Here is a 208,847-nt window from a genome sequence, read left to right on the forward strand (position 1 = left end):
CTTAGTTCCACAAATTCCCATCAGCATTGGCATTACCATATGCCAGACAGAGGAAAATAAATGAAGCTGCTCAACTTTGCTTTGTCAGTGTTGCATGACTTTAGGACTATTTCAGCAGGGAATGCTGGGGCTTCCACAGCAGGATCATCAGCTAGAATGAATCACCCCAGCTTGACTGAAGAGCTGGCATTTCATCTAGACCACAGAGATAGATTCAAAGCCAGGGAGGAAGCTTCCGTTTTTACAGGAGATCAAGGGTGCTGACACTTTACTGTGTTTCTGAAATATGCAGTAGAGACACATCACCTATCAGTTCTGAAAATATATTGCACTGTGTTAATCTGCATGTACACCAGCAGAGTGTCCAGCATTTACAAATAGTTTGCAATAAACATGATAAATTGTGAATGAAGCTCAATGGACTAATTCAAAATGGCAATGTGGTCTGGTCCTTTTGTGAGAAAGATGTTTTCTGTGTGTAGAGAAAATCAAATAAAAATAGCACTGATATGTACGTGTTGAGATAAATACTGCAAGTATTTGGTTCATGTGAAAAAGGGGGTTCAAAAATGACTTAGTCTCTTGTTTCATTAAATTAGAAATTTAGGACATCAAAAATGTAGAACCTAATATCATATATTTGATTATGGGTAAATTGCCTATGCTTTTTGAATTATTCATGTGCTTTCTTAAGGAAAGAAAGCTCATGCAATTGTTTTCTCTATTCACCTTCATCATCCCTTATGCCATCACAATTTTTGAAGCTTTCAGGAGATTTCAGTGAAAGGCCATGGTAGAGCAGAGGTCACAGGTAGGATGACTCTGAAAGCTGTTTGAAAGCCAGTAGGTGGGAAAGGGCAAGGAAGCTGGTGTGCTGCTTGAGAGCCCCCAGATGGGGTTCAGCCTGGGCCATCTGCCCAGCCAGCACTTGAATTAAACCAGCTTATGTGGGACCACACAAGGGTCTGGTGCAGCTCAAGGTGTTGCTGTGTGTGATGGAAGCAGCAGGAGAAGTTTGAGACACTGGAAAGATTTGCTGGATGGTTTACAAACTGTAGAACTGGTCTGAAATACAGCTGTGTATAGATTGGAAGGTGGACATTTCATGCTTTGGAATAGTTTTATTCCAAAAATAGGAAAAAAATAGGGGCATTTAGGGTCATATTGGAATGAAGCCTGATGGATATATCCTTCACTTGCTAAAGATGCGCCTAAAGATAGTGCAATATGTCCCTAAAGTCTTTAGAAACAAGATGGCTGTTTTCTGCGTTAATTAAACTTTCCATTTTTGTTTGCATGGCAGGAAAACCCCCACATTTGTTCCAAATTATCTATAAATGTTTGAAATCAATGGTCTGAATTCCATCAGGACCAACCATGGCTGTGGTTGGTCAAGCTGATAAAAAGACACCCACAATTATTCTTATTATACTGCAGCTAAAGCAGGCTGGGCTTGGTGTTTAAGGAGAAAGGGGAGGAATGGCAAATACTGCCCTGAAACTGAGATGAGAAAACTGGAAGGGAATGTCCTAATGAAAGAATTGTAACTGGTCAATATTTTATAGAGGTACAATTACTCTGTTCCTTGTTCATTTGCCCACATAGTGGAGAGAGACTATTGCCAGAGACACTCCAGGATAGTTAGGAACTGCATGGGATGGAAGTTTCTGATAAATAATATATGAATAGAAGTGGGATTCTTAACTATCTCCACCCTAGAGTGAACATAGTTGTGTAATATAACTCACTTTTGCCATCAGTGAGAAGACTATTTACATAAAACATGTATTAAATTGATCAATAGAGCTGGACCAACAAGAGGTGCCTCACAAGGTTTTATGAAGAATGCTGGAAAAAAACCAAATTGCTTCTAGTATGAAATTATCTCTGTTAGCTGGGCATCTTGGGGTAAACCAGAATATAGAAAATAAAGAAAATTCTACATAGAAAATGTAGAAAATATAGAAAATTTCCCCTTATGTGGGAAAGGATAGTCTCAGACCTATCTAAACATAAGGAAAAGGTTATTACCCAAATTCATGGAGATATGTTTAGCTGCAAACACAAGCCGTTTTCATGAGCAATCTGGCGGCATCTTTTGTGGGTGTCCATTGCCAATAGTGAGAGCATTGACTGGTGCACATGAAAGCATGAAAGGAGAGGCTCAAATGCAGAAGCATATTAAATGCCTGTAAGTTAGTGCCAGTGAAATACTTCACTTGCACAATCTTAGAATAGTGTATAGTCCTGTAGATTTTCAGAAGTGAATTACGGTGCCTGCAGCTGTCAGGAGCAGCTGAGCCAGTGCAATGTATGGTTCAGCTGTAAGGATAAACAAGGGCAGGCTACATTCAGCAGTGTTCCAGGGAAGTTCTGTTACACCAGGACAGCTACTGTAAAAGTACAGAATTGTAGTCACTCTGCTGAAATAAATATTTAAGAATTTGCTGAAAGGGTTAATAGCCACTAAAGCTAGAGAGCTGATTTAATTGATGAAAACAATCAAGTGCTTTTCATCTTGGTGGCCCACAAACAATGGCCGTTTATTTAGCCTTTGTGCTTGAGTGTGGCCTAGTGCGACCTAAATTGAAGAGTCTTTGATTCGTGTTGCAAAGCAGTCAAGGCCCTGTGATGGGGCTAAGGGTGGCATTACATCAAGGAGGTTTTACAAGTAATTGGAACAGTGTGTGTCGAAGGCTTGGGGAAGAGAAAAGAAGTTTTGGTGGACAGCTTAAAGCTTACTGCATTTCTGTAGTCCTAAGGTAATGAGAATGTAAAATAGGTTCTTGGTTTGTTAACATTTGTATGTGAATTATGACGCAGGACCTGGCCTCTCTGCATCCACAACTGATGCATTGCCACTGCTTCCATTTGTTTTAGTCCTTTTATGTGAATCGAACTCGGCAGACTGTTACCGAGTGATTGTGGTGCCCTGCGCAGGCAAAGAATAGGGTGAATGTTCGACACAGTTTCCAAATAGAAGTAAGGCACAGGGTAATTTAACGACTCGCTCACCCTCTCACCCACATACTGTGGTACATCTGGTTTTGAAGAAAGATCTCCCAAAACTCAAGCTAGTATCTTAACTGGAGAAAAAAAAAGTCTTGTTCAAATATTCCTGAGTGTGTCATAACAATTTCAGTATAAACATGTCTGTCTCTTTCAGCTCAACCAATGCAAAGACCACAAATGGTGCAAAGTACAGCAGTTCCCTTGATTCCTGAAGTGAGGTGGTTTAAATGCATTTCCCTCCTATTCTGCATTGCATTTGACTTTTTCTAGTTTAGGGTAGAACTCCTGATGTTTAAGTTAATCTGTACAGCATGAATGGGATTTCTCTTACAACACTATTAGAGTCAGTGCATAACCAGTGATGGAGTTCAACTGAGTTGCCCTAAGACTCCTCTGACATGGCAGCACATACAGCGCTTCTCAGGCATTTGCAGCAAGAACGCAACTTTGTTTTCATCATGTTTTAATCACTCCTGAGCAGTTAGAGAATATCCATGAAAAAGTAATAGATACATAAAAAAGTAATGTAAAGGGGGAAAAAGTAGAATTTAATATTGTTTCATTAATAATGAACTCTGGCCATGGACAAAATTATGGAGTACTGTTTTCCTTAATATTTTGTAGGAATTCAGCTTTTTACTCTTTTGGGTATCTACTTGCTTCCAGGACACACCTCAGTGTTTATCTTCCTTCTCAATCCTCTACTTTGTTTGGTGCAAAAATGTGGGGAGCATCTTAAACCGTGTGAGTATTTAATCATGATGACAGGAGTTGGTACTCCTAGATGGCATAAACCATTTCAATTTAAGAGTTTTTATGTGCCCTTGCAATTAACATAAAATAAATAATTAAATCCAAACATTTTCATTAGTATGAAAAGTTAAGAAATTAGTAATTTGGTTTAAAGTTTCATTTGCAATGCCATCCTGTCTGCATTGCACAATTTCCATTCATATTACTAAGTTGGCCGAATAATCAGTGTATTAAAAAGACAGAAGCAGAGATTGTCTTGTGCGATGCTAAATTTAATTTTTTTCCCAATAATTCTTCATTGATTAATTCAGTAAACACCTTGAATATAATTTTAAAACAAAATTAAAAATACTCTAACTGAAGCTCTTGTAAATGATTCCAATAAAATAATTGTATCTTTTAATCTTTTTTTTAATAAAAACTGAGTATTATTTTCAAACTCTCAATGATCATCACTGGGATCACTGTACTGTAAAAGTTTGCAGTATTAAGTTGCAGGCTTATTTTTTAAATTCAATGGAAAATATTAAACTATGAATTTTGAACTTCTTTAATGTCAGCTTCACAGATATTCCAATGGAAGTACATCTTTAATTAGAAAATATTCTGGTTGAAAACGGAATCAAATTGGTTTCATCATTACATTAAGTGGAACACATGTTTGGGGATGAGATTATTATTCTTTAGAGCAAAAGACTTTGTTTGAGAAGATTCTAAGTGTTTGCAAGGAGAGACTGGGAAGGAACTTGGAGATCAGCTTTGGCTGTTATGGTTGAAATCAAATACTCTTTTAGCCAGATTTGTTCTTTCATCACTTCCAGAAGCCATTGTGGCAGAGTGCATTGCTGCTCCTCTCGCTGGCAGCCATCAGCCATTACCTATAACTTGACACAGTTAAGCTGGAGACTGTCGCAGTTGTAAATGCTGGAATGATACAGGCTGCATTTCCCCTCTCCTCATTTCCTAAAGTTATTTTTTTTTTTCCTTCTGGATGCTTCTCTCCTAATTCAGGATTGCACAATGTACTTGTGACAACCACAGTTGCTGATTACATGAAGATGGATTCTAGGAAAACACTCGTTATTTCCAGATGTCTTCAGTATAATGTTTTCTTTCAGATCTCATTCTTTCCTTCTCCTCAGGAACATCCCCACAAAGTGTATCCATCAGTCTTTATTTCTTCTTCTTGTTTTGTTTTTCTTAGAAGGAAACTAAGTGTACTAGCACCCGTAACCTGACAGCTTGAGAGGCCAGCACCACATTCTTTGTAGTTCAACCAAGAACTTCAGACCACGATTTGGCAGTTCTCAAAGCAGTCTACAACAGTATCCTCACGTATCTGGGCTGTAGTAACACATTTCCCTATGAAGTTCTGAAACTTCGTGTCTGCTGTCCCCTGACCATACACTAGCCCGGAGCCATATTACCTGGCATTCTTTGGAGATAATTGATGCCTGTATGCTTTTTCCACTGCATAAACACCAGTAAACAGGAGACAGCTGATTTTAGCCACAGCCATTTCAGCTTCTCCAGATGCACATTCTTAACCCCCTCAAATATCTGATATTTCTGTTCTGCTCAGCTTTTCCCTAGCTTTAATCTTTGACCCTCTCACAGAAGACATTACCAACTATGTTTTCTATGTTTCTCCTTATTTTCATAGTCATTCTAGCCGTGTGCTAACAAACAAAAAACCACCCCAAAACAAACAAAAAACCACCCCAAAACAATCCAAACACACTCTCCCCCCCCCCCCCCCCCCCAAACCTCAAAAGCTCCCATGCCTTTTCTGGAGAAAATGCCTTCTCCTAAAGATGCAACTAGTCTTTTAATGTGTGTGGACCGCAAAGCGTGTACAATTCTCTTCCCTGGAAAAAAAACAACTTTTAAAGTGATCTTAATAGCTGGCAAGGAGACCTGCAATGTCATTTGCGTAATTGTCCTCTGCTCAGCTGGAATTTAGAAGAATATCTGCAGTTACCTCTCATTGCTCAGTCTGCACCAGGGGTTCATGGCTGCACAAAGGCTGCCTTTGCTATCACACTGGGATGCCTGTGCATCCTTCAGGTTTTTAATATTTCTTTCCGTTATTATCACATTTAGTTTGGCTGATGCTAATAAAACCAGGAGTTTTGGTGGACCTTAATATACATGCTTTATTAATCTAATAGTGCTGCAAGACAGAAATGACTGTGATTAGTGTGACAAAGAAATGGCAGCTGCTTAATGCTCTGAGGATCACCTTATCTTTGGGTTGAAAATAGGTGGATTTGTCAGAAGTAAACTCACTGAACTGAGTTTTTTACACACAAAGTAGAGCATAGTATGCTGCCAGTCCCTACTTCTAATGTTCAGGAAATTAACTTTCACAGAGAAAATATTCAAGTGAAAAAATATAGCTATTATTGTCTAGAATAGGAATGTTTCCTGTTGGAGAGCTCAGCACCACTGGCTAAAGTACAAATTTAAGAACGTGCAATGGGCTAGACAGAGAATTTGGTCTGGCTTTGTGGTTGCTGCTCTGTAAACTCATTTTAGCACTGCAGTCTCTTCTGCTCCGGCAGATAAATGGACCCTGTACCGTCAGGCGGAATTGAAGCCAAATTTGGTTTTCCAAAATTGTACCCAGTTTTCCCCTTGTGTCCTGCACCACTGCTCAGCAGCGGGATGCACAAAAGAGGGAAGGCGATAACAAAGCACAGCCAGGCTAATTAGGTCAGAGCCGAACCAGGCGCGATACGGCCACTGCAGCCCTCCTCCTCCTCCTCCTCCTCTCCTCCAGAACGTGGAAAGCCTCCGCTCCGCTCCCGCCGGGCACCGCAGCTTTCCCCGGCGCTGGAGCGGCCCTGGGGCCGAGCGGTGCCGCCCGCCGCCCCCTGGCCCGGGGGTGCCCCGCCGCGGGGCCACGGCTGGGGCTCGCCCCGGGCGCCGAGCGGGGCGAAGCGCCTCCCCTCGCCCCTGCCCCCCGCCCCTCCGCCAGCCCTGCCCCGCCGCCTGGCACCGCCGCGCCGGCCCCGAGCGCTCCCCGCGCCGCCGCTCCGCTGCCGCTGCTGCTCGGCCCGGCCGGGCGGGGACTTGGCAGGAACTCCCGGGCAGAGAGCGAGTGTGCCTGCCCCCGCTCCGCTCCGCTGTGGCTTTTGGGTGGAGGAAGGTCTGAGCTCGGCCGAGGAGCAGCAGCCGCTGCCGCCGGAGAGGAAGAGGCAGGAGGGGAGAGAGAGACGGAGAGGCGGCTGGAGCCCCCCAAAGTACCCCCCCCATCCCTGCACTGCAGGCTACATTTCCAGCTTCATGGGCAAAGTGTGGAAACAGCAGATGTACCCCCAGTACACCACCTACTACTACCCCCAGTATCTGCAGGCGAAGGTAGGGTCCGGCACGCCGGGCGGCGCGGCGGGTCTGGGGCTGGCCCCGCTCCGGGCGGCCGGACAGGGCCGAGCCTGGGCGGGAGCCCCGCGGCTGGGGCACGGCCCGGGGGAGGCGGTCAGGCTGCACCGGGGGACGGAGACAGGAAAGAGCCGGCAGCCCCTTCCTGCCGCCCGCCGCCGCCCCGGGAGTCCCCTGTGGGCTTCCACCCCTTCCCCTCGCTCCCGACCGTGCAGTCTCCGACCTGTCTCCCCTCTCGCCTTTCCCCTCCCGCTGTCGGTCCCTCCTCTTCCCCAGGGCTCTCGGCGTGTCTCCTCCTTCCCAACCACGTCCTCGGCCACCCCGCCGCAGAGCGGAGCGCTGCGGGCCGCGCTCCCGCTGCCTTCGCCCAGCGCAGCCCCTGGAACGCGGGGAGAGGAGCCGAAGTTCGGCCGGCTGGGGCTGCCATGGCCGTGCCTCAGCCGTGGCGGGGGTGCTGTGACATCCCGAGGGGTGGCGGGTCGTGCTTGCTGCTGCGATGGGGATGGCCGTAATTGCAATTAAATACGGGCATTGGAGAAGCTGTCGGACTCGGGTGGATACTCATTGTCTGTGGAGTTAGACCTTTGTGAGCTGCCACCTCGCAGTTTTCAAACTGGATTAAAAAACGCATTAAGGGTCCAGCTCGTGATGATTAATGTACACGGGTAGCTGCTGTTTGCGGGGGTATTGATGTTAGCAGTTCTTGCGGTGGAGGATCTCCACCTTTTTCCCTTTCTCCTTCAAGTCTTTAAGGGCAGCCAGCCCCACTGCTCTAGAAACATCATGCTGCAAACTGGCAGATGCAGAGGTGGTTGCATCAGCTGTCTGGAACATTTAGCATAAGCCTTTCCAACCACCAGTGACACTCCTCACAAATCAAAACAGACCCATATGAGGCTTCAATGTGTGAACTTTTTTTTAGAGCTTATAACCGTGGTGTGGGTTTGGTTGTGATTTTTCTGGGGTTTTTTTGTTTTGTTTTGTTGTTGTTGTTGGTTTTTTTTTTTTTTTTTTTTGCTATTGAACTGTCTTGCTTGTTTGGCAGTGGCAGGAAAGAATTCCCTTCCCTCTATCTGCACACTTGATAGGCTCTTCTTTTTATTGTGTTTGTGTTACTGTATTGTGAAATGTATTTAAACTCCTTGGCTGAAAAATAAATTCCATTTGACAGTCATGAGACATTTTACAAGGCAGCAATGAGGAGGCTTTGAAATATGCTTTCATATATACAGAAATTGATAGAAATGTGATGAAGGTCTGTAGGTGAAATTACTAATCTGTTAAATGTGTAATGAACATCAGGCTAAAGATGTACAGACTATAGCCATTTAAAGATTAAGCTGCAGAGTAATCACTGCAGTACTGTTTACACATATTTACATCTATATATTTAATGCATTATTTTAAAGGAAGGTGGAATGCCTAAAGGACAGCCTTCTGCATCACTTAGCTGTATGATTTTATGTACATTCTCAAATGAAGTACATTCTCTCATTCTTTTTTCAGAAACTTTTGCCATCATGGTTTTGTGCGGCAATAGTAAGTTACAAACCAAGTACAAAACATGGAATATATATAAAGCAGTATCACTTGGCTGTTTTGACCTGTAAATAATTGAGGAGGGAGATACACTCTAATAGCTTATAGTAGTTAGTAAAGAATGATGCTAGAAATCCATGATCCTATGAGAAAGCATGATGGACCATCTTTTGAAAATGTTTCCTGTACAGATAATTTAATATTGATTTGTATTACAGTCAACGACATCTTCAAACTGTCTTGCAGTCCTTGCTATAAAATTACACGGCCTGGAATTACATTGTTCTCTTTCAGCAGAGAGAACACAGAGCCATTTGACCTACACACATGAAATGAAATATTGAGATCCAGTGAAAGTTTCCTGTTTTCAGAGATCTTGATTTTATAAAAGAAATAAAAGAAAAATAGGTGTGACTGTAGGTTTTGATACTCAAATATACAGAATTCAGTAATATAAGCAATCTTTCCACTGTGGCTGCCCTCTGAAATGTAGAAATACTCATTTAATTCATAGTTTTTAGCTGTTCTATTCTTTGGGCCCTAAAACAGCTCACTGTCCACTTCATGTCCACTCTTTCAGTAATTCTGGAGAAATCTTCAGTTTTTATTAAACACAAATGATAATAGAAGTGAATTGCCTTTGCTGAATGAAAGATGGGTAATAGTACATAATTACACTGGGGGAGGTAGGAGAATCTCCTAAACCAGAAGTTCTGCTTCTCATCCTTATTTAGATAGTGATGGAAAATCTGCTGACTAATAATCTGCAAATCAATAACCGGAGGTGACAGGAATATCTTGAAGGTGGATTTTTCTGTGCTCAAAAATACTCATTAGGTAAATTGCATACATTCCTAGTAGCTCGTTAGGTTAAAATGTTAATGTGGTCAGCTATTTTAATTGACATTACTATGTTACAGATTTTAAAAAACAGACTTTATATTTGACTGTTATGATCTTCACAATCTTATTCATGAAGTATTCAAGCTGGTTCAGTGATATATTCTGTGAGGAAATACAATATTTGCTGTGATTCGGCACCTCCCTCCCCCTAGTTTTAGGGAGCTCAGCTTCAAAAGAGATTAGTGAAACCATGGACTTAAATGAAAAGAACAAAATTAACATTGGAAGAAGACTTTTAAAATGAAATATCATTATGGCAATGAAAACAGTTTGAAATGGCTTTAAATTGAAGCTTTTAAAACCTTCATTTTTAGGACAGTTTTTACTCTGGAACGATATGTTTGACATATCTGCTAAGTTTTGTGTCTTCTAATGAGTGTATGATTTAGGAGAGTTCCTGTATTGCAGCACTGTATGCTTGTCAGAGAGCATCAAAAATATTTTCCAAGTTTGTTGGATGATTCTAATGGTTTAGGTGTTCTTTAACCATATTTCTGTAACATTGCTTTTCAGATTTCAACTCAGTTGTATTTAATTTCCATACTTGAAGCTTTAGTTATAATTGAGAGATTCTGTATTTCAGCATTTTGGAAAATTATTTTCATTAATATTACATATGTTCTACAGTGCTTAAAGGCCTGTCTGCCCAGGAGTAAAACCTGGCTGTGCCAGACAGAGTATTATAATATTTAACAAGACAGGGACATGTTTAGGCCACAGTCTGTTTGCTTTAGTCAAACAAGAAATAAAAGTGAGTCTATGTTTTGTTTTCCCATATCAAATGGAATTCAGGGTCACAATGCACACAACAGTTTACAATAAAAATAAAAATATAAATTGTGATTAACTTCCTGTAGTACTGGTATTCCCTTGGAAAGAAGTGTGGCAATATGAGTAATTCCACTAGTAGGCTTCTGTATCATAAAAGAAAGCTCTTTCTGTAAGAGAGAGTTCATAGAAGACAGCAACATTTCTTATAGATAGCATGGCTTATCTAAAGTGTAAGCATTTAGTAGTAGTAGATAATACCTATGTAATACTTGAATTCTGATTAGTTTGTATGATATTAGGTAACAAAACCTAGAAGTAATGAAGTCTTGTGAATCTTGCTAAATTATCTCCAAGTGGGCTTTGAACTTTATCATTTGGTAGCTGCAAAACTTCTCAGAGCTGCTTTGGCAGCTCTGAGAAGAACCAATATTTCTAGAAGTTGTGTGGGTTTGTAGGCAGGACTGTAGATTGATAGGCAGGCAGATTCTGCCATATCAAAACCTTGTTCTCAGTTTGTTGAGAGCAAACTTTAAAATGGGAACACTTAATTTTTATCCAAGCCTGCTGATAGCAGAGTAAGAAGGAAATCAGTTAACTGTATGAAACAGAGTAGACATGAAATTGTCTTATTAGCAGACACGAGATAAGCTGCAGTTTACTGTCAGTATATGAAATTAATAGACTGATGTAGAACCTTCTGCTTCTAAAGCAGAAGAAGTAGGACCTGCTAATTGTTTGCTGCGAATGTGTACCTTGGCACTGTATTCTTCAACAAGCACAGGTCTGTCGCCCTTTAAAAAGTTTCAGTAGCTTATGAGCTGATTTTCATCAGCATCAATGATTGCTAATTCTAATCAGTTTAGTTAGATTTATTCTGTATGCACTAAGACTGCAAAATATGTACATAGTAAAAGACAAGTTTACAGTAAAGCAGAGTACATGTGTTTATAAGGTTGGACAGAAGTAATTTGCACATTTTATATTCTGGGGAATTGTATTCATTGTTCCTAGTTGGGATCTCTGTGGTTCTTGACTGAGCTTAGAAATTCATCGAAATAAAAAAAAAAAAGCGCACAGATTATCTGCAGGCAAACTTTTTGTCTCCACACAGTTACCTGATCCCATTATCCTTCTCAGAGTCTTGAATGTGTTCTCTCCCTTTCAAGACAGGCGTATTGTGCAACTATCCAAAGCATTCCTTCCAAAAATGTACTATACTGTGCAAGGGAAAGAATTGTAAAAAATTTTAAGAAAATCTTGAGCATTTTGATGGTAAGGTAATCCCTCTGACTCTATAGAATTATTCAGAGGATGGAAAATAGAGAGAAATTAAGAATATTGCCTAGAAAGATCATTTTCTCTTCTTCCAAACATCTCAGTCCAAAACAGAGAAAATCTGTTTACATCCATACATCACACTAGTAACTTTTCGTCGCTGGTCACAATGATTGTTCTACGTAATTGTTCCAGCCAGCTTGTTTTGTGAGGGGCATCTCTAGCCTTGTCCCAGTTAGAGCTACTTTGAGCTTCTAAAGCTTGGTTCAGGTAGCCTGTGATGAACTAGAAATATGCCCTTCAGAAAGTATTTCTAGAAACTCTTGCTGGACTAATGCTTATATATGCAAAAACCTCTCTAGAAATGGGTTGAGCGGAGTTCATACAAAGCTCTGCAAGTGTTCATATCATGTATTTTAGTGTACATTGTTGTAACTCTAAATAACTGATAAAGAAGCATGAACTGTAGAAACACTTCACAACACCATCATCTTGAAGACTGGCTTCATTGAAGTCAACATGAGTTTTGCCTTTCATTTCAGATAAGCAACTTCTACTAGAACCTTGATTTATGGTTGGGTTATGCTGCTCATGCTTAATTTGGTGGTGATTTGCAATGCCATGATGGTCATAATCTTCAGAGGAGCAAAAGTTAGGGAGTGCAACATAGAGATTGTGTAATTGGGGCTGCAATCAAGGAAAAACAGCAATGGCATCCATAAGGTGTGTTAATTTTGTGTTTTCCTCCTAGGGAATCTTTTAAAAAGAGTTTTTAAAAAGCCATAGCTTTCCTCCCTGAATCCAGCCTCCTTACAGCGAGGGGTGGTATAACTAAGCATCAAGCTTCAGACTGCATTTGCAAATTACAAAGTAAAAAATATTTTCTCCACTGAATCAATGGTGGAAATTACAGGTTCTTTCTAGCGTTGTGTTTCGAGAAGTTTGAGACTAAACTCATCCCTAGAGTATCCCACGCTTGGGGCTTAACTTGATACTGTGTATTTTGCCTCATTTAACAAATGTCAACAAACTCTTGGTCTCTCTTTGTGATTCTGTAGTAGCTTTACTGCACACATATGAGCAGATCCTGAGTCTGATGGTCTTATGGGACTGACTAACAGAAAAGTGATAAACCTATATATGATTTGAAATAGTCTTGAGACATTTGTTCAGTGCTATTTTCCTTTTGTACTTGATTGTTAACCCCCTTCAGGCACCGAGTTTGTGGATGTGAAGTTTATATCCAGTAAGTAGGCAACAGCCCTAAGAAGCTGAATTGCACAATGTCTGATTTGTGCTAGTGTGTTTTCTAGCTTTACAGTCAGCACAGGATCCCAAGGTAGTCATGAAAGGTGTGCAATGAGTTTGTATGGGAAGAAGCTAATTTTCTTTGAATAAAACAGTTCTTTAAAATATGTTTTTTTCAAAACTCAGCTGGTACTCTTCCTAATGATAGTAGGTTTTTTTCTCACTACTTTTAAACCAGAATTGAGCATGCTGTATGCTTCTAAATACTTTGCTTCTAGTTAAAGCATAAGCCTCTAGGTCTCAGTCTCAAGGATGAAATTTCCTTAGTAAATTTCTGAGCTTCCACTCAGTGCTGAAAGAACAAAGAAAAGGTAGGCAAAATGATTGATGTTTTCCAATGAAGAATAATACAATGTAGTAAAGCATTGTTTTCTAAATCTATTTTTCTATAAAACAGTACCTTTAAGAAATATATCTTTTTAGCATACACATCAAAAAAACATCTTGGACAAAATTTTTCATCTGCTTTGAAGTCCAAGTAACAAAGTTTGATCTATCAATGTTGATAGTAGATCCATCACTCAAAAAGGTAATTGATGCTACTAACACAGTGCTCCTAATGAAAGAAATGTGATTGTTGTAGTAGTAAAGAAGTTTGAACAAAGGTGTAGCAATAAATGGGAAAATGTATCTTGGTACAGTTACGTATTTCAGTTTCAGTCTTCCACAATCAAGAGCAATTAACCATGCTTTTAAAAAAGAAATAGTTTTTCATTAAATCATGCATTTGGTTTGGAAATAGTGGAAGATGTATGCTCAGATTTAGCTAAAATTATATTCTTGTTTTTGTTCAATTGTATAGACTTCTTGTGGCCTGTGCATGGTATTCACAACTGTTTTTACTGGAAAAACTCCTACTTTGCTAAGAAAGCGAAAAATGTTGGAAAAGCGTATTGATAAAAAGGTGTTCTATTTGAGTTTAATTCATTTCAGTCAAAACAGGCACAAAACAGATTCAGGTCATATTTGCTGTGGTTAAATAGATGATAATTATCATCTGACTTCATGCCACTTCTTAGTCTTCCTCAGCTGAAAACACCAAGATCTGCATTAAATGTTACTTCAGTAAGTTCTAAGCTGAATTATGTTATCTCAGAATTGAGGAAGACAAAGAGCTTGGACGTGGGTAGGCATAACCAGATATAGGGCTCACTTGTTCCACGGTAGCTTTTGGAGCGCTGTGTTCTGGTTCATGGTCTGAGATTGTAAAAGCACGTGTAGTCGCAGATGCTCAGACTTGATGAAAACATTTCAAAATATATTTAAGCTAAATTTCTGAAATCTCAGCATGCATGTAAGGCCTGTGAGAAATGCTTCAGAATCATTCCAGGCAGCTAAACAGAGCTTACGGATACAAAATGGAACGCAAAATGTTTGGTGCGACTCTGGTGCATTGAGAGGGAAGTGCTGAGGTTTTCTAGAGAGATAGAGTGAACAGGCTTCACTTTGTGGATTTTACAACAGGTTAGGAAATGAATTCCTGTGCTTGTCTCTTGGCAACACACACTGACACAATTTCCACAGCAGTTTCTAGGCTGTGGTAGTATCTGTGACCTCTTCTATCCCTCAGGCCATAGCTACATAATCACTTTAATTTTACATAACTATGCACAGCAGCCAAAAAGGGCAATCTTGTCTTCCCCCATTGCTCCCAGCAACCCATTCCTCTCCCTTCCCCTGTGCTGGCCCTAGCATTTGTATGGTTCGTCAATGAGCTGAATCAAGAAACCAGTCTGGCTGAAAACTAAGCCCAAAACCCCAGCTGCAGTGCCTTTTTACAGTGGAGCAACTAATGAGATACTTAAGAAGTTTGCTATTTGCAGGGGTATGGATGAAGTTGTCTCCAAAAAAGGGAGTTGTCCACTCCCTTTGGGTCTCACTTTTTTGCCTGACACAGTGGTACTGTGTAGCTCTTCTGGATAAAAGGTTTTCTGGGGCCTTGGCCAACAGGGCTGCTGATTACACATATATTTGCTGATTACACATAAACACAGATAACTTTAACATAGTTTTTCAATGACTTTATCTTCTTTTTTGTTGTTTTAAATTGTGTTCGATATTGGCGCATTAAGTGTTAAAAAACCTTTTGAGTCTGTCTTTCATTCTTGGGACCAATGATTATGGAGGTAAGTGTGAAATAATTTGCTGAGAAGGCTTAAGTTAGTTATAGGCCTGGGAGGAAAGAAAGAATCAATGTAAATGAAACTTCCAGAGGCCTTGTAGCATAGTGTTACATCTAACTTTCCATTTTCAGCACAGTGCAACATTGATATTTTATTTCATTCTGGGGAAAGAGGGGAGAAGGCTGGCACTTCAAATTAGCAGCAGCTGCAGAATTAAGACAAGGGTGTTAGTGACTCATTTGGAAAAGTACTAGCTAAAACATTCTGTCTCCTAGAGAAAACATTAAAGAAGGGTTTATGATACAAACTTTGAATTTTGTGAATAGTGTCAGTGACCCTCTGGTTTCCTTTGGGTAGCTTTCCTGATTAGTGGCCATTTGCTTTTGACTATTGCACGTGACAGTGATACATGGGGACATTTTGGAGGGGGAAACATGGCTCCTGTCAGGGTCAAAGACTCCAGAATGCCTCTTACTCCTTTTGACCCAGGCAGTTGTCCAAAAGCTCAGATTATTATTGTTCCAGGTAGCAGGAGAAAAGGGCTATACGTAATAGTTTCTTTGATGCGTTTGAATAAATGACTGAGTAGTCAAACTCCGGTTTCCCTGAACACGGGAACTTGGATCATAGAAGGAGTTTCTTTGTTCTCAGTCCCAAATTTCTTTCCCCAATTCACTATTCTCACTGCTCAGGCCTTTAACTGGACTGTATTCACAGTGTTTATGTTTAGGTTGTTCTCAGCTCTTTCCACATCTGTATTTGGGTGAGGTTTTTTTCCTTTCTCTGATGAGTATGGGTATTTCCCTGTTTTAAGCTCAGGTCCTACAAATGGCTTTATTTAGAAGAGCCGGCTATTTTAAGAAGAAACAGCTAAGGGGAGATCTAATTGCCGTGTAAATGTATCAAATAAAAATGCATTGAAAAAAAGTGGAGGCAGACACTTCTTGGAGATGCATGGGGTTTGGATCACAGGATAGTTCAGGTTGGGAGGGACTCCAGGATCTCTCTAAATCAGCCTTCTGCTCAAATCAGGTTTGTCTAGAAGATCAGACCAGGTTGCTTAGAGCATTATTCTAGGTCTGTTCTAGAAAGTCTCCAAGGATGGAGATGCACAGCCTCTCAGCACAACCTGTTTCATTGCTAGCTATTCTTGTGATTTTTTTTTCCTTATTTCCAGTCTGAACCTGTCTTTTTTCAACTTGGGCTCATTGACTTATCCTCACACCATGGACCACTGTAAGAACCTTGCCCCTTCTCCTTGATAACCTCCTCATAGATTTCCATTCTATAAATGGAAAGCTGCTATTAACTCCCACCAAAGCCTCCATTTCTCCAGCCTGAACAAATCCAGTTCCCTCAGCTTTTCACAGAATATGTGATCCAGCCCCCAGCCATCTTGACCACCCTGCACTGAACTCATTCTGGCTCATCAGTGCCATTTACTGGGGGCTCAAATGTGGGATTCTGAATGTAGCCTTTCAAATGGGGGATGGTGACTTCCCTTTCTGAATGCAGCCCAGCAGGAACACCAGAGCACACTGCTGGCTTATGCTTGGCTGCCTGTCTGCCACAGCCCCCGGGTCGATTCCAGCAGAGCTGCTCCTCAGCCAGTCAGATCTCAGCTGACATCATTTCAAGGGACTCCTCCTTTACAGGTGCGGCACTTTGCACTTCTCTGAGGTAAAAATGTTAAACACACCAGTCCCAGTATAGCGACTTGTAGTGCTCCACTTGGTCCAGGCATGACATTCACTGCCCTCCCCTTGTCTACAGAGCTGGTAGTTTTATCATAGAGGGGAATAGGCAATAGGGTGCAGCACAGTGGGCAAAATTAGGACATAAGGAAATTGTAATGAAATATGAAGAATTTTTTTTTCCCATCGTAAGTGTGACCTGAAGGTACAGAGAGAGGTTCTGGAATCTCTCGAAGATGGTAAAAAACTCAACTGGATAAGGTCCTGAGCAACCTGCTCTTAGAGAGAAGTTGGACTGTATGACCTCCAGTCGTCCTTCCCAAACTAATGTGTGATTCTGTAAGGCTGGCCCTGGTAGCCATCCACCAGCATAAGAGGCTCTAAAGAAACTGTTACTGTTCATTCCATGTTCCATCCTTTTAAGCTGTGATATGGAATTTGGAAAGGAAAGGTATAGAAGGAAATCCCTTTTTCTGTTTAACAGAACATGCATTATACAAATATGTAAATGACATTTCAATAATCATAAATCATGCAAATTCCCTTATCCCATTTTAGCAAATATCTTGTTTAAGCTGCTTAAAATTTGAGGTTTTAGGTTTGTCTATTTATTTTTCTCCTGGCAGAACATTATAGTGCTACAAAATTATGCTGTAAATTGTGACAGACTTGTATACATTCTTGTACCAAACCACTTTTTTTAGGATAATATTTCATGTTCCTGCATCAAATCTGAATGTGTTGATAAGTTTTTGTCTCGAACATGGATTAAAAATTACATAAAGCAATAATTATCCCTCAAGTCTTGTTTCTTTCCTAGCAGACATTATTCAGAGGTGCAGCAGAGCACTGAGGAAGGCAGTATTCTTTCTAGTAGAAAAAATTGGAAGAATTGACATGTTCATATTGCTTTTCACTAATAGTTCTGCTATATTTCACATGACTCCTCTTCCAAATTACAGTAAGTTCATCAGCTGCAGGAGCTATGGATACATGAAAGGCTTCCAAAGCCACCCACCCAACTTCTTTAGCTCGCTCTGCTTTTATTAGCACTTCTTTCCAGTGTCTTTTATATACTCTCCCCCAGATTTTCTAAGGATTTTCAATGGCAGGTATAATAATAGGAACTCACATGTTCCCAAATCCTGGAGTTAATCTTAAAGATGCTGCTTTTACTAGATCTTAAAAAAAAAAAAAAAAAAAAAAAAAAATCACAGCTATGGTTGTCAACCAGATTGGTGATGAGAAAAACATGTAAAATCCACCAAATGTCAGTTCATTTTTACACCGCTAACTAAATTGATCATAGTTGTCCATTAATTCTGAAAATAAGGTTTCTTTTTAGGTGCCGGAATATAAATTTAGGGACCCAACAGTGGATAAAGTTGGCCCTAAGATGACTTTAATTGCTAGAAAGTCCAATATAGCATTATCACTGCAAGCAATTATTACAGAAAAGAAATTACCAGTTGAACACCTCTTTATTTTTTTTCCTTTTTCCTGGAGTGTTTACCTTGATGGTGATTGGGCTATCCAAATATATTTAAAAATGCAAATTTTTTCAAAAATGTAGAACTGGGGAAAAAATGAAGATACATTTGTGTATTGGGGTCGTCTTTGCTCTTAGGAATTTTAAATGCCATTCTTGGAGTTTTATTTAGTTGAGGGCCTGGGACTAGGGAGGAGTGTTACCAAGCATCTAACACTTACATGCTGAGTAGCTATGCTACTTTCTGGGAGAAACAGCAAAATGCCATAGTAAAAATGAAAGAGAACAACAAAAGGTTACTTTGCCGTGTTGCCCCCTGAAGAGGCAGAAAAGCAACTATGCATATTTTATATTTGTTGCCCCTTTCCTTCTTTAAAACATTGAAAATGAAATTCTATGTCAGATGAATAATTGAATAATGATCAAATGAATAATAGATATCTTTTTTTATTCAGATTAAATATAACGGGTCATTTTCCATGCTTGCTTACACTCTGGTCAGCTCTGTCAAGGTTAGTATAAATGGCTGCTCTTTTATTGATATTTATATGAAGTTTAGAAATGTATGTATGCTGAACAACAGAACTCCTGGCATTTCTGTGGCACACGTTTTAAGAGCAGGAGTTTGAGTGTTGTCTTCTAAAATGTATTCTGCCCTTCTCACTGATGGAAACTGTGCCACTGTTGTCATCCAGGGAGGATGCTGCACATCTCAGTGCTCTGGTGGTGGTTGTATACGCACATTTTTACAATGTGTTGGATATGTAGTCTAGTTTAGATTTACCTATCAGCTGTTACAAAATATTCATAGTTGGTTCAATTTCCTTGATTGACTAGTTATTGTTATTCTTTGGTCTTTGGAAGTGTGATGCCTTGTCTGAAGGATAGCCTGTGCTTCAAGTGATTTAGACATCAGGCAACTAGTGAAGTATGGATGTGCATTTATTATTTAAAAAATACTCTGGGTTGCTGTCTGTGTAATGAAGGCATTAATGTGTAAAATGGGCACTAGTTTGTGATTTTTTTCATAAATTAGGATGTCAGTCCTTCTCTTTACACTGATACTGAGCTTTATGTGTTCTTTAATTTAAATGTCCCTAAAATCTAATCTTTGCAGAAAAATCATGCACCAGAATCTTCCTTTTATGTCAGGAAATAATAAACATTATCTTAAGTTGAATATTTATTTTATTACAGCCTCCCATTTTTCAGTTTAAATGATCTGGAGAATCTCCAGACCATACCAGACAGCCCATAGCTTTAAAGCAGAGTTCAGGAGCCTCTGGATGCCTTGGAGACAGAGGAAAGAAGGTTCACCAGTATCAAGGGTTGTGTACAAATTTGAGCAACTCTGGCTTGCCTAATTACTGGAGGATGTCAGGAGACTGAGCTGGGATTTCTGGGAGTAGAAAGCTGGGAGCCATGTCTGGAAGTGACAAATGTTTCACAGTTTTAGTGAGAATCGTTTGGTAATTGATAGGAATGGCATCTGGAAAAGAGGAAAGGAAATCATGTCTCGGAATGCCACTGAGATAGCAGCAGAGAAGTGGTCTGGGTTCTGTAGTTTTGTTTAATGTTGGCCTCACGGAAGTGACAGGCACTTTTAGAACTACCCACTGTTAGTCCTTGCTGCCACATTGAGGCCCAGAGCAGCTGGTCTCGAGAGCGGTGGGTTTGCACAGAAGGGAGGTGGTTCCATGGGACTGTTCCAGTTTGATTTCTCTGCCCCCAGCACTGAGCTTGTCTCTGGAAGTGGCCTAAATAGGCTCTGAGAAGCTGGCTGTAGACCTGTCTCTTGAGCCTTGTGTTGTCATTTGAGATAGAAAAAGAGGAAAAGGTAACTGAAAAGTATGAAGCCAGATGGAGGGAAAATATAAGGAAAACTAATTTTGAAAGAGGGAAATTGCTGTAGGGAACAGATAAGGGAAAAGAATAAGGGAAAAGAGCAGAGAAGGGCAGAAGCCAAATTCAGTGGAGAGGCTGTGGCATGTATGCCAGAGCATGGCACAAGAAGACACCTCCAGCTGCCAGGCCATCCATGGGGAGTTGCATGTCAACAAAAGGAGATTGAAGGCAGTATTCTGCAAGAACTCAGTTTGGGGACTGCTAAAGTTCAGCAAAAATAAAAGGTTATTTTTACAAAAACAATGGGTGATTTTGGGGAACAGACAGACAAGACCTCTGGGTAAGGCCTTGTTTTATACAGATTATGAGAGGACAAAAGGTGCTCCTGGGGCAAATGTGTCAGTTACCATTGCCTCTTATTTGCTGCAATCCTGTTGTGATACTGGATATAAAGTTACAGAGGTAAACTTCTCAGAGCTCAAGAGTTTGGCGTTTCTTTTTACTTCTTGTAGCTTATACATTTGTTTTCTTATTACACTGAAACTAGAGCAAATGCAAGAACTTCCCGAACACTCTCTCAAGTGATGTGGTGGTATTGCAATTCTTTTTGATATTTTACGTGTTCATAAATTCTCTTATATTGATAGGCCTGGCATGAATCTGAATCCAAGAAAGTACACAGTATAACAAAGACTAAATGGAGTTAGTGTCCTCTTAGCAGACAGAATATTACTGCTCCTAGCAGAAGTGGCTAAACAGAAAAGAAACCCGAAAGACTCCCATCTCAATATAAAGGATCAGAATAGTATGCATGGAGAGTAGAGCTCAGTTGAAATTATGCAGTATATCAGTCAGAATGAAACTTGGAATTTATAGTAACATATTCTTTTGTCTTTAGGCTTCATACATAGAGAGAGACATGCTTTCTTACATTGAAGTTTTCCTTGCTCATTTGTGCTGTTTGTACTATGGCAGAACCCTTACGTGTCCAAACACCCTGCTCTGGTCTTGTGTCAATCAGCTCAAGGCTAAGTCCATCACTGCAGCCTGAGGAGATCCCGTGTTTGGACTAGAAATAAGATTCTAGCCTGCTTTGGTGAGCAGAGAGGTCGGCTTTCTGTTTAAATTAAGATCACTTGGAGGAAAAAGTAGGACCAAGAGCAGGTTAGAAGCGCTCAAGTCATCACTGCAGAATAGTACTTGCAGTTTCTGTAACTGAAATAGAATGATCTGTATATTTTAATTAATTTTATGTGAGGTGGCCGGCATAAATGTGTGTTATGGACTTTGGCGGTGCTGGAGATCATGACACTCCAAAGGAGCGGCACACAGTTTATATTTTTCTGTCACAGTCTACCACCCTTGTGGAGCAACACAGCCCTTTTGTGGGTTTTATGGAGGAGTTGCAAATAATGCAGAGTGATTTTGCACTTTGAGTATGCGGTCCTGAAGCTATAACTGCATCCAAACAAGAAAAGATCCTTTTTATTTTGTTCAGGTTTAATGTCTCTGTTCTGTAGCTTTTGGTTTTCTTCATTTTGGATGTTGGGGGTTTTTTTTTAATCACAGGTTATATTGGTGATGTTAACACTCAAAAATGATAAAATCTCAGAGGTTTTCAGCATATAGTTCCATCTTGCATCTCTCTTGTGTGCAGTCGTCCCCTGAGAATGGTATTTAGCATCTAGTTCCCTGATTCTGACAGCAGGGATCCTTGAGAGGTAACTGTTGTGCCAGCACTGGGCATAGTATTAGCGCAGCGAGCACTGGTGGAAGGCCAGGTATAAGGATTTGTTAGGTATTCTGGAAAATTTATCCCCAAATAGTTTCAAGTGGATGGAGCTTTCTTGAAAAAAAAGAGTGCCATTGTCCAAAACAGCTTAATCCACTTTCAAAGCCAGCTAAATGAGAACGGGAATTCTTCTTCTGCAAGTTGATTGCCTTGTTACTTGTAGATGTAGTTACATTTAAATCTGTTCATGGATGCATGAGGCTTCTGTTCCTGCTTTTCCAGGATGAAGCCTTTAAGGTTTGATGATACTGAAGTAAACACGCTGGAGTGATAGAGAGTAAGAGCTGTCAACGATGCAGAATATTGATGCTAACAAGATTTAGAGCTTGTCTGCACTTAAAAATATAATGGAATTTATAAGGAAATGCTTGTCTGGAATTATTGAGCATATTAAATTCCCATATAGATGTTCATGTATCTACACATCCCTATCCAGGGTTATTTCAGAGTAGTTCTGGTCATTTTCCAAACGTAGACAAGACTTAATTAAGCTGACTCAGTGTGCTAAACTCGTGTCACCTAAAACTCTATTAACTATATTGTCCTCTAATTAATGATTTTAATAGTTTTAATTATATGACTAAATCCAGTAATAGCAGAAATAAATAAATGCACAATTAATATTTATTCACTTCACTAAGTGAGCATTTTGCCTGCCTACAGTATTCGGAACGGGGCTGCAGAGCACTTGGCAGAACACAGATGAGATTTCTCTGCATTCTTTTTGATGTCTTTTCTCTTGAGAATTATAAGTATTGAAATTACACACGTATCTTGGATCTAATTTTAAATTGAAAGGTTTCTAGGATGTGCAGAAGTACAAAACACAAGTAATTACATGAGTGTATCATAACTATATTAACACATTTAATTAAATACCAGGAGTTTTAGAAGTAAAATTTATGTTAAAATGAATATGAAGTTGCTTAGCTTTATAAAAAACACATTTATTATGACGCATATATAGATATTATAGATATATATTTAATTTAATTACAGTAAGTGTTGGCATGAGAGACTAACTCTGCTCAGTTGTAGCCCTCCAATTAAAACTGGAGGGGAATGGAGTTAAATAAGTAATGCCGAGTAGAATTTGATGCTAAATACAGAAAAAACTCAGTTACAGTGTGCAGCATGTTCTACTTTTGTGACTCTTACAGACTTCAAAGAGAATTGTACATTTGCATCCGAGGGCAGAAATTGGCCGTGTGCTTGGAAGCATGAAATCTCTCAAGGTAATGCTTCATAACTATGGAATGTATCCCATGACTGATATGTAGCTAAGAACTGAGAATCAAGTTACACATTAGGAATACTTGAAATTAAATATTTTTCTAGTTAAAGAGAGCATTATGCTGGGTAAACAATCTATGATTTCTTTTTCTAGGCATGCATTGGAGCATAAATATATGAAACATTTAAATATGTATGGTCTTTATTGCATTTTAGTAATAATTCTTTAAGAAAAAAAAAAATTCCTTGAGTTAATTTATTAGAGTTTTATGTTTCACTCCTGAAGTATCTATTTTTAATTTCTTTTTACATTCTTCTTTTTCTTTCATTCTAATTAAGTTTGAAATTTCTGATTTTAGGCAATTAATTTCCAAACATACAAACTTGTTTCAGCAAGGAAGGAGCAAGTATCCCTAAAATTTTATTAGCATCTGCACAGAAGCATTCTCTAAGGCACTGTCAGTGGTCTTTTATAAAAAAAAAAGTTACTGAGAACAAAAAAAAAAAAGAAAAAAAAAAAAAAGAAAAAAAAAGGTGAACTTGGTTGCATCTAAGATGTACAATAATTTCCTGGCTTTTCATTCTCAGAGTGACCCAGACTCTTGCAGATACAAGGGAGCTGTTCTGTCCTCAAGTGGACGCTCTTTCTGCAGTGTCAACCCTGCTCACTCTTCCTGAATCTATTCCCAGTACAAGCTGAAGCCCCATACTGGGCAGGTTTAATAAGGGGTGTTGGACCCCTTCTGTCTTGTTTTCTTCCCATGACACTCCTGCCTTCCTAGAGTGTTGTTGTGCCAGGGAAGGTGATGATGATTTTGGCTAAACAGCTCTCATAGTTGGGGAGATCCTTCTCTCTTGCCTTTGAGCGATGTAAGAAATTGCCAAGAATCCAGCCAAACCTTCAGAAAGCAATAGAAGAGGATGCTTATTTGAAATTAAAAAGATTGTAAAGGAAAAGCAGATTTTCTTATATTTGTTCTTTTGTTTGATGTTCTATTCCTGTGAGCCCAGGTGGTCAGGAGGGTTGTCTCTGGAAGCTGGGTGTGGCACGCTGGAAGGTATTTGGCAATTGATGCAGTTTATTGTTCATGCCTCTTTGTCCCCTTGGAGCAGGCTGGCAGCCGGCATCCACTGCAGGGCATGTGAGGGCTCAGGGGGCTTTCATGCCTCGGGGAAACCCAGGGCACAAAGTGCCCTTTGCAATGAGCAAAAGGGATAGTAGAAGTGTTTTGTGTGATAATCCTTGGGTTTAAGGTAGACTACTACTTTTTAAAAAACTTTGTTGCAATCTGTGAGTTCAATATCCTGTGACTAATGAGTACTATTAGGGAAATCTCCAGTGTTCAGAGATAATGTCAGGCTCATTGCAGGCCTGATAAAGAGCAATGCAACACATTAATCTCATTGTCAGAAGACCTATAAATACATCTCAGCTGCAACAGAGATGGTGTTTTTTGCTTATACTATATTTCTGTCAGTTTTAACAACCTTCGTCACAATTTGTAAAATGCTTAATCATGAAAACAGCATTTGGAACTTATTAATGTAGTTAAAAATATTCACATGATTAAAAATCTGAAGTTCTATCTGACCTTTCCAGATCAAGTCTGAAGTATTTTGCCTGTCTTTACCAGAGCTCTGAATTGCTTAAATTCTGACAAGCACATAAATTAAAATGTTGATGTACCATACTAAGTTTTTAGAAATATATAGTTGGAGTTGGGTAAATACTGATTTTGGGTAAATACTATACTGATTTTTCTGTTATGTTGCAAAATAAAAGCCATTTACAAAAAGCACATATTGCAGTACTCATCCCCAAAAAGGCGTTTCACATGAAGACTGCATTTATGTGAAATCTAATAGCCATTTCTTCAGTAAAATTTCACTGTCCTGCTGAAAAGAAAATGCAGCACCATTTATATAACAGAAACTTGGAACACTGTAAATTGTGTTCTTTCAGCAATAAATGAACTTTCTTCTGAAACTGAACTGAAGTTTAGGAATGCAGTGTTCTTTGTCTCATAATTGTCTGCCTACACACACTCACTCTGCACTTCGAACAGCTCGCCACTGAAGAAGCACATGTCCTGTATTTTTGGTCTCAGATGTGTATTTTTCTAGTTGAAGATGTCTTTACATTAACAAAAATAACTTCATAATGATTATACATTAGAGGTAACGGTGCCAGTTGTATGTGCATACATACTTGTTAGAACACGAATGATATTTTCAGAGTAACCATACATTTCGTGGAACTTCTAAGTATTTTTGGCTCCATTAAAATCTTCAACATCACGTTTGTTGAATATGCATTTTTTCCTTACTAATCTAGTATTGCTATGTTTTAGGCAGTGATGAATATGTTCTCCAGACAAACTAACAAAAGACAATAGATCAGTTTTCCATCCAGGAAAACAACACGATGTAAACAGAATATTAGACAATAGCTTTAGAGGACAACCTATCAATCTGTAAAAGAAAAAGGTCAGCCTGGTATGGTGTCTCTAACTGTGCTTCAGAAGAGGTAGATATAAAACCATAAAGAAAAGCAACTGTCATTAAAAGCTAAGCCTAAAAAGCACAAGCTTCATTATCATGCTGATCTGGATGAACCTTAAACAATGTTTACAGTAAGGTTTGGAGAGTTGCCTAGCACTGGTGTATACACAATTAAACAACATAGCTGAACTTTTCTTTCATGTCAGCATACTGCTAGAAAGACCTCCATTGTACTCATATGATAGTCATTCTTGGAACTTACAACATAAACAGGAGGAGAGAACATTGGCGTGTAATTCTATCCCATGGTGGCTGAGTGCATCGAGGGGCACGACTGTGTTTTCACCTGTACAGCTTAAGGAGTAGATTATATATACAAAATAATGGTAAGGGTATAGCAAAACCTGAACTCAGTTCAGACACAGGAACGTGTACCTGAATTTGGGAGTTGCAAGAATGGACTAATAGTTATTTAACATATTGCAAAATTAATTCTGATTGGTTTGGGCGCCCTTATTTCTGTGACTAATAAGCATCCATATACGCGTCCTTGCTTTGGTACAGTAACCCATGAAAGGCAAACACAATTTACTGAAGGAATAAAGGAGAGCCACAGCAAAAAGCCAGTTGGTAGACTTTGAAAGTGGATAATCTGAATTGTAACTGCAGTTCAGCTTGTCATTAGTCCCAGAAATACTTGTGTTTCACATTATAATACTAGCAGTTTCCAGAATCACCTGTATTATTTTATATTCATTCTAGTTATTTTTATTTTTTTATTTTAAAATAAATTATTTTGGATACATTTGCATACATTTACATCATAATAGTTCTTGTAGTGCTTGCAACTAATATTATTTCTTCAGTTTTTCATTAACTGGCCACCCTCAGTTCCTATTACGCTGTTTATCTTTATGTAGAGACCATACCTGAATGAACATTTTTAGTGAAAACCTTAAGGGATGTATGTAAAAATTGAAGGTAATGTAGGATATGAATTTAAATGTACAGTATATGACTTAATTGTACAACAATTAATGAGATTGTATGCAGTTGGTGACATTACAGAGCAATGGACATTAATTGATGGTATATGAAAAATGTTCCAAACTTAGATCCACGTCCAGAAGAGAACAGTTCAAAGCTTGCAGAGAAATTATTAACATAAATCACAGAATCACAGAATGGATCAGTTTGGAAGGGACCAGAGTAGGTCATTTGGTTCAACCTCCCTGTTTAAGTGGGACCATCCCAGAGCACACGGCACAGGATTGTATCCGGACAGTTCTGCAATATCTCCAGTGAGGGAGACTCCACAGCCTCTCTGGGCAACCTGTTCCAGTGCTCAGTCACAGTAAAGTTCTTCCTCATATTCAGGTGGGACTTGCTGTCCATCAATTTCTGCCCTTTGCCTCTTGTGCTGTAGGTTGGTACCACTGAGCAGAGCCTGGGCCATCTTTTTGTCACCCTCTCTTCAGATACTGACAGACATTGATGAGGTCCCCTCTCAGTTGTCTCTTCTGGAAGCTGAACAGGCCCAGCTCTCTTAGCCATTCCTCATAAGAGAGATGCTCCAGTCCTTTAATTATCTTCATAGTCCTCTGCTGGACCTGCTCCAGGAGCTCCATGTCTCTCTTTTCCTGATAAGCCGAGAACTGGACGCTGCGCTCCAGGTGTGCCTCACCAGGGCTGAGCAGAGGGGCAGGAGCAGCTCCTCTGACCTGCTGGAAATGCTCTTCCTAAAGCACCCCAGGATCCCACTGGCCTTCTTGGCCACAAGGGCACTGCTGGCTCAGGAACACCTGGTTGTCCACCAGGATCCCCAGGTCCTTCTCCATGGAGCTGCTTCCCAGCAGGGCAGCTCCCAGCCTGTGCTGGTGTGTGAGGTTATTTCTCCCCAGGTGCAGGAGCCTGCATATGTTTCAAATAGATAATGTTTTCTTTCAAAAATGCTTTTTCTTAATCAAGACCTCTTGACTTTTGCTTTCTGTTGGAATAGTACTAATCCTGTGCAATTTCAGATAATCACAGCACTCAGTCATCAGAGATGAAAACAGGTTTTTGTGTTATTTGCAGACTTGAAATTAAGGTGTTTAACCTATACATTCTTTTCACTTTCACTGAGCTGGTTTTACTGCTCATTGACCAAAAGTTATTCACACTGCTGTCTGAAATTGCCGTTTATTACAGTTGTGGTAGAATAATTATATTCTACTTTATACTAGAACTGATAATAAGAGGAAAAATAATCATTTTATGTTGTCAAGACCCTCAATCTATCAGTGGTGAATAACTTTCAGTTTTCAAAAAAAAGTCTCTCATTTATCTGGACAGATACACAGCTGGAGAACAGTGACATGCCAGTATTATTGCTTTAAAAAAAAATCAGAATTTAGGAGTAGTGCATGGACTCTTGTGGGAGAAGTAGATAAAAAATTTCATTAGCAATCCTGTGGCATGTTTGCTAACAGCATTAGAGAGTGCTCTTCCAAGCAGCCCAATCAAGAAGTGAATGTGCGGGGACTTTATTACCTTTGAAGTATATTTTCTCAAATTACTGTCCTTTGAATTAGGCCTTTTTGTCAGATACAATTCATGTTATATTGCCAGCTGTTGCCAGTACCTTTCCCTCATATTTTTAGTACAAAAAAGTTCCTTCAGTATCTAATGAGTTCTTTCTTTTTAAATTAGATGGCTTTTTGTATATTCTGGGAAGCTAAAGGAAGGTGTTGGCTTGCAAAGTCAGATGAACATCTTGGTGGTCTAGGTGCAAAAACTGATGGATAGCCACTGGGTAGACAGAGAGGAATTCAACATTTGCTGGTACACAGCTTTGTGCTTGCAGGTCTAAACAAGCTCCCTGTGGCGACACCCTGGGTTTAGACAGTGACTGGTACTTGCAAGAATTATAATCTGAGAAGAGTAAAAGGAAATGCCAGACATAAATGCACATGGCTGCTGCACATCAGTAAAGTCAAAGCTGTGTTCACGGTGCTGTGGAGAGGTTTCCCTGTGGGCTTTGGTGAAATTTTTGTTGCTATGGGTAGCATCACCCATATTAACTTGAATGGGCTTATGCCCAGCAAATGGAGAGTGAAAAATTCCAAAAGCTGTTAAGAGTTCACTTTCAATTGCAACTATCACATTTCTTTTAAGATTGTAAGAATATCATGCTGCACATCATGTCTTGTGGCTGTAAAGAATTCTGCCTTAATAACGTTTTAATGTTTACTAATAGAAATCTACCTTCTTGTCAATGGCAGCACATTATTTTCTTCTAATAGTGGTATGGATTTGTAGCTGCTCCCCCTGTGTACTGGTGTCAACAATCCTGGTGCAGATAAGGGGCTGTCACTGCTTCCATGATGAATTTGTATCAACTAGAGCTAGAGTGTATTTCATTTGTTATGTTAACTCATAAACTGGAACTTTGCTCAAAGCTAATTTATAGAAAACATATACAAAATATGCTTCTCTGATTTTTTTTCAAGAGGAAGCTACCATCTTATTTGAATGTTACTTGTCTTTTAACAGTGACTTAACTTAGCTTTTTTAAGTAAGTGAGAGGATGTTACTTGATCTTTCAAAATATGGGCCAAAAGTCTTTATACTTCAATGACAGTATGACTGGATTAATTTTCTAAGGCATTCACTTAAACGTTAGTAAAGTAAGTATTAAAATAAATATCAAAAGATACAATAGAAATAAAATACATCTTCTGGTAAATATTTTCTGGATCTAACTCACGTTGCTTTAAGGTGCTACAGAATGATGAGGTCCTATTTATGTACCAAAACAGGCCTAAAATGATACATGACAAATGCCCAGGCATTGCATTGTTCCCTGTCCAGTTTCACAACTGTTGTAATTATCTCATTGGATGGGATACATTCATTTGCTGTACATTCATATCAAGATCACTTCAGCTACACAAATCATTATTTCAGTGGAATTAATAGTCCTGTGTTGCACTCCAGAAATTCTGCGATACATGTTCACTTATTCATTGTTTCCAGGGAGAACGAACATGAGCTTGTAGACCTTTCTGCCCAACACACCCAGACATGCAGGTTTAATTTTGTGCAAGTATTCTTTATTTGCTCAGTCTCTAACCACTGATGTGACTGGCAATAGATAAATGAGGAATCCAGATACAAATCATACAATAGGCTTCCCTTCTAGTGATCCCCATAAAATCGTGATGCTTAACCTATAAATTGTTTGAATAGTTTTGGCTTTTCTTTTAAGATAAATTTTAAGTACAAATTGCTGGAATGTTGCTGTTGTGAATTGTTACTGAAATTTACTGAATTTAGATTTCTTCATCAATTCTTTCTGAAAACTGTTGTTGATTTTTTCATGACACAAGAAGCTTGACAAGGCATGAGCCAGTTCAATTTGTAGACATAAAAAATACAAACCACTGTATTCCGTCAAGCTAATTATGGTATTAAAAATTGACATCTCCAGACTTCATGTTTCCTTTTTTTAACTAATGCACAATGACAAAAATGGATGTGGTGTACATGTGAAGCAACATGAATTTGCAGTCAGAAAAGAGAACTATTAACAATAAACCTCCATGGAAGCAGTCCTGAAGGACTTTATGTGTCCTATTGTACAGCACTGGGATTAATCACAGTAGCAGGGATTTGTTCTGGGACTTCACAGGGTTGCCACCCAACCATTTTGTGGCTCCCAAGGTATGCAGAGCTTTTGTAAAACACAGAAGAGCTGAAGAGCATAGGGAAACGACTCTTTCATATGTAGCCTTCCCGCTTCGGAGACGCCAGGACATGCAGGTCTTACGGTGCCATCACATTTTAAACAGAACTCTCCAGTGCTTTCACTAGCAAGTTGTACTTGAGAATTGATGGCAAGAAAATGACCCCGGTGCGGTGTGTGCTTGCAGGCTGAGCGGTGGTGGGAGGCCAGCTGTGGAATGTGGGAAAGTGGCTGAACTGCTGAAGTCATGCAGGGAATGTTAAATGTGTCTCCAGCTGGCAGGGAGCTGTGGCTTAAACACAAGCTCCAGGTTCTGGGTATTGCCGAGTGTTCCCGGCACCCGCGGCTCCTGCTGCCCTCAGCATGGCGCCGATACAAGTCGCAGATGGATCGAGAAGAAAATTAGATACTTGTCGCCTTTTAGGGGAGTTTTAATGGCAAATGGAGTGAGGCAGTGAAGGCTTGAAGTTTCTTATTATGAACTAAGTGTTATGGTAGCACAACCAGTGAGAAGTGTGGTCCAGAAAAGTTAATGCTGCAAAGAAAAAGAGCTCTCATATTTTTCTTTTGATCCTTGGGGTATGGTTCTATTAGAGAAAATGCAATTCACCCCTCTTAACAACCCGCTAAATTCGGTGGGGGTGGGGGGCAGGGGTGTGTCTGTGTGTGTTCCTCTGCAGCTTAGCCAACACATTCCGGATTCACAGTAAAAGCACCAGAGGCAGGGACTGCCACCTAGCTGGTATGGCAAAGGGCAGAGCAGGAGTCCGTGGGAGACGTGATGCAGCTCTTCTAGGTGGGCAGTTAGAATTCCCTCATGTCCCCCAGTGTTCCTCGATTAGCAGAGCAGCTGCTGGGAATACCCCTAAGGGATAGCTACAAGTATTATCACATGATTTTTTTTATCACGCTGAAATCACTTTGGATCAGCCCAGAGCCAATGGGAAAATACGCTGGGACAAATGCTGCCGAGGTGCCAGTGAGGTGACTCCTGGTCCAGGGGCACAGGCTGTGTAATTCCAGGTCTATTGGGAGGAGTCTGTTTAGATATACCCTATGTTGTCTGAAGGCATACAGAGAGAACAACAGTAAAGCTCAGAGGCAACAACTGTTTTTCGAATAACATAGAAACTTAAGAGTACCATCTATTAAATATTATTAAATCAACAGTAGAAAATTGCTTATTACAAACTGCAGTATTTTACTGCCAAACCATGCAAGTCCCTATCAACAATCCTCCTCTGGAAATTTCTTGTTGCCTTCCTAAGGTTAATTTTCGTAACAAGATTACAATTTAAAATCATTAAGAAGGCACTGAAGGGCTCTTTTTCAGCTTTTGCTTAGCTAAAGGCTCCACCCAAGTAACTCTGGTCATAAGACATTTTCTTCTGTTAGAGTCATAACTCAGGATGTGTCACAAATGCCATTAACGTTGAAAAAGACAGAAGCTGACTCTCCTTATTTTTAATCCTGACCACAAGCCTCTTGACTCTGGATCAGTTACAGAATGGAGAAACATGAGAAAAATGCACTTTTAAACTATTCCTATGCAAGCAATAATTTAAAGGGGTTTAGGGATTAACTCTAGTGAATCTGGCACAGATGTCAAACATTACTTTCCCCATCTAACCATACCCTCCTTGCCTACCCTCTTCCTACTCACACACCTCAGTGAAGACAGCAAGGGGACACCTGCCTATGCCTCTGCTGTTCCCTGAAGAGTTTGGCACTGCCACTCAAATTTGCCTTGCTTGATCATACAGCATCATCAGCACTGCCTGTTGGAGGAGGGTGGCCCCACCTTGGTAACTACCTAGGACCAGAGAGGAAAGTGTGCTGCAGGCAGGTGAGAGAGTAATGCATCTGGGACGGACACAGAGCCTCATTGAAGAGAATCTAGTTGGGAAAGGGGGTAAGGACACAGCAGCCAAGGGAATACAGGAGAGCAGCAACAGAAAGAATACCTTGCAAGCATATGAAAGCTCACCTTCCAGCCTCCTTCTCAGTCTGTGCTATGGGAATAAAATTCTTCTCACAGTCAGGAGTTGGAGTGCCTGAAAAGTAATTCTAGTGGTGCAGGAAGCTGAGGAAATGTGGGGGAAAAGTTTTGCTGAGCTGAGATACCACACGCTGTATTTGGAGCAGCTGAGGCTCAAGCATTCCCTTCTGCTCACTCTGCCAGACAGGCATTTTTGGCAGAAGAGCAAAAAGGACACCTGGAGGCAGCAATACCTCAGATTACTAGAGGCAGGCTTGCAAATGCTCATCTGCCAAAGCCCAACTTGTAGTAAGAACATTCACTGCTCTCCAGTAGTCAACAAACAGAGTCGTTGCTGTATGGTATCAATAGAAGCAGCTGGTGCAAGTACTGGGTCTAAAGGAGATGAACAGCAGACGAACATTAAGTGCTCCTAATTTGTGCTCCAAGGTCTGCAGCTCAGTTCAGATCAGTATCCTTTAATACAGAAGATACATTGTAAAACTAAAGCTCTGTTTTCAGATGTGTTCTTTTGTGGCAGGATCAACTTTAAGCATCCCTCTTTGTCTCCAGCCATTCTTTCTCCCCACATTACCCCATCAACAATGCCAGCAGAGCTGTTAGTGGGGCCATACAATGAAATAGATCTGGGAACCAGTCCAGGTTAAAAATAAACAGCAAAAATGAATACTAGGAACAAGCAGGATAGGGGGGAAATGTTTATGTTCTTTCAGCATTGTTGCTGAAAGAAATTTAAGAAACTTTGCACTAGTGAATTCTCACCATTGGAGAAAACAACTGATGATGTGCAAAGTAAAATGTGAGATCGATGTCCTGGCAGTCTGAGGAAAGCAATCACAATTATTACTTACATCTATATCTTATATAAGGGATTATATTAATGTGAGATGCTACTAATTTATTACATAAATGTTATTGCCATATAGAACACTGCCTAGAGTCAGGCACATATGTAATCTGTAAGTAAAAAATAAGTTTCAGAAGTTAAATATTAAATATTACTTTTATGCTATAGTAGAGGAAGAAGTAGTTGTGAAATTGAAACTAGAATTAGGAGATTTCTAGAGAAAATCCTGTGCCATAGTGTTAGAGTATTTCAATCCTAGGTTTTGTTGTCCTTGGTATAAAATAAACCAACAGTAGTGATAAAAGTCTCATTGAAACTATTTAAAAATACATATTTATTTTCATAATTACAAATGAAATGAAGAAATTAATTTAATCACAAAGTGTGGAAATGGGGAAAATGAACTACCTTTTCTGAGTAAACAATCACTGCTGTTGTACAGAATAAGGAAATAATCCAATCATTCAGTCTGTTCTTACTGGTTAAACCATCCTCATATCACAGGACGTGAAAAAGTTCATAAAGTGAAAATGGAATGAGGAAGGCATGTAATATTTAGGGAGAAATCAGATTTGCAAAGGCTAAGATGTATCTGTAAATAGGTCTTTTCATTGGTCTAAATAGGGCACGGCACACTGTACTTCATACCTGCAGCTGTAAACAAACAAGGAAAGCAGAGCAGCAAACAACTGGTACACAGATGTTGAGATGGCAGGTGTGTGGTGGAGCAGGGTGCTACAGGCAGAGGTCTTTCCACACCCAAGGAGCTTTGCCAACATCTTCTAACATACCAACACCTCGAAGAAACCTAATTTGCCTTAAAGCATGGGTCTGTTAATTAGTTTCAAACATAAGCATATCTTATCTGTCTGGGGTTTATGCCTTATAAAGTGGATCAAAAGACTGGATAGTTTGGAGGACTGTCATTTATCTGATAAGGAAAGAACTATCTGAAGAATTTCTTGAGTGCTGGAATTTGGAAACTGGGAGTAAAAGGCAATGTATTAGGAGTCCAACTGCAATGGAACATTTTAGTTCACTTGAAATGTAACATTTTTAGAGATTTCAATGAAACAGTAAGTTGAGAGAATTCTGCTTCAGGATGAGTTAATTGTTTCTTTACCCCAATTAATTTTCAAGATTTTAAAGGAAGTGAAGATCATTTTGAAATTATATGCTTAACTATTTAATAAGAAAAGGTTCAGAATGAAGTAAAGAGTTTTATTGTCAGTAATTGTTGTGAAGTTTGTTGTTTGTGCTGCATGGTGCTTATCCCTGATACTGATGGAGAGATTAGCTCAGGTTGGTTGTGTTTTGTCTCTGGACCCTCCCTGTGTATCCATCTTCCAGATCAAACGCCTTCTTGTATATTTAAAACTCTCTCCTTACTTCCATGCCCTGATTTATGGAAGATAGGGGTAAGTCCTTTGTCTTCTTTCTGACTAATAAAAGGGTTGATTGAACTACATTGCTCCAAGATAAATACTTTTTCATCAAGTGCTGCCTCTGTGGCCTACTTTATACTTTTGCTCTTCACAGATTGTGCAAGTAACTTCAGCAGAAGTTATATGGTTTCTGATAGCTCAGTTTTCACTTATTTTACATCTGGCAAATTCTCTTGTCATTTATAATGCTCAAGATTTTAGAATAAGAGTGTAGTTAGTTTATAAAGATGTGAATGATTTTGACATGCCTTTATTTTAAAAAATCTTTGTTTCTCCCAAACATACCTAATTTCCAATCTGATGTTGCTGACTAAAGGCATAGTAGCCAGTAGGAAGGGGACAAAGTTGCCAGTGTTCCATGGCTGTTTGTTGGTGATGTGAAATGAGATGCTGGTCTCAGCCTGTGTTTGTTGTACTTACAGAGGCCACTGTCTCAGTTGTCACCCTTCTTCAAATGCTCAGCAGAGCGTCAAAAAAGGGAACTGCACACTTGTTCTTTTTGAAGGCAAACCTCCAAAAGCAGGTTTGAAGTAAATCCACGGGGCAGATGAGGAAGCTTCCTCTCCCACTGCCCATATTGAAAAACATGATCTAGGCATTTCCAAAGCTACTAAACCAGCTTTAAGGTAGGAAAGGAAGGATTTGATGTTAACTTCAAGAAGAATTTAAGTTTTAAATTTTGGGATTAATGTCTTATCCAAATTTAAGCAAGTCCTTAACTTCTAAAAACCTAACCTTTTGAGCTTTAATGTGAAAATCATGCCATGCTGTCTGTGGTGCAATAACTGAGGGTCCAGGCCAGATGCAGATCACTTTTTCTGCAATTGCCTACCACCAGACTTTAAGATTTCAAAGGCAATAAGTAGGATCACATTCAGTTAAAAAAAAAAAAAAAGTGTCATCAGGTAGGTTTTAAGGACATAAAGAGACTGGGAAGAAAAGTAACAGACTGCTTCAGTACTCCTGGTACCCAGGAATGATCCACTACAGCTAACTTGGGAGCTATTGCTTATGGTTCATAGTTATTCCTATTTAGTCAAGCAAGTTTAAGGCTAGAGGACATTTATGTTCTGGCCCTTGTCAGTGAGGTTTAGTATGGCATAGATGAGCAAAAGATTTTACTGTAAAGGTGTTAAGACACTGAGTTCTCAACTGGATGCTGTGTTAGTGAACAGGCTTCTAAAAACCAATGCACAAATGAAGAAAAGTCTTTAAACCTTGCTATCTTTTGTTTACACTTGAGAGTAGCTCCCTAAAATGGTTACAGATGTTCCACCATCTGTAAATGAAAAGTTTAGTAATAATAATAAATATGAATAGTAATAATAGTGTTGAGAAGCTTCATTATTTGTGTAGTGCTTCAAGAATGAAAAATGTTAAATGAATCCAATTAGTAATTAAAGTTTGTGCATGTAATAGAAAAATAGGCCAAGTGACTTAGATTGGAAAGCAATTAGTCAAAATTTAGCCTCTTTAGTCTGTTTTTTTTTGTGGAAAGATGAAACCCAAGACTGTTATTTTATACACTGTGAAAACTGAGTAAGAATTAATGGGTGTTTTATAATTCATTGACAACACACCACATTCATTAGCATGCATTTATGGAACTACAACATTCCCATGTATATATGTCATATAGAAATATATAAAAAAATGCGTATCAAATAATATACTGGTTGTGTATACTGATAATGTAATGTATATAAAAATATACTATAATGTATTTTTATTTTTTTTAAACATTCATGTGCTTATATATTTGAATGCTGCATACAAGCACAACTTTTCTAAAGCACAGCTTCTAGCTGCATTTCAAATACTCAGAAAACAAAGTGCTGTCTGACAGAACAGTCAACAGGCTTGCAAAACTTTGTACTTGAAAATAATGAATTCAGGAAATACCTTGTGCCTGACCCCAGCAACAATCTCTTCCTCCCTTAGAGTGATCTGTGTGCTCTGTGCTCCACAGTAATGGCAAAACAGTCAGGAGGGAGGGGAGCATGGAGAAAGAATCTGTAGCTAATGCAAATGTCTCCTTTTTGTATGAATCCATGTGGCCATTTTTGCTTACATGGGGCAAAGTTCTTTACCTCTCTCAGGGAAGCTCTGCATTCTGCAACTGAAGGCAGCATTTTATTCTCAAAGAATAGGCAAATACATCCCAAAGCTGCCTAGGATAGCAGCCACAGCAGGGTAACATTTTAAATCCCATCTGTCTCTGCTATTCAGCCACCATTTTCAAATCAGTATTGAATTATTTCCATAATTCTCCTCCCCTCTGGCCTGACTTCTGCACTTTATGGCCAAGTAAGCAAGGAATCTACCATGGATCTACAGACACAGTGTTTTTTCTAGGAAATTGGAAGAGTGGGATGCTGTGGAGTTGTTTTATCTAGGATTGGTTTTATCTATAGATATACCTCTGAAAGTAGAAAAGAATAAATAAATGTGTTTAAAAACCCCAATGATTTTTCTTGGTGGACACCCCTTCCACCACCCTGTTGGAGGATTGAACCAAAAATAGAGGAAAACAAGGAATGTCCTTATTATTGCTTGCTGATCATCATGAGTTTTCTGTGTGTAACCAGGACAGACAGGGGCTGTTACTTGTCATTGCCATGCCCCTTATGAAAGTTTTTTTTTTAGCAAAACAAGGTGGGCATAAGGTGTCTGTTACCCAGAGCCTTCAAATAAATTAAATCAAATCTTCAGTAGTCTTCTAACACTGGAATAAGTAATTACCCAGAGCACAGGGAATTCATTAACCCAGTCCCACATCTCCCCCAGTCCTGACTACTTGCTTGTCATCCACTTTACACTAATGGATAGCTTGGGTAGTCTGCAAATAATCAAGACAAGAGGTTGTTCCAATAATACTCAAGGCAGTAGAAAGTCTAGCAGCAGGGCCACCTCCTACAACATCGCAGTCCCTAAATTGTCCCTTTAGTTACACTTTCGTATCTCCAAAGAAATAAATCCTGACTCTGTGTTTGGAAGAATGGTACTGCAACTGTGTAATTCCCTATAACTGGTAAAGGAAGTTCTAATTTGCTCTCCTGTTGCAAGGCTGGCCTGTCAACACAATGTCTAATTCTCTTGGCTAAACTAAAAATCTGGATTGGTCCAGATACATACATACATACATACATACATACATACATACATACATACATACATACATATATATAAATATTTTTTGGTCAGTCAGATGCTTAGATCAGATCTAATCCCCATTGTTAAAGTTCGCAGGCTGCAAATGCAGAGTTTTCTGTCTGGTGACTGCCTTCATGTTTCTATTTTCCATATTTCATACAGCCATTATCTATTTCATAATATTTGCAGTAGCCTGCCAGATCACTTCAGCAAGGTAGAAAAATGTCACTTTTCCCTATGTGCCTGTCACATTTTCTGTTGTCTCCCCTTCCTTTTCCCAGTTAAACCCAGCAGTAATTAAACATGAACAAGAAAACCGAGCACTGCTATTTTTATTTCCTTGTGTATTAGCTCTATAACATTTTAGATTCTTCTGTTTAGTTCTAGGTTGTAAACTAAATTATCTGAAGTTATCAGCATATCAAAGTAGAACAGTAATCAGTGTGAAGGGAACAGTACTGGTTCCAGTTCTTAACTCAGCTCTGCAGTGCAAGGAACTTTTCCCTGTCCCACTTGAAGATGTGTTGTGTGTGCCATGTTGACTACTGAGCTTTTAAGATATTACAGTGAGGATTAGGTGACAGCAATCAGTCAGGGTGCTGTGCATTCTGCCATAATCACCAGAAGAATAGTATTCACCTACTTCATACAGTTTATACCTGTTTTGTGCACTATTTTTATGTGCATATTTATGTGCAAAATTTTATGTGCAAAATTATATCAAGACCTAAGGTCAAAAAAAGCATTGAAACATCATTCCACCTAGTGGCTCTCTTGACCCTGCCTAAATCAGTGCTTGTCAAACAACTACTGATTGCATGTTTCAGTAACATTTTATTTAGGTGTTGTTTCTTCATAGTAAGTCTTGTCTCTGAAGTACTGCAAGTATTCTACTCTCCCTGCTGTAATGATCAAAAGCTGTATTAATTTGAGAAGAAGACCTAATTGGATCTCCCAAATATTGTATGAGTCAACTATTTTAAAAAAAGAATTGGCATAAAGATCAAGATTCCAAACAGGTAACATGAAACACAGGCAAAACTATCCAACTGTTTGGATGATGCTCCAAGTGTACAAGCATAATTCTTTGAAATCAATAGTAATAACTAATACTAGATCAAATAAAAGCTCGAAGTACCTCAAATCTTATTTAAATTCCAAGGGTAAAAAAATGTTGATAGGATATATGCAATAACAGTTCTTAAATAAATGTTCAAGTAACAATGGAGAACTAACAGTAGATAAGGAACAACCGTAGCTCTAATATCATAGTATTAATGCCTGCTTTTTCATTGGTAGGTTCAAAATAGCTTTAAAGAATGATCCCAGGATTATCAGTGTGTTTTCTGCTGAGAGAGGATGAATTCACAGTGGAGGAATTATAAAGTAGTAGAAGCAGAATAGAACCTATATAGCTCTTGCATCCTATTGTGGTGTGTTAACCACTAGACCCCTTTACCACGAGTGCCCTTTTGTGATAGGGTGTTCAAGTGGACAAACTTAAAACTATGTAAGTTTTACCTTGGCTTTGGAAACTTGGATATTTGTACTGTAGTTCTTTTGTTGAAAGAAAGTTCAAAATTAGTGTGCAATTTAGAATCTAAGCAGTAGTAAGCTGTATTGGTGGGGTAATTGAGACAAAATTAAAATTATAAAGGACATTCCAAACAAATTAGCAATCTGTTACGGAGCTTTTAAGCAAATGAGTAACAATATGGATTTCAGTGGATGCAGAAATAAAAGCATGTATTGTCCAACTTCATATGAATAGACTCCTGTCTATTATCACATATAGGGCCTTTTTACTGCTCAAATGTAGGTCTCAAACTTTTGTGCAAAGTGATTTTCTCGTCCTTCCCTTTTTTTGTAGGAACTGTATTTCCTAAGGAAAAATGTTGAATAGGCAAAGAAGAAACTTCTATGTGTTCTTAGTTCAAAGCAGAACACATCTCGTCTGCACAAACCACACTTTGTGAAGGGGCTGTAGAGCATTTTGGACGGGTTGGAGTTAACTGAGAAATACATCCCAGGACTTCACCCATCTCTACAGCTTTTTTAGCTGATGCCCAAGAGCTGCTTCTTTGCTGCAAATTGTGTGGAACCCCCTAGAGCCATAGCACAGAGAAGCATATGACCCCTCCAGTTAGGTTCACCTAGAGCTAACTCTGCCCTCACTGGATTCAAAGGTAAAACGTCTGATGGTTTAAGCAAAACCAGAATTTATTCCCTATTCCTGCACATCCACTAGAGAAGCCTCGTTAGGGTTGGAAAAAGGGGTTTTGTATTCCACATTCCACTTTGTGCGTGTGGACGTGTATCTGCCTTTCAGACTGAGCATACTCATATAGAAAATATTCTAGGGGGAGTTTTGACTTCTGTGCTATTTCTGAAGCGCGTTATGAACTGGTGAATTTATATAAATACTGCGTAACAGTGATAGCCTCCAAACTTCAAGGTTGCTTTATATACTGCGGTGACTCAGGGAGGCTGCTGGCAACGGAGCGGCAGCTCTGCAGCACTGGGGGCTGTGGGCGGGCGGTGGAGTGTTCTAAATACATCACATACAAACTTTCCGAAAAAGTCGAAATGCGATTTCCCTAATTGAACAGTTTTATTCCTCCTGCCGCGGGGTTTTGGGGTGCCCTCTAGCGGGGAATTTTAGCGTTCGGAGCTTTTCTTAGGGGTTTGTTCTGTCGGCGAGTTCCAGAGCTGAAAGACAAGATGGCTGCGAGAGCCTCGGAACGGGAGCTCCTCCGGCGGTTCGGGCCGGGCCGTTGCCGTGAAGTTAAGAGAAAAGTTAACACCCGCACTGCCCAAACGCCAAGGCTCCAGAGCCTTGGGAGCGGCCCCTGCCCGTGCTTCAGCCCGCGCTCCTTAGGGCGCCGCGGGGCTGTGTCCGCGCCGGGCGAGTTTCCCGGCGGCGTTTCGCGCCGCGCTCGGAAGCGCCGTGCGCGGGCGATAAGGAGGCGGCGCGGCCCGAGCCCGCCCCGGGGCCTGTGGGCCGCGCCCGGGGGCCGAGGCCGCCTGTTAACTACCGCTTTCTAAGTCTTGAGTCCTATTATAATGAAACCCGTTTATTATTAAAATGGGAAGCGTTTTAGGGACCTCGCTTACTCTCGACTGCTTCAGAGAAAATTTTTTGTTGCAGAAGGTTGTTTTTTCACTCCCCCCCCCCCCTTTTTTTTTTTAGTCGATTTTACTTACCGGCTCCCTTGTCTCAAAGCATGCGAATGAGAGATGAAAATGGATTACTACTGTGTATTTCTACCAGTCTTAAATTTTAGTTTCCTTAGTTGTTTTTTTTTTTTTTTTCTTTGAGTCGTTGTTGTTGTTTTTTGTTTGTTTGGGGTGGGGTTTTTTTCAGTTTCTGGGGTTTGTTTTGAGACTATATTAGAATTCTTTTTAATTATGCGATTGGTACTTACTTGACCAGGCAGTGCCCTGCTCAAGCTCGCATTGCACGGAGAGTGTGTGCTTGTCATCCGAGATGTGTGTAAAACACCCGGGGAGTTCCTGCAAGGAGAAATGGACGTCTTGGGCTGCTGGATACTGAATCCAGCAGTTATCTTAGCTGCAAAAGTAATTAAATTTGATTATTTTTCTTATTATTATACTGGCGCAAAATGGGAGTGGGAAAATATCACTGAAACAATTAAAACTGGCAGCGAAAAATAAGAGGGTTTTTTTTTCCTTCCCATACCTCCAGCAAAGTTACATTTATAACTGAGTATGTGTCTCTTGTGGTCTCGATTACATCCTGTGTTTTTAGCTGGCAGCGTTTCCTCTGCAGAGGCCCTGTTCTGTATGCCAGCATACATTTCTGTGTATATTAAAAGAACAGAATCAAGATGAAATAGTAAATGAAACTAAACCTCCACCCACCCCCCAAAAAGTGAGGGCTTGATACTAATGCTTGGCACAGAATAAAAAGAGGTATATCTACCGTCGTGTTTCTTTTTGTAAAAGCAGGGAGTCTGCTAGCTTTTGTTGTCAAAGAAGATGGAGCAATTCGTTTAAGTCATCAAATGTGTTCCACAGACCTCTCCCATTCTTTAGTATTTAAATATTTGAGGACTATTTTTCCAGTAGTGTTTTCTGAAAATGGAGCTTGGCTGCAAGTCCTCACCTACAGAAACATCTCTTTTTTTCAGTTTGCATTGAAGCATTTTTGGAACAGTGAGCTCTGCTAACAGCTGTATTCAATCTTGAGTAAAATCACTTCCTGAAAAAAGTGAAATTAAACTTAATATACAAGCTTGCTTGGAATATAATACCGTGGAGTTAGGGAACTTTGTGATTATGAAGCCGAATCCATTCACCCTGCTGAGGTAATTTCTTGTAAATTGTACACTATGGAAATCTCTAATCAATGTCAATGTTTTTAAAGCTAAAATTCATACGATTCAAATGTGCTTTTTATTTCCCCTCACATAGAGAGTTTGGTGGGTTTGCCTGGTTTTATATTTTGAAAAGAATTTTCTGCTGTGGTTGTGTGAGGTGGGAAAAGAGTTAAGGCACATAGAATGGCACTCTTACCTGCACTAGGTGTTTGGCACCATAGTCAGATAATGAAAATCATAAGACTGAATAAAAAAGAGGAATATTTAAAAGCTACATCTGATTCTGTAACAAAAAAAACCCAAAAAACCAAAAACAAACAAACAAAAAAACCCAAACCAAAATCAGACTGTTCTTCAGTTTAATACTACAGTGTTACATAGAAGAGATGGGAGATGTTTAGTATCTTTTTAATGTATTTAAGGTGAAATATGAGATTTTAATATATTTATGCTGTGATCCAGAGGTAGAATCTGAGCTCATCTGCGTATTGGTGAGTGTCACTCTTGTGCTATAGACTGAAACTATGGAATAATGCTCAGCTTGCAGCCAGACTTAGGCCACTGAGGCCGAACCCCACCTTCTGGAGACTGCACTGCTCAGGGCCTGGGAGCTTCAAGTGGGCCAAAAGCATCCATGAACTGAAGTGATGTCTTAGAGTTGTTGACACAAGCCTATGGTTCATGAGACTTCATGATCCAGGGCCTTGAAACAAGACCAAAACGACAAGTCACCAAACCCAAATTGCTCAGTTGTTTTTAATTAGAGGAAAGGAATGTTTGAATCCTTATAGGGGCTGAGCAGCTTAGTCTGTCATTGGGGCGCTCCAGGAAAGGCCTGCCTTAACTGGTACCTAATTCTGTGGGCACCTAAGGACCAAAATATACTCTGTGTGTGTTTCTGCATTCAGTAGTTTAGAAACAGAATTTAAGGGAAAAGATTCGAATGCAGTTTTCTTATATTTGGGATGAGTGCCATAGCCACAGGCTACAGAGTCTATTCCTCTTCTTCCTTACTAGCATTATTGCATTATTTTATATAAACTGTGGCCATATTGATGGCAGAAACTGAGAGAGATCCGTGCCTGAATGCTCAAGGCAGCAGGCACTAGAATGGGGTGTGGGTGCTGGCTCCAGGTTGAATTTAGGGCTCCTGTTTCCATGGAGTATTGCAAATGTCAGTTTCTTCTGCAGCTCCTCACACCTATGGTTTTCTTCTGAAGCATGTGTGGTTTCTCTTCCCTTTCCCTTTACTCATGGCATGAGTAACCTGAGGGCCTACCTTGGAGCAGGAAATTCCAAGAGGAGGAAGACCACCTACTATGTGTTACAATAGCCAAGTGGCTGAGAAACTGCCATTTAACTTCTCATGCTGTCAGCTTTAAAGAGAAACCCTCCTGTCAGCAGAGTTTTGCTTTAAAATCAAATTTCACTTCCTGATTTACCAGGAGACAAAAGGAAAAAGAGTAGTTTACAAAATATTATAAAATACTCCAAAATCTAATGGAAATAAAATTTTGTGTAAGCAGTGGCCCTTAGGTTGTATTTACCTTTAAAAAATGCAAATTTCTCTACCATATTGTTGATTCTGGAAAGTAAAATGTAAACGTTTTTAACTCTTAACCCATGTGCTTATATGCACAACATTTGCCTTGTGGTAAGTCCAGTCTTTAGTAATATTTGCTATTTTTTGATTCATCAGTCCAGAAAACTTTCAGGGCAAGTTACTTATCTAATGTGAAGGTGGTCGGGTTCTGTTACTGCTTTATGTGCTGTTTTACTTTATTGTTGGATTATCTGAATTCTTCTGTGAAAAATATAGGTATAAATTGCAGTCCAAATATTTGTACAAAAAATATCCATTGGAAGTTTTATTTTAATGCAAATAAAAATAATTGCTATCACCCCAACTGAGTTTGGTCATAGTGCTTAAGGAAGCAGAGGCTATTCCTTAGGGATTTGGTTGCCTTATGGTTGGAGCGCCATGTTTGAGTTGGATTTCTTGCAAAATGTAGAATGCATCCTTGTCTGCTGGGTGATAAAGCCCTCTTGGGAACAGAATTAATTTTTTTCTTAGCATGATTGCTCTTTATTCTATCCAAATTCATGTTACTAAAATTAAAATTTGGACCACCCTAACCATTCCTTTTCATTTTGCCGCCAACAAAAGAGCATTTTTTTCATTCCTTGTCCAAATTGTTAAGATGCCCCTGAGGACCTTTGTTTACAGTGTCTTCTCATTCTTTTTTTCCTTGACATTCTGCCCTCCCTCCAGCAGTGAGATACTAATTAAAGAGAGGACACAGTGACCCTGGGTTGTTTAGAAGTCACAGGGGAGTGGTGGTGGCACAATGACAAAACCATCCCTGCAGGAAGTAATCAGGCTGGAGACCCAGTACAATACTCACTTCCATCACCTGAAAAACCCTTTCAGTTTGGAGATTCATCCCAGAAGCAGATTTATTTTCCCTTTAATAAAGTATCTTCATTGCAAACAAAGTCTCCATATCTCTGTGTGTCAGTCTGTTTAACAGGGTTATTATGCAAGTACTGTTTTTCTTAAACAATTACTGAAAAATATTTCTCTTAACAGAGTTTGTAAAGTAAAAGTATTAAGAATTGCATGTTAGAAAACATCATCACATTTATGTTTAATTTCACGGAAAAAGTAGTTGGTTATCTATATCACCCAGCAGGATTATGGCCTTATCTAGGATATAGGAATTTTGCAATTTTATGATGGCTATTATTACTTAATTACTAGCTCATAGAGACTTGCGGTGTTTTACAAGCACCTAGCAACAGAGAAATCCAGGATTCATTCCCCACTGGGTTTTGTAAACGGAACCAAAAAGTCACTTTGGATTGACACCTGTGAAAACAAGATGTCTGTTTATCCAGAGCACTGCTGCAGGGCATTTCTAGCGTAAGGTGAAGGCTGGGCCCTGCAGCGTGTGCTGGGGCACTGCCTGCTCTGGCGCAGAGCTCTGCTGGCAGGGCCACGGGGGCTCTGTTGGAATGTTAGTGCAGCCAGTTAGAGAAATCAGCAGGCTCTAGGCCTAGCCCTCAGTCTTCTGCGTTATCTGTACACTCTTATCTTGTACTGTAAAAGAATCCAGCTGATTTCAGTAGCTCTCCACTGGGGCAGGCCTGCGCAAATCAGATTGCAGCATTGAAGTTAGCAACATGATACCCATCATTCCATTACATGGAAAAAAAATCCCACTGTCTGCGAGCTGGATCAGACTGCAGACAACATGCACTTTAAAATGCATAATTAAGGGAATTTTTGATTTTTACCTTTATGGATTTGTTTTTTGCCAATTAAAAATGAAATTAGCTAGGACAAACATTTAGAGGAGTCCTGTATGAGGCAGAGAACACCATTGTATCCTATTCCACAGCCTGTACAGATCAGTGTCTTTAATCTCTTAACTGAGGTTTTGTCTGTTTGGTTTTTTAACTAAGTATTCTTGGTGGTATGGTGATAGGTGGAATAATTACAAGTTTTAGTCTGCCTATTTCATTGAGCATCAATCTCTGCAACAAGGTTTACACTTAACAATTAAACATTGTTTCTTTAGCCCAATTTAAAGTTTTAAGGTAACCCAAGTATGGTAGACATGGATCCACTGGGTCAGTTGGTTCCACACATCTAACATGCCTTTCACTTTTGAGGTAAGTGGTGGAAAACATAAAGAAAAAACCAAAATGGTAGTGTGTACATATTTACAATTATTTTGCAAAATCTTTGATTATACCAGTCAAAACTCTCCTGATCAAATGTAAGGTTTTCTCTATGAGTATCTATATTCTAGATAGTAGGCACCAGAATTTTGATAGCATTTGTTCTGTAAAATCTTGCTTTCATTCTTAATTTTTAATGACCTATTGATGCCTCAAAAACTAAGCTGCTGTCTGTTTAGATTGGCTCGTGGCCTTGTGTCTTCAGGAAGTCACTATGCCCCAACACCTAAACCATGCTGGAAAACAGATTATGTCCCTCCCTGCAGTGACTCTGTGACCCTTCACACCTACCCAGAGTGTGAGCTGGCTGTGTAACTGGAGACCCACAAAGTTATCACTGTCTGGGCAACAGGAAAGAGCCAAGAGTGTCGGATACTATCAAAACCCAACACTGTGACCAGATATGTGCCTGGTGGGACTGTTGGCTATGCAGATGAGACCCAGGTCAGGTAGGAGCACACACAAGCTGCATTGCTGTGGAGGCAGAGTGCAACGTGGAGCCCACCTGTAGCTCTTTGCAGCTTCCTGCTCTGCTGCCCCGTTGGCTGTGGGCCGGCAGTGTCACAGCACTGCAGCCAGGCAGGGTTTCTGCCACTGCTCAACGAAGAGGCTCCGTGCCGCTGGTGCAGCAGGCACTGCCCTGGGTAGAGCAGTGGTGCCCAGCATCCTCCCAGGAGTTGGCTTTTGGCTGTCTGGGCATTTGGACCATTTGTGGGAGGCAAAAAGGGACTAAAAAATGCATCCATTTGGGTAATCTTTGGTTTCAGATCAAGGCAGATGTTTGAGAGGATGATGAGGCACAGCTATTGCTGGACTAAAGTTGTTACCTTTCAAGAACTTGGGAAAAAGATGAGATACATTTTGTTTTTTAAGTAGCCTTTACCAAAGAGAACCCATTTGTGCCAAGTTTTCACTGCATCATATCATGCAGCTCATGCAGCTTTGATCCAGCACAGAGTTTACTTTAATTTCATTTAATATCTCAGGGAATCACAGCATCATTGATTCCAACCAAAACGTGCCAGCCAGTGTTCTTGACCTTGCTGTTGCTTATTGCACTGCCCATTTGACTGGATTGTTATTGTTCAGATTCCTTTCTGGTTTTGTAATGGCTGCATTTCACATTAAAGTTCAATGGTTTAATTAAGGAAATGACTGAATAGGAAGTTACTGTAACCATGATTTCAGCTGTTGAAGAAAAAGATTTGCCCTGCATGTGAGGAAATATGTGAATCTAAGGTTTTTGTTAAATGTGCAACATCTCCACAATGTTTTTTAAGCTGCTAATATTCAGATAATAAATCACACCTTTTTCCTTTTCTTTGTGGAGGTTTATTAGTTTGTTTCCAGGCACATAGTACACCACAGAGTCTTTCACTGATGCATGGTTTTAAACAGAGATTATTTCCTTTGCAAGTTTCTTTGAGATTTGAAGACAAAACTAAGGATATTCTGTGTTTGCAAATGTCTCTCAAAATGAGAACATATTATGTGCAGCTACGTAAACCCCCGAGTAACTGCTTGCTTTCAGTTTTGAGGCTGGTCAGGGCTCTGCAGTCAGACTGCATCTTGGTGTTGCTGTTCCCTTGGCTGTTGGGTGGGATTATAGAAGTTCTGCCTCTTGTCCCAGGTCTAGCCAATCCTGTTATGTGTTACAGCTCCTCTCTACATCAGGACATTAGGAAAACATATATATGAATATCTACAGATTGAAACTGTGTCAGTTTTCCGCTTCATAGCACACCCACATAAAGCAGTTGATTCAGTCCCACTTCGGAGTGTGGTAATGTCTGCTTTAAAGGGTGGAATAAGTGGCTGGCATGGATGTGGAAGGAGAATGCTGTGGCAGGGAAAGACATCTCCTAAATCAGGTCTGCTACAAATGAAGTCTCAGTGAAGAAAAGGAGCTCACATCTATTCAAGTCGTCCTAAGTCCCCATTCTGCCAAATGGTGTGTTTATTGGTTTGATCAGCTACCAAATAATTGCAGTGGTACGGTAAATAGTATTAAGCACTATCTGTCTTCTGAAGCCTGGAGTTTCTCAGCTTGAAGAGGCAGGGTTTCCCTTCCCCTCCCCCCCACCCCCCATATGTTTACTTTATAATTTACAGTTCATGAAAGAAGCAAGAAGGAGTAGTCCAGCACAAATTGAGATCTGTAGGTAGATATCATAAAATAGTTTCCATTGTAGGGTGAGCTGCCTTGCAGACAATTGACAGTGTCAGTCAAGAAGTAGCTCTGGTTAGTGAGAGGCAGGTTGCCTGGCTGGTTTAGCATTTTAACAAAGGAGTTCTAGCACAATTTTGATTCAACTTTTTATCTGCTGAATTTTATCAGCTAAACATTATAGGAAATCAGTAATTAGACAATTTTAAGTATTTAAACCAACTGTAGTTGAGGAATCTGAAATACAGATTATAAGAGGATGTACTATTTTAAATGGAAATGTTATGGTAATACATTCCAGAATTAACCTTTTAGTTGATTTAAGACTGCCTTTTGTTTTGTTAAAAAATTAAAGGTCGTCTAGAGTGGTGACATTTCAAAGACTTAACCTGAGTTTTTTAGTGGAAATAAACATATTTTTTTTCTGTGTCCTACAATGACATTAGTAAAAACCACAGCAAGGAAGCCCAACATGAGTTGTTATTTGTGATGCTGCTTAGGCTGATTTGTGGCCAGGTAGTACATATTTTGATTTAAAAAATTTAATATTATTGTTTCATTTTTTTAATGAAGATGCAAACCAGGCTTTATTTTTCAGTGTAAGTCATTTTTATCTCAAAGCCTCAGCTTCTCCTATTTTTCTTTTCCATTCTGTGAGAATGAAGAAAGAAAAATTTGGTCAAATCTGCTGGTGAAACTAATGCACAGCCCACTGAATATAGTCATCAAGGGATTCATGCAGCTCTCTTGTCTATTTTTCACTATGGCTTAGTTCCTGCAAAATCATGTGCCTACATGATTTACACTCATGAACTGTCATATTGTATGTCATCACTAGGAAAAAAGTTTATTCTATCTCAAGTTACCAAATACTGAATCAGATTTAATAAAGTCAAAGACCTTGTAGTGTCAGAAAAAGTTAGGATTTAGTTACTGGTGGCAGGAGCAGTTGAAGTTAGTATTACAACATAAGGATTTTTCTTTACTCATACCTCCTGTCATTACATTTGTAGTTGATTTCAGAACACTCCTTTTTCTCTGGGTAATGTCGCTTCCATACACAGAAGCACAGAAGTTAATGGTGTGCTTAGACAGTCTGAGGCACTGTTGGGAACAGCCCTTCTGTAGAATGAAGTAGCAACTTTAGTGGTAATGTATTGAAAAAGGGGATTAAAATGGAAGCATGTAGGCATATTTAGATTTTTAACTTTCATGTCTTTTAAGTGATGTCTGTAATTCTGATGAAAATTCTTCCTGAGTTGTGAAACAGTGGGCTCTACTCAGAAAACAACCTAGAATTCCTTGGATGTAAAATGTATTTTTTCACTTAGTGCAGAATGTGATTTATATAACATCTCAGCTGACATGATCTGACATGTTTTTATGAATTCCTTTGCAAGGCAAAAGTGCCTCTAGTTGCAATTTATAGTAATGAGACTGTCTGCTGTAGAGTAACTGATTACAATGAAGGTGTAAGAAGCAGGCATATTTGCCTTTCCGGCTTATTACCCTTCCCTTGTTTCTCAAGTACCCAAGACCATGTTCTGAGGCAGTGGTGTCTGTGGGTCTCCAAAAGCATTCTGTTTGTTCAAACACATTTTTGTGTACTTCACCAAATGTAGTCAGATGGTATTTTGGACTGGAGTTCAGCTAATTAGGTTGAATACTATATCTGACAGATAAATTAGAAAAAATACAACAAAGTTCCATCTGTAAACAAATAATGTAAACAAATATTTACATGAGAACTTTTCAATGATCTTTAGAATAGTGAATGGTAAATTGTGTCTTAGGGTCAAAAGCAATATTATGATACTGCCCAGTTGTCTTCATTATGTACTTAGGGATTATATTAGGGGAGAAGTGGACCAGGTCCTGAAGTGGGCAGTTGTTTACTTGTGGTTTTGATGGATAAGTAGCAAAAGCCTGGTGTGTATGCGTGGGCATATATTCACAGATTCATGTTAAAATACTATCGAGAAAATTGTCCAAATTTAAATCCTGCTGGAAGAAGATCATCTATTTCCTCCTAGTAAGTACTCATAGAAAGTTCCCGTAGCCATTTGCTGAAATAATTTTTGTCTTAGAGCCCCATTCAGCAAACACAGCTGGGAGTTTTGCTTTTCTGAGAAATTAGTGTAGCAAGCTGTACTTGCAAGCACGGAAACATTGTGAAGATCTGGCCCCTGGGGAGCTTAGTGCAAAATTCTTTTTGAACATCCCAGAATGGAGAAAATCCTGACTATGCAGAGCCTCTGACAGAAGCTGCAATAGTGGAAGATAGGGAGAGGAGTTGCCGAGGCAGTGAAGAACTTCAAAGAACACTGGAACTAGGGGGGAAAGTTCAGCCTAATTCTTGTGTTATCTGAACTCGCTCATCCACCCCTCTTGCAGTACATCTGCATAACACGTCTGTGGTCTGGTTGTTGCAATAACTTCACTTTTCTGGAATATGATTGGAAATCTATTGTTAAAAAATGGTTGTCAGTGAAGATGTTTGGAGTTAAATTCCACGAGGGAGCCTAGACTGAGCAACGCCTCCTCCCAGGAGGGACGCACACATTCCCACCCTGCCTTCCCCAGCTCTGTGCTCCTACCACTTCACTTGTGATAGTCCTGTTGGACACCTCAGTGACCCATCTCAGCTCCCTGCCATGGCAGAAAGAAAAGCTGCCAGGTTAGTGCTTTGAATCAGTGAACAAAAGGAGCAGTGGATTAAGCAAAGGGCTCATAACCATGAAGCTCAGAGCAGGAGGGGGAAAATGAGTAGAAGCTTTCTTCCTTTTCAGCATCTCTAAGCATTAAATATATTGAGGAATAAACTCAGTAAATCACAAAAGCACAGTTAAGTGCTTTCATTCTGGGTGAAAATCTGGGACTTGCTGGTAAATCTATTGATCAGACCAGGATTTCATTTCAGGTTTTATCTTTGATTTATGTGCATTGGTATTCGTGAGCAGACCTTTGAAATAAGGTTGTGCAGTATCTGATAAATACTTTGAATCCAACTCAAGAGAATGTGTTGAAAACAACTCTAAGAACCTATTTACCTAAATAAATGTAAAACTTAATTATGATGCAATAAAATATTTTCCCACCATGATTTGTGCTGCTGCCAGCCCATGACACTTAGTATGGAACATTAGTAAATGAGTCTGTGAGTTACTCCCTGAAATAAATTGTCCTAGCCATCTTGATTAATTTACTGATTACTGAACATAAATATTCAGATCCTATCTGAATTTAAATTACGGAAACTCAAATGCTGACAGTGAAGACATAGACTTGGGGTAGCAATGCAGTTGGTTGCTAGTTTAGCTCAGAGTAGAAGTGGCGGAAACCCCGTTTGCAGCTGAGGGATAGACAGTGTGTCAGAAGATGGCTTTGCTATTCAGTTCCTGCTTTTCACCTGTCTGTGGTGCATCAGCCACACCCTACACCTTCAGGATCCTATAGCCCTTAGGGGGAGGGATGCATCAACAGGAGCTGCACCCTTCTTTCACCTCTGAGGGTAGGCTCTGCAGGTTACTGGGGCATGGAGAACCTTCCAGTGCCAGTCCTGAGTGCCTTGATGGTGGACGTCTTTCATTGCGGTGACCATGAGCCAGATGACCTTTACGGACACTGAATTTACATGGGAGGAAGAATTTTCTTGTTCTGAAGATCTGTCTGTTGATGGTTTTGTTCTGTGCTGTATTGATGTTGTGGGAGTGCTGGAAATGTAGCAAGTACACAGTTTCAAAATTCAGAGGGGTAGAGCTTGTACTTTTAGAGGAAAAATACAATTCACAGCTTCTTTGGCAAACTGAAATACATAATGCCTCTCAGAAATGTAAGCTATTCCAGGTACTTCAGGAACTATTCTATCAAGGTTTATATGGATATTTTTATTTTAAAGATATTGAAAATGAGATAAGATTAAGGCTTATTATTGAATGTTTGTTTAACTTCTGACACATGACTTTGTTTCTTCACTTTGTACTCTCAATTGGGTCATTAAAATCAGGTTGTGCATTATAAACAAACATCTTTTTGTTTATAGGTGATTATAAAACAAACACGGAGGGTAAACGCTGTAATTTTGGAACAGATAAAATTTATATGCCCCTTTGAAATCTATATTTAAATTAGTTTCTCACACTCCAGCCAAGGTGATGTAAGTGGACCCCAGAGAGCTGGTACAGTGTTGATGCTGTACTCAGGGGAGTTGGAGCACTGTAAAGACATTTGCAGGTCAGAAATGAAGTTAATTGGCAGGGAGCTGTGTGAGGACAGGAAAAATTTGCACAGTGCTTGTCAGTGGGTAGACCTGTCAGTTCTTCACTTGACTACTGGTATTTGTCTAACAAACACGGCAGGACTTTGTTTCAGGGAAAGGGAAAATAAGCAAGAGGAGCTGTCTTACGGCAACAACTTTGGAAAGAGTGGTGTTTTGTGGTTTTGTTCTAAGGTACCCACGTGTATGCACCTACTGTACACAGTCCCCAGTCTGGCTCGTCACTGCTGCTGGTGAGCCTGCTGTCTGCAGCAGAGCTTTGCAGAACAGGACCTGCTCTGGCTTTTCCTCAGGTAGTCTTCAAGCCCATGCTTGAGTGTACAAGCCTGGTTTTGCATTAGTGATGGCAACTCCATCTTTGTGATGTATCTCATCATACATGACTTTCTCTGTCTTCTTCTTTTTTTTCCGCGTGTGTTATGATTCCTGCCTGCTCCTCGTTGCATTAGTACCAAATCTGCTTACAATGCAAATAGTGCCTGTTTCATTCAAGGCTTCAAAATGTATGTCCCTGTTTATAGATGTGTAAAGACCAGGGAAGAGGCTGAATATTTTTTTTTCCATAGCAGCCGTGCACTGACAAATCTGAAGCTATTTCTTAGCCTTAGATACCAAAATAACAACACACAAAGGAATAAAATTTATGTCTGGCTGATTTGGTCACACCTTCCACTCTAACCATTGTGCAGTGATTTATCTTTTCATTGTCATTAACTATTCTCAATCTTTAAGCATATTTTAATTGTAGGAATCTTTTAATTTCTTTCTTATTTCTAAAATTCTCATGAAATAGTAACCATTCGAGCCTGGTCAATATTGTGAATAATGTCATCCAAGAAAACCCAGCACACCAAAATCAAACATATTGTGACTAGAAAGAGCCTTTTTTCTGGTTAAAAAATGGAATATATTACCCTGCTTTAGAACCCCATTAAGTGAAGTTTTAGAAAAAATATTTGTGCATTCCCAGATTTTGCTTCATCTTTTATTAATATCTGCATTAAAATGTAAATATGTAAATATATGAAAATCAAATATCTTCATGGAGTCATTGTTTCCTAGAAAATACTTAGAAAATATTTTTGCTTACTTCTTCTATTGTTCTATAAATTTATTCTGCACAAAATGTAAAAATACACAGTCAAAAAGCATGTCAAAAGAGTAAGCTATTCTTAGTAGTCTCTGTTAAAAAATAAATATTATTCAATATAATGTTGATGAACTTTCTACATAGTTAATAACAAAGCAGAAAAAGCAATATGGTTTGTCATTGTGGACAGTCTTTATTATTTTATTCTATAATGTATTCAGAAATGTTTACACACTTTGCTTTATAGTTTCAAACTATATCAAATGTCTGGCAACATTATCAGGCTAATGGCAGAAATGAGATCTTCAAGAGTCATTTCAGTTCATTCCACAGATGAGGATTGGATTTTGCCTTGTGTTTTAATTACTGATTATGAGCAGCCTCCTTAAATTTCTCTTACATAGTAATCTTTTACAGTAATTATGTTTCATACTTGTGCTTCCCAGAATATACAGGGTATATTTAGGAAGGGGATTTGTTTGACAGTGGAAATGCTTCTATAAAGAAGTATCTTGTCGTGTCTTTCAAATAATAAATAGTGCTTTCCATAATATAAAATGCTGGCATGGCATTAACACGAGATTGTGTTGCTCACTGTGTTCATATTCTTAATACCAGTCATCAGTGAAGGAATGGCAACAATTATGTATAATTGTGCAATTTATATTAAGTGTCTTTCCAAGAACATTTAAGGAAGCATGGAAGGAATGAACAGCAAGCCAAAATGAATAGGAGTCAAAGCATGTCACTGGAGGTGCAACCCCAGTGGCCACAGCAGATGCATTCTGTGAGCACTGCAGGGAGCAGAGAACTGCTCTTTTTTTCACAGTCAGCTGTTGGATTTAAGTGAAAAACCTCTGCAGTTTAGATGATGGAAAAATCAGAGACAGGTTGGAGGACTCCCAGAGAGAATGAGCTGATGTGTTCAGATTAAAAAAATCTATTACACTGATTGTGCACATGTATTTTATAATGAGTGATAATACGGCATTTTTTATCATATTCTAGTGTAGAGTATAAGTAATTTGGTACTTTGGTACCAGTATATTTGAAATGGTACAGCTGGAAAAGATTATTTGTTTTCCCTTTTCATGGAACATCATGGAGATTTTTTTTCTTCTTGTTGAATATATTCATGTGATTATTTTGAAGACTGCATTCTTAAACAACAGCTTCTCATTGTGTATGCAATACCTCACTCTTAGCAGATCATATACTTCTGCAGAAGTCATTGTTTCATAATAATTTTCTCTTTTTTTCTTTAAAAAGGAAATTTTACAGAAGATTTTAAATATAAAGTGTTTGGCATGTTCACAACATTACTATGTCCCATTTCTACTGACCTCTCCTCATCCTCACTTAGCTACAGATTTGTTTCATTACCTGTATGCTGGGAATAGGTAAAGAAAAACAATTAATATGAGATAACTTATCTCTGAAGGAGCTTCCCATATAATGAAGTTTACTCTATTCGTTTCAGTTCTAATTGATGAATTTAAGCCAAAAATTAAAAATCTGCTTCTGTGTGATACTCAGCTTCACGTATCCCTTTATTAACACTTTACAGGAAATGCTTAGTAGCTCTCAAATTTCAGCCCTCCTTTCTGTTTCCTTGGCTGGCATAGGGTATTTAAAAGTATTTTTGCATTGTTGTGGCTCAGCTTCCTGCCACAGTTTTATTCTTCCTCAATATGACTGGGTGTGATGAGAGGATGGATGCCCAGGGAACTGAGCATTGTGGCGACAGGCTCCTCAGTATCCTCAAGGTGGGGAAATGAGGTGCCCACAGTCACTTTTCCACTACTGGGTCTTCAGAAGGCCCTGAAGTACCAGGGGAGCAGAGCTGTAAGGAAAATCAGGAGGTCCAGTCTGGACTCACAGGGGTTTGTGATAGACTGTAAGTTTCCCATTTAAAGCAGATCCAGGGCTGAGAGACCATCTGTCCTACAGAGGCACTGAATGCCCTGAGGGGAAATAGCTACTTTGGTTGAATTTTGAGATAAGTAAGGGAAGCCATGAATTTGATTTAGACCAGAAATGGTAAAGTAACAGCTTAAATGCTTAGAACTGTTTTTAAAATAATGGTTTAGTTTTGCCAGTCTGCTATTTGTTAAGATTGATAAACATTACTGGAAAGATTCTTGAGTACTTTCAGTTGTCTCCAGGTTTCCAGGCAAGTCTTTCTTTCTGTATTTACACCGTCGCTCTGCAAACCTACAAGCAAACAAACAAAACAGAACATGTAAATTGCTACACTGTATTTCCAAAATGCACCAGAGCTGCTCATAAGTTTTCCTTTTTTTCCTGAATCAGCAACTCTGGGTAATTTAAAGAAGCTCTGAATGCTTTATAGAGGCACTCTTGGACCCTGTAGTCACCTTTTTCCCTCAGGATCGAAAGGAATTGCTCATTTATAACTGCAAGCAACAATATGCCTCACTACCTGCAGGTCTGTTCACACCTGTTGTATGCAGTTAATAACAAAGTCCTTGAAAATATGATTTTTGTGATCATATTTGCATACATTTTATAGATTAGGTATCTCAGTTTTGGCATTGCTAAGTCAGTAAGACTGAGACTGTTCTTTGCAAACAAGGCATGCTTCTTGCATCTCAGAAAATATGTAGGAAAACTGTTGTCAGTATTTGAACTGATATATCACTGCACAAGTACTGAAAAGTCCAGGCACTTATCTTGAGCTTTATCTACATAATCTCAAATACAGGGTTTTACAAAGAAATAATTTTGCCTATGTTCTGGGGCTTCAGATTGGAAGGGACCTCAGGGCATCTCTAGTCCAACCTCCAGCCTGAAGCAGCATCAACAAAAAGATCAGGTCAGGTTGCTTTGGGCTGTATGCATTCTGGTCTTGAAAATGCTGAAAAATGGAGAGTGCACAGCCTCTCAGAGCAATGTCTGACTGTCCTGATGTCCAGTCAGAAATCTCTTGTTTCAATTTAGCTCTGCTGTCCCTTTCTCTCCGGACACACTGCTGTAAGGAGTCTGGCTCGGTATTGGTGATAACATTGTCAAATCTATTGGAAAGCAGGTATTTCCCTGTTTGAGACAAAAATGGAGACAGATTACTCAAGCCTTCTAAAAAGAACAGATAATGTTGATAGGCACATTAGCACGTAGGAAATTACATCAAGTTTTCTTCCCAGAAAATTCTGTAATGAGTTTTTCCTTAACAAAAATAATCAGATACTGTTAGATTGTGATCTAGTAGATGTTTGCAGGATTATATTTGTTGTTATGTGTTTTCCTAATATGTTAGGGAAGAGAGTGCTGGTAACTGAGAGAAACGTGCCACATACTGAATCTAAGAGGGGGAAATCTCGTCCAAATCACAGGAAGCCTTGGGACATGTGGCTGCAGAGAGGGCAAGACGGGAGCGTTTCAGATACTGCTTTGGAATATTCTTGAGAGCCTTCCCTGGTTGGTATGACAGTGAATTAGACCCATTCGAGCATATAGTGTTTACATACCTCCAGCCTCTTCCCTGGGGGATGGGGCAGGAAGAGGAGAGGGAAGGAAGCAAGGGATGATTGATGGCTTTTGAAAAGCTTTTCGCTGCGAGGGGAAGGTGTGGTCACTATACACATCTCCAGCTAACAAAGCCCTCCCGTAGGTGGAGCAGATGTAAGCTTTGTCACCCCTTTGGGGTGACGGCAACACTGTCCAGAAAATATTTTTCTTGTTTTTTAGTTGGGAATAGAGATATGAGCAGGAGAAGTAGCCTGTCACTGTTCCAGTTTGTACTGTTTTAAAAGAGTTCTTCAGCACTGAGTCTGATGGTGACGTCTGTGACCAAGGGGCTGAAATAAGTAAGATCAGAGTAGAGATCGACTGCTGCGTGTGGTACATCTCAGGAAGGCATGAGCACACACAGCTACATTTCTGTCAAATTATGCCACAGGTACATGAGCATATTAAGCCAATATAATCTGATACTGCTGCCAAAACAAGCACTCATATCCACCCTCTTGCCCCTGCCTATTTTTGCTCACTGCTTCCTCCATCCATTACAGTGGCACAAGCAGCAGCACAGTGACATGCTGAACCCAACAAAGGAAATGATCTGGAAGAAAATTAACCTGATCAGAGAAAAAAGAAAGAAAAAAAGGTTTCACCCCGAATCAGTTGCTCAACTGTTGCTTTTTCAGCATTGATGCCAATTGATGTTGTTGTGAAGCAGGCATGAGGCATTAGCCACACCAGGGAATCTGAATTTATCCTAGCATTAAGCCTATGTGCTAGCTTTATGCCAGCAGTGGGAATACAAATGTTCCATGATCCAACACAGAGTTAGGGTAGTACAGACAGACAGTACCTGACCTGACATAAAGTCTGCCGGTACAAACTTATGCCATCAAATATTTTCCAGTGCTAGTGATCACGATGTGTCTGCAATGCTTTTCATCCAGTACTAGCAGACCTTAAACTTATGTTATCAAATCGAGGCCAAACGGAATGAGGTCCATTTTAAGACTTGAAAGAGGGAAAAAAAGGAAAGTTATGCAGAATGTAGTTTTGCCAAGTGTTGATGCTTTCCTATTGTTCGCTGTATTCAGATGGGCTCTGGTCTGTAGTAGCAATGTATTAGGATACCAAAATAGTTAGAGATTATTTCTAGGGAAGTCAGTAATTGAAAATTATATGTTTTTGTAAATATTAGCATTGTCAGATGTTATTTGGCTTTTCAGTAATGAACTGCCTGGCAATTTTTTGTTTCTTCACAGCTGTTTCTCATGGCCGTGTTGGGGTGTATGGGATTGGGGCCACTGTATTGTCAGAAAGAGGAAGAGAAACTAAAAGGTGCCTGATGATGCATGTCTGTGACAGAAGTTCTGCAGTGATCAGTCAGTGGCCTGACAGAGCTATAGCTCTGGACTTTCTTAGAAACTAGATTGTCAACATCAGTGGGTAATGTAAATATAGTAATGTAAACAGTACAGACTACCAGGAGTGAAATTGGGAACTCCTTGACTCGGTATGTCCTACTCTTACAGCCTAAGAACTGTAACGTTTCCTAGGCCGAAATTTCGTGAAGCAACTAAGAATTTCCCCTCGCTTCCCAAACGCTGCGTTGAGGCACTGGAGAGGGCTGTGACCGGATGTTCCTCCCCCCTCCCCATCCCTAGTCAAGAAAAACTTAAGAGAGTTAAAGGGCGCAGTGTTTATCGCCTCGGAGCTGTCAGCCCCGCAGTTGGGGGGTGCACCAAAGGCGGCTGTCCCCGCTGCAGCCGGGGCGCCGCGGGATGTCCCGCTCCGGCCGCTCGAGGGTCGGGACCCCGCCGGGCGCGCCCCGCGGCGGAATGCGCGGCACGCGGGCCCGCCGCCCCCCCGCGCCCCTCTCAGGCGCAACCATTGCTCGGCGCGGGGGGGTCCGCGCCCGCCGCCCCGCTCCGCGCCTGCCCTGGCGCCGCGCCCCGCTCCGCGCCCCCCTCTCCGCGCAGGACGGGGCGGGGCGCGAGCACCGCGCCCGCTGCGCGCTTCCCCGCCGCGGCCAGGCGCTTCCCCGCCCGCTCCCTCCCTCTGCTGGGCGGTGGTTGAGGCCGGCGGGAGGTGGGGCCGGGCCGGGCTGGGCTGGGGCAGCCGGCGGCGGTCAGCGGGGGCCCGTGGATGGCAGCCTGGGCGGCCGCCGTGGGGTAGGGTCGGCGCGGAGCGGCGCCGGGCAGGGCGGAGGCCGAGCGGAAGATTCGCGGAGCCGCAGCCGGTGGAGAAGGCACGGAGGCGGAGAGCGCCCTGCAGCCCCGCCGCGCCGCAGCCCGGCGGCCGCCAAAGTTGCTCCCCATCCCGAGGGGGAGCGGGGGATCAGGCGGGGCGATGATCTTCCCCAGCAGCAACAGCAGCGCGGCGGGCGGCGGTCGGACCCCGTATCGGAAGCAGGTAAGGGGCGGGGGGGGGGGCGGTGGTGGGTTTGTGGCTCCCCCGCGTTCCCCCCGCAGCCCCGAGGTGCTGGGGGAGGAGTGGGGAGAGGGGTGGCGACTGGCGTGAGCTGCGCCTTGCAGCCTGCTGACTTCTCGAGAGCTGGGATTTGAAAAATGAAACTCTCTTCTGCTTTTTTTTTTTTTTTTTTTTTTTTTTTTTTTTTTTTTTTTAAAACCTTCTTTTAAGAGCCGCGCCTTGACCTTGGCGAGTGCCGGGTCGGCCGCCGGCGGGTCACCTTCGCGGGGCGTGCGGGGCGGTGCGGGGCGGCCGCCGGGCGGGTGCCGGCCCCGCCGAGCTCGGCAACAGGTTAGAAAGGACCCGATGTCGCAACAGCGAAACTTGGGGCTGGATGTTTTTCTCTCGGCGTGAAATGAGCGAGGGGATCCGGGTGCATTTTTTCTTTGAAACAACCCTCCAGAAAACCTCCGCCGCCCTTCGGGTGCGCCCCAGCTCCCCCCGAGGGGGGCACAGGGGGACCCTGGGGCATTTTATGGGCAGAGAGATCTCTCTGATAAGCTCGGAGCACTCGCATCTATGGAGCTGTACTGAAAGAGGTATTTCTTTGTTTGTTTGTTTAGTCTCTGGAAATAAAATATTTGAAATAGTTGCATTACAACTTTGCGTTTGTCTTTGGCTGCACTTTTCACGCACACAAGACGCGATGTTGGTATTAATCTTACATTATTTACTGCTTAGTGCATTAGTTTTCATTGACTCTTCGATTAAATTTAAAAAAAGAAACGAAAAAAACTTACTTTTTAAGTTAATGGGAAGGCGTGCTCTCTCTGTGTGCCAGAGGGTAAATGGAGTAGAGGTCACTGACAAGCTACCGGCTTGACAAAGCATGCCAAAAATACTATGGCAGGCTTCTTTCCAGGTGAGGAAAAAAAACCTGTTCCGTGTCTGCTGCACTTCGTAGCTGAAACGAGTAATTTGACGGGTTCAGTCAGCAATACTGGGGAAGTTTGTCCTATTTTGCTTGGGGTCAGAATGCATTAAGGGTAGAAATAGGAAATCAGATATCACTGCTGCACACAATGAAGGGCTTCATATAGATAATAAGGACATAGGCTTGGAAATTTCGAACTCTTGGTGCGTTGTTGGGGTGACCCATCATCTGTGTGGCTAACCTGCATGACAGTGAAAGTTAGAATCTCATTTTTTCTTGGAGCTTAAGTAAAAATTGCTATTTCCTTTCCCCTCCCTATTATTTTATAGAAATATCTTTTTGATAAGAATCACTGGTGTGTTGTCTCAGCAGTGCTCTGCCGATGCTGCCCAGCAGTGCATGGAGTTATCTTTGCATCTTGTACTCCAAGTGTTCAAGTCCATACATAACAAAACATGCTTATTGTGTGTGCTGGTTTTGGTTTGTTGTTAATAAATGTCCTGGATACGCCCATGCTGATCATCTTGTCTTGTCTGGTGCTCCTGCATAGTTTGTAAATGAAGCCAGTGCATCAGATACAATTTCGCGCTCTCCCAGAGAGGACCATTAATCAAGGAAGGCCCCTTGTGTGGCTGAGCCGTGTGTCTGGTGTGGGGCAGGGTGTTGGCAGGAGCCGAGGGCAACGGGGCCAGGCCTCGTGCTGGCAGGACTGTGTTTTGTGTGTGGATGTGAGTTTGCCTGCTGGTCTGGAGCAGGCTGATAAGATGCTCTTCTTTTCACAGTGTACTCCTTAGATTCAAAGAGCTAAAAGGGCTGACTGAATCAGAAAAACAAACAAACCCTTTTCCCCCAATAGGCAGAGAAGGCAATGAATGCAGGGGTATTATGTGGGCTTAAGACCCTGGGTACCAAAGGTTTCTTTTGTTAGTGTGTAGCCATTCTCTGCTCAAACACTTCCTACATAAGGAGCCAGGGTCTGTGTTTTTCTCCAGTTAAGTCCATGGAAAACTCCTATTAACTTCATTCATGTAGACTGACGTCGATTAGCAGTTGGCTTTCTGATCTCCCTTTCACTCAGACTTCACCTGCAGGGGTGAGCTGATGTCAAACAGTGCTGAAGAGCGCTGCAAGCCTAATTTTTTAACTCCTGATAATTAAGAAAGGTTGAGATTAAGTCTCTGTATGCTCTGTGTAACCCATATTCAGACAGTTGCATTGTAGTTGAGCTTTAGCCTGAGATACTAGGTAGTGTTAGTGCAGGAAAAGTTGTCAACCAGTGTCTCTAAAAGGAGTAACTGGATTTCCTATGCTAACAGTGTGTAGTATGTGAAGCTGAAACAATTTTAAGGGACTTAGAAATGAAAATCTTTTGAGCAGCTTGTATGTTTCTATTGGTATTTTAATACTTATCAGAATAATAAAAGAGCACTTCATGTATAGTACTATCCCATTTCATTTTTAAGAATCTGTAGCAGATTCAGTTGAAAAAAATGAGTGATTAACTGATAAAAAGCAAGGTGACACTAACCCAATTTATTTTGAAGGCATTGTAATGTAATGTGGCTTTCTGCCTTAATTTAAAACATTGACAAACGCCATACAGGTAGAGTCGGTTCAGATCTGTACCCATGCTCTCTTTTTGTTTTCCCAAATAACTATGTTTTGTTTTATAAACAAATCTGTGCTTATAATACTATGTTTGTTACCTGTTGTATCTACACTGAACAACTCAGGCATGTAGGAGTGAGTCAACATTCTCAGTTTCAGGTCAGATTTGATTGGCCTGATCATCTTCTCTCTTCCATAGTACTTGTAAGAGTACTAAAATGTGTTCTCTGCTCAAAAGGATTTCCTGCATTATGGGCAGACAGGCATATTAAAAATACTCTTACCAGGCTTAAAATTGAGATGTTGCTTAAATGAGTGACAGTTCATCTGAGAATTAATTTGAAATGCAGATGTGGGTCTTGTTAAAGAATGAAACCCACACAATATCTGCAATAATAAGCTATCACAACACTCACAGCCATACATCCTGTCTGAAAAAGATAGGTGTAAGCTAATATTTTTGCTATCAAGGCTACTTGAGCTATTGCAAAGAATGCACGTGTGTGCATCCGTAATGAAAAGGAAACAAAATGACATACAATACACTGCTTAACACAGGCTTTTTTAGCTCTAGGTTTGTTGAGAACAAGATGTTTCTCTGTCCCTCCTCCCACTTTTGTCATTCTCATGTAAATCGGGAGGCGCTCCTCTGAAGTAAATATTTCTACTCTCTGTAAAATTATCGTAAATGGAAAATTAGGCTTTCTCCTGCCATCTGCTCTTTGAATCAACAGAGCTGCTCCAGCTATTTGATTAGGGATTTTAAATCACTTTGTGCAGGGAGGTTCCTCTGCTCTCAGGTTTCTCCAAGAGGAAGCCAGAAGCAGCTCTGGAGGCCTGGGAGGGAGGTGATTGCAGGGTCCTACCAGCGCAGCCTGGGTGCTCAGCCCAGTGTCTGTGCCTTTTAACAGCTTTGCCCAGTAACAGTGGTTCTTGTTACAATTTGATGAGTGTAATGTTTATCTCGCCAGCATAAGGAGATTTACATAGTTTGCTGCTTTCAGAGGATTACCTGGGTGTAGCTGCACGTGAGGAATTTAACACTGATGTGATGTTTGGCCTGTGTATGTGGGGGACAGACAAAGCTTTTGATCAATCTTTTCATGTCGCTCTGTTGGTATCAAGTGTTGTGTCACAGGCTGGGTTTTCTAAAAGTTGAAGGTTAAGGCGAGTTTCTAACAGCAGTTAAATGGAGAAGGCTTTTGCCAATTTCAGGCTAAAAGTGTAGATTAGCCTTTCACTCTGTCTATAAGTTTAACTTATCGAGAAGCTCCACCTGTAATCCTGCTTTATGATTTCCCAGTTGGCGCTGTGTGGGGTGCGAGAGGGAACCTCATTAAACTTGCAAGACCTGGGCATGGTCATAACTCAAAACATGCAGCTCCATGGGGCAGTCTGTGCCCAGGGGGATTTGACACGACACCTCCTGTGTGTGTGGATGGTGCTGCGGTGGGAGAAGGCTGAGGAGCCTGAGATTCAGCAGATATCTGTGGTTACAGAAATAATTGGATTTGTTTCTTTTTCTCAGAACTGTAAGAATTGTAATTTTGTATCACTGGCTTGAGGCGCCAGACTCTATTTCCCTTTACATTGTATACAATGTTGAGGGGTCTGCCTGGGTTTCGCAAAACAGAACTCCTGTTTTAATTTTTTAAGTGCATCTATAAGATGGTTTGTGAAGTTCTGCTTTATTCTCAAGGGAGCAAAACTACTGAGTCAGTGGGTTTCCATACTTGTACCAAAACGTGAATGAAAGAAATGAAAGGAAATACTTTATCTTGTTCAGGCATAATGTTATAGATTATGAAAAGTGATATAATTGTCTTATCTGTAACTGGCAATTTGAAGTTTTTGTTTAGTATTTCTGACAGGGTGAACAATATATTTTTGTCTCTCTGGAAATGTTATTGTTTCAAGTATGTCTTTGCCATTTAGTTTCACATGGAAGGGAAGATAGAAGTCTGTGTCTTGAACATCTGCTGTTTTGTTTTGGGTTCATTTTTTCCCCTGAAACTTCCAACTGTTAAAAAAATTGCTTGAGTTAACACATTTCAGAAGAGTTAGATCCTTTAAACTGTAACTGCTGGCAGGGAGGAGAGGGGAAGGAAGGAAGGGAGTGGAAAATCCTTTCCTGAGAGCTTGAGATGGCTTGTAAAACATCTGCACAGTGCTGCAACCAAGTAAATAAAAATAATGATTATTTGACATTAAAACTGTTTTGGTCTGTGTTCTTTTCCCTCTTTTAAATTTGTGGTTGAAATTGAGTTTTGTTTGTTGCACGAGATGGTGTATAACAAGAGAAGTCAATGGAGACTAGGAACCTCTAGTGGGATCTGTTTCCAACTTCTTATGAATGTTTTTCACCTTTTCTACAGCCAGTTGTTTTAAAATATGTTACTTGGGGGACAGTGTGGAGGGTTATAAATCTGTAATCCTAATGAAGAGGGGCATGGAGATGTTTTGATCTTGGAAGAAGAGTTGGTCAGAAGTATTCTAGAAAGCCAACAGAAGCAGAATTGAAAGTTCTCGAGCCTTGTCGAAGTAATTGTGAGTTGTTTTGCATACGTTTCAGAATTGCAGTGTACTGTGGTTATTATAACAACCCTGCAGAAGCCACTGTATTTGCAGCTTCCTGATGCAACAGGAAAGGGAAGGGATGAGTTAGAAATAAAGGAGAAACAGGGAGGGGAACCATGGATTAGATAAGCACAAGCCTCCTGACCCAGCAACTTAGAAAACATGCACACAACAAAAAAATCATGTGCTGTAAGGGCTGGTTACTGTGATTAGCACAGCTTTAGCTGTTTCCCTCAAGAGACTGCAGTTAAGGCAGTGTAGCTGCAGCTGTGTATTGTCTCACAAAGTAGTTTTAAACTGCAGTTGAAGTAATTGAATGCTGGTGAGAGATTGCTTTAAACAAATTCAAGGTTACCTAGGTTTGTGGCAGTTTGAGTTAGTTTATTTCTAGGAACCTAAATTTAAATCTAGTAACTTTTATTACTGGTTATGTAAATTGATTTTTAACAGTAAAACTCTCTACCAATTTTAAGACTTAACTTGTGCACTAAGATGTGTTAGCTTAAAAATATCTAGCAAGCATTTTGAATTCTACAAGCTCTTCAAAACAAAAATATAGTTGCAACGTTTAAAAAATGCCTTTTTCGGAATTTATGATGTAGCTCTAGGACTGTTGCAAAATAATAGCTGACAACTACAGAAATTTATAAATGTATAATAATATGATTTATAGTAATACCTTCTTGTTCATATGTCCTCTTAAAACCGTGTTGTACACTTAACTATAATTGTTTAGAAAATCACTGGTGTGCAAATTATTTTTTGAAGTATTCTGCTCTAGAAAAGGGATGTGTCAAATAGAGTATTTAGAATTTACTGGTTTGATAGAATTGTAGAACTTTGTGAGGTTGCAGTGGAAACAAACAACACATTGTTCTGGGGAGCCTCATTTAGGCTTCATTTTCCTTTGTTGGAGAACAGCAGAAACACCAGGGCAAGGTGAGCATCAAACTTAGTCTAGCCTGATGCTTACCTGCTTGTGAAATGAAATGCTTCTTTACTGCAACTAAATATATGTAACTTTGTTTCACCATTGATTCTGTTTCTTTACAGTGTCTCTTATTGGCAATGGCACTTTCACACCTTATTGTGGGGGTTTTTTCTGCTTAGATGAGAAGGGGATTTATTTCTTTCCCTACCTTCTATTGTTTTCTGTCCTTTTAAATCAGAATCTCCTCTACCATATGGTGCTTTTTTCAATAGTGGGAACATGAGTCTTTTGGTTAAATACAGCTCATATATTCTGTCATTTGGATATTACAGCATAACAATGCTAGAATTCAATCCTTTACGATATTCGAGGTATGTGTATGGCACTTTCTTTTTTGTTGTGCTTGAGAGGTGAAATATCAGGATTCAGGTGTGAGTTAGGATGAGCGTTAAAAGGGAGCTTTTGTCAGGATTGTGGGTCACTATAGGGCACTTTTCATGTCTGTGGTCTTAGCAGCTCCCAGGAAGGTTGCTGCAACTTGGTGAAGGATTATCCAGTTACTTTTGAAAATCTGAAGTTGTCTTCATAGCTTCTTGGCTACCCTGAGGTGGTTCACAATCCTGCTTGAAGGTTTACTTGACCCATAGAAACTTTATCAGGTTGTGCTTGTGCCACTGCAACAATTCAAAAGCACTCCAAACACCAGGCAGGCAAGGGTAAAATCAAATGCAGGTCCTTGTTAACAAGTTCACAAATAAAAATACAGAATTATTATAGCAGAGAAATTTTTTTAAAAAGCAAAAAAACCCCCCAAAAACCCAAACAAACAAACAAAAAAACCCAACAACAACGACAAAAAACCCTGAACAAAATAGTGGTACAGGAGCTGGCAGTTTCTTTTACCTTATATGCAGACATGTGGCACACAACCTCCAGTCTTTTCACGGAGACTGGTTATTGTCCAACCCTGTCACCTCCAGTTGTGTTTGGAGAAGAGACTGATTTAAGGCTCTGTATTTCTCTGTATTTTATTTGTACTTGACCCACTTGAAGGGTAAGGTGTGGATATTGGTTTTTATTTTGTAAGTCAGTGATGCCTCTTTCACCAGACCATAGGTTTTTTCCTGCTTTGGAAGTGATGTCTCTTGGGCATCCCGAGGTGCAATGCTGCCTGCCCAGGCTTTGGAGTGCTCTTCAGCTAAGCAGTAAAGAGATGGTTGGTTTGTTGCAAAGGAGATCCCATGTATGAAATGATGAAGGAATTTCAAGTCTTGTGGTGTTTTTCTTCTGCCTATGTGTACAATTTGCTAATAATGCTTTAAACAGTTGTGCAGCAGGTATTTTGGTGGGCTGCTCTGGGAGTGGGGGAGACCTTGTCACTCCAGCTGCTGCAGGTGACTGGCAGGTGTGTGTCACCTGTGTGCCCACCTTCGAGCACGGCCACGGTGACCCATTTGGAGCTGTTTGTATTGCCACATGCATGTGTGCTGTTCTGGCTTAGCTTAGCTAATCACTTAGCCAAGGTTTTAAATAACCTATTACAACATGAAACTCTTTGAAGTATGCAGTGTAGAAGTCACATACAGTAGAAGTCTGTGTTAGCTCGGCCCCCTGTGGCTGTGCTGGGGGAGAGGAGGGACACGGGGGGTGCCTTGCCGTGGCCAGAGACGTGCCCCCCACGAGCCCGGAAAAGCCATGCTGGATAAAGCTGAGCTTTGGCAGAGCTGGCACACAGTTCCATGGATTTCTGTCTGGTATGAAAGCAACCACCAGTAGACAAGATTCTTTGAAGTGTTTAGTGGTCTGTCTTCCATATGAGTCTTCTGTGTAATTTGGAAAAAACCATTTGAGATAGGTGTTAAATACTATTGCTTAGCTATTAACCTTTGAAACAGAAGTATTTTTTAGGCTTTTATTTAGCATTCCAGGAAATATATCTCTGAATGCTACTTGTGAGAAACACTTACCAAAACTGGGGTTTAAGAAAAGTGTTTCACTTCAGCAAAAATGTAAATGATAAGATTTCTTTATTGTCTTGGGGGTAACAATGTCTCCAATGCACACATATCCATGTAAATATTCTAGAATTAGGGACATTTTTTGAGATGTGAGAAGAAGTTATATCCTGCAGTACTGAGGAGCTATAGAATACATCTGAAATCTTCAGCAATTTTAATGGTGAAGAATATTAAGATGTAATTCAGTATATAAAATTTCAGCTGGTTAAAGGTGCTAGTGATACCTAGGGCACACTGTGGCATCAGTAGAAGAATGCAGGGGCTTTTCAGGTTTTTTTGAAGTGCTCTAAGAGCTGCCTCCATTCCCAGTTACAATATTCCACAGTGCTGTGGAGGCTAATGCAAGATGGAAATGGTTAAGGAAGTCGTTGTTGCAGCATTAGGTCGATATTTTAATTGCCGTAGTGACCAAATCATGTTAACTTTGGAAGCAGACTTCGTCAGATTGCCAGCAAACATACTGTTCTTAGATCTGTCAGGTGTGGAGTGTCATGGTCTCAGAAGTCACTGAGGGCTGTAGGCTGGCATCGTCATTATAAAAGGCACTCTGGCTTTTCATGTAACCATTCTTTATGTATTCTGGTAAGTTGTTGGGAATTCCCTGCTCTGAAGCTCCTGACAGTTTGGTGTTTTCTGGACCAAATACTAAGTTTTGCACCTTTATTATTGTTTTAGAATTATTAGTGTATGGTTTTGTATTTCAGTGTATTATATGCTAGCCGATCTGTGTGTCTTATCCTTCTATCAAGACATTATTTTGGTGTGACACTTCTTTGTTGACTCTTTTTCAAAATTGCTGAATCCATCTCCACCCTCTTCATTCCCTGAAATAAGCGCTGTGTTGTGTCATTGTCCTGGGTAATAGTAGAAGTCCCCTGTCAGCCACTCCTATAAAGGTTATTCATAAGGATAAGATGGTGACCTGAAGTTCAAAATGGTCCTGTGTCTGATATTTTGGATAATCTTGACTAAATCGTTAAGGTTTGACTCTTCAAAAGGTACTTGCTTATATTAGTTTCCTACATCTCAGATTTTGCACAGAAATATAGTAACACCTGCAAATGGTTCAAATACTACAGCAATTAGGACTAAATACCTTGGAAAAAAAAATTATGTACACATGCACACATACCTACATAGATGTCTATGTTTGACTGTCCCCTGGAGCTCAGAATAGAACAGATTGTTTGGAATGACAGAACTGTGTTCAAATTCTGCCTGTCACATACTGTGTAGGTAGTTTCTTTATAGTCTATGAGAACATTAATCTGAAGTCTGTTATTGCTATTTCCAGATTAACAGCAGTGGCAAAGTTCATTTTGGCAAGAAACTGGACTGCTGAAACTATGTAGAACTCTAGTTTTCGAAAAGAGAAAAGGTTGGTTTACTGTTACCAGTAGTTAAGTTTATTTCTAAGCAGATGTTGGGCAGAAAGGCAGTCAACCATGAAAATATTACTGAGAACAGGAATAACTCCCTGAAGTTCAGTGGCATAGATTTTACAGAAATTTAATCTAGTTATCTTCAGTGCTCTTATGGCCTTAACTTTCCTATGAAAAGAAATTCCTTAGGGTTTAAATCTCCACCTTTTTTTGTACTAGAAAGTCCTTATTCCAGTATTCTGTTGTCCCATTTAAATTTTGAAATCCAATTAAATTGAATAAATTCAAAAATTTGGGTGTTTTTTTTTGTTGTTGTTGCATTTGTTTGGTTTTTTAATTTTGTTGGGGGGGGGCTTGTTTGTTTGTTTTTTGTAGGGTTTTTTGTTTTGTTTTTTTTTAAGGAAATGCTATACATAGTCCTTCAATTTATGGTGAGTTTTGTAGTGAACCAATGGTGGTGTACAAGATTATCAATGTTGAACATCCAACTGTTGTGCAGATGGATAAGCAGTTAAGCAGTTTTCTTAACTGCTAAGAAAAGTGCAGCTGAACGTACTTACTGAAAATGTGATTCCTTGAAATTGTCCACAGTGCAAGACAAACCTGAAAGCAGTTGCTAAGGAGTGGGGTTGTGCAGTAAGCAGAGGCAAGTGATTAATTTATCTTTAAAAGTTAGCCATTGGCAGGGCAGATTCCCTTTCTCTGCAGTGTTTTAAAGTTAATTATCCATTCCAGATGTACCTATTAGAAGTATTTTCCTTCATCTCTAACTTTCTGGTGTGTTCAGAGGTGTGATTCCTCAGCTGAATTCTTGTACCAAGGGTAAGAACGTTACTGTTAAAATTGTGGATGAGTTAGGCTCTGTGCCCGAATGAACCGGTTTATTCCTGGCTAGTCATCTCTCCATACATAGAACCAGACATGCTTCAAGCCACCTGTCCCTTCATCACCCAGAGGTGGAGGCTGTCTCCCACAGGTGCTGCAGCTTTGTGGCAGCTGTGCTGAAGTGTGTGGCCTGGTGGCTGCAGGGGGCTTCTGGACACTTTGGGGGTTGCTGTGAGTGCTCCTTGGATCATCTCTGTTTGTAGCTGTAGCTGCTCACATGTCTGAGTCAGACTGTTACCTGCACTGCCACGACCAGTTCTGCCTGGCAGTTGAATTGCTCATATATTATTAATGTTGTATTAGTAGTATGTCTGGAAGCTTTCCTAGGTGTTATCTAATTCTTGTGTTTTTTTCATTTCAGAATTGACAATGATCCATTGTGCAGTCAGACATTCCCCCAGCAGCTATTTGGATGCACCAAGGAATGGCATCCTGCATTTGCTTAGCGTACAGCTGCTAAATCTTTGTAACTGATCTTCAGAACTGAGTTTCTGGGTGTAAAAGGGATTGTTCATTATCATACGCTGTGAAGTCATGAATGTTTTAATTTTAGAATACGTCATATTGCGTGGCTTGACTTTCTGACATCTGAATGATATTCTTAACTACTTAAAACCACTTTTCTCTCAGAATTCAAAATCTGAGTTAAAAAGTAGCCGCATGAGTTAGAACAGTAGTTTGCAAAAGAGAAGAAAAGTTCTGTCTCTTGGTTCAAATCAAGAGTGAAATTTTAAATTAGAAGGCAATATGTGAGAAAAGTTGCAGGATATGGAAGTGACTTAGGAAAACTCTTCTGTTTGTATGATTGAATATAAATTACAGCTGTCAAGAAGAACAGGAAATTATAAATAAAGTAATAACGTGGGGGGGTTTTAAATTGCATGCATAAGGATTTTGGACAAGATTGTAATTTGTAAAAAGTCAGCAGTCAGAAAGTATTGGATCTAGTAAGTGATAAGCATCTACCAAACCATCGTCCTTTAAAGAATGAGAAAAAACTGTCTTGAGTTTGTTTCAGATCAGGCTGTAAGGAAAATATGACCCTAAGGCCAGAGCAGCGTTGCTGCATGTGGTATGTACACAGGATTTCACTTACTTTTAGCAGACAGGTTTGTGCATGCTGCTTGTTGCCTTACTTGTAAGACTCAGCCAGAGTTACCACGTGTGTTTGCTGCAGTTGTGTGTGAAAAACCAACGTTGGTTTAGTTCCTGTTTGTTTGACAGCCTAATGCTGTTTTGTTACCACTTTCATGAGTCAGCACCATTGGTAAATGAAACAGTCTGAACTTCCTTTTTCTTTTCTTTTCTTTTCTTTTTTTTTCCATTCTCATTGTTCTTTTGATGAGCAAGAGGGAGACACCAGGAGGAAGAGTAAGCAACCATAGGGGCAAGGATGCTGCTTTTTGAAGTAATGCCAACCTAAGCTATTCCTTGAACTGCCATCTTGGTCTGTGGCTCCACAATTGCCTCTGTTGCGCTTGGATCTTTTCAGCCCAGGTGAGGGAAAGGTTGACTTGAAAGCTGAGCTGCCAGCAGGACCAGAAAAGCCATCTTTGTTCTTTATTGGTACTGCACCAAAGCCATTTTATTAGACCAGGAGGTCTAACCACCTGTCTTAAAGCTTTTTGACATCCCTACACTGCTCTTTTCCTTTTCACTATCTGCACATCTTAGATCTCAGCTGTTCTTAGTTGACCTGGTGCGACGTTCAGGCCATCAAAGGTCAGTGCAGGCAAATCATTCTTAATGTGCAACTAGATATCTACTGGGGAGCTCCACCAGAAGTTACCTGCCCATGGAAATCTTGCTCTTGTTTTTGTGGATGAATTCTCAGTTTTATTTAAAGGCCTACCTTTACAACTTTCAGAATTTCATCCTACTGAAGGAATACCATTTTCCTTATTTGTAAGGAGAAGCAGACTGCGATCTATAAAAGTAGGCTCATGTGCTGGATTTTGCTATGCTGATTTTAGCAAACTCCTTGCCATGTTTCATCAAGTCCCCAGATTTGTTGTGTTCACAGTGTTGTAGTGGATTGCCTTAATGTATGAAAGAACTCCTTCTCATCTGTGCACCCTTGATCACTTGCATTTAGGAAAATATTTACATTTTTCATAACTTTGTATAAAGAGGATTAGATTTACTAATTGGTGAGATTCTCTTACTACTGCTACTACTTCTAATTTAAATGTGTCACACTCCTATTTGCTAGGCCTTAATATTCAAAAGAGTTCACCCATAGATTGTCTTAAATTAATGTTCTGCAACTCTGTGCTTTAACCAGGCCTAAAATCAGCTTCTCTAGGCCATGGACGTAGACATGCTGCCCAAACTGGCTTTCATTAAACAACAGAATGGTTTTGCTAGAAATAGCCTGGATCTGTTGAGACTGATGCTGAGCAAATGCTAACAAGCCCTGCTTGATCCAAGTTGAATGGGATTAAATAGTGTTTGTACTATACTAAGCATTGTGTTCTGGGGTATCCTAATCCTAGTTCCCTGAAATGATGCTGGAAAAGTGATTAAGCATTCTGGTAATGAAGCAGGTGACTTGTAGTACTGTGACATCTAGAGTTCTCCTTAAAGAAATGAAGCAGCGCTCTTTTTTCACTCTTGTGCATGAAATTTGTCTATCCAGAGAGAAAAATGTGTTGGAGCTGCAGGAAGGGTGATGTTAGGCATCTGAACTATTCACTGGCTGGATGAGCTGTTCTTGTTTCCATCTTTCCCAAGAGTTAAACATAGCATAGCTACTTTTGTCATGCTAAACTAGTTGTAATTTGTCTTGTGGTGCCTGTTCATGAGTGTAAATTTCTATGTGCTGCATAGGAGAAAGTTGTACAAATTGTTCTGGGCATGACAGACCACTCCTTTTTTTCCTGAAGTGCACAGGATATCCTGTTTGTGACTGTATTACATCATACATCTGGAGAAAATGGACCTTTAATGTCAGCTGTGCTGGATATGCTGTAGTGAACGTTTGGCCAAAAGGGTTGGATGTGGTCGGCTTTGGTATGGCTCTCTGATGGTGCGGGATCATCAGTGAGAAATGTCAAAAGTAGCATGGTGTCCACTGGCCCCAGAAATTTGCAAACAGTTGTCCTTGGTGCTGCCTAGACACAGGTTTTTTCTCGGCTCTTACTTCAAGTCACTTTTGCTGGGTATGAGGCAAACTTAAAGCACTGCAGTGTTCATTGCCTTCCACGAGAGCACAGATTAGACCTTGTGTGTCCTGGAGGTGTCATTGTGTGTGTAACTGCACTGATACAGTTGAACTAATGAAAATCTTGGGTAAATCTGCTGCCGTGTCACACCCTTGCTGCAGGCACTGCAGCCAGGTGCCCGTACCGAGGCCACACTCCCTCCCAAGTGGGGAATGGTGCGGGAGGCCAGTGTTTTAGAAGCAATGGAGTTAAACTTCGGTTCTTTTCTAATGAGGTTTGAGCTTCTACATTTTGTTCTAGGAAGCACTCTGGTGTTGGGAGTCATTTAGAAGACTTTGGAAATGTCATTTGCAGTCTCACATGCTACACGCAGTCTCATTACAATCCAAAGAAAATTGGTGTACGTGTTGCAGCATGCAGACCAAGCAGAGTTTGCTCCCTGGTGCTCTGTAGAAAAGCCCCACGTAGAGAAGTTTTGCCAACATTATACACTGCTGTCTTCTGGTCTGTCAGTTCTATGCAATGTTGAAATTTTTAAAACTTCTGGAGAGATTTTCAGCTTGTGCAAATGAATGCAGAACCACTGGGTGAGAGTGGAACTAGGCCGATATGTGCAAGTGCAGAAAACTGACAACTGCTTACATAATGAGTCTGATGGTTTAAAATTTTTCTTCTTATCTTGCTTGTGTTTTAAAACTGTATTGCTAATTTAGTAATACCTGACTGATTCTGTTCAGTTTGGTGGCTTTCCCTGCTTCTGTTCAATTTGGTAGCTTTGCCATGGCGGAGAACCAGTTTATGGGGGTGTGGTCACTCTCCCACAGCAAATTACAAGTGCAGTGTCAGACTATATATATATTAAAAAATAACAAACATATATATTCGTATAATGTGTGTGTATACATGCACTACTTGCAGCACATAGTCTCATACGTGGACTCCATGAATGTCAAAATACCGTGACAAATTACCACAAGCTTCTAGCTGAAATTTAGTTGATAGTCACATCAACCTTTGCTGAAATAATTGTAAAAGTATCTTGTGCTTCCTATTTCCTTGACTGTAAAAGGCAGTGGCATATGAAAGCCTGATGAATTTAACACTGTTAGTATTTCTTGAATTTGGTATGTACTTTCCTAATTATACTTGAGACTTGCTTTAATCCTTTACCAGCAATGCTGTGCATGTCCTGTTTCAGTGTATTGATTATAATGAATTGTATCTGCTGCATTTTATCATGTTGCAGAATATTAAAATCATAAGGACACTTTTTAAAATTTCAGAAGTGAGGAGCAAAAAGACGGATGGAATTTTCAGTCCAGCACAGATCACGCTGACCTCAATTCTGTGGCAAATACTGTGAAAGACTATGGAAATAATTGCTGTGGAGTAACTAGGAAGGACAGTGATGTTCTGAGTATGCTTTCCTGTCCTTCGGCTCTTGGAGGAGTCATTTATTCCCATGGAAAGTGATGCTGTTCTCACTGAAGTAGGTTCAGCTGTAACTTGACATAGGCACATAAGCTGCTGAGCAGCAGAATTGGATCTTTTTGGTATCCAAATTGCAATAACCTTTGTGTTGCACTCAGGCAGTGTATCTATACCAGCTTGTTCTTTGCTGGTTACATTGGTTAGGCCTGGAGACACTTAGAAAAGGAAAATCATTTGCAAAGTGAGTAGGAAGGATAAAATATCTAAAGTGATCTGTACTTTGAAGCATAGATTGTGAAGCTCGAAGAGCCTTTTCACGGGGGCATCCAGAATCAGTCTTGACGATGAAGTTTTATAAAGGTGGTTTTTTCTACCCTTTTTTTTTTTTGTCTGATGTGCCACCTTTCCAACACCTGGAGATGCTGGCTGTGGTGAAGAGGGTGTGGTCTCTCAGGGAGATTAAGATTTAGGAATGCAGAAGAAAGGGCCAGAGACAGCTGCCTCATGTGCTCCATCGATGTTGTCTAAGAAAGCAGCAGGAATAGACTGGATTACCTATTAAATACTTGTGTAATGGCCTTAGCAGGAAGAACGTACATTCTCTTCTTTAGAATAGGACAGAGGGATTCACAGCAACAGTGCTGCTGCTATGCTGGGTGCAGTGTGTTCCTCGTAAGGAATCAGCGGTCATACACAAAGGGATTTTGATGGGAATTGACTCCCTCGTGCACGGTCGGGCGCAAGTTCTTCAATTTATTTAACTTGAATAAACAGAAAATGACATAGCGGATCCCATGTCAGCCAAAAGAGCCATCTGTGGTCTAACCCTGTGACAAACAGTATAGCAATAATTCCAGTGCCACCAACAATGTGGAGTTTGCCAGAAAAGCAGATGCTTCTTTTGACATGCATCTTCAATGCGGTGCCATTCCTATCCTGTAATCGCTGTCTATGGATGGAGGGTGGATAGGAAAGCCAGATGAGCAGAATGGTGACATTGTGGTTTTTGGAGGAAAAGCCAACAGTTTGGAAAATAATAAAAAAGGAAAAAGAAGTATAAAAATAATTTTTTAAAAGCTGCAAAATTCTTCTGTGTGTGTGATAAAATCTGTGGTACTTTTTAAGTAAGAGACAATACTTGCATGGATTTATCAGAAATCTAAAGTCTAATACAATATGGAAGAAGAATAAATAATGCTTCAGAAACTTTTGTGCAGAGTTTTAAGGGTTTTCAAAAAAAAAAGCATTTCCTTCTCTGTTATTTTAAAGAACTGAAAACTGGCCAAACATTCTTAACAAACTCTTTTTTTTTTTTTTTTCCCTATACTGTCAGCTTTTGCAATACAGATTTCAGGCAGTTCTTGAATAAGACAAGGTGTCTGTATCTATACTCTGCTGCTTTTTAACCAGTTTTATGATATATACAGACTTAACAGGATTAACCTCCATAATGAATGAATGGCATGTGATGAATGGCATCCCTAATAGTTAAGAGAATTTATGAAATAAAAAATTAAGTAACTACCTACAGCTGTAAAAATTATGCATTTTAAACATCACAAACAGAAGCTCTTGAAAGCAGTGCATTTTTGATCACATTGAATATTGTCCATGGCCCTCTTTGTTGGCAGTGGAAGTAAAAGTTTGCAACAGATAATGACAGAGAAATTGAACAAATAGTAGTAGAGCTGGAGATTAGCATTCTTCTAATGGGAGTCCGAACAGAAGTAACTGCCTTATGTGGTACAGGAGTCTTGCTGCCAGAGCTTAGTTTTTGTGGGATTTACTTAGAGAAATGGTTACCTGCACACTTGTATTTTCCTACAAGGGAGCCAAAAAATATCCAGGATAAAGCTATGTCTCTCATTTTCCGTACATTTAAGTCTCACTTCTTCAAATTATGCTGTAAATGCAGTCAGAGAATAATACATATTATTTATTTTCAGATCTTAGTAGGCTGACATCTCAAGAGTTTTTAAATGGAGGTAGTGAGTAGGAGTTTCCTGTTTAATAAATGCTAAGGCAGAGTCCCATATACAATGAGAAGGGACCTCTGTGAATCTCTTTAATGCTTATGAAAAGCTTATTGAATAATTTTTTTACTTTAATTCCATGAGTACTGTCCTCTGAGCGGCCATTGAAGTGCTTGTGAGCTGTATGTGATTTGCAGGCTTTGATGTGACCATCTGTGATCTAGTCTAAACTAGAGGACTAGGAGTTTCTGAATTAATTGCTGATTCAGGTGAAGTATTTCTCTTACCCAGGGTATCTTAAATGTTTCCTGTTGTGGAGAACATTGTAAGATTTTATACCCTGCTATTAACGTGTACCAAGAGACGTGTAATGCATGGGAGGGATTTTTTATTATTTGGATTCAGTTTCATGTATTGGACTTGCTACCTTTCAAGTGCTTGCATAAACTATTAGTATGCAAGTTACGCCTCTATGAAAATGTATGTGTGTTCTTTTAATTGTAATTTGAATCCTCAGGCTGGAACAGAAACTTCAACATAGGCTAGATATTCAGTACTCTGTGCTTTCTGGATCCTGAGCAAAAGCCTTGGCTGGTTTCACTGAAGAGAATAGGTCTGTGTATGTACTAGAATCAAGAAGGAAGTTGGCAGTGAATTCTTTTGTGTCTACTACTCAGTGCAGGGCTAACCATAAAAACACATACATGCTTTTTTTTGTCTGTCTGGTAGATCTTAGTACCACGCTCTCTTTCTTTGGGTACTTCAGCATCCTGAGTTTCTTTTTAGATTCTTTTAATGTGGCCTAGCTGTTGGGTTGCTGCAGCTTGTTCATATTTCAGAAATTTAAATCTTTTGCTTTATATGTGTCTATAATTCTGTCACAGCTAGGGCATGGTACTAAGGTATTGTTTCATGGGTTTGTCCAGAAAATCCAGGTATAAAACTGAGAGGGAAGACCAGTGCTGTGATTCACAATGAGCAGGTGGAAAGGGAAAAGGAGGGCTCCTGACATCTGGAAGGAACAGGATGTAGCTCGGTTCAGCACTCCCCCTGCTCTCCTTTGGGATAGCTTTTGCACTGTGGAGTGGCTAGGTTTATGTGTTTTGCACTTTTTCTTTGTTTCTGAACTAGGGGAATCTGTCAGTGGAGCACTGAAAAATCCCTGACAAGGGATAAAGTCAATGGAATAAGTGAGTTTCTGGGAACTTTGAAGCTTTTTCTTTTATCACTGAGACTCTAGAAGAGCTACCTGAACCAGAAGGAATTTCTTGTGCTCATTGCTTGCTTTGTTGTTACCATCTTGCCTGCCAGCTCCAAGTTAGAAAGCTTTTTCTCTTGAGTAATAACAATAAAAAATTCTCCACACCCTCTTCTTGGAGAAAAAATATGTTCGGAAGCATGAGTGTGGGTTTTGTCAGATACTTCAATGTGGCCAGCATTATGCTCACACTTCTTAAAGTGTCTTTGTAGAAAGGATATAAATAGATTTTGAGCTTTCTTTCATTGCTAGCAGAGGATTGCTCTTGCATTAAGCTTTAAACATGTAATTTAAATAATACTGGTTCCATTTCCTGTCAAAATATGAAAATGTGACATTTTACAATGAGCTGGAATGGTTTGTCTCAATACTTTCTGGTTTTAGTAATTGTTGCTTTCTGGTGAGAACAGGTTCGGTCCTGCTATGTTGCCATAAGACCTGAAGAAATGAAGCAAAACACCTCAGTGGGGAAAGAGCCTGAGTTATAATCAGAAGAGTCTAGAGGTGAAATTGTTAGGAGCATCTGAGCCATGACTAGGGGATTAGGCTAGACTTCATCTTGTTTCATTGCTGATAGAACCACTCTTCACGAAGATATTTTAAAAAGGAAGCTGCGAGAAGTACCTATTCATTCTTGCATTTCTGTATATCAAGGAAGGGCTTCTTTAAATGGCTCAGAAAAAATGCATTAACTGCTTCTGATTTTGTCAGAAACATTTTTCTTAGTGGCAAATTGGTTCATAGTAGTTAGACGAGGAGAAAGAGGATATTAGCTAAAAACAAATATCAGAGTGAAAATAACTATTTTATTATTATCTTCATAGATGCATGATGATATCCACCTATGGTTTTGTTTCCTTTTAGTCTGGAAAAGACTGTTACCTGTATTTAGAAAAAAAAGTTTTCATAGGACTTGGCTGTAACATACAGGCAAGAAAAAAGGTATAACCCTATATTTTTATCTTGCAAAGCTCCTCTTAAAACTTAGCTGTTAAGGCAAGGGGGCTTCCCTGTTCAGTGTGATATGGTTTTTTTCCTTGATTACTTAATTTTCATCCTATTTATTGCAGTCTATCATTGCTGTAATCCCAACTGTAGTATTCTGGGCATAGTTCTTTCATACCAAGATATGGAACATCTAGAGCGTTTTTTGGGAGAAACACAGGGCTGGATCTCCAGGTGCTCCTGGTCTACCTGTGATGTTTTTTAACAGGCAGAGTCTTTGCCTGATGCCAGCCTCCACCCTCAGGGTCCCACATCTTCCCAGTCATAATTTCTGCTCCGTGTGGCAGAACCATTAACACCTGTCATCACCACCGAAAGAAAGATATAATAGGCTTGCATCCTGGGCATGCAAATACCTCTGTCGGATCGCAAAACGCTGTATCCATAGTTTCTGCCTTGTGCAGTACACCAGTCCTTTCTGGAGTTGTTGGCTGGTCTTAGTGTTACTATGAGATCATATTTTTTATCCATGCAAAGAGAAGTTAAGGTCAGCGGTTTAAAGGAGAAAAAAGGGGCAGGTATCAGGGTTTTTCCTGCCTGAGGAGATTTTCAACAGAAGTCTGGAGCTTCTGAGATACTCTTTATATTGGTGTCATGCCAAAAATGCTTAGATTTGGTTGCTGAATCTTCCTGTGACAAGTGCTTACAGATTCAAGGAGAGCAGTTGCTGAAGCTACCCTAAGGCAGGAGATGTGAGTAAAGCAGCAGCAAAGCTTTCAGTTTCTACTGGTTGACTCATGTCCACTGAGAATTGAACTTGGAGAGGCCTCCAGAAATTCAGTTTTGCTTGCTGTAATGTTTCAGACATTATGAGGAAAAACATGAAACAGAATAGTGCAGGACACTCAAAATGGCATCTCCGCTGCAGCTGTGACTTTGCTGGCTTAGAGTAAGTAATCAAGGTTAAATGTTTCCTTATTTAAAGAAAGATAATAAAGCAACTGTCTTCATCTATGAACACTCATTTCTGTTAAACACTTGGAGTTCTTCTTTCTGCTAGGGACATGATTTCATTCCAAACAAGTTACTATTTTCTAAGCTGTGCACTAAGTGTTGCAGTGTCTTGCTTCACCAGGTATGGCATCTTCTATTCTCCTGAGCCCTTGCTTTCACTGTGCATGTAAAGCTCTCTCTAACCTAAAGTGTTAGATAGATTAATAAATGAACAAGCAACCCCCAATTTAACAAAAAATAAATCTGGATTTAATAGTTTTTCTCACTGTTGCACACAGCCACAAAAAAGAAAAAAATATGGTAATTTTTATATCAGTGGCAGTTACTGAATGTGCTGCTTTCAAAATCAGGGAGGTTAGGCAAAGTCAGGCAGAGTAAGTAGATGCCTGTGGCTTAGTCACTTGAGCAAAGCTAGGGAAACACTAATGATGGGATTTTGATACTGTGAGATGATCCAAGTAGCAATTCTGGCTAAATCTGATAGTTAATGTATGCTGCAATTTATGATCTGAATTTAGAGTAGATGTGTGAGAACTACCTCTGCTGTAAAAAGTCACGGTACTTTTCCCGTTAGGAATTTTAACTGAGTGATAAAACTCATAATTAAATGCTAGCATGTTTTATAACTTTATATGCATGCTTTTACAAAGTTAGAGACTTAAATGGATTGCTACTGTAATGATCATTCTCTGCTTTGGGACAGTCATTGTCCAAGTTACCTTCTGCTCGTTGACGTTCTGTTGGAATTCTGTAGTCTGAAGGCAGCAGGGATCAGTACCTCTCAACCCTCAGGTCAAAGGAATTTCTTGGGGTTATTCCATTTTGGTTTGGTGTCTTTTTTTTAATCTGTTGACAGCAAAGAGATTCTTCTGTTCCTTGGTTGACATAATCCTGCCCTGACTCATTTGCAGTCCTTGAGCATAGAATGGTTTATAAGAAGGACCGGAATGGCTCATGTAAGATGGGTATATTCGCCAGCTGATTTTCAGTACTTGCAATTATTCCCATTTGGGGTTTATATTGAGAAGAATACACAGGCAGATAATTCTCCTGGTTTTAAGGCACTTCATGGGGATTGTTCAGTCACCGAGCTTTTTATTTTCCTAAAAAGTACCTGTTTTCCCATTGCTGTGGTGGGGCTTTGAAGGGCTGGAGGGAAGGTCCCTCAGAGATCAGGTGAGGGTTTTGGGAGCTCCTCACAGCTGACTCCAGAATGGGCTGGGGAGATCATAGAGCAGATGGGCTGATTATTCTGTCACTGGCCTTTTTTGCTTATATGTTTGTTGAAGATGACAGGAAGGAAACTGCTGTGTGAAAAGAATGATCACTAATTACCTTTTGGAGTGAAAACTAAGGAGGAAATGGCAAACCAGTGTGATAGTGGTATTTCTCATGAACAGGAATATTGTCACAAGAAATACTGGTCTGTTGCTTATATTCATTCCTCCTGTCCTTGAGTTCTATGTTTTAATTTAGGATGCAATGATTACAAAGAAAAAAATAACAACTGTATTTTTGTGTGTGTTGCAATATTGCAAATTATTGAGAAGTCGATATAGTGGAAACTTTTGATACAGATTTTTAGCAGAAACCACAGTTCATAAACCAAAACTTTTCAGATTTGATTTCATGTTTTAGACAAAGCACTCAGTTAAGGCTTGTGAAAGCTGTTTCTAAACAAACAACCCCAAACTTTGGCCGGGTCTCCACTGCAGAATGTCTTGCCAGCAAAGCACTGTGTATCAGCCAGGGGTGTGGAAAAAAGTCGTACATCCACGCTGACATCAATGTATTGGCAAAAGTCCAGGTGTGGATGCAGCTGTGCAGGCAGAGGAGAGCTTTTATCGTCCTGGCTGATGTTGTTTGGGAAGGTGATGCAACTACGCCAGCAGACAAACTCTTCTCCTGGCCTGCGCCGTCAGCGTGGGCGGCTCCACCAGCGCGGTCAGACTGTCGAGCCTGCACTGCCAACCAACCCTTTGCAGCAATAGCAACTGGAAAAAAGGCCCTTTTGAACAACAGAAGGACCTCTATAATTTAGTTTTTACAAGTAGTCGTCGATGAGGAACAGAGCGGAAAAAGTGATTCAGACTTTAAAATTAAAGTTTTAATGTAAAAATTGTGGTTTAGTTGTATGGCTTTAAGATGTCACTGTCCCTTTAATGGCTGTCTGTCATTGGGTTGCAGGCTTTGAGAGCTGCAGGACACCTAGCACATGTGTTTTGTAAAGTCTTTATGGCTTGTTAAAGGTATGAGTCTCTCTGGAAGCACTGAAAAACCTTCTGTCTGTAAACTTAGGAAGACAACTATAGTCCCATTTACATTCCCATCATGGTCAAATGTGACCACTGGGACTAGAACATCTTCATGTTTAAATAGGAGTTTATATTTCTCAGAATGGAGTGTTTAGCTTTTACAGACAGGCAGATTAGGATTCCTGCTCTCTACACACAGACACACATTTTCCTCTCCTGCCTTTGGCCAGCTGGTGACAAAATTTTACTAAACTCTAGTTCTTCATAACATAAAAAACCAAAGATTTTAAGGGAAAAGCACTGGAAGAAGTAAAAGCAAAACCAAACCAAAGATACTGAAGGACTTTAATAGAGGCTCTTAGCCTTCTGCTGTAATTACCAGTTTAGATGAAGACAGGTATGTATGTGTATGTTGAGTTTTCTGGCAGGTGTACGTGCATATTTTGACACCATGAACAGAGCAGTTTTGCATTCGATCACTGTTTGCATTTTGAGAACTTCACTTAAGGCTTTTTAAAGAGAATATCACTGTGCCAGACTAGTTTGTTCAGTTGTGAAAATGTTTTGAAACTAGTTGCTCTGTCATTCTGCATTGCTTGTAACCCTAAAAATAATTGCCTGGCGTTACTGGAAGCAGAGTGGTCTGACAGACTGACTTGTGCTGCTATTGTTAAAATCCGTCAGTGTTTCCATTGCAAACTTGGAAGGGATCATTTAGTCTTTTTCCCTGGAAGAAATTCTAGATCAGTGCTTCAATTTCAAATATAAATATTCTGGAAGAGATTTGATGTTTCTAAAAATCTTTATTAAAAACAACCAAAACAAAACAAAAAAAATCTCTAACCCTATGGCAATGAAATATTGATATTCAGTTTTGAAATGCTAAGTGATCAGGAATGTATTTCATTCTTTTTTGTAATTTTCAGTTCAGTTAAATTCGGCAGCAACTATGTTCCTGCTTATCAATGTTGATTTTATAGCAAGTCTTGCAGTTGGCTGTTCCAGGCCATTATAGCTGCATAATAAACTTTGCAACATGCCAAATTGGAAGATTTCAAAACCTTCCTAGGGAAACACAAAAAAGAAACACATAATTACCATAAAGTATCTGATATAAGGCATCCCTTTGTACTTTTCTCCCACTCACACTTCCATTCCAATTTCTTGAGGTTATCTCCAAAATAGTTTTGCTTTTCTTGTGCGTTTTCTAGTGTGTAGTTTCATGGGTACTTTAAACAGAGGTAAACTCATGCTTTCCTCTCTGCCTTCACATTCCTGCTCCCTGCCTTGTGACAGCCAAAGCTTTTGCATAGTGCAAAGCCCACATGTGGTGTACCAGATCAGGGAAGATAATTTTTTGGTTGGTTGTGGCTGTACAACTGCTTGTACTAATCCAAGGAAGAGGGTGGCACTGGGGTGGGTACAAGTGAGTCTACGTGGACCTCTCACTTTATATTCCATTATATTTTTTCCCCCTCCTGTGCCTTTCCTCTGCATTCACAGGGCAGTTCTTTGCTATGAGTTTGTGGTGGAAGCTCAGGCTTTTGCTGGAAGGAGGCCACGTGCAGCCACTTTGTCAGTGAAAATGGTGTAGTCACAAGATGTTTACAGGCAACTTCAGTTTCTCTAGCATATTTTTTGAAGTATTCCTCTCTTACAACACCACAGACACGTTCATAGTACTTTTTGAACAGTGCCCTGCTATGCTTTTCTTAATGCAAATGATTACTGCAGATTTCCTCTAGGATGGTTTTATGTTCCATTGGGGTCTGATTTTAAGAGCAATTGTGTTAGATACCTTGAGGAGTAGGTAGAAGTGCTTATGTGCTTTTCTTTTTTTGAAACTTTAATTTTTTACCATTATACAGAGCCTTTTTCTTGACGATTGTGAAGTAATGCACAAATACGGAGACAGACAGCAGTATGAAAGTTCTCCCAAGGCACACCATTCATTTAAAGTCTGGTCCTTAAGCTATGTGTGCTCCTTCTCTATCTCTAAAAAAATAATAGCAGTATTGTGTGAAGTACTAAAAGCCAGAAGAGATGGAAAAGAGGCTTCTAATTATTTTTGTATTTTTTGATAGATTAAGGAAAGAGCATCATCTTTGTGTCTGCCACAATTTGACTTGTGGAACAGTCATAGTGATATAAACTTTGTACCTGCTAAAGGAACCTGTACCTACCTAGAGGAACAATAGTTCCTATTTCATTTTCACATCAAATAACACAATGGAGAGTGATAAAATTCTATGAGTAGTATTCAGTGGAGGTTATGCATAATTTGACCCTGTGTCATGCATCAAATGGTGGTTGGAGATACTAGGATGTGCCTGTGAATCCTGTCCCAAATGTGGTGTGAAAGCAATTGTATTTAAAATCCGTGGGTAATTAGGAACAGATTGAACACAGTGCTCCAAATGGTAACCAGGCTGCTGTAGACTGAGCTGATGTGCATGCTGTGATTGCTACCTGTTCTTTACTCTAATGTGCTTTTTCCTTTGCAGCAATCCATTGTACCAGCCCACCCAATGGCTCCTCCTAGTCCCAGCACCACCAGCAGTAATAACAACAGTAGTAGCAGCAGCAACTCAGGATGGGATCAATTAAGTAAAACTAACCTTTACATCAGAGCACTGCCTCCAAACACCACTGATCAGGACCTGGTAAAATTATGCCAACCGTAAGTACTACGTTTAAATGTAAATTATAATGTCATACCTTACAAGCTTATAGTAGGTATCCGAGATGAGTGTTTGGATTATGAGAGAAGAAAACTAGATTCGTAAACAATCAGCTTCATGCTGTGATATGGTGGCAGGTTTCAACTTTGTTGGCAATCAGAAGGAAAAGATTGTTTGATGCTTTGGAGAAGCAAAGAAAGTGGGAATTCAGTGGTGAACTGAAGCAACCCACTGCTTTTGTAAAAGCTGTGATTACCCATAGTGCTGTTGAAATCATGTTTAAAATTAATACCTAAATGTGCAACTTGCTATTGAGAGCCTGCATAGAGGGTCTCCTCTGTTCACTACTAAGATAATCTGTTGATACAAACTCAAGTAATTGTTCTGAATCACTGTAAACTACAATGTGCATTTGAAGGCTTATCCTAGTTTCAGACTAACTCATGGCTGTACGTTACTGCACAGTTATTTTTATGATTAGAAATAGCTGATCCACGTAAGAATCCTCTCTAGTGGCTGAAGTTCTGGGTAGACTTGGCTTAGCAGAGGGCTTTTAGGCAGTGTTGTTAACGAAAGATTTTTTTGGTTATGAGAGTTATTTGTTCTGTTTTTTAATTTTTACAGCAACACGTGCCTCTTACTTTCAAATATGGGTTATGTGTCAAAAGACTGTGCAGTTGGGTTGTTTATACACTGCTTAAAATCAACTGTCTTAAATGTTTTACTGGATTTTTTAAATGTCTTAGTACTTCTGAAATTCATAGTGCACTGTCTAGATTATTTTTAAATCAAAAGTATTCAGCTAAATTTTTAATACTACATGTAAGAAACCATCCAAATCTGTCTATTTTGGATGAAGAATTATTAAGACTTGTATATATTGCTACTGTCTGAAATTTTGAAAGTAATTTTATGTTCCATGTAGCAGATAAGTAACTAGGAGTATACAAAAACAGAGCACAACACAAGTAAGAAAAATAGATAGCAAAACCTGTAAATTTTGCATCCAAACTTACGTGAAGTACCTTTCAGCATAACATCTGATACCTAATTTATAGAGAAGATTTTGTATATTTATTTTTAAAAATTGGACTTTTGGGGTAGTAGTCACATATAAGTCATCTTAGTATTATAATAAAGACAGCTTACTCTCAGGTCTTTAAAGAAGAAAAATTCTGTCCACTCCTTTCTCCACCAGCAAATGAAATCCTTGTGTTTTGCAGAGAAGAGAGCAGATAATCAATCTGTGAAAAGACTTGTTGATAAATTAAACATTTTTACAGCTCCCCATGTGACAATGACCTCTTTTAACTTGAATTTTGGTTGCAAATGCATATTTTACAGAAGTGGATTTTTCCTTCCCGTTTTTGTCTTTTGAACTGATGAAGAAACCTTGGCCTGTGCACTCATGTTATGTTGGGGCAGAGCTGTGAGGTTATTTTGCACTGGAGCCACCCCAGTAACTACTATTTGTGCTGTGGTTACTGTAACTCCTAAATCTCTTTCTGAAGACATTTTGGTTTGCACAGTCTCAGATGTCACTGATGCATGAATGGCCTAGAAGAAATATGTTTAATACTTTGCTGTAACTGGTCCCCTTCCTCTTAAATGGCCAAAGATTCCAATTTTCATGTTGCTGTTCAATATATAATTGTAGCTGGAATAGCATGAATTGTAAAAATAAAGAACAGGCAAGAACTTCACCCATGAAGTTGTTAAATCGATTCTGATGTGAATTTATAGACTTGGAAGGTCATGACATTTATTCCTGTGAGATATTTCCCTCCTAAGTGTTTTACTTAAGAGGAAAGGAGATGCTGTCTCAAAATTTTCCATTTCTGCTGAGGAAGCAAGTGACATGTCCAGAAACTGTAGGTTGGACAACATAATCCCTTAGCAACTAGCTGGATGTGGCAATTAGATAGAAATGGCAGCTGTTCACCAGAGCTCAGTAATCCAGTTTTGTAGATGCAAGTTTAAGATGTAAACCTTTTCTTTCTTATAAATCTGCCTAAGCTTCTAGGATGTAAAAGGCAAGATATTCTTGAAAGTGAACCTGCCATGTTCATTATTTAAGCTAATACAAAATAAGTGGAGAATAAAATCTTGGACACACAGAAGTCAGTGAAGAGACTGTTGTTTACTCCAGGTCTCTGAAATATTTTTTTAGCTCTTCCCAAATTCTTAAGATTTTACTGAAAGGCTTTTAGAGTAATTTTAGCTCCTTTTCTCCATATACAGTGGGGTCTTGCTATCCTAAGAGGGTGTCCACTGCAGTGCTTGATGCTAAGAATGGATAGAAAGGCTGCTCTGCACAGTGTAGAAATTACTTGCTAATTTGCAACAAGCAGCTTTTGATGAGTGTACGTAAAAAGGTCACTGGCTTGTTTTGTGTCTTTTGGCTGATGTCAGACAAGGCAGAGAAACACCTGTGGGTTGAGGAAATAGTGGTTCAAAAACATCATTGTCACTGCTAGTACCAGAAACATCCCATCTGCAGAGATTTTTCCTTCTGATCATCATGGACTTGTATCATATATACTCTACTGAAAAGTTATTTTCAATGATGGTTACGGTAGAGAAAGATTGCTTTTGACAGAATCCTTCAGAATACAAGCTCAGATAATCTACAGAATTCTTCTGTGAGGGATTGTTATACTGTGACTTTTATTTGTTTTAGTCAGGATTTTCATTAGTTCCTGTCATAACAGCAGTGCTAATTTTGGCCATGTTTTTGCTTTGTTTAATTATTTTTGGTGAATCACTAGAAAAACCCCTTATCAATTATGGAAGTGTTGGGCTTGTTCTCCTGTTGGAGCACAGCTGTGCAGTATTTACAAACGCAGTGAACAAACATTCAGCAGCTTTGTGGAAAAGTATTTTCCTGGCAAGAGCACAGTTTGCCAGTATACGCGTCTACAAATCTGTCTCCACCTTCTACTGATTGGTCCTTTCTGTTTTTCTGTTAGGTGAAGCTTTTTTCCTCTTTTCCTAGTTGAAAAGAGCACATTATGTTTTTGTTGTGAGGGCTTGGGAGCATGGCTGTTTTTCAGAGCATATTACTGGCTTTTGTGTGGGAAATGAAACTGCCATGTTTCTGAATAGTTCATTCAAACTTGACCCTGCTACTCCAGTTCTACATTGAGGAAACAAATTTCTTCATATCAGTTGTGCCAGAGGCAGAAGTGTGGGGAGGACTGAAGTAGGTATTGTTTGTCACAAGGATGTCCTAACAGTCAGCTCAGAACCAGAGGAGTGTCGGGGGTACATGATGTGAGTCAGTCCTGGCCATAAGAGCTTCCCATCAGGTATGCGGGAGTAGGCAAAGCAATCAATGCAGTGGCCCACAGATCCTGTCTTTTCTGTGGGAGGTTGGACAGGAGCAATCAGCTAAATAGGACAGAAGCAGAGGACAGGAGACAGTGAGGTTTGGGAAAGCCTGCAGGAAGCTGCGTGACTCTGCTGTGTGGTTTCTTTTCACAACCATAGAGTGCCATTGCATGAGATCTGCTGCACTGAGCAAGCCTCTGCCATGAAGAGCTGGTTTGACAGGGTTGCTGAAGCAATGGTTACTTCAGCCATGCCTAATTGTACTCCCTTCTCCTGGTGTGAATATCAATACTTGATATTCTTTCTTCAGCTCTTCTGTTGAATATATTACTTAGGCTTTAACTATACTTTCTTATTTTGTGACTCTTAGTCATTTATTTTAACTTACTGAATCTCTGGATCTGAAGATGCAAGATTAAATCCATTCCAGTTATTCACTGAAATCGTTCAGCCTGCTTATCTGATTAGGGACTTACGTGACTGGGTCTTAGCAGATTCAGTCAGGAGTTTGTAACTTGTTTTGACATGTTTTTTAGGTGCTTTCCAGACTCTCACTAAGCACTGTGCTCTGCTGAGGATGACCTTTATGCTGAAGCCACATGGTTCCAAAGCCCTGTACTTTCCACTGTCTTGCTTATGATTTACTTGCTGCAGCAGCAGCGTTGTGACTGTGTAATGCTGTTTCTTCAGAGACCTTCTTTTGTGATATTTACATCATTAAATGAGGATGATGTAGCAGACCCTTCATTCTCCTGACTGTCCCCAGTCCCTGGGTGAGATTTCAAGCTTTGAGGCTTAACCCAAGCCTCCTCTCTTCAGTTCAGAATAAATCATCTGGTCAGTCCACCCTTTGGTATCCTCCTTTCCAGGCTGTTTTCTCACACTGTGCTGCTTGTATCAAGCTGTTTGTGGTCTATATGATACTTTTGAAATCCCTTTTTCCTCTGGACAGTTTCATTTAGTTGGCCTTCCCCCTTAAGTTATCACTGTCGGGTCATATTGTTAGTTTTTAATAGGATTACGTTGAGGAAAGCAGCTGCTTTAAGGTAACAAAATACAGAATTACCACAGCAGGCCATTGTTCTGTGCCAGGATGGTCTGTACAAAGAAGCAGGACCTTGCAGTGGCTGCCTTTGCATATGTGCATTTTGAAATGACCTGTCTTGTTGAGTAATTTAAGGGTTCCTTGCTAAATATTCAGCATGGTGAACACAGGCATAGCTAAAACAACTGAGAGGCTAATGCTTTTCTTGAAACATACAACCCAGATGTGATATACAGCTTTGTTTCCAGAATATGGTTATATACTCCAGTGCCTCCTTGTTTTGAGGCAAGATCACTTGAAAGTTGTTTCAATTCCCTGTTCTTAATAAAAGACGTATTTTCATTGTCATGTGACAGCCATTAACATATTCATATCTCTGTGTTCTTTGCTGTGTAATTGTGACCTCTCCCACATTGCCATTTCTCATCTCCTTCAAACATACTTAGGACTGAAAACAGGTGAACTGGAGCTCAGACATTTACTGTAGCAGGGAGCTGGCACCACTGTGGTCACTTAAGATCAAATTTGTTAATTTTACTCAGCATACCTCGATAGAATAAAAAGGCTGGACTTCAGAAAATAGACTGAACATCTCTTGCATTTAACTCCTTGGGAGAGTGGTCTGGGCAGGTCATTGCTGCTTAGAAATGCTTATAGCGCATGAACACAACCCCTTTAGATAAATGGCGTGACCAAGTGAAAGTGGAATGGAAGTTTTCAAAGCTAACTTCTCCAATTCTTTTTAAAGTATTTTATCTTTATTCCTTTTTCCTTTATTCTCTGTTTTTCTTGCATTTTTCTTTCTTGGTTTGCTGGCTGCATTAAAGTATTGCATTCATAATTATGTGGAATATGATTTCATGTCATATAATTAAATGTGATACATCAGTGTCTTTGAAACTGTTCCCTTTGAGAACAGTATTGTTACTGCTTATATTGTAGCAGGAGCCTATCTATTGTTCTTACCCTTTTAGGGTAGAAAGAAGCCCTCTGCAAATTTCTTTTTTTCAGAGTTATGTGTGCATTTTTAAAAACAGTATTATTGCATATATGTCTGAATAAAAAACACCAGGTTTACAGAATAATATTTGGTTCTAGGAGGAGATATATTCCTTGGTGATTGAGCAGTATGTGATCTGTACTGTTCAGCTCTGTTTTGTAATACCAGCATCATGTTTTTTCCTTTATTCCCTGTTCAGGGACTATGGCATGGGTTGGAGTTTGACCTACCTGGAGTAGATTTTCCTTAGCTACACTTTCCACTCAGTTTTGCTCTTCAGAGCAAACGTACCCCCAAGGATGGTGAAGATGTGCTCCTTGGATGTATTCATTGATTGTGCCAGTGCTGTTGTCTGCGAAGTGGTGTGGAACACTATAGAGAAACACCCACTGGAACCTTGGGACCAGATTTAGCTAATCTCAACTGTGTTCTGCCCAGCTGATGCATCCAGTTTCTCAACCAGACAAACTGTCAGAGAAGGAGTGGCCTGCCACTGTGGTGTGTAAACCAGCTCTGCTGGCTTCTGTCTGAGACGGTGATCTCCTGAGAGGTTGCTGTCAAAAATATGTATCTCATTTCTACAGCTGAAAAGAAATAGAATTCGTTATTGTATGTTCCTTTTGCCAGATGCACCAGAGAGATGTAGGCCTGATATGGAGGCTGAAATGCTCCTTTTTGTCAGGGCTTGACTTCGGCAACAAGTAGTGAGTTGCTTGATATGCCATGGGAGCTGCAATTGGCCTGGAGATGTGATGTTTGGTTTAAATAGTCATTTCCTTTATTTTTTAGCAACTGATTTCAGCAGTCATTTCATGAAGTATCTAGCCTAGTGAAGGAAGAGACTCTCTATCTTCTCCTCAACATTTGGACTTCAATTAGCTAGAAATAAAATTCAGACAGCGTTACATTCATGATCAAATGAAATCTACATTGAAATTCTCTCTGAGAAGTTCCAGGGTGTTTTTTTACAGTAATGCTTTCTTGTAGAATGTTATTAGGGACCCATAGATATTTTCAGGGAAACTGTAGTCGAGAGAAAAGTAAAAAAGTTGTCCTATCCTCCAGATGCAGATAGTCTCCTGACATGACTTGAATTTAAAACAAATACAGTTTTAATTTTCTCTGTCCATTTTTTTATTAAGCAAAGATTGTGGCTTTTCAAAGTATTTAGTTTAGCCTGACTTAAAAGCAGTTCCCCTCAGCACATTGTTTAAAAAACAACTAATCCAAATACAGACACACGAAGGAACTCTGTGTTTGCCCTGTGCTCGCAGATGTGGAGATCCAGTGATTGCGCAAGCTCCCTGTCCCCTGGGAGATGAGAGTTTTGTTGCAGCGTGGGGCCAGAGGAATGGTGATCCCATGGAATTTCCTTGAGGAAGTGGGGGCGAGGGAGGAGAAGAGAGTGGAAGGAATGTTTCAGCCGCAGCTGCTTGTAAAAGAAGCACTAGGAAAACAGATTTGGTAAAAGTTACCACCATTGAAGATCTCTTAGTGGAAAACAAAAAGCCGATTTGGTAGCACAGGACCGGGTATTTGTTGTACAGAGATGCAACCGCAGAGCTGCAGGAAAGAAAAGTCTAGTGGCAGCTGTTGGAATGCCTTTGATCAGGGTCCCAGTCCCCAGCTCCCCAATGGCAGGGACCTGATGCAGATGGGAAGTGATAGCAGCAGTTATTCATTGGAATAACCAGTAATTCAAGAACATTTTGAAGGGGATAGTTTAATTCCAGTGGACTACTAAAAATGTTAACAAGTACTAATCAGGCTTTTTAGTGGGTTCCATGATGCCAAAAACTGCCCCTTCTGTCAGAGACCTCTCAGGGAGGCGTCTCAGTCAGAAACCAGTCCAGAATTGACTCAGCTTAGAGCTCAAGTCGGTTTTGGCCTCAGCGTGCTTACATCAAGCTTGTCCTTTTCTTCAGGAACCCATTCAGTGTAGAAATCAGGATCAGTATTTGCAAGCAGATTCTTATATCCAGTGTTGAATAACTCGTGTGGTTTCACATAACTTGTGGATATCTTGTGAAGTCTTGACTTTGTTTGCTAAAGGTTCAATCTGCTTGGCTCTGATTTCTGTAATGCTAACTCCTTGAAATTGAAAAATGAGCCATCTGATGCTGACAAGTTACAAGGCCACTCATTTATTTTTTATAAACTTTTAATGTTTTTTTACCCACATTATTGCCGAGCTACATTTAGGGTTGGCATACAACAGCCCTAAATGCTTTGCAACCCACATAATATTCGTATTTAACCTGCAGAATGAAACTAGGAGCAAATATAGGTGAACTAGTTTAATTTAATTTATTAATATAGTTCAGATCCTGCTACCTCCAATGAAACATGTAACTGAGGAAATAGAAAAAACTGTGTTTTTCTTAAAAAAAAAACTCCACAGAATATTAAACCTTGATCCTCTTTTTTTTTCCCACAGCTCCTAAAATTTTACCCCGTTTTGACATTCAGAAAATGTCAGCTGCCTCAGTTCAGTTTGAGCAGTTGCCTCACTCAAGCCTCAGACCAACTCTGTAGAAAATTAAATCATTAAAGGGTTACTGAGAGAAGAATTAGCATTTCATCATTTAAATGTCTGATCTTCGTAGATAGATGTGCTGTACCTGGGAAAAAAGGTCCAATTTTAGTTTGAATGTTCATAATGTTGTGATACATGGGCACAGAGCAAAAAAAAAACACCAATGAAAACTCAAAAAGAGAAGACTTTGATTTGGGGTCTGTTTTGACACTGTTACTAGTACAAATATTCTACATGAAATAACCTGTGTGAGTTGAGTTAATCATTTACAGACTCAATTGCAGTGGAAGAAATGTGTTCTGATTTGTACTCCTATCCTGCCCCTTACATTTCCATTTCTTCTCTTACTTATTTGATCAAAAGAGGAAAATTATCCACCAAAATGTGTGTAACTTCACTTTTGGCTTTAAATAATTACATTTAATTAACTGTTCATTTTAGCCATCTTAACTGAAATATGTTAGCCTAAAATGTATGTTCTTTTTAAATGCTCATTTTCCATATTCTGTGGACTTGTGTGATTTTAGATGTTATCTTTAGAAGACCAAGTCTGAATCAGTATTTTTTCCTAGAAGTACACTGTGGACTTAGGTCTTACACATTATTTCTAATCCTAGTGCTGCTTTTTGGCTTGTGTAGTCACTAATAAGCTTTCACAAGTCTTCTCAAAGTATCAACAATTATTCTGTTGCATTAATAGGGACTTTAACATCTGACTGAATGCAATAGTGAAATAAGCATTATGTTAATAAAAGATCTAAAATTGTAAGAAGAGCTTCATACAGGGTAGTACAGATACATGAAAAACCTCAAAATAAAAAAGTTTATTTGCAAACGCTTAATGTCAGAAATAAATATAAAGACCTGAAAAAGTGCCAAACTACTCACTTCTGGTTTCAAGGACTTTGCTGAAAGGTAACTGAAGAGCTTTTGGAGCCCAGAGACAAGCACAGTTTTATAGCTCAGTATATAATTTCATTTAGTGTATATATCAAAGCCCAAAGGGACTGCTGTGCTCACAAACAGAAATGCTCCCCCATGCCCCACAGACAATGGCAAGCTTGACTGGAGCTGTGTGTGTGCAGTGATCAGAGGCCTGATCCTGGAAAGCCCAGAGCACCCAGGACCCAGCTCCCCTGCTAGCACTGGGGTTAGAACCCGCTCCCTGCTCTGTGGTGTGCACTGAGGGTTTATCTGGTGGTGAGGGCTGAGCTTTCAGCTCAGTAAGTGCAGACTTCCAGATGGAACTCCACAATGTCTGGTTCTTTTGACATTGTGGTTTCTTCTTCTTTTCAACCCGTAGCTGTGCGGTTCCCCAGGCAGAAATCTCCCGTGTTAAGCGTGAATGCCTTGGCTGAGTTCTGGAGAAGGTGTTTGGCCGAGAGAAGAGAGACTTTTTCCCTTCAAGACCTGAGGGTATCAGCATGGTGGGGTATCCAGCTGAGCTGATGGAGCAGTATGCATTTCCTTTCCCTCATCGCTGTTTGCTTGTGGTATTGTTGATCTGGAAAGTACTCTTTGTAATCCATTTGCCTTTCCTCCTCTTCTCCCCAGAGATCCTATATTCAAACTCTTACATTTCCCATTCTTGAAGCTACATGTTCTTTATCGTATGGAAAGCTTTGTCTTAGTTTTATTGTTAAGGCTTTTTTATTTGTTGCCAAAAGTCTGTGTGCTACATTTTGAGCATCTCAAATAATGAGAGGGAAAGTCTTGCTCTCTGTTCCTCTTTCTCTGTAACAGCTTACAGGGCTTCCACATTTCAAAACAGAAGTACCGTACCAGCAATGAAAGACTGTTAAGCCTGGACTGCTGCTGAAGAGTCCATCGTCATACAAAGGCCTCAGCATGAATGTACTTTTAAAATGTAAATTAGGATCAATTCTTTTTGAACATCTTCCAAATATTCAGAATTAAGACATTTTAAAAATGCACAAGAGTCTGGCCCAGTCCACTCTTCTTTCCGAGTGAATTGCAGATTACAATCTTCCATGGGAAGATCGGAAGGTTTTTTCCACCCATTTTATTTCTTTTTAAATTAATTATATATCTGTTAATTCTCTTTGAAGTCTAGGACACTCACTCTGAAATACGCAGTTTCACAAATGTCATTAAATGTTTTGAAAAGAGTGGCCCTCTCAGGAAGAGGGGACAGCTCTGATCCCACTGATCAACTGTTTCCCATCTAACCCTTGAACTGAGGTCAAGGTGATAATCTGAGGAGCACAGGCTGACTGGTCTGGATGTAGCTGAAAGGTGACCAGTAGCAAAACTTGACTTTTAAAGGTGATTGGTTACTGAATAAGTGTCCTAGTGGTAGATACAGGTTTGGGGAACATTGTTAGTTTCTTTATCTCACAGGATTTAAAAAATACATAGTTTAATTAGAAACAGAGCAGAATACATCTAAATATATCGCTATAAAGCCAGATGCTAGGTTCTTTATAATGGTATAATAACATGCTAATAGAAACTCTTCTGAAAAGGGCATCCACTGCTATTTATATCACCACAACAGAATTAGTTAATTTTTTTGCCATGAAAAAGGGGAAATTAATTTCTGTTTCTCTCTGTGAAGATCTTCAAGTTCTTGTGATAGAAGACATCTGAGTGCCTTTAGGGCATCTTAGATTTGCTCATCGTTTTCTGGTAGTTACTGTGCCTTGTTTTGTCTTTTCCTTAAGTGAGAGATGGGGAGGCAGCTTAAAGTGCAGAGGAAAGAGTAAATGTTCAGAATTTTGTATTGTGGTCAGGAGAGAGTATTTCCGAGGGCTGTGTTTTCTTCTGCTCATTAGTGTCTTTTCCAGACTTCTGGTTTTTTCAGGGGGAGAGAATTTGTGAAAATTTTAATTTTTCCTCAAGAATTTTGCTGGATTTGTATTTGGATCTGGGTCACTGGTGTTCTACCTTCTTCAGGATCCAATACTTCTGTTCATGCTTGTGCCAAAGATATTTGACAACTCTAGAGTTCAACTTCTTCAGTGGTGGAAGAAATGTGAGGCTGTTTCTCTCAAGTGGCTTTCCACGAGTGGTAGAGGTCAGCATTTGGCTATGACAGTTCTTAATTTTTTTGGCAGGCAGTTCTCTGACATTCCTGTTGCTGAGATCATCCTTACTAGGCTTTCAGAAGAACATCTGACTGGGGTTCAAATTCTTCACCTTCTGCTCTTCTGACCATATAGTATGTTATAGGAGAGGTTTTGGTCCTTGCCATTAATGATTAATTTGTTTCTAGATACCTTTTGTTAACACTAAGATCTGTTAATTTGTGGTTTCTTCCTTTCATTGTGATTTGGTTTCATGTTAAGGGTGTGGATTCTTTTAATCCCAAATATAATTTAAGGGAATAAAAGTATCATTAAATTACTGCAGTCTGAGTCATACTTGGTCTGTGAGTTTAGTTCCCTGGCCTTCCCACACAGCATTTCCGATATGCAGTGAGCTGAGGGTGTGCAGGAAAGACTTTAGAGTGACCTAGATACTATTTAACTCTTTACAGGGGGGTGGCTGTCTGGCACTGGGTATAGCTATTGCCTCTTTGCTTTCTCAGTCCTTTCCTATGTGATAATTGTATCCTTTACATTTCCCTGCCTCTGAGTGGTTTTCATATAAAGTATTTTAAGGTTTCTAGTTGAATTGTTTTAAGAATCTTGTTTAATTAAATTGATTGGAAAAATTAGAAAACTGTTTTAAAACCTGAAGTGTAGGCAATGGAGATTCATCTTCAGAAGTTACAGCTTCTTTCCTGTAGTACTTCCAAGAGGAAAGCTTGTTCTGCTGCCCTCTTGCAGGCAGAGAAATGGTCCTCTCAGGCTCTCTGAACAAAAAGGTCTGCGAAAGCCCAGAAACACTGTGATCATGTCATACAAGCTTCCTTGCTGGCATATAATGTTGAATCTGTTCAAGAAAGGTGGTGATACAGGATTGATTTTACTGACTTTGGGCTTGCCTGTCAGCTTTGCAGTCACACAGTGTTTGATTGATTTTTCTTCACTCTGCGTAAGAACGTGTTTTTTGACTAGTCTCTTCTGTGGCTGCTGATGTTCTGGGCTTGTGAAACTCCCACAGATGCTCCTTTTAAGAAACTTTGACTATATGTCTTATTCTGCTTAATGTAGTTTCCATCCAGGTTTGCCGTTGACACAGCCAGCTGGAGGATCCTAATTTTCTCTGAGCCCAGCTGACTCCCCCCTTTGCACAAATGCTTTTGGGTTGAGTTTTCCTTGCTAGGCCAAGATTAACTTCTGTCATCTGTGTACTTCACAGTGAAGCCCAGTGATCCAAGTACTTCCTTGGGCATGCTGCCATAAGTGCAGTCGTGGGACACTGGACTTACCCTTCCATGATGGTATTTGACATAGTGTCATTGTGCAAAAGTCACTGGAGATGAGGGTTTGGGGATCAGGTGAGTTTCAGCCAGCTCTGTGTGTTCTGCAGGGCAGTCTGGTGGTGCCCAGGGTGCGTGTCTGCGGCTCTGGCTGCAGCTCAGGGCTCAGAGGCTGGCAGTGCAGTGGTTCCAGAAGGCTTCAGTTGTCCTGGGCTGCTGCAGTGATGGGGATCAGAGCAGGTTAATGATGTTTTTAAAGAAAGGGGAATATTTAAGCTACCAAAAGCAGATTTCCATGTATGTATCTATTACCTATTTTTTGCAAAACTGCAGAAATCAAACTCTGCCTCCTGCTTGTTTCAGTCAGTATTCAAAAGACCATCTAAGCAGTGTGAAGCTGAGGAAGTGTCACTGAATATGACCGTGACGCATCAGCCACAGAGGTTGTGCTTTAGATTTTGTGTTACAGCTTGTGATTGCTCATCTATATAAAATTTGGCAACAGATGGATAGTTTGTTTTTTTTTTTTTTTTTTTAATGCATAACACTCCTCTATCCCTGTCTCAGCACTTAATACTACTGCAGGCATCTTTTCAACAGAACTGTGCAGTTACAATCAATAATATGTGAGCTGATGTTTCTGCTCAATAACATACAGCCACTTAAATGCCCTTCTGAAGTATATTGACCCCTGGAGTGAACTACTTTAGTACAACCATCTTCCCTATTGAAATGGAGATATTTGCTATTCAGCACAGCTGGGACTTGAGACTACAGAAGCAGATTCAAATATAGATAAAGTCTACATGCTGTGCTATTAAGGGGACAAAGCGTCAGGAAGGCTTAGTAGTGATTTTGAGTAATTTGTCCATTTAGCTCTGTTCTAAAAAAATTGACATTAAGTTACCAGAAATTAAAGGAGTTCGTACGTTATTTGTTGTAGTGTCTTTGTTACAAGGTGTTAATTCCAGTATAGAATAGCTGTTGAAAGCAGGATGTTACTATGAGTATTCCTTAAAAGAGCCACTGTAAAATGCAGTTCAGAGAAACTGGAAGTTATTTGTACATATTGGGATTTTTCCTCTGAGAGGTAGTCAACGCTTTCCAAGATGGGGTGTTAAATTAGTGCAAGATAGAGGTAAGGACAAACAGTTATCTTTATAGTGTACTTGAATCCAGCAGGCCAAGTCTTGGAGATGCTGTTGGCTTTTGAGTTGTCTTACTGTTAAATAACCAGGAGGAAAACATGCAAAATATGTTGATGTATTTTGAAAAAGTTATCAATGCTAGGCATTATACCAACAACATCTTCAGTGCAAGAAAAAGCATTATGAACACATGTACATATAGATGTAATTTTATATATATATGTAATTTTCACAATATGTGAGGCAGTTTTTTGCAGCTCAGACTTGGCAGATGTGTCAGGGCTTGGGAAATGGGATGTAGTTGAAAGTGCCCTTTAATGACTGTCTTCAATCTCATGGACTGATGGCTTCCTTGAGACATCATCTGTTTAAACTGGATGTACTTGGTTAGAAACCTTCAGCAGAAGTGAAATTGATATGCAAGAATAAATTAAAGAGTAATATTCTGCAAGTATGTAGACTTGTGGTATTAATAGGTGTCTGCCTATCTATCCAGAGAGGAGGTAATCTCACACTAGCTAAGCCTGTAGCCAGATGATAAAATTATTTTGATTTATACTGTTCTGACTAAACAAGAAAAGAAGTATTGGGAACTGTAGATAAATGATTTTATTTTCGCTTTGCCTTTTCCTTAGTTCCCTCCCACAAGAAAAAGAAATATGCTTAGGAATAGCCAAAATAATGGATAATGCATCATATGCTGACAGTGACTGAATTTGGCTTCCTTGGATGGAGGAGGACAAATTGAAAAATAAAAGATCTGCAGGTAGAGAGACTCATTTATGCTCCAAAGCTGATCTCTACTGTTTAACAGAGAGAAGAGGAAGCAGTTATGAATAACAAGAACTGCTCTGTTATGTCTTCATAGTTTTATTCGTTCAAGCTGTTAGTGTAGGCTCTGCAAAATCAATGAGGCTGAAATTTGCCAAGATTTATGGTTGAGTGTGGAAATGCTGCCATACTTTCAGATTAAAACAGTGAGCAGTGGTAAATCAATACTTGCACGTCTGTAGACCTGCCATGGGCTTGGCTTATAAATACATATTAGCATTCATCTGGGTTAATATTTCATCTTCCCATATAATTGTCCTGAGTAGTGATCTTTTCTCAGTATAAAGAAAAGGATAAAAGAAATCACTAGACTACAGAAACAACATTTCAGATTTATAATTTGAACCTTTGTGGTACTTTCTTGTTATGCGTGCAAATGAATTATAATTTTAAAAAGAAGCTGTATCTTTTGTGGCTATGTGGAACCCTATGCTCTCATATCTTTTATATTCTTCCTGGGAGCCACAGAAACTATGATAATTTATTTGCAAATAATATTGTTTCAAGCTTTCAGTTGTGTGTAAAATGCAGATTTTTTTCAGTCTGTATTTTGTGTCCATTCTGTAGAACTAGGGTAAGAAAACAACAGGGTGAGACCATTTGCTTTCTTAAAATAACATGGTTTTGTTCTTCCATCTTGTAACAGTAGTAAACTGTAACCTCTTCCCATATACCTGAATAGCCTTGTCAGTAGTCGTACATGTGAATTGCTGCAGAAAATGTAGACTATCCTGTGTTTTCTTAAGTAAGAGTGATGATAGTACTAAAAAGTGAGTTAGCCAAGAATTCAAAGTATCTTTTAATTGATTTTAGTTTCCCCCTTCTTGCAGTTTTTTGTTTTGTTTTGGTTGGTTTTTTGTTTGTTTTTGGTTTTGTTTTTGGTGGTTTTTTTTCTTTTTTTTTTGTAAAGTCAGGGTTTTCCAGAACCGCTGTACTGGATGCTGGACAGTAGAGATTAGGAAGTGCAGCCTGCTTTGTAAGGCAGATACTGAGAGGCAGACTCCTTGATTTTTCTGATGTTGTAGCATTTACTGGCAACTTCTTGTTTGGATCATCTTAATGCATGTTAGTTGATTTATGAAAATTCCGAGATTTATTGTTTCTGAGCTGCAAACTGTTTTCATACAAAGGATCCTCAGTTCCATGTCTTATGGTAAAACTTTCTGTAATGCTTTCAGTGGAAGAGTACTTCACATAAATTACAATATTCTATATTAGAAGCAGAATAGTAGCAAATTAGTTTCTAAACCATTCTATCTAATTTGCACACATCACTTCATATTTAAATATTTTTCTCAAAGGAACAATGCCCCATAATTTATAAGGAAAACCAGAGTGGTCTTTCACTCTCATCGGTTAACAAACTCAGTAGATCTGTGGCCGGAAACAGCACCTCTAATGTCGACCAGGAATTGTGTTCCTGCAAACAGATGTTTGAAAACCAGAACTCTGCATAGTTTACACATTTAAAAATTCTTCATACGTGTGTTTTTGAATGGGTAAAGAGAAAAATATCCTAAAAGTGTAGGCAAAAATTAGTTAAGAAAACTCACTTGAGTTTTGCTGTACTATTCATTTCATAAACTAAAGATTATGATAAACAATTTCCTTTTCTGGAAGAACAGACATTTGTTTTAATGCATTGCTTTGATTATTTTTTTCTTTTTCTTCCATTTAGGAGTAAGCAAGCTATGATTACTTAGACAATACTTGCACTTCAAAGTCTGTCAGAGGCAAATCTGTCTGTGATTCTGATAGGTTATTTATCCTGCTTAACCTATAAACTGTAAAGTAACAAGGCTACTGAACTGACAGATAGCCTAGCAGATGGTTCAGAGATTATGCAAAATCACCTCAGCTTGTCAGAAGTCAGGTTGGGTTACTGCAGGGGCGGAGACGGCAAGAAGCACAGAACAAGATCATTTTTCACAATTTCTTGCTTGAAATTCCATTTTTCTTCACAACATGTGACATCCTGTGTCTACAGTTAAAACAGCTATGCAGTCAGCAAATTTAGGACCAGCATGTTCGTATTCTGGCTTTCATAAGAGTCATTAGGTTGATGAGAATCTTTACGTGTCTGTGAAATATGAAAGCTGATCTCCAGTGCAGAGCAAGAGGTCAACTCTGCCACTTTAGCTGCTATTGCCCTCTCCTTTTTCAGTGTCTGGAGCTGTTGTCTCTCCCTACCATAACGTTGAGCAGCATTCTCTTTTTAGCCTATGGAAGATTAAATGGAAATTAGGTGCCATATGTTTAGTAGTAAAAATCATGTTGCAGCTGAGCAAGGATAGGCCAAGATTGAGGGCTTTGACAAAAATCTCTCCCTGAAGAGAGGGTGATTATTAATCATAGCTCTGCCAAGTATCTGAATTCACATCCTCGGTGGAGCGGCTGAGGCTGCAGATACTGATAAACTTGTCAGAGCCTAGAATAGAAGAGTTACAGGTTCATCCTTCAGAATTTGCCTTTTTATTTCTTTTAAATTAACAAAAAAAAAAGCCCCCAAACCCCCTAATGTAAAGAGTTTTATACTTACATTTCTAAATCTCTTTTAAAATTGATTTTACAGCTGTTGTGTTTTTTCTCAAAGCAGCATCAGCAGAATTCTTTTTGATGCCTGACAGGCATAATATGAGAGCCTTCCCCTCCAACTCCAAAAGCTTTTTGCTAGGAGTGGGTGTACACGTGTGCACACTTAATGGATTATTTTTAATTTTTTTTTCCCCATGACTCTGTCTTCATAGTACTGAAGAATAACTGCTTTTTCACATATTGCAATATCCTTAACCTTATAAAGTAAAACTAAATAAACATGCCCTTACATTTTTATTGATTTAAGATTGACAGAGAAAACACCTCTGCAGGCAGCTGTTGAAAGTGTGTTCATTAAGACACTAGAAAGCCACATTGGGAAAGCTGCTTTAGTGTCAGCTGTAATATTTCTGAAATGTTTAAAGTGCCCAGAGACATTAAAACCCAAAGTCTCCCTCAACTGTGTTAAATAAAAGGACATTGTGCAGTGGATCTTCCTTCTAAAATAATCAATTAGTTGTGCAACAAGGATCATATTAATTGAAAAACCTTTGGAAAATATAGTAAAGATAGGAGGTAGGATGGTAATGGGAGTCTTTCCCCTTGGCTTTGAGTCAGCTTCTAAGGAATGGATAGAGGTTATTCACAACTCTACAAAGCAAGAGCAGAAGGAAGCAAGCATTTCCTGATTCTAAAAACATATCTTCCCTGTCCCCACAGCTTATCTTTCTCTGAACCAGGAAATAACTACTCTTGGGAAAAACAAATTGGGTAGCTCAAAAATAATAATTTCCAAAATCTTTTTTTGTGTCACTCCACTGTCCATTAGGATTTTGAATTCCTGAATATTTTTAGTTCTAAGGAGCATTTACATTTATTTAGAGCCTGTACGCTACAAACCAAATGCTTATTCATAAAATACTTTTTATCTGTTGAAATTAATATTGTCCAAGAAACTTAGAAGGCATTTGTTCACAGTTTACTAAATTGTGTGTGTCCATTGGGCAAAGCATCTGTTCCTGTGAGGACAGACAATTGTAAGAGATGAGAGAATATCTGGGCTTGCATCTGGTTTTGCTGCTTTTGATTTCTTCTCAGAGAAATCTGGAATTGTAACCTACTGAGACTGAAGAAAAAATTATTTGTACCAAAATAATAGTAGTTTGCACTGTGGAGATGTTAGTAATTGCATTGGTGATGATGACGACGTAGACTGGTTCTTACTGAAAACAGAAATTAAATTTAAAAGAAGATTTAAACAGACATCTTGTGAAGAAAGCTTTGCTGATCTTAATGAAGAGTTTACAGTAGTATATAAGAATATTGATTTGTCAGTAAAGGCAAGGTTCCTAGGAGCCTAGGGTTTTTTGGCTTTTTTGGTTGGAGGATTTCCCCACCCCTCCTTTTTTTTTTTAGTACACAGACCTCAAAAGTATTCTTTGCATTAATAGAAAAAATGTAATTTTTGTAATTTTGTAAAGAAAAAACAGCAGTTGGCTTTTGTAATAATAAATACTTATTTATTTGGAGGTATTATTTATCTCCCGAATAAAATAATAATAAATGAGAATGAGAACTACTTGGGTATTTGTGTATTTTGAAAATACCATCTTTCTTCTGAAGTACCAGAGAATTGAAGGGAAAATCAGTAAGAAAGGAAGGAACTAGCTTTATCTCAAAACCACATGATCATTTGACACCATGTCATGAAAATAACACTTTAATTTAGGTACTCAAGTAAGTTCTGTTTTGCATATAGTGAAAAATATGGTCTAATGCCTGAAACAGGGCACTTCTGGTGGCATTGGTTAACCCAGTGCTTGAATATCTGAAACAAGGAATGGAGACTTTACTAAACCAAATAAATTAGCCAAATCTATAACAATTTCAAAAACAGACCTCATACTAAGATAGAATATCCATACCCATTAACTAGGAAAATAAAAATATAAAATATAGCTGCAGCTTTTCATGTAATGTTTAATGATGCATTTAAAATGATTGGTCCTGCTTTTGGTAGATACTTATTGTGTTCTGGTAGAAAACCTTTAGGTGCAGGATGGCCTTGAAGCAACTGAGTATTCCGAAGAGTTTCTCAAAGAACAGTGTGTCTTCCAACAACAGAAAACAAAATACGGACAAAATGTTCTCAGCAATGTTTCCTTCTGAACGAGGGCATAGATGTGGTGAAGAGGAATTTAAAAATGGAAACCATATGGTTTGATTCTGTTCTCTAAACTCAGTATTCTGCTGGATTGAATAAATTTCTTTATCAAGTCTTTGTAAGAAACATTTACCCATAACTAAAGAGTGGGATGAGAGTGGTCTATCACAAGGTCTAGTAGTGTTGTATTGACAATTATTTTCCAAAATTCCCCTTACTGGAAAATTGAAAATTTGATACATAAAGAAACAAAAGCTCACTGTGTTTGTCTAAGCTTAAAAGGGACTAAGAGCTTAAGGTTCAGTACGCCACTTTCCCAAAATGCAGCAGAGGCGGAGGTGTGGGAGCCAGATAAAACTTTTTATGCTTAGGTTTTGGATCCAGGGGAAAAGATTGATGGGGCTGATCATTTTCCTTTGGCTGTGCTGTTAGCTTAGAAATGCCCTGAACATGGGAAGATCTGTGAGGAAAAGGAGCAAGCTGTACGAGGTCAGCTCTTGCTGACAACTCCCTCTTTTTCTCAGACCCAGGGAATTTTCTTTGCTCATCCTGCACCAGGTGTTATAGAGGAACTGTGAACTCCAGCAGAGATTAGGCCTTTCCATGGCCTGTTAGGATTTTTCCCCATCAGTTCTCAACTGAGATGAGTGGAGTGGCTTCTACCCATCCTACAAGCAGGATTGATGGTGGTGTGAGCCTGGCTAGTAAGACCATCAGTTGCATATAAATGTTTTGAGTCATAGTGTTCAAATCACAATACTCTGTATTTGGAGAGGTGAAGATCTTAAAATGTGCACATCCCTGATTTGCAGAAGTCTGTGTTCGTTGTGTGCATTTATTTGAGGTCATACTGAAAGACAACATGATTTCCTTTCAAGCAAGAATTTGCTGCATTTAGAGTATGTGCAAGGTACCCACTGACCGTGCTGTGTGGTGAATAAGGCCATCTTGAATAAGAAATATTTTTTTTGGTTTTTGTTGTCTCTTTTATTTTTAAAGCTGATTTACAGACTAAGCAGGCCCACCTGCTTTTTCTTTTTAGTGTTACAATTAATATATAACAATTGCTTTGGAAGTATTTGCTTTAGGCATTTTCATCTAGTTACTTACCCTAGTAAAAATTACAATTTATTTTTATGTGGATCTATTCAGCAGCTGCATTATATTTTAGGATTAATTGATCTGTTCTCCTATGTGATATTACTTGCCAGATCTGCCTGTTTGTTGTGCTGTCTCCAGTCTTTCAGTCACCTGGTGAGAATATTGGCTCCTTATCAGAATATTTTGTCTTCAGTCAGGTTCTCTTTCCTTTCACAATTCCACCTTAAAGTGAATTCATGTACTTGGAGCCACTTACAAGTTATGAAATCCATGTCTGGTTTTACCGCATGATTCTGGATCTTAAAAATAAGAGCATTCCATGAAGGTCAGTGATAAGGTGCTAAGATGTAAAAATTAATCTAGAACAAACACAGAAGATATGCAGTGTTGTTTCCATATATCAGAGGGGTTTTGTCAGCACTACAGTAATGCAAACTGTAACAGCAGGATCTCTAGGAATGTTCTTTTTACAGCTGGACTGGACTTAGGCAAAGGGAGATCACTGTTCATCTTCAACACGAAGTTCTGGACAGTTCAGGGTGGAGGACCTAAGCAGCATTTAAAGGCAACAACTTTCCATGGTGGCAGATACACTTCTGGCATATTTTTGTCCAAGTCAGCATCTTGTGGTAGAGAAATCCTTCCCAGCAAAAGCTGAAAGACAGGTTGAAAGTACTGCAAGGGGAAGCATTGTAAGCTTGGTGGTATGAGGTGTATTACATTATGTTGCCGACAAAGATTTGAACAATTCATTCCAGACAAACCTTATCAAGCCTCTCACTGCCTGTTCTTACTGTACCTCCCCTAATGCACACACAGATAAGTTCTTTCAACACTCAAAATGGCACTTGGGGCAGAGACTTCAAGATACTTCATTCCCCATTCTTTGTCATGCTCACGATGGTGTCTTTTCACCCTCACATTTCCATGTATGTTCATTATACTGCCAGATGTACAGAGGCAGAAAAATAAATAGTGGTTCAGGTTGATTCATGTACCTGGTTTTCTAGGGACCCTTTTCTTTCAGCCTTGTGGAGGTTGCCAAAATTAGGCTTCAGAGGTGTTTTAAATGTCTAATGTATCCCTAGCTGTTTGCAGTGAATCTGTCAGTAGGATTGTTTGCACTGGTTTTGACAATGTTGCCGAAGAAAATTATTTTAAAAAAATATGTGGTGGTGCTTCACATCAAGTCTTCCACTTCAAAAGCATCTAAGACAAAGGTATAGTGCAGTGTTTGACATTCTTATCACCTGGCAGTAGATTTTGGGGCAGCAGGAGCAGGTGAGGGTTATTTTTTTGTTTCTGCACTATGAGTATGCAATGAGCAGTAGTAAACGTTATCCTGTTAGCAGCTGTACTGCATTTCTTCCTAGCTTGGCTTTGAATGTGTTTCTTCTTTGTCTTATATCCCAGACAGACGTTTGTGTTGGTGGCCTGTACCACAACTGTATCTTGTAGACTGGGTCACAGGCAGTTACTGAGTGCACCCCTGTTAATCCCATAGCCAGCGCACCCTGGCAATGATTTACCTGCCTCTTACCCAAGCCCTCTCTTTCTCGATGTCTGAGTTGATATTGATACAAGTGCTGTATAGAAAAGGGATGCAAAGCTGAAAACATCTTTCTATCTCCAAACATAATTCAGACTGAAGAATGTGTTAATAGTACTCAAAAGAAGAAAAAAAAAAAAAACAACTCTATTGCTGCTGAACATGAGTTTGATGTTATTTTGAGGAGAAGAATAACCCACTTAATAAGAAATACCTAGTTGCTTGTCACCAGCCAGATTAGCGGTTATTTCTTAAGACTGGTACTTAATTTAAAAGAAAGCATGTTTTAAAAAAGTGTTTCAGCTGAGAGGGAATGAGCAATTGCCAGTCGCTGTAGAAGTTATTCTGCCAGCTGTGGGAACAGTGCTCTGCTGTAGGTACAAAATCTCACCAAGCATGCAGTAAGGCTGCAGAGCAGGAGAGATTCCTCATCAAGTGCCTTAAACAACTAGATGTATATAGGCTTTGAGAGTTAGGATCTTCAGGCAAGACCTAACGTCATAGACGTCTTTGTAATACAAATTTTCTCTTGCTTGCTATAATCCTTTTGTAAGCAGGCAATACATACCAGTTTGGATCATGACTGGTGTGTTCTGTAGCTCATTGATTTCTGCAGGGTCTCGATTGCAGTTGCACCCAAAAAATGAGCAGTTGAGGACAGGAGCTTGTGTTAAAAGCAAACTGTAGAATTCAAGGGGAAGAAAAGTTTTCACAACAGTCGTAATTTGAAGGAAGCACTTGGAAGAAACCGCAAGGAGTAATTCCCTGGTACATGCTGGGAACAGGGAGAGGGTGCATCCTGCTGGCCAGGCTCAGGGCGGGTAAATGGCTTTTCTGTGGCATGAGTGGAGAACAACTCACACATGGGAAGGAAAATTGTAGGAGAAATCCTGGCGATAACTGCTATTGTTATACTGGTTCCTAGTTTGTTCCTAGACTCACACTGCTGAAATTTCTTGGCAGCCTTCCATGGTGGCTGGTTGTTCTTTGCAGGAGCCATGCAATCTAGGACAGTGCAATAAATCACTAAGCCATCTTTGCAGAGTGGAAGGGGGTGCAGGAAGTTTCTGTAAAGAACAGATGTGCAGAGACCCGTTCATGGGCTGGTGAGCATCAGCACCATGGGCTGGAGCAGTCCAAGGCAGCCCTGAGGCACCTGGCTGGGTCAGTGTGTTCACACAAACACCCAGTGCTGTGGTTCTTCACCACCGCCACTTGCTGTGCTTTCAAGAACTGACACAGTAGCAGAGACGAGATCATCCTTCAGGGATTTTTTTCCCACAAAAGGCTATGTAGCTCTTCACTTTAAGAAGCTTTAGGGAGGCTGATAGGATATGGAGAATGCTGGCTGTCAAATGTCATGCTGGGTGCAAGTGCCCGGAGCAGTTTGCCTCTCTCATTTATAGCATGTGCATTTACTCTGCACTCAGAAAAATTCTGGAGAAAATGTGAAAAGTTTTGACATGGGGACTATAAAGCTTTCTGAATGGAATGACATTTTTGAAAAATTAGTGATACAAATAAGGAAGTACCTGCTCCAACTATTATGCACAATTTCTATTGCTTTATTGCAGCTTCTAAAATGGTCAGTTTAGGTATGCACTGATTTGCATTGATGCTTTTAGGTTTTTAGGCTACAGGTGGATAGTTCTATTTTATATCAGTGTAGATGCTCACAATCTCAGATAAAAGAAGGAAGCCACCACTTCGTGGCATGTGTCCCAGGTTTATTCCCTTGCAACTATTGGAAGCCATCCAATAACTATTGCATAAACAGCAGGGTCTTGAAACTGGTCACAAAGAGTGATAACTACACTGAAAGGTGTATTTAAATGCTCTCTGAGGGGAAAGTACTTTGTAAATAGGTTTTGCCTTTGAATAGCTATCACTTTGCAAGTGAACAGTTAACTGAGTACTCTGAACAAACTAAGTTTAATTTATTAGCCTTCTAATGTATTTTGAAGAATTTTTAAGACTAATACAGCTACTGCAGAAATGGAATTAGTTGTCTTTTGACATAGTATTTTTTTTAAATCACACTCTGTTGAGGTTCTATTTAGCAGGTAAGATGGTGAAAGTCCATTTTTCCAAAATTCCCCTTTCGTATACTGATAACATTTCTCATTGTTCTCTGTTCATTTTGGGTTCTTGTACAATGATAAAGAGCCTCAGCACACGGTGCAGAGATACACCTATTAGTGTAATAAGTTGCATTACATTCTCAAGCCAATGCATGCTCCTTTTGCATCATTTTTTTCTTCTGTGCTCAGGGCACCCTAACAAGTGTAGTTGACAAGCGAACGGAGGAAGATGTGGGAAGGAGCTTGGGAAACCTGTGCACATTTCCTGTCCCACTGCTGATGCAGGCCAAGAGAATTGCTGTTTTTAAATTGAAAGTGGGATTTTTATCCCAAGGAAGTTGCAAACAGGAACAAATTCTACTCTAAAAACTAACTAACTCTAAAAATGATCAAAATACCTAATTCTGATAAGCTTTGCTTCAGAAACAGTCATTGTGCTCATTGCTGGGATTGCTGTCCACCTGTTTCCTGAGCTTAGTTGAGATCTCTCTGTGTCCACCTCTGGACTGCACAGCAGACTGCTCTTACCAAGTACAGAGAAGCTGAGACACTGGCAATTGAAACTTTCCTGAGGGATGTTTTTGTTTTAGTTGAAATTGCTTATATTAACAGAAATGTACAGAATTTTTTTGCCAACTTTGTTGATCGGCTTTCCTAAGTCTTGCACTTGTCACATTCCAGAACAGAATAATAATAAATCAAATGTAATATTTTTGTGTTTGTCAGTTAGGGTTTTGCTGGGTTTTTCTCTCTCTTTTTTTTTTTTTTTTCCTCTTTCCATACTGTGCTAGCCAGCAGGCCTAGCACTGACCAGGCAACTAGTATGTTTTAACTGGTCTATGTGCTGAGAGAGTCCCAGCATATATCTATAACATGGTGTCTACATACCGGGATTATAATGGCATGGAATTCTTTTCCATAAAGCACTGATTTCTGTCTTGTTCTGTGATTCTGTGGTGCCACTGAGAATATAAGACAAGTAAAACAAGATTGTGCTTGAAATTGTTGATCTTTTTTTTTTTTGCAAATTCCATCTATGTATGAGTTTGCATTCCATAATTATATAGCCTATATATTGTTTCATTTTAGATAGAGTAAATGGTACTAGGATATGAAATAAAGTGATTTGTATGTCTGTTATAATAGGATGTTCTTTTCTCATTTTCCTTACACATGTATAATACATTTTAGGTATGGGAAAATTGTATCCACGAAGGCTATTTTGGACAAGACTACAAACAAATGCAAAGGTATGTATATTTTCCTTTACACTGCATTCCTGTGAAAGTCATAACTGATTCTATAAAATATATTAATGTTGTATTTTAAGTGCTTTTTTACCTTTGTTGGTTTGGTTTGGGTTTTTTTTCCCCATTCTCATTCCAAAGTGTGTTTTATTCTTGCTGGTGGTTGGTGTATTCAATGCATTTGCCTCCAGTGGAGCTGGCAGACAGCCGGTGTCGGTGGCACAGCCATGCCGGAGTTGACATGCATAGGGCTGGCTGGCAGCTCGCCTCTATTTTAAAAACAAAAATGGAGTTAAAAGCAGCTTTTCCCCTTTTGCCTGGAGAAACTCGGGAAGCTTGCAGATGACCATTCAACTATACTACGCATCTTAAAAAATTATACATTGTGGAAATAAGCTACATTGATTAGTGTAGCTTGAAGCAGCACTTAATTACATGTTCCAGTACTCTAATTGTGTTTTGTTATGTTCTATTGAATGTATTGGGAGCAAAGAGAGGGTTCATTTTCAACGAAGTAATTGCAGCTGGAAAAAAAAATATTAGAACTCCTCTAGATAAGCTGGATACATCAGTTCACAGATTTTCATCACTCACTGCAATTGCACTGATTTGGATCCCAGCATGTTTGTGGTGGGAGAAGGTGTGGTAGCAGACTCTGAAATACCAGATTTCAGACTTCAGTTTTTTACAGTTAAGAGGATAATTTCTAAGCAAAGTGAAATATTAAGTCAGCTGATTGAGCAGTGTTAATAAGCATATAATGCCCATGAATGAGCAGAAAGCTGATAGGCAGAGTGAGGAGCGCTCATCATCAGTTAAGACAAAGCTTTTGTGCAGAGCTTGGAAGCAGTGCAGGGACATAGCTTCTCAACTCCTCATCTTAGGCAAATTAAAGAGGCACTGACAGTTCAGAAACTGAAATTTCTAGAAATTTTTTTCCTAGCTTGTATGCAGATGTCATTGTGACTAGGAAAGAGGAGATGCCCTTTTCAATTATTTTAATTAGTTAATGCCTATGATTGCACTTAACTGATTTAGTCTGTCCTTTCTGTCAGTTCCTGAAGTGTTCAGTAGTCCTTTCTGAGATACAGAAATTCTCATTAGTTCTTTAAGAGATATAAGATGACTTTTTCAGTACAGAATTGAAATCCCACTGATGAAAAGCGGTAGCTCACAGCCTGTTGTGACAATACACTGCAAGGTAAAGGCTCCAGGGGAGTTCACTGCATGTCACTGAAATTGCAATGGGAACATAAGTAAGCAGGATGCAAATGTCTAACTGGAATTTAACCAAAAGATTGACAGCATCTCTGGCTTCTGCCAAAAAACACACCATGGGGTTTAAACTAACTGGAACAATGAGCAATTGAGTTTGTATATCATCTGGAAGGTGGCAAAGCCAGCTTTGATGGCATACTTGGTGTCAGTATGTAACTTCGTATTACACCCTGCAGTGTGTTGGTGATAACCTAGGCTGCCATGGGTGTGGAGAGCTAGTTTGGGGTATGGGAAGTTAGTCTTGCCTTGGCAGCACAAAACTTGATATGAACTAATTCACTTTGTTTCGTGTCAGGATTTAACAATCCACACCACCACGTGTTACACAAAACAATATGCTGCTTTCTTCAGCTTCTTGGCAGTATAAATAAGCTTGCACTGATGTACAAGGCTGCTTGAGTTGTTTTTCCTGAATTAAGAGCTTTAAAGCTTGTTTTGTTAAAACACCAGAATATTTTATATTACAACTTTTATTATTTATTATATATATTATTTATTATACCATTATTATACCTTTTCTCAGTATAGATATATTGTAAGGGGATATTGAAGAAATATTTCCATTCTCTGCTTCTCCAGAGGTTGTTTCATCATTTTCTTTGTTTGTTTTCTTTTACCCCAACTTTAACTCTGGAAAGGGATTTTGTTAATACTTGGGCAGTTCACTGGTGGAAAAGAGGAGGATTGAAAAACGCATAATAAAGGTTGCAATGGCATCTAGTGGAAGTAGCTCCCAAACTCTGACTGCCTCTTGGGGAGCCTTGAGCTTTACCAAAAATTGGGTAGATATGTGTCTTCTAAACTAAATTCCTCTCCCAATTTTGAATAAGCGAAAAGTAACTTATAGATTTACTTGTCATTTATTCGAACTGTAATAAGAATTTACTTCAGAAAAATTAACAAATGCTGCTTAATTTGGTGATCTCTGAAATAATCTGCTGTAAATTACAATCCAGATAATACAAAGTATACTGCTTGTTAGCAATTTGGCCAAAATTCTGATAATGAGTGGGCATGGAAATGGATTTTTTCCACTAGGGCAGATCCCTACCTGGGCAAGGTTCAAGAACTTTGCTAGGTTTTTTTCTTTTGGGGGGGGGGGGGGGGAGGGGGCGGGGGGAGAGGGTGCAGGGGACAACATGCATGAAAAACTCGAGTTCAAATTGTCCCTCTTCATCAATAAGAAAATTGTATTAAATAACCATGCCAGTAGCATGGCTGTTGGCTGTGAAGTGTTTGTTTATAAGCTGGTTGCCATCTTGTTAACGAAGTGATGTTTTTTCTTTCAGGCTACGGTTTCGTTGACTTTGACAGCCCAGCAGCTGCTCAGAAAGCAGTTTCTGCTTTAAAGGCCAGTGGAGTCCAAGCACAGATGGCAAAGGTGAGTTAAAATAACCAGCTAATTCTTGCAATGGATTGTGAAGGTGAACAAGCTTGTACAGTGGCACAACAAGGGCAGTGTGAAGTTTCCAGCTGCAGGGCCCTTAACAGAGACCACAGTCCTCAAGCCATGTGATTATTAAGGTAATAAAATGGAGACTTTTGACTGCCATATCCTAAATAATCTCAACTAATTAAATAAAGAAGCATGATATTGTAAAGTCTCCAAACTGATCTCATTGCATTTATCAATTTATTCATTATAGTCTTTTCCATTGGCTACATCAAACAAAAGTTCAGCAATAATTTGTAAAAACTACAGCAGGCTTAATGAACTGGTTCTACAGCACAAAGTTATGAAAGGTTTGAAAGATTGTTTGTTACTGAAGTTAGAAGCCTTGTGATTTAGGGATTAATTTTTGAGTATACCATGGCAAAATTTAATTTTTGAATTTTGTTTCAGCCCTTCTAGTATATTTTCTGCTAATATAAGTAAAATTTGAATGTGAGCACTCATGATAGATGTCTTGAAATTCTTAGCCAGTTCTTGACTGACCTACTTTTGCATCAAGGCAAACCCAAGAATTACTAAAAAATAACAGAACGAGAGCTATCTTTTTTTTCTTTAATTTTTAATGAACCTTGTCTCTGAACCAGCTTATTAGCCAAATGTGATCTTCAGAGCATCTTCAGTACTCTTTTATGAAACTGGGGAGATGATGCTTTAGTAGTGATACTGTCATGCATTCTTGTTGGTTCAGATGGCCTGGTTCCAAAAGACAGCCATAAACACCTCTACAAATTTGTTAACTAAAGACAATATTGCCAGCATAATTTGTTGGTATGATTCTGGTACCTCTTAAAGCAAATTTATTTTTAGTTTGAAAATTTTATACTAATTAAAAAACCTAAACTCTAGTAATCTCAGAGGCTTTTTTATTAAAGTAGTCTGCTAAAAATCTAGCAAATCTTTTATAGTTATCCACTAGGTACAGATTTTTTTCAGATGAGATATTTTCCACAGCTTCTCAGCTGAAGAGAACAGTTAAGCTAACAACATAAATGTCTTTGGATGGATTCCAGGACAGCAAAATGGAAACCATATGTTTCATACTTAATGCGTGTTTCATTACAGCCATGACACAAACATACATGCTTACTGGAAGACACTTGGGGTTTTTTTTCCTTTTATAAGGTTTTACGTATTCTTAATAAAGGCCATTTATTTAATCTTTAGGTTTTAGGTGATCACTTTAAAATACACCCCAGATTTTTCAAAGTTCTGTCTGCCATCTTATGAATATATCTAGATAGGAGCTGCAAAAAGAGATCTTGAAGTCATATAAATTCATTTTCTTAATAAACTTTGATGTCTGATTTAATTGTTTTCTTGAGTAGATGGAGAAGCTCTAATAATTAACTATAGTAACCTAATTAATAGTTTCTTAATCATTTTTATAGTAAATATTTCTGACTCATTTCCTCTGACAGTTGCAAGATCAGTAATATTTCTTTTTGTTAGCATTAATGAAAAAATGTGTACCAAAATATCCTACCGTTTTGGGAATTTTTCTGACCCTGTGTCAAACTTGATAACCTGTGGGAAACCTGTAACTATGAGGTTTGCATTCCAGTGAAACTTGTTCTGCTTCTTAACACAGAGAGAGTGTTTAAATCACTAAAAAGACCAACCCCAAACCCAGCCCAATGAACACTACCACAACAAACAGTCATTAGTGACTATGAGTTTGAGTGCTTTGATTTTTGTCTATTTTGAGCCACTGGATTTTTTTTTTCCGCTGGGCAATACTGCTCTCCTTTTGTCTGAAAAATCCTGTCTCTACTTAGATGCTCCAAACTGGGAATGGCCAGTCACAGTTGCTTTGACAAGATTAGCAAATCATACCCTTCACCTGCAGGACACTAAAAGTTTTTGTTTGTGTGTTTAGCGTTTTGTTCCTTTGCTTGTGATCACCTGTGCCGTGGGGTGCTGGTCCTGCAGTGACACTGCTCCAGGCTTAAGCCTGAGTGTCACAGAGAAGGATTTGAGGAGTTTCCTGGCTGTCTGGGCAATCAATTTCCTTACTGGCCACCACAGCTGCTGCAGTTTCAAAGAGGAAATCCATGTCTGTTGGTGCGATTTATCCATGGGAAGGTGTGGAAATTACTCTGTGCCCAGAGTGTCAGGAGCAGCATGACCCGTCAGTGCTCTCATCCTCCCCCCTGACATGGTTTCTGACCCACAGCAGCTGAACAGTGAGGAAAATGTTGAAGCCACACTCTGACTCTGGCTGCCATAAAGTCTTTTTGCAGTGTCCTGCTGTAGTTCTAGGTCAGTGAGTTAAAAACTACTCGTGGCAGCAAGTTCATCTGCAAATCCTACTTTAGTGGAAGTGGTTCAGATTTTTTTCATATCAAAATTTCTGTTGTTTTGTAGAGATAATGTCAAATTACAATAATATAATTTTTTAAAACATTAAGTAGTGAAATACATTATTATTATTATTATTATTATTATTATTATTATTATTATTATTATTGTTATTGTTATTGTTATTATTATTATTATTATTGTTATCCTGTCCATGGAGTAAAATCATGCTCTACTTGGCAGTCTACTTCCAAGTTGATCTGACATGAGAAAAACCCCACTTGCTATGTTCTGCTACTGCTGAGCAGAGTGGGAAGGCCCAGGGCCCAAGCTACAGCTTCAAACCAAATCTGTTCTGGGGTCACTGTTGGTAGAGAAGTGGCCACCACTCAGAAGGATGATGGAACCCTGTGTCATTCCATTGCTCATGAGATACCATGTCTTCAGCTATTCTGGTCTTTCTGAGATCTGAATTGAGAACCCTTGGCTAAGACAAAGCAGCCTGGAAAGAATTTTGCCTTGTGCTGGTTACCAGTGTCTTCTGGTCACTGCTGAAACAAATGTTCCCAGTGTTTCCTTTTGACCAGAAAATGTGGCTAAGAGCTCACATAAGATGATAATTGCATAGCCAGGGAATGGGAGTAGTTTTTGGATGGAAATTTAAAATGGATTTAACAACCTATTGCCCCTCTCCTCTCTTCCACTTGAATATTGCTGGCAGTATGTCCATCTTTTTCTGGGTATGTAGGTGGCTGTGGAAGGGAATCAGGTGACGTGAGCTGTACTGGTAGTCAGCTTGTTTCAGAACTCACTACTGCAAACCAGCAGATTATCTCTTACTCAACAGATCAAAGAGCAAATACATGTCTTGCAAGAGAAGTGTTATTTCTAAGCTAGTTAGTTACTGGTGGGTGTCCAATTTTTATTTTCATTCCTTTTAATTTATCAGAATTTCTTTTCCTAGTTTATTGTTCTTGCTCCTAGAGGAATGATTATAAACCAATAATCATAAGTTCAAAGACTGTGGTTTTGTAGAGCTTTGCAGTCTTAGATAAGATTAGTAGTAGTATTGAAAAGCTCTGACCATTTTGTTTGTTAGAAAAGTTGTGGTTGGTGTCAGAGTGATTCTTCTGAGAGCCCTCTTGTCTTCCCACCACCCCACCCAGGTAAAAGTGAGATAATTCTAGGTTTCTACATTATTCAGAACAGACAGAAAGTAACTGTGTATATGAAGATAGTGCACACAGAAAATCCACTATATGTTGTATTTTGAATGGAGATTTAAAATACTGAGAGTCTGTAAGGATGTTTTAGAAATGGTGAGGTATAAATGCCATGGAGATACCAGACACCTAAGATCTTAAGGGCTTTTGGCTTCAAGGTTAACATAAAGCATTCAAGTTACTGCTCAGACCAAGTTCTGTCCCATCAAATGGTGTTAACTGAATTTACCTGTAGCTACTGAAGCAAGTGTTTCAAATGGAAGGTTGACTAATTCTTACTTTCTGGATGTAAACTAATATATAAATATAAAAGGTAAAAAAGAGCTACTAAGGAAGAATGATTACTAAAACCCACAGTTCTTCTCATCTTTCTGTCTAAGACAGGAAAAGAATCATTGTGTTTGTAGCCCAGATAAAGACAGCAAGAGAATATCTGTATTACACTGATAGCAGTGTAGAGCTGCACAAGCCAGCTAGAATACCAGTGTGGCTCCGCCAGCTCAGACTTTATTGAGGGTTAACTCCTTCCTGGCATGGCAAGGACATCTTTACAACCAGATTGTCCATCTCCTGGTAGGTTGACAGATTTCTGAGATAATAGTGAAAGGCTTATATCGAAACTGTTCTACGTGAGGAATTACCACTTTTTGCAAAGAGCTTGCAATGTACTTTAGACATCACAAAAAGGATTAATGGATGTTCTCACAATTGAACTTCAACCATGTGTTTAAAATTAGCGTAGTGTCCTCTCTTTAAAATGATTCAGCTGTCCAGGTCCAACACGGCTACTGTGGACTCAGTGACCCTGATTCTTCAACACTTCGTTGTTGAAGTCCTTGTCTTCTCATGTCTCTTCAATTCTGTCTCTCCTCATGAGATTTGTAGTTCTTCTGTATGTACAACTTCGCTATAAGAAAGTCATATATTCATTATTTTCCAGTTTGTGTCTTCCTGTCTTTTTTTTCCGTATGGAAGCATAAAGAAAACATATACTACTTACAAAAGAAGTCATGAAAGTAGTCTATGGACATGGAAGATTTCTGTGGTCAGTGACACTTGTTAATTTGAGCCAAGGAATGCTGTTCTATGTACTAATGTACATTTTTGTGGGAAGATTCACTGTTTATCCATTTGAAGATTTCCCCAGAGTTGCACATTTTTAGGACTTAGGGCTTTAGATTCATAATGTTAAAATTTCCTCTGCCTTATGTCTTCGCTTCCGCTGACACAATGAAGTGTTGTCCTGCTTATTTGTATTAGCTCTCACATTAACGTATCACCGAATACTTTCAAGTATTTTAAACTTGTGGAAAAAATTAGGGCCATCTTAATTACTGTTTCTTATTTGAATTGTGTCAGAATAACAATGTGCTAACAATGTAAAGGATGTTCTCCCATCACATACTGACTTACGCCATTCTTAAGACACAATTTGAGTTTTCTGGAGTGGTCTACAGGCCATGAAAGCATCAGACCAAATTCTGAAACTTGTTACGTGGGGATGGGTTTTAGCTTGCAATGAATATGAGCCCATTGACTGAGTTCATGTTGATCCTCTGGAGTACAGAGATGACCTGGATTTGCAATCTTTATATTTTTCACTCATACAAAGGCAGAACTGTGATGTACTCTCCATGTACAGGTAGCTTTATCTTTCTTTCCTACGTTTTTATACTTTGGATTTACTCTAGGTGACTTTTTTCCTAAGTGTATTTGAAAAAGATGAATTGTCACACCATCTGAAGTGTGAACTTTGTGAGGGAAAAGCTGCTTAGCTCCTTGTCCTCATCTCTGTAACAGAAATCAAGGCTTTTCCACATCTAATAAGCATAATGTATTGAAGGCAGCTCTTCCTTTATGTTGCTGATGATGGTTTTAAATGAGCAAAAATGAGAAACAGCGAACTTTTAAGTTTGGTAATGTATTGCTTATAGTACTTGTCTTCCTTGTGACAGCCTTCTGGAGAATTAAATCAGTTTTCATTCCTATAGAACAAACCAAGAAAAATAGTTTAGGTTACCATGGTGCCAGAGCATTTAATCTAACTGGAGAAGGTAGGAATGTTGCAGTTTTTTTATTCTGCATCTGGGCTTCTGAATGCCAAAGAACAGATGACAGGCAAACTGGAGCTAACTCAAGCAGATTTCTACAGCAGTTTTTAGCAACTGTCTTGGAAAGTTTTCTTTTTACCTAGTTTGTACTGCTTTTTGTAGGTAATAGTATTAAATCTTACTGTAACACATTTTAAATAAACATAATAAATTTTTCTCCTTACATTTGTAAAAGTTCTTAAAAGTCATTATAAAATAAATTGGAGGTAAGCCAAATTTTGCTTACCTGGGAGCCAAATGACTGTCATGTCAGGAATTGCAAGTGCACCAAATAGACAGTTAAAAATGACTTGCCTTGAGTAAAGAGCTTCAACCCGTACAAGTCTTATCTCAGTTGCTGGGTAGTGCTGTGGCTTGTTCTGACAAGGGTCTGGAGCCTTCTTACGAACTGTGGTGGGCTCATTCACAGCTCCCAGGGAGCATCTTCATGCCCTTCTGGCAAAGGGAAAGCAAAATCACTGAGAAATAAAAAAGGAATGTATTAATGCAGTGATAGTCAGACTGATCACCATGCTTATTGTAGTTAAATTCCTCTTCTTAACACAGATGTACCTGTAAAAATAAATGTTTAGTGTATTAATCATATGCAGTTCTGGAGAACAAGTGAAGATTATGGTAGTGATTTCTCCCTGAATTGTGTTGTTAACAGTGTGTGGTCAGACAGTATTAAAACTGTGGCTAAAACAGACATATTTCAGTGAGACACTGGCCAATTGTAAATTTTGAAGTAGTATCTATATGAAGGCAGACAGCATTTAATCCCTTCCCTATCAGGGAGAGGATCTTCCATGCTGTGAGCAGAGCGTAGTCACATGTTTCTGAATGGCTATCTGTTCACTCTGACTGTACACAAAGCAACAGAAAACAGATGTCTTTGCATTTTGCCAAGTTTCTTGCTCACAATTTAGGAACAATTCCACACGCACAGGGAGGTTTCTGTTAATTTATTTCAGATGATGGTAGAACACTTCACATTATGTAGGAATACTGATCACTTCCTTCTACAGAAATAAATATCAACAGTTGATCATTCCCATCACTTTTATAAGAAATGTGTCTTATAAGAGCTCTTTGGGAAGAAGCAGCGTGTTACTCTGCAAGAGCTCTGCTCTACATCTTTATATTGTTACATTCTGGTAGAGAACTTCTGGAGATACAGCTGAAAGTGTTTGGTGAGAAAAAACTGATAGAAACTTGATGACTTGCATTGCTAAAAAGAAGATTTAATAGTTTCCTCAGTAATAGGGATACTTACAGTAGCCCACGAATTCCCTGACATTGCCCATAATCTGAAAATGCAGAGCAATTCCAGCATCTTTCATGATCTGCTGATTGTTCTGTTAACTAAGGAGAACCCTGCATGAGATATGAAGACACTCAAGTTAAGCAGTTTTCCTAAATTGTATAGAATTAAAAAAAACCCCAAAACATTCAATAGTTTATACATTAATGGAGGCTCACTGCCCAAAATTAGGGAACTTCCCACTGACTTTAGTAAATCTTTTTGATAATTTCCATTAAATACTGCAAATAATTTCAAGGGATTTAAGGTATATAAGGGGAAAGTGGCTTATACAATTTCTTGGATTTTAAGCACAGGAACACCTACCTTTAAATCCTAAGAATGATTACAGTGTATATGCAAGGTTTGAGCTGAGTTATGTTGGAAAGTATTTTTGCTGGTTTCACTTTGTTTTTCTTAATTCCAGAAGAGGAATTAAAAACTCAGGTATCAAAGGATTTACTTTTATCTCCTGAGACAGAATAGTAATAACCCTGTGAATTAAGCTATGGTGAGACAGGTTTTGGTAAGGAAGAAAGTCACAGAACTTAAAGTATTAAACTCCTGCTTGCCAGAGGGAGAGAGGGATGACTTAAATCATTTGTCTTTCTCCTAACTTTCTGAATTTTAACTGTTAACCTGTAACCATTTTAATGATGAAATCTTGTATAAAGGCAAATATCTCTTTGTTCAGTGTCTTTTGTGTAAGGTAGCACAGACAGAAGGGGAATCCTAGTTGTGGCTGCTATTTGGAAGTCAGCTCGGAAATCCAGCATTTTCAAGTGGAACTTGCTGCTTACAATCTCCCAAAACGTACCCAGATAGCTGTTTCAAGGTTTAATAGCCTCATGGACATGACAGAAGCTGCATGGTGTAAGAAGTCATTCACAGGAAGAGAGGAGGTGTTTTGCACATTAGTTGGTGTAAGTCTTCCACTGTCAGACCATATAAAATTCCAAATACACTCTAAAGAAAGTTCAGTCTTGCTTTGCATCTATACCAACAGTAGTAGGGGTTGCAAATGAGTGTTGTAAATAAGCCCTTTTGTGAACCAGTGGCAGTCTCTTTTTTTGAGAACTGAAGAGGTGGGTTAAATTAATCCGTCCTGATCTAGTTGGACTTGATGTTCTTTATGGGTCCCTTCCAACTTGAGATATTCTGTGGTTTTGTGATTTATCCTGATAGCTAAACTGCTGCTGTTCCCCAGGGTGGCCATGGGTTTGCACTGCAGAGTAGAAACCACCTCAATGCACGGTGGAATGTGTTTGTTGGCATTTTAGCTATTTTGCTGGAAGAATTACAGGTGGAAGAATTTCAAGTCGTAGTCCAGGATTTCAGTGAGGCGTCCTCATCTGTTGACAGCTTTTTTGCTTTTCGTTTCCCATCTTTACCAGCTCTATCTATGGACGTGTGTAGAAATGTCTTCAGACTCCCCTTTGTCTGCTGTGGTCTGTTGTGTTCCATCAAAGGATCAAACCAGAAGTAACTGAATCCCTGGGAGTATTCAGGCTGTACTAGACTGATGTGGAGAAAGGGTCAGGAAAGCAGAAGTCCTTTCCAGTCAGACATTTGGCATGCACCTGACCAAATGCTAATAATTTATAATCCAAATAATGCAAAATGCAGATTGTTTCTTGGGCCACAGGTAAAATTTTTCCATCACAAAATGCTTTCTCTTCAAAGAAAACAATTTCCTCAAATGGACTTCTTTTTTCCCCAAGAGCTTTGTAATGTGGTTAGTTGTGAAGTTGCCAATACTCTTCCAAAGTGGAGCATTGCCTTCCCTAACAATAGTGTAACATGATTTTGTGGCAGGAAGTTTTCTCTGCTAGGTGGATAAGTACAAGCATCGAATGCTCAGCATGTGCAGTGAATGGCAGCAGGTCCTTGTGCCCCTTTTGGCAAGGAAAAGTTCATGGTCTCATCCTGAATGCAGTGCCAGGATAACGTGGGAATCTGGTAAGCCCTGGGCTGCAACAGGAGCCTGGGAGAAAGGGAGTGTGCTCTATCCACTTAGATGAACAGGGTTTTTTTAATTGTTGCTCTTGACTGAATTTCTTTCTATGTTGCGTGATTCTGAATGTAATATTTTGTTTGTTTGGGGTTTTTTGTTGTTGTTTTTTGTTCTTTTGGGGGTTTTTTTTGTTTTTTTCATGTATATTACGCTTATAGTTGTGTAAACAAAATGGGGCCTTTTTATCTTTTCAAATGTTAAAATTTTTAATGAGAATACTTTTATACTTTCTGTTATTCTAGAATGAAAACAATAGGAAATTAAATAAAAATATGCAAAGAATCTGGCTTTTCAGCTGATATACTATTTTAGATTATTTAGGGAAGTTGTAGGATATTTGCCTGCAATATATTTTACAGCCTATAATAAAAAGTAGAACGTTCAAAACTTTTCCTTCCAAATACTATTTGGAATTTCAGAAAATCTTGCTATGGCTACAAGTGCAATTATGTAATGGCAATGCCTGAAACCACCTTTAAAGCTTTTCCTAATACAACTCATTAAAGAAGGAAGTTAAGCATACATTATCTTAAGGTGCAAAACAAAATTGCCTAATACTGTCTAAGTAACAAACCAGTTCTAACACTGTGAAAGCTGTTCTTCATCTCGCATTCCTGCCTGAGGAAATTTGAGCTGAATGTCAAGATGTAACTTACTGTAATGCTGCCCAGCAATTAATATTAATATTAATGTCAGCTCTGGTCTCACAGTGAATCCATTTTCTTGTCTTCTCTTTCTGTTGATTTTTCTAATATGAAAAAGAATTCAAATATCCTATGATAAGATAATTTGAACCCCAAACTCGTCTGTGTGCTCTATAGATTCAGTATTATTTTGGAAGGGAGATGTCTCCACTAGATAACAAAAGAAAAATCACACAGGGTAATCAAATGCCATTTGTAATGGACCATAAAGTGGCCAATGACGCAACATCTGGGAGCTGGAAAAGGTTGTTTTGTAAGGTATGTGAGATTTTGGTGTAGCTAGGAATTACAGTCATACCAGTGGTAGAGGCATGCACATCAGGAGGATATAATGAAAGAACATTTCCCTCCTGTAGGTCTTTTATTCAAATTCCTTTAAAAACTCTTTTGTAGAACTTCAAAACATTAACTCCTTTGAACTGAATGTGAGGCTTGGGGCAGAAAAAGCAAATAAGTAAAGGTTTTTCAGCCCAGAATTTGCTTCCCCATTTTTAATTTTCATTAGGTTTTGGAATAGGATAGTTCCTTTCTGTGCCTAAAAGGTGTGACCTCCCCCGAAGCCTCAACACCTTTTTTTTTTTTTTTTTTTTCCCCCCTCCTCAGAAAAACCAACCCTAACTGAGAGGTGATATCCAAGATAGCATGTTATAAAATTATGCAATATGCTACTAAAAGTACTGAGATATTATAAGGGCAGCTTAAGGATAAATTGATGCCTGATCTGCATGGAAGGATATCACCATCCATCCAGTATTATCACTTTAAGAGATGCTTTAATGGCAGGAGGCAAGTGTTGTGATTTTGTATGGTTTTGTTTTTGTTGTCTGGTTTGATTCAAACTTCCCTGCAAGCCAGTCAGCCCTCTTGTACAGAAGAAAAATATATTGTGGACTATGCCATCAAATTTGTTGAGACCAATAAATATGTTAGGACAGTGGGCAGAAACTGATGCACAGGAAGTTCCACCTGCAAATGAGGATGAACTTCTTTACTGTGCAGTGACTGGGCACTGGAACAGATTGCCCACAGCAACTGTGGAGTGTCCCTCACTGGAGATGTCCAAGAACTGTCTGAACACAATCCTGTGCGATGTGATCTAGGATCACCAGACGTGGTCCTTTTCAAAGTTACCCATTCTGTGATTCTGTGAAAATTGTATATGTATATCAATAAAATTGATTTCAGATCATATCACTGCTGATGCCAGAAAAGTTCTACTGAATGTGGGCATCCTGCAAAGACTTAAATTTATACCAGGCTAACAGTGATGGCATCAAAGTTTTGCACAACTTTAAGGGCCATGTCACATCAATCTGTGTGGATTAAAAATGTGCTTCGGTACAGAGCATGGCCAGTGATCACAGTGATCACCAGCAGGAAAGAGGTGCTCCCTTGCCACAGCTGGGAAATCTGTAGACGAACACTGGAAATCATCAATTTCAACAAAAAAGGTCTTTGAGGTGTCATTTTGGGGCACACACGTGGCACAAAGCAGTGAGTAGCCTAAGATCAGGGGAATGGCAAAGAGGTGGCTGCATTTGTCTCCTCCCTAATTGCTCCTCTCCTGGCTGCTCTCCTCCCTCATTTTGTCTGTTTCTAGAGAAAAGTTTTTGGAAGACTTTTGTATTGTCTGAATGCATAACGTAAAAGTTTGGTGAAAAGTCAAAAATGTTCATGTGTGGAAGGAAATGACAGTGTCCCACTCATTTTTCTATCACCCAATTCTTTTGGTATTATATGGCAGTACATACTCTTAAATGCATTTTCTAATTTTTTCCTCGTACTGTTTTTCGATTGTCATCCCCGTCTTTTTTCTTCTTAATTTACATCTGGCTTTCTTAGTGCTTTCCACCTCTCCTGCATTTCTTGTCTGCTAATTTCTTTCCTTTCTCTCATTTTTACGTTTTTTTTCCGTTCAGAAAAATTTGAAACATGGAGTTTTAACATGGACTATAAACTGGTCAATTATTCACCTTTATCTCTACTTTAAAATGTTGGTGTCAGCAGTAATAGGAGAAGGGGAACTTCCTCAGGAATGCTGCAGGCAGTGGCAGAAGATGGAGGTCACTATTACTAGGAAAGAGCAGCCTTTACAAAGGGCCTGAGAAGTAAAAATCTGCACCAGAACTCATATATAATTGTTTGTTTTAAATTCAAAATGTCAGTGGTAACAACAATAACAGTTGGTTTTAATTCTCTTTCAGCAACAAGAGCAAGACCCGACTAACTTATACATTTCCAACCTGCCTCTTTCAATGGATGAGCAGGAGCTTGAGAACATGCTGAAGCCCTTTGGGCAGGTTATCTCCACGAGGATACTGCGGGACTCGAGTGGGACAAGCCGTGGTGTTGGCTTTGCAAGGTACTTCAGTGGTGTTAGCTATGCTGGCAGCCTTTTTCCTTTGTTTTGATTGAAAAGGCAAGGATAGGTGGAAAAGGCAGAAATTACAGAAAATTATGAAGTTTGTAAAGAGAAGGGAGATTGAGATGGAGTTATCCAGCAGGGTTTTGTTAATTCTTCCTTTGGTAAAGCTGTGTCTTATCTTGCTTAGTTGGCTAAATCTAAATTTATTGCCCTTGCTGTACAACTATCTGGAATAAGAATTCACTCTAAACCACTTCCTTCTCTTTTCTGTACTTCTCCTTTCTCCTCTATCCTTGAACCAGTAAGGAAGAGTTATGTGATGCTTCACAGAGACTCCTGTGACTTTTCTGGCTTGTGAAGTTTGAATCCCAGGCAGCAGACCAGGAGGAAGAACCTTCTTCCCCACCCTCATGCCTTTTCGTTTGTTTTTTGTTTGTTTTGTTTTTCTTCAGTAATTCCTTGAAGAAAATGAACTCATCATTGCCATTTGAACATCAGCACATTGAATTTGCAGGCTCATTAACATGATGTCAACTGGAAAAGAAAATATTTTTATTCACTTACAGTAAATCTCATCTTAAAATATTGATGTGCTAAGTCAAGTATCTCACCCAAATCAACAAGAACAAGTATTTTCCGTAAATTAATAGATACGTCCCAAATATTCTGTCCATATGAGTCTACTTTCTCTTGAGTTAATGCAGTTATTTTTTCTGGGATCTTTTCATCAGTCTTTTCTGTTTTTATTTATCTAGGTCCTGCTTTAAACCTAGTATAACAATCAAAATTTAGAGGCTTTAAATTGAAGAATTCTATTATCAAAAATAAAAGCATGCTTTGAGCAAAGAATTGGGATTTTCAAAACATGTTGTAAAATCTCAGTGAAATCTAATTTCAGTAATTCAGATGTTCAGACAATATTACAGTAGCTCTGTGTTTGAACAAAATAGCAGAATCTAAAATGAGTGCACAGAAAAGAACTGAACAAATTTATCTCCCGATGAGGCCAAAATTTTTAGCAATTGGTTTTCCTGTGAGTTGGCTGGGGGGTATTTCATATATCTGTGATTTTTATTTTTCTTTTTTTAAAATCTCTCCCCCCACCAGCCTCCTGACCCCCAACTTTATATACTTGTCAAACTACTGAGTTTCAAGAAGGTATAACAAAGAAACAAAATTAAAATAACTGAGTGATATTCATTATTTAAGAAGGGAAAACCAGCAAGCTTGGGCTTTGCTAAAATTTCTTCCTGTCCCCTTTAAAAAAATCAACAAGTGTTTGTAATATTTTTGGGGTAAAGTTAACTGGGTATTTTAATTTCCTTAATATATCTGTGTTTTATATGTAGCTTTCACTTTTTGGTACTATGAAGGGTAGAATCCACTAACACCCAGTCTAAAATTCAGTAGACAATTTGAATTCATTCTCCCTAAGGTTGTATACCACCTCTGCCTTGAATCAGTGGTCTGGTAGGAAGCATGGTAGGATATATTTTTTCTAATATAGCTGGAAGTGTTCTAGAATCATATGCAAACGTCAGAAAGACTTGTGTGTATCCAAAACCTCACTTGTATTGAAGACATTAAAATAGAATACTTTTAAAGTGTCTTCTCAATTTGTCTCAATTTAAAGTATTTTCTCAATTGTTTCTCTATAACGCATTTTGTGTTTTGTATATACATGAGTGAAGTTATTTTTATATAAATTTTTATTCATATACATGCATATAGTATACATAAGTTATAGGATAAGTATTGCTTCTATATCTAATTAGAGCTTCTTTCCTTTTACAAGGTGAACATTTTTCTTGTATTGGAAAATTCTCAGATAGATCTTAATTAGAGCTAAAATTTTCCAAGAAACCTGTAGACATTAAATAAATATTTTTATTTCTTGCCTTTGGGAAACTTTTATTAATTTCATAGGGAGTAATGTATTTTATCAAATCCAGACTTGAGTCTGAAACTAAATTATATGGTTTGTTTCATGTGAGACAAAAAAAAAGAACTAGATTTCTTTGATGCAGATCCAATAATCCAAAATTTTTGAAAATTCTCTAGGAGTTATTTTTGGAATCATTAGGAAAACCTCTTGTTCAGTCTGGCTTTTTAGTGATATTGGTTGTTATCTATGCTTGTATTTTGTTAGCCTGTGCAGAAAGGATATCAGAATTAAAAAGATGCCAAGACTTAGTAATTTTTAGTCCTGGTTGTTTGCTGCTGAGGCCAATTGCCTAATTTGTGGATATGAATTACAGAACTTAATGAACAAATGAAAAGAAATTGTCTGTTCAACAAAACCAAACGTCATCTTGCAGGCAACTGCAAAATAAATTCTTCTTTTTAAAATATATTTTGTTGTAATTGCATGTCTCAGTTGTTCACTGTGACTGAGTCCAAGCTGATGGTTGGGACCTGCAGATCCACACTGCAGGTGAGGCTGCAGCCACAAACTCTAGAGCCTCTCCCAGGCCAGCAGGAGCTCTCCAGCCATCAGCCCAGTCTGTTGAGTCTGGGTATGACAGAATAAGTACACAAACCTGTTCAAGATTTTGGATACATTTTCAGTAGCCATCACAGCTGTGCTGGTACTGGCTCCTGTTTTGAACTTGGAGACAATTAAATAAGAGCCAGGTGCATCATTTAGTGGAGATGATATGTATAAGGTAAAAGCTGCCAAGTCAGTTTGGGTCATGCAGTCAGGCAGGTTTATATTTGAGTTTATTGCCCTTAAATTGTACAGACAGTTCTGAATCCACTCTTAAGAGTGGCATTAACCTTTGCTGCATGCAGCACGTACACTAAGGATTCAGTTAGAAGAGACAGTGAGTCAGTCCTGTTTCTTTCAAGGCAAGAGAGGTTCTTCAGGCAGCTTGGACAGCTACAGTATAATTTCTGAGTAAATAAGAGTATTATTTTCAGTTTGACACTGTCTTTGGTCTCAGAGTGCATAAAATGTTAATTGAGTTTGGCTTTACCTTCCTGAAGTTGTATGTTCTTAGAAAACATCTTCTCCATTGTTCACACATGGGAAAGCAAGCCACAGCAGTGAAGAGGGAAAAAAGCAAGAAACATGATTTGAGAAAAAGCAAGAAATATGCTTTAAAAAAAATCACAAACATGGGAATCTGGCTGAGTGTTTAATTTATGTAAATTATTCTTTATTTTCTTAGGATGGAGTCAACAGAAAAATGTGAAGCAGTGATTGCTCATTTTAATGGAAAATTCATAAAGACACCAGCAGGAGTTTCTGGTAAGTTGCATATATTTCTTTCAAGATGTATGAATGGGTTATTGCTTACATGATGGAAGCCTGTTACACTGATTGTTGTATCTGGCTTCTCATTTAGAGGCAGGCTTATTAAAATTAAACTGTGTCTTTTTGGATGGCTGTAATGCTTGCTTGGAACACAGTATATTGCTTTGCTGTTGTAAACCTTTTCTAGGAATCTAGTAGTGTTCTCTCCTAGCAGAGAAACAAGCAGCGAAGATGCCAGCTATGTACAAATTCACATCCCACGTAATCCCAGTTGAAGAGAGGAAACAAATATCTGTATCAGAACAGAATTTGGCTGATTGTCCATGGACAGGGCTTTTTTCAGAGGCAAAAAATGGGCTGGTTTTGTCATCTGTTGATGATTTTTTTGAAGTATTTTCAAAAAAATATTTGCTTAGAAAAAGCGTGGTATCTGCAGCAGTGCCTGGCATGATGATGAATCACTGGGGATCTGCAACTCTCAAGTCAGCGTAGGTTTTAAAGTCCTTCAGGAAAATGGAAGGAGATCAGCATAGAAAGCTGCTTCTAGAAATATTGTGCAAGGCAAAATTCAGAGAAGGCTTAGTACAATTTTGTTGTTCCACCAAGTTCCTCATCAGTTTGTCTGCTTTGTCAGCACTGTTTCTAAGAGACAAAAATGTATATTCCATGAATACTGGAAAATGAGGGGAGGAAATTCAATGCTGCTGAGTAAAATAGAAAGTAAAGAGGACAATAGAGAAGGAAAGAATACATGCCTGACATTCCAGGCAGCTTTCAGTAGGCATTTTATTGAGAATCCCAAGTGGGAATTTTACAAATTACAGTGTTGATGTGGTTGCTGAAGCTGCCTTTATCCCACTGGTGAAATGTTCTCTGCAGCCAGATCCTGTCACTGAGGAGGAGGAAAGAAGCCCTCAGCAGGCAGACAAGAATGTGGCTTGTTTAGTAGAACTCCAAACATGCCTCATCCCTGAAAGATTGCTCCAGTTTGAGGCAGTCTGTGCTGCTGTAAGGATGGAAAATGCTTCGGGGCACAGGAAACCACTCCCTTCGGCAAAACTAATCTAATGCAGTATTTTGACTTCCCTAGCCTGGCTTTCACAGACCCTTTGTACAGGGATTAAGCGCTGATGTTATTATTTAGTTAAAACTTTGTTACAAAGCTTTGGTAAATTTAAGCATGTTGTTACATTTGTTACTTCAGTTATATTACAAAATTTTTTTTATTACATTTAGTAAAAATGTTACAGCCTGTCCATGTATATACAGATAGTAATAACACTAAAGAACTGTAACCGAAGCTCCTATTACTGCTTTTTAGTTGGTTATTTTTTATTTTCATTTGCATTCTCCTGTTCTCAATGAATGAGCCATCAAGCATGTCATTGCTAATCATGCTCTGTCTCCAGTGGGTCATTGCTGAAGCTGGAGTTGCGTCCTTATGTGATGAGGTTCGACTAGGTTGAAATAAAAAGTTGCTGCATGGAATTATGGGAATGATTCTTGCAGTCTGAAGGAAACATTTAACATAAAAATGTGATGAATTAGGGACAAGGAATTTGAACAGAACTGTCCATTGTCTGAAAGTGGAAATTAAACAGGGGTCTCAAGATGCAATCCACCTCACAGGCTTGAACTTTTAATGCTTATTTGCGAAGTAGTTTTCCAGGCTCCCTGTCTAGAACAGGTAAAGAAAATCACACCTCCAGAGACTGTCCTTGTGGTTACAAAGGGTGTCTAGATCAGTCACTCAGAAAGAGATAACTCCAAATGTTTGAAAGTCAGGTAAGTGAGATGGGTCTCACCTTCCATGATACTGAAAAAGAAACAAATGATCAGGTGCCCAAGGGTCCAGGTTGTGTCAGCCTTGGTTCTTAAAGACCCTCAATTTTGCTGCATAGGGTATGGCCTCAGCTCTGTGTTTCCATGCTGGTGCTGTGAAGTTTCATTGCTCCTTGCAAAGGTTTTTTATGGGATTCAAACTCTTCCCAGAGTTCCATATCACATAGCAAGCAGCTGTCCAATGATGCAGTCTTATTAGAGAATTCAACTTATGCATAATAGTATACTGCAGTGTGCCAAAAAGTGGGGCGGAGCCATGAGGCAGCTGTGATTTTGGACTACCTGCACAGAGAAAACTGGATGGTAGTAGGAAAGCTCTTGAACAAACAAAGATTAGGAAACTGTTTTGAAATAGATTAGCGACCATTGGGACTATAAAGGATCAAGTTCAAACACATGCAAAACAAAATCATAAAAGCGGATCTATGTTTAAATTAAAACATTGTGTCCTAGAAACTTGGCTAAAATCAGCAGAGGGGTCTGGCTCTAAAAACACTGATATCAGGATGAAGAGGGTAGGAGAGATGGGCCTGTAATGAAATAGGTGTGGGAGGAAGAACATTTGTTCAACAAAAACATGCTTTCGTAATGCAGCTTTGTTATTTTAACTAAGTTTGGGCTTAAATGGAAGAATGGGTTAAACAGTTATAGAAAGGATAAGTGAAGCCTTCTTTGGAGCATGAGAAGACACAATGAAAAAAACTTCTAAGAATCTGGGAAGGCCAGGGATTAACACAAGGTGGCCACAGAAGTGTCAACTCCAGAGTTAAGTGAGTGTCTGGGCATTGATGATGCTGAGCAAGCTAAACCCAGATTTAAGTGGCTATTCAGGCTTTATTTAGCTTAATGAAATATATTCAGTATTTAGTGCATCCTTGTTTATCTTCAGTAAAGAAGAAGAAAGGTTAGCTCAGAGAGCATTTTGAAATGCACTGCAAGTTGTTTCAATCCTGAAACTCCTAGACGTGATGTATTAGTTTCACCATTTGTTGTTGAGCTTTGTCCTTTTTTAATGTAAGTTAAATTTCTTTTACTGAAAAAGAACTTAGGTGTTTTGGTTTAATGGGTGTAAGGTAGAGAGCATTTCTGCTGAGCATCCCATGCCATTTTTACTTCAGGAATGGCTGGTTATGGTGATGATGCAAAAATCAAAAATTATCCATGACCCACCCCTCTCTTCCCACTTAGGATAATGATACTGGTAGCTCCGAGTCTGTTTTAGGGAGAAAATTGAATGTGTAAAAGCCCTGCTCCTGCCTGTATTCTTGACTAGACGAGGAAGAGGTCCACCAGGAATGATGCACACTACAGTTTGAAATGATCTGGCCTTGGACATCTTTCTAGTGTGGGGAGGAGTGAAAATGGAGCCCTGAAGTAGCTGTCTTCTGTCAGTCATATTCGAGTGTTTTCTGGTTTCTTACCTCTACAAAGTATCCAGCACTGAAGATCTCTAGTGAATGTAAGATGCTTGACCATAAATTCAAGTTTTCTTTCAATTATCTTTCACAGATCACATGAACTACAGCCTGAAAACCCCTGCTACAGGGTATCAAGGGCTGACAGTGCTGATATTATTCCTGGTTGTCACACTGAAGGCAGAGGAACAAAAATTTCATTCCTTTGATCAAGACCCTGAGATGAGCTCAGCTGGTCAGAGCATGGTGCTAAGGCACCAACACTGTAGATTTGGTCCCTGTATGGGCCATTCACTTACAATTTGGACTTGGAAGGGACCCAGAAGGATAATCAACTTTGAATATTTTGTGAAATCTGTGAATTAGATGCTTTCACTGCTCTAACTCCCATAATTTGCAATTGCTGCTTAGTTTTAAGAAGCAACATAGGAATAGAAGAGAAAAATGCTTCTTAAATCCACTCAAATATCCTTCTGTGACAAATTATTAAACCTTGTATAAATTATTAAAGCTATGTAATCCTGAGCATTATGTTTAAGTGAAGACTAGGATGGTGAAGAGCATAATATTTAATTTCTCCTTAAACATACAAAGCTACCCTGATCTTGGGTTGCACAATTCCTTTTTTAATTCCCACAGCCTTTGGCAAAAGTTTCTAGCTGTACAGACTTGCTCTATCATTGAAGTGATGTTTTAATGTCAGAATTCATTAAGTTCCATATGCTTTGCACTAGAAAATAAGCAATGAAAGTCTCTAAAAGATGCAGTTTAATTGAAAACTGACTAAAGGAATAGTATTTTTCAACTCTTTTGCTGTATTTTTCAGTAACTCAAAGTAGGGTTTATTGAAAAGCTGATAAAATTAGCCATGTAAAATCAAGGGTGTAAACTCAAGGTCCAATAAAGAACATCAGTTTTGTTCTTGCATTTATTGTATCACCTAGTACAAATTTGGGTAGACACTGTACAAAGGCAAACTGAATTCTAATGTACAGATGTGCACAAAGTGTCTAAAACAAGAAAGAATTTACTCTCTGGAGTAATATTGCTTTCACATCTCCCTTCTATAAAAACATTAGCCCTAGAGGAGAGTGATTCAGGGCAGCAGGAGATGGTCAGCACTTTCCACACCCAAGTTTTACAGCACTGACCTGATGTTGAAGGCCAGGAAGCTCGTGGTTACAGATCCCCTCCATGGTTGCAGTTTAACAGGCACCTGCAAACCACTGGCAATGTTGGTTTGCCCTGGGTGCCAGGAGAGTGGGCATGTTAAATGTGGTGTCCTAACTGCAAAAGCTTAACTCCATTGTAAATTGTAGCCTTTTACATCAGGTGCCTCTCAGCTGTGAATGCAGCTCTGAATATTTGTACTCTTCCTTTGTCTTGCACATACAGACAAGTCACTGAAAGATTAACAATCTGCTTCATCACTGGACCTGCACAGTTCCCAGCAATTTAACAATAAAAATGACTCTCCCTTCCTTCCTGTACTACAAAAGATTGCTTAACTAGTCTGTAGGACTTATTCGAGCTTTTTGTTCAAATACTTATCTATTATATGCATGCTCTTTTTTGCAAGGGAGAGAATATGTTGCGAATTCATGAAAAATATGAGAAAAGGCAAGCTGAAGAAATAAGGTTCAGATGTAATTTTGAAGAGAGCAAGGTCTATGTTGATTCCTTGGTGGGAGGGAGATCAGTAGGTCAAGATAAACCCAAGAAGGTTTATCTCCTTCTCACGACCCTCCCTCCGGTGACCATCAGTCATTGTGCTGTTGCAGGAATGAACACGGTACTGTTCAGGTCACATGTATGGAAGAGCAGCCAAAAATTGCAGTTGAGCTTTCAACTGGAGCCATCCCCACTGTCAGCATTCAGGTCTTGAAGCAGAATCAGGGAAGGCAAATGCTGTACAGCCTGCTGACAGCAGTTGCTGGTAATAAGTGGATGGTCTGCATTGGGTTTTTGGTGTGATTTGGAGCATTCATAGCATTTGGTGTCTTTGATGGGTGCGGGGAGGAGCAAGGGAAGGTGGAAGGTCAGAGAAACAAGGGATCCCATGGCTGGATCTGTGTTCAGTAAGATGGAGCACTAACTTCTAGTAGATCACAAATTGATATATTTTTAAATGTTTGGGTTTCTTTATTGATGCAGGTTTGGGATATTATATATGCAAAATCCAGTACATATGTATAATTCTTACTCAATTTTTTCTTCCTCTTTAAATTTGTTGGGCAATTTTTACAATGGAACACAGAAGATGTTTAATCATCTAAAATGTAGCTGTTTTGAGTTATCTATTGACAAAAAAAGAGTCAGATTTATTCTTAAAATAGGTTTTTATGAATATTCTATTTGAAGAGTTGGATGGGTTTACTCTGCTTTTTTTTAATATCTTTATGTTGAGACAGTGATGGGAAATACAAGCACAAATAATGCTTGCAGAAAAGTTTCTTACAATTCATTTTGGGAATGCCCAAAATCCCCTCAGAAATGCCAGGTTTTGAAGACAATATTTTCCAGTTTTGTCTCCTATGTTAGGGTTCCTGTTATTTCCTTGTTCACTTCCTCCATCATCCATAGGACTCCTATATTTTTCCAGTGTCATTATCCTAACCTTTTCCTGGTTTATTTTATGATCATAGGATTTTAATTGCCATTCTCTGAAGGATAATACATTTTAAATTAATTTGGTTGTCATGTTTAATGTTATAGTCTGACACTCTGTATAACAGCACGCAGGTAGGAGAGGTCCAGGTCTCTGACCCATGTGGTCACTGCTGGAGATGAGACAGGGAGCCACACACCAGTTCTGTCTCCCTTTTTGACAGAGAAGGCTGTCAAAAGATGCGTCATGCAGGAAGTGGGTATTTTTCCTGTAGAACCAGTGCTAGGGTTTTTGGTGTCTCATCCAAAGCCAGGGATGACTGGGCCATTAATGCTTCTTTTGTGCCAAAGTTTTAAAAGTCAAGCTCTTTGCGAGGTTATGCATCTCTGAGGTTTTCAATACCAATCATCTTCTGCAAGTGCAGACAGGGTGATGAGACATCAGCACCTCACCATGGTTATATTAATAGATTTTGTTGAAAATTTTTCTTGGGGTTGTTTTTTTGCAGGTGGCCTTCCCACCCTATGTGTTTACTCTGCATTTGGAAACTTGTATGTTTTCAGGTCCAGCCATGTCTCATGAAGATGTTTCCAAACAGAGAGTGACTGGAGGAGTGTCATGGTAAAGCTTAGACAGCTCATGTATCAGGAATTATTGGCAGAGAAGCATTTACATCCAAGTCATAACAGTACTTCCACCCTGTGATTAGGGAGGGTGTGGTGTGATGCAGCAGAGCTGTGTTTCAGCCATAAGTACTTGGAAATGTGGAAGCTAGGAACAGGGAAAGGAAGAATACTATGCAAACCTTTTTACTGTTTCAATTCTGAATTAAAACTTGAAGTCCCGGTCAGGATTGTGTTAGGAAAAATAATAATAACAATAAAAATAATAAAGTATGGTGATGGCATTTAATGGCAAAAAAAACCCCAAAAGGACAATCTTGAAGAATTTCTGGTTGCATTGTGTGTTCTTTATAGAGCAGAGATAAAATGAGAATGGACAATTGTGGCATTTTCTCAGTGTAAGGTGTCAGGAGACAAAGGTGCCACTCTCCCTTGCCAGGTGGAGTAAGTGGATGTACTGTGCCAGCTCTTCTGCCTGTTCTGGATGAGTAAAACACTTCTAAGTTTTGGAACATTACTGAGACCTCCAAGGGGTGAGGAGGATGTTATCGACGCTTAGCCAGATTTTTTCTCCACCTTCCTTAGATATACTTCCAAAGAGACAAAGCTCAGAATTCAGATGGCAGTTCTTGTTCAACCCAGACCAGGAGACACATACTCAGGATATACAGACTGTGTTTCTTTCCAACAAGTTTTACAGCAGTAGTTTAAAATCAAATATATAAGGCATTCCAGATGCTCTGTTTGTGTGTGGCAGCTGTCTTTGTGCTATGCTGAATGGTTGTTGAAGACTGTAGTACAGTTTTGTATTATTTACCTGTCGTATTTGGAATGTAACTTAAAACCACACCTCATTTGGAGAGTTGAACACCTGTAAATGAATGCTACTTCAACTAATTTTTAATCTTTCTTCTCAGTTCCTGCAGAACCTTTATTGTGCAAGTTTGCTGATGGAGGACAGAAGAAGAGACAGAATCAGAATAAATACATACAGAATGGAAGAGCATGGCACAGAGAAGGCGAGGTGAGACTTGTAAGTCCTCCCTTCAAGCTTTAGTGTGGGTGTGCAATAATGAATACTTAGGAAAATGATAGGCATTGAGACTTCTTGGCTTGGGTCTTTGGCATATTAAAAATGTGCAAGCAACTCTTACTGTCAGTTTGTGTCTCCATAAAAAAAATACTTTGCTGTGTCTTCTGAGGAGAAAAGGCAAAATGTGAAATGCTGAGTCCTATCTGGTTAAAGTGAGCAACAAAATCGCCTTCAACTTGGTCAGAATATAACTTCAGCTTTCATACAGACTTCATATTATTAAACTACCAGAAACATAACTATGCTCACATGCAGTACATAATCCTTTGATCTATGCAACACTAAAATGCACATTGCTTTCACAGATTAGGATGAAAATAGTATACCACTGCCATGCAACATTGTTATTTTTAGTCAACAGTTTTAATCTTTAATGTTAAACATAATGGTTTCATAGACTTACTGTGGTTAGCAAGCCTAGACACTACATTTATATAAAACAGGAAAATTCAAATGTGCCTTCTGAAAAACTGCACTCCCCATTCATTCTTAGAGCGCATATATTGTAGGCAACACCCTAACTGATCATCTGCATGCCCTGAATCTCAGACACACACATGTTCTTTTAGCCAGGTGTTTATTAGATTGCATTTTGTTCCTCATGATGGGAACATGGAAACTTGTATTCACAATTAATATTGCTGATTCGCTTCACTTTATGACTACTTCTGTCAATTAGCCTTTCCCTAAGTTTTGTTAATAAATTATTACCATACAAATTTTCAGTTAAAAATGAGACAAATAAAGAAAGAATAAGAGAAATAATTTACAATTAAATTTAATTTTGTCAACTCTTTCTTTTCCACTTTTTTTTAAGGCTGGAATGACACTCACATATGATCCAACCACAGCTGCTTTACAAAATGGGTAGGTTGAGTAATACCACACTAAGAAAAAAAAAATGTTTGCATTATGAAAGATGCACAGAACTAGCATTTAATAAATATTTCTGCATTTTCTAGATTTTATCCATCACCCTACAGTATTACAGCAAACAGAATGATCACTCAGACATCTATTACGCCATATATTGCTTCTCCGGTTTCTACATACCAGGTTTGTATTTAGAACTTGGCTGCTGAAATGGTTCATTGGAGTTTATTTATCCATTGTTACATCTGGTTTTATGAGGCCTCCAATAATGCTTCATTTTAATGAAGTGGCCTCTTTGTGCTGTACAGCATGAAAGTGACAGCTTGAAAACCTGAGTGTGTGTTTCAGGAAGCACAGCAATTTAATGAGATCCCGATGTCTTGCCAAACAAGTCTCCAACTTGTGCTGATGGTTGACGGATTTGTAGCCACTGCTGCATTGCACAGGAGATTTTTCATTTTCTCTCAGTCAAATTTTTTAATGTCACCAGTATATCTGAAGTAATTATTCTTTATTTAAAACCTTCTTGGTTTAATTAAATTCATTTGTAAAGATGTTTTTCCATGCATTTTGAGCTTTTCTCTGTTTTTTTCTCAGAAAGCCCAACAATAATAGCTTATGTAGTTGTACTAAGAAAGCTACAGAAACAATCTTGACATCAGAGAAGGAAATTTGAAAAAAAGAGCTCAGAGTTCAAATTACTTTAGCAGTCAAATTCAGTGTTTTTAAATTAGGAATAAAGCATTTAATAGCCTAGGACAGTATTTCTAAACCAGGGGTTACTTTATTTTGAACAATAAATTAAGCATAAATTGTGGACATTTTTGGTCCAAAGCTTTCTGAAGAGGGATTTTGATAGGTGCCATCTTGAGTCCTCACGAGGGATATTGATATACAATTCAAGACATCGGGAAATTACATGAAACAGTTTTAGCACTTTGATACAGATCTCTTAGGAATCCTCAATTTTAGGGCATTGTACATTTCAGTTTACAAACAACTTGCTTTAAATACAACTCCTATGGCAGTCTCAGATGTGTGTGCTCTGTAATTACTACTTGGGACATGCCAATTATGCCAGTGTATGCTAAATTATGAGCTATTTTGGCATTTTACTGTTTAAGACATAGACGGAATAAACAGCAGTAATTCAGGTCATAAATAACCCAAACTAATTAAATTTAGAAATTTTTTACCTCTAGGTGTGAGGGGAAGGAAAAGAGGCTATTTGCTTTCTCTTGAAAGAGACATGCTGGGCTTTCTAATGTGCTGTGTGTGTGAATGAACATGGAAGGGTCTGTAAAGGGGAGGTAGAAGGCTGAGAGGCACTGTGGGCCATTGCATCCTCTGTCTCTTGCAGAAATTTCCATCTAGCCTTCAATTCCAAGTGAGGAGATTGAGGAAGAATTGGCTAATGTTAGTCTGGAAATCTAATGCTGTCTTCCATGAGCAAAGTGTTGTGTAGGAGTTAAAGCAGTGTTCTCTGGTGTGAAGGGCAGCTGGATTATTTTTATATTAATTTCTGAGGTGACTTATGCAACACAATGTTTGCTCTCGGCAGACAGTGCGAGACTGTATTTTTCAGTATACTGAATCATTCTGCTTGGTACTGCATTACCTCAGAAATTACAGTAAGTTCTTACCCAGAAAAATATTTCAGTAAAATTAACTGCTATTCTTTATTAAAATATAAATTATTTATCAATATAAGACTCTCTGATATTCAAAATCCAAGTAAAAATTGGATGTTGGCATGGAAACATACTACTTAGCAATACAGTACTATTTTTTGGGCTTACTGAGATAGGCAGACCACAATCCATTATGTTTCCAGAAATGTAGTTACCAGTATTTCAATATAAATGGCATGGAGCTTTAATTATTGTGGATGGAGTTATTAATATCATTATGCTTGAAGTGACACAGTAATTGGAATTGAAAATTAAATTGAAGTATTCTGTGTTGGAGAGGAAGGAGGTTCTTGGCCAGAAGAGTTTCACAATCTGAGTATTAGTCACATCTTCATTACTGATCCCTTCTCACTGAAACCTGCAGCTTTGTCTTCCACACAACAGGACAAGCACAGCTTGAATCACACAAGCACAGTTTTTGTTGGTTTTTTTCCTTTGAGGCATGGTATAACCTGCTCCTAGATTTATTCTTATTCAGGTAAACAAATTTAATAAAGTTTTGGCTGGTGTTTGTTTCTGCAACCCCTGTACACCCAAATGACTGCACTGAGCCAGTTACTATCATAGTGTGAGATTAGCCAAAGCTTTAGTCAGGCTGTACCGGTATTTTTGCCATTAAGATTTTGCCTGAGGAAAGGGAGTGTTCTAGTCTTTTCCATTCCATTTTTGAACTCCTGTTTGCTCTTTTCCTGACTGAAAAAGAAAAAAAAAAAAAACAAAACCGAAACAACACAACTCTGGTTTAAAAGTAAGTATCAAAAGAAGGCAAGAAATACTTCCATCTTCCAGAAAATACCTCACCTCAATTTATTCGAGGCATTTTTTACCTCTCCTATTCACAGGACTCTTGGAATGATGGTAGAGGTATTTAAAAGGCTTTAAATGTCCAGCAGCAGTGGTGAGCCTGCTCTGTGTGTGGTGCAGGTCAGATTCCTGCCTTACCCTGCACCCCTACAGCAGGTGGGGAGCAAACATTTTTGTCCTTACCCTTAGTATTTCTTGCTGCACTCTTTTTCAAAGATCTGTTGCAGCCAGCTCTTTTTAACCAGGATAACAATATAACCTGATAGTTTCCTGTTTTATAATTCACTTTGTTGTGCGAAGTTAGGCATTCTACTGCAATTTAAGTATTTGGGCAGTCACTGATTTTGGAGAGAAAATGTGCTTGTTGCAAGAGCAGGGACTCTCATCAGAACCTCCTCCTCTTCCTGTGCTTTGGGAATAGCACACCACAATGTCTCAGAGAAGAGCAGTTTTCCTAAATCTTCTCCTTTTTCCTGGAATAAAATTACAGCAGAATTCCTGACTTTTTTCTTCAGTTGTGAAAATACAATAATTTATTTTATTCAGATCACACTAGAAGGCAAATGGTGCTATACCTTCTGAGATCCCAATTACTTTTCTACAAAGGAATTCCTGAGACAGAAGGAGCTTTCTTTTTCAACACAGCAGAAATCTGCCATTCATCTATTTGACTCCTTTCACTGTACTTGATAAAGTTTCTGAAACCTGCACTAAAACAATTGTCTTTTGTTCTGAAAGGTGTATGGTCTCCAAATCTTTTCTCTGATTTACAGGTTACAATGTATACATTTTTCATAGAAATCAATGTTCCAGAGAAGGAACAACATTGGATTAAATTGGATTAAAAAGTCAATAAATAAGGGAGGAGGCATGTTAACATGATTCGAGTTATTACTGTATCTAAGTTGGAGTATTCCAAGAATGTGTAAAATGAAAAATAAAATGCCAATTTTGTTCTAGGTTCAGAGTCCTTCTTGGATGCAGCCTCAACCATATATAATGCAGCACCCAGTAAGTTTTTATGCTTCTCCATTGTTGTGTTTATCTATTATATAAACAATTTACATACTTTAAACAACAGGATGTATGTTAATCCCCTGCCCAATTACTTCCATGGATCAAAATTAAAAGCGAAACAAAGACAGTAACCTGAACTGGGGCCTCATTTTAGTAGGAAAAAAAAAGCTACCTTCAGACTATCAGTGTGATGAGGACCATTAGAGAAAATTTCCAAGAGGAAACTTAGTGGTGTTGGGTTTTTTGGTTTTGTTTTGTTTTATTTTACTATGGAAGGCACTTTTCAAATACCAAATATTTTACATACTGTCTACCTTTCAGGAGCTGAAATTGGAGACACAGTGTTTTAGAAAAGGTCTGCAATAGTTCAGACTGGATAATTTGTGAAAGACAGATGGATGTAATGATATGAATGACATTATGGGCACTCACTTGAGAAAACCTGCATAGCTTGTTCTGGCCTCACCACTCATGACTAATGCCGGTCTCCTTACACTTTTAGCTGTGGCATCTGTACCAGACTGTCAGGCATTCTAATCTCTACTCGCCCATGATATTTTGCTTCTTGTCTATGTCATTTGCCAATTAAGTACCATTACATCTGAGACTTACTGGGTTTCTTGAGATGAGCATTACTAATAATAACAGGCACTTTAATACATGCTCTCCCATAGTTAACAAACTGGTCTGTTTCCAGATATAGAAAGGATATTGTCTTGACTTTAATTTGGCTCTCCATGAAGATCATAGAATGTATATCTTTTTGGCAGAACATTTTCTTCTTGGGCATGCAGAGAAGGTGATATTGAACCAGTACACCCTCTCACACACTTAACTGTTGTTGTATTTGTGGGTTTTTGATGTTAAATACACATACACAGAGCAGGTTTTAACTTCCTTCTCTATCAACACAGATTTTCATAAAACAACATCCTGCAAATAATGCTGTGAAAGACAAGAGTTGGTATGTTATAATGGTGTATCAGTTTAGGTATATTCATTTCACAGATACACCAGATGAGATTTCACAGTTGAAGATAAATACCTAGATTCTAGACTGATGTTCAGTTTTGGGCTGTGCAAAGACGGGTGCTGTCTTGCTCATTTGCTTTTCAGAGAAGCCTGCAGTCTACAGACAGGAAATTCTTTCAGTGTTTGATGTGCCTGTGACTCATTTCATCTACACTGATCACGTGGTAGTTTTTCCAAGTATATTCTATACTTCTTTTTTTTTTTCTTCTTTTTTTTTCTTTTTAAGGATTAGTTATTGATTCAAAATACTTTCTTTCAGTACACTGCAATTATTTGTTAGCTTTGAGCCTCCATTAATTTTAATCAACACCTTCTGCAAGCATAAGTCATACAAAGTATTTAGAAATGTGGTTTTGTGGAACATGATTGGTAGAATGAAATTTCTTGATAATCTTCCATTTCAGTTAACTCTGAAAACATTTATGAGTGTGCCCACCATATTTAGCAGTCTAAAGTGTTTAAAAGTTTAGAGTATAATTTTAATGAACTTAACAAAATTATACAGAAGCAATAGAAATGTCATCAAGAGTAGCTGGTATTGACACAAAGAATCAGCATTGCTAAGTCACTCTTCTGAAATGTGTGTGCTCATGAAAGCAGCCACTAAGTAGGGCAGCTGTCTCGTGTGTGAACATCGCGTGTGATGGGTAGGAACACAAATGTTCCTCCACCAAAGCCACCGTTCCTAAAGATGAGGTAGAAGTTTCTTCCTAAAGCGTTAAAATTCCAAAGCTTAAGCTAAGTGAATCTGTACCAGGTAACGTGCAAATTTTTGCTTTCAAGTCAGCATCTGGTTAAACTCATATTTTGCAAAGCATGTTCAGCAGGTCTCACAAGGGTATTGCACATCAGTTGGATGTACAACGGGAAGTCAAAGCAGGTCTTCCACCTTGACCATCTACAGATGCTCAAGTAAAATACTCGGAATGCCCCAGATTTGCTTTTTGAGTCAGTGCCTGGGATTAAGGAGAGTTCTTGTGGTACATCCCCTCAGTAGAACTGTCCATACTTAGACTCGCAAATCAAAAATTAAATTAAATCTGAGTGCTGCAACCATTTCTTTGTTTCTCTGTTTTAACAGGGTGCTGTTCTGACTCCCTCCATGGACCACACCATGTCACTACAGCCTGCATCAATGATAAGCCCTCTGACACAGCAGATGAGTCATCTTTCACTAGGCAGTACTGGAACAGTATGTAGCAATTTGAAACAAAATAGAACTTACCCAAGTAGAAAATACTGCGTGTAGATCACAGTATCCCTGTGCAGCTTGCACGTAGTAAAAGTAATCTCTAAGTCATCTTATGTCTAGTAAATTATTAGAAACTGTCTTCATTTTAGAATTATATCCAGCAGCTTTTTTTCACTCTGTTAACTGACCAGGAATTGGAAATTAGTAAATAAAAATAGACCACAGCAAATGAAAGGAATCCAGGAAGTAACTTCAGAGTTGCATCCTAACAGTAAAAAATAGTTTTATTCTTTATACTCCTTTCTGCAACTCTAATATCTTTAAGAGTGGAACAAGAAGTTAAATCAGAAGAGATACAGACTTGCTTCTAAACTGCAAGACCCTTCTTTTCTGACCAGACTGGGTTTTAAAAAAAGAAAATATGATGACTGAGGTTAACAGAGAAGGAAGAGTCATTTACATAGTCTTTGAAGTCTAAATTTGAATTTTCTCAAAATAGATACATGACTTTCCTGGGAAGCCTATTGATTTCAGACACAAAAGTCTTCCTCTCATGTATACTGCTTTAGGGGAACAGTCAATATGTGTTAAACAATACTATGACAGGTATTTTGAATACTTTTACACTTCTATTGGGCTTTAACTCAATGTAATGAATTCTGTCTTTCTAGTACATGCCAGCCACAACAGCTATGCAAGGAGCCTACATCCCCCAGTACACACATGTCCAGACAGCAGCGGTTCCTGTTGAGGTCAGTATATTTTAAAAAAGACCAGAGATAAGAAATATGAATATGGGTTTTTTTTCCTCAGGGAAAATTAGTGCTCAAAAGCAAATATTGTAACTGTGACTTTACTGGGAATGCCACATACATTAAAACTATAAAATGTCATTATTCTCAACTAATGTAGCCAGTATTACAACAAGGAATTACCTGTACTTATGGCAGTACAGTACTCAGAGCAATCTTCTCTGTGAGCATAGCTCAGGAAAACCCTGTATTTTGTCAAATGTAACTTCAATAGTAGCAAGCCAGGGAGTGTATTGTAGTTTTGATCTTTCACTTAGTTTACCTGTGTACAGAATTATCTGCCAGCAGACCTTGATTGTACCTTTTTTCAAAGAATCCAGTATCATCTCAGGATACTGTGCATGTTTGTCTAATAAATCTCTCCATCAAAGAGGAATTTATTGCTTTTGTTGGAGAGCATAAGTAAACTAAATAATTTATCTACTACTTTAGCTCACCTTACACTCTTCCATAGGTCAGTACTTCTTTAACAGAGGAGCTAGACAAGGCATGCTGCAGCTCATGTATTCAAAATGAGTGCCAGACAGTCTCTTCAGAGCCTGTAAGAAAAAACCACTTCATTTTAAAGTCTGTTTATCCAGAAACTCCAGAATTCGTTTGATTCATTTTGGTGCATCTGCCCATGTGGATCAGAGAAGTTCTTTTGGTAATTACCTGATTGCTCTGTCTGCCAGAGCACTCTCAGCTGAATTAATTGCCTGGTTTCTGGGGAGCCTGGTGCAAAGTCCCATCTACAATTCTTTGTGTTGCCTAGTACCAATCCCATCACAGTACTCATAGTGTTTGTGTGGTAACTAGATCGCATTCTTCTCCCTCCCCTTCAAAAGGAGAGGGACAGAATGCTCTTTTTCATCTACAAATAGAAAATATTCTAGCAGTGATTTGTTTTCTTTATTTTTTTCTATAATGTCAAAAGTTTGAGGTTTTTTCTTTTTTTCATTATCATCAAAGCATCTGAGGAAATACAGAGTTTGCACGATCATTTAATTCCTCTGTTTGCTGAAATGTTAATCATGGTAAAGTTAACACCTCAGATTGGAATACCTCACTTGAGAAATGTGAAAAAAAAATTTAGATTTGAAGACTGTTATTGGTATGAGTCAAGTGGAAGTACTGATTGCAGGTAATGCTGCTTGATTTTGTGTCTCATGGCTTGCCTTCCTTTTTATTTGCAGGAAGCCAGTGGTCAGCAACAGGTTACAGTAGAGACATCCAGTGACCATTCTCCATATACGTATCAGCAAAATAAGTAACTGTGAGGTAGGGGCTCATCCTGTCTCATGAAAGATGTGAATTCAAAGATGCTTTATTTCATAATTTACAGTACTCTGTATTGAACTTTTTTTTTGGTCATATAAATAATACTGATGATAATATCTGTGGACAGTGAAGCTGATTTGAACTTGGCCGGAGTCAAAAGCCAGGGAAGGAAACATGGGATCCAGAAGTGAATAAATGAATTCTAAGTAATACTGTTTTAATAATTTCTCTATTCCGTAACTGGATTATGTTGATTTTAATTTGTTCATTTTAACAGCATGCTGTATACAGAACAACAGTGAATTAATGCAAAAATACAAGAATCAAAATGCTAAAGGGAACTGTACTGATAGACATATCATGCTCTAGTTTTGTGGTACATGTAAGATTAGAAGCAGCTTTGTGGCTGACTTTACAGACCACGAGCAGGGAGGCAGTCTTGTAGAAATCCTTGCTGACCTTTTCTCCTGAAGACTTCCCTTTTTTCCACGAAAAAGCAGTTTGGTCCAGAATTTTGTCAATTAGTTTTTAATCCATGTCCTCATTTGGCTCTAATTCCAGAGTTTTACTTTCCTGCTCCAGGATTCCTCTGGTTCTGCTTGCATGGCCTTTTTTACTAGCAAATCATTAGCTTTACCTGAACTTACTTCATACAAAATTGTTTTGCTTTCTGTACATTTCCATCCTGAAAATGTTACTTGCACTAACTGTTCCCTTTTCCATGATCCATGTTTTAAAGTTCTGGAATTTAGTTCTTCCTTAACTCGTTTTTGTTGTTGTTGTTGTTGTTTGTTTGTTTGTTTTTTTACTGCTTTGTAAGCCAGGCAACTTGGCTACATAATTTTTTACATCACATTTTCTAAGACCTCACACCAAAAAATTCCATTCATCTGCAATCATGTGCTGGAGGCCATGTTAGAAAGGTTTTTCTACAGCCCTTGTGGCATTTATTTGATACTGAAAAATCAAAATCAGTTATGTGCTACCATTGTGTGATATCTCTCTAAAATGTATTGATCCAACAAAACACACATTTTGGCATTAGCTTTGATCCTTCAGGTCACCGCTCCTGTTTGACAACAGTGCTCTCATCCCCATTATTGGCATAACAGCTTCTTATATGGAAAGATAGAAACAAACCAATGGGGAAACTTGAAAAATTCAACAGATGGCAGAGCCTGCGTAGCACAGCATATGACCTGTGTTATTCCTGTAGTTGGGCCAAATGCTGGCATCTAGAGGAAGCCCACATCCTTGATTTGCTTCCAGGGCAGGCAGAAAGCAAAGCCACAGGCTCTTCTCCTTATCCATCTCCTCCTGTTAAAATCATGACTCCTGCACGTTTCCCATGCCAAGGCTGTTGCCTGGTGTTAACCACTTTTCAAGGAATTAGTTGTTTTGCCTTAAGCCTTCCCTGTGGGCATGTAAAACCTCCTTACCAATAGAGATCTGTGGTAGCCAGCAAAGCGTAATCCTGCATGTCACATCCCCATCCTGCCTCTGTCTCCCAGCCTGTCAGTATCTTTCCCTGTAGACTGAGGCCAGGCAGGAGGAGCAGCCTTAAGTCTCTTGGAAGGATGAGTTGTTGTTGCCATCTGAGACATGTTTTATATTGATGACTCTGTGTAGAAATGCAAGCTCTGTGAGCAGTTCTGTGTGTTTGCTGTAAGTCAGTTATCCACTTATTTTATTCTTTAGAGAAGCACTGTTACCTGTATTTATATGCAGTAGGAGCAAGTGAAATCTGTGTCAGCAGAGGCTGTAGCAGTGGGCACGTGGGGAAGGTTAATATTACCCAGCTGATTTCAGCCTCAGTGCATGGCATTTGGTATTTCTGTCCCTGGAACATGCTGGTACTTGTCGTCTTTCAGACAGGTGAAGGGGAGGGAATCAACAGTTATTTTGTGCCCTAAATACAGGGAACACTGCAGTCTCTTGATTGTCGTGGCTTTGTCACTGTTGTCAAACTGAAACTTCTTTCTAAATGCACATGCAGCACTTTTGGGAATGTCCTATTTAAAGTCAGTATCCATATTTCCATAATTCAAGGGGTAAATTACAACTAGCACATTTGCATGGGTGGATGCAGTCAATCAGAAATACACAGTGTCTTTCCTCTGGCAGCTACATTTAATAACTTTATAGCTTCTTTTCAAAAAGTTGCTCCTATGTGAAAAATAGTCAAAGGGACTTAAAAAACCCCCCCAAACCTGTTTTATATGCACCTACAAATGTACAAGCCTTAAAATACCAAACTTTGCCTTGCTTTGAAAAATTAAAAAATTGTCTAAACTTTCTTGTCATTAGCTGGGTATTTTTTTTTTAAATCAGTGTGGCAGTATAAGCCACTACATTGAAAAGTCTGCCTTCAGATTTGATGAGCCCTGACTTGCTGTTCAGTATTACCATCAAGGAGGCACAGTAGCTGTGTCTGTTTTAGCTGTTGTACATAGCCTCCTTGAGGCTGCACCAAAAGAAAGTTATTACTCCTTTTCCAGAGATCAAAAGCCTTGGAGATGCCACAGGAGTAGCACATTCAACCACTTTTGGTCCATTAAAAGGAGCAACAACAAAGAAGGGAAGAGCTTTGAGTGCAGCGTAACAGTTCCCCCGTGGGAGCTCTGTGTGCTGAGCAGTTGGTAGAGAGAGAGGGGGAAATGCAGTGCAGGCTCTGTCCTGGTGGAGAGCTTTATCCTGGGAAGCGCTGAGCACCTGCAGTGCAGCCTGTGTTACTTCCCAGGTTTATACTCAGATTCATTTAGTCTTCTCACAGCTGTCTGAAATAGGAAATTAGTTAGTTTTGTGGACAGCTACATTAGAAAAAATAGTGTGTGATTGTAACTCTGCTCTAGCTCTGACCTTTCTGTGTTACAGATGTCCAGTGTTGACCTGGCCTGGAGAAGGGTGCAAAGGCTGAAACAATCATGGATTTTACTGATCAATTGTGCTTTAGGAATTATTGACAGTTTTGCACAGGTTCTTGAAAATGTTATTTATAATGAAATCAACTAAAACTATTTTTGCTATAAGTTCTATAAGGTGCATAAGAAAAACCTTAAATTCATCTAGTAGCTGTTCCCATGAACAGGTTTATTTTAGTAAAAAAAAAGTTTTTATCAAGTGTTATGACGCAAAAAAAAAAAACCTTCAAATTTCTGGGTATGCACAGAAGACCACGAAGACTTATTCACGTGCATGACAGAATTTGTGTTTTGGTTTATTTTTATTTTGTTTGTTTCTTTTATCTTTTTTTTTTTTTTGTATGAAATGGATTTTCTGAAGTTTAAAATAGTAAAACATCTAAGATGATGTTCTGTGCTTGCAGTGTGTGAGTGTTGCTTTAGTGCAGTGTTGCAGTTATAGTGTCTGGTCTCTTAGCTTTCTGTTTTTCTTTTAATGTAGTGTGAAGTGTCTTATCCTTTTCTATGAATTCCAATTTGCCTTAAATCTTTCAATGCTGTAGCTGTTTCAGTAAGTAGTCCAAACTAATGGTGTAGAATGCTTTGACCAAATGAGCTGGTCTATTATGCCTTGTAAAACAGCAGCATAGGGCTTTTAAAGGTAGTCAATAAAAATTGCTGAAAATTTGGCTTTTTTAATGTGTAGTAAGTGTTTTTAATGATTTTTTCACTTAATATGTAAGGTAGTGAAATGCAAGAGGGGAAAAAATGTTTTGTGTGAAACACATTTTCTGACTGGGGAAATTTTAATAGTATAAATTGTTTGTAAGGCCATATGCCAATAGTTCCCTCTGGTAGTTTGAATGATTTAGGAACTCTGCTGTATGATGCAATGTAAAATCTTTTTTTGCCTTTTTTCAGAAACTAACTTGATGTTCTAGTTTTAGCATAGGTAGAGTAGGGAGTTTGGGGTGGAGATATCACCGAATGTTTTTGTCCTTCCTTTATACTAATGATAGTGCTTTAGGATGAGGATTGTGCTGAGACTTAGCAAACAAAAAAGTTGCTATTACAGCAAAAATGGCAAAAGCTAAAGGACTCATTTTCAAACATATGCTGAGATTGAAGTAGAAGCATAATTGATTGGGTACTAGCTCTCTATAGTAGGTAAATAAAAATAAAAAGACTTGGCACTTTTAAAAGGTAACTTTACCAAAGAACAAAGAGCCAGTAACCAATAATTCTGATTTGTCTCAGCATTGCGTCTTCTGTACTCTTTATTTTTGCCGGACCAGTTTGCGGTTAAGAGAATGTGCCTTTTTTGTACATTTGCATTTAGGTTTTATAATTTTAATTGATGTATGGACACAAAAGCATGAAGGAAGACTTGGATCCAAGCAGTGCCACACTTTACATCATCACTACAAGTGTTAAGTGTAAAGAAAACCAATTTTGAAACTATGAAATTCCTGATTCATAAATCCACAGTTATTTGTACTTCACATATTAGATAATTCACTGCTACTAAAGCTTTTTATTACAATTGCATATGTTTTAAATTGAATGATAAATTAAGTTGTCTTCCAAAACTGTGTACTTCTCTGGTCAGCTGTATATGATCAGTTATCTACCTCAAAGTTTATTTCCTTTTGTATTGGGACAGGTTGCTGGCCCTCCCTGTTTCCACAGACCAAATCATCCTAGCTCGGGAGCTAGGGCTAAGCAGTTGTTTCTTTCAAGTATTTTTTAGTTTTTAAATTTTGTGTGAGTATTGGAGTATAGATGTCGGTGACATTTCATAGTTTCAAAAGTAAATTGCTGCTCTGAGAAGTGTAGATTCTAGTGAAATGCATAGTCATAAAAGATGTGTTTTTGTTTTTTCTTTTTTTAAAAAGTTGTGGTATTATTGGTTCTATGCTCCCTGGAATATTACTGCTTTGTAAAGTCCAGACTTCCTGCAGCACCTTGCCTGTATTTGGTAACTTTCCAAACCTGGATCTCTCACTACTTGCTATTTTTGCGTTAATTAAAAACTGCAGTATGATAGCTGTGTTAGAGGGAGGGAAGAGTTGCTGCCAGAAATGTCTGAACTAAGTGCCATACTCATTGTCTGGGTAAGATTTGGGAAATTTAACCTCTGTACATAAAGAAATAATCAGTTACTTAAACATCACATAGTAGACAGCCATTAAATTATAAAAAATTAATTTATGAAGAAAGACCTTTTGTACAGATTGAAAAAAAAAAAAGATTTTCATAGAGATATCTATATGATCAAGAGAGTTAATTTTTTATTTTTGTTTTACTAGTGCCACAAACTTGCCAGTGGTAACTTATTTGTCCGGTTCAAGATAACTCTGTAGTTTTGTTTCCTAGGACTTGTTGTTAAACGCCAAAAGACATTTTTGAACTGTAAATTTGATTAGATTGTTAGCTTTTTCTGTTTTATTTCTTTGAAAACTTTTGAATAAAAAAGATCCAAAAAAACAAAAATGCATTGTCTTTTTCCTTCAGACCTTCCCTTATTGGGGGAAAACCCAAACAGGTTATGGTAAAACTTCTGCATTTATTTTGAAATGTTTGGAATTGCTTTCTGCTTGACGGCCTGGGGTTTTTTCTGCTCTTTCATCAAAACCAAATTTTAACTCTTTCACACCCCACCACAAAGTCACTAATTCTTTCAAACAGAACAGAAGATACATGAAAAATATACGATCAGATGTCTGGTTTGGATGCAGGAACTCCGTTCTGCTGTGTGTCAGCCCACACGGGGAGTTGTGTGTAACCAGGCTTGCGTGCTGTGGCTGTAAAGGCCATTTTCCTGAGGTAAGGTTGGAGGTGGAAGGTCACTTTGGTAGCTCACGGGACAGGATCTCTGCCTTCAAATGCGTTTGTCTTCCCACATGCTGGTGTTGGCTGGAATGCCCAGTTCTGGAGAGCAGAGGTGATACCTCACTGGGATTCAAAGAGATCCCCAGTGTTGGTCTTCCAGCTGCCATCTTTAAGCCCTGTACTTCTTTAAAGGTAATCACTGATTTTACTGTCCTTTTGGTAGGATCAGTACTTCTGGTGGTGTGTTATCAGGTAGAGGACTGCTCTGACCAAAGTATGGCTTGGGAGAGCAAGAAGGGAAAAGTTGAACCATTGTGTCTCCTCAGGCAAATGCTTTACCATCTCTGTGCCTTGACATGGCTTTGGATCGATGTGTGTGGCAGGAGAGGGGCTCTGGCCTAGCCCTGGGCACCCCAGGTTGCACCCAGCAGCACAGAGCAGGGCTGGGTGCTGGCTCCTGCTCATTGCTCTGGAAGCTGGATAGGCAAAGGGGAGGCTCGCTAACCCCAGGCTGTGCTGCTCTGGAGAGCCCTCTCCAGCCTAGGAGACAATTCTTTCCATTGCACAGCTGGCTTTGAGGGATCCCAAGGGCTCTGGCAGTGCCATGGCAGGCCAAGCAGCCTGCTGGGGATGACAGGTAGGCGCATGCTGCTGGTAGTGCACAACCTGAGCTTTGAGTGGAGCTGGCAAAGGAACCCACCTGGAGAACGGGCAACTTGATTTACGGTTGCTTATGCAATGAAGAGATCCTCAACAATGATAGCGCTAATTGACCCAAGGGAATGGCCTAAAGTTGTCTCAGGGGAGGTTTAGGTTGGATATTAGAAAAAGGTTCTTCACCCAGAGGAACAGGCTCCCTTGGAAGTGGCCACAGCACCAGCCTGACAAGAGTTCAGGAAGTGTTTGGACAATGCTCTTGGGCACATGGTGTGACTCTTGGGAATGGTACTGTACAGGGCAGGGAGTTGATGATCCTTGTGGGTCCCTTCCAAATCAGCATATTCTGTGATTAATGGAGAGAAAAAAACCCCATCACTGTGCTACTGAACACTCAAGTCCTGTAACTAAAAAAAAAACAAAACATTTAACCATTTGGGGGGTCATTTAAATATTGGCCCAGTGTGTTGCCTGTCCCAAATGCAATGCATGGGAAGATGAATACAGAAAAGTTTAAAGGTTTTGTTATATTATTCATGTTCATTGCCATACTGAATTAATCTCAGATTAATAAGCATTCTTTTTAAAATTAGGTATGAATACTCCTCACAAAAGCTCTATGTCAATAGACTCAGAATAATATAGGCTGGGAATGTTTTTTGCTCTATTTGCTTTTCTAATTATCCCTATGATAACTTAGCTATCTTAGTATATTTGATAAGCATGAATGCTATTTTCAGGTTAGTGTCTTTTGCCTGATCTAATAAGGTTGTGCATATCATTCCTATCAGGCAATATATAGTAATACAATGTCTTTATGTAATATACTTTTATTGTATATAATAAAACTCATTACCAACTAGTTTGTTCAAACATTGACTCCATCCTCTTGCATACAACCTGTTTTGAACCCTACTTGCAAACCTGCTGTTAATAATTTTTTTACCTGTTAACAAATGTGGGTAAGTATCAGATTCATGTAAGATGATTGTGTACCAGTATAAATGTTTTGTGCAAGATCATGCACCAACCCTGTTTTTTTTGTTGTTGTTAGTGATTACAAAATAGCCTTTCTTTGGGCAATGAACATAATTATTTTATCTTTCTCTGTGTTCTAAATTAACTACTCTGGGTAGGTGCAAGACAAGTGCAAGCCATGCATTAGCAGGCAGTATAGCCAAGTACTGTTGAGCCACTGAGCCTTGCTAATGACTGCATATATTGGAACAGAATAAGTCAGAGTAGTCTAACACTTTGCTGGTACTCTGTGTTAACTTTTCATGGGGAAAAAAAAAAAGTCAGTGCTGTTTTGCTCTCCCCTTCTAGCTTTAATTTATGCCATGGTACCTCCAGCATACCAGACAAAATCAAGATTGACTAAAACTCTACCACCTAATTTTCCACAGAAACATCGTATCAGAAATGCATTTTATGTGCAGTATTTATATGGGTCTGTACTCCTACTCCTCCTGTGCACACTTCATTGCACTTGGTCCTTTTGCTGTAGTCAACCACTCCAAAATTTTTTGCAAACTTCCACGTGTTGGAGTAAGACAATCTATCCTGTCCAGCAGTGCCTTCTTGTGAAAGCCAGTGTGTTGTTTGGTGGCATTTAAGACATGTGTTACCTTCCAAACACTTGCCACACTGACGTACTCTTTCAACTGTGAAAGATTATCTGTATCCTTCCCCCGCCAACAAATTCTGGCATTGATTAACCCAAACAAATCTGAGGCTTTTGGCTTTCAGACTTGGTCCATTAATCCTCTCCAGAATAGGGGTTAGGATATACAAAACCTATTCTGTTTGGCAACTTTTCTTTCAGTGACTAAGAAAAGCCAAGCTGATGTCAGAATAGCAAAGATTTACAGTGGAGTGATCAGAGGGAGGGTGTAGAAGCCTGCATGTGGAATGAGTCAGTCCTTCGTTTTCAGGACAGCTCTAACCACATCTACCATCTGAGAAATCTCTGCAGCCCACTTCTGTAGTAAAGAAGAAATCATATCACAGGAAAATACTACTGGGGTTTTTTCCACGTCCAAGAAGAAAGGTCAGCCTTCTCCACAGGCAAGCCTTAACTGTTTAAGTTATCTTGCTTTTTTCAACACTATCCCCTCACTCACTACCTACATCAGTGATGTTCTGAATTCTGTTGTGTTATGTTGGTCTCCCTTCAGCTGAATAAACTGACCTCTTTTGACAGCTTCCCTGCAATACAAAGGGATTTTTGGAGAACTGAAGGAATGAAGGTATGTGGCACGCTAAAGACTTCCTGCATGCACACTGCAGGTGTTCAGGTCAACCTGCTCAGGCAGCTTTTAAAGTAGTTTTATTGTTTCAGAGCCCCACATGTAAGTGTTAGCAAGGGGAATAATATTTGGAAAATGGTTTCTGCACATGCACTCTGCTGATCTTAAAGAAGTCATCTGCAGTAGAAATTTTCCCAAGTATTTTAACCGCCTGAAATTCATGCACAGGGATGATGGTTTTAAGCAATGTCTGTGAAGCATTTAAGGGTAATGAAATAAAACAATGCTTTAAAACAAGCCCAAGAGAAAATTTACTAGTAAATATTATGTTTTGGTAAATCGTTTTAGCTTTTTCCAAATACAAATAGAAAAGTAGCTTTCCTTTGTGTGCTTCAGCCTTTTCCCGATGGGAATTACTTTCATACCAATGAGAAAGTACTGCTATTTTTTTTCCCCCAGTGAATGTCAAAAAACCTGAAAATATATTTACAGGCATTTGTTACCAGCTTGTTTTTGCATCAAATTGTTCTGGTATTTTTAGCCAGACTCAAAGATAATCTGTAAACAGAATATACCTAACTAGGCACGTGAAGCAGTTATTTATTGACCAACCCACAGAAAAAGGATTTCACAAGCCATTGGGCTGAGCATGAGTCTGCTCACCCAGCAAGGTACCAGCAGTGGTTTTGCTGGCCAGGAAGACATGGGGCGGGAGGGGAAGGGTCAGTCCCTGCAGCTCCCAAGAGCAGACCCTCAACATTGCCACATTTCTGTCTTCTGCCAAGCTCCATCAGGGCCCCAGGCATGGGTGCCTTGCCCCAAGAAACTGACTGACGTGATGCTTCCTGACTTGCCTTGCTCTTTTCTTCCTTTAGATTTGATACCCTTTCCACATTGCTGCTTTCCCTCCCAAATCCTTGAGCTCCCAGCAGTCCTGTCCCACTAGCTCTACCTCTGTCTATAATTTTACCTTTCTTATCTCTTCATACTTTCTCACAGCTTTTTTTCCAGCACTCTGAGCAAGGTTACACAGCTGGGCTGGATCAGAGTTGGGCCCTCATGTGCAGGGAGCTGTGGAGAGGGAAGGGAGGCACAGGACAGGGGCTGCAGTAAGGGCTGACATACTCCAGGTCTTCCTTGAGTCAGGAAAACATTCCAATGCAGTTGGAAGAAAGAGTATTCAAAGAGCTCCACGTGTTGCTGTCTTTGCCAGAACAGAATGGAAACTAGATTTCAAACAGTTTTAAGAGGCCAGTGCAGCTCAGTAGAATGAAATGCTCCAGAAGTTAGCAGCTGCATGGACCATCAGTTCCTGACCTCCTTCAGCCCTGCTCTGCTCACTTTCCATACTTCAACACGTTCCAGCTTCCAGTAGGCAGAGGGTTCTGACGTGAGTGGGAAAGAAGCAGCTCAGCAGCAGCTCACAGGCTTCACACAGCAAAGAGCCTTTTGCTACTTGTGCATTCAAGCAAGTCACTGTGCCCTGAGCTACAGAAGTTATGGGACAAAGCCAGCAGTAGGGAAGTAAGCTTGTGCACAAGAGTGGGAACATTTGGGGTTTAAGTTGTTTCTAGGTAAACTGTTTGTATTTAAGAGTGGTCTAGCTCTGTCTTTGCTGTGGTGTCTCTAGGAAAAGTAAGTGTTACCTCTGTTCTAGGGTGAATTTTGTACAACAGTGTTGAAAATGCAGTTATTAAAAACCAAAAGAAAATTAGGCAGTTACAGAAATTCCTCTCCTGAAAAGGATTTTGTAAATTAAACTAGCCAGTTGTCTCTGGAAAAACAGTTCAGGACAAACCATACCATTCTGTGTAGCACAGTCCACATATGCCCAGCTCATCTCTTCCTAGTGGGAATCATCTGATCAGCCCTGCCGTGCGTGCTGCTGCCCTGCTTCGAGCCTGCAATTAATTTCCTAAGCAGTGTTGTGCTACATCAGCAAAGCCAACTGTTGGAACTGCCCTTGTTTAATTGGGCTTACAAGGTGAGTGAGGGGTGCAGAGCCCCGGGCTCCGAGGGAGGATGCTCTGTGCCAGCCGGGGCTCAGGCTCTCGCCGCTGCTGCCTCCTTCGGCCGTGGGTGCCGTCGGAGGAGCGGAGAGGGCAGATCCTCCCACGGCTGCTGATCTCACCCCGGAGCTTCAATAACAGCTCCTGGTGCAGCCACCAGAGGGCATCGGGATAAGCCGAAATAATCACAAAAGGTAAACGCCCGTTCATAGCATGTCATCATGGAGCGCTTATAGTTACCTGTTATTAAAAGCAAAACCTCATCCTGCCTTTGCACAATACAGTGCAAGGGCTCACATTTCTGTTAAGGTGCTTTTAGTCCTCATTAAGATAACAATAGGGTTGCCTTTATTAGAGGAAAATAAAATCTGATTTTCTTTTGGGTAATGAAATGGATAAGGATGCCTTCAGTGCACAGCAGGCAAGGGGGAGGAAAAAAAGAGAATCTAATAGAAACCACAACGTCACCAGAAACACAAGTGTTCCATGCAAGATCAGGCAGAATCGGTAAGTAGCTTGTAGGTCACAGATAAACACAAAAGGAGGCAAACAGCAAGGGAATTCTGGAGAGGTGAAGCAGCCTGCAAAGGTTCAACCCAGACTAGAGTTAAAAATCTTTTTCCCATTAATTCAAAGCCAGTCTATTTTTATGTATTCTTGGGAGCATCTGTTTTATTATTGCCATATCTTTGTAAGAGCCATGGCAATTGAAAGTACATTCATTCCAAACAGTGTGTAAAACAAACAAATAACTTCTTAGGAAATAGATAAAGCTGTGAAAGTAAATTGGTGTCTTGGGGGCTAAACGAAAAATCTCTACTACAAACCAAAATTATTGTATTTAAAGTGATGTAGAAAAGGCAGCTCATCTTTTGTGAATTTCATTCAAGAAAACCTGTCAGTGATCACTAAAGAGGGCTTCTTACATGTCACTCCAGAATAGTAATACAGATGTGGCAAGTGGGAGAAGGGGCCCACAGAAATAGATATTTTTGCTGCTTGTCTCTATCTTTTCATCTTGAATCGAATGAAAAAATTAACCATAACCCACAGAGGATGTTAGTGCTTCGGATCTCAGAAGCTTTTTGCAGCATCCCTTTTGGTCAGGGAGAATCATGTTGCTAATGCATTTCAGACTATTGTGTTCCCTTTGGTCCTGCTGGACATAGCCTTGCACTTCATCACCAGTGCCTGAGGCCTGGCCAGTGGCTCTGACCTGCACAGACATGCTCTTAGATGTGGACTACAAGGAGCGTTTGTTAATCTCTGCCAGGGATTTTGTCAGTCTTCAAAGTAATTAGATGATTCACTTCTGGACCAGGCCAGATTGCTGTATCAGGCACAATAAAAGACCCAAAGAGCAATCAGAACAAGTAGGAGAGTTCACAGACAGTCATGAATAAAAATACTGTAAGTCTGGAAATATAAAGTATTTCTCTGTTTTGCATACACCCTAGCTTTAGGCTAAACAGTGCACAGACACAGACTTGAATTTCTGGAAAAAGATCTGATCCAGGCATGTGTTTGCAATTTTTGAGGAATTTTTCTATGTTGAATGAGGGCTGGGGAGGAAAAGACACAATTTCTGTGTGCCCCCCCCCCCCTCCAATTCAGACCTGAAAGCTTTCCTTCCCTGTGTGGCTTGATTTGTTTGTTTTTTGTTTTCTTGGTTGGTTGGTTGTGTTTTTTTTAATTTTCTTTTCTTTGCAGTCTCAAGTACTTGTGATTATCTTCTTTTGGCATCCAGCTCAATGTCAGAATGACTATGTTTGTCACAGGTTTTATATACTGCTGCAAGCAGGACTCAAATTAGGATTGGTGTGACCAAAGGACAATAGCTCTGCCAACAAGACAGACTTTTTTTGATCTAACTAGCAGATGCTCTGCTAGCGTCTCTCACTTTTTTGCCTCTCTCTTGCCTAGAGGACTGAAACCAGCCTGTCAGTATGATCGTACTCGCGGGAGCTACAACTGTTTGCACAAGATCTGAATCTAGCCTAATACCTACTTTAATAACTGCTTCCAACAGCTACTTGTGAAGGCTGTGGTGGTAAACTCCATTTAATATATCAGAACTTTAAAGCTGAGATTTTTCCAGAAATGGCTACTCTTTTTATAGAGGCTGGTTTGCACTCTAGTGGATTATTTTAGATAGTAACAAATTGTTCCTGTATATCTTTGGTCATCAATGACTTGCAACAATAGTATTGCAGGAAGAGGAGGAGGCTAGAAAGAGAACCTGATGGGGTTCAAACCTTGAATTCCCTTTTGTTCCCTTCCCCTGTTACTTGACAGGAGTTTTGGAAGAAGAAGAACTAACAGACATATGAAAGACCTGGCATAAAATACTGGACCAGCTTTTCAGGTGTCACTGAGGGGCAGCAGGTCCAGAGGTGTCTCTCCCGTCCAGACTTAAGAAGATCTCAACTAGCTTTAGCTTTTCATGCAAGCCTGAAGGCTACTGACTGCCAGTCATCCTGACAAGGTGATGACTAATGGGGACAATTAATTCCCTCCCCTAACTTGCTGTCTGTCATGGCTATTGGAAAGGAAATAAGAACATTTTCCCCTAAGGAAACAGGTTGGCAAATGGGCTTGGGTCTGTTAAAGCTTTAGTGTTAATGTTAATGAAATTTCATATTAACAAAATATCAAAAAATTGTTCCAATGAAGAGCAGGTTCAAGCCCATATTGTCTGCTCTGTAAATTCCTTTTTAATTCACATTCATATGTTGAAAAATTCATTTTATAGCCACCTGTAATTCTGCAGGAGTAAACTGCAGAATTACCATTGGCTACTGAGGGAGAAAGATAGTTTTGCATTGTCCACTTCATATAGTAACAGCTGTTCACTGTGTAATTAGTTAATTAGTGTAAAATGAGTTAAAAAGTAGCAGGCATCTGTAATTTGTTTCCATCTCTTTCAGAATGTTGTTTTTCATTCACTGACAAAAACTGAGGCACATCTTACTGATCGTTACTCATTATCACCAAAATCCAACTTCTAATCATTAAAGCTGATGCTTGCAGAGGTGCCCCGTATCTCTGATGGATTGATATTTGTACCCATAGAATCATAAAACTTTCCTTCCAGACCTGCAGACATAACCAGAGCACAAAGGTCAGTTTGTGATGCATCTTCACTGCTGAATTTTAAGGCTCAAACTGCCTTAATTTGGGCAGGCCAAAATTTTTCCTTACTTCACACCTTTTAGGGAACAATTTTTAGTATGGATGGCTGCATGGATCTCAGCAGAACTTCCTGAAAGAAAAAGAGAAAGGGAAAGGAGTCACCATTACTGAACTAGCCTGCTCTTTATGGTGACCAAGAAGCAGCCAGACTATAATCCGAGAGCCACCGTGAAAAGCTACATGACTAATCTGTATTTTCATTGTGTGGCTGGTAGCAGGAAGGAGGATGTAGCACAACAGTCAATTTATTGGAAGAACAATGTAGTCATTCATCACAGCATTATTCTGAAATAATTTAAATGACAGTAGAGCAGCCCACTCTTGACTTAAGAAAATACGAGTCATTCAAATTCCATATCTAATAAGGAAATTGTTCCACTGACTTACTGGTTGGCATAAATTACATGTAGCTAATATGTTCCTGTTGCGGACCCTGAGGACTCTTTGTTTATGCTAAATGTGAATATATTTTAGCACATGAATTACTATCCTCCTGCTTGCTTCTTGGGCGCCTCCAGAATAAGTAATACGTTGGCATAACTTTGCCATTTGTCAGCCAGCAGTCTGGTTGCACATTTGCTCGTCAATCTAATTTTAACCTTTTCTCATACGAGCACTTGGTATTTCATGTAAATCAACCAGACAGTCTGTCATTCAATAGGATACTATCTTCATAGTCTTCTGAAGTGTGTGCTCTATTGTATGTGCTCATTATTAAGTAGCAGAGGTAAAGTAAAACTAATCTATTACTTCTGGTTTCTTAATACCAGAATGCCAGGAATCTCTTTATTACCACAATAGAGACAAATGATATGTCTGGCTGCAGTTCTGGACAATGGGCCTGGTAATGCATTCAGCACTTTCTGAATTGAAAGGTCTGTCCTGAATGGTAAGTAGTGCAATGCATCATTATAGGCTTCAGAGCACATATTCTAGGTCTGTTCCTGTCATCACTCTAATTTGCAGTTAATAATATTAAAAAGTATGTTCAACTGATGAATTAAAAAAAATATTTTGAAACTATTTCCCTGTGTTTCCAGCAAATTTCTTGATAAAATATGATGCTGGCTGCAAAAGAGAATATAATGCATCATGAAATACATATAAATTAGTTAACGATCATTTCCTTTCATAATCTGTGTAAAAACATGAAAGGTTCAGTGGTATATCCTTTACCTTGTAAGGTTTTTCAGAAATTGATTTGGCTAGGAAAATACTATGTTTAAAGTTTAGCTGTTTTGTCAGTGTTTCTCTACTATTCATGACTTTAATATCTTTGATTTTTTTAAACCACTAATGTTCATTTATGCAACCTAATTAATAATAATAATGCTCATTCTGGCTTATTCAGATATTTTACTGCATTAGGAATGTAAAAGAAAAGAACAGTTGTTACACCGTAATGAAATTATCTGTGCTGTTGTTAATAATTCAGTCCTGCATGACTCCTGTAACCATTTATTCCATGGTAGAATAGTTACCTGTTTTATTAATGATGAAAATCATATTCTGATATAAATTTGCCTTACTGATACCTTGAGACTATTAGCACTACATTACATTTCACTCCACTCAGGCTTATGACTGATAGAATTAAACTTACGTATTGCCTGCTCAGTTCTATACTGAACAGTGATTTCTGGCACTATGTTTGGTCTGGGGCAGACCTGAGTGGTGCCTGCATTTCTCCCCAGCACATTGCTCAGCAGTTCCCTCACCAGAGAGCAGAAGCAAAGCTCATCCTCTCCTGTAGCCTCACAAAGCCCCTCCTTAGTCCATACGCTCTTCAGGTGCTCTTTACTTAGATTGCATCATGCTCTGAGTCTATCCCCTCTGCCATGCCTCCTCTCTAGTGATTTCTGTGCAGAATTTACCTCTGCTGCTATAGAATTATTTTCCCTGTGTTGAATTTCTGGGTATGAGTTATATATATAATGTATTTGTGCAATTTCTACCACAAAGTTCTGATTGAAGCAGCACTGTAATAGAAGTAAAAACATATAAAGGGCTTCCATCACTACCTCCAGCATCTTTTATATCCACAAATCAAGTAAAGGCAGAATTTGTCCTTCAGGGTGTAAAGTGAAATAACTTAATTTAGTGCTTGTTTGACCAAAAGGTTTAACCACAGATTAAGTAAATATCTTCAAGGACATAGGCCTGAGGCTTTTGGCCTTGAATAAATATATCTCAGACGAATCTGTCCCATAAAATATTCAGGTACTTCTATTACTTAATTTTGTATAACAGGGGTATAAAGGATTTTATTCTCCCTGCTTTGATTAAGTTCTCACATGGGAGTTTGGTTTCTCCATGTTTTCTCCATGTTTTATGCCAGGCAGCTGCATTTTTTGCTCTCAGGGATGTATCTACGCAAATTTAATAGTCAGTGAGGTAGATTGTCTTAAGCAATTACAACATTTAATTTCTCCGAGCTTCTCAAAAATAATTTTAAAAGTAGTTTTGTTAATTTCATGTCTGGTCCTCTGGTTTACCACCACTGTTCTTGCAGTTGTGAGTTTTACCTAGTTCAGGGAAGTGTATATTACCAATAAATGTTTGCTCTGAAGAAAAGCAGTAAATTTCTGGGGATTAAAGGGGTCTGCATTTTATTACAGGAAGAATATTTACTGGTCTTACGTATTGTTTGTGCATTAAGGCACACATAGTTGTGTTTAACAAACATATTCTTTCCCTTCAAATTTTCCACTCCTTAGGGATTACTGAAGAAATAATCAATCAAGAGGGCCTGAAATTACAGAATTCTGTGTGGGATGAATCCAGCCTCAGATTTTTTATATAAGAAGGAAACTGATTTTTAATTCTGTGCCTGTATGAAGAAAAAAATAAAAAAGAGAAAATGATGGTAATGAGTTGCTACAACTGCAGACAATCTGGGTAATATTTTTCCCTGGAGTACATATCTAAGTACAAATTCAGTTCTAGTTATTAGCAATATATTCCTCCAGGTATCAAGGCCAAAATCCAGCCATGTCTTTTGGAAGGTGTGTAGTAGGCAAGCATAATGGGGAAGGCTTTTGTCTTTCTCTTTTCATGTGATTTTTAAAATCCGCTAGAGAAGTTTTATTGCCATTTATTATTAGCAGGCCGTTCTGCAGCTATTTAAATTCCATTTTTAAAGGTATGTAATAGAATTCCCTAGTCTTCCACAGACCTACTGCCACATTAATGTTAATAGCTCAGGAAGATGTTCTTTCTAATTGGTATTATGTACATATCTATAAATGGGCTGGGCTGCTGGGTTTGTGAGAGGGCAGGGGAGATCTCTGGTGCTGCTGGTGTGCTGGGTCTCACCTGCTGCTGTCAGGACATCTCAGCCCCCTCAGCAGCCTCAGCCTCCCTCACCTCGTGCTCCCAGGTGCCATGAGCAGCTCAGGCTTTGGGGACATCACTGCCATGCTGCTCAGTGACCCCGTGTGCCAGACCCAGCCTTGCCAAGGCAATTCCTGCCTCACTCTGACAGTGAGCCAACAATGAGCAGCACAGGGATGTGCTGCCCACCCCGCAGGGATCCTGGCTGGAGGAGCCTGTCGAGCTTTCTTGCTGTGTTCACATTCTCCAGGCACTTCTGACCTCCTAATCAACTGCCAGTTTACAGCTTTAGGTTCTAATTAGCTTCCAAGGATTTATCAGTGAAAAGTCATGATGTGGGTTTATAGGGGGCCACAAGTGTTACTACTCCTTCAGAGCAAACCTTGTGCTCTGTGAGTTTTTCCATCCAGTTCTAAGGGACTCTTCTTTTGCAGTACAACCTACTTCTCCTACTCTGACCTTACTGCTTTGCCATTAATTCAATTTAATTCCAATAAATTTTCTATTAATTCCACTTTAGGTCCATGCCCAGCTCCCTGAAGCTCTTTTGATTGTGATTTGTTCCCCTCCTGCCTTCCCTCTGAATCACCTTCCTAGCTCAGCAGTTCTTGCAGGAAATTGCCTTCCACCACTATCCTTTCACACCCCAGCACAGGCTGGACTGAACACGGAGCTGTCTCTGGCCCAAGGCAGCTTTCTGCCAAAAAGCAAATGCAATCATGGGTGACACTGACGTTAGAGAAGCAACTCCCTTCAGTCCCCACGACTTCCCTCCCCGGGATCTGTTCTCCAGACATGGGCCTCCCTGAGTGCCACATTGCAGCTCAACAGGCCCCATCTGAGGGTGGCTCAGGAGAGGGACAGGCTGAGCAGAGCTGGAGTGGGGCAGAGTTTTGTGGGGTGCCCTGCAGCACCTGACATCACCTGGACTCTGAGAGACACCCCCCCAGCTGCCCCAGGAACTGTGCCACCAGCTCACTGGTGGGAGTCACCTACAGGAACAAAGGGGGTGAAGTTTCTTAAGTGGCTTCATTTCTTTGTAGGCAGGAGCTGGGGGGAGGACAGTACCGGGTTTCAATTCCATGGCAGCACATCCCACAAGGCTTCGACATGGGTTGAAGCCTGCTGTTGCCTCCCCACCTCTGTGCATGAGCCCAAAGGGCTATGCCCCAGGCATGATGAGACAGGGTGGAACAGGAGCTGATTATCTTCCTATTTGGGTCTTGAAGAGATGGGGTAGTGGCTTTATTTATTACTGCAGGTAGAGAGAAAAGTGTCAGTAGTTGTGATGAGGGGTCCTCAGCTGGGACCCGTGGGGTCAGCCCCCATATCAGGGCAGCCTGGCCATGGGGAAGGGGCTGGTGTCCTGTTGAGCCCACTGCAGGGTGCCCCAGCCACTGCAGCTTCCAGCCCCAGTCCAAGGAATGTCATTTCCCTGCCTCTCCACAGGTTTTTCTAATTCTCAACTAGGTGCATTCCTAAGATGACATTAGATCCTTATTTCATCTCTGCCTACTTTTTATATCTTTTCTTACAGTGCTCCCCCAGCTCCTTTACTGCCCAGGGAAATGATGTGAACACTGGGATGCCTCTGCTCTTTATGCCTGGCTTCCCACCCAGCGCCTCAGAGGAGTGTTACAGCTGTTTGCTGCTCTGATTTGCAACCCAGCTGGCACTGATGCTTCCTTGTGCATTCCCTAAGGTAATTCTGCCTCCTTGCCATTTCTGCTTTTGTCTGGGGCTTGTCTGGGATTCCTCTGTTCTCTATCCCAAACTAATTGTATTTTGCTGCTCAGATCAAAGAAACTGGTTTTCTGTCTATTAAGATGAACATGCAATGCAGTTTATGAGGAAGGAGCTCCTTTGGAAAGTATGAAGGCAGGTGCCTGTGAGGCGGAAGCACTACCCTGCAGAAAGAGGGGAGATTAGGATTATAACGGATATAAAACTTCAACAATATTCTTTAAAATAATGGATTAATTATTCCAGTGACAATGTGTTTTGTGTCCCTGTGCTAAGAGGGCCTTTAATTCTTCCATTTGAAATGGGATAAGAAAGTAGTTGCTTAAATCCCTATTGACGTACAGCACATGAATTCCAGTTTTGATTTTATGAACAGCCTCTATCATCCTGTCTCGTCTGGACTGCCTCATTTTCATTGTACTGTGGGGTTAGACACACTGTCACCATTCCTATAAATAGCCTGCTTGGTTATGAGGGACCAGTAGTGTTTCCTCCGGGAAGAACGGGATTTCGACTAATGGCATTTTAGGCCAGTTTCTGTCAGACTTTCTATAGGAGATAGGGTTTGGAGAGTAGAAAGTCTGCTAAAGAAAGACAATAATCAAAGTATTAACATTCAAAACACAGACTCTTGGTGAGCCTGGAGAATTCATAGAGAAAACTGAAGTTCGAAGGAGCAGAATGGCAGTGTGCTTTTAAAATAGAGGCTTGACCCCAGGGCTGGTAAGAAGCAAGGCAGCTGCCATGTGGAAAAAGAGAAGCCCTCTGTGATCCTGCAGAAAGCTGGGCTGCAGTGCAAGGATGTCTGCAATGCTGGAGAATCTGTTCTGCACAAAAGAAATGTGCAAGTGCTCTGGGGAGAAGCAGGTAAGGCAACATGTTTTTCTGTAAATATTTGGATCAAAGGAGGAAGTACCTGTGTGTAGAAAGTCTTGTGTTTCAGGTCTTTAGCTCTCAGTAAGATCTTTTGAGTGTGGAGAGCATGGGCAAACAACCTCAGAGCTGGTTCAGTAAGGATGGAGATTTTTAACGTTGTGGATGGAGTGAGGATCCCTGGTTTTAAGGATACAGGCAGCTTGGGCTGTGTGACCCTGTTCTGTGAGTAAATGTCTTGAAGACACCAAAGAGAACACGCATCCTGCTGGCCTCGCAGTGGGGGAAGTTCTATTGACAGTGTGAGAGGTCACACACAGCAAGGGTTTGAACGACAGGTAACAAGGCTTGGTATCTGTCCTCTCCTGACTATTAAAAGTAACAAATGCCAAGATATTCGGGGGGTTTTCTTACAGCTAGCAACCGATCTGGAATTCAGATGCCATGTTCCACAGCCTGGGCGGATTCCAAGGGTGCATTGAATCGACAGCAGCACCCTTTGTGCAGAACAACTCTGTACGCAAAAGAAAGCCCTGCTGAAAGAAAAGAAACAGAGCATTGCATTCAGGGATGTGAGTAATTCCTTCTGATCAGCAAGGAAAGCACCACGCTTGCCAGTTATCTCTTCTGTGCATTTCCTCAGTTGTGGCTGGGGCCATCTGATGAGTGTTTCCCTTTCGCTCCCAGCTCGGCGCAGTCTGTCTGCTGTCAGCAGTTAATGAAGTCACTCGCAAGACGCCATCCCCTGGGGAAAAGCAGGGCTATGAATAGACCTGTTACTTGCATCTCTGGTTGCAATGCTCTCAGCGCTGCTTTTGCTGTGCCACCATCTCTGATGATTGTGCCACTTCCAAACAATGGTCTTTCACTCTGCAGCTACTGCTATTCCCAAAGCCAAAAGTGAGTGCTTTTCCTTCTGGCAGAGCTGTGGAGCTCAGTGAGTGCTTCTGTGCTGTCTCCAGTGACAGGCACAGGTTCTGAGATACCACACGCTTACCAAGAATGTGCAGAAAGTGAATGAGGAAACTTACTGCAGCAAGTGCAACTAACTTTTATTAATAGTCCTCCTATTATTAACTTTTAATAATAGTCCTTAGTGATGGTCGTTGTCAGATGCTTCATCAATGCACATCCTACAACAAGGAGGAAAAAAGAAAGGTTTTTTTTTCAGAAGAAAAAGTATTTCCATGCTACTGAAATAGAAAGGCAAATAGTTAAACTGATTAAAACATCACCTCTTTGCCCAGCTGAGCCTGCATTTCTAGGTGTGGTTGAGCTTGTGTTTATAAGGAATTCTGTGTTGGTCTAGACAGAGGTGAGCTATAAAAGAAGCAAAATCAGCAAAAATAAAGAGAGATAAAGAATGATGAATCATGATGACATATTGCTCAAAGTATGTAAAGTCATGTAAATACTTATCATGCTGTGTAGAGCATATAATCATTATTTGTGCAAGTAAAGCCAAAGACTATTCAGTGCACTTTAATGACTATGTTTGCAATTTAACCCAAAATAACTTTGCAGCTGAACACCTTTGTAAGAAAATTTAGCCAACAATGCCAATAAATGGTGAAAAAGAGAATAATTAAGGCAGCATTCACTTTGAACATTCCCTGTTCTCTCTTCAGGAGACGTCAGGGAAAACTTATTTTAAACAGGTTTTGTTTCATATATGTTGTTTACTATTTTATATCAAAGTTGATGGTCTTAAAAGGCTCCCCCAAACTAAGTTGTCAAAATTTTAATTCAGAAAGCTGTAATGAGCTTTTCAATAAAATGCAAATGTAGATCTTTCTGCATTGTGACCCAAATGTCTGAATCATTCCTACATGAGCAGAGATACAGATGTTGTTGCATATGAACCTTTGCTCAGGTGCCTCATCCTACTGCTTGTATAAAACCAAAACAAAAAACCAGCCCCTTGTTACTCATACTTTTCATATTAATTCTGGTTGGCTGAATTAGTTTACATGATTCATGGCCTATGTTAAAATTTAACACAGCCTTTAATGTGTCCGCCCTGACACATGGTGCCTTATAATATTGATATATCTCATCAACCAAGCAATCTGCATCAGCTTGCTGAAGCACGCCTTGAGGGGAAAATGATACACTAGTCCTGATCTACTTCTCTGCCAAAGCTTTAATTAAACATTCATGCTATCAGTTAAGAGTGAAGGATCTTGGGGAAATGCATGAGATGCCAGTCCTGTCATTAACAATATTTCTTTTTGAAAGTTCAGGAAGATAGAAATATGCCTCTTAAATCAGACATCTGTGGCCTGGTTAGCATCTCAGTGGTATTCAAAACTCTGATCTCTCTTCCTCTCTGGTATCCTATACATAAGAAAATACAAATCCATCTTATTTTCTGTAGTGAGCATGCTTTTCCAGTAGCATCCCAAGCAGATAGAGTTTAGCAGAGCAGAACTGGGTTAGTGGTGCTATGGCAGTGGATCTCATCCTTTTCCTGGGGTATGGAGTTGTGAACCCTGGGACAGGCATCTCCTTAGGGTTTGTTTCCCATTGCTGGCATCCAGACAGCCTGAAGGCTGCTAAGGCAATCAACCTTCTGCAGGCCACTTGTGTGGGAGGTAGAGCCTGGTCCAAATGAGGTTTCATTTAGCACTAGCTGCCCCTGAAATGAGGTTCTGCCAGACTACTTAGGAATGGCACTTGTATGATAAAGCCTTCTGGCTGTGTCTGTAGAGGTGTCTTACGAGGGTCATGGAGAAATTGGGTTTTCTTCACTTAGTGGAACTGTTTGGGGGTGGAAAATGCAAATGCTGCCATTTCTCCTCAGGGCAGGAAACCTACTTGGAATGATGAACCTTGGCATCCTTAGAAGATGCTTCTTGCCTCCTTGAGAACCATGCTAGCAGCAATTAATCTCAGCCAACAGCGGTGGATATTGCAACCACAGCCAATACCTCAAACGGTTGTTTAAAATCAGCTTCAGCAAGCTTTTCTCCCTCTCTGACCCTTTCCTGGCTTCCACATCTCTTGTGCTTGGCTGTCCTCCACCCAGGCTTTCAGGCTCAGATTTGGAAATCCCCTGCTCCTGACAGTGGACTGTTATTTTTCTGGCAATATTTACCTGCCATCCTTGTGGAATAGAGTCAAGGCCTCTGTGGTGCTTGTGCTGTTATTCAGAGTTTTAATCGACATTGTAAACAGATAGGATTGTCAGATTTCTGCCACAATAACTGCATTGAGGAATTTCCTCAACCAGGAAGGCTGCCCAGGTTGAAGCTTGTGATGCTTTGTCTGACCCTGAGTCTGGATTTATTCTAGTTGTAATAGGGGAGAAACTACCGAGGAACAACCTTCCTCAAGCTTTACTATAACAGCAGAAGCAGCACAATACCAGGTTCATGAAGAAAATTATGCACCCTGAAAACCACGAACTTAGAAGAATATAAGCAAAAGGCCAAGTCTTGAAAGATGTGTTAATACACAAGTTCAGAAGCATTAGCTAAATCAAACTGTCATTGCTCAACCCACAAGCACAGCAAATAAACTTAAGACGGATTTTTGAAGCAGCAGGGAAAGAAGAGAAAAATACTTTAAAAAGTGGTCAGGATAAATCAGATGGTAACACATGAGAACATAAACACCAGTTCAGGATGAAGGAAAAATAGGCTTTATTACTCCCCTTGAGCAAACTGATGATGAGAGAGACCTAGTAAAAATGAATGTTTTTATCAGTAATGTGATGTACAGGCCTCGTGAATAGCTCTGTGTCAGCACAGTCTGAATAAATAACTGCAATGGTTTTGTTTACTTCTCTGTTTGCTCAAAACTCTGAATATTGATCAAATTTCACAAAACTAAACAGAAAATTGTGATGTCATGAGATGTGACAAATGGGCACTTTCCACAAGTGCTGACACTACTAGTTAGATAACCTAAATTCAAATTTTTTACCATGATTTTTTGACTGTTATGTCCTGTACCCATCTTGCCTAATTTTATATAATATTAACATGACACAGGCAGAAGAAGGTGTTTCTGTTTTCCTGACATGCAAGAAAGTTGACACACTACACAGTCAGAGAGGAACTTGCCTGGCTTTGTAGTATAGAAAGAAAATGTGTTCTGTAGCATCTGATATGCCCAAGTCAGGAACCAGTTTGCTCTTGACTGTATCTATGGAAAGTGCAGAGTGAGGCACCTCCTGTGTGTCAGCCCAAGCCCCTGTCTGCTGTTCCCTGGAGGTTTGATTGTTGCCATATCCATGACTTGGCACAGTCCAGGGAGTAAACATAGCACCAGTGTTTGACCTGTTTGAATTTTTTCTTGGTTTTTTCTGTTGCTCTCAGACATTGCTGAGTAAAACTTTTCTGATTTTAGAGGGCCATCAGATGCCTCTTCCAGACTAATGTTAACTCATTGACCTCTTTACCTTTATAAATATCTCTTGCACTGTTTTAAAATTTTGTAGTGTTCCTCTGGTAGCTTGACACTCAAATGTCTCTGTTGATTAGGGTGGGCAGGGTCTTGCTGTAACTGAGAAAGTCTTATTCACCAGATCAGTGTCTTACTGTAGATCAAAAGCAAAATAATGTTGGAAAGAATCACATCATAACTGACTGAATAAATAACTGACAGCTATGAGTCAGTGTCTGCATTTCTTCCCTAACACAACACTACATGGTAGACTGGCTTTGAATAGGTTTTTTCCCATAATTTCAGGTAACGATTAACTCCCAATGACTAAAATATCTGCAGGAGAACTGCTGAGATGTTTTACAAAGCTACTCAAGTTAAAAAGTATTTTCAAGCTTTTACTTTAGCTCTTTCATGCAAAAATACTTATTTTAGCAGAAGGCATTTTAAAACTGCATCATAAATATAAGTTCAGCAGTACTGTTAGAGCATAGTTTTAAGCTAAAATGATCATATTCCAGGAAAATACACACACAGTATGTGCATGCAGTTTATTATTTATTCCATTTATAAAACAGAAGCCATTTTAGTGCTGCTGGCAGTGCAATCATTTATGGGATGAAATATAACTGTACCAGCTCACATTGTCAGGTAAAAGACTAAAGGAATGAGCACTGGAAAGAACAAAAAGCAGAGGAAATCTGTGTGAGTAGGTTTGTCATGAGGAAAAAACTCCCACTGTAGAGTTTCATTCCTGAAGAGGGTGTGTTAAAGCATACAAGATAATAAAGAGCAGCAGATGTCTTAAGAATTGGTGTCATGAGGAAAGTTGTAAGGAATTTAGCTTTTGAGAAGAAGAAGGATTTTTCACACAAACTGGATGAACTCCATTGAAGCAAACATAGCATTGATTTTCTGGAACCAAGATTGCTATAATTGGTATCATTATAGTATAACAGTTAGATCATGTAGCATGTTCCGAAATAGTAGATGATAACACATATATATATATATATATATACATCAGTATAATCAGTAAAAGAATTCTAAGAAATAGGAGAGGATGTTGGGGGACACTCGTAAGTGGTTTTGATGTCTGATTCTGAAAAGCAGAGCATGGTGAATTAGTTAGGGAGAAAGAAATATCAGATGGCATAAAAATGGACAGGCAAAATGAACACTGACATGTGTGGGAATTCGGTGTGTGTGGCCTGGGTGTTAGGAAAAAAATGTGACTTTTTTTTTAAAAAAAAGATGTTTGTGTACAAAAACTGCAAACACAGGCTAGAGCTGCAGGATCCAAGATGATCCCAAATCTTCCAAGAAGAGTGAAGGATGGTGGATGGGTGATCTACAACTGAAAAGCACTTAAACTCATGTGTAGTCTTTTAAGAAAACTAGAAATAAAACCAGTTGCATGGAGACATCCGTCAGTAGCCTCCTACAGAGGCAGAGAGAGGCAGCCTGGGCAGAATGGAACCTGTCAAACTAAATGTCTCTTAAGGGTCACTAAGGAAGAACATTTTACAGTGAGGTCTAACTCAGATGACTACAAGCATGAAAGGGAAGCTCCCAGGCATTGCCTCACTGCCAGAGATTTTAACTCGTCAGAAATAGAGTATAAAGCAAATGCTGCTGATAACAGTAGAGTCAGTTATTCCAGGGTGTAATATCTGGCAGATTTCATCAGCAAGCAGTCACTGGACAACCATGATGCTATTCTAGGTGATCTTTGTTAGGTAGTGATGACATAGAGCAGCTGGTTGTAGAAAATAGCCGAGCTAAAGTTATCCCAACTTGATTAAATTGAAAATAAATGAAAGAATGAATGAGAATGGACCTGTCAGTTTCTCAAAATCTGCCCTTGTGAAGTATTGTACCTAAAGAAATTAGTTAGTATATTAATTGGATGAAGGCTCCAAACCTATTAAAATTTAATTTAAATAATAATATAAAAATCTGTAATTTTTACAAGGAGACAATGAAGAGTACCAGCACCTTAAAAATCCTTTAAAAAGAAATAAAAATATTAGGAGTTAACAGAGAGAGTGAAAGTCCTCACCAGATCATCAGTGAAAATGGTATTTTGGGAACCTGGAAGCAGAGGGTGCAGTCAGATCTGTCAAGTTTGCAGACATGCCATCTGTAACAATATTTGAAAAAATGAAAGTTTCTCCTATCACACAAATAAAAGGGAGTCTGTTAGGTGGCAAGTACTCACTCTCTGGTAGAGATTAAAAACTGTAGATACCCCCCAAACCAAGCAAATTCTCTTTTTTCTTTTCTGTAAAGATGATGGTACAGATCATGGAGAAAAATGGAAGAATCTGTAGAAATAAAAGCTAACATTTACGAACTTGAAAATTTATAAATAAGGTGTAGTAGGCCCACAGTGAAGTGGTGTTTGTTATCCATCCTAAATAGCTCAAAGGAGAAAAAATAAATTTCAGGTGCAGGATCAAGTTTTCCCTTAAAGATCTCCCAAAACAAAGGAGAGAGAAAGAGCAGAGGAAAAAGTGACCTCACATCTACAGCTTCATTGACTAACCTTGGTAATCTGGAAATTTCGTATGCATTTTGCAAGAAATAATAAACAATTGTGTGAAGACAAAATAGAGAAAGTAAATAATAAATGTTTAATACAATGTGGTAGGGCTGGGGAAATGTTTGTATGGTGCCATCTGCTCTACAAAGGGAATTACTGGGCTACTTTAAGGTTGAGTAGAGGTTTTCAGGCTTTACTTTTTCATCTAGTCCTTCAAATTGTCAACACTTCCATTGTTGCTAAAAGTGATGTGGCCAGATGAGAAAAATACCTGTTCCATTATGGACGAAAAGACACCTGGAGGTGTCAGGTAGAATTTAATAGTGCAAGTGTTGGATCACACCCAGACTGAGGTAGAAATGATTTCTGTTGTAAATTGTGGCAAGTTGGTTGGGTAAGAGGAAGACCATGTCTTGGTCAGTCGTAGAAGGATCCTGAGAGAACTGGGGTGGAGCCATAGGAAAAGCCAAAATGATCCTCCTTAGATATCATGTAGGAGACATAAAGGAGGGATACCTGAGCACAAACACCATTGTAGGTGGCTCCTCTGGTCAGAGATCCCCTGAGTACTGAGAACAGTCTGTCAGCCATAATAAGGAAAGTCCATTGAAAGAAATGCAGAAAAGTAGTACTGCACAAAACAAAGAATGAGTGATATACAATAGCACTCTATAAATACATCAAGGGGAGGGGAAAGAAGGGCAGGGCAAATACTAGGGAGGAAAGAAGCTATTTAAGTTGCCAGACAACGTTGTCATTAAAATAAATGGATATATATTGAAAGTTAGTCTATCCAGGCTGGAGCTGAGGCAGTTTCCTGCCATGAGAAGAGTGAAATCTCTGAAACAGTCTTCTAGGAAGAGTGACAGGGGCAAACCACTGTAGGTGTAGGTATCAGAGTAAAATGGAAGTCATTTGCTTGCAAATTGGATGATACGAATTAGGTAGCTCTTGCAAAACGGTGAGTAGAGACATTTTTCTCATCTCTTTCTCTTGACTCTCAGGGAGTCGAGCAGTCTGACGACTTATGATGCATTTCCACAAGTTTATTCGGAGAGCTGTGTAAGATGAAAGGACACATCTTCAGTATCTGTAAGATCCTTGTCAGTGTTGTGCCCTCTCCTTTTTATTGCTGTGGCAATAGTGTTTTTTTAAATTCCTGTTAATTTATTGGTTCAGATAGAAAGCATGACTCGATGGCCTGTGACATGCTACAAAATTAACTTTTTTAAAAGATTGGTTTAAAATTTTGATAAATCTGTTTGTGAAGTGTCAAACTAGAGCACAACAAACATGAGATAAGAAGCATAAGGTATCAGTGGATCTAATATTATTGACAGTATTTACATGATTTATCATTTTGAACTCTTGGAAAACATTGTTAGAAAAATCTCTGCTCTGCCTTATTCTTTTGGTAAACAGTCAGCCAAAATACTTTACTTTGAATGGGTTTATTAGATATAAAATATTGGCAGTCCTGACCAGTACTTCAAGAATTGTAGAAGCAGTAATCATTCTGTATAATATTGTTTGTCCAATGTTCTTGTTTGTATGTGAGCAGATACTGTTGGTTTAAATTTCCTTCCTGCTTTCAGAAGAAACACATAAGAATAAGGCAAGATTTATAAAATACAGTAATAATTTACACTGATAAAGATATTGCAAATGATTTCTGACATTTCAGAAGCTTGTAACCAAGCTTATAACAAAGACAATGGAAGGAAGTAATGTTCTGTTTAATGTGAGGGATGGAATTTGAAAAAAGGATGCAAGCAAAATTACAATTCTAATATAACATCAGTGAATAAATAGTTTTACAAAGATGTGAATATCTCCAAAGGTTTTTCTAGCAGTCCCAAGCCAAAATATTGTTAAAAGGTAACAGGACTCTCAGCATCACCTTTTTCCCCATGAGTTTGAGAGTATACATTTTCCTACTCCAGAGGAGCAGACTGGCCGTAAGATGGCAGCACTCTGCACAAAAGACTCCTGAAACCATAAATTCTGCTCTTTTCTCAAAAAGAGACGGCAGCCGCTGGAGGACGGGCGGCCTGAGCGCTGGGTGTCTGTAAATGGAGTCAAACTGGCCGAGTCCAGAACAGCTCTGGGAGCCTTCAGAAACGGAGCTTCTTCCATGCGGTACCTGAGCCCCCTTTTCTCAGTATTTAGCAGCCGCTTGGGTGCTAGGCTAAGCATTCTTATCTGTTTTGGTTATTCTAGAATAACCTCATTCAAACCCTATGTTTTAGCAAAACACCATCCCTCTGTAGGTCTAAGTACAGTAAGGTCAGCTATAAAATTATTTTCTGTGCATAAAACCAGAGCAGAATCACTATTTACAAGTGATTTAATCCCAGCCCCGTAGTTTAGAATTTACATATGGGTGGTCAGGCCTGAAGACATTGCCTTTACCCAACCTTACAGCCTTTTCCAAAAGCAAGCCCAGCCTGCTGCAGGACTGTGATAAAGGGTTGCCTTTCCCTCGCTGCTGTTGCAATAGCAAGGCCATCACCGTGTCCCTGCTGTGATGGGGACTGCAGGTCTGGTTTAAATTTAGCATTAATCTGAACAAAGTAAATTCTGAAAAGCTCTTCAGCTAAAGTGCAGGGGTCTAAGGAGCTGTGTGGTCAGTATTCAGTGTAGTTCCCATCCCCAGCATGATCACCCACCAGCACTGAGAAGCGCTTGCTCTGCTGTCTCTGCCCCACATTTTTATAGTGCAGGCAGAGCAAGGGGTACCACGTAACTAAGAAAAGCAAACAGAAACCAAGGTGAGATTTGATGGGCTGTGTGGAAGTCCCTGGCATAATTTGAGTGTTGTGGGCTGGTTGGCAGTCCCACTCCATTTTCTTGCCAGTTCCACCTGAGCCCTTCTGCAGTTCAGAGGTCTGATTATTTCTCTTTGAGTGTGGGAGTGTATTCAAATCTGAAAAGCAAACAAACATTTCACGCTGCTCACCCATGCCAAAAAAAAGTCTGAGAACAAAGGTTTCCTCACGCCCTTGGCTGGAACCAGCCAGGTCAGACCTGTGGGCAAGGTGAATGCAAGTTGAAAACACCCTGATTTTTCTGCCTGCTGCTGACTGTACAGCTGGTGAGCAGTCCCTCCTCCTCCCTCCTTTGCCCCTCTGTTCAGAGGCAGGTTGTTGACTTCATTCCCTGCCCTCCTCCAACAACAGCACACTGCTCCGGAAACAAGAGGAGACCAGAGCATGAATCACAACCTGAGTCACCAATTCCCAACACCTTGTTTTGCTCAGAGCCAGAGGGGAAAATTCCTTTCCTCTATGTGATTCTCCATCTCCTGTGACCCTCCAGAAGAGGCTACAGACATGACTCGTCTTCTTCCAAAACTGCACTCCATCATGTGTAGCCATGCTTGCAAACAGCACCTGGAGGGTAGGAGAGACCACATCTCACTGGGCTCTGTGTCAGTGTTTTGCTCATAGGCCTCTAATGGGATATGATATTAGTACACCCCAAAACACAGGAGCTCCATCACTGTATGTTCAGATCTTTACTTTCAGCAGGTTCTAGGTCACTCATACAGGACTCAAATGCTTACAGCAGTTTCTTTGAATAGATGTCATTTTCTGTTGGAGCAATATCCATCTCCCACCATGATGATTAACAAAGGAAGAGACAGCAGATGTATGAACTAAAAAAAAAAAAAAAAATTAAAAAAAAATAAAAGAAGCAAAAGTTGCTGATTTATTACTTTCGGCTTTACTGTGAATTTCCCCATTAAATACAACTGTTTGTTAGGGATTGTTGCTTCCTCTTGAAATGCTTTTGCCAGCTCCACCTAAAGCATTGTCAGGTTTGTACTGCAGCAGAGGCAGAGACAGGACAGTCCTTGCAGTGTCTGTGCGGTACTTGTGTGTGGTTTCCGTCTGTGCTGGACTGGCCTGTGTGCAAATCTCTCACACTACTGTGTGGATACTCACATGGTCTCTAGCTCCTTAGAGATGAATCAAAGTTTCAAGCTTAGAAACTTTTTTCAGCCTTCATTGCTTAGCTAACTGACAGGCATCCTCTGAAACATCTGCCATTGCTGTTCTTTGGAACTGGTTTTATCAGGCTGCTGGGGGATATATTTCTGTACAGACTTTCCAAAGAAAATTATTTCCATTTCTGCTGGCCCTAGAGTGTGGAAGCACTTGACTATGCAGCTATGGAACATATGTCTTCTTTGAGAGAGAAGTGTTTTAACATGTAGATTTTTGTAGAATCTTCACTTACTACCTTTCAGGTTAAAAATTTGACTGGAATTTTAAAGTCTACTTTGATTCCCTGCTAGAGCTTGTCAGGAGCTTTCAGGATTTGATTGGGAAGTCAACCAGACAGAGAATAAAGTCACCAGATGTTTCAAGTACAAAGCAACCTGCCTCTGACCTAAGGAGTGCAGCCCTTTGCCTCTTCCAGATGCATTGAGGAGATGAATACGGTGGAGAGAAGGGAGACGTCGCCTCATAAACTTGAGAAAGCTTTTCTCAAGTGCAAGAGGTGCCTCCCTGCACCTTTGTAAATATCCTGAGAATCATCTCAGCCGGGGGACATTCAGACTTTAAATTGTTCCATATTTTTCCCGGCTTTCAGGGTGTGAATGTGTATGACAAGATCACTGGGAATTAAGAGCTGGGTGAAGCTGAGAGATCAGGGCTATGTTTGTGCCAGGAATGGAGGGAAGACTTGCATTCTTCAGCACTGCCTACACTGAATGATAAACAGCTGTTTTCGGTTCTGACATGTCATTTAAAAAGTGTAACTCTGACTTAATAGAGACCAGAATTTGCTCCAAAATGAAGATAAAGTGGCTGATGGGAACAATAATAATTGTGTTCTTTCTGTACTATAAACTACCTTTTTGTTGTCTCTCATTGAATCAATGCCTCTTATTTGGGTGGGTGATGCAAGACTCTATTAAAAACCCTACAAAGAAGGGGAACCCTGCTGTCAAATCAAGCAATGCCATGACGCCAAAGCATTCTACATATTCTTCCCACATCAGCACGACTATTCCAGGTTGAGATTCTACTCTTCTAGTGATAATTAAAGTAAATAAAACATTGATTTAGTAGAGGAACTTCCTGGTCAACTCATCTTTAGTTATCCCAGGTGACGTTTCAAAACAAGAATAATCTGTCTGCTTCCTGTCTAGATATTCTTACCTTACCTAAGGTTTACTCTTGGTGCACACTGTCTCTCTTTCAGGACCTCTCTTAGGCTCCTGCTCTCCATTATTTTTTTTTTCCTTGTCTGATTTTGTTGTTTATTCTGCTACTTTCTTTTCCTTCTCTGCTCTCTTCAGACAATTCAGAAACGTCTATTCCTAATAATTTGCAGAAACTTAGCTATTTTATTCAGGAAAGACTTAATTCAGATAATCTCTGGCAGCCATCTCATTCAGAGGCAGGCATTTAGCCTCCAGCCATGCTATTCTTGCTGAGACCTATATAAAATACCTCACAAGAAAATAAGGAACTGATAATATCAAATAGAATTTGTAAGTTTTATGTAGGCTGTATTACTTATTCCTGTACACTTCAAAGTTTGGTATCTTGAATCCAAGAATAAGCATTTGCTAATTGCCAGCTGTTCAGCTGGCTGGTCCTTAGTTTGAGACACTGCTGGTGGCTGGTACCTTGTGGTGGCTGAAGGGCTGCCACGGAGCCCTGTGCTTTGAAGAGTTGTTATGTTACCAGGGGTCAGTAGCAGGTAACAGCTACAAGGTGACCTTCTACACTGAAAGAAGTTTTGGAGGGCTGCAAGGATGTAGACATAATAACACTATTAAAGGACACATACACAAATGTCAGTCAGACCCAGGGAAGTAGGATATTTGAATGGCATATTACCAGGAGGATGTTTTTCTTAGCAAGGGCAAACACTTTTGGTTGATTCCACTTCTTTTTGACCTTATGTAATTACATAGACAGTGTTCTCACAGAGTTGTGTCTTCACAAACTGAGGGAACATAATCTAATCAATGCTTTTTTCATGCCACAGGAAATTGCTGTAGCTGAACAAGTGCCTTACAAAGGGCACTCTGAGGCATAGAGAGCAGTTGAAGGAGACTTAGGAATGTTGTTGTAAATAGAAATGTTAAGATATGGTTCCACAATAGCCTAAACTGGGCTAAATTTGGCCTAACATATTCTCCCCTTTCCTGCCAGTTCTGCCTTGAACTCTGAAGTGGGCAGCCACAGGGTTCAAGGGACCCAACCAGATGAAAACGAGCCCTCCACCTTCCCCACAGAAGGTGATTGGATTTTTTAGTTGGATCAGTTTGAAACGCGGCATGTTTGGACAAGAACACTGACTAGTAAGAGCAAAGGGGTGGGAACACAAGGGCAGAGCAAAGGTAGTCCTGATGTAATCCAGTGTGGGTTGCTATTGAAACTACTTATAGTCTGTGTAAATACTAGTAAAATTGGATGTGCCTGGGAATATGTCCAGGCACTAGAATGAGATTGTCTATGCTATTAGACTGTTCAAATGCTCCCTGGCATGAATTTGACCTCTTCCAATTAACACTCACTGCAAACAATTTCTGGGCACAATTTGGTTGCTAGATTGGTCCCGATAGGCACTTTGCAATCATAAACTCAGGTCTTTCTGTGCCAGTTGGCCTCAATGCCCAGGAATGTTTCAGACACGTTGAATTTAACTAATACAGACCCATCCCTACTTTCACTATTGCAAATCCTTATGAAAAGACAGGACTTGTCTTGAACAAATGAGTTTCAAAATAGACAATAGCAGAACATAAAAAGATGAGAAGAGATGAAATCTGGAAATAAGCAATTTCATTTCCTTTTAATAAGGTGATAAATACATATGTTGCATTCATTTCAGGTTGGGAAGGAGGAGGAGAGGTAGCAATAACTTGTTATGCAGTTTTTTCTGTGCTGTAGAATATTTGGCCACTTATTAGGCAGAGTTAAGGCTGACATGATTCCTTTTTCAAGTCAGTTGCTGTACTGGGAATGAAATTATTCCTTCTTCTATATATTAAAAAAGAAAGCCCCACAACTGCAGCATTTCCCTTTCAGTTTGGAATGTTAATAAAATCAATGTACTTGGTATCTTGAAGTAATGAGGTGAAGTTCTCAATTTTAATCTGTGATTAAAATCTCTGCTCTTTTGGTTTTGCATTTTTTGTTTTTTTGTTGTTGGGGTGTTTTTGTTTTGGTTTGGGTTTGGTTGGGTTTTTTTGTTTGGTTTGGTGGTTGGGTTTTTTTCACAACTGCCTTTATGAGTTTCCCTCCACATCAGGAAATCTGAAAAAATGGGATTTTTACTTCTTTCCAGGTATACTCACTTGGCAATCTTAGTGATCCATCTCCCCTCAGGGCACAATTAAAGGTGTTATTTGGAAGGAGCCTTAAAAGGGTTGTTGTACACGTCTCTTGGCTGAGTTGCTCTAGGACCCAGAGTGACTGGGACTGACAGAAATCTTCACCTGAATGAATTTTCCCCGTATGCCTTATAAGGAGTCCAGGAAAACAAGGAAGTGATAACCATGTTCACGTTACTGTGTGCACAGCTTGTCCTCTTTACCTGCCCAGGTAGCCCTTGTTTTCACTTTTGTTCATGGTCCGTCCTGCTGGGGTTGAAGTTTCCTCGCAATCCGCTGTAGGTGACATCTGAAAACATACCCTCCAGGAATGCATGGTTTTTACAACATTCTACCTTTACACAGACGATAATTAACAAGCCAATATTTTTTTGTCATGCAGCCAGCACTGAAAGCGAATGGGGATTGAATTGCTTTGCCTCTGTTTCCTATTTCTGCAAAGAAATAACTATGTGCAAGGTAAGGCTCAGGGGCAGGGAGATCCATTTCAAAACCATTTTGCATTATTTCTTGCTTGAAGTTGACACAAAATAGCTTTATGTCTTCTGTATTTAATCTTTCCTTTCTATTTAATGACTTTTTTTTTGACAGACTGCTGTAGGGCTGCACTGCCAATTCATCTACAATTGGGTGGTCATTACATGGCACAACAGATTTGAAAGAGACAGACATTCGAGCAATTTTGTTTTCACTAATCAGAGTTTGATCTGCTAAGAATCTTTCATATTATACAAATGACTGAGTGTTTCTGTGGTAGTTACACAATGGATAAAAATCATATCAAGTATCTACAGAGCTGAGTGAAGCAATTTTAAACATACAGACTGAGCATAAATCTGTTCTTTTAATATCCCTGGCTATGTCAGAAATTACCTACCTACACCATACCAGAAATACATGTAACATTCTATCAGGTGCACTGGAGGGAACAAATGAACATGTTCTAAGTGAATGCCACCCATAAAGCACACAAAAGGAGGTATGTTAATTGCCAGCAATTCTGAGGTTTTAATCTTTATTGGAGAGTTAATATTTTACCAATAGGACTACCGTTAATAAGAAATTTTTTCAGTAATCCTAAATATGGCTAAATATGTGCATTTTTCACCACCCAGATTCTCTAAATGACAAGTTTCTTCATATATTGAATGATTAAGCATATTATTAACAGCCTTTTATCTTCTTGGATTTAAATTCAGGGACCTGTTCTCAGGAAAGTGCAGTGACTTGTGAAGATTGTTTGCTTTCCGGACCACACTGCGCTTGGTGTTTGCAAGAGGTAGAGTGATAAAAAAAATTTTCAAAGAGTTGAACTCTTTGTAGTCACTCAGAATGATGAAGTATTGACTTAATTGGGTCAGCCCATGATTTTGTAATGCATGCAGCACTTATTGAAGCTTTCCTGGGGATCAGAAGTGGAATTTAATCTACTCTGCATGGTCTGTTATTCATAGTGCGGTTGTTTGGATGCTTGTTTGTTTGCTTGTTTGAAAAAAAAAAAAAAGCCCAAAACCATCAATCTTCCAAATCTAAGGCAGAAATAGAAGTGTTATTAGGGGGTCTCAGATCATCAGCCCGAGGGTTGGCTCAACCCCAGCACCGATGATGAAGCACCAGACACAAAGTCAGAGGCCAGACTGTATCTTGCAGATTACGTGCCAAGCCAGACAGTGTAAACAGAAGGTTTGTAGGTATCAACAGTGTAAAAGTTTGCAAATGTAAAACTTCCATACAGAAATTATTAATCTGTGGTTGATTTTAAGTAGGATAATAATGTTGGCTTTATAATTTGCATGATACAGATGTGTTTTGGCTAAAACATTGGACTTCAAAAATATATCTGGATTTGTTTCCTATACCTTTGTTTCAGATGTTCAGTGCAACCCTGGGCAAGTGACTTCACATCTCTGCTTTACAAACTTTCTCTTATAAATGGTGCTAAATAATATCTCCCAACTTCACAGTAACTATTCTAGCTCTTAGTTCATTAGCATAGATAGACAGCTATCACAACTAAAAACTTGACAGAAATCCTAGAGAAATAAGTTTTTTTCATTTTATTTTCTAGATTGCACCTTTGCTGCTAACAGTTTTTTATTGCTTTTGTGTACAGCAAAATAACACTTAGCATGGGACTAAAATACTCTTTATGAAATATCTCAGAAAAAAACCCCTGCGTGTTTTAAAAAAAAATTCTAAAAATGTATCTTTTGTGATTTGCAAAATATGTTACCATGGAGGTCAAAAAGACCCCACATCAGTGTGTTTGCAGTAGTTTTTATATTTGTACTATAAAACAGGATTTTATTGGAATTGGATCACATAATTTTGACTACTGCCATGTATTTTCAGGGGAAAAAAGAGTCCAGTATAATTTATTGATTTAGAAACCCCCCAAACAAAAAAACCCACCCAAAATTGTAGAACTATTGAAAACTTCACTGTAGTGACCATGATTTTTTCTTCTTTGTTCACAAAATCATTCATTTCAGTGTCAGAAAACAGCACATCAAGGGTGCAAAAGACACAGGAGCTTTAGTGTCAGAGCAAACAAAAGCACCGCCAAAGAAACTACTGTTTTCTGTAGGATAAGAACACACTTTGTAATTGTATTTGAAATATGAGGTTGTTTCTTCGCACATTTTGAAAAGTTACAAACTGTGTAACTAAAGGAGATGATATGGATCTCCCTGTGAAAGGTTTATAATGGTACATGTAATTTTTGTGTAAGGTATTAAAGAAGCAGTGGGTGAGAGTTTTGTCTGAGCGAAGGCATCAGGTTCAGTCTGGAGAATAGCCTCAACCCTTTTTCCACCAAAATGTGTAAGCTCCCTGACAATTTTCAGGCATGAAGGTTAATTTTTGGTGGAAAAAAGGGTCATAGTTCTGGTTTTAATAGGTTTAAAGTAAATGTGTTTTGTTTTGCATGGAAAGCTTTTCAATGATTTCAGTGAATTGAGAGAATATTTGTGGCTTAATGGCTGATCTGTGGGTTGCTTACTCAAACCTAGGAGAGAAGAGATGATGCATGGTATGGGCCCATGACCATCGGCCAGGAATTGAATGTTTCAGAACTGATTCTGCCAGGCATTGCCCAGGTTTTGGTCAAAAGGGCTCGCAGGCCAGAGCAGTTTCCAGGAGACAGCTGACTGATTTTGAGAATCTTAATTCTAGACATAGCTCTGGGAAATGATAATAAGGCACAGAAACCTCTCTGTAGAAGTAACCATTAACTTCACCACTATGTGAGGTTAGTCCCTACCCTGTAGCAGTGGAAAGGAATCCATACCAATGCTTTGAATTGACTAATGAAAATAAACTGTGAGATATCCAATTGATAGCTGTAGGTTTGTGATTTTCTCTGGCTGGGAGAAGGTCAAGGAGGATGCTGGGCCAAGTTTAGGTGGTGGGGATGCTGAGAGGTGCTGAGGAACCATGGGGACAGGCTGTGGTCATTGCTGGGCACCAGGCAGAGGAACAAGGACTTGATGCCTGCTTCAGTGAACAGGTTCAATGAGAGCTGAGGAGAAAACGTAGGTCAGAAAAAAAGAACCAGTAAACACTAGGTATCCACAAACGGTTTGCCACAAATTGTCCAGGAGTTCATTACCAGCAAGACCTCTTCTTTAATTAAATGGCATGCTTCAATCAGCAGTTCAAAATTGTCTAAGAGTGAATTTGTGGCATAGTTCTGTGATAGAAAAACCAGTGGCTCAGAGGGGCTTTGTGTTATCATTCCCATTACTGTGAGAAGCCAAATGCAGTGAGTGGCACAATTCCCATTTCCCAACAATAGAGCAGTTTCTCCCAGGATAACAGGTTGGTGTAAGTGACATTAATTATGCACCTGTGTGACATGACCCATGAAGGGCAAATTTGGGTTTCTGTGCCACCCATATCTAGTTCTGCACTAGTTTGCACAAACTTGCACCTTTGTTTCCATTGCCTGCAATGGACTGACTTTTTGTCCGGCAGGTGCTGGTGGCTAGTCAGTGAAAATATTTAACTCATCCCTTCCTTCTCCTGTTTGCATTAGAATTACACAGACTCATCTGGAATTCATGGGAGGTGTGATACCCTGGAAAATCTTTTGTCCAAAGGATGCCAGTTGAATTTGATTGAGTTTCCTATTTCAGAAGTAGAAATTCACAGAAATGATCCCCTAACTGCATCATCCCACAGGAAGAGTTCTGATGTCACACAGATTTCTCCCCAAAAATTAACTCTGAGGCTGCGACCAGGTACATCACAGTTCACAGGTTTATTTCAGACAGTGTGATAAACTGAAGCTTCTTGGAGTCAACAATCTAAAAATTATCTTGACAGAATAAAGATGAAAACCTCTGTTGAGTCCAAAATTCTGTTGACTCATCCCATGAAAACTAGGTTCAGCTGAGTTCAGAATATTTTCAGAAATGCTGGCTACATCATAAAAATAAGGATATATATTTTTAATCCCTCTCTTCTCCTGCCAGTGAGGTGGCAGAGAGAGAATGAAAGCCCCTGGCTCTTCCCCAGCTGAGTTCCTGTGCCTCTCCCCTGCTGGTCTGGCAAACAGAGAATCTCAGAGGCAGCATAAAATCTTGCTTTGAGGATTTACAAGGTACCAGTGACATTTATGGTAGCATTCCAGAACTACCTTGGGGTCCGTCAGATGTGAATTTTTCCTGGAGAAAATTTGGAATAAAAAAACAGTAAGAGACAACCTGTTAGGTCAGGTCATAGTGTTGGAACTGAGAATAAAATCTCTGTGCACACTTTGACTTTATTTAAATTTTTAAAGGATATGGTAGGACCCCAAACTGCTACCTCTAGTTTTAATTAGCTTCATATCTAAATTTTCTAAAGCTGCATACTGCTGAAGGCATGTTTTCATATTTTTTTCAAATTATAGCAATCAGTTTTAATTCTCTGCTTATGGCAATCCTGAATAACTGTTAAGAAAAACCCAAACATTAGAACTACTTTTAATTTTTCAGACCCTTATTTGAGATTTTCTTTGTTGACAGACAATTTTTGAAGTTTTTTTTTTAATGCTACTGGTGGTTTAAAATACCAGAGAACTGTCACCATATAGAAGTTTATGAAGAAATTGGCATTGCTCATGTTTCCTGCACAGAAGTGCTGATATATATCCCACTTTCCCCTGACATTAATAGGACATGAAGAAACAATACAGATCAAGGTTCGTCAGAGTGAAGATTATCCAATCGATCTCTACTACCTCATGGATCTTTCAGCTTCCATGGATGATGATCTGAATACAATCAAAGAACTGGGTTCAACTCTTTCCAAAGAGATGTCAAAACTGACAAGCAATTTTAGGCTGGGGTTTGGATCTTTTGTTGAAAAACCAGTTTCACCATTCATCAAAACTACAGCTGCAGAAATAAACAACCCTTGCAGGTAGGCAGGGAAAGTCCCAACATCTGTTTGCATGCCAACACTGTCATAATCTCTAGGCTAAAATTAATTTCAGCAGCTTCACTGGAAACTTTCCCCTCTTCCAGCTGTAAATGAGTCGGATTGTGGAACAAGATTTGGTGCTTTTAGTTTCACCTTCTGATCATCGTTCTGTTGAGTCTTACATTATTAGGATAGAGGAATCTGGGAGTGAGTCTGAGTTTTAGCTTTTGCTGCTAGTTACAAATGTGCTTAATATGTTACCAAAAAGGTATGCAGTATGTAGTTTTGTATTTTTTCTTTAATTTCTTTCATTTATTAGAATATATATATATATATAAAGGAATTTCATTAACTATACTAAACTCAAACCCAACACAGAATACCAGCTTCATTTAGCCATCAATGTTGTTCACCTGCTTTTTCCCCCCTTCAAGGCCTAGCATTCTCCCCAGCCCCTGGCTGCCCTAGCTCTTGGCTAACCCTTGGGCTCTGCAACCTGGAGCAGGACTGCAGCACCTTGGTGGTTGTCTCTGAACACCATAAGGAGCTACAGATCCCAATATGCTTCCAAATATGAGATCAAGGCACAGCAGGGGGCATGGCAAGGGCTGCACATCAGTAACTGGCTGAATTACTCTGCTCAAGGAGGCGTTTCCCAGCCTTTATGCAGATTTTTTCCATTGCCCAAGTCACTGAATGCTCTTTCATTATCTTAGGTTTTTCACTAAATCTTCTCAGGCACAGACAAGAGATGGGAGACCAAAACCAATCCAGGCAGGCCTCTGAAGTAGCCATTCCAGTAATTTTTCACTCTCTATTATCCATAAGCTCTCTCACTTTTCATGCAGAAGTGTACCATACGAGTGCTTACCAACCTTTGGATATAAAAATGTTTTGCCACTAACAAATGATGCTGAAAAATTCAATGAAATTGTGAAAGGACAGCGAATTTCTGCTAATATAGACACTCCAGAGGGAGGATTTGATGCAATTATGCAGGCAGCTGTTTGCAAGGTAATTGAAACTTCTAGGTATAGTATTGTTCCATGTATTATCTACTGTAGTATTATATGTTGGTATTTCAAAGTGGCAGATTATTTTTCAAAAATTTTTAACACAAACCAAGAGCCTCATTAAATTTGTGTGAAAATGCTTTTGGCTGTACAAGTAAAACATGCATATTGCAGTATTTTAGTCTAAGTTTCCTTTTAATTGCCAGGAACAAATAAACCCAAATATGGGTATAATTACTGGGTCTGTTTTTCTGTTTAAATATTTTTTTATTAACTATGTTTAGAGTAGTAAGCAGATTGACATGAACATGGCCAACCCATGTTATTAAACACAGGGATGGGGAAACAAAATGTCAGCCAAAGACAATGGAATGAACATCATCTCTTAGGAGATGTGTTGTCTTTGATACTTCCTTGAGAATGAGGCTATTCTTTAATTTTGAGATGCTGCTCTCCAAATATTTTACTGTTTTTCTGTGTTGTGATGCAATATAGCTTGCTAAACCCATGTGTTTTAAATGACAGGAAAAAATTGGATGGAGGAATGATTCTCTACATTTGCTGGTGTTTGTGAGTGATGCTGATTCCCATTTTGGGATGGACAGTAAATTGGCAGGGATTGTTATTCCTAATGATGGGAACTGTCATTTGGACCACAATAATGAATATTCCATGTCAACTGTTCTGGTAATTGCCTACAAATTTTGTACACTCTCACATTCTGGAAATTTAAAGACTAACACAAACCACTTTGAAAATTAGTGAATTACACTTTAGCACGGAAATGTGTAAAAGCTGGGGAATACAGATATTTCATGTAATCTATTTTATTTGTAACTGCATGTTTCAGTAAAGAGAGAACAGTGTGTGTGTGTATGGAATTAGGATAGATTATAACTAAGAAAAAAGAAAGAACAAATATGATTTCCACAACAGGAAAGCCCATGGAATTAAACTAAATAGTATTTCCTTTTGCAGGGAAGACAGTATTTGCATTAATTATGTTCCCTGAAAGGGTGTGAATTCAGGACCGGTTTAGGAATTTGCTGGACACTGTTCCTGTACAAGAACTTACCAGCTTAAGATTCAGTGTTCAAAAATACCAAATATATACACGATGGTGTTCATTGCAGGACAAACACTCTTGTGTTTGACAAATACTCAATTGCTCTGGTGCAATGTTGTTCTTTGAATTAAATACGGATATATAACACAGATGATACTGATTCCCCACTACGGAATCTGGCTCTGTACTTTTCACAGAGGGGTTTCCTTAAAAACAATGTGAGGGAATTATATGTGCTATCTTTTATTTTGTATACATGTATTCCTAATTAAAGTTTATACTACACAAAGTGTTCATTATGATCACTTGAATGTGTCTTTCATGGGAGACAGGAACTGAAAACACATGAGAAAGAGATTAATGTGCCTCTCTTTTGTTTGTTTGCAGGAGTATCCCACAATTGGACAATTAATTGACAAACTCGTGCAAAACAATGTTCTTTTAATTTTTGCTGTAACAAATGAGCAAGTTCATATATATGAGGTAAGCAAACTGAAATGTTCAGTTTGACAATGTTTTAAAGTTCACCTTTTTTCGCAGCTGATACAGTAATTCTAGTACTAAGACTGTAATTCTAGTACTAGACTGAATTCTACAAGATATTTATGGGATAAAAATAACTAGGCAATTGTATATCAGAGGAAAGCTCTTCTGCTTAAGTGCTTCTTCATGTATTGATTTTGGTGTTCTAAGGTAACTTTTAAATCAAATTTCAAATTGAATCAAACCAATCCTTTAAGTCAAGGATTGACAAACTATGCATTGCTAAACTATTCAGTGTAATCATTGTGATTAGCCTTTTGTATTTTATAAGTCTAGAGGAGAGCTGAACCTTTTCTTACTTTTATAAAACAAGAATATACCTGAAACAGGGTCAGCTCTGAAATCTTGGTTTGGTTTGTTGGGGGTTTGGTTTGTTGGGGGTTTTTTGTTTGTTTGTTTGTTTGTTTGTGGGTTTTGTTTTGTTTTTCTTGGTTTTTTGTTTTGTTTTGTTTTTCTTGATTTTCTTTCAATTCTTATTTCATTTTCTGTCCAGCCCTACTCCTGGGAAAAAATCTTCAAACACTAAAAGAGATTCTAAATAAGAGTTCATCATGGGTAATAAGGGGGTTTGCAGCCCAAGCTTGGCTGCCTAGCTACACCCCGCTGGTGTGAAAGGGGACAAGCAGAGAGAAATTGTTCATCCAAATTTTTTCAGCTTGGTTGAGAGGAAGCCAATAAAGATGATCCTGCTGATACAATGCTGATACAAAAAGACCAACTTTCTGAAGGCGAAGCCTTTGAAAAACACTCTGTATTAACACCAGAAATACAGCAATGAGGAGAGGTGTTCCTCTGCTGTGATCACCACATGGAAAATAGGAAAGAAAGGGTAGGGAAAAAGAGAGTGCAGCTGAGTCCTTGAGGTAGTCACCAATAGGATGGTTTTCTATTTCTGTCCTCTGTGTAACCCAGGGAAGACCCTCCAGTACTTCTGCAACTGATTACAGGGGTGGAGCTGTTTTGAGTAAGACTGATGCTCCAGCTGTTTGACAAAAGTGACAAGAGTCACAAATTGCATAAACTGATTCTCAGATTACAGCCTTGACAAGGGAAGGAACACTCTGTGTCTTGAAGCAGTGACTGTCTTGAGTTTTTGAAGACTCAGTATTGAATACTGACCTAGATCATGAAAATTTAGATTGATAACAGTAGAAGTCGATCACTTACAAATGCAGTGGCTTCAACAATTTCTTAATAGAGATCCAATTAATGACAGGTGAAATATTTTTTCCTTATATGTGCTTTTTTAAATAGGTGCTTCACGAATAAGGCTGTTCTAGGAAGGTAGTTTGGAAATACCTATTTGATTTACAGAGGGGGTTTTTTGTCCAAAGAAAATTTTTCTTGCTGATGGCACTGTATGTTACCTTGGAAATTGCTTGTGGGCAACATAGAAGTTGGCCACCAGCACTCTTACCAAGATGTTTCTATTTCAGTATCCCTGTGTCTTATATCAGTAAAGTTACCAAGAGGGCCCCTTTGGTAATGGGGAACACTAAACAACAGCTTATAGCTAACACAAAATACAAATCATGGTTAACCCAGCTAGGGAATGGTTTGCTCTTGTTACTTTGTTAGAAAAAATAAAGTACAACTACCTTCTATCTTATCAGGTGTACAGTAATCCCACTGAATATAATCTATCTGCTGATTTCATCTTTAATACTGCTTTCTTTCACTAATATGGAGAGCTGCATTTGCTATGGGCTGCTTTTTGTCCTGTACGTGATGTGAAAAATCAGTCAAAGCAAGTATGAAAATCATACACAGGTGTCACACTGCAGCTTTTACAGACAACAATTACCTTTAGAGGGTCTATGTAGGATGTGCAAACAGGGAAATAAATATTGCCATGTTTTCATCTCGGTGATGCAAATTTGTAATATGAATATAAATAACCAGTATCTGTGCTTAAGAGTGTAAAAAAACCATAGCAAGACAATGAAAATTACTCTTGTGGTAAGGCCCTTGCTCAAGTAGCCTGGAAGTGGTGGCAGAGAACTCTAAACTCTAAAAGTTTTGGTGTTTCACTTCTCTTGAAAAGCTTTAGAGGTGGAGATTCTGTAGTCTCCCTCAAAAAAACCTTCCATTTATCGTTTGAGGTGGAAAGACTCTCCCCAAATATCTCATCTCAAATCTACTTGAATTCAGCTTCTAATTACATCAGATACCAATACTGACTATTGCTATTTATAATTGAGTTCTTAGGGACAAACTTACCTTAAAATTACTGTGACGACATAGAAAGCACCTCTTTAAATAGACTTGATAGATTCCATTAGTCTTAAGAGCAGTGTTCAGACTGTCAAATATGTATTTTGTATTTCTAGCTCTGTATAATCCCCAACAATTTATCCCAAAATAATTCAGCCATGTAATATTCTTGATCCTCTTCAACTGAATGTTCAGTTTATCCACTTACATGTGTATTATTATCTAACAAAATATTAGGGGTGGCACAAGCACAGAACACCTATGCTTGTAACAGCTGATGTTGCTTTTGAACCTTCCACGCACCCAAAAAGTCTACTGCACAGTAACCTCAAGAGATCATTTAGATCTCATGCAAGAGAAAAGAGAAAGTTCTTTACACTGCACCCTAATAATTTGAGATTATTTTTAAAAAGATTAAAAAAAAAACCCCAAACAAACCAACAAACCAACAATGGTATTTTATAATATACCCTTGTAGGTTTAACTTCTAGCATCATTAGTCTCAGCTGAGTCTTGCCAAAGCAGAAGCAAGAAAACAGCGGTCTTTAAGCTTTCATTAAGTAGTTGTTACTATTGCTGATATTATCTGTTTTCAAGTAGAATTCTTTAAAAATGTATTCAAACTTAGGTAAGGGAAAGTCTCCATCTTTAGTCCTGACTAAGCAGCATTTATTTGGAAACAAAAATTACTCTTTTTTGTATGAATTATTTCTTTTTATATCACAGGAGAAATAGAGTTTCAGGCCACACTGCACTGCTGAAAATTGAACTAAAAATACTCTAGTCTCTACACTCATACAGAATTTCAAATTACTTTTGTATATTTGGTGTGGAACACTATTTATGATCAAAATTCTTCTATCATTTACACTGCTAAAATACAGACATAACCTCACTGAGCTCAAATATATAATTGTCAAATTTCTTTTACACAAATCAGAGTATCCCTAGAAAATGGCAGTTCACCTTTTAATGAATATTTGCCAAAGGCCTAAATTCCATATCCTTTGGATGTTTTGCAATAGTAGCAGCCCAAAAGCATCCATCTGCCTCACCTTGGCAATGGCTGAACAGAAATATTTGATAAGAGGTGTGGTTTAACCAATGGACTGGAGACACACACTTGGCCTGGGCTTGAAACTCCATCCTTGTATCACCATGCAGAAAATTTTAGTTCATAGAGGAGAGATCAACCAAAGTGTTCAGAGCAGCATATCCCTGCTGTTTGTTTTGCATACCACAGATTAAAGGGGACTGTATTTTAAATTCCAAATTAAATTTGTCATCTTTTTTCTCAGAAGGTCCACATGTATGAAACAAGAGTTTCAATATTCCAAGAATCCTTGAGAGGCCACTAATCACAGGAAGAGTCAGGAATGCAAAGTCACCAGCTGTAACATAAAATGCAGTTAATCCCACTGATTTACAACAGCACTAGAAATCTAATGAATGACAACTATTCCATACATAATACATAAAGTAATCACAGAGCTTTTGGAGATATGAAGGATAAGAAGAATATAAGAGTATCAAATTACCCATGTTTATTAATAGTTCTCTGGATATTTTTATTTAAAATAACAGCATTGAAATGAAAATGTGTAAAGAAAAACTAGTGCTACAATGCTTTTTTTAAATAATGAACACATTGCTTTCCAAAAGCATGGATTAATGCAAGGGAAATTCATGTAGTTAACAATCAGGCAAAACAAATCTTAATTCACTGTATTTAAAGTCTAGCTGTCAGATATCATGTTAGTGTCACAGTGCAACTTAATGCAAAAAGAAAAAAAAAACTTATCACTAAAATAAATTGCTAAACAGGCAATGTATTATGCACAGAAATTCCACATAAAACCCATGAGAGCCACAGAGCATTGAGATACATGTGCAAAGATAAAAATGTGACTGCAGTTGCTGAATGTATTGTCCAAGACTCTTGAGCAGTGCCACAAGAGTTGAGCAGCTGAATCTGTTTCTGAATATTTTTTTAAAGAGAAATACAACTGTTGATAAAACATACCTTCCCTCTAAATTTGAAAAATTAGAGCTTGAAGAATACTATAGTATCAAACTTCCGGTCACACAGAGATGATTTAACAATATATGTTCAATGAATTTTAAATGAAACCAGCTCTTCTCCATCTGACTTTTTCATTAAGACATGTGCAATGGAGACTTCAAGAATCCTTGAAAATGTCACTGTCATTTATTTCAGTTGGCTTCAACGTACTTGGTTTTGCTGCCAGCTCCTTCTTTTTTATGGTTGGTTTTTTTTTTTTGTTTGCTAGTTTGGTTTGGTTTGGGTAGTTGTTTGTTTGTTTGGGGGGTGGTTTTTTCTTTTTTTTCTTTCTTTGGGTTTGGGTTGTTTTTAGATGGTAGCTCCTTGTCGTCTAGACTTTGTTGTGCTTTAAATTAATTTTTCATATTTCCAGAATTATGCAAAGCTTATTCCTGGAGCTACTGTTGGACGACTACAGAAGGATTCTGGAAATATTCTCCAGCTGATCATTGCTGCATATCAGGTAAGATGGTTACAATGCAGTTTCTTCTTTCATGTTTACATGTTCGGCATTGGTTTGCAGTTTGGTAAAAAGAAGTGTCTTTGATTCCTTTTATGAACTGATTACATTATTTTTAATGTTAGGTGCTGACCTTAACAGGAAAAGTGTTCACTCTGAGGATTAAGTAAGCTCAGAAACAAAATTCCTATAACCTGTCAATCCTTAGATCTGCTGGAATGCTGAACATCAGTGTGTCATCCGCATTGCCTTCTTCACATTCCTCTATTTTATACCTACTCTTAAGCCTTCTTTAATATTCAGGTCTCTCAGTTCCACATCTCAACAGGGCCTCAGCTCTCTCTCTGTTCGTAGCTGCCACCAGAGCAGACAAACAATTGCTTTGCAGGAATATCTGTTGGGAAAAACACTGTTCTGCACTCAGTGCTCTTCTCTGCTTTAGCAATTTGATGCTGCCTCTGCGAGGCTGTTCTGAGGTTTTTAAAAAGAGGAACATAGGAGCCAACATGGGTTTGTTTAGGTAATGCCAGGACTTGAATGGGTTTGTTTAATACAAAGATATACTGTAATGATGTCAGGAACATAAACACAGCGCTGCTCTTCAGAGCTTTGTTTGTAAAACACATCCTGGGTACCCAGTTCTCTTCTGTCAGAGGAATGTTTTTAGGCAGTTGTACAGATTTTTATACAGATACATTAATTTACAAATATGCTGATATTCCAAAGATTCCTCTGTTCTGTCTCAGCCCATTTTTATTAAAAACCTGCTCTACCAGTTGTCTACAATGACAAATAACTCTTTGAAAATAGCTTCTCTTTCTTTCCTTGCTTTTTTTTCTGCTCTTCCTTCTATCAACTGAAAAGGATAGTCATCACTGTGCCAAATTTACTTTGGTCTTTGTGATAGGATGGAAAACAAATTCTTCTAAGTCTTATAAAAGCAATGAAGGCAATGCAATTCCTGAATCAAGACTTTTTAAAATGAAATGCAAAATACCAGGAGATTCTCCATATTATGAAAAATTATGTAAGGAGAGAACTTCAGGGTTTACCTTGGGAGTGTAAAAATCATAATAAATAAAGATGAGAAAGTTTTCTTATGAGCAAAGTTATTGCTAAACTTTGAGTGGCAACAGAATTTCATTTCTGGATTCCAACCTGCTGCTAGTCACATCTGGTTCCTATCAGCATTTCTTCAAGCTGGCAGTCAAATGTATAGACACAGGTTCCTACATTTAACGGCTAAAATACCATTTTGTTGTCAGTAAGAAATGGAAAAACACACAAAAATTGTCCAGTCCTGTGTCCTGGTGCTTTTGCTGCAACATAGGTGGGGAATGATGCCTCACTGGAATATTGAAAATGTGAAGAGTGAATCCTTGCCTCTTCTCATTAGCATCTGCTTATGTTCAATGGCCCATGATTTTTTTCCTACTCTCCTTTTTCAACCTGCTGATATTTTTAGCCTCTGTTGCCTTCTATGAAAAGAAGGGGTTCAGTTGCACTGTGTCAAGGCATGATTTTCTTATTCCTATTTCAACCTACTTCTTACGCTCTAAATTTTCACTGAGTGCACCTTAGTTCACGAGTTGTAGGGTTTGGTGAATAACACCTCTGCATTCACCTTATTTTTGTGTCTTCATAATTTCATTATATTGTGTCACTGAGACACCTTCCACACCCCCAATCTTCTCTACAGATTAGAGTCCCAGTCTTTTAAGTCTCTCCTTGGCTGCTCCATCCCCTAGGTAACTTTATCTGACCGTCTCTTTACCCTCCCTGACTCTCATGAGTGCCTCCTGAGATGTGGAGCCCACAAGAGCTTGCAGTACACAGTACAGGGCACACTAACTTTTATACAAAGGCACGGTTCTGTCCTCTTCTTTGTCCTCAGCCTCCTGGTTCTGTTGGCTTTTTAGCTGCTTTTTGCATGCTTTGAGCAGAGCAGGGGCCAGAGTGGCAGTGGTGGCCACGATGCAGCTCCTGAGCTGTTTTGGCTGATCCTGTTTTCATCTGTTCCATGGTTTGGAGAGAGCTCTGAGCTCTGTGCTTGCTGCACTGCAGGAGTGGCAGGGAGGTGACTGCAGGAAGGGTGCTCCTGCCTTTGGGCTATAACTTGTCACAACCTCATCCAGGCACAGCATGTCTGGACCATTCACCAGAGCTGCACACACGTTCTTACAATCCCATAGTTCTTTCAAGATGTAAAAAGGGTGCAAGTAGCAACAGGTCACACTTAAAATTTCCCAAAGTCCATTTTATTACACTTAACCTTAAAGGTTAACAATCTTACTGTTTTGTGATAGAAAATCTTCCAAGCAGGAAGCACTAAAACACTTTATTTGACAGGAATAAAGGTATCTGAATTTTTTTTCTGCTGTGAAGAAGAAAATGACAGGAAACCTACAGTTGAAAATTACATGCAAAACAGAACTAATGCTACTTTTGTTAGAAACTTTTCATTATATTCTCAGAAGTGTAATTCAATGTCCTGTCTCTCTGCTTCTTCAGTCACAAGAAAAGGAATAAATAATTTTTTGCCCCCTGGGAGTAGAGTTAGGCTAAATCTTTTAACACTTTTTAAATGGTTTTGAATGTTTATCTACTGTGCAAACACAAGGTTTGCTAATGCCATTCACCATGTGTTGCCATATAAAAGCTTCAGAGAGGAAGTAAGCAAGTTAAGAAAATCTGAGCTGTCAAAATATTTGTTGCAAGGAGTTCTCATGTTCTTTCCAAGCATGGTTCATTTTCTACTGTAAGCATATTTCAGCCTGTTTTGTTTAGCATTGAATTCTGCACAACTTTGTGTTGCAGATCTGTAGGCTAAAATAGCAGGCCATTTGATTAAAGCCATTCCAAGAATTTCAAGTTTCAGGAAAAATTACCCTTTTTTCCAGTTTTTAATCCTTACACAAAAATGAGAACAAAGAAATAATGTTATCAAAAGGACAGGTAACACAAGGCCACAAGTATTTAGTACTTCTCTATTTGTTGTTCCATTCAGAAAATTTTTTGAACCGCAAATGTTTTTCTGTGAATGACTTAAAGCTACTGTTTGCTATTAACTGTCTGGTATTTGTCCTCAAACTATGGCCAGACAGCTTAGTAGTTTTAAAATATCAGTAGAAATGCTCACAGATATTAAGATCTAAAATCCTCAAATTTATCAGTTTGTATTCCTTTTCAGTGCTGTAAGATGCACAATTTGATCTCTCACGATAGCAAGGTACATTCAAACGACCCAATACAGACCCCAGAATTCAAACCATTACAATTTGGTGTTCAGCAGCACTTCATTTTCTCTCACAGTTGCACTCTGAACCTTGTAATTTTGCAGCTCGTGGAAGAGGGAAGAGAGATACTGGTGATACCTCCTGTAACAGAAGCACATGCCCACAGTCACAGCTTTACCTAGAGATTTGCTGGTTTGGGTCCTTTTGGGAGAGCCCAGTTTTAGCAAACAAATTATTATTGACAACTCTGCATTGTTTCAATAGCAACACAAGCACCTACCTCCAAATCAAATGGAAATGGAAATTTGGAAATATCCAAAGCTACCAAAGCCACCAACATTACAAACCTGATACCAAGGGCACAATTTTACAACCCTAAGACAAATTTCCTAGGAATCCAGAACATGTTCATAGGACAGGGAGTCGTCCATGCAGGTTTATACCTATTCTATTTTTACTGTGATTTACCCCACCAGACCTTTACTCCAGTGAGTCATCCTATTACCTTGAGTGGAATGACTCACTGAAGTAAGGTCAGCAAGTTCCCTGTGCTCTGATTGAAGGGCAGGGGGTATTTTGCAAGCAATTAAACTTCCATGAGCACGAAGTCAAGTTAGTGAGGTGTCTTCTCAGCAGCTGATGAGGTACTTTTGAAAAATTTCCATTTACTGAATCCACAGACCAATGAAGTCACAGGGAATTTCCCCAAGGCCTGTGATAGGCTTTGGATTAAGGTTGTGTAAGCAAAGTTGCTATAAAATATTTTAAGGACTTAAAATACAGATGCCTAGTATGAGCAATTTCAGAAAGACAGTTTGTGACTTACAAAATGGAAGTTTGATTGAACAAATTGATTTAAATAATGGGGATGTTGTTGAATACAGGCTAAAAGAGCACAAACAGCTCATGAAGCAGGAATTTCCATTGTGAGAAGAAAGGAAGGGAGGGAGCAATATTGACACAGTTTGGCTAATCAGGAAAAGCCCAGACCTTGCAATGCAATCAGGGAAACAAATCCACTCCTCAGAAAGTCCAGACCGAAAAGAAAACCTGCATCAGTCAGCAGAGTTATGAAAAGTGATTTAATAAAACATTGAATTTGTTCTCCTGGAAGGGCAGGAAACGAGCCCTGTGATAGCGGACATTAAAGTGATACCACCAGTGCTTTCCACTGAAAACTGGGTCTGTTGGCATTTGCTTCATTTTGCTCATTCCCCATTTTTCTTGCAATAGGGGGTTCTGCAAACAAAGTGCCCAAGCACAAGTGTGCTCCTATGTAAGCCAGGATAAATTACAGTCCACCTTACACAGACGTGGAGCAGTGGCAGCACGTGGGCGGCAGTGTTATCACTCCGTTTATCTCATGCTTTTTTCCTTGAAGGAGCTGAGGTCTGAGGTTGAATTGGAGATCCTGGGAGAGACGGAAGGGCTCGATCTCTCCTTCACGGCCATCTGTAACAATGGGACCTTTTTTCCGCATCAGAGGAAATGCTCTCATGTGAAAGTGGGAGATACGGTAAGTGAAGAACCTATTTTCCAAAGACATGAAGTTCATGTAATTTAGGACACCAAGGCAGAGTTTGCTCTTTATTAAACGATCTTCCTTCAGACAAGTCAAAAAGCAGGCAGTGTCTATGACCCTCTCGCTGTGTCCTCTGCATGCACTTCTGAACACCCTGCAGAGTTCCCTGTGCTCCCAGCAGCCTTCATTCTCTCCTCCAGGTCTCTTTCAATGTGACCGTAAGTCTCTCTTCTTGCGAAAAAACCAGAAGGCTTATCAAGATAAAACCTGTGGGGCTCAGTGACATGCTGGAGATGGAAATCCACCCCCTCTGCAGCTGCAACTGTCAGGCCAAGGCCGAGGAGAAGAGCCCGAAGTGCAGCCAAGGGAAAGGCTCCCTGCAGTGCGGGGTGTGCGTGTGCAGCCCCGGCTACGTGGGGCCGCGCTGCGAGTGCCACGAGAGCTCCCTGGGCGCCAGCTCCTGCAGGGGCCCGGCCGAGCACAGCTCCTGCAGCGGGAGAGGCGACTGCTACTGCGGCCGCTGCCTGTGCCACCCGTCCCCCTACGGAAAGGTCTACGGGCCCCGCTGCGAGTGCAACGACTTCTCCTGCCCCAGGCACCGGGGGCTGCAGTGCGCAGGTACGGGCCCTCGGGACTGGTCTGAGCGTCCGCGCCCGGAGCTGTGCGGGCTCAGCCTTAGCTGGGAGCTTTGAGTTTTCGTCATATATTCAGTAGCAATCAACTCCGTATAAAGAGTTGCTAGTTGTGAAAGGTCTTTAGACTTAAAATAGTTTCGGCTATGCCATTATAAATCGGAAGTGCTTACAAATTAGGTCGTGCACTGCCAGGAGACAAGATCTGCACGGAGGACTCCACTAAAGAGAATGGAGCTGCACTGGCTCACAGCCAGTCTAGGCAAAAATCTGATCCTCTGACTTAAAACCGCAGACTCTGGGAGAGAAATAAAGATGTTTGGAAGAAGAGTTGAAGAGAGCAAAATATTTTCTGTTAAAGAGAATAATTTTAAAGATCACCCTTCAGAATTATTTTTGAATTATTAGTGACTGATTTGAAGTATAATAAATGTTTTTCCAGGCAATGGTGATTGTGACTGTGGGGAATGCAAGTGCCACAGTGGATGGACTGGTGAATACTGTAATTGCACAACTGGTACCAGCGCCTGCATCGCTGAGGATGGGACACTGTGCAGTGGGAGAGGTGAATGCATCTGTGGGACATGTACTTGCACCCATCCAGGGGCTTCGGGCCAAATGTGTGAAAAATGCCCTCTCTGCGGTGACCCCTGCAGTTCCAGACGGTAATGTGCTGCCTTTAAACCTCTGATGTTTATATCATCCAGGTGTCTATTTCCTATACTGCCTCAGCAGTGTGTTTACTGCCATGTCTGTAAACTGGATTTACAGATGAGAACCCAAGCACTTCTTTGTACTTTGAGGTGGGTACTCACAACTTATGTATCAACCATTCATGAGCATTACTGTTGTACAAAAGGACTTTATGTGAAACAATTAAGTCAACTTCAAAGAGCACAGGTAAAACTTTACACTTCAACTGCTGTCCCTGGCTGTACAACTAATGAGAATGGTGGCCTTATCTGATACTTATATGGCCTCACAGAAAAATTTCACATTTGTATTACAATTCTCATACATATTAATGAGTAAGGTCATGTTGTCCACTCAAGCTTCACATATTCACAAATTCATAGTCCAAATTCAGTTAAGCTTGGCTAAATTAAAGAGCTGTAAGTATAGAAAACTGGACAATAGTTGGGAATGAATACGTGGGCAGCTGTATATGATGTATAAGTGGATGACAAATTGATTGTAAATGGTGAAATGTCTTCTGCCCATTGAGCATACTCAATTTATGCAGCTTTCCTGCTGTGATGGAAGGTGTCTTCTATGGTACATGACAGCAACCAAAAATGCTCAGGTTGTGAAGATGACCGCTCTAAGTGCACCATTGCTTATGCTTGTATTACATGAGCTCTTGTAGGGCTACAGTCCAAATGGAGCAGTAATCAGCAGAAATTTAAGCTAGGAGTTGCGTTGGGCTTTACAGAACACACATTATTAATGACCCTGGCTTTGCTTTCTGAGTGCTGAGCAGTTTAGGTTGTATGGTTTATGATGATGTCCTGTCTCCTTATTCAGAGTTGAGACCCATTTCTCTCCAGCACTGTATTTTCATACCTGTCACTGCAGTCTGCAGTGTATCTCAGTGAAAAGCTATTCTATGATGTGATTAATTCATTGATCTCTTTCTGTTAGTGCTAAATCTGCCTTAAGAAAACTGAGCCTCTCGATATGTTCAAAGAGAATTTCTGCATGCACCTGCTCTAGACCAAAAGGACAATGCTGCTGCTTTGCTCTGCCCAATTTGGCAAAGAATAAGAAATATAAAGTTACATGATAGGCATTACATTAACCTGTTTAAACATGTATATTGTATGCAGCGTTGGATCTTTTCTTTCAGTGTCTTCCCTTGCTGAAACGCAGGGCACAAAAAGCCAAAAGAGAGAGAGCACTGGGAATGCCTGAGTAGGGTAACTGAAGGAGCTGAAAGACCAGGTCAGAGGGGATGGAGATCAATGGCAAGGCAGCTGAGAAAGAGAGTGTAGCATGAGAAACATGGTGAATATGACAAAACCACCACCAACACTGAATTTATCTCCATGAGATAGAGGCTATCCCATTACCCACTCACTTTTACTATTCACCATTTCCAGAGCAAGGGATAAGGTCACCTCCATCCTCTGAAGATAAACTCAGCAGCCTCAGCTTATTCCCATGGATATATGTAACTCAATGTAACAGGAGATAGCCAGGGTTTGGTTGGTTTTTTTTTTTTTTAATGTTTTGTTGCAGTTCTCATCTTCCTTCTTCCTTTTTCCTTTACTTTTTCCTCTCCTCTCCTCTCTTCTCCTCTCATTTCCTATTTTTTTTTTTAATGAAGTCAGTCCTTCAGGCTGCTTCTCAGAGCCTCAGCCACTCGATTTGGCTGAATCTATTTGTGAAAAATCAGCAAACACATTTTCCATCAGAAATGTTCATATATGAATTCTGTTTGTTGCTTTATTTTCCATTAATAAACCCTGGATTTATTAAAATTCTCATTGAATTTACAGAGAGATTTTTAAAGGAATAAGTCTAGACTCTGTTTTTAAATAGTATTTCAATCATTCCACCACTGAATAAAAAAATAATTTTCCTGTAAGTTTCATTAGTATAATTAGGATATATGTAATTCCTGAGACAAGTAATCATATTCAAGAGACAACTGTTGAGACACCTGAAGAGTGTTTTTAATGCATTATTCAATAGCCTTGCAACAAAGGCAGACTCATAGTAGGTGCCTCACCTTGGTCTCTTTGAAGTCAATTTCAGATATTGTTCATCTGATAGGAATTCCTTCAGCTGGTATTTAGTGTGAGAATATTTAGTGTTCAGAATCTTTATTTTTTTAATTTTTGAAGGTGAATGTTACATGTGAGTAACCACATGTCTTTGATAGACCTACATGAATAATGTTGCCTGGGGTTCTGTCTGGTAGTTAACAAACTGGGAGGGATTAGAGGACAAGACAGAGCTTATCCACAATACCTTTATTCAGGTGGGGGGTTTTTGTTTGGTTTTGTTAGGATTTTTTTGGTGGCAGTACCTATCATATTCCTGAGAATTGCTGTATCCATAGCAGAAGACCTTTTATTTAGCTGCTTTTTAAATTGCAGATGCACACATACTGGCTTTTGTGTTATTGCTTTGTGGCAGGCAGAGATTGATGAGCTGCTGAATTATTTTCCACAGGAGCTGTGTGGAATGTCACTTGGCTTCCGATGACAAGTCACTGGGAGATTGCAGTGAAAAATGCAAATTGGTTGATGCAACTGTCAGCATGGCAAAGGGTTGGTATACTCAGTCTTCCTTTCTTGTGTGTGTGATAGCAGGAGGTTCCACTTTCAGTAATTTTATATGTGAAAGTAGCTTTGTTTTTCTGCTGTGGAATTATATTATGGGTCATAAGGAAATTACTGTCTGTCTGTAGTTCTTCTGAGGCAAGTAGGAAATGCAGAACAGGGCTGGTGTAACCCTTCCAGGTAATTAACTCATTGGATCATACCTATTTTCTAAGCAGTTTATGCAGGAAAGTATAGAATTTAATAGATACCAGTCCCTGCAAATCAGTGATGGATGAAAGTTCCTGAGTTTAAGTTATGCCTGTACCATGAGTTCCAGTGGGACTTCTTCAGCCTTACAATTACAAAACCTGACTCCAGTCCTTAGGTGGATTCTTAATTACCGCTGGTGACTAAACACAGCCCTTTAATGGTAGAGAGATTTCTTGTATTCTAAAAGGCTAAGAACATCTTTCAGCTGTTTGCTTTAATTCAGAAATGCCCTGCATTAATGGAAGTTTCTGGAATAGGAATTAATCCTGAGTAAAATAGTACTATCAGGGAAAAAAACCCCAACAAATCCTACCACAATCAAAAATAACCAAAACAAACCTTTAAATCAAAAAAGGGCAATTTTTTTTTTTCTGTAAAGGAAGGTATCTGCTCAGCAGGCAGCCTGTATTTATTCTAGTGGCAATTCTACTCCCAACCCTGTGGCACAAGCAACTGGTAAATAAGGCAGGACTTAGGCTAGTTACATCCACATCACAGATGTGCCATAAGCATTAAACAAGACAAATGTAAGAATGAGGATGACGATGCAGAATCCTGTGTGCATATCCAAGGTTTTATCTGCAAGCTCTTGGAAGCCTATCCAGGGCTGTGTGCATGCAGAAATGTCACTGATGATCCTTCCAGCAAAGTTACTCCTTTTGTTTTTGATGGCAATACTTCAGTATTTTTTTATAAATATAAAAATATCTTTACAGGCTTAAAAAACATATAAGAACTTCTGTTTTATCTCTTCAGTTAGTAAAGTTTTCAGGTTGCCTTTGTAAGGTGGCAGATATTTGTAGCTAGGAATATAAAAAAAATATACTTTCAAACATAATGAATGCTAATTTAGACCAAAAACACCCTTTTATATGGTTTTGTTGACATTCTGTTCACACGGGTCACAAGAATATGAACATGATAATATAATCTCATATTCCTGCATATTTCCTTTTTTTCATGTCCTGTGCTTCCCTGATTTGGGACTGTCAGCTACTTTTTTAGATTTAAAATTTATTTACAGCAGTTACTGCAACCTTCATGTTCCCATCCAGATGCCTCAAAAAAAAAAAAAAAAAAAAAAAAAAAAAAAAAAAAGCAGCTGTTGCAAACTGTTTCATCTGAAATGCTTGTGTAGCCTCATTAAGAAGTCCTGAAAGAAAAAAGAATTAACCTTCAAAATAATAACCTAAAAATAATCATAGAATAAAAACTATTACCTGAACAAAACCCACCAATCTTAAAATGGTATAACTAGCACACCACATAGTATTTAAGACAGATAATTAAGCAACTTTATGGGGTAGTATACTTCTTTCTGGTTTATATTTTTATTTCTTTAATGCTTCAAAGCTTTGGGGGAAAGAAAAACTAAAAGCTCTAGGTTAAATAAAACATTAGCACTTCAAAAATGTTGTTTCTCTTTAGCACATGTATGTTGCAATACAGTGACTGGAAGTGTGGAGCAACAAGAAAGTGTGGGCTTTAGATTTTCCTGTTTTCTGGCAGTGCCCATTTTAGGCTCTGAGTCGTGGCTTTCGCCTCCCTGCTTTGGTTCTGGGGTTGCCAGCAGTTTCTTCTCCTGCTCCCCAGCAGCAGGTCAGGTCAGCCCAGGGATCTGCCGGGGCTTGGGGTGTCCAGCAACTCTGCAGGTGCTGATGGCTTCACATTTACAGGGCTTGTCTCCACAGCAGGTATCACTTTCAAACTTCTATTTTCATTCACTTTTAATACTTGAACATTTAAATTAGGCTAATCACCCCTTTGCCACATAGCTGTGAGAGGAGCTTTTCTTGTTCTACTCACTATGCAAGCGGAACCAAAATTCGTAAAAGGCATCTCCTGCCACCACCCCAGCCACAGGGCACCAGGCTGCTCCTGCCCCAAACCCAACAGGGACACTTATACTTTCCTTGGAGAACCTAAGTTTTTCCTACCCCATAGTGCTGACACCTCACAAATTCCCAGAGCAGCAGCAAAGTGGATACAGGAGACTGAATAAACCTCTCTATCAGCACTGCTCTGTTATGAGTCAAAGTGAGCTGAACTCCGCTCAGAAAAAGCATTTTGTTGAGCAAAAGACAAACAAGAAACGGGCATAATGACATTTAAATTTACAGTCAATGTTTTTGTTGTTGAATCTTTTATAAATGTATCTGTTTGGAAACAGTCTTTCATGCTTTGAGTCTCCTGCTTGCCACTGTTACCTGATTTCTCCTCCAGTGTGACTCCAGTTATTTCAAATACAATTTAACTTACCAGAATTAGGCTGCAGAAGAGTGTGACAATTCATTGCAGAATGCAGAATATTACACAGATGTAAATTACAGGAATTTACTTACCTAGGCAAATTTTTATGCTGATGAGCTGCAAATAACATATGCAATGATCCTCTTTAGTGATCCCTCATTCTAAAAATAACATCAGGGAAATAAAAAACCTAACCATAAGCTGGATTTTGAATAGCTTGAACTTGCATATTTGCTTTCATTTCTACATCATTTCACATAATCAGTATTCTGCTCCCCTTGGTTTCAATGTATGACATTAAATAAAAAATTACCATGTAAAAATAACTAATCTATGTGCAGTTACTGCCTTCTGGATGATATATGGTATATGCTTGCAAGTTTTTCTCCATTTCCAGGATAGCTAACAACTATCCTTTTCCTTTTTTTCCCTTCTTCGTAAGCAAGTTAATATTTTGAATCTGCTTGTTTTCAAGAGTTGGGAAAGTACAGACATTGCAAAACTTTTGACAGTGTTACTGAACAGTGACGTGCCAACAAGAGCCGTAAGTCTGCAGTTTGTGGCCCTTCTAACAAAACCAAATCTTGTTAAATCAGCAGATCTAGGCTGCCTGTCCCATTGGTAGATAACACATTCCTCTGCCACTGAGGACCAGCAACAGGTTAAATACAAGGCTCAAATCGAGAGCAGGTTTCCATTAAATTCCAACCCGCTAGGGTTCTCTTTTCATAACAAGCAGAGAAAAGGACTGGAGGGTAGTCAATACTTCCATATTTTCTATGGTGTTTAGTAGTATTTTCTATAAGACCAAATATTATTAAATTAAGCAATACAGGGAAGAAAAAATAGAGCAAGCTTTTTTTTTTTAAATGTAGTGTACATTTCTTTAAAATGTTTTATTCTTGTCTGATTTCTATTCAATTACTCTTCATATTAAAGTTTGAGGGCTTTAAGATTTTAGCACAATTGCTTATGAAATTTCAGTAAGAATTTTGAATGAGCAGAAAATACTGGTCAGTGACAATAATTTTAAAGAAATGTTTGAGAAGCCTACTCCTTTTCTTTCTTCTAAAAAAGAAATCCTAAGAATTTTGACTAAAATATATTGAAAAACATACCTAGATTTCCAGTGATACTCAAATCATGGACTATATGAAAACATAAACATTCAGCCCCAGAGGTATTATTGCACACAGGTCTAAAGTATTTTTTCTCTGTAAAACATAATAATATAGTGTCACTCCAAGTGATGACATTTCTGGCTCTGCACTTGTACTCTCACTTTTTGGTCGCCTTATTTGCTTTATATTGTCCCTCAAAGTCAGCTTCCTTCTGTCTCTGTATTCCCTTTGAATGATTTTTTCTCAGCTCCCCAGTTAGGAATAACCTGAAAGGAAAAAATGGATTAAATTTTTGTGTAATCAACAGTAAGTGGAGGGATGAATAAATGGGGTCAGACTGTCATCTCAGGTCACTTTATTTGCTTCATCCGGAACCCATTAAAAAAATCCCAGAATGGCAGTGTTCTGTTATTAATCTTTATTTACTCTTGTAGCAGTGCTGGACACACAATGACCTCAGAGGGGCCTATTGTGTAGGAAATGAATGGCAGCCCTTTTAATAGCATCCATAGCTGCTTGATGGATGTATATCTACTTCTGAAACATGATCTAGAGGTGGCAGGAGTAGCTGCAAACCAAAGGAACATACTTTGTTCCACTGGTTACTTTGTCTCATAATATGGGGCTATTACATTTCCTAGACAGCTGCCAGTTAAGAGTCTTGGAAGCATTTCCAATTCATTGAAATTCACAGTACCATAAACTAACAAGGTGCACTAGATGGTCAGTGCAGATTGACAATGTCTGGATATAAGTGAAAAATCAGAACTAAACAAAATTGGGATTGGAAGAAAAGCCATTCAATTTAGTAGAAATTCTCAGAGTATTTCTGCTTTTGTCTTTCACTCTATACCGTCTGCAGACAAGGCTGTGACAAACATGATGCCAGCAGTCTCTCTAGTTATTAAAGGTTAAATTTCATTTGTTCTGATGAATTACTTTTTTCCTTCCCTCTGCAGATTATTCAGAGGATAAATCCATTTCCTGCTCTTTGCAGGGGGAAAATGAATGTATAACCACATTTCTACTGGCTGCGGATGAACAGGGAAGGACAGTCATTCACAGCATAGAACGGAAAGGTAAGCAGTGAATATTGGTTTTTGTAGGTGAAATCTGATTTAAAACCACAGACAAGGTTAGTCATCTAGAAGCAGAGCTCTTTGAAGCGGCACGTCACCTCCTTGTGTTTGTAGCTCTTCTCTGCCCAGCTAAGGAGCTCCTCAAGTACTTATTTAATGCATTGGTGACATAAATATTTGGCCTTTCATGAAAAATGGGCAGAATGATCTTTGGGCTGTAAGAATAATTTAATTTTTTCAAAAGCTTGTGCAGTTCTAAGAAGATGATACCAAACATCATTTGCATTATATGATAAAACTATAATTCACTTTGAAATTGTATATACTTCATAGATGGACAAATGTTCAAATGACTGTCTAATTCAGTACACCTGATGAAATTCTAAAATATATTTACAATTATTTTTCATGTTGCAGTATCACAGAATCATAGAATGGTTTGGGTTATAAGGGACATTAAAGTTCATCTAGTTCCAAGCCCTCAGAGCCCCCTCCAACCTGGCCTTGAACACTGCCAGGGTTGAGGCATTCTCTGGGCAGCCTGTTCCAGTGCTTCACCAGCCTCACAGTAAAGAATTTCCTTCTAATCTAAACCTACCCTCTTTCAGCTTAAAGCCATTGCCCCTTGTCCTGTCACCACATGTCCCTGTAAAAAGTCTTTCCCCAGCTCCCCTGTAGCCCCTTCAGGTACTGGAAGGTGCTCCAAGGTCTCCCTGAAGCCTTCTTTTCTCCAGGCTGAACAACCCCAACTCACTCAGCCCATCCTCATGCAAGAGTTGTTTCAGCCCCCATTAAGTTTTGAGTATTTTGCAAAACTAACAGATATAGAACAGATCTCTTTATGTCCCTCCATTTAACATTAGTTCTTCGTTTCCAGCTCTTTCATCAGTGATTTTTCATCACTGATTTTTCATTAAATCTCTCAATCAGGTAGGACAGGAGAGCACAGAGACACCACTCCTCAGCAGCCAAATAGTTTCCCTTCCAGGGAATAAAGACATCTTCATACTAAATATTAGTCATGTTTTAGGCAAAGCCATGCAGTTTGTAACTTCCTTCTCTTTCCACAAATAGATTTTATTTTGTTAAGCCTTTGTGCAGCCTTTCTCTAAAAAATATGTGAGAATGGAATTGATCTTACTGCCCAAAAAAAGAGCAGCTCCTGCCATAAGAACATTAGTCTGGTTTTGTATAGGTTTCTAGTACAGCAAAGGTGCTTTTAACAAAGGTAGTACTAAAGAAGCACGCCTCTTAAACTACACCCCTAAATCCCTAAGATTCAAGAATTTAAAGGTTAAGATTTTATTTTTATTAAAAGCTTTATTATCCATTTTAAGTAGATTTGATTAAAAAAAAAAAGAAGAAAAAAAAAAAGAAGAAATGTCTTACAGAAGGCACAGTTCATTGACCTCAATGTAATGGCCCTCCCACAACCTACAATAACCAGTTTCACTGTCATCTGCTGTTTTGCTCCTGGACCTTAAAATGGGAACTGGGATGAAGCCTCAAGAAATTCTCTAGAAATACAATTCCGTTCATGGAATGGTTGTCAATATGGCACCAGTGGCCAGAACAGCAGCCCACTGCTCAAACCAGAGCCCCTCAGAATTAGTTAACTGAGGCCATCAAGCAAAAACAGAATGTGAAATGCAATAATGTAAGACAAGCCAAAATGAAATGAATTTTTTTAATGTTCTGCAACCATGGTTCAGCAGAAAATTTTCTAAAACAGTAGTTCGCCATCTTTCATAGACAGTACTTTCTAATATTAAAAGAAACAAACTTCTTTGGGTTTTGGTGAAGCAAAAATCTCAGTTTTAATTCTGACTCTCTGAAATATTTTATCATAAAATTTATTGCAGAACTTGAAGTGCAAAATTCCTTCCAATTGCCCAGTCCAACATTTTCAGCAAATCTGAAGGATTTTTTTCTTCATTGTTTTCGTGAGAGAAATGCAGTTTCCTCTATTTTATCAACCAACAGCATTGGTGACTTTATCCTGACATAGATCTCACTAGAATCTTTTCTTCTGCAACCCACTGAATATCAGTTAATTGAACTAGAGCTCCAGCCATAACACTGTAAAACTCATAATTTTTTCAACTCAGCCCTGTTTTATATAATTATATTGAAACAGATCTGAAATCAATTTTCTGACTTTTCTCTTCAGAATCTGTGTCTGCATCCAGCAGCTGCTAATTGTCATGGTAAAAGAGCAGTGGAATAAGTTAGCAAATAATTTTTAAAACAATTTAGGGCAATATTTTTCAGCTGGCTTCACAAACCCTTTAGCAAGCTAGCAGGAGAAAAAGAACTTGAAGAAAAAGGCATACCCAGCTCATGGCAAATGAGAATCTCAGCACATCTCTTGGATGTTTTTAATTGCCTAAAATTCATCGATTGGTTATCCACACTCATAACTGCTTTTGTTTCCACAGATTGTGCACAGCATCCCAATATCCCAATGATAGTCGTGGGTGTCACCCTAGCTATCCTTCTCATTGGCATTGTTTTACTTTGTATATGGAAATTACTGGTGTCAGTTCAAGACCGAAAAGAGGTGGCCAAGTTTGAAGCAGAAAAATCAAAAGTTAAATGGCAAACGGTATGTGAAATACATTGATTTTGTCCAAGGTTCTTTAGTTTGGTTACATGATGCACAACTGCCTTTAAAATTCTGGGTCTTGATTTTGTTCTTTTAAATGGATAGATTTTGCTGGTAGGTTTTTGCCACATTTAGTATTCTATAAAGTAAAATTATGATCCTTTAGTGAATGAAAATTATCTAGTAAATCTCCTGGTTTAATTTCTTCCACATTTAAGAATGTGTAAATAACTGGGGTTTTTATTAATTGTTTTTAATTAGTATCTAGTCTTTGATTAATCCTAACAATGCTGTTGTCTGCCTGTATGATTATCCAAGGTGTACCCCTCTGCCCAGAAGCAGAGCTTTAGGAAAGGGAGGTTGTTCCTGGCCTCTGTCTTGATCCAAGCCCACTCCCACTGAGAAGGAGTGAATTAAACTGTCCCAAATGTAGGGGAAAGGACAGAGAAATCCAGGCTTTGTTTTCTATCTATAGCTCTGGGCATCTAATGTAAGCTTACACCACATGTTCCCTTTTCTTCTTTCTTTTCTGCCGTTGACTTTTTTGCCCTTTTGCAAAAGCCTGAGGACTTCTGAGGATCTTTTCAAAAAAAGTCACGTTGAGTAAGCATTTCTGGCGGGTGTCAGGAGGACAGGCAATGTGTTCACGTGGCTCCATTCTCCTACAAAGTCCTGTGATTGCAACTTTTTCCAAGAATGGGCACTGTCAACCTTTCAGCTTCTGACCTGGAAAAAAATCACTAACTTACAGGCAAGGCCACCTGAGAATGTTTTCTTGATCCTCCAGGAGAGTTAGGTATGATAAGAGGGAAGGGAAGGATACAGTTGATGGAAGCATTTTAATTTTCTTTTCTGTCACAAGAGAAAAGGATAGGAAGTGATTGATGAGAGGCCAGGATGAAAAGCTCAGGTGAGACTTGCCCTTCTCCCAGCACACAGCTGGTACTGTATGTGACAAGAGCACCATAACAAGTCACATCTAACTGCTGAGACAATCTCTGTAGTTTTATAATGGTCCAACTGCCAGATGTGATACACAAATTGTATCAGACACATTTGATGAGGTATTGTTTAATGATGTGCATTACTGATGTGAAGGAAAGCATGTTTCTGACCCCAGGCTGGTTTGTGCTGACTGAATTCAGATCAGTCTGGATTTCAGCGGCTTGGAACATAAGTAATCTACTGAAAACTATTTTAAAGTCCTCAAAGATACAACATTACTTCTATACAAACACTGTGTGACTCCCATTTAATTCGTTTTTTGTTTGGGTATTTGTTTGTTTGTCTGTTTTTGGTTTTTAGGAAACAAATCCACTGTACAGAGGCTCAACAACCACTTTTAAAAATGTGACTTACAAGAACCAAGATAATCAAAAAAGGCCCATGTCTGCAGATTTCTATTAGCACCTCCAACACTACATAGTTTTACTAGCAGGAAATCTAAACCAAAACTTTTTTCTTCTTATCCGATTACGTGATATTTGTTTGCAAGTTGCAGTGGTATAACAATTCTGTTAGAGAATATATATCTTGTGTTGGGACAAATAAAGATAACATGTTAATAGTAATGGTCAGTAGAAATATTTTTTAAAATGACCCTTTATTGTTAAAGGCCCCATCTTAAAAAAATGGCATCACAAATAATTTCAATTTTGTCTTTAATGCTGAGGATTATAAATTATCATGTAAGCTCATTTTTGGTTAAGTTAGATATATACAGTGAACTTTATAATACTTTGTTCATACATAAGTGCTTAGGAATGTATTTGTATCAGTCCATTTGGTGAGCTGGTTTAAATTTAGGAAAGATAATTTTTTTTTCATTAATGCAGTTTAAACTACTGAGGATTGAGCTTTCTCATATCACCTGTGTGACTGAATAGTTTCTCACCAGAAAAAAAGTAGTAATATTGTCTGTCTTCTGTAAATGTAAGTTATACAGAAACATTTCTTCTCTAATTCTTCTTTCTTGTCCTATTTCTCTATTTCCTTTTCCTTGTTGCTATTTGATGTTCTTTAAGGACCTAGGCCCTGGGATTATCTCAGGAGAAGTTAAATCAAGCCAATCAAGGCTTATTCACTTGCAGTTGTTTTCTGGTCCAGGCACAGGCAGCTTTTTTTTTTTTCATTTTTCTTTCAAATTCTAGTAACAAGGATACAGAGAGAAAAAAGGTAAATATTTGTAAATTGAAGAGCCCAGTAGACACACTTTTAAACCAGAGGACTAGCAGCAGAACTCCATTTCACCAGTTACGTCCTGTAAATGATTTGGGTGCTCACAATACACCTCACATGCTGGACCATCACACAAAGCAGCTCAGGAGCTCTTTACATGCAGAAATGTTCACACGGAAGTTTTATTGTCACACACAAAGACACTACTCTTGTGTTGATATGTCCAAAATTGTGAGGTTCTTTCAATGCCCAGCAGCCAAACTGCTTATTCCTGTGTGTAATACCTTATTCAGCATTTTTGGGCTGGCTTGTTTGGTTTTAGGTTTGGTTTGGTTTTTTTT

At 39.3% G+C, this 208,847-nt stretch overlaps 2 protein-coding genes across 8 annotated transcripts; both read left to right on the top strand.

Moving 5' to 3' along the window:
• The first annotated feature begins 6,881 nt into the window (after window positions 1-6,881).
• Window positions 6,882-147,097, top strand: RBMS1 (RNA binding motif single stranded interacting protein 1). 7 transcript variants are annotated; one of them, XM_066190074.1, is made up of 15 exons: window positions 64,704-64,740; window positions 65,340-65,357; window positions 84,179-84,354; window positions 109,194-109,252; window positions 111,817-111,908; window positions 123,817-123,974; window positions 127,151-127,230; window positions 134,642-134,757; window positions 135,635-135,684; window positions 135,780-135,873; window positions 139,146-139,196; window positions 141,316-141,426; window positions 142,098-142,178; window positions 143,414-143,498; window positions 146,373-147,097. In XM_066190074.1, exons 1-14 carry the CDS (start codon window positions 64,735-64,737, stop codon window positions 143,489-143,491), a joined length of 1,170 nt encoding a protein of 389 aa, XP_066046171.1. In that variant the 5' UTR covers window positions 64,704-64,734; the 3' UTR covers window positions 143,492-143,498; window positions 146,373-147,097. The 7 variants fall into 7 exon arrangements, with proteins under 7 accessions (XP_066046168.1, XP_066046167.1, XP_066046169.1 ...); XM_066190071.1 differs by lacking the exons at window positions 64,704-64,740; window positions 65,340-65,357 and adding an exon at window positions 6,882-7,128 and having other exon boundaries at window positions 146,351-147,097; XM_066190070.1 differs by lacking the exons at window positions 64,704-64,740; window positions 65,340-65,357 and adding an exon at window positions 6,883-7,128.
• A 30,747-nt stretch (window positions 147,098-177,844) lies between these two features.
• On the top strand, window positions 177,845-207,871 carry ITGB6 (integrin subunit beta 6). Its single transcript, XM_066189261.1, has 16 exons — window positions 177,845-177,858; window positions 177,967-178,039; window positions 178,780-178,859; window positions 181,617-181,821; window positions 182,740-182,986; window positions 183,835-184,000; window positions 184,525-184,686; window positions 185,453-185,548; window positions 190,258-190,347; window positions 194,962-195,096; window positions 195,303-195,720; window positions 196,177-196,399; window positions 198,912-199,009; window positions 203,604-203,723; window positions 206,162-206,328; window positions 207,634-207,871. The coding sequence occupies exons 2-16, from the start codon at window positions 177,979-177,981 to the stop codon at window positions 207,733-207,735; spliced, it is 2,370 nt and encodes a 789-aa protein (XP_066045358.1). The 5' UTR covers window positions 177,845-177,858; window positions 177,967-177,978; the 3' UTR covers window positions 207,736-207,871.
• Window positions 207,872-208,847: the final 976 nt, after the last annotated feature.

Source organism: Chamaea fasciata, unplaced genomic scaffold (assembly GCF_029207755.1).
Source record: "Chamaea fasciata isolate MVZ Bird 193981 ecotype frontalis unplaced genomic scaffold, bChaFas1.0.hap1 SCAF_8, whole genome shotgun sequence".
NCBI lineage: Eukaryota > Metazoa > Chordata > Aves > Passeriformes > Sylviidae > Chamaea > Chamaea fasciata.

Excerpts from the sequence above, each read along its gene's own strand:
- RBMS1 (XM_066190071.1), top strand. The coding sequence starts at position 7,054 with ATGGGCAAAGTGTGGAAACAGCAGATGTACCCCCAGTACACCACCTAC. Across the intron at positions 109,253-111,816 it reads GACTACAAACAAATGCAAAG|GCTACGGTTTCGTTGACTTT; the intron begins GTATGTATATTT and ends TTTTTCTTTCAG. Across the intron at positions 123,975-127,150 it reads CGTGGTGTTGGCTTTGCAAG|GATGGAGTCAACAGAAAAAT; the intron begins GTACTTCAGTGG and ends TTATTTTCTTAG.
- ITGB6 (XM_066189261.1), top strand. The coding sequence starts at position 177,979 with ATGGGGATTGAATTGCTTTGCCTCTGTTTCCTATTTCTGCAAAGAAAT. Across the intron at positions 182,987-183,834 it reads GAAATAAACAACCCTTGCAG|AAGTGTACCATACGAGTGCT; the intron begins GTAGGCAGGGAA and ends CTTTTCATGCAG. Across the intron at positions 184,687-185,452 it reads ATTCCATGTCAACTGTTCTG|GAGTATCCCACAATTGGACA; the intron begins GTAATTGCCTAC and ends GTTTGTTTGCAG.